The 288,358-nt window shown below is 44.3% G+C and overlaps 1 protein-coding gene across 7 annotated transcripts; it reads left to right on the forward strand.

The window, feature by feature from the left end:
* Positions 1-49,764: 49,764 nt before the first annotated feature.
* On the forward strand, positions 49,765-205,986 carry LZTS2 (leucine zipper tumor suppressor 2). 7 transcript variants are annotated; one of them, XM_073555783.1, is made up of 7 exons: positions 49,765-50,089; positions 101,626-101,703; positions 109,477-109,638; positions 192,498-193,019; positions 195,398-195,985; positions 200,745-201,014; positions 202,296-205,986. In XM_073555783.1, the coding sequence occupies exons 4-7, from the start codon at positions 192,537-192,539 to the stop codon at positions 202,998-203,000; spliced, it is 2,046 nt and encodes a 681-aa protein (XP_073411884.1). In that variant the 5' UTR covers positions 49,765-50,089; positions 101,626-101,703; positions 109,477-109,638; positions 192,498-192,536; the 3' UTR covers positions 203,001-205,986. The 7 variants fall into 7 exon arrangements, with proteins under 7 accessions (XP_073411884.1, XP_073411883.1, XP_073411882.1 ...); XM_073555782.1 differs by having other exon boundaries at positions 109,477-109,616; XM_073555781.1 differs by lacking the exon at positions 109,477-109,638.
* Positions 205,987-288,358: the final 82,372 nt, after the last annotated feature.

Below are 288,358 nucleotides of genomic sequence, written 5' to 3' on the forward strand. Positions count from 1 at the left end.
CTCACAGTCCCCTGATCTGAACATCATTGAAAATCTGTGGCTAGACCTCAAAATAGCAGTTTATGCATGAACTTATGGATTTTCCAAGTAAGGATGGATGAAAATCACTCAAACAAGAATTTAAAACCTCTTGGATGGCTATAAAAAGTCTTTACAAGCTGTGATACTTATATAAATATATATATATATATATATATATATATATTATACAAAAGCTCAAGTGTGTGTATATGTATGTATGTGTGTCTGGGATTGGCATCCGCACCGTCGCAGCTACAGCCACAAAATTTGGCACAGTCACACGTCTGGACCCCGAGAGTGTCCTAGGCTATGTTGTGAGGCGAAATTTTAACCCCCGTGTTCCAATTCACCAAACAATTTTGCCCCTATCTACATAATGGGGAAAAAGTTTGTGTGTATATCAAGCCCCGCCCCTCATTATGATGTCATAATGGTTGCCAGGGCGACACTGATGTCAACATAGGTTGCAAGCCCCGCCCCTCATTATGATGTCATAATGGTTGCCATGGCGACACTAATGTCATAATAGGTTACAATGGCGAAGATGCTGTCACAATGGTTGCCATGGTGACCATGATGTCTTAATAGGTTGCAATGGTGACGGTTATGTCATAACGGTTGCCATGCTGATGATGATGTCATAATGGGTATATGGGCACGGGACTATGGGATGGATGATGTGTGATGGGTATATGGGCATGGGACTATGGGATGGAGGATGTGTGATGGGTATATGGGCACGGGCCTATGGGATGGTGGATATGTATGATGGGTATATGGGCACGCGCCTATGGGATGGTGGATATGCATGATGGGTATATGGGCACGGGCCTATGGGATGGAGGATATGTATGATGAGTATATGGGCACGGGCCTATGGGATGGAGGATATGTATGATGAGTATATGGGCACGGGACTATGGGATGGAGGATATGTATGATGAGTATATGGGCACAGGCCTATGGGATGGTGGATATGTATGATGAGTATATGGGCACGCGCCTATGGGATGGTGGATATGCATGATGGGTATATGGGCACGGGCCTATGGGATGGAAGATATGTATGATGAGTATATGGGCACGGGCCTATGGGATGGAGGATAATTATAATTTGTTATAACTAACCACAGTTAGTTACTATGCCTGGGCAGCGCCGGGCTCTTCAGCTAGTATATATATACATATATACGTATATATATATATATATATATATATATTTTTTTTTTTTTTTTTTTTGCTTAAAATATTGTGAATTCTTTAACTTTAGCCCTTTTAGAGATAGTTTCATCTTCAACTTACTTATCCATTGGCAATAACAGTAATTTTGACCAGGAGTGCCTAAACTTTTACATGAAACTGTATTCTCCTAAAAGGCATCTAAAGCTGGTTTCATACTAGCGGTTTTCTGCACAGCGTTCGTTGCGCACATGAAACGCGTGACAAAATCGCATACTAACGCTTACAAACGCTTCTTATTATTTTCGCATAATTGTGCGCATAACGTTAAAAAAACGCAGCGTGTATATGCGTTGTTAAGCGTTTTCCAATCGTTTGCGTTTATTTTGCGCATGAAGGCACTAATCACCAGATGGAACTCCATGAAAAATTATTGCATCAGACTACACCAATTGGACAGCAGTGGGTGTGTATATGGGAATTCTTTAAATAGACCCTTTTTTCAGCTACAGTGTTCACATAGCTTGCTTTTTTAGCTTGACAACATGGATCTGCGATGGAAGACTTTTCAATTCAACTTGGATTTGGACATCAGGATGGCTCAGGCTTATGCAGTAGCTTGCCACAAACAAAGGGAGAGAGAGAGACAGAGAAGACATCAGCATCGGCGTTTATGGATACATCCAATTGTTGAACTCCGTGAGAGCCGTGGAGCGTACCACACCCTCTACAGTGAGCTCCAGGCAAACCCGGAGAAATTTATGGACTATACACGGATGTCCCAACAAACCTTCATGTATTTGCTTGGACGTGTCCAAGATGCCATCCGGAGACAGGACACACAGCTTCGTAATGCTATTTCTCCTGAGGAACGGCTACTGGTGACTCTACGGTATGTAATGATATTAACAAAACAATGCTTGCCTTCTTATGGTTCTGCCATGAAATCTTCCATAGCATGCATATTTCTTGGTCGGAAATGTAAAAATAATTTTTTTCTTTTATGTATATAAATTGACACCTTTGTTTTTTGTCTGCTTATCAGATTCCTGGCAACTGGAGAGACTCTATCTTCACTACACTTTCAGTTCCGGATCGGAATCTCCACCTTGTCGGGTATTGTTGCTGACACCTGCCGGGCTTTGTGGAACGTTCTTTGTCCTGAATATATGCCCCTGCCCACCGTAGAAAAGTAGATAGAAATTTCGGACAAATTTTGGACAACTTGCAGTTTTCCAAACTGTTTGGGAGCTGTGGATGGCAAACACATCCGGATAATCAAACCCAAAAGAACTGGCTCGGATTACTATAATTACAAAAAGTACTTCTCTACAGTACTCATGGCCATTTCTGATGCTGACTGTAAGTTTGTGGCAGTGGACATTGGTGCTTTTGGCCATGGGAATGACTTACAGGCCTTTAAGAACTCAGACATGGGCCGCAGGTTGTATGGAAACCGATTTAATTTCCCCATGCCACGTCCTCTTCTCCACACCGAAGCTCCACCACAGCCCTTTGTAATGGTTGGCGATGAAGCATTCCAGATGTGCCAGAACCTCCTGAAACCATACTCCAGCCGTGACTTGGACCACGGAAAAAAATATTTAATTATAGGCTGACCAGGGCAAGAAGAACTGTCGAGTGTGCCTTTGGTATTCTGGTGTCCCGATGGCGCATTCTTGCCACAGCAATTAATCTAAAATTGGAAACTGTTGATGAGGTGGTGAAAGCTTGTGTGGTTCTACATAATTTTTTAATGTGTAAAGAGAACCCTAACTTTGAACTTGATGAACCAGCTTCCAACCCCTTGCCTGATTTCAATCAGTACCCTCTCAGGTCATCTGTCGAAGTTGGGCAAATGAGGGACCAATTTGCGGCTTATTTAGTCTCAGATGTTGGTAGGGTGGAATGGCAGGATCAAATGGTGTAATAAAAAAATATTACTCTTTGTGGTTTATAATAAACATGTTTTTATACCTATACCCATTGAAATAATCCATGTGTTCCGCTGTATTCTTGTGAATTCATGATGCTGTGCCTCCACAATTTACCATCACTCCACAGTAGTTGAATAAAACCATTTTTTTTTTTTTATTAAAATCACTTCCAATGTGTGTTCGTTTGTATCCACCACAAATAATGTTTAGATCACATGAACAGCAGGTTAAAAATTGAGATTTGTTTATTAAATCGCTAGCAAAATGTTTGATGTCACAGATTACCATGTAATCCTAAATATTATTTGTGGTATAATAACTGTGGCTTGAGTACAAACTGATACCAATTCTGCAGTACTCATGAATATTGTGATGGTGAAGTGATGATTCCCAAAGCATCAATTTTAAATCATCTTGCAAGCTTAATACACATCATTGTATTTGCTTCATTGCAACAGCGTGCATGAAAGATATTCACACTGAGGCGATGCTGCAAATAATATTTATTCTGGGACTTTTTTATTTTATACATTGATGATACTAGGACTGGGTACTGTAAATATGACGTGTATTTTACCAATCAGTTTATTCAACACACTGAATAGAGGATGTGGTTCATTTCAAGGAATATCTACAAATTCCTGTGCTGGTATGAAAAAAAGGAGGATTGTAATAACATACCATCCTCAAGTCACTTTTTATCAAGTGTCTAGACAGTGTTTACTCCAAAAAGGCATCTTGTGATAAGCGCAGATAAGCGCTGACGTGCGTTGAGCAATGCGATTGTCAGCGCTCCCATAGGTTTTAATATTATGTTTTTGTGCATTCTGCGCGCATGCGCAATTTTTGGGGCGTCGGACGGAACAAAAAATGCAACATGTTGCGTCTGGCGAGACCGGGCGCATACCTTGAAAAAACGCTGTGCACGTGAATCGCTGATGGACTCTGACATGCGCTAAACATTGCGCACACATGTTAAAGATAGGGGAGACATGCGCAAGCGCATAACAGCGCACAAGGCGCAGCGCTTAAAAACGCTAGTGTGAAACCAGCCTAAGCCTTTTTTTAAACTATCAACACTTCCCGCTATGACCAGCTCCTCAGGTCAGCTATTTCAAAGATTAATAGTTCTCATGGTAAAGAAGGCCTGTTTTCTATGCAGATTGAACATTTATTTCTCTAGACGAAAGCAATGCTTTCTTGTCTTTTGAGGGGGCTACATGAAGCAGCTTTTGACTATATTTTTGTATAAACCATTTCAGTACAACGTATGTAATCAAGGTAATCCTCTTCCTACTTTGTTGTCTCTTTTAATTGCTAATGTAATTCTTTTAATCGTTCTTCATAACGAACATCTTCCATGCCCCCTATCGGTTTTGTGGACCTTTGTACTTTTTCTAACGTTCTATGGACTGAGGCCTGGAATGGAACTGCTTAGGGTACTGTCACACTTAGCGATGTACCAGCGATCCCGACCAGCGATATGACGCGGTCAGGATCGCTGGTACATCGCTAAGTGGTCGCTAGTGAGCTGCCACACAGGCAGATCTCACTAGCGACATCGCTGGGGACGGGGGTTGCTACTTACCTGTCACACCAGGCGATCCTCCGTCCTCCCGCCCAGCTCCACGCGTCGCTCGTCGTCACAGCAGGAAGCGCCGCAGGAAGCTGACGACGAGAAACAGTCCTGGACGTTCTCGCGCGATCAGCGATAACCAGCGGGGGAGTGGTCGTAGGTAAGTATCACACACAGCGATATCGTTAGCAATATCGCTATAACGTCACAAGTTATAGCGATATTGCTAGCGATATCTCTTAGGGTACCGTTACACCTAGCGATGCACCAGCGATCCCGACCAGCGATATGACGCGGTCAGGATCGCTGGTGCATCGCTAGGTGGTCGCTAGTGAGCTGCCACACAGGCAGATCTCACTAGCGACATCGCTGGGGACGGGGATCGCTACTTACCTGTCAGACGCGGCGATCCTGCGTCCTCCCGCCCGGCTCCACGCGTCGCTCGTCGTCACAGCAGGAAGCGCCGCAGGAAGTGGCCGACGAGGAATGGTCCAGCAGCTTCTCGCGCGATCAGCGATAACCAGCGGGGGAGCCGGTCGGAGGTAAGTATCACATGCAGCGATATCGCTAGCAATATCGCTGCTACGTCACAAAATCGGTGACTTTACAGCGATATTGCTAGCGATATCGCAGTGTGTAATGGGGGCTTAAGTGTGACATGCCCTTTATTCCAGATTGGGTCACACTAATGCTTTGTAAAGTAGTAGTATCACATCCATGCTCTTTTAATCCATGACAGTATCCTGCTGTTTGTATAAGCCCCTGATTGACATCACATGCTGCTATTTAGTCTGTGATCTACAAGTTCACCCAAAAGATCCTTCTTTACAAGTGACTCTCCTAGTTTTACTCCCACTGGCACATATTGTAACTTACAAACATTTTCCATAGAGTATACTAGATTACATAGTTTGGGGTCATTTTATGTATATGATATTTTCATGTAAACTAATAAATTATGTTATTTAGGGGATCCTACAGGATTTAGTTTTTTTGTTTTAAATTTATTGGAGTGTTTTTCAACCCAGTTTTCCAGTAACTATTAATAGGACAAAGGCAGGCTCTACTTCTGTGCCTAGTGATCCCACTGACACATTTTATTCAATGTCTCCTTAACATTTCTAGCATGTTTCTTAGTGTGGGGAGTACAAAAAAATTGAAGTTAATCAATGATGATGTATTATGTCTCCCTGACAGGCCAGACAATTGTGACCTGTTTCAATTCAAGGCAAACCGCCTGGCACTGTTAATTATAGCAGAACCCTCTAGCTGCCTTGAATACACAAGATATTGTTTGGGGCCATGTGGCAGTACAGAGTGCTGACAGGCACTTACCAGACAAGACTATTTGCTCGGTAATATTTGCTTTATTGCTTAGGAATCCTTTTTTGACATTTTAAAATTTGCTATGAATTGAATTTGCTAAATCATCTAAAATCTGGGACAGGTACAGGCCAGATTTTACTTTGGGGCTTAAGGGCCCGTTACGCACAGCGATCTCGCTGGCGAGATCGCTGATTTTGTGACACATCAGCGATCTCTCCAGCGAGATCGCTGTGTGTGACATCCAGCAGCGATCAGCCCCCTGCGGGGTATCGCTGATCGTGCTGGATCTTCCTGGGCCATTTTTTCATCGCTGGTCTCCCGCTGGCCAGCGCGTATCGCTGCGTGTGGCAGCGGGAGCCAGCGATGAGCGACGCTGCACGCTGGTTACCAATGTAAACAATGGGTTTCTAAGGGCTGCGGGGCCCTTAGAAACCCGATGTTTACCCTAGATACCAGCGTGCACTGCAGGCAGGGCGGGAGGTGGAGGCAGAGCGGCGCACAGACCGGAGTAGCTCTGCTATCTGCTACTCCAGTCTGTCAGACCGGAGTAGCAGATAGCAGAGCTACGCCGGTATGTCTGTGCACTGCTCTGCCTCCACCTCCCGCCCTGCCTGCAGTGCACGCTGGTATCTAGGGTAAACATCGGGTTTCTAAGGGCCCCGCAGCCCTTAGAAACCCGATGTTTACATTGATAACCAGCGTGCTCGCTGGTCCTGATCGCTGGAGGGGCTATGTGACAGCTCACCAGCGATCAGCTAACATTGTCCCAGCGATCCCATCCACGTCGGATCGTTGGTGGGATCGCTGGGACATCGTTATGTGTAACGGTACCCTTAGGAGTTTCAAGCTATGCAAGCACACAAAATAAAATCACTAAGGAGCCAAAACAAAGGTGATTTAGTAAAGCACTTTGTATGAATTTTTTAAGAAGCAGTTTTAAGAAATGTGACTTTTTTATATACAACTTTCTCAATGTAGTTTCCCTACTGAAATCATAGGTGGTAAAATTTGAAAATTGTGAAAATTGTGCATTCAGTCCCCTGATACTCCTAAATAAAATCCTGAGTGACCAACTGCCTCCAGAAATTACATAACTAGTGTGTAATTTATTCTCAGTATAACTACAGCTGTTCTGTGAAGGCTTCAGAAATTTCAGACCACTAGGGATCAAACAGCGTCATGAAAATTTGAAAATTTGAAAATTGTGCATTCAGTCCCCTGATACTCCTAAATAAAATCCTGAGTGACCAACTGCCTCCAGAAATTACATAACTAGTGTGTAATTTATTTTCAGTATAACTACAGCTGTTCTGTGAAGGCTTCAGAAATTTCAGACCACTAGGGATCAAACAGCGTCATGAAAACCAAGGAACACACCAGAAATGTCAGGTATAAAGTTGTGAGAAGAGTAAAGGTTATAAAAAAAAAATAGTCCAAGCTTTGAACATCTCACGGAGCACTGTTCAATCCACCATCCAAAAATGAAATATATATATCACAACTGCAAACCTACTAAGACGTGGCAGTCCAGATAACTTGGCATTCCAAGAAAAAAAAGCACTAATTAAAGAAGCAGCCAAGAGGCCCATGGTCACTCTGGAGGAGCTACAGCAGAACAAATTGAAGATTCTGGAGTGGCCATCTCAGTCTCCTGACCACAATATCATTGAGTCACTCTGGGTAGATCTCAAGCGCGCAGTTCATGCTAGACAGCCCAGGAAGTTACAGGAACTAGAGGCTTTTTTCCAAGAAGAGTGGGCAGCTTTACCATCTGAGAAAATAAAGAATCTCATCCACAACTACCACAAAAGACTTCAAGCTGTCATTGATGTTAGAGGGGGCAATACACGGTATTAAGAAAAGGGGTAAGTGAACTTTTTATCAGGGTCATTTGGATGTTTTGGGTTATCATTATGAATTAAAAAGAGAAAACACGGTAGTTTGACAATAAATAGCTTCACCCAACCACTAACCATGAGTGGAGAAAAAGTTTTGGTGCTATCAATCATATTCTCTGGAAAAAGGCCCAAAAAGCAAAAATTCTGCTGTGGTATGTAAACTTTTGAGCACAACTGTATATATTTTCAAATATATATATATATTTATGCTTGACAACGATTATTTATATATTCTACTTTTTTTTATAATGCACAAAAGGTACTCAACCACACCAAGGTTAGAGCAGTCCTTATCTTTTCCAAATTTCGTTTGAGGCTGGGAACATGGAGGAGAGGGGAGTCTTTAGAGTTAGGGACCATCCATACTGAAGTCACCTTGGTGTAGTTGGATGACCTTTACATTTCTTGATAAAAAAAAGCAAGTTGCATTTTTTACGTGTATACCAATATTGGAGATCATGTATTCATTAATCGCATTCTACTGAAGCATCATGTACGTATGTGTACTGGTACGAAACAAGCTCAAAAAGGTTACAAAACCATCTGTAAAGAGTTTGGACTCCACCAATCCACAGTGAGACCAATTGTGCACAAATGGAGGAAATTCAATACCATTAATACTTTCCCAGGAATGGTCGGCAGCAAAGATCAATTCAAGAGCAAGATGTTTAATAGGCTACTAGGTCACAAAGGAACCCAAAGTAACCCCTAATGTGAGAGATGCCTTTATTTGCTTAAAATTAATGTTCATGAGTCCACCATCAAGGGAAACCTGAACACTAGTGGTGTGCATGGCAGTTTACTAAATATCACCTGGAAAAGCCAGAAGACGATTGGAATAATGTGTTGTGGATGGATAGATGAGACCAAAATAAAGCATTTTGGTTTAAATGAAAAGCATGGTGTTGGGAGAAAGAAAAACACTGAAATATAGCAGAAAAATCTCATACCTTCTTGGAAAAACATGGTTTGGACCTGTTTCGCTAACTCTGGGCCAGGATAACTGTCATCATTGTTCCACCAATCAACTTCATCAGCAAATTCTGAAAAAAAAAGTCTGGACTTCTGTCAATGAGCTGAATCTCAAGAAAATAGTTTTTTTCCCCTTAAGTCCAAACATTGTGTGGTAAAAAGGACCTACAAGCATGATTCTTCAGATCAGCACCATTATGCTGAAGTCACACTAGAGAGGAATACGGACGAGTGAGAGGCTTTAAAAGCATGCATTACACACGCACCAATGATTCTCTATGGGTTTGCTCCCAACAGCCGTATATTTCTCGTCCGTATTCTACGGTCCGTGCCAATCGCAGCATGCTGTGATTGTCAGCGTACTACGCCCGTAGTACACCAATGCAAGTCTATGGGTACGCTAAAAATACGGATCACACACGGACCACACGTGTGACTTGCGAGAAATACGCAGGTCTTTTGGCTGGTGACAGGAAATGGGCCAATCCATCATCAGGAAGCCTAGACATGCAAATGAGCTCAAAAAGCGCTCCAGACATCCTGGAAGTACGCCTCCATGGAATACAGCAGCGACATGGCGCCATATTTCCTCAATGTGGAGATGCTTATTGTATTAGTGCAGGGGCGGCCAGAACTCTGGGACCAACGTGATGCCCATTATGCCAACCGGGCAAGAAAGGAGGCGTCATGGAGGCGCATATGTCGCCAGATGTTCCATGGTTTTGGTGATCGGCCACATGAGGAGCAGCAGAAACTGAGTAAGTACAACCCAAAAACTGTTTAAAAATACCTCACATCAAAAGATGCATATAGAATCGGCCACCCCCCCTTCCTGTGCTTGTACTTTTTTCCTCATGAGGAGGGTAGATTTTGATGTGACCCATGGTTTTACACTGCCATCATTTGGCACAGGCCACAAGCTCCTCATCCTCCTAGCCAACCAAGTTATTAAGTGTAGTTACTTGATACATGAACTATTGTGACCCTGTGTATCTGGGCTGGATGGGCCAATTAGATATGCCTCCCTGGGTAGAAAGCACACCCCAGAAGGCCACATGCCTAGGCTACTGGTAGCAAATTTGACATATCAAATATGTGAAATTAATAATATTTCCTGTCACATTGCAGTGGAAGATGTGATGAGACGGTGGCACAGCATCCGCGACCAATACAGGCGGGAACGTCAGCAGCGGTCCAGGAGTGGTGATGCGGGCTACATAAAGAGGAAATACATCTATTATGACCGCCTCTCCTTCCTCGCCCCTATTCTGGATCTGAGACCGTAAGTAGATACCTCACACCACATTACACAGATACTTTACAGGACCAAAAATATTGATTTATTTTTGGCTCTGTTCTATTTCATAACAGAATTCAGTCCAACCTTACGGATAGAGGAACGGGCTCAGATACAGAGTCCATCATTGATCCTGTAGGGGATGAGGTGACTGGCCCATCTTCACCTACAAGAAGCATTGGTGCAGAATCCTCTCAGGAGAACCCAGTGCCTGCGACACAAACCCCACCACCAGGACCGTCTGCTGCTGCACCATCAGCCATACTGGAGGGGCAGGGCAACATGAGCAGCAGCCCAACTGCCCAGATCCGGGGCTCCCCACAGCCTGCTGGACCATCCCGGCGAGGACGAAGAAGGCGCCAGATCCCTGCCCAAGATACCCGGACAATGTGGACACAGGGGTCCTCAACTATCTGGCTAGAGTGAATACAGATGATGGCGAGGAGGCATACTCACGTAGCCTGGCCCTTTATCTTCATGCCCTTTCCCGTGAGGTGAGGCTCCGTATTCGAGGATGTTTTCAGATCCTGCTTGATGCAAGCACACCCCCCAATACCCCATATGAGTTGTTTGAATCTCTGGAGAGGTGACAGCTTTCACCCAGAAATCTAATGTGCCCTAGACCACCCACACAGATGCTTGCTCAAGCAGGCTCTGAGGATCCTCAAATACGTGGGCCTACACCTCACCCCCTTCCTCCCCCTACCCAACCTTTACAACACCAGCAACATATGTCTGCCTCTAGCCAACCCCACCAATATGGCCACTTTTTCCCACCCAGTGTTGGAGGCTGGTCCCAACCTTGTTGGGGACGACATGGCTATATTGGTGGGTATAAGACACGGGCCTACCCGAACCAACAAGATGCCCCTGTTCCGTATCACTCTGACCAGTACTAAGCCCAATCCCAGGAGGCAGTACAACACCCACATCATGGGCAACAGTATGCTCCCACACAGAGCGATGTTGGGCAAAGTAGCCAGCAGCAACCACAGGCTGGTCTTCCGCCTTCTCCTTCCCCAAATTACCAAAATTTATAATGTAGCCATTTTGGTATTGCATTATGTTGTATTTTAGTTTTTCTATGTGTGAAAAATTGTTTGTGAAAAAATGTTCACATCTGCAAAAAGGCCAATTTGGCCCATTGCCACAGTTCTTATATGGCAATAATATGTTTTGATTTAATAAAACAACAACAAAAAAAGGGTCAAGTAAACATTTGGCTACTACATTTTACGTCTCTGTCTCAATTCTAAAAAACAGTGTCAGCAAACTAACATACGCTTACCAATGCAATTAAACAGTCATAGAATCAGAAGGGGTAGAAATATATATATTTAGACACACATAAACCACAAAATTATAACATAGATACAGCATGCTCTTGCCAAGACGTTTCCCCCTCAGGGGGGAAAATATCACGCACTTTGAGGCCAGAGAGCGGTCTACGTTGAGGGTTGATAGGTGGTCTTGCCCTACGCACATTGGCCAACCCACGCACAACACCACCAGAGGAGGAACAATCATGTATCCTGGTGAAGTTATGAAGAGCCACACAGGCTTTAACTACTTCATTAACATTTTGTTCACTCAGCTGAATGGCAGACTGGAGTACCCGCCATTTGGCACAAAGAATGCCAAAGGAACACTCCACCAGTCGCCGAGCACGTGATAGGCGCAAGTTAAAAATTCTGTGCCTGTGGTTAAGGTTGCGCCGGGGATATGGCCTCATGACATTGCGCGTTAACTGAAAAGCCTCATCTGCCACAAGGACATAAGGGAGAGATTCGAGAGTCTCCCGTCCTTCCATAGGCCCCAATGTCAACAATTATAAACTTGTATTGAGGGTCGGCCAGAGCCAACAATACAACAGAAAAGTATTGTTTGTAATTGAAGAATTGGGAGCCAGAGTTTGGCGGCTTACGCACCCGGATATGTTTGCCATCAAGGGCACCAATACAATTAGGAAACTGGCATTCCTCCTCAAAGTCCCTTGATATCCTCAACCAGTCTTCCATCCTGGGCTCGGGCATGACGAGTTGATGTAGTCTTGACCATATTTGACTACATGTCGACCTGACTATGCCAGAAATGGTAGATCTTCCAATCAGAAAATCATGGTGGAGGGCGGGATAAGACAGGCCAGTGGACAGGAAGCTGAAGAACAACAGAAAAGGAACCTTTTAGAATGCACAAATTAAACAAAAAAAGGTACATACATACAAAACTTGTTATGAATTCACATCTAATAACACACACATATTTTGTTGCACAATGACTAAGTGATATTCAGTACATCTTACACATAACATTTTGGTCTGTAAGTTTCAACATATCTGGAATAAGATGAGGGCATTAAAATTAGTCCATGAAGCAAAAAATACATACTTTGGGCAACACATCATCAACATAGAGAATGTGGTTGTGTAGTACATACCGTAATGTGAGTAGAAGTCGCTCCTCTGCAGATATGGCTTTGCGCATCCTTGTGTCCTGAAAGGTTATCCCAGGGCGCACTGTCTCCAAGAGTCGATCAAATGTTGCAAGGCTCATGCGACAGTATTGTTACAATTTTGCAGGATGCTCCCGCAGAGAAGAATAGAGGCGGTGAAAATGACCTCTTGTGAGTCGTTGCCTCAAAAGTGGATGTACCCACATGCGTCTCCTCCTCCGCGGATCCACTATCACTGGGTATGGTTGCCCAAAGCGCCGTGACAAAAGCCAGTTGAAGAGAACCTGCTCAGTTGTGTTGAAAGTCAGACTGTCTGCCATGTTGCACATACAACAACAACACACCTAGTGAAGGTAAGGTCACAAATGGACAGAATGGAGGCAGCCACCTGTTCTTGAGGCAATAAATAGGGTGCAGGCTAATGATTTAAATAGTTAGCAGGCCTCAAAACCATTAAATGTCCATTTTGCAAGCCTGCGAGAAAATCTCGCAATACGGATTCCATACGGATTCCATACAGATTCCATACGGATGCTGACATGCGCAAAATACGCGACCACACCTTGCTTACGGATGACATACGGAGCACAATTTAGGGGTCATTCATCCGTATTACGCATGTAAACTACGGACCGTATTTTGTATCGGTTAGTGTGACCCCGGCCTTACAGTGATACCAAACTGGTCCAGTTTTTTTTTTATTTTGGTAGTGAAAAAATTCAGAAATTTGCTAAAAAAAATAAATAGTGGGCTTGAACCTGAGATTATTTGATCGCTTATTGTGGGAAATTGTGGTTCTTCTATAGAGATCAGGCTGTAGTTGAGCTTCATTGGAAGACCAAGACGGCATTGACGCGGACCTTCAGCTGGAAAGACTGCCATGGTATCCCATTATTTCTCCACAATTGAGTTGAGGGCAGCTGATGGCAGCCGGTGACTGAGCGCCGTCACTGGCGTCATTTTAATGCCACTGTCAGAGATTGACAGTGACATTTAAGTGGTTAAACTACAGTGATCAGGGCTGTAGTGATAGATTGTTAGGCTAAGTGCACACGTACCGGAACTCTCGCGGAAATTACGGCGAGAATTCCGGAATTCCAGTCCGCGGGAAAATCGCATTTTAAATTCCCGCGATTTTCCCGCGGAAAAACTAGCATTTTGCAAGCGTATTTAGCTTGCAAAATGCTAGCGTTTTCCAAGCGATCTGTAGCATCGCTTGGAGAACTGATTGACAGGTTGGTCACACTTGTCAAACATAGTGTTTGACAAGTGTGACCAACTTTTTACTACTGAGGCCACCTATGCAGCATCAGTAGTAAAAGATAGAATGTAAAAAATAATAAAAAATGGTGTTATTCTTACCCTCCGACGTCCCGCGCAGCCGTTCCCAGTAATCCTTTGCGAAAATGCCCGCGATGACGTCATTTCTCGCGGGATCGCGATGTCTCGCGGTAATTCGCGATGACGTCGCGCGAATGACCGCGAGACTTCGCGATCCCGCGAGAACGGACGCCATCGCGGGCATTTTCGCAAAGGACTACTGGGAACGAGAGCGTGGAGAGAGGCGGGAATGCTGCGCGGGACGTCAGAGGGTGAGAATAACAATATTTTTTATTTTTAAATTCTATTTTTTACAGGGATATGGTACCCAAAGCCCGGAGGACAGTCTCCTCTCCTCCGGACCGTGGGTACCATCCGCAATTGTTCTGCTTACTTTCCGCATGGTGTGCACAGCCACATGCGGGAAGTAAGCGGAACAATGCATTCCTATGGGTGCGGGATCGCCGCGATTCCGCAAATTAATGAGCATGCTGCGGTTTTTACCGCGAAGCGATTCCGCCGTGGTAACAACCGCAGCATTAGCACAGCATTGCGGAATCCCATAGGAATGCATGGGATGCTTATTTTTCGCGTTTTCGCAGCAAAATCGCGCGGTTAAAACCGCCGCGGAAACGCAAAAAAAACGCCACGTGTGAACTCAGCCTTAAAGAAGAATTAATTTTGGAATGGCCAAGTCAAACTTCTGCATTTAATCTGATAGAAATGATGTGGAAGGACCTGAAAGCGAACAGTTTACAGGAGAACACCCAACAACATAAGAGAGTTGAAGCTGTTTTGTAGTGAGGATTGGGCTAAAATTCCTCCAAGCTGATGTGCAGGACTAATCAACAATTGCCAGAAATGTTTACACTGAGATATTGCTGCACAAGAAGGTCAAACCAGATACTGAGAGCAAAGGTTCACATACATGTGACATTGGATCATTTTCCTTAATTAAAATGAATGATTGTCTAATATTTTTCTCGTTTTTATTTGATTTATTTCTCTACATCTACTTTTAGGACTTGTGTGACTATCTGATGTAGTTTTAGGTCACATTTATGCAGAAAATTTTGAAGGGTTCACAAACTTTCAAGTTCATCACTGTAGGTGCAGTATATGAAATAAATAGATGCTGTAGATCACTGCCAGCGAACTACATGACACGCTCGTTAAAGAGTGCCTAATTAGTGATGAGCGAACGTGCTCGGAAATGGTGTTTCTGAGCATGCTCGTGTGCTAACGGAGTGTCTTCGGCGTGCTCGAGTAATGTGTTGGAGTCCTCACAGTTGCATGTCTTGCGGCTGTTGGACATCCGCAACACATGCAGGAACTGCCGAACAGGTAATCCCTGCATGTGTTGTGGGGGCTCGAACATATTTTTCGAGCACGCTGAAGACACTCAGCACAAGAGAATGGTCAGATAACACCTTATCCCAGCACATTCGCTCATCACTATGTCTAATCTATCAGGGACTATATGGTGCTATGGAAGTATATGGTAGAACATGTTGCATGCACATTGGAAGTACAGACTCTCCATATTGTTTTCTATTCTGTAGAGAATGTGCTTTTCGCTGAAAGTACAAAGTCAAGCACAATTTCTTGAATAATTTATACAAGAGCATTAGGACTACCTTTAAGTAATCTAAAATACATGCAGCAGTTTTCTAATTACTTTGTTGTACATCCATAATAAATTAGATGACCACTCAAACATTATCAATATCACAATTACTAGGAACCACTGTCCACATTTCGCTCGAGCACCAGGGCCCCCTACAGCCAAGCCTACTAACATTTGCAGGGTCATTGTTAATTTAGCTATTTCTAAACCACAATATAAAATATGGGAAGTTTAATTTCTAACAAAAGAATATTTACTTTCACTTTAGAGGCAGTAAAAAAAAATTAGCTCCACTAAACTGCTGCAAAACTGTGGCGAACACCAGGGGGAGCCAGGAGGGAGTAGTAGTCTAGAGTCAGAGTGTGTGGCTGCACGCTTAGTGCGAGGCGCACGAAAGCAGGACAAGACACGTGACCACCAGGGGAGTGGTCGGAGGTGGCGCTAACTCCCGTACGAGAGAGAATGACAGCGGAAGCCGGCGGAGCCGGGAGCAAGGTCAGACAAGCCGAGATCAGTAACCGGAGGGTAACGCAGGAGCCTAGGAATGAGACAGAAGGATGGTGCAATAAAAGCTGAAGTCAGAAGCCAGACAGGGACGCGGTAACCAGGGGCATAGACAGGAGAGAAGTCAGATAACCTAGCCAAGGGTCAGAACCGGAGATATAACAGCAGTACAGGATCACCAAGCAGACACAGTATGTGGGACAAGCCGAATAATACACAGAACAAGCACACAGAGGAACAAATGGTATACACCAGAGTCACTAGGTCAGCTGCTCAGCCAAGAACGGAAGTATCACTGACAAAGAGCCCAGCACCAGAGCGAGTACAAATAGCCCTCCCCAAAGCAAAGGGAGGCCATGCAGCGTTAACCACAACAAACTCAGGATGGAGAAGGAAATCCCATCCTGAGCCATGACAAAAACAATCAATAGGAGTGGCAAAGATTTAACAGCTGACAGCTGTAATGCTATATTAACAGAGTAGTACGTTATGCTTATTCCTTCTTCTGCAAAGAGAACTTGAATTCAAGTGTCACTTAGTAGCAATCCTAAAACTCAGTATCGACTAACAAGCGTTGCCACATGACTTAGGGCAAAAGCCAAACCAAAATTTAAATTTGTAGACACATGTTTTTGTTTATTGCCCCTCCTCAGTGCAAAGCATGAGATCTAATTTGGCTTTATGAGAGGTCTCTGGACTGAGGTCTAGGGGGAAACATTTCTCCCTGTGGAGAGAGACATGCCTGACATGCCAGGGTAAAGAGACTTTAAGGCCATGCATTGCTCATCTGGAAAATTAGCCACAATGAACATACCATGACTTTTTATTGAAGTGTCTAGTTAATGTGTGCAAAAGTAATTGTGAAGGGAGGGGAGCAGGTACAGCTGGGGCATTGCTTATTGTGATTGATGGATCCTGCATTATCAGCTGTGTACAGAGTTGTTACCTGGCATTGTAATCCTGCCTCTGTTAAGAGGCCTGCTGAAAACTCTTCTTGAAAAGACAGGAAGTACAAGTTTAAAAAAAGCAACATTGGCCAGGAGAAATTTGCAAAACAACTCATTTTGGTTTTTAACCCCTTCACGGCCTTTGACTTATATATTAACGTCAAAGGTCATGTTCCTGCCTTTGATGTGGGCTCGCAGGGCAAGTACATGTCTTTGCCCACACATGATCACTGATTTAATCAGCCATCATGTACCTTTAACAGTCACAGATGGATCAGTCCTCCACATGCAGCTGTTAGCCAGTTAAATCCCGCTGTTAATTACTGACAGCCGGATTTAACATGCGCTGGCATGAAGCGCATCATTCATCCTGCCCATTGATCATGGGGAGCAGATGGTTTATCATTACAGCCGGGGGTCTGCTGAAAACCCCTGTGCTTGTAATTACAATACTCCTGTGAATACCGGCTTGTGACAGAACATGTTATGAAAAGAAAAAAAAAAATTGGAAAAACTTTTTAAAGAATACATGTAATATCAAAACCTGAATTAAAGTTTTGTTCATTCTGATGATAGCTTTCCTTTAAGCCAAATGAAATCCAAAATTAGACGACAGTGACTTTCTAGTACAATTTTTGGGTGGGTTAGTTTCAAATTCTGTCCAATTTGCCTCTTTTTCTTTTTTTTGTTCTGCTGCAATACACACAAAGAAAATAAACATGTGTATAAGAAAATGTGTAATCGCAATAATTATCTGGGAAAAATACTTCATTTTCTGGATCAATTTCAATGGTGTGAACACTTTGGGCCATGACACTGTATTTTTCACAAATAGCACCCGTACCTATGACAGTTTATCGGGTAATAACATGTTTGATGCTGGACCGAGAGGTCTGCAGAAAAACAAGGAGACTTGTCCGATATTGATTCGAGTGTCAAACCAAACTCGCAAAACAAAAATGAAAAATTAGACAGTACTCGGATGTCATCTGTGTGCTGTTCATTTTTCACAGATTGTTTGCTAGGAGAAGCCTGTGAAATGCCCATCATTTTTTTTTCTCAATCGGAGAAAAACTGAAGCTCCGAAAAATATAAAAAGTGACCAAACTCTGATGATACTCTGGTCACGAAGACAGATGAAATTTTTATTTTGCATATCAGAAAAATCACTGAAGTCTGCATGAGCCTTTATGGGTACAAGTGCTATCCTTAAAAATACAGATAGCACTTCTACCAAAAAAATGGAAGACTGAATCATCTTTAGCCAGCAGAACGTAGTGTTAGCATCTGGGGGAGGAAGGTATAGCCATTTGGGGGTCCTTAGCTACAATATCTAAACTTGTAAGGCTAAGTTCACATGAGCATGAAAGGAAAATAGTCCACATTTCATCCACAAAAAATGGTTGATTTTCATCTCAATTGTCTTTGTTTGCTATCCACATAGCATCCAGTTTTATACATCATAGTTTATTATACCGTACATACTCGTGTATAAGCCGACCCCCCTAATTTTGCCACAAAAAACTGGGAAAACTTATTGACTCGTATATAAGCCGAGGGTGGTGCTGCACAAGGGTTAATGGTGGTCCAAAAAGATGCTCCATAGATAAATACCCCCATAAAATGCTGCAAAAGGGTTAATGGTGGCCCAACAAGATGCTCCAAGGATAAATACCCCCATATATTGCTGCACAAGGTTTAATGTTGTCCCAAGTAGATGCTCCATACATAAATACCCCCATATGCTGCACAAGGGTTAATGGTGGCCCAAGTAGAAGCTCCATACATAAATACCCCCCATATGATGCACAGGGGTTAATAGTGGTCCAAGTAGATGCTCCATATATAAACACCCCCCATATGCTGCACAAGGGTTAATAGTGGCCTAAGTAGATGCTCCATATATAAACACCCCCAATATGCTGCACAAGGGTTAATAGTGGTCCAAGTAGATGCTCCATATATCAACACCACTCATGTGCTGCTGCTACAAAAAAAACCAAAAAAAAAACCACATACTCACCTCTCCGCCGCTGGGGGCCAGGCGCTGGTGTAGCCGCCTGCTCAGGTCCCCGGCACTGTCTATATTTACCGTTCCCGGTTCCATCGCTGTCTCCGGGTCCTGTGCATTGACGTTAGCAGGGGGCGCGCACTGACTACGTCACCGCACCCTCCACTAATGTCACAGCCAGAGGACCCGGGAGACAGCGATGGAACGGGGAGCGGTAAGTATTGCTCAGCTCCCCGTCCTCCCCGTCATACTCACCGCCCTCCTGGCGCCCGGTCTCTTTAGTCCCTGCTTCCAGCATGATGTCGGCGTCCAAGCTGTTCCTGCATTCAGCAGTCACGTGGTACCGCTCATTAAATATGCGCATATTCATGAGTTTAATGAGCGGTACCACGTGTCCGCTGTATGCAGGAACAGCTGGGACACTGAGATCATGGAGGAAGCAGGGGGACTGCAGAGACCGTGCCAGGAAGGGGGAGTATGGTCTCTGACACCCCCCTCTCCCCCTCCCCCGCCGACCCCCGTATATGACACGTGTATAAGCTGAGAGGGGGACTTTCAGCCCCAAAAAATGTGCTGAAAATCTCGGCTTATACACAAGTATATACGGTAGTATTTAAGGTTGAAGGTAGACGTTAAGTCCATATAGTTCAACCCACAGCCTAACATGTTGATCCAGATGAAGGCAAAAAGCTCACGGCACAGACACTAATGGTTCAATATTACAGGAAAAATTATTTCTTAACTCCACATATGGCCATCAGACTAGTTCTCCGGATCAAAGTCCCATCACAAAATCTAGTGCCCATAATTACATGAGCAGTTACTAAAATTGCAATGTATCTGTAAGATTTGAATGCTACGGTTGATTCGTATGGGTTTCGATATTTTGTGCGCACCCACAGACTACAATAGGAGAGTCTGATCCGACCTACTGAAGACACTCGTATGTGCTGCGATTTTTTCATGTGCAGATTCAGTCCATAAAAACAAAATTACATCGGAACAGCCCAATTGCATAACATTGGTCAGAGTGGTCTCAGTTTTTTTCAAAGACATTAATAGGCCTGAAAATATGGTCGCGTGAACTTGGCCTTAAGGAGACAAAGATAAACATAACAAGGCATAGCAAGCATATGGGGAGCAACACACAAAACAGCAGCGTTCAGAGGCTGGGGTAGTGTGTGTGACATGTGCTCGGTGTTTGTCTGTGTGAGTTGAGTGTAATTAATGGAGGGGGGATACAAGGGGATACTAGACTCGGGGGCTTGTGCAGGACCACTTGTTCCCAGGGACATGCCATAGGCTTTTTTTCTAGAGTTTACGTAAATTGATCTACCAAAATATAATAAAAAAAATGCAAACTAGAAAGTACAAGGTAAATCCATTGTATTGTAAAAAACCCAAAGCAAGCAGACAAAAGTAAATCAAGAAATAACAACAAAATTACTCATCTATCTGTAGTTATCAGTCTCAGACTAAACACTACAATGGAACGAGCAATAATATTATTCTAAGAAACCATAATAAATAAAATAAACAGTTCAGTATACGAGAGACTATGAAGGACATGCATACTGTATAAGCGGAAGCCACATATGGTAGGTTTTTATTTCTTTTTTTTAGGAAGAGTATCTTTTTGTTTTTTCTCCAGATTCTTGTAAGTTTTATACATTTACTGTATATGTAAAATAGTATGTGTTCACATGCCAGATGTCATTTCAGACTTCTATTTGGACAAGTTACATAGTCAATTATTGATCAATTATTGGGTCATACAGCATCACAAGAGTACACTAGGGAATATGTAACAGTATTATTCAGTTTTTAGACACTGCGAGGTTAAGGGGTTTTACAGTTTCAGAAAATACCTATCTTCAGGTGCACTTTGTTAAAAAAAAAAAAAAAAAAAAAAAAACCGGACCACAACAGGGTCTTTAACGTTGCTCCCAGTGTCTGTTCTTTTTGACAGTGCTGCAGAGGATAAGTGAGCTCAGTGGCTCTGCCCGATTAGATGGCACAGGGCTTGTGAAATGTCCTCCCAAAAACGAGGATATTCCACAAGCACAGAATGATCATTCTAATGTAATAACAGAATTTCTGCCGGCCTGTCTAATGAGGCCATTGAACTGCCCCTGATCAGACACTATAAGGGCGCAGTCAGATAGCCGTATAAATTGGAGCGAGATCAGAACAGAGTGCACGGACTGGCCGGCAGCTCTCCCAACTTGAGTGTGACATCTTCATGTATTTCTATGCAGCTGTCACACTCAGGCCGATAGAGCCGCTGGCCAGTCCGTGCTCCACATTCTGATCTCACTCCGATTTATACGACCATCTGACTCTGCCCTTAATAGGCCTTTAGACTAGACAGTTATAATCCTCAACATTTATCATGTTGTTTGAGGTTCATGCTGTTTGAGAAAGCTCAGGCATCTTCAGAAAATAATAAATTCATTAAGTAATTTTTAACAGAGTTCTGGAATAAAACTGTTTTCTTAAAATGATGAAAAGTTTTTGCCCAAAATGTTACTTTTTTTATATTTACAGACTGGTCAAGCTCTACCCACTTTTTCAAAAGTGGGTGGAGCTCATAATGATAAGGCGTGGCCTAGTAACCCAACAAATTCATCATAAGTTATGTTGCAAAGTGATGAAAAGAATGACACATGTACATCTGCCCTGAGCTGACGTACATTTCTAACGGAGGCAGATGGCAATTAACATTAGTTTAATGTGCATCGTGCCTTAGCAGAAAGAGAGAATCCTGAAACCGACGTCACTGATGAGGTTCTGCTAAAGCCTACTATTGGCATAATGGGAGTTTCAAAGTGACCATCATTAGAAGTTTAACCCCTTCACGACCTTAGACGTATAGGTATATCCAAGGTAGTGACCCCGGATTTGTTCTATGTAAAATACAAGCAACAGCGGTGCAGGCAGAATGAGGGACATATACCAGGATGGGGGAAACATATAACAGGATGAGGGAAACATATAACAGGAAGGGGGAGACATATGCCAGGATGGGGGAAACATATATCAGGATGGGGGAAACATATATCAGGATGGGGGAAACATATCAAGATAGGGAACATATACCAGGATGGGGAATATATATACCAGGATAGGGGGACACGTATCAGGAGGGGGATATATATACCAAGATGGGGAACATTTAGCAGGATGGGGGAAAAACATAGCAGAATGGGGGACATATATACCTGGATGGGAAAACATATACCAGGATGGGGGGACATTTACCAGAATGGGGGGACATATACCAGGATGGGCGACAAATATTCCAGGATGGGGACCATGATAGGGGGCATACATAACTGGAAGTGGCCCAGGATGATATTACTACATAATGGGGGAGTGTAAGGCAACTCGTATGTCCTTATGTCATTTCACTCACCCGCGCTGCAGTTGGTTCCTCTCCCCCTCATGCTCTGCATGCTCCCAGCAGCACTTCCAGCCAGGCCTCTGGCCATGTTCTAAGGGCGCGTGTGTTCCAGCCCTCTATTTCTTCCCCAGCCAATGGTTTTGAGGCATTATATATATTGCTTCCTCTCCATTGGAGAGGTGCCTGAGCAACCTTCCTGTTTCTGTCTATGTTGTGTAAGGTCGCATACTAGTGCAGGTTCTGCCTGTTGTACTCCAGGTACAAATCCTGCCTGTTGTACTGTAAGTACGAATTCTGCCTGTGGTACTCTAAGTGCAAATCTCACTTGCTGCACTCTGAAGCAAATCCCGCCTGCTGCACTCTGAAGCAAACTCTGTCTGCTGCACTCTGATACAAGCTCTGCCAGCTGCTTCATCCAGTCTGTCATTCTGGGTCCAGCTGCTGCAGTCCGTTGGTCTGCCCTGGAGTGATACCTGGTGTTCATCGGGAGCCAAGTCTAACTTCACCATCAGAGGCTCTAGTGAATAGTCAGCTGATCGCTTAGTCACACCCCTCCAGGCTTTCTGCGGTCCGTGGCACAGTGGTTCCACAAACCGCATCTGTGACACCTTATAGGAAATAGAACACTACAATGGCCCATACATCTGACCAACATGCGGGAGGTGGGGCCCTGGGAACGACACAAGTAAAGACAAGTTAGCATTTCATAAAGCCAACAGATGGCAAAGGCATAATCATGCAAAGTAAATACAATAGCAGTAAATTAATTGCAGCATCAAGAAAATAGTGAGAGCATTAAGTTGTGTAGTGCGGTATACTCAAATCCAGGATTACAGCTTACTCTCCGTTATAATTTGCGCCAATCTCTAGCATACATCATGGTAAACTTGTTTGGTCACGGTTGGCCGTGCCCCCTCCCGCTAAACATCAATTATTTTCTAGCCACTTTAAAAAGGTGCCAAGACGCACTACGAGTTGCAAAATGTGGGACAAATATGTGCAATAAAAGTGGAGCAGAGTCTCTGACAGTCTTCCAGTTTTTATCCCCAGTGACAGCATCGCTATTGCCCGTGGGATGTGATTTGCATAATGCAGAACTTTTTTTCTAGTGCCATACAACGAACTAATCCTTCTTTGCTGCAGTAACTAGCATGTGATCAAGATATGAATTTACATTGTGTGTTCATACAGATATATTCATACAATGAGACCTTAGAGACGGTGACGCAGAAATACTGTATATACAGGTATATAAATGGTATTTAGAACTGCGTTACTATATTTCCAGGACTCTGTTACTTTCCATAATCACATTGTACTCGTCCTGCCATCCCGACACCATTTAATCTTTGGTAATGTAATAGCAGATAATCCGACCGCCTGTACTGCTCTCTCATGCCGGCCGCCTGCCCCTCGCTGGTTACGTAACGCTGCCTGTAAGATGCTTTGGACATCAGTTCTGTGTCCCATTTAATGCATTGCTGCAGCTTTCATTAATTCTCCGACGATGAATCCACAAACATGAAACAGACAAATGTTTTATAAGATGATCATGACCTCATCTACATTACAGGTGGATCTAAATAGGCACAGATTATATTTTAATGGGGAGTGCGCCATCCATAAAATGTAATGCTCGTCACTAGAAAGGTTATTTTATCAATGGTTAGTTCATCCTCGTACTCTTGAAATTGGTAAACTAGAAACTTGTCTGCACACCCACCACCACCTTGTTTAAATCCCACCACAAACTTTGGCCATTATGCTGGAATCCTGATGTCCACCTGTTTGGAGGATCTCAAAATGTTTGCGTAACCCGTTGTGGCTCAAAAATGTTGAAGCTTTCGGTATTTTGACACTAGTCTTGGCCGGTTCAGAGGACTTTTTTTAAAATAGGAGTAGCTAAGCCAGAAGAAAATATGGTCAAATTTATATGACAAATGTGGCACAAATGACGTTAGATGTTTTGTTTTATCAGTTCCTGACTCAAGTCCATTTCTTACATTGGCACATGGCAGGCGGAAGATGCACTAAATTATGAATGTGGTGCTTCATACAATAGCACATTCTTAATCAAGACTTCTCTACTGCCTTGATGAGGATATAAGGAATTTTTTGGAGAACCTTGAGAAAATGGAAGAGGTAACAATGTCTGAGCTGCAAATCAAAAATATTAATACTTGAACAGCTCAAACTTAAATGCAATAACATATGCTGCCAGTAACGAACAGACCCATAAATTTAGAATATCATCACTCTTTCAGTTTGGAGAAAAAAATGGTAACAACCTTTAAAAGATAATATAATGAACTAGCTGAAGAGCCCGGCGTTGCCTGGGCATAGTAACCAACTATGGTTAGTTATAATAAATTATGATTATATTGCACATAAAAACATTTCACATCGTATATTCAGCACTACAGATTTGCAACACAAATTAACTAAACGATTACCCAAGTATTGATAGTATTTTATTTTCAACTCATTCAAGGTTTTTGGTTTTTCCTTTCGGGGCAAAGATGAACAGATTTTTGGCAGTTCCAACTCTTGAACAGACCACATAAAGTTGATCATGAGAAAAGCATGGAGATTGCCAATCGATCCCTACTACTTTCAAGGACTGTCCCTGAGCATTGTTAATGGACATTGCAAATAGCAGTTGAACTGGAAACTGGAGGCGTTTAAAATCAAAAAACCAATCAGATGGAATGAGTGGAATTCCTGGAATGAAAATGTCCTCTCCTTTGGCACATCCTGTTTCTGAGCTGTGTATCTAACCCTATCCTGTGTGATAATGTCTGCTGAGCTGTGTACCTAATCCTCTCCTGTGTGATACTTTCTGCAGAGCTGTGTATCTAATCCTATCATGTGTTACTGACTGCTCAGCCGTGTATCTAACCCTGTCCTGTGTGATAATGTCTGCTGAGCTGTGTACCTAATCCTCTCCTGTGTGATACTTTCTGCTGAGCTGTGTATCTAATCCTACCGTGTGTTACTGACTGCTCAGCCGTGTATCTAACCCTATCCTGTGTGATAATGTCTGCTGAGCTGTGTACCTAATCCTCTCCTGTGTGATACTTTCTGCTGAGCTGTGTATCTAATCCTGTTGTGTGTTACTGACTGCTCAGCCGTGTATCTATTCCTATCCTGTGTGATACTGATGCTGAGCAGTGTATCTAATCCTATCCTGTGATACCATCTGCTGAGCCGTGTATCTAACCCTATCCTGTGTGATACTGACTGCTGAGCCGTGTACCTAATCCTATCATGTGTGTTACTGACTGCTCAGCTGTGTATCTAATCCTATCCTGTGTGATACTGACTGCAGAGCTGTGTATCTAATCCTATTCTGTGATACTGTCTGCTGAGCCTTGTACCTAATACTAATCTGTGTGATACTGTGTGCTGAGCTGTGTATCTAATCCTATCCTGTGTGATACTGACTGCTGAGTTGTGTATCTAATCCTATCCTGCGTGATACTGACTGCTGAGCTGTGTATCTATTCCTATCCTGTGTGATATTGACTGCTGATGTGTGTATCTAATCCTATCCTGTGTGATACTGATTGATGAGCCGTGTATCTAATCCTATCCTGTGTGATACTGACTGCTGAGCAGTGTATCTAATCATATCCTGTGTGATACCGTCTGCTGAGCCATGTATCTAACCCTATCCTGTGTGATACTGACTTTTGAGCCGTGTACCTAATCCTATCATGTGTGTTACTGACTGCTCAGCCGTGTATCTAATCCTATCCTGTGTGATACTGATTGCTGAGCTGTGTATCTAATCCTATCCTGTGTGATACAGACTGCTGAGCCGTGTATCTAATCCTATTCTGTGTGATACTGTCTGCTGAGCCATATATCTAATACTATTCTGTGTGATACTGTGTGCTGAGCTGTGTATCTACTCCTATCCTGTGTGATACTGACTGCTGAGCTGTGTATCTAATCCTATCCTGTGTGATACTGACTGCTGAGCCATGTGTCTAATCCTCTCCTGTGTGATACTGACTGCTGAGCTGTGTATCTAATCCTATCCTGTGTGATACTGACTGCTGAGCCATGTGTCTAATCCTCTCCTGTGTGATACTGACTGCTCAGCCGTGTATCTAATCCTATCCTGTGTGATACTGACTGCTGAGCCGTGTATTTAATCCTATCCTGTGTGATACTGACTGCAGAGCTGGGTATCTAATCCTATTATGTGTGATACTGTCTGCTGAGCCTTGTATCTAATACTAATCTGTGTGATACTGTGTGCTGAGCTGTGTATCTAATCCTATCCTGTGTGATACTGACTGCTGAGTTGTGTATCTAATCCTATCCTGTGTGATACTGACTGCTGAGTTGTGTATCTATTCCTATCCTGTGTGATATTGACTGCTGAGCCATGTATCTAATCCTCTCCTGTGTGATACTGACTGCTGATGTGTGTATCTAATCCTATCCTGTGTGATACTGATTGATGAGCCGTGTATCTAATCCTATCCTGTGTGATACTGACTGCTGAGCAGTGTATCTAATCATATCCTGTGTGATACCGTCTGCTGAGCCATGTACAGTGGGGCAAAAAAGTATTTAGTCAGTCAGCAATAGTGCAAGTTCCACCACTTAAAAAGATGAGAGGCGTCTGTAATTTACATCATAGGTAGACCTCAACTATGGGAGACAAACTGAGAAAAAAAAATCCAGAAAATCACATTGTCTGTTTTTTTTTCATTTTATTTGCATATTATGGTGGAAAATAAGTATTTGGTCAGAAACAAGCAATCAAGATTTCTGGCTCTCACAGACCTGTAACTTCTTCTTTAAGAGTCTCCTCTTTCCTCCACTCATTACCTGTAGTAATGGCACCTGTTTAAACTTGTTATCAGTATAAAAAAAACCTGTGCACACCCTCAAACAGTCTGACTCCAAACTCCACTATGGTGAAGACCAAAGAGCTGTCAAAGGACACCAGAAACAAAATTGTAGCCCTGCACCAGGCTGGGAAGACTGAATCTGCAATAGCCAACCAGCTTGGAGTGAAGAAATCAACTGTGGGAGCAATAATTAGAAAATGGAAGACATACAAGACCACTGATAATCTCCCTCGATCTGGTGCTCCACGCAAAATCCCACCCCGTGGGGTCAGAATGATCACAAGAACGGTGAGTAAAAATCCCAGAACCACACAGAGGGACCTAGTGAATGAACTTCAGAGAGCTGGGACCAATGTAACAAGGCCTACCATAAGTAACACACTACGCCACCATGGACTCAGATCCTGCAGTGCCAGACGTGTCCCACTGCTTAAGCCTGTACATGTCCGGGCCCGTCTGAAGTTTGCTAGAGAGCATTTGGATGATCCAGAGGAGTTTTGGGAGAATGTCCTATGGTCTGATGAAACCAAACTGGAACTGTTTGGTAGAAACACAACTTGTCGTGTTTGGAGGAAAAAGAATACTGAGTTGCATCCATCAAACACCATACCTACTGTAAAGCATGTTGGTGGAAACATCATGCTTTGGGGCTGTTTCTCTGCAAAGGGGCCAGGACGACTGATCCGGGTACATGAAAGAATGAATGGGACCATGTATCGTGAGATTTTGAGTGCAAACCTCCTTCCATCAGCAAGGGCATTGAAGATGAAACGTGGCTGGGTCTTTCAACATGACAATGATCCAAAGCACACCGCCAGGGCAACGAAGGAGTGGCTTCGTAAGAAGCATTTCAAGGTCCTGGAGTGGCCTAGCCAGTCTCCAGATCTCAACCCTATAGAAAACCTTTGGAGGGAGTTGTAAGTCCGTGTTGCCAAGCGAAAAGCCAAAAACATCACTGCTCTAGAGGAGATCTGCATGGAGGAATGGGCCAACATACCAACAACAGTGTGTGGCAACCTTGTGAAGACTTACAGAAAACGTTTGACCTCTGTCATTGCCAACAAAGGATATATCACAAAGTATTGACATGAAATTTTGTTTCTGACCAAATACTTATTTTCCACCATAATATGCAAATAAAATGAAAAAAAAACAGACAATGTGATTTTCTGGATTTTTTTTTCTCAGTTTGTCTCCCATAGTTGAGGTCTACCTTTGATGTAAAGTACAGACGCCTCTCATCTTTCTAAGTGGTGGAACTTGCACTATTGCTGACTGACTAAATACTTTTTTGCCCCACTGTATCTAACCCTATCCTGTGTGATACTGACTTTTGAGCCGTGTACCTAATCCTATCATGTGTGTTACTGACTGCTCAGCCGTGTATCTAATCCTATCCTGTGTGATACTGATCGCTGAGCTGTGTATCTAATCCTATCCTGTGTGATACAGACTGCTGAGCCGTGTATCTAATCCTATTCTGTGTGATACTGTCTGCTGAGCCATATATCTAATACTATTCTGTGTGATACTGTGTGCTAAACTGTGTATCTACTCCTATCCTGTGTGATACTGACTGCTGAGCTGTGTATCTAATCCTATCCTGTGTGATACTGACTGCTGAGCCATGTGTCTAATCCTCTCCTGTGTGATACTGACTGCTGAGCTGTGTATCTAATCCTATCCTGTGTGATACTGACTGCTGAGCCATGTGTCTAATCCTCTCCTGTGTGATACTGACTGCTCAGCCGTGTATCTAATCCTATCCTGTGTGATACTGACTGCTGAGCCGTGTATCTAATCCTATCCTGTGTGATACTGACTGCAGAGCTGGGTATCTAATCCTATTATGTGTGATACTGTCTGCTGAGCCTTGTATCTAATACTAATCTGTGTGATACTGTGTGCTAAGCTGTGTATCTAATCCTATCCTGTGTAATACTGTCTGCTGAGCCGTGTATCTATTCCTATCCTGTGTGATACTGACTGCAGAGCTGGGTATCTAATCCTATTATGTGTGATACTGTCTGCTGAGCCTTGTATCTAATACTAATCTGTGTGATACTGTGTGCTGAGCTGTGTATCTAATCCTATCCTGTGTGATACTGTCTGCTGAGCCGTGTATCTATTCCTATCCTGTGTGATACTGCCTGCTGAGTTGTGTATCTAATGCTCTCCTGTGTGATACTGACTGCTGAGCTGTGTATCTAATCCTATCCTGTGTGATATTGACTGCTGAGCCATGTATCTAATCCTCTCCTGTGTGATACTGACTGCTGAGCTGTGTATCTAATCATATCCTGTGTGATACTGACTGTTGAGCCGTGTACCTAATCCTATCATGTGTGTTACTGACTGCTCAGCTGTGTATCTAATCCTATCCTGTGTGATACTGATTGCTGAGCTGTGTATCTAATCCTATCCTGTGTGATACTGACTGCTGAGCCGTGTATCTAATCCTATTCTGTGTGATACTGTCTGCTGAGCCATATATCTAATACTATTCTGTGTGATACTGTGTGCTGAGCTGTGTATCTAATCCTATCCTGTGTGATACTGACTGCTGAGCTGTGTATCTAATCCTATCCTGTGTGATACTGACTGCTGAGCCATGTGTCTAATCCTCTCCTGTGTGATACTGACTGCTGAGCCATGTATGTAATCCTATCCTGTGTGATACTGGGCTTCCCCTGCAGTCTGTGTCAGAGGGTGGTCTGTGTTGGCACGGTAATAAATTGTGTTATTTCCAGCTGTACAGAAGGACGATAACACCATAGAAATGATAAGAATAATAGGCCAAATTGTTTGGTGAATTGGAACCCGCGGGGTTAAAATTTCGCCTCACAACATAGCCTATGACGCTCTCGGGGTCCAGACGTGTGACTGTGCAAAATTTTGTGGCTGTAGCTGCGACGGTGCAGATGCCAATCCCGGACATACACACACACATACATACATACAAACATACACACACACGCACATTCAGCTTTATATATTAGATTTCTGTTGTCTGCTCTTATGCAGGCCCAAATGACTGGACCAATCTGCCCCAAATTTGGCATATAGGTGAACCTGATGCTTCAGATGGTTTTAGACTGGGTTTCTGCAATCCAATACCAATATTTCATGAATTTTTTGGAAAAAAAACTGAATGGAGAACAAATGATAACTTAAATCTCTTCTGGACACCACTAGAGACATAAAATGTATGCAATATATTGGCTTCATATCAGTAGCAACCGAAGGTTTTAACCATGCATAAACAAAAAAACAGTTAAACCAGTAGACTCGCACGAAGCCCCATAATTCTGTTGAACTATGAAGCTATTTTGATCTAATATATATGGCCACTATTACACTGACAAGGGCTTATTCGCCAAAACATATGAAGAACTGTACCGGAATGATATGTCCATCTGGTATGGTGACCAAATTTCTCCCCGATTATCTCTTTTGCATGGATGCTTAATAGCTGGATTGCAACATGTGGGTCACTGACAGAGCTCATGCACAACTACTAGAAGAATATTAAGATGTGAGAGTCCTCAGTACTTGATACCTTTTATTGGATAACTGAAAAGATGGTAACAAATTGCAAGGTTTCGATACCAGTCAGATCTCTTCATCTGGCACAACTGCTACACATTTTGAGGCAACATTGAGATGAATAGTCGAAAATTGCAGTTCTTGGCAGTGGCTTGGAAACTTTAAATGGAGTTGTGCTTTTCAGCTACGTTCATCTAGTTTCTGCCGCTGCAGGTAACAGCCGCTCAGTAGGTGTCCAAGGTGTCAGACCCTTAGTGATCTGATATATTGTGAGGATAGGTCATCAATATAACTAATGAATATTGTTTTGTATGACCTTGCATGTCCTTCATGAAGGACAGCGTCAAGTCTTCTAAGCATGGAAGAATGATATCTTTCAGAACCTATACAAAAAATGGTGGGGGGAACAAGAGGCGCAATAGTGCCCTATCACTAGTGACACTTGAAGTATGACCGGTATAATACAGTTCCACTCACCTATTCCAGTTGTGTAACCCACAACTGGCTTGAGAGCATATCACAGAATCAGCTGCTGCAGGACCTCCACCAACCACTCGCACGTGGAAAAACCTTCAGAAAGTTGTGGGAAGCAGGGTGTGTTGCAGTCCGCGCTGCCGAGATTAACAAAAATAAAGGAGTACACTGCTACAACATCTTGCATCCCAGGTGATTTGTTAATCTCGGCAGCGCGGACTGCAACACACCCTGCTTCCCACAACTTTCTGAAAATCTTTCAGAACCTGGATGCTGGATGGAGAGTGATACTTAACATGTCTGTTCAGAATTCACCATAGGTATTCCATTGGGTTCAAAGCAGGAGCCATACTTGGCCATGGAATCACTTGAACCCTGTCCTTCAGAAATGCAAAGGATGTGTGTTTTGGATCATTGCAATGTTGGAAAAGTGCACATCTACCAAGGGCATGGAGTAATGGTAGCATCTTCTTTCATCATCTATTTTTCTTTATACTCCTCATCTTTGTGACATCATAGTTTTGAGCCATTAGTTTCAAAAAGATTTACCGGTATCTTGGTCTCATCACTCCAGAGTATACAGTCAGAGTAGTCTTAATATTTTTCAGCATATGGCAAAATTGTAAACTGTCTTTTTTTGTGCATGGGCTTTAGGAGAAGCTTCCTTTGTGGATGACACTCCTCTTCAGTATACGCTATATTGTGCTACTGGAAATATTCACCGATTTGGCTTTCTCCTTTCTAGCTAACTGCAGTGAACTTGCATGTCAATTTTCTTCAACCGTTCTCCTCAGTTGTTTCTGTTCAGGTGTTGACTTCTGTGGTCAGCCTGGATGTCTCTGTGAGATGGTTGCAATTCCACCTCTGTTAAATGTTATATCACTTTGGCTACAGTATTCTGACTGATCAGTAAAGATTTTCTGAATTCTTTGTAGCCTTAAACTTTGCTGTGTAAATATACTATTTTCTTTCTCAGGTCTTGAGACATTTCTCTTCCATGTGGTGCCATTGCTTACATCATGTAATGGTAAGGGGTTTTCTTGATCACTCGCCCTTTTATAGTCATCGGTCTGATGTACACCTGTCTAATCAATAATTATACTTGCCTGTGGCTGAATTCTTGTTAATTACAATTTTGAAGTCTAAACTTTAGCATTGTTCCAAAGACTTTCATTGGGGTGTTCTCGTTTTTGCAACATGGTCTTAACTTAATTTGTTAGGAAAATTACTTTTTTGGGTGCGCAAAATAACAAATCTTGTTGTCTTTGAAGTATCCCATAGATAATGCTTATTCTGAAGAAACTAAATGTTTTCTTACAAATCTGTTGGGGTGTACTCATTTATGCCAAGCAATGTATGTTGGAAAAACAGATCAATGCAACTTCAATTTAAGGGCCCTATACACAATAGATTTCTACCAGCCATACGAATAGCTGAACCATTGTTTGGCCAACAGCTCTCTCTCCAGACGCCTTGATACACAGGAGGGATTGCACTGACGAGCAGTCCTCTGCTCACTCCTATGGTGGCAGCTTATCTTGCCTTCCAAAAGAAAAACAAAAACAGTAGTTCGAAATTGGACATACTGCATCCTTATCAGAACGGACATCATCTGTTGGGGAGTATCGGGAGACCCCCATGCACATTAAACCGGTCATCCGAGCCCTATGGTTCAGTTCAGTGAGATAGAAAATACAAAAACTTACGTCACTGATGACATAATGCTGAAGCACGGGGGGTTTCAATATTCTCCTGAAGCCCACACTTTGCACAATGAGAGTTTCAAACTGAACATCATCGAAAGGTTAAGAAAAAAAAAATCTAATAGTTAAAGTGACCAAAAGAGGTATATAATTCATAAGAAATGTATGGTAAATGACAAAAATGCTTAAGTTCACAGTACAGATTATTTGAGCTGCAATTTTTAGAATTGGACAGTCAGTTAACGTACTGGCCCCATGGCCATGGACCTCTAATTTGCTCTATTACGGCACAATAGAGTCCAAGACTCAAATCAGTTGTATGTCCGTTTGTATGAGATCTGTCGTAGCAAAACACCTTTACTAAAGAGTGCATTTCCAAGGTTAAAATATACTTTAAAAATACAGTCCACTGTAATTTTCCTAGTTGGCTTATAAGGTGGTTTTTGTAGAATAGTGCAGTTCACATAGTACAGAGCACCTTATTTGCATCTGAAAGACGTTACATGATACGCGGAGGTAAACATGAACTAAAATTGAACTTTCCTTTCCAGAACTATTTAAAGTATCAAACCAACCATTCACTAGAGATTTTAGGCCTCTAAAAAGGCTATTTTAGACCATTTTCTGACCACTAGTGGTGCCTTTTTTATGACCCAAACAAACAAAAGGCAAATATACACCTTATGAATAAGGCCAAGCCCAAATTTAGGCATAGATGGATTGTCAAATTGTAAATTTACTTATGGCGTTGCTAAACAAAGCACAAATTTCAAGACATTCGGGAAGTGGCCATCTGAATCATTAGCTGAAGGGTGACCATACGCATAATGGTACTGTGCAATGCAGCTGGGGACGTGAGGCGGCAAACTGCAGTGGTTTTCTGACGTGGTGGGAGGTGAAGGAAATAATTTAATGTGGTTCTTCAGTAGAAACTCCGATGTCAAACCCAAAAAAATTGCAAAACACATGTTGTTTTTCTCTGCAACTCTTGGTCATCTAGCACAAGAAGGGTGCGTGTACAGCGAGTCAGTAATAATTTCTTGCACTTTGAAATAGATTCCCAATCACTGGAAGTCCAAATGCTGAGACCCCAGTAATCCCAAGAATGTGGCTCAAAACCCTGTGTGAATGGAACGGTGTTTGAGCATGTGCATCTGTGTTCTATCCATTCTCATTTGGGCAACCAGAGATAGCCAAGTGATCGGCTGCAATTTGGTGCTTCTATACAGAATGAATGAAGCAGAGATGCGCATGCTCAACCACCGTTCCATTCACAAGGGGCTCTGAAGAGTTCTCAAGATCAGTAGGGGTTCAGCTGTCAGAAAGTTATCTCCTATTCCAGAGGTTTACAGAGACAGAAGAGGGCCACGATGCAAGAACAACATATGGCAGGGGTCTATCTAGCTGGGGGCAGGCGGGGCATTTGTCCCAGGCTCAGCCAGTAGGTGGTCGCTGTTGGGTTGCCTCATGTGGCGGTCCTAGCTGTCTCGCCGGAGGCTGCATTTTGCCATGTCCTTTAGGGTGAGTCAGCAGTTCTTTGAGCCAGCTGTAAAGCTGATAGCCAGCTTAGAGGAGGTGCAGCGCGCCACCTCCCAGTGATCAACTGTACTTTTATCTTTCAGGTGCGAGTACAACTGAACCCCTAACCATTGGCACTTATGGGTCAGGGCGATGTCATCAGTGTGGTGAGGTCATATAATCACACTGCTGATGTCACTCCTCAGTGCCGCATAGGCGACAGAAGTTTGGTATGGTAAGTGCTCCAATGGAGCGGAAAATACCAAAGATTTATTGTAATTAGGGGAAGGGGGAAGAAATTTGAGAACACAGTATGGGGAGAGGGGGTAGGGGAAATGTATGCAGACACAGTGTGAGGAGCGAGGGGGGATTGGTGTAGACATAGTATGAGCAAGAGGAGGAGTGTATGTGGAGCAAACAGATGGGGAAGTAATTTGAGGACACAGTATGGAGTGAAAGGGGGGATGGGTGCGGACAGTATGGGGAGCGAAGGGGAAATGGGTGATGAGAGTATGGGGAGTGAGGGAGGGATTGGTGCAGACAGTATGGGGAACAAGGGGGTAAATTTGAGGACAGGGAGTGTGGAGTGAGAGAGGATGGGTGCGCACAGTATAGGAAGCGAGGGGTATGTGTGCGGAAACAATATGGGGAACAAGGGGATTTTTCAGAAGGCTATTTTGGGAAATGGCGTGAGGAGACAGTATGGGATGAGAAAAATGTGAGGGGGGACAGAATAGAGACTGGGTAGTGGGGAGGGGTATGGGGTGACAGTGGAAGGCCACAGCAAGGAGGACGGTATGGTGAGGAGGGGTGTGTGTGATAATGGAGCACAGTATAGAGACTGGACAGTATGTGGGGCAGTGTGAAGATGGGGCCCAGTATGCAAAAGAGAGGGTAGTATGGAGGGCATGTACCATAAGAGTGACAGTGTGTGGTTCATATTTTGTGCATGGAACACAATGATGAGCAATTATTTATTCAGTGGCAAAGCGTAGGGCAGATATTTTTACTCCAGAGCATTATAATGACACTGGTATTTTTAAGGCATCTTGTGGGGGTGTACTGCACAAGACCGGGGATGATGGAAGCCTGCAAAAACGAGCTGTGGCTGTGAAAGGTCATCATGGTGTCTAAGCAAGAGGAAAAGAAAGTGAACAACTGCAAGCAAAGACAACATTATCTATAATGTACCTGAAAGTAAGAAAATGTTTCTGAGGCCACGTTCCCACCTTCAGTATTAGGTCTGTACCATATTTTACCTCAGTATTTGTAAGATAAAATCAGAAGTGGGTGAAAAATACAGAAGTGGTGACGTGTTCCTATTATACTTTTCATCTGTTTGTCCCACTTCTGGTTTGGCTTACAAATACTGAGGTAAAATACTGACCAAATACTGAACATGAAAACGTGGTCTGATACTAATTCTCATCAGTACTGTTGTTCCTGTATGGTCTGCAGTCTGATGATGACTGATAGCAACAACTCCCAGTATCTCCTTGCCATTGTTAAGGGCGCACTGGAAGTTGTAGGTTCATGTGATACAAATGTATATGTGTCTGAACTGACATTACAATTGATGTATAATGTACTGATGGTGGTTTTGGTGCTGAATTCATGCACTGATGGTTGTCCTAGTGATGTATTCATGTCCTGATAGTGGTCCTGGTGATATATTCATGCACTAATGGTGGTTTGGATGATGCATTCCTGTACTGATTGTGGTCATGCTGATGTATTCCTGTAATTATGGTGATTCCGGTCTTGGATTCTTCTGCAGTTATGGATTCTGATCCTGTACACGTCACAATCCATAACTTGTAAGATTACGTGAGACATGGCTATGTTAGAAAAGTGTTGTGCTGTCTGTCAAGTTATGGGTTCCTTTTTTTTATAATAGGAACATTAAAGGGGTTGTCTAAATTTGTGGTGAGTTGGCAGTCTTTCTATGTGACTGCAGACTTCTGAATTCTCACAGTGTACACTGCATGCTGTCAGGATTCTCTGGTACTGGTGATGAGAGGGGTCACGAAACCACACGTGTGCGATTTACTACATGCAGTCACGTGCTGAAAAGACATGCGTGGCCCAGCTCAATGAAAATGAATTGAGCAAGGCAGGACATGTCTAGTCAAAATGTAGACAAATTTCATACTTATGCTCACATGATCATCCACTCTTGCAAGGGAGAATTGTAAAAGTGTGCAGTACATGCGCTGTGAGAATTCAGAAGCCTTATTATTATAGCGCCATTTATTCCATGGCGCTTTACATATGAGGAGGGGTATACATAATAAAAACAAGTACAATAATCTTAAACAATACAAGTCACAACTGGTACAGGAGGCGAGAGGACCCTGCCAGCGAGGGCTCACAATCTACAAGGGATGGGTGTGGATACAGTAGGCGAGGGCAGAGCTGGTCGTGCAGTGGTATGGTCGATCGGTGGTTACTGCAGGTTGTATGCTTGTTGGAAGAGATGGGTCTTCAGGATCTTTTTGAAGGTTTCCATGGTAGGTGAGAGTCTGATACGTTGTGGTAGAGAGTTCCAGAGTAGGGGGATACGCGGGAGAAATCTTGTATGTGATTGTGGGAAAAGGAGATAAGAGGGGAGTAGAAAAGGAGATCTTGTGAAGATCAGAGGTAGTGGGCAGGTAAGTACCGGGAGACGAGGTCACAGATGTATGGAGGAGACAGGTTGTGGATGGCTTTGTATGCCATGGTTAGAGTTTTGAACTGGAGTCATTGGGTAATGGGGGGCCACTGCAGGGATTGACAAAGGCAAGAGGCTGGGGAATAGCAGGGGGGACACATGGATTAGTCTGGCAGCAGAGTTTAGAATAGATTGGAGGGGTGCGAGAGTGTTAGAGGAGAGGCCACAGAGCAGGTAGTTGCAGTGGTCAAAGCGGGAGATGAGGGCATGGACTAGGGTTTTTGCAGATTCTTGGTTGAGGAATCTACGGATCCAGAAAATATGGTATTCAACCAAAAGTGTGACAACTAGCTTTTATTCTTGCTTCTCTCAGCTTTTCACTGAACAGTGAGATAATTAGGAACAGCAGCTAGTTGGCATATGACTGAGTATGCAAATCACTTATGAATGATTGGTCACATGATGACTATTCAAACCACTTGAGAGGAGTGCGAAACTGAATTCTTGACTAGGGTTCCGGAAAACTAGATACACCCCTGCACGAGCCCTTTACAGTCTAATAGTTCCTAATAATGTACTCCTTTATGTGCTGCTTTGGAGTTAGGAATGGACCCCATTAACTTTTGGGTCTCCGTGTGGCTGCCCAGGTTGCACCATATGTTTGCCCCTGCCCTGTGCAATAGATAATGGGTAATTTCCAAACTTGGCACAACTCCTTTAAGTGTGTATTCACATAGATTTGCTAATTTGCATTTTTTTTGCCATATTTCAGCACAATCTTAGCAAAAGAAAGCAATTTTGCGGTGTTTTATGTAAAATTGCACAAAAAAATGAAATTTTACAAAAAAGAAAAAAAAGGTGTATTTTGGTCACCAGGAGCAATTATCCATCTATTTGTGGATGGCATTTGTCTTGTTGCTGGCGAGAGGATCAATTTCATAGACATTACGGTACAGATTTGACAAGCCTGGTGCTTCAAAACTTCATTGGCGCCCCCCGTCACGTGATGGCAGGGCGCCGATAAAGCATGAAAAATTCTACAGAGCATAAGAAATCTTAAAATCTTCCGAGTAATGCCCGATACTCGCCCACTGAGTGGTGCTAGTAATGACAGGCTCAATGCCTCCACATTCATTGCTTATTTTTAGTGACTGCACAGTGTTTGTGCAGCCATTAACAATAAGATTAATTTAAGCCATTAACAATAAGATTAATTTACAACCAACTTGTAATAATCCATTTGAAAGCTTTGACGACTTTCAAGATGATCATACGCTTGACGTGTGACCCTAGGCTTCATGTATGTGGTGATATGAAGATTCGAGAACATGGATGCAGATAAGCATACCATTACAGACATGGACTGTCTGCCCGTACATTTTGCATTTTTGGTCTGTGTGCACAACAAATGGACAAAGACCACTGTTAGCCTATGTGCTAGTGCAAAGCCCTATGGGAACAAAAAAATAAATACGGTAAGAAAATCGCAGCATTCGCTAGTCTGGTAGAATGAGCAAATTAGTGCATGTAAATAATAGGCCGCTCCTGCACCTGTCTGGACAAGCACATACAGCTGTGCTATACACTAGTCACATCCATAGTTTGTGAATGTTAACTTATAAGCAAAGCTCCCAACCAACCCGGATTTGGCGGGACAGTCCCGTTTTTGATTGCATGTCCCGCTGTCCCGGGCGGGAGCTTACTTTTCCCACACTGGACTGAGCTGCACGCCCCCCCCATGCACCAACCCCATCCTCCCAGACAGACCCACCGGCCACCGCAGCCCCACAGTGATGAATCCCAGCTATGACATCGCCGATCGCTGGGCTGTAACAGTGCGTACAGGACCTGTGATGAGGTCACAGGAGGGGAGGAGTCAGGGGGGTCACATGATCAGGGGTCTCTGTCCGAGGCCTCTGATCATGTGACCCATGACTCCTCCCCTCCTGTGACCTCATTACAGGTCCTGTGCGCACAGCCGGGCCCTCAGTATCTGCAGGACTCTGCTGTGCTAGTTGTCATGGTGCTGGATGAAGGGAAGTTAATGTGTGGGGTCAGAAGGGGTTTTCAGTGTGGATGTATCAGAGCCGCGCGTGTACAAGGTGGATGGAGCAGAGCCGCATGTGTACGAGGTGTACGGAGCAGAGCCCCACGTGTATGAGGTGTACGGAGCGGAGCCATGTGTGTACGAGGTGTACGGAGAAGAGCCGCACGTGTAAGAGGTGTACAGAGCAGAGCCGAGCGTGTACGAGGTGTACAGAGCAGAGCCACACGTGTACAAGGTGTACGGAGCAGAGCCGTGTGTGTACGAGGTGTATGGAGCAGAACAGAGCGTGTACGAGGTGTACTGAGCAGAGCCGCGCGTGTAAGAGGTGTACGGAGCAGAGCCGCACGTGTACGAGGTGTATGGAGCAGAGCCGCGCGTGTACGAGGTGTGCGGAGGAGAGCCGCGTGTGTACGAGGTGTGTGAGCCGAATGTGTACGGAGCAGAGCTGCGTGTATTTGAGGTGTACAGAGCGGAGCCACGTGTGTAGGAGTTTAACGGAATGGAGCCGTGTGTGCGAGGTGTACGCAGCGGAACCCTGTGTGTACGAGGCATACAAAGCGGAACCTTGTGTGTACGAGGCATACAAAGCAGAACCTTGTGTGTATGAGGTGTCCTGGATCCAGCGGGACAGTCCCGATTTTGAGAGTCTGCCCCGCCGGGAGTTTACTTTTCCCACGGACACAGGAGTACATGGCGGAGCCCCAAAGAGCACTTTAAAATTCACACGTGACAGTCCACCGGAAGCGACGTGCTAGAAGTTGGCCGGAAATGAGGTAATTTCGGGAGGAGATTGTGACGGAACCATGGATTCACTTCAGGGAATACTTCAGATCCATCACCGTGTCCTCCTCCGATCCGATAGTGCGAATAGCGGGATCGCCTTGGACCCGGGGCCAGGTGAGCGAATCATGATATGTCCTGCATCAGGAGGCTCAGGTAGGCATTACAATGAGAGCTGGGCTGCTATAGTATCTTTATAGAATCTTTCTCTCTCTGTTTTTCTTTCTCTCTCTAATCTTTCCTTCTTTCTCTCTCTGTTCTTTCTTTCCCCTTTCTTTCGCTCTCTAATCTTTCTTTCTCTCTATTCTTTCCTCTCTTTCTCACTTCCTTTCTCTCTGTTCTTTCATTCCCCTCTTCCTTTCACTTTCTTTCTTTTGCTCTGTTCTTTCTTTCCCCTCTTTCTCTCTCTGTTCGTTCTCTCTGTTTTTCCTTTATCGTTCTTTCCTCTCTTTCTCTCTCTGTTCTTTCTCTCTGTTCTCTTGCTTTTTTTCTTTCCCATCTTTCTTTTTCATCTCTCTTTTATTTCTTTCTCTCTCTCTCTGTTCTTTCCTCTCTTTCTCTCTCTGTTCTTTCTCTCTCTCTGTTCTCTTGCTTTTTTTTCTCTCTCTCTCTGTTCTTTCTTTACCATCTTTCTTTCTTTCCCATCTCTCTCTCTGTTCTTTCTTCTCTTTCTTTCTCTGTTCTTTCCTTCTTTCCCCTTTCTTTCTCTTTCTGTTCTTTAATTCTTTCCCCTCTTTCTTTCTCTCCCTCTCTGTTCTTTCCTTCCCCTCTTTCTTTTTTTCCTCTCTCTCTGTTCTTTTTCTTTCCCCTCTTTCTTTCTCTCTCTGTTTTTTCTCTTTGTTCTTTCTTTCCCCTCTTTCTTTCTCTCTCTGTTCTTTCTTTCCCTTTTCTTTTTTTATCTCTGTTCCTTCTTACCCCTTTCTTTCTCTGTTCTTTTTTCTATCTCTGTTCTTTCTTTCCCCTTTCTTTCTCTCTAATCTTTCTTTCTTTCCCTCTCTGTTCTCTTTCTTTCCTTTTTCTTTCTTTATCTGTTCTTTCTTTCTTTCCCCTCTTTCTTTCTCTGTTCTTTCTTTCCCTTCTTTCTCTCTCCCTCTGTTCTTTTTTCCCCTCTTACTTTTTTCTCTGTTATTTTTTCTGTCCCCTCTTTCTCTGTTCTTTCTTCTTTTTTTTCTCTTTCTTTCTCTCTGTTCTTTTCTTTCTTTCTCTCTGTTCTTACTTTCTTTCCCTTCTTTCTCTCTCTCATTTCTATCTCTCTGTTTTCTTTTTTCTCTCTGTTCTTTCTTTTCCTCAGTACCAGTAAGTGTACCCACAGTACCAGCCACTGTGCCCTCAGTACCAGTCAGTGTGATCAGCAGTGCTAAATGGATGTGTTTGGGGCATGGACATGGGTGTGACTAGTTGTGAAATGGGTGTGGTTAGAGGCATGGCCTAAAATTTACCGCTGAGCGCGCCGCAGCCTTTGTCCCTCTTTCCCGTCTTCAAAAGTTGGGAGGTATATTATACCTGCATGTCTCACGACTGTTAGACAGCTGCAACACATGTGGGGATTGCCTGTTTGTTAGACAATCCCTGCATGTGTTGCGGACACAGGACAGCGCCGAGACATGCAGGTGCAGCGACTCGAACATATTTTTCGAGCATGCTGAAGTCACTCGGTTAGCACCAGAGCATGTTCAAATAGCACCTTATCTGACCACGTTCACTCATCAATAAAATGAAATAAAGTAGGATAAAAGCAAAAAAGTGACTTTAAAAAATGCAAATGAAGCATCTGGCCCATAGTGTGACAATTGAATCTTTCAGGTTCTCGTTCACATCACTGTATTTTCAGTTTGAGTGTTATTCAATGGGGTCGTGCAGATGACTGACTTTTTTCACTGACTGAATCTACAGGTGAAAAAAATTAAATCACAGCATGCACTATTTTTTTTTCTGGAAATCGGATGAGATTCGCCCATTCAAGTCTATGGGAGCACAAAAAAATAAAAATAAACTGTGGCTACACACAGCATTCAATTTTTTTATGGATACATTGCAATTCTGTAACATAGAAAACTGTACATGATCTTGGTCTGTACAACAGACTGCACACAGATGACAAGTGAGAAAAATAATATCTGGATAAAACTCGGAATAATTTTTATCCGCTCGTGTGTTCACCCTGAGTTTTTAGAGCAGAAACGCTTCCAAAACCATGAGATCGCCAAAAAAATCATATCCCTGATTCATCATATGTCTCCGCCTTCAGACAAATTGAACATGAAGAGGAAGTCAGAGATCAGCTGCAGCCTGAACGTCCTCTTCATGTTCAATCTGTATGTAGGCGAGGACAGTGACGCCAGTTCTGATTGGGTGCAGGGGTTAAGTGTCACAACACCGGACAAAAGTCCTGGGGAGAACGATTGCCGACACCGCGGGAACGGCGCCAGCACAGGAGGTGAGTGTAAGTTTTTTCAGGAGGCGTGATGAAGTTCTAACGAAACATGCGTTGGGGCGGCAGAGCCATACATAGCACTATTTACATGTAAAGGTTACATCTCTGATTATTTGTGCCCTTCATATGTTAACAAGTAGAAAAGTTTACCTATGTACTTTCATATTACTCATAGGGTATAATCCAATATACTAATGTATTGCTTCATGTATTTTATTACCACCTAATTTATTTGTATGGGTCCCTGCAACTATGCTTGGCAGTCTCTGACTCTGTGTAAATGTTCAATTTTTCTTTGTATGTTTTAATTGTTCAAATAAAATTTCATATTTAAAGGCATATACACTATTTGGGTTTCCAACCCTTTTTGTGTCATAGTACTTATCAGCAAGGCCGGTCCGATGGGTCTGCCCCGCCTGTATAGGCAGAATCACTGTCCTCCTGCCCTCATTAATGTGGATGACTCGTCCATGAAAAGAAAAAAAAAAAAAAAAAAATCGGGCATGAGCCCTAAATTAGATCATTTCACACTTTGGGTTAAAGGTGCCTGCAGATAAGAGTATGATAAATCACCTGAGTTTCATTCGAAAACTTGGCCGATTTTTTTCCAATTTTCATCAGCTTCTCATCCATGTGCCCGGTAATTATGTACGTGTACAATCTGTTTTCATACAACTACATTAAAACATTTACATGATCACATACAGTTTCTAGGTATATAATAGAAATTCATCTGTAAAAATCAGAGAAACTCTAATTTGTGTGGTATTCGATTTTTTTTCTCACACTCAGACTGTAATGGATGAGTCTCATCACGAGACTTGGATGAAACTAGTGCATGTTGTGATTTGTGTGGGGTCCCCGGTCAGTGCTGTGCCCTCTGTCACGTAATGTCTTGGGACCGTGGGCACTAACCAGGTCCCTTTAACTAGGGGCGCCCTAGTCTATCCATTTTCCCTGGATTACTCCTGAAGGTGGAGACCCTGTACCTTGCTATGATCCTATATCTACCCTTATCTGTCCCTGTCTTCTCCCTCACCCATGGAGGTGGAAGGCCTAAGTGTATAGGATAACAATATCCAGACAAACAATGGTAGATGGACAAATAGGAGGGATAAATAAAAATAACAAACATACAAAATACATTAATCAAACAACAGAGTGGAACACAGGGGAGTAAAAGGAAGGAGAAACAAAATAGGAGAGGATGAAGATGTACACACAAAAAATGCCAAGCAACAATCTCCTGAACAATCTCCAAACACCAACTCCAACCACAAACTACACCTCCAACTCCAAACCAGGCAGCAAGAACTAACACTGGCAATTCCAAAGTGCCAGAGGAAAACAATTATAGGAGACGAGAGTGGCCAAAACTGAACAGCTGAGACAATCCAGATAGGAAAACTCCAGGAGCTCAGCTAAAGAGATTAACCCTTACACTGCTAGCAAGGAAAACAAATGCACAGTTTAATACAATGGTGAAGTACTTCTAACCAGTGCAGGCGTTCGTGAAACCAGATGCCGCAATCTTCTAACTCCTCTCTGTCGCAATATTCCCATGACACCCTCCTTGGTCTGTGCTGTGCCCTCCCCAGTCCTGTGTCTTCCCCGGCCAGTGCAGTGCACAATCAGTGCCCTCTCCGGTCAGTGTAGTTTAGTTCCCTGCTTGCTCTACATGATCAGTGCTCTCTCCGATCCTGTGGCCTGCACAATCAGTGCTCTCCCCTCTCTGGTATTGTGACCTCCTTTGTCTGTGCTGTTTCTTTTCCAGTCAGTACTGTTTCTTCTTTGGTCAGTACTGTGTCCTCCTTGCTCTGTGCCCTCCCCAGTTAGTACTGTGCCCTCCTTGGTCAGGGCTGTGCCCTCCTTGCTCTATGCCCTCCCGGGTTAGTACTGTGCCCTCCTTGGTCACAACAGTTCTCTCCTTGCTCTGTACCCTCTCCGGTCAGTACTGTGCTCTCCTTGCTCTGTGCCCTCCCCGGTCAGTACTATGCCCTCCTTGCTCTTTGCCCTCCCTGGTCAGTAATGTCACCTCCTTGCTCTGTGCCTTCCCCGGTTAGTACTGTGCCCTACTTGCTTTGTGCCCTCCCTGGTCAGTGCTATGCCCTTCTTGTTCTGTGCCCTGCCTGGCCAGTGCTGTGCCCTCCTTGCTCTGTACCCTCCTCAGTCAGTACTGTGCCCTCCCCGGTCAGTGCTGTGTCTTCCTTGGTCAGTGATGTGCCCTCCTTGCTCTGTGCCCTCCTCAGTCAGTGCTGTGTCCTCCCCGATCAGTGCTGTGCCCTCCTTGCTCTGTGCCCTCCCCAGTCAGTACTGTGCCCTCCTTGCTCTGTGCCCTCCTTGGTCAGTGCTGTGCCCTCCTTGCTCTGTGCCTTCCCCGGTCAGTGCTGTGCCCTCCTTACTCTGTGCCCTCTTTGCTTTGTGCCCTCCCGGGTCAGTGCTGTGCCCTCCCCGGTCAGTGCTGTGCTCTCCATGCTCTGTACCCTCCTCAGTCAGTGCTGTGCTCTCCTTGCTCTGTGCTGTGCATTCCCTGGCCAGTGCTGTGCCCTCCTTGCTCTGTGCCCTCCCCGATCAGTGCTGTGCCCTCCTTGCTCTGTGCACTCCCCGGTCGGTGTTGTGCCCTCCTTACTCTGTGCCCTCCCTGGTCAGTGCTGTGCTCTCCATGCTCTGTACCCTCCTCCGTCAGTGCTGTGCTCTCCTTGCTCTGTGCTGTGCATTCCCTGGCCAGTGCTGTGCCCTCCTTGCTCTGTGCCCTCACCGGTCAGTGCTGTGCCCTCCTTGCTCTGTGCCCTCCCCAGTCAGTGCTGTGCCCTCCTTGCTCTGTGCCCTCCCCGGTCAGTGCTGTGCCCTTCTTGCTCTGTGCCCTCCCCGGTCAGTGCTGTGCTCTCCTTGCTCTGTGCCCTCCCCGGTCAGTGCTGTGCTCTCCATGCTCTGTACCCTCCTTACTCTGTGCCCTCCGCGGTCAGTGCTGTGCCCTCCCCGGTCAGTGCTATGCCCTCCATGCTCTGTACCCTCCTCAGTCAGTGCTGTGCTCTCCTTGCTCTGTGCTGTGCATTCCCTGGCCAGTGCTGTGCCCTCCTTGCTCTGTGCCCTCCCCGATCAGTGCTGTGCCCTCCTTACTCTGTGCCCTCCCCAGTCAGTGCTGTGCCCTCCTTGCTCTGTGCACTCCCAGGTCGGTGCTGTGCCCTCCTTGCTCTGTGCCCTCCCCGGTCAGTGCTGTGCTCTCCTTGCTCTGTGCCCTCCCCGGTCAGTGCTGTGCTCTCCTTGCACTGTGCCCTCCCCGGTCAGTGCTGTGCTCTCCATGCTCTGTACCCTCCTTACTCTGTGCCCTCCCCGGTCAGTGCTGTGCCCTCCCTGGTCAGTGCTGTGCTCTCCATGCTCTGTACCCTCCTCAGTCAGTGCTCTGCTCTCCTTGCTCTGTGCTGTGCATTCCCTGGCCAGTGCTGTGCCCTCCTTGCTCTGTGCCCTCCCCGGTCAGTGCTGTGCCCTCCTTGCTCTGTGCCCTCCCCAGTCAGTGCTGTGCCCTCCTTGCTCTGTGCCCTCCCCGGTCAGTGCTGTGCCCTCCTTGCTCTGTGCCCTCCCCGGTCAGTGCTGTGCTCTCCTTGCTCTGTGCCCTCCCCGGTCAGTGCTGTGCTCTCCATGCTCTGTGCCCTCCCCAGTCAGTGCTGTGCTCTCCTTGCTCTGTGCCCTCCCCGGTCAGTGCTGTGCTCTCCATGCTCTGTACCCTCCTCAGTCAGTGCTGTGCTCTCCTTGCTGTGCTGTGCATTCCCTGGCCAGTGCTGTGCCCGCCTTGCTCTGTGCCCTCCCCAGTCAGTGCTGTGCTCTCCTTGCTCTGTACTGTGCATTCCCTGGCCAGTGCTGTGCCCTCCCTGGTCAGTGCTGTGCCCTCCCCGGTCAGTGCTGTGCTCTCCTTGCTCTGTACCCTTCTCAGTCAGTGCTGTGCATTCCCTGACCAGTGCTGTGCCCTCCTTGCTCTGTGCCCTCCCCAGTCAGTGCTGTGCCCTCCTTGCTCTGGACCCTCCCCGGTCAGTGCTGTGCTCTCCTTGCTCTGGGCCCTCCCCGGTCAGTACTGTGCCCTCCTTGCTCTGTGCCCTCACCGGTCAGTGCTGTGCCCTCCTTACTCTGTGCTTTCCCCGGTTCAGTGCTGTGCCCTCCTTGCTCTGTGCCCTCCTCTGTCAGTGCTGTGCCCTCCCCGGTCAGTGCTGTGCCCTTCTTGCTCTGTGCCCTCCCCGGTCAGTGTTGTGCTCTCCTTGCTCTGTACCCTCCTCTGTCAGTGCTGTGCCCTCCTTGCTCTGTGCTGTGCCCTCCTTGCTCTGTTCCCTCCTCTGTCAGTGCTGTGCCCTCCCCGGTCAGTGCTGTGCACTCCATGCTCTGTTCCCTCCCTGGCCAGTGCTGTGCCCTCCTTGCTCTGTTCCCTCCCCAGTCAGTGCTGTGCCTTCCCTGGCCAGTGCTGTGCCCTCCTTGCTCTGTACCCTCCTCTGTCAGTGCTGTGCCCTCCTTGCTCTGTACTCTCCTCAGTCAGTGCTGTGCCCTCCTTGCTCTGTGCCCTCCCCGGTCAGTGCTGTGCACTCTATGCTCTGTACCCTCCTCTGTCAGTGCTGTGCCCTCCTTGCTCTGTTCCCTCCTCTGTCAGTGCTGTGCCCTCCCCGGTCAGTGTTGTGCACTCCATGCTCTGTTCCCTCCCTGGCCAGTGCTGTGCCCTCCTTGCTCTGTTCCCTCCCCAGTCAGTGCTGTGCCCTCCTTGCTCTGTACCCTCCTCTGTCAGTGCTGTGCCCTCCTTGCTCTGTACTCTCCTCAGTCAGTGCTGTGCCCTCCTTGCTCTGTACCCTCCTCTGTCAGTGCTGTGCCCTCCTTACTCTGTACCCTCCTCTGTCAGTGCTGTGCCCTCCTTGCTCTGTGCCCTCCCCGCTCTGTACCCTTCTCAGTCAGTGCTGTGCCCTCTTTGCTCTGTACCCTCCTCAGTCAGTGCTGTGCCCTCCTTGCTCTGTTCCCTCCTCAGTCAGTGCTGTGCCCTCCTTGCTCTGTTCCCTCCTCAGTCAGTGCTGTTCCCCCCTTGCTCTGTTCCCTCCTCTGTCAGTGCTGTGCCCTCCTTGCTCTGTTCCCTCCTCTGTCAGTGCTGTGCCCTCCTTGCTCTGTTCCCTCCTCTGTCAGTGCTGTGCCCTCCTTGCTCTGTTCCCTCCTCTGTCAGTGCTGTGCCCTCCTTGCTCTGTTCCCTCCTCTGTCAGTGCTGTGCCCTCCTTGCTCTGTTCCCTCCTCTGTCAGTGCTGTGCCCTCCTTGCTCTGTTCCCTCCTCTGTCAGTGCTGTGCCCTCCTTGCTCTGTTCCCTCCTCTGTCAGTGCTGTGCCCTCCTTGCTCTGTACCCTCCTCAGTCAGTGCTGTGCCCTCCTTGCTCTGTTCCCTCCTCAGTCAGTGCTGTGCCCCCCTTGCTCTGTTCCCTCCTCTGTCAGTGCTGTGCCCTCCTTGCTCTGTTCCCTCCTCTGTCAGTGCTGTGCCCTCCTTGCTCTGTTCCCTCCTCTGTCAGTGCTGTGCCCTCCTTGCTCTGTTCCCTCCTCTGTCAGTGCTGTGCCCTCCTTGCTCTGTTCCCTCCTCTGTCAGTGCTGTGCCCTCCTTGCTCTGTTCCCTCCTCTGTCAGTGCTGTGCCCTCCTTGCTCTGTACCCTCCTCAGTCAGTGCTGTGCCCTCCTTGCTCTGTACCCTCCTCTGTCAGTGCTGTGCCCTCCTTGCTCTGTTCCCTCCTCTGTCAGTGCTGTGCCCTCTTTGCTCTGTTCCCTCCTCTGTCAGTGCTGTGCCCTCCTTGCTCTGTTCCCTCCTCTTTCAGTGCTGTGCCCTCCTTGCTCTGTACCCTCCTCTGTCAGTGCTGTGCCCTCTTTGCTCTGTTCCCTCCTCTGTCAGTGCTGTGCCCTCTTTGCTCTGTTCCCTCCTCTGTCAGTGCTGTGCCCTCTTTGCTCTGTACCCTCCTCTGTCAGTGCTGTGCCCTCCTTGCTCTGTTCCCTCCTCTGTCAGTGCTGTGCCCTCCTTGCTCTGTTCCCTCCTCTGTCAGTGCTGTGCCCTCTTTGCTCTGTTCCCTCCTCTGTCAGTGCTGTGCCCTCCTTGCTCTGTACCCTCCTCTGTCAGTGCTGTGCCCTCCTTGCTCTGTACCCTCCTCTGTCAGTGCTGTGCCCTCTTTGCTCTGTTCCCTCCTCTGTCAGTGCTGTGCCCTCCTTGCTCTGTTCCCTCCTCTGTCAGTGCTGTGCCCTCTTTGCTCTGTTCCCTCCTCTGTCAGTGCTGTGCCCTCCTTGCTCTGTTCCCTCCTCTGTCAGTGCTGTGCCCTCTTTGCTCTGTTCCCTCCTCTGTCAGTGCTGTGCCCTCTTTGCTCTGTTCCCTCCTCTGTTAGTGCTGTGCCCTCTTTGCTCTGTACCCTCCTCTGTCAGTGCTGTGCCCTCCTTGCTCTGTTCCCTCCTCTGTCAGTGCTGTGCCCTCTTTGCTCTGTTCCCTCCTCTGTCAGTGCTGTGCCCTCCTTGCTCTGTTCCCTCCTCTGTCAGTGCTGTGCCCTCCTTGCTCTGTTCCCTCCTCTGTCAGTGCTGTGCCCTCTTTGCTCTGTTCCCTCCTCTGTCAGTGCTGTGCCCTCTTTGCTCTGTTCCCTCCTCTGTCAGTGCTGTGCCCTCTTTGCTCTGTTCCCTCCTCTGTCAGTGCTGTGCCCTCCTTGCTCTGTTCCCTTCTCTGTCAGTGCTGTGCCCTCTTTGCTCTGTTCCCTCCTCTGTCAGTGCTGTGCCCTCTTTGCTCTGTTCCCTCCTCTGTCAGTGCTGTGCCCTCTTTGCTCTGTTCCCTCCTCTGTCAGTGCTGTGCCCTCTTTGCTCTGTTCCCTCCTCTGTCAGTGCTGTGCCCTCTTTGCTCTGTTCCCTCCTCTGTCAGTGCTGTGCCCTCTTTGCTCTGTTCCCTCCTCTGTCAGTGCTGTGCCCTCTTTGCTCTGTTCCCTCCTCTGTCAGTGCTGTGCCCTCTTTGCTCTGTTCCCTCCTCTGTCAGTGCTGTGCCCTCCTTGCTCTGTTCCCTCCTCTGTCAGTGCTGTGCCCTCTTTGCTCTGTTCCCTCCTCTGTCAGTGCTGTGCCCTCTTTGCTCTGTTCCCTCCTCTGTCAGTGCTGTGCCCTCTTTGCTCTGTTCCCTCCTCTGTCAGTGCTGTGCCCTCTTTGCTCTGTTCCCTCCTCTGTTAGTGCTGTGCCCTCTTTGCTCTGTACCCTCCTCTGTCAGTGCTGTGCCCTCCTTGCTCTGTTCCCTCCTCTGTCAGTGCTGTGCCCTCTTTGCTCTGTGCTTTCCCCGGTTCAGTGCTGTGCCCGGGGCACAGTTATCTGGTCAGGCAGTGGACTTTCAGCCTTTTCGTCCGTTGAGCAGACCCTGCCGGGGCCCCTCCGTGCTCCCAGGCCCAGTATGGAGCGGCTGACGGCAGGGGGCGTGCCCTGTGCTGCAGCCAGTGGGGAGGAGGCAGGGGGTTGTCCGATCTGACTGTCCCAGCAGCAGTGCTACCATAGAGCAGACCGGGGGAGAGTGTGAGGTCCCGGGGACTCTGCTGGAGACTTACTGGATTATCCGTGTCCCAGAGCCCGGGCTGGCGCTGCCCTTCTGCCAGGTAGGCACTTCTCTCCATACTGCGCTGTGTGCAGGGGCAGGACGGCACTGTGTGGCTGGCATTGTGTAATGAATTGCATGTGAGATGCAGCTGGACACGGGCAGAGGAGGGGGACAGATTTAAAGAGCCCTGCTCCCATGGTGGGGCATAGATCTGAGCAAGTTTGAGGCTAACTTTTGATAATCTTTGCGTTCCAAGAGGTTCTGCAGCAGCTTTATGGGATGCAAATTATCAAATATGCATTTAAAAATCTTGAATTAATTTTTGTTTTATAGTTTTCTAACAATTATAACAACGTCTGGTGAATACGTCCCATAAATTATAATTATGCTGCAAAGTGAACAAAGCGCTTGTAATATCCACATATTGTACGACGAGGCGACCGGCGTGTTGTGGCCCGAGCCAAGTCTCCCAGCTTGTAATTTGCAAAGTTGGGAGAAGCCCCTGGGAGCCGTGAGAGATTAGTGGTGAGCGACTAAAGTGATAGTGGGGATGGATCAGCGAGATCCCGCGCCAATCCGACCGCAGGGGCAGTGATCACGGCAGCTCCCCGGGGGATCCGATTGCTGGGGGCCGTAATCTTCACCTGCCCAAATATATAGGACGCGGAAGATGTTGCTGTGATTGAGGCAATTGATGAATGTGGAGTCATTCGCTATGATATTTGCAGAATTTGGACTGTTCCTCTATAACAGGGGTAGAGAATTAACTTTCCTGAGGGGCCACATGTGAGACCGTGACTGTCGTGGGGGGCCAAACCAATAGGCAGAAATGAATTCTACTCTCTTGTTTTATATTAATTGTATGCCTTAATATTGACCAAAAGTAAGTATGCTGACCCGCCCCTATATACTGTATGAGCCCCTTTATTTATGAGGCCAAACATGCAGCCCCTTTTATGCAGCATGAAGCCAAACACGCAGTCCCCCCCATATACAGTATGAGCCCACACACAGTCCCCCTATATACAGTTTGAGCCCCCACACAGTCCCCTTTTACACAGCATGAGGCCATAGATGCAGCCCCCCATGTCATCACATCTACTGTCTCAGTCGCACACCCTGATTGGCGTAAGAAGGCGTCGGCGGCTCCATCCGCCACCATTGTAGTCACCACCATCTTAACTCTCAGCAGGCAGATAATGGTGAAATTGGGAGGAGGGCGGCCACATCATGCGGCCAGGGTTTTCAGCCCATCGGACAGAGGGCCGGATGTGGCCCATAGGTCACCCTTTGCCCTGTTCTGATCTATGGGAAATATGTTCTCCGCTGCTTGAATGGTTGACATTTGCCCCGACAGCTAAACGTGACATCCGTGTCATCAAGCCGGTGGTTCGTGCCCATTAGCCTCTGCTTGGTAGGCGTCTGTGGTCACATGTGGGACGCACGTGTCTATGAGGTCGGCCGTGTTTCTCTTTATGATCCGTCACTTGATATTTAGGTGATTGTTCTGCTTCTGAAAAATCATGCAATGAATACAAGTATACATACTCATACCTTGGGCAGAGGCGGTCTGATCATCATATTCTTCATTTATATGGGGCCAACATGGCTGCACAATTGAGAGAAGTATAAGAAAACGTCAAAAGACCCTCCAGCTGCTCTTAAAGCCCCCATATACATTAGATAGCTGTTAACAGCTCTCTCCCGAGTCCTCCATACACATCATTGTACCGGATTCTTCTCTCCTACAATTGTTGTCAGGAGCCCCCCATACACAGTATCCTTCTCTCCTCCAATTGTTGTCAGGAGCCCCCCATACCCATACATAGTATCCCTCTCTCCTCCAATTGTTGTCAGGAGCCCCCCATACTCAGTATCCTTCTCTCCAATTGTTGTCAGGAGCCCCCCATACACAGTATCCCTCTCTCCTCCAATTGTTGTCAGGAGCCCCCCATACTCAGTATCCTTCTCTCCAATTGTTGTCAGGAGCCCCCCCATATGCAGTAGACTGTTGGTCGGTTGGCCTTTAGTCTAATGTTGATGGGGGATTTCAATTGTCACATCATGGAATAGAGGCTGCAGAGCTGAATAAAATGTTCTTTTTTATTTTTTTTATTTTGTAATTTCTCCTCTCCTTTGTGGAGATATTATCTTTGTAAAGTTTAGGTTATATTTTATAAGTCCAAAGGGACAGTACCGGTGGTTAGGTCATAAGAACAGTGAACATACCTTCTCCTGTGAGCCATGTAACGACCGCCTTGATCTCTGCACCTACTGCTGTACTAGAGTGCAGAGCTGAGTGTCATGACAAACACCTCTTATAGCTTTCACCTCACAGCAGTCAGTGTGGGGGGGGATACAGCAGGACTTACAGGGCTGTGAGAGGAGAGCTGCAGAGGTGGTTGTAATCGCACTAGGCTCTGCTGTATCGCCCCTCACACTGACTGCTGTTAGATGAGGTGTTTTTAAAGACACTCAGCTCTGCTCTGTACTGCACAGTGGCTGCAGAGATCAGGGCTGTTTACCATTACATCCCACCGGAGAAGGCGTGTTCTTCTGAACTCTTAGGGGTTTTCTTCTTTTCCCCCTGCATAACGCATCCTGCTTATGATTGGTCAACGTCAAGCAGGGGAAAAGTACACACCCTCGAAGAAGAATCTCTAATAACGCCCTATTGGACTTTTCATAAATTATACCTTAAACTTTACAACTTAATATCTCCACAACATGCTGGTGAAAAGTCCTCACAGGTCTGTTCACATGCGCACACGTCACCACTTCTGTATTTTTTTTTTTTCTCACTTCGGGTTTTAGCTTACAAATACTGATGTAAAATACGGACCAAATACTGGATGTGTGCCCATGGTTTAAGGGTTTGTTCACATGCTGCGTTTTTTCCACAGGTAAAAATTAACATTGTAGAGTACCAGCGAATAGAATGAGCTTTCTGAAATCTTATACACGCATCAAGGTTTTTTCTTTCAGATCTGCATCATATCAATTCTTTGAGTTTTCACCCATTCATGTGGATGGGAAAAAGAACGCAAGTGAAAACGAGGCCCAAACCTGCATATTTTACACCGTGCTTTTTATGGAAACACTGTTCTGCTGTAGAAAAAAAATCTGCAATTATTAAACGTGTTCGCACAGTGGCTTTATGTCCTCTGCCTGTTTAGTGCAACCCCATAGACTCAAAGAGGGATTATTAAAAGTGTGATTGGTCTGTATCCCTCTGCTTCTGTTCTGTGTATGAAGAAATCAGGGCTCACTCACACGATCGGAGAAGGATCAGTTATGTTACTGACACTCGACTTAGGCCTCTTTCACATATCCGTTTTTTTTAATCTGGCACGATGCGGCGAAAAGTGTGAAAACCGGATCCGAAATTGGATCCGGTTTTGGCACGTAGAATGTAATGATCGCCGCATCGTGCCGGATGGACATACAGCGCCTCCGGTTTTTGCCGGAAACGGCAAACCTGCGCCGTCCGGCATCAGCTAAAAACGTTGGCTGCAACTTTTTTTGCAGCGCCGGACCGGCTTTTTCAACAGCGCATGCGCGGGCACTGTGAGTTTTAACCCCACAAGTGCCCGGCGTAGCGCGCGCTCTCTCTCTCCCCCCCCCCCCCCCTCCGTACATATTGGCTTCCCCGGTGCTGCCTCTCACGCTTGCTCCCGCTGCGGCTCCTTTACCGGCTTCCCTGGTGCTGCCTCTCTCTCCTCTATACATACCGGCTTCCCTGGTGCTGCCTCTCCTCCGTACATACCGGCTTCCCCGGTGCTGCCTCTCTCGCTTGTTCCCGTTGTGGCTCCTTTAAATGTTTTACAAGCCGCATCAGGCGCCGCACCTGCATCCGCTGTCACCGCTGCACGCCTGATCCGGCGGTCCGGCTTTCCGCCACACCCCGCCGGAACAATCAAACCGGATGTGTGAAAGTAGCCTTAGACTCTGATCTGAGTGTCATCACAGGTGCGGAGAAGTTAATTTCTCCATCTTCTCCATTGTAGGTGTCCGCATATATTGGATGGTATCTGAGTGCAGTCCGGTGTTTCTCACACAGATCTGCCTTGCCCCATAGTATAACATTTGGTCCTAGTGCTATCTGATAAAACATCAGATAGCCGTCTGCCATGTTGTTCGCTCATGTGAGCGAGCTCTAACAAAGAAGCAGGGTTTCGGTTTGACGCTCGTAATTCATTGGACAATTTATGAGAGAGGAAGTTCCAGCACTAAGAGTGCTGGAAGAAAGCTGATGAAGAGGCACCACACCTTTTTAAAAGGCGTGGCAATTAACAAGGTCTATGAATCAAGACAGTACCTGAACAGAATACAGGGTGGGCCATTTATATGGATACAACTAAATAAAATGGGAATGGTTGGTGACATCAACTTCCTGTTTGTGGCACATTAGTATATGAGAGGGGGGGAACCTTTCAAGGTGGGTGGTGACAGTGGAGGCCATTTTGAAGTCGGCCATTTTGGATCCAATTTTATTTTTTTCCAATGGGAAGAGGGTCATGTGACACATCAAACTTATTGAGAATTTCACAAGAAGAACAATGGTGTGCTTGGTTTTAACGTAACTTTATTCTTTCATGAATTATTTACAAGTTTATGACCACTTATAAAATGTGTTCAAAGTGCTGCCCATTGTGTTGGATTGTCAATGCCGCCCTCTCCTCCCACTCTTGACACACTGATGGCTGTATGGTGCATAGGGAAGTACATAAGGCTCCACACGTTTGTATGGGTGCTGGATTACGGCATTATCCTATTCCGTGCCTGCATAGAGCCGTCAGCGTTTGGAGTAATCTGATTTAAACATTATGAGTTCTCAGTATATTTTACTGCTTATTATTTTGTCTTTTTGAAAGTTTATATATCGTTTTCCCTAAAACCTGATTCCTTTATTATGCCTTTTAATTCAGAAACGATCATGTTCCATATATAATAACATACACGTATATTATTTTTATTGCAGCCTTTTAACCTGGAGTTGAGAATAGTCCACTTTGTCCCCATATGCCCCTGGGCCTGTTATGTGACCATCCTTTGATTGGAAAGTTTTTCTTAGCTGTAAATGCAACTTCACAGCTATTGGCAACTCCTCATTGTAAATGCTTTTAAAGTAGAGGGAAACTGCCAGGATGTGGAACCATTAAGAGAGGCCGTCGCCTGGGGCCACGATACTAGAAGGTTTGCCATCACTATTCATCAAAGTATTCATTGCTGATTCCTTAGAATTGGGATGCTAAATAGAATTTCATATCCCAATATGCAGAATATCGATGCTGTTATTCTTAATGGCATCAATAAATGCATACTGTATATTGGTATATGAGAAGAAGGATATACAGAAAGTAGAGCAGGCATCGCTTTCTTGGTTCTCACTCATACTATCGCACTTTTTAGTGGTTTGCTCCTCACTACTATCAATCTGTCAATCTATCAGCAATCAGCTGATCGCTATCCAGATTTCCCTTTTTGTTATTCCTATGAATGGTGGATACTAGAACTATTAGAAATCACTTATCTCCAAAAAATTATAGGACTGGAAAGATTTAAATACAGCGCGGTGGCTCAGTGGTTAGCGCTGTTGCTTTGCTGCGTTGGGGTCCTGGGTTCAAATCCCATGTTCTCCTCGTGTGTGGATTTCTCCGATTTCTTCGTACACTTCAAAGACCCACTGATAAAGAATTTAGATGGTGGGGACAGTGATGACGATGATGTCTGTAAAGCGTTGAGTAATATGATGGTGCTATATAAATAAGCATAACAAATGATATTTGATTCATATGTTGCTGTCACAAACATTGGATGGCCAGTGAAGAGGAAATCCTGCTCTAATATCTCACTGAAACACAGAAACAGCAGCACCATGGACATTATAAAGCAGAAATGAGCAGTGTTGCTGTGAATCCAGCATTGTTGAAAGATAAAAGACTTACGGGCTCATGCAGATGTCGGTGCAAATTGGTCCTATGCTGGACGGTCGGACTGCAATGAACAGACATACTGGCCATGAGTCTCTTGACCAGAGCATGACAGCTTTGTATATTCTATGAGTCAGGTGAGCTGCGGTTGTGGAATGAATTACATAACTTTCCTTCGAGACTCTGCTAAACATTGAACAGGTAGTATAGATTTTCCTTTCTTTGCTAAACCTAGAAAGGTCGTAGGTCTGGTCAGTGGTTGACAAATGACTTCTGCACTTTTTAGAACTCTTCTTTGAAATTGTCTGCAGGAGGGGGACAATACTGAAGCCCCAATGAAATAACTACTTTCATAAAACTTGGTCTTATTGGAACAAATATGTAATAAATAATCTGCAAATCAACTTTCAGAATTATATTGTCTTTCCCCTGAAAAAAATCACTGCAAAGTGCGGCATGAGGCATCACCCTTCTATTTAATTTGCAGCGCACAATTAGACACCAAGACGGATTATGCGGAGTGGGTGGATTTTTGTCTCTCTGCTTCTCCTCTTCAGTCCACTAAACTGCTCGCAGACATGGGAGAGGCGCGCTTTCAGTTCAGAAGACGGTCAGTGCATGCTGCGATGTTGGGGTAAGGAAGTTCCAGCGCGTTTAGTAATGGTAGAATGCTGATTTATGAGACACCCACCACTGAAAAGGAGTGAATATCGATCAAGTTTCAGAGCAGGAGTATCCGCACATAACAGACTGGTATTTTCACAGTGTTGGGTTGAAAACAGCAAGACCGTATTTTTCGACATGTTTTGTGAAAGGACAGGTACACATTAAGTGGTGTACCTGGGTAGGAAAGTAGTACAGCTTACACTCTATACACACAGATGTCTATTTTGCTAAAGCTGGAAGGGTTCCCTGTAGGAGGTCACCCAAGCATCTGTGTGCAACTGGTCTGCAAATAGCGGATGCATTGGGGGACCAGTTCCAGGGCACATTGGGCATGGACAGGATCCAGCCAATGACGGATGTATTGGGAGACCAGTTCCAGGGCATATCGGACAGGATCCAGCCAATGACGGATGTATTGGAGGACCAGTTCCAGGGCATATTGGACAGGATCCAGCCAATGACGGATGTATTGGGAGACCAGTTCCAGGGCATATCAGACACGGACAGAATACAGCCAATAACAGATGTATTGAGGGACCAGTTCCAGGGCATATTGGACAGGATCCAGCCAATGACAGATGTATTGGGAGACCAGTTCCAGGGCATATCGGACAGGATCCAGCCAATGACGGATGTATTAGGAGACCAGTTCCAGGGCATATCAGACACGGACAGAATACAGCCAATAACAGATGTATTGAGGGACCAGTTCCAGGGCATATTGGACAGGATCCAGCCAATGACAGATGTATTGGGAGACCAGTTCCAGGGCATATCGGACAGGATCCAGCCAATGACGGATGTATTAGGAGACCAGTTCCAGGGCATATCAGACACGGACAGAATACAGCCAATAACAGATGTATTGAGGGACCAGTTCCAGGGCATATTTGAGATGCACAGGATCCAGCCAATGACAGATGTATTGGAGGACCAGTTCCAGGGCATATTTGAGACGCACAGGATCCAGCCAATGATGGATGTATTGGGAGACCAGTTCCAGGGCATATCAGACACGGATAGAATACAGCCAATGACAGATGTATTGAGGGACCAGTTCCAGGGCATATTGGAGAGGATCCAGCCAATGACGGATGTATTGGGAGACCAGTTCCAGGGCATATCAGACACGGACAGAATACAGCCAATGACAGATGTATTGAGGGACCAGTTCCAGGGCATATTGGACAGGATCCAGCCAATGACAGATGTATTGGGAGACCAGTTCCAGGGCATATTGGACAGGATCCAGCCAATGACGGATGTATTGAGGGACCAGTTCCAGGGCATATTTGAGTAGCACAGGATCCAGCCAATGACGGATGTATTGGAGGACCAGTTCCAGGGCATATTTGAGACGCACAGGATCCAGCCAATGACGGATGTATTGGAGGACCAGTTCCAGGGAATATTTGAGACGCACAGGATCCAGTCAATGATGGATGTATTGGGAGACCAGTTCCAGGGCATATCAGACACGGACAGAATACAGCCAATGACAGATGTATTGAGGGACCAGTTCCAGGGCATATTGGACAGGATCCAGCCAATGACAGATGTATTGAGGGACCAGTTCCAGGGCATATTTGAGTAGCACAGGATCCAGCCAATGACGGATGTATTGGAGGACCAGTTCAAGGGCATATTTGAGATGCACAGGATCCAGCCAATGACGGATGTATTGGAGGACCAGTTCCAGAGCATATTGGACACGGACAGGAGCTGCAGATTTTCCCCTTCCGCAGTGCGAACGCATTTTGCTGATCTGCATTAGAGGACATTTTTACGACTGTTCTATTCCTCTGAATGTGACTTTTCTGCTTAACAACCCCATTCAGATGAATGGAAGTGATTTTCATTTACAAAAATTTCTGCAATAAATCTGTGGCAAAAGAATCCTCCCATAATACAGGACTTGAGCCTGAGGCTTGAATTCAGTCCCACCTTGGAGACTCGACTGCCAAATACTCAAGGAAGCCATTCCAAAAAGGGAATTTTTAATTTCTGTAGCTGAAATTTCATTCTGTATTAAAATAGTTGAAGAAAGGTCGTCCTACGTTGTAACATCTGGAACTGCCACTAGGCCGACCTGTTGGCTGTAATTAATGGATATCCTGGAAGACCTGTAATGGACACGAGTGTGCACGCTGGAGCTGCGTTATTGGGAAGGATCGGCCTTCAGAGGTATTTTTACTGAGGTGCTGCCTGATTTCTGATCCCCGTGTTACAGCTCAGGGTGTGACTATAAAATATTCTTAATGAAGTGATTATGTAACCTACCCCACACAATGCCAAGATCTGCTCCCAAGGCCGTAGTTACAGGTGCGCCGTCTGTGTGAACTATGGGAATCACTTTGTGTTTGTTGGCTCAAATGTCCTTCAGACTGATCATGAGATAGAGATTATCCTCTCGTGCGCTGCTCATCCAGCTGTCGCAAGACTATTAACATTTTTTTACAATGGCAATAAATGGGCGATGCATAGCGGCATGTAAAAGTTTGGGCACCCCTGATCAAAATTGTTGTTATTGTGAACAGTTAAGCAAGTTGAAGATGAAATGATCTCTACAAGGCCTAAAGTTAAAGATGACACATTTCCTTTGTATTTCAGGCAAACAAAATATATATATGTAATTTTGTTCATGTTAAAAAATACAAAAAGGAAACTGAGCCAATGCAAATGTTTGGGTACCCTTTGAAACTTGTGTGCTCAGATTACTTTGACCAAGGTTTCAGACCTTAATTAGCCCGTTGGGGTTATGGCTTGTTCACTATCATCATTAGGAGAGGCCAGGTGATGCAAATTTCCCAGCTTTATAAAAACCCAGGCACCTCTATCCTTGTGCCAAAAAACAGCAGCCATGGGGTCTTCCTAGCACTGAAAATTGTGAAGGCCAACAAAGCAGGAGAAGGCTATAAGAATATAACAAAGTGTTTTCAAGTTGCCCTTTCCTCAGTTGGAAATGTAATTAAAAAATGGTAATTAAAAAATGGCAGTTAACAAGAACAGTAGAGGTCAAGATAAGGTCTAGAAGACTAAGCAAAATTTCAATGAGAGCTGCTAAAGAGGCCAATCAGAGGTCCCTTCCACCTCTTAACATTCTATGATTCTTTCACAAAACCATATTTTCAGTCCGAGTGTTGTCCATGGAAGAAACTGACCTGGGACCAATGCTATTCCGTTGGGCTGCTCCGATGACAGTTGTTTTTTTTTTGTTTTGTTTTTTACAAGTGTCAAATATCCACGTGAATATAATCACAGCATGCGCTAGTGTTCTTATTATGAGTGAGACTCTCCTAGTCATGTCTATGCATGCACAAAAATATATCAGATCCTAAGCAAATCATCCGTATAGCACTTGATTTGTATGGATACATTGCCTTTCTTAACATAGGACACTGTATTTGGTCATGTAAATTTTGTTCACTGATTATGTATAAAAATGGGCGCCATAGGGTCACACAATAATTTTTGTCTCATCCGAGAAAATTGGTCTGTTTATGCTAATCAGAATGTGATCTTATTTTCTTGGAGTTGGAGGGAAAAAAAAATAAGTTTCTCCACCCTCTCTAGACAGTCTGTCAATGAAAACGTACCGCACTCTGATGTCATCCAAATGCAGTCGGATGTTTTGCACGGACCCATAAACTTAACTGAGGCAAATTGTGCATGCTGCAATTTTTTTTTTTTTCAGAGGAAAAATTGGACATATGCACGGCCCCAATAAATAACACGAGGATGAGTGCTATCCATCAAAACCACAGATGACACTCGTCCGAGTTATACGGTCATCTGCACAAGCCCTAGAGATGAAACCTCATCTTTTTTTTTTTTTTTAATGCTCATTGAACCTATGCACATAGTGAACATTTTTTGGGGGTATGTTCACATCCATTAAATATAGCCCTTAGGTTCTTTTTCACCCCTCCAGAGGCCAAAAAGTTCAATTTTGGCCTCTATTGTGGTGGTATTGTTTTTTTCGCTGTACAGTGGTCTTCATGAAAAAAAAAGTGTGTGTACATAGGAGTACTACATAGTATACTATTTATTTTATTTTTTTGCATTGTGGACATTGTTCTTTGCTGCTGAATAGCCATATAGTGGTTTACATTGGAGAGCGCTACCAGCACATTCCTTAAATGCAACGTGAGCAGATTTTGTCATATCAAAAAATCCTGAAGGCCACATCATGGATCCATAATAAACGTACCATGCCTCTGCGGTACTTCATTATAAGAGTTATGTCCCGAAGTTTACTCCACAGCCCTCGTATGTACGGAGCATTGGTTCAGGAGGAGAAAACTTCATATGTCTGGTGTCCTGAAGTTCCCGCTTTTTAATATATAATCTCGACATATTTTCAGGTTCTCAGGCCAAAAAGAGATGGGATTTACACAAACTCCACTTACAAATGAATGGGTTGAGGCGGAGCTTGCGAGGGACTAAAACACAAATAGCGGAATTTATGATAATTGTCTGAATATACATATAATGGAGGGTTTCTGGGAATAACTTTTCCATCCACGTTTCTTTCTGCCGGGTCTCTGTCGGCACAGAATGACTGTTGCATCCAAGTCCATGCGCTCGGTGCTTCATGGCGGGGCCAATCATTTAAGTGCTCCTTCCCTCCTACTTTTTTTCCCTCTATTTCCGCCACTTCTTTGGCTCTATGAAGCCAGAGCTGTCGATCACAAAAGAAGAGGAGTGGAGAGAAAACAAGCACGTGGGAAGGTATATGTAAATGTTTGGCACCGTCATGGTGCACGGAGCGCCTGCGCTTGGTTTGAACAGTCATTCTGTGCTGGAAAAGTCCGTTTAACCTGGCAGAAACCAAAGTGTGCTGACAGAACCGCTTTAAAGTAATACATACCAGTTATGAATGGGTCACCGAGGAGGAACAACAAAAAGCTACGTCCCAGAAAACCAGAGAGGTTGGTAACTATGCAGATTGCAGATCCCTGATCTTAACCACACAACTAAGAGTAGCAGTGGAGCGTTCCTACGATGTTCCTAGACGCCCCGTCACCGCCGGAGGACTACATAAACCTAAACCAAGAAAAGGGAAAACTAACTGCCCCAGAGCAGACCCCAAAGGAATAGATAGCCCCCCACACATGTATTGACGGTGAAGCAACCTCACTACCTCCTGTCACCACCAGAGGGAGAACGGAAGGGGAACTCTCAACTGGTGGAGCAGAAAATGAGCTCATAACACATACCCTCTGACCAGTGATGAATCTGCTTTGCTACCCCGGTCTTTTTTGACAGGCTACTGTGATGATATCACAAGTACAGCGCATGTCACTGGGCTGAGCAGCTCATGCTGTCACCACTGCAGCCTGTCAGCAGAGACCGGGGCGGCAGCGGAGAACCTGAACCTGGTGACTGTGATTAACATCTGAGCGTACTATTTCAATGGAGCAGAAACCAAACGGGAGTGAAAATGTTATTCCAGAAACCCCCTTCAAGATTATGTGCAGATTAAAAAGGTTGTCCACCACTTGGACAAATTCTTCTCATACCCTACGCTTGGCCCCATAAAATAATAAAGCTTATACTCCCCTCCCGTGCTAGCGCCGTTCCCGCAGTGTTGGCACGCCATCTCCCGGGGCTCCCGTGCTGTTGTGACACATGACGCCGGCGCCCAATCAGCGCTGGCCTCACTGTCCCCGCCTCCTGTCGAGTTGAGCAGGAAGAGGAAGTCAGCGATCGGCTGCATGAAGGCGGAGACAGTGACGCCAGTGCTGATTGGGTTCTGGGGTCACATGTCACAACAACCGCACACGAGCTCAGGGACCGTGAGTGCTGACACCGTGGGATTGGCGCCGGCACAGGAGGTGAGTAAAGGCTTTATAATTTTATTGGCGCAAAACATTTTGATCAAGAAGGGGTTGTCCTAGTCGTAGTTGCTGCTCAGTCTTGCCTTCATAAAATCTGCAAAAAGACTACTGGGCCTATACACATGTCGCCGATTTGTCATAAAACCTGAACGGTATCCTGATGCCGGCAAAGTGAATGAGAATCTTCAAGCCTTGTGCACACGTTGCTTATTTTTGACTTGCAGATTTCACCCATACAAATAAATGGGAGAAAAATCTGCTCCAAAAATGTAAGCAGAAAATGACCGTATTTTACGCAACGTTTTTCTTGTGAAGATATTCAAAAAATGGTGCCGAAATTTCCGCACCAAATACTTAATATGTGCACATACAAAGGATGTTTTTAGATGTATTGATTTTTATGATGGTTTGGATTAAATAAATATTGTAACTTTGTAAAGACCATGGAAAAACCGCAACAAAAATGAATACTGCAATTAGAGCGTACAAGAGGAGGTGTGTGCAGACCTGGGTCCAGTCACCTGTACAGTAAGTGAGCACCGCTAATAAGGAGCATGACAAGTCTGTGTCTGGGTGGAGATCCCTTTGCATAAAACATTCTGGTTCCGGCTGTTTGTGTTTCTGTATGGAGCAAGTTTGTATCCTGTCCATGAGTCAGGGGTATGCCTGTCGCCCTGGACAGTCGATAGCGGTGAGTCCGTCACATTGTGACACTGTAAATCTGTATTTTACTGCACTCCGGCATGATCATTATGTGAGAACAGTAATGCAGCAAGAGACTTCTACAACAGTATATCTCATGAAAAATGTCATGTCTGCATAAAGTCATCGATTTGTATGACAAAGACATACAGACGCCAGTAAACCCAAGTGCGGGAAAACTATTAATATGTAATAGGGCTTGTTCACACTCTGCATCTCTGATACATTTTTGCCACATTATTTCCAGCAAAGTGAATGAAATTTCTGAAAATAAAAACAAAGTATGTTGTTTTACACTGCTTCATGTTAATTATGCCAATTTTTTGCAGCGTTTGTCACCCATTCAAATAATTGGGGGTGGGGGAAAAACGCCAGAAAAAAAAATGCTCAGAAACGCAATGGTTTTACCCAATGGATTTTCTGATAACTCTGTGTGTTTTGCTGCAGAAAACAAATCATACCTGCATATACCAGAAGTTTGAAAAAGTGTAAGGTTGTCCCCATGGATTATCAAGAATGATTACTCTTGAACATTGAAACTGCATTACTGCCGTAGAAAATGGGGAAAAAAAATGTTATATAATGTATATATGAAATATTCGGTGGAAAAATTACTATGAAAATAGACAGGGGAAAAAAAAGGGTACTTGGCGCATAGATTGGCCAATATATGTGAGCCCATCTGCCATGTCAAGGCGACCTTCAAAGTTGGATCCCTGTCCCTGATATGTCACCTCTCCTGGGCAAAAAAAGTCTACAATTTTATGGGGCAGGAATGGACCAGGCGACTACTTAAAATCACCTATGGCTGATGGGAGTGCAAGTGCACATGTCCAAAAAAAAAGGTTTGATACAAACAGTGAAGTTTGCACCTGTACATTTGCATGAACTTGGACCCCTAGGGTATGTCCATGCTGGAAATATTTTAAATTAAAAAAAAATTCATGACAAATCTGCTGCAGAATTCACTCCAATTTCACATTCTGTATTGAAAAGGACGAAATCTGTGATGAAAGTTGGTATAAATTTGACATGTGGAAGTAGCAGAATGGCTGTATAAATAGGCACTTGTTCCTCAATCGGAGAGATACCTTTTTTTTTTGTGAGATCCGATAATCCAGTGATAAAAAAAAAAAAATCTTTTACAGAAGCCTTATGTAAATCGGTTACTTCTCTCACTCCCTCCATTGAAACAACAGGGTGGGCTAAACATGAACTTGTCAGAGTGATTTGGCCGATGGCTATATTATTCACTCTATTACCAACACTTTTTTACATGGTTCTAACTTAGGGGGCATTCAGTGGTCCGTACAAGTTGGTCCTAGATCAGACCGCAATGCACGGACTGGTCTCTCGACACCACCGTGACAGCTTCATGTATTTCCAATTTGTACGGAATGCGCTTTAAGGTGGACTACCTCCCACCAAACTTTGAGTTTTTACATTTCTCTCCTTGATTTGGATGCAGTTGTCAGACTAAGCAGCTTAGCTTTACCAAAGGGGAGCATCCAACAATGACTTGTTCCATCCTTGTTACCGCTCTGCAGTGCAGGGCAGGTCATCCTCGTCAGCTTATTTGTGTTTTATAAGTTCCCTCACAACGCTTTTTAGTCTGGTGTCTTCCTTGTTCTGCACCTGTAATGCAGATAGAATAACGAGAGCATTGAGCTGTGATGATCAGTGACTCGAATTCACAATGCTCATGAACAAGTGACAGCTGGCAACAAGGGAACTGCTGACTCTGCATTTAATGCATGACTAATCTGATATCGTATTTCTGTCAGTCACTGATAAAACGTCTCGGAGTAAAGTGACCAGAGGATGATGCAGTCTGCTCCATCACTATGCTCACATAATATTAAATGTACCACAAATTTAAAACCAAACAGGTGCCGGTGGACCATTGGCGTGGCCAAGGAATTCAGTCCACCTTCCCATCTACTTGTTTTCCATCTACCTTTGCCCTTTTCTGAATCTTGTAAAGACAGAGTTGTCAATCATCATGCCAAGGGTGCACTTACGGCCTGTGCTTGGTACAGTCATTTTCTGCTGACAGGCTCCAATTAAAGGGATATTCTCAACTTAGTTAGTTATGGCTTCTCCAGAATGGGAGTTCCCCTAACCCCTATACCACTGTGTAAAGTAGAGTCTGGTCCTTTATTGAGCCTGAATAATAAAGAGGGGACTGCTCTCTCTTCACTTCTATGGGTGTCACAGAAATCACCGAGCATACTTTCCAGACGAGAGAGGTGTCCAGAGTCTAGAGCTGCGCCTCTTACCTCTGTATTAGGTGCTGAGAAAAGCTGTTGAAGTGATGTCCATCGGATACTCTTCTGATTTAAAGGGAATCTGTCACCCCTTTTTTCGACTATGAGCTGCCGGCACCGACATCAGGGGTTTATCTACAGTATTCTGTAATGTAACCTGAAAGATAAGAAAAAAGGAGTTAGATTATACTCACCTGGGGTTTGGTCCGGCGCCTCCCATCTTCTAACGGTGATGTCCTCTTCTTTGCTGCCTGTCGTGGTTCTTTCGCAGGTAATATAGATGGGTAGCACTCGACTAAGAAGTGTGGATGTACGGTGCTAGTGAGAAGGGAACTGGTAGTCCCACTGGCATAAGTCAAATATAGAGTCACTGCACACGTTTTGCAAAAGTGGGTAATCTTTATTTCTATTGGACGGTGAAGAAGCAACAACTTTTGACGTTTCGGCCTCACAACGGCCTTTATCATATAGTCGCCCTTAAAGAAGAAAGAAAGATTGTAGTCACCGGTTAGATAGTTTCACTGTTGGACAATGTTTTTAGAGCCAATGGATTGTCCTTTGTAGCAAGTGGTCCTGGTTCATGGGGATCCACAACTGTGTGAATGTGCCCAAAGCTAATTGCCTTTAAGATAAGTGATTCTAGAGGACCCCTGTTTGGCCTACCAAAGAGAAGGCTACCACACGTGTTCTCCAGTCTTCATTATAATTTATGGTGGTCACTTTTATATCCGGGTGTCAGTTTGGAAGTTCTATCAAAGAGAAGCCATCACTCATGAGTGGCGTCTTCTTTCCTTCTGATCATCCTTTCTGGGGTGCTAAACAGATGGTCCATTTCCTTAATATTTGGGTGTACATGGGATAAAGCTCACAACTCTCGGACATTTATGTAGACCATGGGATAAGGATGCGTATGTCTGAGTCCGGAGGTAGAGGACCGCACAGAATGAAACTCCGGGGCACAAACCCTGTAGCGCATAGAACCAAACTATTGTGCCCAGGGAGGTGAAAAAAATGATTTCCCTCCTAGACCGGCACCTCTCCACCAAATATATAAGATGAACACCAGTCCAGCAGGTGAATATCATTTTTTTTTTCCACCTCTCTGGGCCCATTAATAGGGTGTTGTGCATTTTCCACTTTTATATCCTAATTTATATCCTTTTATATCCTAATTTACTGGACTTTGCAAAGTAGATTCTCTATTTGTTTGAGATATGGTTGGAGGAACACGTTTGCTTCTTTGGAGCCTCCTATTCATGTCTCAGTGAATGGATTGGGAGGATTCACAAGAAACCACCTTGTTGCAGATGACAATGGTAGATTATTAGCTCTGTGCAGGTTGCACAGAACAACAGGCCAGTCTGGCAGGACCAGTCCTACAGGACGTTCATTTACATTGCAAGCATTCGCTTTCCACTGTGCCTTTATCATATCACTAAAGGAACTTCCAGGATTAGCTTTCCATTGGATAGGTCAGAAATATGAGATTGATGGGTGTCCGACACCCGGTACTCCCACTGATCAGTTGAAAACTGCTCTAGGAGGATAATGCAATGGAAGGGGCGAAACGCAACAACCCCATACACTGCTTAGAGGCTGCGCTAAATATTGTGCTTTATCTACTATTCAAGTGAATGGGAGAGAACGCGCAATATTCTGCAGTTGCCACTAAGAAATTTGCGGAGCTGCGGCGTCTCGCTCCCTACATTACTTATATTCTGTTTGAGTCATTTTGGACTTATGGTCCCGGGTGTCAGATGCTCATCGACCTCATAGTGACGACCTATACTGTTGATATGCCATTGGGTCTTGGATAATCTCTTTAAGGCTGTGTACCCACGTAAGCGTTTTTAAAGCGATTTTCCCGGTAAAAACGCTTCAAAATCGCATACAAGAAGCATCCCATTCTTTTTATTGAATTCTGCAATGTTTGTGCACATGATGCGTTTTTTACCATGAAAAAACGCAGCATGTTCATTAGTTTTGCGGAAAAATCCTCATTTCTCACTATATTCTATGAGCAGGAGGGTGCTCCTGTAAAAACGCAAAGAAAGCACAAAAAAGCGTGTTTTTCCTGGGAAAAAGTCCAATTTCTTTGTGCATATGTAGGTACATAGCCTTATAGTATAAAGTACATACATAACTACATAAAGCTTGAATATGTGCATTCTAATTAAAAGAAATCCCTATTTAAAACAAGTTTTAACATCACTACAAAATCCCTTAAAGGGGTTTACAAATTGTTTAGATTAAATGGAAAAAATATGAAAGAATCAATACACACGTTATCTTATCCCCTTGTTGCCCAAGTTCCTCACAAGTTTCTATTTCTAGAGCATTTAAAAAATAAATAAATGTAAAAAGTGTGTGTCTGTATTATAGCACTCTGACCACCCTTAGGCTGTGTTCACACATTGCATTTTTGCAGAGGTTCCCCCCCCCCACTTTTTGTATGCAAATTTTCAGCGGTATTTCACAGTACCAGCAAAGTCAATGAGATTTCAGAAATCTCATGCACGCTGCTTGTTTTTTTTTCTCCTGACTATTTTGTCATAAGAGTTTTGTTTTTGCAAAATGCAGCATGTCACTTCTTTCCACCCATTGAAAGCGATGAATAGTGCAAAAACAGTGCAAAAATGCAGGTATCAGGTTTAGCTGCATTTTTGGTGCCAAAACCTGATGAAGTTGAATCAGATTTTTTTTTTTTTTTTGCACTAAACTTTATCAGCATGCACAAGAGACAAGTATAACGTGACAAAAAATGTAGTAAAAAAACGCAGCAAAAGCTAAGCAAAACATGCTTTTTTGATAAGCAGCTTAAACGCAGCTTGAACTTGGAATAGAGCAAAAGCTGCAAAAACTCAATGTGTGAACATAGCCTTATGATAAAATGCCTTTTTCAAAATGAAAACTACTTTCAATTTTTATTAAAAAATATCTGGTTTTAGGATTGTCCACCTTTCGGGATAATTTTTTTTTTTTTTGCTCATATGCATGTAATTGGGGCTACGACTCATTTTTCAGATAGGTTTCATTAACAAGCTTTCATCCTGTAGCCTTTTGGCCCCTAATAGATGCATTTAGGTGAATAAAGCTGATTTTAGCCAATATGTGTGGCCTGAGCAAGTGCAAGTCATATAGAGCTCCGCTAGTTGAGGGAAATTGTAGAGCAGGCTCGGGAACGGGTTTCAGCCATCTGTGGCCAGGGGCAGAATACAATCCCACTATACCATATTTAAGCGTCTCCATTTGTATAATTGAAGCAATTTTATTTTTTAAAAGACACTTTAATAATGTCTGTGATAATGGAAATACCTATGCCTAATCTCCACACCGCCCACGCGGAGCTTAGCCCACTGGTGCTATCAATAGAGAGCTGCCGGAGAGTGCAAGTTAGGGCAAAGGATAGGGCACCAAGATGTACGGTCCTTACTTTCTCTGACATTGTATTGGGGGAGAATTGTGATACCACCATACTTCCTAACATATTACATGGTCTGGGTCTGTCTTCCTACATTCATCTAATATATATGGCAGCCTTAAAAAATATACAATTCAGCATTTTGTCAGACTTCAGGAATACTTCACAATGTACGATAGTTAAATGCGGATCCCCCCCCCTTATTCATTCTCAATACTTCTTTTACCATTCTGCATCAGCCGAAGTCATTGTCTATGACACTGGAGCAACTTTACATAATAAGCAATACCGGAGTCTGCATAAAGATAATAAAACTCCACTGCTGCTCCCATATCTGCATTATAGCAGTTCAGAGAATAGGCTGATGACAATCGGCAGAATTGTGAATGCAGCTCTGGTCTACAAAAAAAGTTTAGAACGCAGGACAGGGCTGCCACTAGGAATTTCGGGGCCCATACTGGCAAAATTTTCAGAGCCCCATCAAACTGTCCACAGTCAAAAGATTTTTTAAAGCCGCCACCACGACAAGGTAGACACTTTTCGCCGGGCCCTACGCTACTCTAAAGCCCCCGTTACACACTGCGATATCGCTAGCAATATCGCTGTAAAGTCACCGATTTTGTGACGTAGCAGCGATATTACAAGCGATATCGCTGCATGTGATACTTACCTCCGACCGGCTCCCCCGCTGCTTATCGCTGATCACGCGAGAAGCTCCTGGACCATTCCTCGTCGGCCACTTCCTGCGGCGCTTCCTGTGGCTCCGACGAGCGACGCGTGGAGCCGGGCGGGAGGACGCAGGATCGCCTCGTCTGACAGGTAAGTAGCGATCCCCATCCCCAGCAATGTCGCTGGTGAGATCTGCCTGTGTGGCAGCTCACTAGCAACCACCTAGCGATGCACCAGCGATCCTGACCGCGTCATATCGCTAGTCGGGATCGCTGGTGCATCGCTAGGTGTAACGGTACCCTAACTTATTAAACATTTGTTAAAATATTTAATACAATTTAGGTATATTTTTATTTTTCAATTTGCACCATGACCAGACACCATATTACAACCACATAATGACCAAATAATAGCACATACAAGGAACAAATACCACCACACCATGTCCAGACCACATATTACCACCACAGTGACCGAATAATATCACATACAAGGGACCAATACCACAGCACTATGTCCAGACCACATATTACCACCATATGATGATATTACCACCACATAGTGGCCAATTAATAGCACATACAAGGAATAAATACGGCTACACAATGGCTGGACAACATATTACCACCACATAGTGACTGAATACTAAAACATGGGCAGCACGGTGGCTCAGTGGATAGCACTGCAGCCTTGCAGCGCTGGAGTCCTGGGTTTGAATCTCACCAAGTACAACATTTGCAAGGAGTTTGTATGTTCTCCCCGTGTTTGCGTGGGTTTCCTCCGGGTACTCCAGTTTCCTCCCACATTCCAAAGACATACTGATAGGGAATATAGATTGTGAGTCCCATCGGGGACAGTGATGATAATGTGTGCAAACTGTAAAGCGCTGCAGAATATGTTAGCGCTATATAAAAATAAAGATTATTATTATACTGATCAGAAATAAAAAAAAATGCAATACTAATATCACCATAAGTGCCATTATACACAGGAGATCTGTACTTAGTATGCAGTGTCTGTGTACAGATAATACAGTGATCACCGGTGACAATATACACAGGAGCTCTGTATATAGTGTATAATGTAAAGGTAATACAATGATCACTGGTGACATTGTACACAGGACCGCTGTATATAGTATGCAGTGTATAGTGTCAGTGTACAGGTAACACACTGACTCACCAGTGACATCTCTAGGTGAAGTCCTTCATCTTTCGCTTTTAATCTTCATCCAGCACAGACCGCTGTCACTTCTTCCAGCCAGGGCTCGTCTCTGCAGGAAATAACACAGTTATCTAACGCACTGCTTGCAGAACACATTACTTATTTTTTTCCCAAATTCTAAAATACACCAGTTGAAGAAAAAAAGGTGACAGTGTTGCTTTGCACAGTAACAGGACCGCCCCCCATTTAAAACAGTATACTCAAAAAATAAAATAATCACTGCAGTAATAATATCCCTTAAATAGCCCCTATGGTAATAATGTCCCCCATCCTGGCCCCTGTGTATCTCATTCCTGGCTCCAGACATATAGTACAGACCAAAAGTTTGGACACACCTTCTCATTCAAAGAGTTTTCGTTATTTTCATGACTATGAAAATTGTAGATTCACTCTGAAGGCATCAAAACTATGAATTAACACATGTGGAATTATATAATTAACAAAATAGTGTGAAACAACTGAAAATATGTCTTATATTCTAGGTTCTTCAAAGTAGCCACCTTTTGCTTTGAATACTGCTTTGCACACTCTTGGCATTCTCTTGATGAGCTTCAAGAGGCCCGCACGGCAATAGAGTAACTGAACCTGCGTCTCGGACGCAGGTTCAGTTACTGTATCGACAGAATCCTGCCGCTGGGGCCCGATCAGCAGAAGAGACAGGGCCCGTTGCAGGTTCCCTCTGCTCACCAGGCCCCATTCGCCAGTCAGGGCACTCAGATGCACTCATTGACTTGCATGGTCGAGTGCGATCTGAATATCAGTTACAACTCTGGTATGCAGCAATTTTTTTTTTTTCCCTCGGACCGGTGTTTTTCCGAGGAAAAAAATCTTGACGTGCACAACACCATACACTCATTGGTTTTGGTGCGATCCAATGTTTTGTCGAATTGCACTTGGACCGAAATCACGGCCATGTGCACAAGCCCTGACACTAATTTTATTTTTTTATTGGCGGACGAGTGTCAATACAACGCTTGACTTCTGAAAAAACACTAAAAAGTTCCCTTATGGTGACGTCGGGACCACTTACTGCTGTAATGTTGTATAAATCTGCAGGATTGACATTAAAATAGATATAAAATATGTTTTCCTATAATGTGATCTGTATCCTGTACCCCAGCTTGACTTTTCCTGCTTTCTGTCCGTTTCTTATATGCTTCGGCCCCTTGTGAGTTCCCAGCACCTGCTTATTTTTTGCTGCTTTGCACCTCTGAACTCTGCTCAGAGCCATAAACCTGGAACACCATGAAAATCCAGCTTTCTATTTCTGTACAGTTTTATACAATGGAGACTTTGTATCAGAGCCTCACTCACAGTAATGGGTTACAGGTTTTAAGAAAGCAAAAAAAAAAAATCAGCGATGTCAGGGGCCATTTCCGAGCAGCCTGTAATGTGAGCACGGTGGATTTGGAGGAAGAATTGCCCTAGAGCTTGCTTTCAGATGAAAATCCAGGTTGTGTATTGGGCAACACATGCTGATGACTCTGATTATTCAGGCAATGCCTATAGACAGCAGACATCTTGTGGCCTTCATAGATTGCAGCCACAGACTCCCCCAATCTGTATACAGGAACACCGGCTGAGCTCAATCTAGAGACGAGAGGAAGGGCTCCAGACACAGAATCCGAGGGCCGAGTGCTCAATCAGCGGTCCGCTATCCCTCCAGACTCCCCCATACACGTGAACTTTCGGCTCTGCCAAACTCTCGTAGATTTTCAAAGAGTTGAATGGAGAAACTGCCCAACATTTATCTCGCCTCATATCATTTTTCAGTGGAGAATCAGTAGGCCCCATAAACATTAAATAGTTGGCTGTACCTGACAATATCTACACATTGGGATGACTTCATTCTGTGTTTGGGAGGCTGTAAGTCACTCTCCGACAACTAGGTGGTGTTCTATGATCTTTCAAGATTAAAAAGTTTAGACAAAATGATCCATTCTATATGAGATAGTTGATTGGTTCAGCTGATGTGTATGGCCCTTTAGGTGCATCACCGCATTTTTGGCTTGCATCATGTCTATAGAATATGTTCATTCAGGTCGGTCCATGCACTAAAAAGCCATGTGACCATAGATCTTACATTTTACAGCTGAACCTCTGATTTTGGTGGGACCAACTGACGAGCTAATATATGAGATGATTGGATGACACTCATTTGGCCTATGTTGGGAAGGAATAGGGGGAAAGATTGAGCATGTTGAAATTAATTACAGTATGCCCAATCTTTAGTCTTAATTCTGGAGATTAGTTTTCTCCCTTATCAGAAAGCAGTTTACATAGCCTTCTCCATTGAACACACAGGCCCGCTCTACCACATGTGCATGGGGAGGCCATATGAATCGTTGTCGGGTGACTGGTACAACAGCTCTTGTAAAGGGGCATTTACACTGCAAGATATTTGTTAACAAGCTTGGTTAAAAACTAATTTCACAATTATACTTTCACATAAATGGGCTGCTCACCACCCATGAATGAGGTGAAATGATTAGCCCAGGGACTCGAACATATTATTTGAGCATGCCGAAGATGCTCTGTTAGCGCCCGATCATGCTCAGATAACACTTTGACCGAGCACGTTCGCTCATTGCTAATAGTGAACAAAACATCAGTATAGTGGAGCTAATGAAATAAAGTTTCCTGAAGGTCAAGACATACACATTATGTCTTGCTCGATAGTTGAACGAAAATATCAGACATGCCCGATCGAGCTTTTTGGACAACTACTATCGTTCGTAGCCCAAAAGTCAATCGCTTGCCACCTAAAAACCATACAACGAACTATCGATTTGGTTGAAATCGTCTATTTAGTACAACTTTAGTCTATGTGTATGGTCCGCTTTAAGATCGGTGTTAGGATGGTTATCTGGCCCATTGTACACATAACACTGATGGCTGATATGTTTGGCTGACTTTTAATAACTTGACCAGCTTTAGACAGTAGGAAGAATAAAGGACCTGGGGAGAAGAGAACACTTCAAATCCTAAGAATAACTGTACTTACTAAATACAGTCATGGCTGTTATGATTGAGTCACCGTAGGAGGCAGACACAAAAATAGAAGCTACGTCCAGAAAACCAGAGAAGTTGGCAACTATCAGATTGCAGACCCCTGAACCTATCAACACAACTAGCAGTAGCCGTGGGGGGTTCCTACGATGCCCTAGACCCCTCGATCACAGCCGGAGAGATAAATAGCCTAAAGACAGAAAAGGAAATCTAAACTGCCCCAGAGCAGACCCCAAAGTAAAAGGCACCCCCCAACATATAATGACGGTGAAGCAAGATGAAAAAACACTCACACAGATAGAAAGATAGGCTGAGCAAACGATGGGGCCCAAGCTAGCTAAACAGAACAGGAAAGGAAGGTTGCTGTCTGCAATCTGCCAAAACCCTATCAAAGACATAAGCCAACAAGCTGATATGAAAAAGACCCTGAAGCAGCTAGGCTTCAAAAACTAAATCAGCACTCAGGTATTTTCAGAAGACAGAGCTAAAGGAATTCAGCACACCCCAGCAGGGAATGGCAGAAATCCAGAAAAACAAAGCAAAACAAAGTCTAAGCACAAATGCAAAAAGCTGAGCAGAAAACTTAGCTTTAGAGGAGCAGGAATTCAGACTGGTCTCCAAGGATCCCACAGAGAAATCACCCGCAGGGCAGAAGGGCGTTGGCAGCCTTATATCCAGTCAGTAACTCCACTCAGCCAGTCATCATCATCAGACTCAGGTGTTTGATAATCAGGCTCACTACCTTTCTTTACCAGAAGAGGGAGTTCCTCGGGCCTCAGTAGTGAAGGGGAAAATGAACTCACAACACATGGCCAAAAGTGTTGGTACCCTTGAAATTGTTCCAGAAAATGAAATATGTCTTTGGCACCTTTCCAATATTGTTGGTAAACAATTTTGTTTCAAGCATGTGATGCTCATTCACAATCACCTGTGGCAAGTAACAGGTGTGGGCAATATGGAAATCAGACCTGAAATCAGATAAAAAGGGGAGAAGTTGACTCAATCTTTGCATTGTGTGTCTTTGTGTGCCACACTAAGCATGGAGAACAGAAAGAGGACAAGAGAACTGTCTTGAGTACTTGAGAACCAAAATTGTTGAAAAATATCAGCAATCTCAATGTTACAAGTCCATCGCCAGAGATATTGATGTTCCTGTGTCCATGGTGCGCAACATAATGAAGAAGTTTACAACACTTGGCACTGTGGCTGGAAATGGACGGTAGAGAAAAATTGATGAAGGGTTACAACAGGATGGTGGATTAGCATCCCAACAAGATCCAAAGAAATTCAAGCTGTTCTACAGGCACAGGGTGCATCAGTGTCAGTGGGAACTATCCGTCAACATTTGAATTAAATGAAATGCTATGGCAGGAGACCCAGGAGGACCCTACTGCTGACACACACATAAAACAGTTAAGCCCCCATCACACACAGCGATCTCGATAGCGACATCACTGCTGAGTCACAAGTCACAAGTTCCACTCTGCGCGGAAAATCCGCAGGGCCAAAAAGTATGTCTGCACTCAGCCTAAAGATGTTTTGGGGTTGTTTTGCTGTCTCTAGCACTGGGTTCCTTGACTGTGCACAAGGCATCATGAAATCTCAAGATTGCCAACCATATTTTGGATCGCAATGTCGTGCCCAGTGTCAGAAAGCTGGGTTTGAGTCCTAGGTCATGGGTCTTCCAGCAGGACAATGACCCCAAACGTACAGTACTTCAAGAAGCACCCAGAAATAGATGGAAACATAGCTCTGGAGAGTTTTGACATGGTCAGCAATGATTCTATGATTCTATCCCGCTGAACACCTGTGGAGAGATCTTAAAATTGCTGTTGGGAGAAGGCGCCTTCAGATATGAGAGGCCAAGAGTTTGCAAAAGAAGAGTGGTCCAAATTACAGTTGAAGGGTGTAAGAAGCTTGTTGATGGTTATAGGATGCAATTTATTGCAGTTACTTATTGTAAAGTGTGTTTGAGCAAATATCAATTTGAGGGTGCCAACAATTTTGTCCAACCCATTTTTTTTTGCGGGAGGGGGCGTGGGGGTTGTGTGATATTATGTCTAACTTGCCTTTTTTCCCTCTATTTTTTTTTTGTGTTCAAATACACACAAAGTAAATTCACATGTGTATAACAAAGCGTGTAATTGTAATAATTTTTTGGGAGAAATACTTCATTTTCTGATACCATTTCAAGGGTGCCAGTACTTTTGGCCATGACTGCAGCCGCGAGAATTCACGTACACTCATGTACCATATCTTATAAGTTTGGGTCTGGACAGACTTCTTTCATTGTGGGAGTATGATCTGCAATACATGACACAGAGTGGCGTTATTTCTTTGTTTTGTTTTTTTCCCCTCTTCATAATGATAAGATTATTAGACTACATCTCTGTAGTCAGATTGTCTCCAGATGGACACCATTGTGCAGTCTTCACTGAAGTTTACACTACTTATCAGCTAGACTATTGCTTTGTGTTTTGTAGCACAAGGTCAGTTTGGGATTTCTGAGATGAAGGGATGCACTCAGGTGGAGGGTAAGGTGTGTCCAAATGCTACAGAATAGACCTTTGTCTTGAGCGAGACCCCCACCCGCTTTCATTCTCTGCACTATGCAAAGTGCTCTGCTCACAGTAAAGAAAATAAACAGAGGCGATCCCTGCTGATTGTTTCCCCCTTGGCTGAAAAATAAGCTAACATTCCATGTTACATTAGATCTGCTTGTATGCAAAACTTTTCCACCTCTTTTGCTCTTTGAAGTTTGTTCTTCTGTAATGATTGTGTATAGCGGCCGCTGTAGTAAAACTTCCGATTGTTACGAATTGTTGCTTCAATTGTTCTGCACTCATAAAATATCAGGTTATCGGCAGCACATCTTCGGCTATGTGCTGCCGATAACAGCAATACTGATCTTGGCAAAAAATTTGATCAATAGGTCATTGCCTGTTAGGCCAATTATAAAGTCGACATCTGGACGATGTTCATCATTCAGCGTTTTTGCTGCGGTTTTTCAACCTTAGAAAGCAATGGGAGAGTGCAAAAAACTCAGGTATCTGTTTTTTTTTCTGTGTTTTTGGTGCTTAAGACTCCGCAACAACAGGCACTAAACATTATGAGCATGAAAAAAGGCAGCAAAAAAAAAAAAAAGCAAAACCTGCTTTTCTTTAAAAAAAACCACATCTTTACTGACAAGAGAGCAGGTTTTGCCAGCAGAAACAAATTAAGCAAAACTGCAACGTGTGAATGTAGAATTGTGTAGTTGATTGCCACTCATTTATTGGCAGAAAAATAGCCCAACTGGTTGTTTGTAACTTTTTACATTGTTTGCCTATTCTTATAATAGTTTGTCAGTACACAATCACTAGGAGTGTGACACCTGGCGCCCCCCACCCCTCCACGTTGGATGGATCTGATCAGTCGTGGCTGTGTCAGGATTTTCTGGTGTTGACATGGAGATTGGGCAGTCATGTGATTGCAAATGTGCGATTCGCGTACTTCTGGCCACACTCCGACTAGACGTGCCTGATTTCACTCAATGCACTTGTATTGAGCAAGGCCGAGCATGTCTAGTTGGAATATACCCAGAAGTATGCAAATTCTGTATTACTGTATATCTACTCCCAACCCGACCTGCAAAACAAGAAAAATAACTTTTATTATACTCACCTGCAGAGCAGTCAGGTCCGAGGGGTTTCACTTGTCTTGGTCCGGCACCTCCCATCTTCTTGCGATGCCGTCCTCCTTCTTGCTTCACGTGGATGACGTGTCCCTAAAGTACTGCAGTGCGCAGGTGCCAGGAAAGGTCAGAGAGGTCCTGCGCACTGCAGTACTTTACTCTGCCCTCAACATGGCAGATAAAGTACGCCTGCGCAGGAGCCGCGGCAGAAGTAAGAAGGAGGACATCATCGCTAGAAGATGGGAGGTGCCGGACCGGATCGCAACACCCATCGGACCGGACCGGATCCCCGCGTGAGTATAATATAACGTGTTTTTCTTCTCTTTCAGGTTACATTGGGGGCTTATCTACAGCATTACAGAATGCTGTAGCTAAGCCCCTGATGGCGGTGGCCGCATCTTATAGGCCAAAAATGGGGTGACAGATTCCCTTTAAGTGAATAGGGCTGAGCTGCAATACCACACACCCCCTGTGGACAGGTGTGGTGCTGTTTGGAGAAGGAAGTGGACAACTCCTTTTAATTTTTGTACGCTATATCATTTTGGAGCCTGGGTCTTGTGGAAAATAACCTTTGATAACGCTGGCAGTAATTTTCAGCCTTGCATAAAACTAGGGGAAAGACTGATCTAAAGCGATGCAACAACGTAAAGAGATTAGTGAGAACATTGATGTAGTAATCCTTAGCATTAAATCTGCAATGTTCCCATTTATGGAAGTAATTTACAGACATGACTCCTGATTCCTCCTCTGTGATTGATTTTGTGGTAAAATGACCTTTCTTGTTTTGGGCGATCGGCTGCAAAACAGACAGCGCTGATGGCTGCTCCGTATAATGCCGCCTGATGTGCAGGAGCGACATATGTTGCTCGCTCTGCCCTGATGAGCATTATTAGATACTTGCACATTACGATTTGCTCTGTGCATCTAGAATTGGAGTCTCAGGGGTCATTGGTTTTCGTTGCCAGCTGATGCCCCCCAAGCTTTCCCTTCTGTAGTCATAAGAACCAGCTGCATTTTGTGTATTTATCATGTAACCTTTGCACATAGACTTCACCATGGAAGAGGGCAGGAACTCTAGTGCCACCTATTGGACGGAGCAATCCTGTAAATTAATATTGACCATTTAAAGACCCTTGCCCACATGGCTTAGTATATAGAGTCAAACTAGAACCTCCATTTGCATATAGTTGTTTGAGATTCTTGCTTCCAAAACATCATCTTTAAGAACTGACAGTTCACTTTTTACCCTAATGTGTTCTTCTTCTTGGCAGGTGCTATTGATACAGCTTTTGAATAATATTCAATAAGTTAAAGGGAATCTGTCAGCAGTTTCTTGATATGTAATCTGAGGACAGCATGAGGTAGGGGTTATAACACAGAATTCAACGACGTGTCACATGTCAAGCTGTGTGCTGTTGTTTACTTACATTTGAAGGGTTTATTATCTGGTGATTATCAGTGCTGTGACTAGCTGGCACTTGTCCAACTCCGCCCCCTCCTGTTATAAGCAGCTCATGGTCTATGTACAGAGCCTGGTGTGGGCTTGGCTGGCTTTCTCAGCTCTGCTGCATTGTGAAATCTAAAAGCTCTGATTGTGTGAGAATGGCTGCACCCAGTAAACGAAGTGATACATCATTGGATTCAGTGTCTCTTTGCCTACAACAGGCTGCTCTCAGGAGAGGTAGCAAAAACCTGCTGACATATTCCCTTTAACAGAGCTGAAGCACTGGCCATATTAGTTGTCCGTGGCCTGTTTTTTTTTTTTTTTGTTTTTTGTACTATTTCTTCATTTATCTGTTTTTTTTGTTTTTAAGAAAATGCCTTACAAAAGTTAAAATATGGAGATACAGTAGATGAATAATATCTTGTTTTTTAGCTGTCCGTGTTATTTTATTCTATGCCTCTCAATGCTGGTGTGGGTTATGGGAAAAAAGAATGTATGCTGTCCATCCCTGGAAAATAACATGTTGGCTATGCCGGAGCATGGAGTGCTAAAAGGCCCTATTCATGACCAAGTAAGGGATGTCTGCTTCTGGCTGCACGGGAACCATAGTGCGGACAGTATATACCATACACTAAGCCACCTCCGTTTACACACTGCATTCTCTGTACATTCTTACCGGGTGTTTTTATATTCCATTTATTTAACATTGCCTCAGCGCTATGGAATCCTCGTGAAGTAAGTACCATGGCCCATAAATCTGGCCGGCTGAGGAAAGGTAGAATGATGGACCTGTTTACTAGGATATGGCTTTTCTCACCGGGCTGCGAGGACTTTATAGCTTATGTTCTAGGTCAAACAAACTTTAGCTCGTGCAAACAATGGTGTGTGGCTTCCAGTGTGTGCGTTCTCAAGCCGTGACACCTCATGGTTATAGGTGATCTATTGAGAAAGCTTTCCATTCATGTACAGAATGTTCTCGCTGTGGAAATGTGTTAGCCACTGAAAAGACACTTATTCTGAGTCCAATGGGTTTGCAAGCCATAAATCCATTTGTAAGTAAACCGGTATTGATATGGATGGGGTCTAAAGAGCCCTATAAGCAAAAACTGCTGGCCAAACCATCGGCTCAATCATTCGGCTGGCAGCTTTCTCTCCCAGCTCCTCCATACTCGGCAGGACTTGTTCTGCAGATTGGTTTTTTGCTCTTTTCCAGCGGGCCACCAAGGCTCTTCTGGTGACAGCTTATCTCCCTGAGAACAAAGGGATTGGTAGTCCAAAAAACAACATTCCAGATCTTTATCTCTCCCATCCTCATCTGAAGAGACAGGAGGCCCCCATACACTTTAGACTGTTGGCTGAACCTGGGTTTGGCCAACATTTGACTGTGTATGGGGGTCTTAAAAGAGTTGTCCACTACTAGAACAACCCCTTCTTGATCTAAGTGTTTGGTCCCGATAAACTAAAAAACCTATATTCGCCTCCCATGCTGGTGCTGTTCCCACGGTGTCGGCACTCGCGGTCCCGGGGCGATCACGCGGATGTTGGGACACTTGAGTCCGGCTTCCAATCAGTGCTGGCGTCACTGACTCCACCTTCTGTTGAATTAAACATGAATCATAGAATCATAGAATCGTAGAGTTGGAAGGGACCTCCTGGGCCATCTGGTCCAACCCCCTGCTCAAAGCAGGATTCGCTAAATCATCCCAGTCAGATGTCTGTCCAGCCTCTGTTTGAAGACTTCCATTGAAGGAGAACTCACCACTTCTCGTGGCAGCCTGTTCCACTCATTGATCACTCTAACTGTCAAAAAGTTTTTTCTAATATCTAATCTGTGTCTCCTCCCATTCAGTTTCATCCCATTGCTTCTAGTCTTTCCTCGTGCAAATGAGAATAAAGTTGATCCTTCTAAAATGTGACAGCCCTTTAGATATATGTAGACAGCTGTTAAGTCTCCTCTCAGTCTTCTCTTTTGCAAACTAAACATTCCCAAATCCTGCAACCTTTCCTCATAAGACAGGGTTTGCAGACCGGTCACCATTCTGGTCGCTCTTTTCAGAAACTTGCTCCAAGTTTGTTGATGTCTTTTTTAAAATGTGGTGCCCAAAACTGGACACAATATTCCAGATGAGGTCTGACCAAAGAGGAGTAGAGGGAAATAATGACTTCACGTGATCTAGACTGTATGCTTCTGTTAATACATCCTAGAATTGCATTTGCCTTTTTTGCTGCTGCATCACACTGTTGACTCATATTCAGTCTGTGATCTATTAGTATACCCAAGTCTTTTTCACATGTACTGTCACTTAGCCCTATTCCTCCCATTCTATATCTGCTTTTTTCATTTTTATTGCCCAGATGTAGTACTTTGCATTTCTCCCTGTTAAAAACCATTCTGTTAGTTGCTGCCCACTTCTCCAGTTTATTTAAATCTTTTTGAATCCTCTCTCTCTCTTCTCTAGTATTAGCTATCCCTCCTAGCTTTGTGTCATCAGCAAATTTAATCAGTTTACCCTCAATTCCTTCATCTAAATCGTTGATAAAGATGTTGAACAATACAGGGCCCAGGACAGAGCCCTGTGGTACCCCACTTGAAACATTCTTCCAACTGGATGTGCAGCCATTTACGACCACTCTTTGGGTCCGATCACTAAGCCAGTTATGAATCCACCTAACAGTTGCCTTGTCCATTCCATACTTAGTCATTTTTTCAATAAGGATTGTATGAGAGACTTTGTCAAATGCTTTGCTGAAGTCAAGATATACTATATCTACAGCATTTCCTTGATCCACCCAATCAGTGATACCATCATAGAAGGAAATTAAGTTAGTCTGACATGACTTATTAGTTACAAACCCATGCTGACTCTGTTTAATCACTTCATTCTTATCCAGGTATTGACATACATGTTGTTTAATAATTTGTTCAAAGATCTTTCCTGGGATAGAAGTCAGACTCACCGGCCTATAGTTGCCTGGGTCCACCTTCTTCCCCTTTTTGAAGATAGGAACAACATTTGCTCTTCTCCAGTCTTCTGGCACTTCTCCTGTTCTCCAAGAATTTTCAAAGATTATGGAGAGGGGTTCAAAAATTTCTTCTGCTATCTCCTTCAGTACTCTTGAAGAGGAAGTCCGAGCTGCAGCTGACTTCATTTTCACGTTCAATTTGACTGAAGGTGGGGATAGTGGCGCCAGGGCCGATTGGGCGCTGGGGTCACGTGTCACAGCAACAGCAGGGAGAGCAAGTGCCAATATCGTGGGAACAGTGCCAGCACGGAAGGCGAGTATAGGCTTTTTTATTTTATAGGGGCCAAGCATGGAGTGGGAGAAGGGGTTGTCCAAGCAGTGGACAACTTCTTTAAAGGTGTTAACATACATGAGAACAAAGTTGACAAAACTCTTCAATTTGGTAGGACTGGCAGATATTTATGGAGGCCTCTCGACTCTTCTAAGGTTGACCTGAAGAGAAAGAAGGGCGTGAATTTCATCATGGCTGATGTTTTTCTACACCAAGGCCTCCATACATATTAGATTACCTTTGGACCAAATGTTTTACTAAGGGTGTTGTACAGGACAAGAAAAATATGGCTGCCTTGTTTGAAAAAATAAAAGCAAAACACCCATAAATTCAGTTCATGTGGTTTTGTAGATGGGCTCCATTGAAGTAAATGATGGAAGATTACACACAGCCTGTAGACATGAGTGGCACTGTTTTTGGAAGTGGTCCATCATGTTCTTCTGAACCTGGACAACCCATTTAAGGTACATATTATGGCTCTTATGCCAGAAAAGTTCAGCAGGGGAGGGCACCATAAGCAAATGTGTAGGGGAAGTAGGAGTAGTCATCGAATATGCTGGTGATCGGGAAATCTATCTGCCACAAAGACAATATACAGACATCATGGTGCTAACGGTAAGAGCTGTCTGGAGAAGAAGCAGTTGGGCGTTGGAAAAAGACACATCTCACAGAGACATTGGGCTGGTGTTGACTCTGATTTTTGGCTGGAGTTATACTTTAAACTGATATATTAAAACATTCCCACATTATTTTACACGTCTCGTAATCACATAATCTGTTTTTTAATACTTTACTAATTCGCTACGGTACTGGCACTGATAGCAAGATTTTCATCCACATGCAGCAGAGACAAGCCACAGCAAGAACCGGTGGGGGATTAATATTCTGCAGTTTATCTATTTGTACTACGGATGTCTCCGCGGGTTTCACCTTTTGTTGTAAAATGTGCGGGAATCCGTACTGTTCTGTACCCGATCTGTCCCACTGCAGTTTCTGCCCCATGGATTATTTGGCAGGTTCTCCATATACCAAGATGCTGCGGAGAGTGGAGTCATGGAGGGGCAGTGAGTTTTACCTTCTCTGTAATAGGATCTGCTCATATCCTACATGGCCCAGAGATGCCATTGTGTGAATAATTACAGGTCCATCTACTATATAATTGCATTCCTGATCTGTACGCCGCAGAAGCCATGCCTCTCGTATCCTGCCACAAGCAGGAACAAATATGGTAATTAGCTGGATGCAGTTTATATAATGTTTTTTTGTGAAATATATGATGCATTGTGGATACTGAAATAGCCACGTTGGGGGGGATAAATGATTAATTTGCAAACTAAATCTTTCTACTAACATTTTTTTTTAAGACCATAAATGTTCCATCTTGTTGCTGGAATATTCACAATTCCACCACTATTTTTAGGCCTTAGTGCCAATAATTTCAGACACCTATGTATATAATGGATCAAATTATTGGTTTCTCCTTCAGGCGCTCTATCATTATTAGATCGGTGTATATTAAATTCCCACCTACCGAAATATCAGCTGATTGAAAGGGATGCAGATATCAAGCTCTCGTCCAGTTCAGAGCGCTCTGCTTCTAGCAGTGGCTGTGCCTAGTATTGCAGGTGTATTGAGCTGCAGTACCAGGTACCACCACTGTAAAATATGGCGCTGTTCTGGTAAACTACGAAGGGGATGTTCAGCAGATTGGGCAGGGGCCAACTTCTAGCCCCCCTGCCAATCTAGTATAGGTGATGAGTTCTAAGGGCAGAAATGTTTATAAAATGGAAAGAGGGAGGCATATCTAAAGAAGAATATAATGCTGTCTGCAGAACCTGCAGGGCACAAATCAGATTATCTAAAGCTGACAATGAATTGAGGCTTGCAAGAGACGTCAAAAGCAATAATAAAGGATTTTGGTGATATGTCAAAAGTAAAAGAAAAGTCAAAGATACTATAGGATTTTTACAGGATGAAAATTATGAAATGGTAAGACAGGATGTTGAGAAGGCCGAACTTTTAAATTCCTATTTTGCATCTGTTTTCTCTCAGAAAGGAAATGTAACATCAACTGTTCTTCACTGTCCTATTAAGGGAATAGAAGAAACCAGGATATCTATAAACAGAAAGATAGTGAGGAAACACTTAGCTAACCTAAATGAATTCAAGTCTCCAGGTCCAGATGAATTACACCCCAGAGTACTGAAGGAGATAGGAGAAGAAATTTTTGAACCCCTCTCCATAATCTTTGAAAATTCTTGGAGAACAGGAGAGGTCCCAGAAGACTGGAGAAGAGCAAATGTTGTTCCTATCTTCAAAAAGGGGAAGAAGGTGGACCCAGGCAACTATAGGCCAGTGAGTCTGACTTCTATACCAGGAAAGATCTTTGAACAAATTATTAAACAACATGTATGTCAGTTCCTGGATAAGAATGAAGTGATTAAACAGAGTCAGCATGGGTTTGTAACTAATAAGTCATGTCAGACTAACTTAATTTCCTTCTATGACGGAATCACTGATTGGGTGGATCAAGGAAATGCTGTAGATATACTATATCTTGACTTCAGCAAAGCATTTGACAAAGTCTCTCATACAATCCTTATTGAAAAAATGGCTAAGTATGGAATGGACAAGGCAACTGTTAGGTGGATTCATAACTGGCTTAGTGATCGGACCCAAAGAGTGGTCGTAAATGGCTGCACATCCAGTTGGAAGAATGTCTCAAGTGATGTTCCACAGGGCTCTGTCCTGGGCCCTGTATTGTTCAACATCTTTATCAATGATTTAGATGAAGGAATTGAGTGTAAACTGATTAAATTTGCTGATGACACAAAGCTAGGAGGGATAGCTAATACTAGAGAAGAGAGAGAGAGGGTTCAAAAAGATATAAATAAACTGGAGCAGTGGGCAGCAACTAACAGAATGTTTTTTTACAGGGAAAAATACAAAGTACTACATCTGGGCAATAAGAATGAAAAAAGCATATACTGAATGGGAGGAATAGGGCTAAGTGACAGCACATGTGAAAAAGACTTGGGTATACTAATAGATCACAGCCCTGAATTGAGTCATCAGTGTGATGCAGCAGCAAAAAAGGCAAATGCAATTCTGGGATGTATTAACAGAAGCATACAGTCTAGATCACGTGAAGTCATTATTTCCCTCTACTCCTCTTTGGTCAGACCTCATCTGGAATATTGTGTTCAGTTTTGGGCACCACATTTTAAAAAAGACATCAACAAACTGAAGCAAGTTCAGAAAAGAGCGACCAGAATGGTGACCGGTCTGCAAACCCTGTCTTATGAGGAAAGGTTGCAGGATTTGGGAATGTTTAGCTTGCAGAAGAGAAGACTGAGAGGAGACTTAATAGCTGTCTACAAATATCTAAAGGGCTGTCACACTGTAGAAGGATCATCTTTATTCTCATTTTCACAAGGAAAGACTAGAAGCAATGGGATGAAACTGAATGGGAGGAGACACAGATTACATATTAGAAAAACTTTTTGACAGAGTGATCAATGAGTGGAACAGGCTGCCACGAGAAGTGGTGAGTTCTCCTTCAATGGAAGTCTTCAAACAGAGGCTGGGCAGACATCTGTCTGGGATGATTTAGCGAATCCTGCTTTGAGCAGGGGGTTGGACCAGATGGCCCAGGAGGTCCCTTCCAACTCTAACATTCTATGATTCTATGACAGCCATTAATTATAAAGTGATGGAAAATTCTTATGAAAGGTGTCATACAAGAATATTAATCTTTCTTCCTGGTCCACTGTTCCCATCTTCAGGGTGACCTATATCAGTATAGCACATTCATTATGATAATTACGTGACTGTTATAGCATCTTTTCCGCAAGCATGATCGGACCTTACCAATAGGATATTATTGCCATGTCCAATCAACACACTAGTGGGAGAATACATTAGGGTAATATTTAGTGATGAACAAATTTGTTCAGATAAGGTGTTATCTCAGCATGCTCGGGTGCTAATAATATGTTTGAGTCCCCGCGCCTGCATGTCCTCCGGCTGTTTGACAGGCGCAACACATGCAGGGATTATCTAACAAACGGGCAACTGATTCATAGGATTTCATCGGATTTCAGAGTCTATCTCCGTTTTCCATTGATATGCCGGAGCAGGAAAAAAATTGATTGGCAAGATATATGGAAACCCGCCGTAAATGAGTGCACGTTCACATACTACATATAAAGGCAGACAAGTGGGTGAGATTTAGCCCATGTGATGTTTGTATGTGTTATCGCTGTCTGTTTTATTTTCTTTTTTAAAGCATGGAGAATATCAGACGCAGCCTTGTACCAAGTGACATTTCTCACGGGGCCAAGTAAACTGACTGCAAAAGTGATAGTGGCAGCAGGGAAAAAAATCATAGCTGAATCCCCAGCGGAAATCTGTCTTGTTAATTTCTCAGTTTATTTATATCAGAAGAATGTGAACATATTGGTCTCCTTGGACCATGGATCCATAAATAAACCATAACTGAAGAAGCTCATATATATGTACTGTATGTGTGTGTAATATATATAGCCCCTTGACTTCAGGATATGATTTTGGTTTAGGAGCACCAATTCAATTCCAGCTTTATTTTTTCATAGAACTCGACAGATGGAGCCATTTCTTAATTTCTGTGCCTATCTACTGTGTTTGGCGACCTCCTTACTCTTCTACTCGACAGGTGACGCTGGGCCAAAGAAAGTTTGCTGTGTGGAGAGAAAGGAGCACGACCTATTGGGAGCTAGGAGGAAAAATAAAAGCTTTCATCAGCTTTGCTATGCAGCCAGGAGTTTGAATTTTCCCTGTAACTGAGGATGATATACCAGTCCCAGTTTCAGGGGAAATTGCCAATAAAAAGAATTTATTAAGATTAATGTATTAATAAATGTATAAATATGTTACAATTCTTTCCAAAGGTCTTTTATAACGTCAGGGGGCACAGTGTATAAAATAAATTAAGAAAAAAATAATAATTAGACAAAATTTAAAAAAAAGAGGCCATTCGAATTGCTGTATGTAGTCCCACCCCCATTTACTGAAATGAGAACACAATTTAAAATGATTTTTTTTTTTTCTTAACAGATCTTTGGGCCTAAAAAAAAGGTGATAAATAGACAATTTTCTCTCCCCCCCCCAATATTGGCGAAAAATAGAATATAAAAATGGAGTAATATATGTTGTGAATAAAATGGTCAAAGATATTTCATTATTAGAATGAGAAAAAAATATACGGAATTCATCAAACACAATAGGTAAGGTCACATCTGACCTTGCTTCCCCTTAAGGCCCCTTTACATTTAGCGATGCACCAGCGATCCCGACAACGATACGACCGGTCAGGATCGCTGGTGCATCGCTAAATGGTCGCGAGTGAGCTGCCACACAGGCAGATCTCACAGCGATGTGGCGACGCAGTAGCGGTCCTTACTTACCTTTCAGACGCGGCGATCCTGATGTCCTCCCGCCCGCATCAACGCGTCGCTCGTCAGCGCCAGCAGGAAGCGCCCGACGAGAAATGGAGCTGCACGATCTCACGCGATCAGCGAAAGACAGCGGGGGAGCCGGTCGGATGTAAGTATCACACATAGCGATATCGCTGCTGCGTCACAAAATCGGTGACGCTTTAACGATATCGCTATATGTAAAGGCCCCTTTACTCAATAATCACATTTGTTTGTACATGATCATTAGAGGCTTCAATTCAAAAGATAGGGTCAGGGTCTGTTTATTGCTGCAAATGTACATGTGAATTTACAGAAACAGGAAATTAGAGTGTAAAAGAGCCCCAGAGGCCGGTGTAAAAATCCAGCATTTCAATCGTTTTATGTTAATAAAAATTGTGATATGGGAGAAAAAAAATAGCCATTCTTTTACATTTTAATACAAATACTTAATTTAAATAGGTCATTTTCTAATGACTCATTCTACTTATAATATTCCACTCGCTGTTAGTAGAAGCTTGATATTATTTTTTTTCTTGTAGCTAGGAAATGAACATTTTCTTATATTTTGAACTCATATTGAAGATCTTTTGCTACAGCGTATTACAATCCTCATTTAAACACATTCGGCTCACAGAAGATTACAACATTTGAAATTGTTTGACCACAATGTTATGGCTTTAGGCATCAGCAATATTATATAAGAAGTGAGCAGGGAGGGTGAATGTTATGCTGAATGTTAAGAGCCAGCGTTGTAAATGTGCATTGAAAAGGCCGAGCTGTAATTAAAGATGGATTTCACATAAAATTACTGTCAGGAACACCGCACTACACTCGCTCACTGAGCCAGTGCGCATGTCCTGAGTACAAAAAACCGTGCTCAAAGATACCTGTGGAGCAGGGCATCAGCGGTGACAATGCGTGCTTCAAACTATCAGGACCTGAAGCATGTGACTGCTGGGGGCGTGGCCTAAGCTCCACAGAGCTAGGAGCTGCAGGGAAACTCCTAGAAAGGTAACTACGGGACAAGTTACCAAGGGGCATAGACAGGGGCGGAAACCAGATCAAGCCGGGGTCAATGCACGAGATAGCAGGACAGTACCAAAGGGTTAGACAGAGCGGATAGTCAGGACATAGCAATAGATCAGAAAACCAGAACGGGCAATGGACGGTACAATAGGGGCAAACGGTAGCGGAGTAACAATAGCCAAGCCAGGAGGTCAGAACCAGAGATGACAATAGTACCTAAAACGTGAGACTGAGTTCAGAGCGAGGGGACAGGCCGGGTCATACACGGGAATCAAACAAGCAATGCAATATCCACGCACACCAGGGGGGGTCAGACACACAGCCAGAATAACAGTATAGCTGACAGGGAATGCTAGTCTGGAGTGAGTATAAATACCCCTCCCAGATCCAAAGAGAGGCCGGCAAAAGTTAACCCTGTGAGAACAGGACATTAACCATGTCCTAACCATGACAACTACACTCACAAATGGCACATGAGGGAAAAGGAAGAACATATGGAGCCAATTATCTGCTCTAATTGACATATGGTCGTGACCTTCAGGTATGAGCAGCGTGTGTTTAAACTCTGTTTGTCCAGTTTTGGGGGAAGAAAAATATATTTTTACTATATTAGTGAATTCTGAAGGGGGTCCCTTTTTTGAGGTCTTCATCTTTCAGGCTTCATTCAGACTTTTTATGTATAGGAGAGAAACAATACTTCTTGGATCCCGGTCAGACGCCTCTCACAGCCAAATCAGATCTCACTCTTTGCACCGATGAGGGGCAGTATCCCGAAACAGTGTCCGCAAATTGAGATTCTGGTTTGGCTTTTATCCTAAGTCACGTGAGAAGGCTCCTTAAAGGGTCGACATTGACTGTTAGGATTGCTACTTCCAATAGGTGGCGCTAGAGTTCTAGTCCTCTTCCTCTCTGAAGAGATGATTTGCATATGTATAGGAGAAAAACAGCTGTTTCTCGTCAGTGTGCAGGATCCAGTTCACCCATTTTTGTCCCATGTCCCTGTTTTTTAGCATGGCATCATATGGGAGAAAGAAAATCTAGTTTCTCCTACCTATTAGGACGGGTGCCCACAATTCGAAACTAGCAGCGCATGTTCGCAGCGTCCAAAGCACTGCCTTGTATTGAATGCAGGCTAAATTCGCAAGTGTTCACCGAACCGTAGGTTCACTGAAATGTAGGTCATAGAAAGCTGAATAAAATGACACCTTGATATCTGCAATCCAATGTCTTATTACAGAGAAAGCCACGTTTTCTGTATATGTAAATGAGCTGCTAAGATCTATTGGCTGAACATAGATCTGGTACCTGAAATGACAGGAAATGCCCGCTCAACCAATGACTGGCTGCAGCGGTGACCCGACTCGCATAGCGATTGGCTGAGAATTTCCTGCCATTTCCTGCGTCTCTAAAGATGGGACCAAGCCGAGAGTAGTGTTGGAACAAGAGTTGACTTGGAGATGTATTATTTTTTTAGCCCTTTGATAAATGGTTCTCATTTACTGGTCAACCACTTTAGGACTGTTTTATATCCCGGATATCGACATACATGTTATCTACCCATAGGTGGCAGTAGAGAAACCGTTTTCTTCCTTCTGGATGAGAGCTAATTTGCATACAGTGATTTATAAAACTGATAGACCAAAAAGTTGTTTTCTACTTTTCAGCTTTAGGTGGGATTCATCTCAGCCGGGCCAAAATTGACCACAGTCTTGTTTATTTTTTTCTGTATGGAAACCTGAGCCCTCTGGTGCACCCAGCCTGACCCTGGACATGTCTCACACACATACTGTAGCAGTGTTACACCTACTGAATAATGTACCCAGACAGTGTCCTAAAGTGTCTCGTTTTGTAGCCCAGACTATGGAGAAGACCTTCCATTGACCTGCTGCCAGATGCCTGGTTTTGGCTTCTCCCGATCCTTCCTGTCTTGTCGGAATGTTTTTAACACTTTGTAGTTGCCATATTTTGATGGAAGGGAGGCTTTCTATCCTCGGCCACATTTAATTAAGCGTCCTAGTCTAGGAGAATAATTCAGTGGAAAGAATTCTGTGAAGATTGTAGCAGAAACATCTGGATAGTTGCAGGAAGGGTGGGCACTTGAGGCTTCAATTACCTCCCCCTCCTCCTCAGCCTCTCCCTAAAATCTGGATCCGATTTGAAAACACAGGCACTATTACAACTTTTTTTCGAGTAGTTTGAAATGATATTATTCCTAGTTGCTCAGATTGAGGGTCCTCAGTTAGACCTTGGGAAGAGTCAACGTTTGTATTTCGGGTACTTGATCGTATGAATTGAGGTTTTAGGTAAAAACTCTTGTTTCCTGAGGAGTGAGATGAAACGCCTCCTTATAATGCTAAATGAAAGCGTTCCTCTCTTTCTGAAATGTAATGTTAAAGTGACAACCAATATGGCTGCACTTCCTGTTGTCACTTTTTGATGTGACCAAGCCTGAACGTGTCTTAAAGGAAAGTCAACAAAAAAATAACTATTGGTTAATTCCGATTTTTGTGTTTAAATGCATTTCTTTTTAATTATTTGCATTTTTTAATAATTGTAATGGGAAGTAAAAATCTTGTAATTTTCACACCGGCCACTAGGGGCTTTCTTTTTAGACTTCCCTTTGTTTCAGGATACAATACATGTACATTAGCCACAATGACCAGACCCTGACCTTTGTTTTTTTTGCATTTATTGAGCTTGTGAAAAGGTCATTGTGAGGGGAGAGGAAACAGCGAGAGCTATGACATAGACTATTGTGATTGGCGAATCCTCTGTTGACACCTCTATATACAGCTGATACCTGTAATTGAAATCCTGCCTCTGCTGAAGTATGAGACTTAGAAGCCCCAAGTGGCCGCGGTGGAAATTCCAAGATAACGTATTTTGTTTTGTATGTGTTTTTTTTTTTTTTTTTTAAATTGCCACTTGTGTAGCACAAAAACCTGAGCTAAACAATCTGTTATTTTCTGATGATAATGTCCATTTAATGACTTGACAAATTTTATTTATTTACTTTTTGTGGTGCAATTTTTTTTGGTTTATAATCTTAGTTTACATTTCACACCAAATAAAATGTTTAATGAATTCTCAAGATTGTTTGTGTGGATTGCTTAATGTGTAGAGTATTTGTTCTCTGTATTTATTAAAATTTATTTTACCAAAAAAAAAAAAAAAATCATTTCTTGTCTTTTTTTTTTTTTTTTTTTGGGAGTAGGTAATTTTTCAATGTTACAGATGTTTTATAAATACTTATAATTTATTCATAATTTGTCCGCCAATTGAGCATCATTATTTTTTTCTCTTTATCACTTATTTTTAAAACAAACTGCTTCTGTCTTCCATCCAGAGTCCCCGGGGGACCGGACCTGCTCTTGTTAAATTTCAGGAACTTCAGCCATGCACTGTAAGGACCAAGAGTAAAAACCAAGGACCATGCGTAAATTAAGGACCCTTGGTTGTTATTGGGTTAAATGGGTTGTTCCCCTCAATCTCTCTTTTGTTAACAAAGTCCCCCAGGCAGCTCACGTGGTCTCTTATAGCTGGGACCTCCAATGGTCAACTGTAATCTATAGGCCAACCAGGCAGCAAATTCTGCAGCGCCACAACAGGGCATTACACAGTTGATATTATAATGGGGTTGTTCTTGAAATGCAGTTTGGGGTGGCCTAGCTGATAAGTGTTAGGCACTCTAAGGGTGTGTGCACACGCTGCGGATTTTTCCTCGCGGATTTGTCAAAAACCGCAGGTAAATCCGCAGGTCAAATGACCTGCGGTTTATCTGCAGTTTAGCCTGCGGTTTTCCCCGGTGGTTTGACACCTTCCATGGAGCAGGTGCCAGACCGCAGCCGAATCCGCACAAAGAATTGACATGCTGCGGTTTTGAAACCGCGGAAAAACCCGCACTCTCTGCACAGTGGTTTTTATTTTTCATTGATTTTAATGGTACTGTACACCGCGGCGGAAACTGCTGCGGATCCGCAGGACCAAAACCGCTGCGGATCCGCAGCAGAATCTGCAGCGTGTGCACACACCCTAATAGAGTATAGACTTGAATGAGAGGTTTCTCCATAAGCTCATGCTTGACTGATAATGGATCCATCACCTAAATATGCTGTCCTATAAAATGGCAGCTTCTAACAGGGGATGATCTGTTCAGTTATTAGCTAAAAAGGGACAGGAAAAAATGTGCTATTTATTGGATTTTTTAAGCTATTACATCTTCTCTCTCCTGATTCCTTCATACACATGCATGCTCGAATCACCCGAGCGCGCATGTGTTTTCAGTGGGGAAAGTGAAGAAAATCTCTGATTGCTGCTTATCTCAGATGTTGCAGTTTAATATGTCCCATTCTTCCCTTCCCTATCCATGGCTGATGGATTAACCTGTGAGTTTATGGTCCTCATTGAAATGAATGGATGAAATCTGCAAAAATCAAGTGGGTTTCCAAAAATTGACATGCTGCAAGAGGAAGAGATTAAGTTAAAACTCATCCTGTCTGCAGGTACTTGGGAAGCACGACGAAGGGTCCGTTCACACGAGCCGAACAGTGGCATGACAAAATTGCTGATAGGTAAACCTTGTTTAATTGCCTGTTTACACAGGCAGAAAATGTAAGCGATGTAATAGATTGCTGAGTGCACAGAGGTCGATATGGTTCCTGACGGTACGAGTGTGAATGCAGCTTAAGTGTTATGTTGAAAGCCACGTGATTGCCAGAGTTTTTCAATGGTGCACATTTACAACCTGTATGGGAACCCCTGTAGGTGTATTCTGCCTAACACAGGGCTCCTAACCATTTATTACATAGTATTCTCAAACTCTTTGCAACATGGTGATAAATAGCTCATCAATATTTTACACCTAGATGTTAACGGACATGTAAGTGATCCCGTCCGGAGAAGTCTCTGGGACCAGTTTTCCAGTCTAGTTGTTCGCAGGGACCGGAGTAAACTGGAGCCTCTTTTTTTCTGTTGGTTATTTTCCTATTTAATTATTTTAGTTTCCTGCTGATGCTGGTAATAAATGAAGGTCCCGGCTCTGCAGACTATTAGACCGTGTTATTAATAACAGATGTTACTTCTAAGTCTTAATGTTCATCTCCATCCCTACGCGAGTCTAGTGAATGTCTCGCAGCCTTTTGAAGAGGAGGGTCCTTTCCCCCCCAGAGTTACTCAGAGTGGCTGGAAACTGAATGAGCAGCATTTGATTCTTTTTCATTATGGCGACCCGATGACTTCAGATCTGAGTGTAAAATTAAGTTATACAATCAGTAATCCTGCGCCTGGTAACGGGAACCATCTGGACTGCATCGGGGTAATGGATGATACTCTGTCTGCTATTTAAAAAGACGTTCATCTTGGTCTTAATACGGCTGCAAACTCAGCTCAAACTCTTCTCTATCGCGCTACCAGATATGGTTGATGATCACGAAGGATGGTTCCATGACCATAGGGTTGTAAAGTCTTGGATGCATCTGAAATCAAAACATTGATTGCCAAAAAAATGTAGTCTAATCAGGGTATAAAATGATTGGAGCAATCATTGGTATCAAAATAGCCAAAAACTTTGTCCAAGACTCCCCTCTATCAGCCACAGGAGTGAGAGGCTGCAAACTGTGATCCTGAGTCACTTTTCACAGACAAGCCTTTAGTTGGGATAGTCAAGGAGTCCGAGGTCCAAAGCCAGGAGGGTACATCTTAAACAGGAGGAAGAGACAACGGCGTAGTCATGTAACTGTCCAAGGTGAAAATGCCAGGAAGGATCAGAGGTCCAAGGTCAGATAACGAAAGACACATAGAATACAGGGCACAGAGAGGCTAACCACACAAAAGCTGAATGTAAAGCCCTGTCACACACAGCGAGATATCTAGCGAGCGCTGCTGAGTCACAAGTTTTGTGACGCAACAGCGATCTCACCAGCGATATCGCTGTGTGTGACACGTATCAGCGACCGGCCCCCCTGTCGGGTATTGCTGATCGTGCTCAAAAGCCCTGGACTTTTTTTTGATCGTTGGTCTCCCGCTGGCCAGCACGCATCGCTGCGTGTGGCAGGCGGGAAAGGAACGATCAGCGAGCTCTCAGCTCGTATCCAAGGTAAACCGGGTTTCTAAGCACCACGCGGCGCTTAGAAACCCGCAGTGTACCTTAGATATCAGCGCGCTGGTGCAGGAGCTGGTAACCAAGGTAAACAGCGGGTTTCTAAGTGCCGCACGGCGCTTAGGAACCCGATGTTTACCTTGGTTACCAGCTCCCTGCATCAGCGTGCTGGTATCTAAGGTACGCAGCGACGCGCGCGCTCGTCATCGCTGGTGAAGCTGCCTGTTTGGCAGCTCACCAGCGATCACATAGCGATTCACCAGCGATCCTGACAAGTTCATATCGTTGTCAGGATCGCTGGTGAGTTGCTATGTGTGACGGGGCCCTAAGTCTGGTAGAGGTCTGGGAGTAACATAGTAACATTCTAGTTAAGTAGCCTGGCAATCACCTGGGACAATGAACACCTGGAGACAGTCAGCACCTCCCAGTCTCGGATTGGATGGTCAACACACCAACAGCTCAGTACTCCTCTTTACAAGACTGGATGACTGCGCTGTCAAAGTACTGACAGCTTCAGCGCCATATTGGACGGCAGAGCATCCCAGACACACCGAGGGGTGTAATCATGACACAAGCAGTGTCTCTGGCCTGGAAGGACTTGACACAGATTTGCGTTAAGCTATACACTTTGGGTTCTTGCTGCTATGAGTCCCAGCAGCGAGACACAAGCCCATAAGCACATTGTATGAAGCACACACAGTGCTCAATGATTAGCACTTACCACGAGACCACAAGTTGTGGCTGGCCTAACGTAACCAAAACTTTGCCCACCACAGCAGCCAATGGCTGAAATTTTTTCTGTACAAAATTGTTCCATCATTGCCCATCTTGCGTGGGAGGAGAGTTTTCCACACAGCCAACCACATCTTGTGGCCTCACCTTAAGGGCTGAAAGTCAGAAATGTTAATCATTGTGCTCACAATCTGCTCATTCCTAAAAGGGTCCCCTTAGGGCCTGAGCAAACTCTTCATGGGATTTATACTTCGTCAATCTTTTGGAACCCTGTTTCATCAGTGTTTGGTTAATGTCTTAGTTTTTACCGTCAGTGTTTCATCAGTATTTTTCACGTGTGAACAAAAAAAAACCAAAATAGTAAATCTTCTCCTATCCATTGCAATGTGCATCACGGACAGCGCACAGGCTACACACTGATACAGTCTGTGTGCTGTCCGAGATTTTCCCGGACACATAGACTTTTATGGGTAATTTTGATTCAGGAATTTGATCAAAAACAGAAATGTGGACACATGGTCCAAAAAAACAATGAACATGTGAATAGCTCCATAGACTATAATGGAGATATAAATTTCTTGTGAAACACATCACACAAACCCACCTTCAAATGGTGGTATGAAAATATAATACTATAGTGGTGGACAAGAAGCACAAAAATTGAGCCTGGTTTGAGTTGATACACATGCAGCATATAAATGCATGTTGACATTGGCCATAAAACCTGCAAAAGACAAAGTGAGCAAAAACCCTGCTGTAACTAAATAAGTAAAAGCAAAAGTGCATCTAAATAATACAGAGTTTTTAGTAATACTGTTTTTGATCAAAAGTAGCATGAAAGCCGTCCCACCACGACACGGTAACTTTTTTTTTGCAGGTATAGTGGTGGACAATAATATGGGAAATCGCATGAACCATAACACAGCAAAAGAAAAAAAAACACGAAAAAACCCCAGAAATAACTAGAAAATATGCAAATATAATATTTATTTAAATAGACAAGTACACGAAGAGGAGGAGTTACACTTACTGGCACATGGGCAAGAGGACGCCTAATCAGATCAATACATTATTTATATGGTAGCCAAGGGAATATTTATAAATGAAGGGACAATAGCAAAGATAGTACATTGCTAAAAAGTGGCACGTTGTCAAAAAAGAATAATAGAACCACATGAAGCAGATATATAATCAGAAAATATTGCACATTCCCACAAATGGCCTGTTATCACAGTATTAGGGCCACTGCACCCAAAATTGTAGTGTAGGTCAACATATTACCTAGTGTGGTGGCAGGAGCTGATCTGAGAGCGTCCACCCCGACGCGCGTTTCGGCGGTAAAAGCCTTTTTCAAGGGGCCCTTGGGTTTTTTTGCGTTTTTTTTCTTTTGCTGTACTATAATGGAGATGTGGTCTATGTGTGAACTTCTTGGATGTGTCAATGAGGCTTTAGTGTGTTTGATCGGTATAATTAGATTTAGATCTACATTTTGGTATTTCTTCACACTCGGTTTTCTCTTTTGGGGTGGGGGGTGGGGAAGGAGGTTGCGGTGCGGATTTGCTTGAAAGCGTTCTATGAGAAATCTACTTTGCTGTTCTAAAAGTGCTGCAAAAAGTGTACCAAAAAGTGCCACCGCAAAAGTACACAACGCACAGCAATGCAAAAACAAGATTGTTGTGCACACAATTAGTCTTTGGTTACTTCTTTTAACCGCTTCATAGAATATATTAGAAATGTAATAGTGTATTCACGGGAGCGCCTATGGCTCGGAGTACTATATGCACTGCCATATTGGCCCCTGCTCATCGCTCTGCCATACATTTTAAGCTGAGCGGCTTATAGTGAAAATTGCTTCCATATTCAGCTAATTTTAGAGCGATGAAGAGGCTTCAAGGTGAAGTATTTATTCCCAAGGCAAGTTGAGTCACGTATGGATGTTGTTGTAGTCCTTTAATATACGGCAATGTGCTGAGGTCAGGGACGAGATTTAAAAAGAAGAATTTAGAAATGCTTGAGAACGCTACCTTGGGGCGCGGGGAGATTTCAGGATCCGTGTTTATGTGGAGCAGGTGTGACGGTTCAGATTTGGTTCATGGCTTCGTTGTAGGCTCATTTTACATAATAAAATATAACCAGCTATGCTTGGATTGTGAATGAGCAATTTATGGAGAACCGTATATCAAATGGCTTATGACGCTATGTTTTATGTGTATATTTATGACTATGTATTGTATTTTACTGGAGGGCAGGGACATAGTGCAAAATATAAAAAAAATAATAATACACAATGAAAAAATGGCCTTAAATGCAGATTTCTCAGCACTGCAGTGACTTTACACTGCCTGTATATAGAAAATAGTCACCAGCGCTCACAGTTACTGATATTATTCCAGAATATTTTCACGCTGTCACAGTGGGATTAATATGTCACTTTAAATCCGTGTTAATAGCATTGATCTTCATTATGAAAACATGCACCTCCATAGCAAGACGCTCTAAGATATTTGTGTATATGGCATTGCATTATCATATAATCTTATAGTATGCTGTATCTACACAAAGATTTACTGTGCCTTTTTTTTTTCCCAGAGTTTTATGTCCATTTTTCATTAGCTTGTTAGAATTTGCAGAACCACTAGATGGCGCTTGCTTCCTGGTTAATAATATTACAGGGTCCATGTGATATTTTATTTTTGTTTCAGGTTTAGTTTACCAAAGTCACAATCTATGTTCTATGTGTTTAATATTTTATTTAAATTATTTTCATTCAATTTACAAAACTATATTTTTTAAGTTATTTTTATTTTTTCAGTATTATTATTATTATTCAGTATTGTAACATTAAAAGGGCTATCTAATAGATATTTTACACGAAACAGATAATAAATGTGTTCTCACTAGGTGTAGTCTTCTGAGACCCCACCTATCCTGAGAATGAGTGACCCAAAGTCCTCTGTGTGATTGGCGCTGTTATGAGCATGTGCAGCCACCACTCTTATAGACAGTGGATGGAGCAGCGGTTGCACATGCTCACTACCTCTTTATTGACATGGGTGACTTTTGGACCTCCGTCCTCATAATTATTGGGGATCTCGGCTGTTGGATCCCTGATGCAGATATGTATAATACCTAGAAATTGATAACTCAGTTTGGCATCATACACAACACCATGTGGTGACACATGTAGTGCACACGACAGGTAAAAAATTACCTTTCCCCATTTCCCCGCTGCTCTGCTTTAAATCAGTGAGTACATTGTGGTGGCCATAATATTGTATGTAGGACTATGGGGTGTGAATTATACTAATGTACTAAATGCAGGACTATGAGGGTGCATTATACTGTATGGAGGACTATGGGGGTGCATTATATTCTATGAAGGACTATGAGGGTGTATTATACTGTATGGAGGACTATGAGGGTGCATTATACTGTATGGAGGACTATGAGGGTGCATTATACTGTATGGAGGACTATGGGGGTGCATTATACTGTATGGAGGACTATGAGGGTGCATTATACTGTATGGAGGACTATGGGGGTGCATTATACTCTATGGAGGACTATGAGGGTGTATTATACTGTATGGAGGACTATGGGGGTGCATTATACTGTATGGAGATCTATGAGGGTGCATTATACTGTATGGAGGACTATGGGGGTGCATTATACTGTATGGAGGACTATGAGGGTGCATTATACTGTATGGCGGACTATGAGGTGTGCATTATACTGTATGGAGGACTATGGGGTGTGCATTATACTGTATGGAGGACTATGTGGAGTGCATTATACTATGAGAACTGTGTGTTTTGCATTATACTATATGGAGGACTATGTGCTGTGCATTATACTATATGGAGAACTATGGGCTGTGCATTATACTATATGGAAGTCAATGTGGGAACCATTATAATATTTAGAGGGCTATGCGGGGAACATATTAATATTTTGAGTGTTATCAGAAGGCCCTTATAATATTTGGAGGACCATTATAATTTTTGGATGGCTACGTGGGGGCCATTATAGTATATGGAGGGTTACGTAGGACCCTTTAAACTTTATGAAGGACTATGTCGGGGCCATTATACTTTATGCAAGGAATTACACAGTGCGAAAGTTTATGAGGAGTCCATCATACTTGTGTGGAGGGCAGTGCAGGGTCCATTATACTATGTCTCTGTATGTATGTGTTCCGTTTATGCATGTGTCGCTATGTATGTGCTCCATGTATGTATGTGTCTATGTACGTGTGTGTGCGTGTGTGTGTATATATATATATATATATATATATATATAATATATATATATCTAAAACACGTGTAACATGCAGTTTGTGTATGTGTGTGTGTCACATACTGTTTGTTCAGCATTCACATTTATAAACACCGGTAGCACAGATGAGAGTCCATAGATGTAAGCGATCGCCCAGCGAGCGATCAATAAGCTATTCCTCATCAGATGATTGGATTGTTTATGCCGGAACAGAAATCCTTGTTCTCCACATCTCATCGGCCGATACAAACTGCAGATGTGCTGCTGATAACATGATACTGTATGGGGACAGATTGATCTATTAGTGATCGTTATGTCCCCATCATTCTTGCTCACACTGGGTAAAGAGGCCGGGAAACAATTACCGAAGGGCTAGAATATTGTCGATCGCTCGTTTAATGGCCTGAACTCAGCGCATGTAACCACAACGTAAATGTTTGCGCGATGGTGCTGTATGTGAGCATTTGGGGCCCCACTTTAACCTTTTGCCCAGGGCCCCACTTTATCTAACACTGGCTCTGGTTGGAATTAGACTGTGACATTCTGATAAATTCTTAATGATTTCTGCACCCGTCACCCGTGTACAGGCCAAAGCTTAGTAAGAGTTTGGCTGCACATTAGGCATTTTGATATGCCCATAGAAAGAGCGGAGATCCTTGCCAAGATTTTGCATAAATCCTGCAGATATTTGTAGGCAGAATGAACCCGGCGGTCAGTGAGTCACTTGGAGACAAGTCTGTAGAACGAAGCCGCCTATATAGTAAGAAGTTACATCTCCTATAGGGCTCCAGTCCAGAGCCTCAAGTTACCAAGCGCTGGCCTATGGGTTGGTTGTAACCTGATTCTTGCCTAGCAAAGTCTTAAGATATTTCCGCAAGGACTGCTATGAAAAATCCAAGATGGATCCTGAGGAAAAATCTGCACCAAACTTTGCTTCAGAAATACTTCTGTATTACAGCATTCACACTTGGTGATGCACAACGTTAGAGACTGACAACTGGTAAGATGTTTGGTGGGCAACTTTTTAATCTTTTGTGCAAACCATCATTTTACCCAACGGGTAATCAGCGACTTGTTTAGATAGCACGATTATGGTGACATAAGAAGAACGCTCGTTCACAATAACTGCGCAGTCTAAATGCACCGTTGTTACATGCTGTTGGGACTTGTACAGGTTTGCATACAATGGATAGGGGCGGTCACCTATGCCATATGGGTCTTAAAAAGTTATTCAGGATTCAGATATTTAGATGTTTTAGAATTTGTCCGTGGATGTTCATGGAATTCCTGGGTTCTTAGCATAGGTCTAAATTGGGACCCCCATGGGTGCCTGGATGCCACACCAACAACCTATTTGGTTCCCATAATTGTCTTGTGTGTACTCAGTGGGGGTGACAGAGGGAGCCTCTCCTTCCTCTACCCCCTTACATGCCCTTGTTGCTGGTCCAAGCATCCCTGGGATTAAACTGCTGCGTAATCAGAGCCAGTGCCAATTTCAGAAGTTGCTGTGTAAAATGGCCGTCCCACTCCGTACAAGTCCATACATTTATGGTGGATTTTGGTTGATTGGCAGGGTGCGGAGACTTTCACCTTTGGCTCCCCCAACTCGCAGACCCCATACCACCCCTCGGCCTGCCCCACTAGTGGCACATCACTACCAATAGTCCCATAGTGGCTATAAATTACTTATTGTCCCTAATAACTTACAGATTTGTGGCAGCTCCAATAACCTGACAGGCTTTAAGGTTTATGGTGGCTAAAATGGAAAATCATCACCTAAACACTAGAGTGGTTCCTCGTGTTAAATTCTACTTTTATATCCGATTCCGTTTTCACACTTATACATCGTCTCCCTTCTATTATAGGTCTGATTTGGTTCCAATGCATTGAAGGAGACACCGTTATCTGGAGTCGTCGCACTGCCAAAGAAATTGTCTGGATCTGTAAGTTAGTTTTTAACTCCTCTCTGTATTTTGTGCTAATTTGTGAGCTGATTGTTGCTATATAGAGCATATTTGAGGTTACAGGTATATATTGTCTAAAATGGCATAAAAAGTAAACAGGAGAGGAGCGGCAACTATGGTTCTCATTTCTTAAAACTGTGTAAAAGGAAACCCGTCAGAGGTCAGCTTTAATTTTTTATATTGCTCCAGTAGTCAGTCATATGTTATTAATTCCAAACACCATAATAATAATAATAATAATTTTATTTCTATAGCACCAACATATTCTGCAGCACTTTACATTATGTCTGCATAACTAAGTTTTTACATTTTTCCTTTAAAATAGTTGCCATCCACATATACACTTTAATCTTTTTTTTTTTTTTTTTTTTTTTTTATAATTTACTTTTGGGTCTGTAGTCACACCACCAGGTCATCGTGGCAGATCATCTGTAACCCCTTCCCGGATTAGGATGTGCATAAACGTCTTGGGCAGAGGTCCGCAAATGTGAGCTCAAGGGCTGATCTCCCTCTATACAAAGACACAGATGTCGACTATTTTACATAGCCGGCATCTGTGTCTTAACAGCTAAGCGTCGGTCGCAGCTGTCAACCATTTACATGATGCTGTTAATCTTTAAAATGGAGTGGTTGCCGGCGGGGTACACTCCGGCTCCCATCCAACCTCCCATGTTGCAATATTGGGGTACAGTGGCATTTCATGGTTCCCGGCTATTATTGCAAACTTTGTGTCTAACCTGACTAGTCTGTGACGGGTCCCTGGTCACTTGTCCCTGCCCCATTCCCTTTGACTGACAGGTCTTTCCCTCTGTATATGCAATACAGTCATGTACACACATAGTCAGGGACCTGCCTAGGACTAGTCAGACACGATATGTCAACTTTTCAAAGTGTGTTTACTCTGTAACACCACAGTGAAACATACCTCGCTGCAATCGTGAATTGGGCATCACATATGAATTGGGCATCACATATCTGATGATGGATTCCTATGTAAAAAAACCTGTTATTTCCCCCCAGAAGTATCAGCAATATCCTAGAGGAAACTCACACCCTCCAAGCTCCCATGGTCACATTGGCCACTTAAGGCTATTTTCACATTAGCGTTTTTTAGCGCTGCGTTTCGTGCGCAATAGAAACGCATGCAAAAAAGCGCATCATGCATTTTGCATGCGTTTGCGTTTTTTAGGCGCATGCATTTTAACCATTTTCTAGCCATGTTAACTCTTAAAACGCATGCGATTTTAAACACAGGCGTGCGCAATATCCATGCGCACACCTGCGTTCCCAGAGACTGTAATGTGTTATTTTGTCGCATTCCGTGCGCATGCGTTTTTTTTAACGCCGTTGGACGGATCCAAAAATACAACAGGTTGCGTCTGGCACGCCTAGGCGCACACAACAAAAAACGCATGCGCACAAAAACGCATACGAACGCGTGCAAACGCTAGACCATGCACCCGCCATGTTAAACATAGGGGCGCATGATGCGCTGCACTAAAAAACGCTAATGTGAAACCAGCCTTAGTTTAGTGTCTACAGGCCGAAGAGAGGAATGGAGTAATCTTGAGAGCCGTGGCTTTACTGATGGTGGGAACAAATCCAGGGGACTGGATGATCTTTTGGTAACCCCCCCTCACACCTTCCAATAAACCCAACATTTGAATTCTCTACCTAGTGTAATGCAGTACTTGTATAACTTCCCTTAAGCCTCGAAACATTAGTATCACAATGATAAACCTCATCTAAGGGCTCTGTTCTATGTAAATGCCATCATGTTAATGCGCAGCATCCTTTGGACTTGACAAAATCAGCGGGAATGGCTGTATTGTTAGCATAAATCTGTCTTGACCAGCAGCGCCCCAGGTTATGTTCTCAACAGATTTTTTTTCTCTCCTGCTTGCAACATAAACATTCGGCTCAGCGCTGAAAGCTCTTCCAGTCTTAACAGTGCTGGACATGGTTTTTTTTTTTTTTTTTTGTGAGTATAAAATTAGATCAAGTAACCCCTGTCAGCAAAACCATATCAGAACTCATAAATCACTTTATGCCCATATTGCCATGTGAGAAACAATAGTCCTTGCAGAACCGCAATGGGGTCACTTCTCGGCACTCGGAGAGTAGAGCCGCGTGCTATCCAGGCCAGCAGAACGATGCAGATGTCGCGAGGCTGAGAACGTCTCTAAAACTTCTATTAATAAATCCGTCGCTTGGAATCAATTCTTGTGCTCTGTCTACACGTCCTAATGAGCTGGATAGGCCCCACGTCTGGCGGTAAACTCTTTTACTACATGATAAATTTGGTTTTATTGTGGTTGGAACGTAACCAGCGGAGGAAGCAGGAGATGTTTTCATGAATAAATGATATTATTTCAGGTCATATCATTGCAACTTTCCACTTCATGCTCAGAAGTGATCTGGTTTGTTTTGATGGATCATTTGCAGAGGTAAAAAAAAACGATGTGTTTGGGAAATCAAATAGGCTTATGTTTTCTTACCAGTCCTCAACTACGGGCAGAGCATCAAAGATCTGATCTGTGACGTGCCGGCGTTTAGATGCTAGTTAGTGGTTTAAAACTGTAACGGAATTTGTCACCAGCATTTTTTCACCTAACTTGAGAGCAGCATGATGTAGAGACTGAGACCCTGATTCCAGCAATGTATCTTATTAGACTGTGTTCTGTAGTTTTGATAAAATTTCGGTTTTGTCAACAGGGGATTATCACTAGAGGACTGGTAAACCTGCTACCTCGTAGTCCTCCATATTCATGATCTCTGTATAACTCCATCCCTAACACTGATTGGCAGCTTTCTGCCTATGCACAGTGTACAAAGATTGCTGCCAATCAGTGCTGTGGGCGGGGTTATAGAGAGCTCAGCATTTAGAGAACTGGTAGATCTGCAGCCGAGAACACATCTCACAACTACATCACGCAGCCCAGTAAGTGATACATCGCTGGAATCTGGGTCTCTGCCCCCCTACATCTCTACCTCTCTCAGATGGGGTAGCAAAAAAATTGGTGACATATTCCCATTAAAGATGCCTTGAAGACGACCCGGAAAAAGACTGGTGTGGCCAATGAACTCAAAAATGAAGTCTGCCGGAGCGTGATCTATAGGATAAGTTCACACTTACTAGAATTAATGTTGCCCTGCTTTGTTAACAGAAAATCTTCAGTGGAATGAGATTTAAATGAAAGACATGTTCACACAGAAACTGACCTGTGATACGGATAGTAAAATCTGCAGTATGCCAGATTATTTTATAGATTAGTTGTGTGGAATGTAGTGGTAAAGTCAACCTCTTAGGCTGCTTTCACACATCCGGCTTTTTGAATCCGGATCCGGCATTGGATCCGGTTTTGGCACATAGAATTTAATGATCACCGCATCGTGTCGTAAGGACATGCAGCGCCTCCGTTTTAAGCCGGAAACGGCAAACCCACGCCGTCCAGCGTCAGCAAAAAAAGTTGCCTGCAACGTTTTTTTGCAGCGCCGGAACAACTTTTTCTACAGCGCATGCGCGGACACTGTGAGGTTTAACCAACAAGTGCCCGGCGCGCGCGCGCGTATCTCTCTCTCCCCCCCCCCCCCGCATACCGCCGCCTCTTTCGTCCCCGGTGTGGCTCCTTTAAATGCTTTCCAAGCCGGATCAGGCGCCGCATCTGCATCCGGTGTCACCGCTACAGGCCTGATCCGGCGGTCCGGCTTTCCACCGCACGCCGCCGGAACAAAACCACCGGATGTGTGAAAGAAGCCTAAGCCACACGCTACCTGCAGCTCTACAGCAAAATTCATAAGTCTGCATAAGTTAATGTAAAGTAAAAATAAAAAATAATGAAAGCTAGTGTGTGTTTGTGTGTGCCTGTTATATATACTCCCATATATGGCTATTACATCGAGCATGGTTTATGTGAAGAACTTTTGTTGGTGCCCTTGGTAGGACATGATCAAGAGTCTTCCGTGCTGTACTGTCTAGTAGAGTCAAGTAATTAGAGCTCACAAGTACTGGCCCTTCCTGTTACCGATTCCAGGTCAGTAAAGTGTGCAGATCGTCTATATTCAAGTTTTTCAGCACCTGTTTACACTGGCCGACAAGGAATCCTCGGGACAGAACGATCACTAGTATGATTGTACTGTCCCCATATACAGAATATATTCTCGGCAGCACATCACCTGTTTACATAGGGCGATATGCTGCCGGTGACAATAATTGTTACGGAAACAAATATTTTTATACAATGAGCACTGTGCTTATTCAGCGGGTGATTGCCGTTGTGTTTCCACGGGCCGATTTTAAATTGTGAGCTTCCGTTCCAACGATCACTTGTTTACCGATCATGGGTCTAACAGGGCCTTGACAATAAAAAAATCTTATTACAATAGCTGCAATTCTATACAAATACAGGCACTTGATTAGCATGGTAATTGGCCACATTACCATGATAATTAGTGATAATTTAGTAATCTCTCATTCTAATCACTTTAATTTTTCAATTGAAGAGTCCTATTGAGAAAGTCTCTTCATCCGCTCAAGCACTGGGCATTTCCTTCGCTTTGTGCTTTAAGTGTGTTGGGAAGAGAATTGGATATTGGCCGAGTGCATCTCGGTTGAGGGCTATATCTGAAAAGGAAGAGTGACGGAGGGGTCGTAGGGCCAGGCGTCCCATGTTGTAACATTATAGGGTGAATAGTGGGGACGGGGCACTGGGAGCCCCACTCTTGCTTACTTGACTTAACCTAACAAAGGACATGGTTCTGGGAGAAAGCTTTTCTGATCTGAGACTTTTGTGAACAGTGTTTCCTCTAAAAGAAAAAAAAAAGAAAGTTGATGTGTTGCCCCAGTGACTGTACGGAATCGGATGGACTTCACTAAATCTGAAGAACAATATGGACTTTCTGCCCAAAGTCAAGATCTATCTCTGCTTGTGTGCAGCTGCTTCCAAGGAACTGTCCGGCAGCGCCAGTAAATGTAGAATTATAAAATTATCCTAATAAAGACCTTTTTGCAGCTTTGGTAGTTTTTTGGGGGGATCTTACTTTGTAACTAAGGCCTTTGGAGACCTCGTCGGGCTTTTATTCATGGCACCGTCTGTGAGCGCCTTTTATTATTGTCCCTGGCAGCTTGCTGGTTTTCCACTGGCTCCTTTGCATTTGGACGGCTTTCCCTTGTTCGCTGTGTCTTCTTCTAAACACTACTCTTAAATCTAATGCTAATTGGAAGGCAGCCATGCAAGAAGAAAAAGCAAATACGGTTGACAGGTTTTCCATTAATAAACCCGCATTTACCTATCCCCTCCTGTTTCCTTTAACTTTGTACTCGGGGATTTATAGTCTTGACTTACCTCCAGTCTCGCCTTCCGCATGACCCGGCGAGCTCTATTTGATTTTCTTTTTTGTTTTATTTAAGAAAGGAGAAATCTAGTTCACATAGATTGTATTTCATTGCGGGGGCGAGGTTTGTTCTTTAAAAAAAAATAAAATCCCACACAAATCTTGATGCTCTACTTTTCGGCAATGTTCGTCCAGTGTGCGTCACATATTGCGACTTAGAATTATTACAATAACTAAGAAAAAAATCCACTGTTAGGAAAGTATCGTATGTGCAAAACCGCAGCATTTACAGCACTGCTGGGACTTGCTACTGCTAGGGGCAGAAAGAGCTGCTTCACACTGGACCCAAACACAGATCGGCCCGGTTGTACTTGGGGTTTGTGGTTTTCTATTCATTATTTCCATATTCAGTTTAAAGGGGCTACAAAAAACATGTCTGCCTTCTATAAAAAAATATTGTCACATCCTTTAATATACTGTGTGTAACATAGCAGCTCATCTCCAGGTCGGACCCTACTTTTTAACTCCTTAGATGTCGCCGTCAGTGGCATTTCAGTGGTTAAACAGAAGTATGGGGCTCTCTGTTAGCCCATCACCCTTCCCCTCCCCCTTGATCCAGTCAGGGTTGGCCGGAGCAGTTCTTGCTATGCATTGTCATGGCAGTGGAAGGCCTACCAATGGCAACCGTGGCTCAATACATTGCCTGTCAGTGTTGGGACTTGTTTAATTTGTATGTAATTTAGAACAGGTACCAAGCCAGCAAATGATAAGAAAAGCAAACAAACACAAAAAATCTAATACCTCATAACTCTCTTTGCCGGATGGTCGCCGTCTGGTCCTCTCCTTTCCGCTGTCGCATGCTGACTCTCCATCCTCTTCACTATAGTCCTGGACTTCTAGCCTGGTCCAAGCTTTGGTGGTCGCATCGTAAGGTCGCGGCGTTTGTCTTGACGTCACTCACGACGTCATAATCTTAGGCCAGGATGTGGATGAAAGTCCTGGTCTATAGTGACGAGGCAGGAGACATGGCCCACAGCCGTGGAAATAGGAGGGTGAGAAGTGGGGTGGTTAGGGAGGTGTTAGTGGTTTTTTTTTTTTTATTTTTTTTTTTACATCTTATGTTCATAACTACGATTCGTACATGAATTGGATGTTCATAACTCAAGTTCTGTCGGAATATAGATGTGTAATTGCCATAATCGTACTGATCTATAGAAGACAATGGACGTCTCTCTTACAGGTGAGCACTGTACAAAACACACAAACCCCAAATTGCTGAATAGCAAATGGATGGCAAAATAGCAGCTTTTTATGGGGTCAATATATATCTTGGTATAATAATAAATGTACAGTATATATGTGTGTGTGTTTATATATTCTACTCCTTTATGTGTGTGTGTGTGTGTGTATATATATATTTTTTACTCTTTTATATAGCGCCATTGATTCCACAGCGCTTTACCGACATTACCGATGGGGCTCAAAATCTGAATTCCCTATCAGTATGTCTTTAGAATGTGGGAGGAAACCCACGAAAAACACCAGGAGAATATACAAACTCCTTGCAGATGTTGTCCTTGGTGGGATTTGAACCCAGGACCCCAGTGCTGCACAGCCACAGTGCTAACCACTGAGCCACCTTGCCACCCATATACAGTGTATATGTGGGCGTGTGTATGTATATATACCGTATATAATATGTGTATGTGTGAGAAGATATATGTAATATATAGCGCATTAATTTTAAAGGATCCCTGCAGATTTTGACTTCTATAGGAGCTAGACCTGCTGACTGCCATTGTACAATGGTGCGGTGTTCTTTATCAGAGCTGCAAACAGCTGATTGGTGATGGTCCGACAACCAGCACTCTAGCCAGTCGGATATTAATCACCTATCTAAGAATGGATCAATGGATTTCAATATCTAAGTAGTGGAAAACCCTTTTTAATATCTGGGGGAGGTTGTGACAATTTTAGCAGTGGGAATTAGAGGAAAAATGATGTAGTGTGTGCTGTCCTCGAAGGATGAAGTAAATGTTTTTGGTTTTTTTTCGGAAGGTCATACTAATAAAGCTCTTCTTTTATTCATTGGTCAAGAATGATATATAAACCCAGCAAACTGGTTTCAGTCCCGGTCTGGATCCTTCGTCAGGCAGTATTTCAACTTTAATTGTACAACCTTCTGAAGAAATCATATATTTCCTCTGTAATTCACCCCACAACTTCTGAGAAGTGACCTTTTTAGGAGGCGCAGCAGTAGTCGCCACAAAGGGTTATTCTCATCTTGATAGATGGATTTTGTATGATAGTGCTTGTAAAAACGAGCACTTTTTCCATTTGCTTCTTTAAAATTTGCAGCCTTTCTTCCTTTCTTGAAATATCAAAGTGCCACTTTAGCGTTTTTTTTTTTTGTTTCAGCTCTGGAGTGGGGTTACGAATCTAAGTTCCCCGAACCTAGTATTATACTCACCAGTTGCCATCTTCAGCTATTCCCGGCAGCGTTCCGGTCCTGCACCGCCATCTTTTGACTGCAACTTCTGGCTGACCAGAAGTCAGAGGTAACGGTCACAAGCTCTCAGTGTAAGTCTGAGACCCCCTTCTGGCCTTGTTCTTGCTCTCATAGACTTGCACTGAGTTGTGGCTTCGGGCTCAGCCAGCAAACTCTGGAGCAGTGATTGTCTATCTCTGAGACAACAAGCTATTAACAAAAAGAAAAGTGTTAATATCTCCAGAACGGATTAAAATTGTATTAATGAGTAAATTGCAACATTGATTGTATTTATAGCCACTATCTGGCAAAACCCATTTATGAATATGGGAATAACCACAATGGAGCGCCTATCATTTTTCACTACCACCATTATCTCTCAATTTCTCAATTCAATCCGATCACTGAAAGAGTTTTTTTTTTTTTTTTGCTTCAATGCAAATAATGTTAATTGTGTAACATAATAAATTTGATGCACCTTGCTAGAAATTTTAGACAATTTTCTTTACTCCAATGTCATCGCATCACATTAAAAATTGCTGCCATGTACATTTTTTTTTGTCATGTCCGATGTTAACACCACAAAAAAGGGCAACCATAGCTACCTGCCCAAGTCACAGAACTGATGCACTATCAGGGTGCAGCAAAACACCTTAAAGAATTCCCATCAAAGTTTTTATTCTCTTAATATATTGTAGCCATCATATTACCGTATATAGCACTGTGAACTTACCATTGCTCATTTTTTACTTTCTACCCAGTTAGTTCTTCTCCTTTCTTTGCTCCATGTAGAAACAGGAAGTCTCTTGTCCATGCATTTATCATTCCCCTCTTCATCTCCTGACCCAGCTGCTCTTCCTCCCCCTGCCAGGCATGCACTTTTGCAGAGACTTATGACTAATGCAGGAAAAACGGACCTTCTGTTTCTACATAGAACTTAGAAGGATTCAGCTAGTCTGTTTTCAATCATGTGTTGTCATAGATCTAATGTAAAAGAGAAGAATTAGCTGGGTAAAAAGGAAAAATGAGCTATTGTAAGCACAGTGCTACATAATATGATGATTGCAATATATTAAGAAGATAAAAATGTTGATGGGAGGAGGAGTGCTTCATTGGTCGATATTTTGGCCAAAATATGCAAGCTCGCAATCCACATCAAGAGCCCTTTTACTTCCGAGTCCCTAAATTTAAAATTAAAAACAAAGCCACAGTAAGAGGAATTAAAATTCCCCCCAAAAAATTTAATTTGTCCAATACAAGCCTTTTTGTGTGCAATTTTAATATTAAAGGGAATCTGTCACCCCATTTTTGGCCTATAAGATGCAGCCACCGCCATCAGGGGCTTATCTACAGCATTCTGTAATGCTGTAGATAAGCCCCCGATGTAACCTGAAAGATAAGAAAATCGAGTTAGATTACACTCACCCAGGGGCGGTCCCGGGCCCAGGGCGGTCCCGGGTCCAGTCCGGTCCGATGGGTGTCGCTGTCCGGTCCGGCGCCTCCCATCTTCTAGAGATGATGTCCTCTTCTCTGGCGCAGGCGCACTGCTCTGCCCTGTTGAGGGCAGAGCAGAGTACTGCAGTGTTCAGGCGCCGGACCTCTCTGACCTTTCCCGGCGCCTGTGCTCTGCAGTACTTTACTCTGCCCTCAGCAGGGCAGAAAAAGTACACCTGCACAGGACCCGCAGCAGAAGTAAGAAGGAGGACGTCATCTCTACACCTTACCTGAGTACGTTCGCTCATCACTAATGAATACCCTTTTTAATACAATGTGAATACATATATTATATCTAAAATGTTAGATAAGCCTATGAAGTTCCCTCCAGAATTTCTTTTACTTGTGGGCTACCATCTGTCTGCCACGTTACAGTATCTGTCAGCATTTCATATAGTCACATCAGTGTTTTCAGAAGCCGTCTCCTTCGCCCCATAAATCCCTATCCCCCTGGTTAAGATATTATCGATAAGTGTTCTGCTGCTTTGAATGCTCATTTCATGCACTTGTAAAATAAAAGACTCAGATCAATATATGTCATTTTCGAGGCTGCACAGACATGATGGGCTGATTTGTTAAAAGCAGTGATTACCATAAGCCCATAATGGGGTCTGCACGCTCATTTCTGCTGATACACAGTTTATGCGCGATTATACCTTGGCACATATGGAATACGAGGGTGATATTACCATATCGTCGTGCCGGGTGCTGGTAAGTGACAGCAGGGATTATCTGGTGATGTCTCTATTTTAGAGGCAAAAAAAGAAGGTGCACGTTAATGGATACACATAAGCGACTTCTTTTTATCTTGCTCCATTTAATCACTTTTATTAGCATCAAACATCAATCGTGACGGCCTTTTATGTCTGCTAGCCGGCAGAGTGGGCTGAATAGTGCTCGGTAATGAGCCTGCTCTGCGCTCGTATGCCTTGTAATCCACAGAAAGACATCCTCAGACACACTTTCTCCTATGAAAAAGGAAAATACCACATGCAAGCATAAGGGAAAGTTTCTTCTACGCCAGCTGTGTCTACTACGGAAAGTTCTGCAACTTTTCCTACATTTGTCTAAAACATTAATTAAAATCGTCTTCATATAATACAGCTACTGAGTGGTAACAAAGTAAAAAATTTTCTTCCGTGATTGAAATATAATATACCCATTTGTAAAATGACATGATTATGGGGCAAAATAAAAAAAAAAAAAAAAAGATTCATGCAAAGGGGTTTTTCCATTTTCAAAATTTTTTTTTTTTGCCCCTAGGCTTAAAATGAAATTGACTAAAAAATAGTAAAATCATCTTTAGGCCGGGATCACACTACCGCACGAGTCTCTCGCATCAACACCTGGCACTGCCGCCAGCACTCAGGACCGGAGCTGCAGCTACCTGTATTTCTATGCAGCCACAGCTCCTGAGTGCCAAGTTTCTTGCATCACACACGGTAGTGTGATCCCAGCCTTACTCACACTCTCAGATCCTGTTCTGCCTCTCTGGCACTGCTCTGGGCTTTGTTGTTTGATTGGCTGCCGTGCTTATGACAACTGCAGCCATTCAGTGGCTCATGCCGTCTACATTGCCATCACCTCCAAGCTGTGGATCACTGCAGCTTTGTCTTTAGAGACGACCAACGGCGGTGGCACAGCATCAATGGACCCGAGCGATGCCGATTTCATTACTTTTAGTTAGAACAAGCCTTCGGACAGAACAAAGCTGAAAGCAGAAAACCATCGAGCATTATAGTTTTTTAAGAACCAATAAAGGTTGAACTTGGTGGACATGTTCCCTTTTTTTTACTTTAGTAGTAACTAAAAGTGGATGAACATATTGGTCTAAAGTTTAGCAAAATGTTTGTTCTCTGGATGAAATTGAACAATGATTGTTTAGCTGACTGATGAGTGATCTTCATAGTCTGGAAAGAGATCGGCTTTGTTTAAAATTTTCATCTAATACTCACTAGTCCATGAAAGATTTTTTTCGGCAAGGAACATTCCCAAAATACTGCAAGAACATTTCCAGAAAGATCTTTCCTCCTTTGTTTGGTGTCATTGAACATGTATAGTCACTCTTTTTTTTTTTTTTTTTTTCCCCTTATTCACATCACATGTTTGTGACTCCTCTGAAGGTTCGGACTGATGTTTTGGAAAACGAGATTTGGCCCTTGACTGTACAAGTACAAGTTGGCTCCTTCTGGCCTTTGTTCCGGTGGAGTCCATCTTTGTAATCTACCGTGTCTAAAAAAAAAAAAGGACACTGGCAGAACAAGGACGGAAAGCAAAGTGACTTCTTGTCTCATTATGCTGAAGAGCTATATTGAAGATGCTTCCGATTCTTTTTTTGGATGGGGAGGTTCAGAGGGAATACCTGATGGAGTCATGAACATGGCCCGAAAATGATAAGAACAGGCCTTTAATGGTCTGTAACGGCCAATACGGATTAAAATGTGTATGGCTGTGTTGATGTAGCAAACCTTCATGAGTTACTGATTGTTTTAATCATCTATCAACTTCTGGTCACTTGCACCTTCATCAGTGACCATTTTGTCCGTGAAGAATCCTGTACTAACAAGCAGGAGGCTCCTCACAGAGGAGATCTGTGCCGGAAACGATGACCACCTCAGTTCGTACATGCGTCATGGAACATATGGAAACATTGGTGTTTTGATCTTGCGATATCTGTTTCATTGATGGTGAAAGGGGCTTAAATCCATTTATCATCTTCTAAACCTTCTTATTACATGTTGACTTTGAGAACCTGAGTTGACCTTATGAGGCATAATACCCGTAATTCCCAAAATGAAGCTCCTTCTACCGTAATCTGAGACATTCCCCGACTTCTGGGCTTGATGTCAATTTATGGTCTGTTGATTTAAGCCTCATTGAAGCTATTTCTGTATACCATATAGTATATACCTAGTATGTAGGGCAGGTATTTGTCAGCAAACTTACACATTGCTTACTTTGTTCTAACAGACAAAGCCTGGGTTGTTGTTGTTTGCTGCGGTCAATGTGGGAACATCTGTGTCTAACCATATTACACCATGTATACCACCCCGTAATACACAAGATGCTATTTACCTTTTCATTGTTGCTTTGTTTCTTGGCGGTGTTGAAACATTTATTTGGGAGCAGTTCCTGGCCTCTCGTGATTTTATTGGGCACTTACACGGTAGTACATGGCTATGTTCACAAAAATTAAATTTTTCTGTTGATGCCGGAGATGGATCCATCAAACGACACACACAAACTGCACCTGATGGACCCCATTGTCTGGAGTTCATGAACTATAAGTAATAACATTCTGTACATTTGTCCCCTGACCACTGCAGCCATTCATTGGCCCCAGCAGTCACATGCTTCACATGCAACATCACCACCGAGGCTCCATACCTGCTAACTGTGCCAAATTTGCCAGGACTGTCCTGATTTCTAAGATGTCATTCCACCAAATTTGGGATATCTCATTCCAAAAGGTTGGGTATGTGTTAACCCTTCCCCAAAGTTGGTGGTCCAGGTTGGCGTAGGGAAGCGTAGGGTTTATTCTCAGATGGGGTTGGGACTTAAACGTCCCTATTCCACTCCCAACAGAAATCTTGGGAAGGGGTAGTATGGAGGCTCCATGCCCTTTAACACTGGGCGATGATTGAATAGTGTTACGAGGGATTAAACTGCAGATGGCTGTGAAAGTGAGGGAGACGCAAACAATCAAATGAACCCCCCCCCCCTGTCAATTTTATTTTAATTGCTAAGATCCAACTGATTTGCTGTGGTATTGCTTACCATTTTTGGTGGGCAATTTGGAGGCCAATGTAAAACAGCTATACTTTTCTCTCCCTAGCTAGAACACCCTAACTGTGCTGGAGGAATACCTGCTTGCTATCTAAATGGAATGGCTCCCCCTTTTTCTATTAACTACTTGAGTTGTCTCTATGTACACCCTTATATTCAGACATGCAGTGAATTGACCCCAGTAATTCCAGCGCTATGCCCCCCCATATGGACCCAGCTATACACATCTGTTGATAGTGATGTTTGCATCCCATTCATAAGCCGTACCCTATGGCAGTGCACAGGTAGGCAAGCACAGACACAAATCTATATGACAGAATTCTTAATGTTTTGACTGATAATAAAATAAACCTGTAATATCAAAACCTATCACATAAATTTATATTTCCAATGACTTTTAGCTTGGAAAATAATTATCTTCAGTATTAGCCCCTTTATACGCAGATGGCAAGAAAATGGCAGAAAGCTGATTGAATCTGGGACAGATCTCCCCGGTATAAGATGTTATGAAATATAATCCTCTGTGATATAAAGAACGCTGGTTACTCGGTCTCCTTATCAATCCGTTGCTATATTCTGGTTCCCGTAAAATCTGATGTCTTTTTTTTTATTTTTTGTTGGATGTTTTGTTTTTTTACCCTGTAGATTTTTGATAACTTCTTGATATGTACAGAGTAAAGACCGCCACTAGAGCGTGCAGAACGATCAGAGGAGATCCCAATATTCTGTGTTCCCTTACCTAATAACTGAGGCCTATCAGGTATAGCAAATTAGTGTCTGGATGATGGTGACATGTTCATCTGTGTAGGGTCGTATTCAGACGACCATTGTAATTTTCGGGCCGCACGGAAGAGAGGAAAATCGCTTCTGTGCACATGGACAGTGCAGCGCTAAAGTAGGGAACGTTTTGACGTATAAGAGTCATTGATCTGAAAGCCACAGGATTACACATAAAGACAGTGTATAGATTTATTTTCTCTTTTCTCGCTCTTTTTTTTTTTTTTTTTTAATGGCCTTTCGATCGATCTCGAGCCATGACGACTTGATGGATGTACAGAGAATTATTTTATTAAATGATCATCCTTGGTTTTGTCATTCAGCGCACACTTTGGCTAATAATAATAAAGTAGTTTGCAAATTTTATGTGCAAAAAAAGGACAGAAACTAAATATATATGGGTGTCACATAAGCTTTGGATAAATACAAAAGTTTATATCCAGTGTTTAGACATGGGCCCCGATGCAAAGCCTATAACAGGGCCCCAACCCTACATAGTGCTTTATGATGCACTATCCTCTTATGTGACTGAGGAACATTCCCCATTTAGCACTGCAGAATCTGCACCTAAAATGTAGATGTCTTTGAAAATGCACAAAGTGACAGCACAGCACGGGAATAATGCTTACCATTAGGCAATATGATGGATGTAAGTAATGTACGGAGCTCCATACACTGATAATGGCCGCTGCCGGGTACTTCAGATCGGCAGATTGGCTCCCGGATTAGGCCTGTTTCACACTTCCGTTTTTTCAAATCCGTCAAAATCCGTTGTTTTCCGTAAAAAAACGGATCCGCCATTTTTTGCAGGATCCGTTTTTTTGTCCTATAGACTTCCATTACGGTTACCGCGGATCCGTCAAAAAAACGGATCCGTTTTAAAAAAACGGATCCGTTTGCATCAGTTTCCGTCAAAAAAACGGAAACGGATCTGTTTGGCGGACACAAAAACGGAAGTGTGAAACAGGCCTTAATTATAGGTTTATGATAGCGTATTGGTTACTAACCTCCAAATATATTCACCTCTGTTTTCTTTGTACCCATCAGGTCTAATTTGGTTCTTTTGTTGGATGACTCTTTTTTTTTTTTACCTTTTGAATATTTGATACCGTATATTCTTTTCTTCGCCTTGTGGATATTTGATCAGTGGGAGTGCCTGGTGTTGCACCCCCACCAGTCTTCTATTGATGACCTATCTTAAGCTGGCTATACACATTAGATGGCTGTTGGCTGAAAGATAGTTTGGCCAACAGCCATCTCAGCCGACTCCCCCGAACACTGGAGCACTCATTCGGCCGACAGCCACCTCAGCCGACTCCCGCGAACACAGGAGCACTCATTCGGCCGACAGCCACCGCAGCCGACTCCCCCGAATACAGGAGCACTCATTCGGCCGACAGCCACCGCAGCCGACTCCCCCGAACACAGGAGCACTCATTCGGCCGACAGCCACCGCAGCCGACTCCCCCGAACACAGGAGCTCTCGTTTGTCCGACAGCCATCTCAGCCGATTCCCCCCGAACACAGGAACACTCGTTCAGCCGACAGCCATCTCCGCCATTGCTCCCATACAGACAAGCGCTCATTTGATTGAGTGCTCCTGCATTCTCTGTGAGAAAGTTGAGTGACGTATCAGCCGGCGGCTCATCTTGTGGAGAACAATGCGTTCAGCAGTCGGAATCGAACATGCCCAATCAGTCAGGGCTGTGGAGTCGGAGTCGGTATAAAATGGACCGACTCTGACTCCTAAAATATATAATAAATTGGGTACAGTAGTTCAATGCAGAATGTGCAGAATATTTTTTCATAGGAATTTGGGAAAGTTATGAAATGTCCTATAAATGGCTGTTCTATTCCTGATCTAAGGCTATAGTCACACAAGAACAGGTTCTTGCTATTGTAACGGACAATGCTTCTAACATGATAAGTACAATTAAACTGATGAATGAGAGTATTGAACAACAGCTAGAAGAAAATTTAGGATTCAGTATGTTTGAGATGGAGGGCCACAGTGCTGTTCATGTAACCTGAGGAACAAACAGACATTACTACAGAAGAACAGCAAAATTATACTGTAGAAATAGATGATCTTGTTGAAGCTGCTTCAAAACACTTTCCTATTCATCACATGCGCTGTGTTGTGCACACGCTGCAGCTGGCAATAAGAGATAATGCCCCTTTACACGTATCAATGTCCCAGCGATCCCACCAACGATCCAATGTGGATGGGATTGCTGAGACATCGTTAGCTGATCGCTAGTGAGCTGTCGAGTAAGCTGGTTTCCAATGTAAACATCGGATATCTAAGAGCCGAGCGGCTCTTAGTTACCCGCTGTTTAACTTGGAAACCAGCGTCGCTGGTCTCTCGCTGCCATACGCAGCGATGCGCGCTGGCCAGCGGAAGACCAATTATCAAAAAATGGCCCAGGATGATGGAGCGCGATCAGTGATACCTGGCAGGGGGGCCGGTCGCTGATCCATGTCACACACAGCGATTTCGCTGGCGAGATCGCTGTAGCGTCACAAAATCGGCGATCTCACTGGCGATATCGCGGTGTGTGACGGGGCCTATAGTCTGCAAGAGGGACATGCTGTAAATCTGATTGGAAAAGTGAGGAAATTGGTTATTGCCACCAGAACCCCTAAAATTTATTCCATCTTGAAGGGATGTGCTGGGAAAGGGGCAATTGTCGATCAAGCCACTCGGTGGGGCAGCACTTATTTAATGATTGAGAGATTGCTTGAACTAAAACCGTTTCTTATAGATATGGCGAACCCTCAGATAACCCTAAATGAAGGTCAATAGACACAGGTGGCTAAATTGAAGGAATTGCTTAATCACCCATTTACAGTGACTAAAAAATTACAAGCTGAGGATTTGACTCCTGGCATTTTCATAAGGGAGTGGAAGAACTTGCTATTTTGCCTGTCCCAAAGAGGAGGTTTAATCGCAGATGGCATTTCTGCTTCAATGAAACGGAGAGAGAGACAGCTATTGGAAAATAAAATTTTTCTGGTAGCTGTTTATGTGGACCCAAGTCATCATATACTGCTTGATGATCAGCAGCTTACTAAAGGAAAAGAAGCTCTGACTGAGGTAGCAGTTAGGATGAGTGGCCTACAGGAGGGCTGCCAGGCGCAAGAGGACTTGGGTCCTGACAGTGCTACTGCTGCCATATCTTCATCCTCATCAGATGAGGAGTTTGACTTTGACAAGTATTTGGATGACATGGAGCAGGCAAAGCGTTGCCGCAAGGAAAAAGATTTCACTCAGTCTCCTATAGCAAGCAGATTGACCATATTTCAGCAAAATGTTTCACTTGCTCTCAAAGAAATAGAAAAATTCAACCGTTCATCAAAACTGACTGCATGAGGCAATTAATTTCTACCCGGAAATTGTTAGAGATGCCCCATGTGACTACGGCTTTGCCTCCAACCCAAGTTAATGTATTAAGGTTGTTCTCTGGTCAGATTTGAGGTCATATATGAAGGATGATCTGATGGAGGCAATTCTATTTCTTAGAACAAATTCATAGACTGCACAAATGTTATTTAGTATGTTTTTGTTGAAAACTGTTTTTTGCCACTTACATAGTTTATTACATAGTGTTATATATACACAATGTATATATGTAATCAATATTACATAGTGTATTACATATTTACAGTTTATTACAGTTTTTTGTGTTCTAAATTTGTATTCCAATAAATAGATATTTTGTTCTATCTAAATATCTTGATTATTGTATCATAAAAATGATTAAATGTCTGATGTTCACATTGTACTGCAATAAATTTTTCACTTAAATATAAGCAATATATGTGGGAGTCGTGGAGTCTGAGTCGGTGTAAGGGAAATTGAGGAGTCGGAGTCGCAGGTTTAGCTTACCGACTCCACAGCCCTGCAATCAACATCTCTCCCGACCACCAGTCAGCCGACCCCCCTATGAACATTAGATCATTGACATTGGCGTGTTTGGCCAGTATAAGTCTGTGAATGTCCAGATTTAGTGAACCCTACTGATAGAATACTTTTCCCGTCCATCTTTACTGGTGGGTTATGTCCAGCCTACATGGACTTATTGGTCCTAATTCATCACTGTCTGTGCGTCCTTTTTCTGAACTAAAAATGGTGACTTTTGTTGGCAGTTTTATTCTTTGTTAAATTTCTGACTTTATCTTCACTTGTTTTCTTTTATATATATACATATAAGTTTTGTCTACCATTATGGCCGGGGTTTTGGTTATCCATGTGTTTTAAAGAAAATTCATCCTTTGCTCCTTTCTGAAATGTCGCAGTTTTTTTTTCTGCAATTGTACTCTAGAGCAACGAGTAGAAAACCTGTCTTGTTTTTTTTTTTCTTTTGTGCCGTTGAAGACCAATTTTAAATGACTGTGTAGAAAGACGCAAACGACAAAGGCAACTTCCTTGCACCATTTTGATGAATATGGTGCAAGAAACAACAGCAAAAAAACAAGTCAAAAAAGAAAAGTCACACAAATGATGAATCCAGGCCTTAAGCTATATTTTATGGCTTGTTCTGGAAAGTATTTTATGTTCCTGATGACCAGAATAGACAGAAATAGATGCCGGATTTTTTATGAAATTGTTGAGGTGAAAAGTACCTGGGAGAGTGAACCCCTGGCTTGTGATCTGAGCATGGCGCATTATGGCAGATAGCGTATAATAGACCCGGCACTGGAATGACTCCGTGCCACTTATGTTTGATGAATGACGGCCTGAGAGTGGAAAGTGCCTTCATAAAGCAGACTTGGCAGGAAAACAGCACTGACTTCGGCGGTTCTAAAACAGTCCTAAGACTCATGGAAATGGATCATATATTGCACAATCATGTACTATCCACCAGCCAAAATACTTTCATGTGGTGTCCTTGGAGCTGGTTCCCTTCTGTGACTGCACCGTATATAGAGTGCCAGTTTTTAAATAAGCCCTATCCATTGATGGATAAGGTGTCCATCATGGCGTAATTCTGTGTATGATGATTAGGGACTAGTCCTGAGCGAGCGTGCTCAGATAAGGTGTTATCTGAGCATGCTCGGTGCTGACCGAGTATTTTCCGCATGCTTGAATACTATATTTGAGTCCCTGCGGTTGCATGACTTGCAACTCTTCGACAGCCACAACACATGCAAGGATTGCCTGTTTGTTAGTATTCTGTCAGTAAAACCAACACTAAACAACCCATGGGTATGTTCACGTGGATTTTTTTTCTCCTTCGCCTCATTGAGGGACACAGATACTGTGGCTGTATGCTTCTGCCGCTAGGAGGCTGACACTAAGTGAAAAAAAGAGGTTAGCTCCTCCTCCGCCGTATACACCCTCGCCCCTATTGCGTGCGGAAATCAGTTTTTTGCTTAGTGTCCATGGAGGCACACGTCTGTTTTTTTTCTCCAGACTATTTTCGTCTTTTTCCATGAAGATGTGACAGGGGCAACGGATCCTATTGAAAGGGTCTGATTTCCCCAAACCAACAACGGGCGAGCACATGCGAGTGTCCCTCCAGGTATCCTCTCCCGCGTCGTGGGACACAATGCCAGACTTAGCTCTGACCACCCCTAGGTATTGAAACCATGGGCTGTACAGAGGCACAAGACTAGTCCGTGAGGCCCCCACTGCTCCACCAATGCTTAGACTGCGGTGCTGCAAGGTGGCGGACGGTCCCTCTCCTCACCTCCTGAAGGGGTTAGATGGAGCTAGGGTGCCTGCACCGTCCTATTTTATCAAGGCCCCCTCACATACCCGCGCTCAGGCTGATGAGGATCATCGGTGAGGAGAGGGTCTGGGAGGGCTCCTGCGAAGATCTCAGGGCTGGAGCCCCCAGCCGGAGGAAGCCACCGGCCATGCAAGGCTGAGGGTGGCTGGATCCGTCAGGCGACGCCACGCAGTTAGTGGCGCCATGGTTTTTTGTGTACCGCGCCCCCACCCCGCTCGGGTAGGGGAAAAATTGAGGCCGCGGCTGCAGCCGGAACTAGGCCGCGCCCGGAAGTCCCGCCCCTGGAGCTGCACGTCACTTCTGGCGGCCCGCACTGGGCGGCGGCGAAGAAATTTAGGCCCCGGCTTCGGAGCGCGGCTAGGCCGCAGAACGGAAGCACCGCCCCTACAGCGGTTTTTTTTACATGCTGGCTCACTCCCACAGCTGATGGCGCGCAATTTGAAGGAAGCAGCCAGGACGGGGGGGCGCAAGACTGGTGTAAGTGCTGCCCGAGAGGCCACGCTACAGGGAAAATGAGGTGCTACCTCCTCCCCACATCCCCAGTAGCGGACAGGTACAGTATGTCCGAAAAGGCAAAGACGCAGACGTTCTTTTACGCTGCATGCATCTCTTGTCGGGCTGCGTTTCCGCGAGCGCAGAGCAAGCGATTATGCGAAGCCTGCGAATCCGAACGCGCCCAGGAGCCCTCCCCTGCGACCGCGACCAATGTATAAAATCCCACGTAGTGGGCCCGATCACTGTCACAGTCCATGGCGTCGCTTACGAGAGCAATAGAGTCCCTTCAAGCCCCAGATAGGGGCAGGGACGATGGCTCGCCGGCCTTAGAGGGAACCTCCACCTCACAAAAGCCTCCGGCCAGCAGGGGCCACTCTCATTACAGGCAGACCCGGAGGAAACGAATCCACACGGTGTCGCCCAATCCATCCGGTACCTTGGCATCCGTAAGCTCTGCTTCTCGCTCCCCGTCACCAGTGGTTGATAGCGAGCAGACCTCATATTGCAACCCAGACGAGCCCCTTGACCTGGACACTCCAGGGTCACGTGAAACAGTGGACAGCCTCATAGAAGCCATCAATCAGACCCTGGGGATTGAGGATGATCCCGCAGCGGCTACGGGGCATAAAGTTGCATTTAAGCGAGTGAAGCGCCCGCACAGAATTTTTTCCTCTCACCCAGAGTTTGAGTACATAGTGCAGCGGCACAGAGAACGTCCAGACAGGCGTTTCTCGGGTCAAAATGCACTCAAAACAAGGTATCCGTTTGTCCGGACCTCCGTAAAAGATGGATGGAATCCCCGATGGTGGATCCTCCGGTTTCGCACCTATCCTCTAAGACCCTGCTATCCGTCCCTAGTGTTTCCTCAATTAAGGATCCCACGGATCGCCTTATACAGAGCTTAGCTCGCTCAGTATATGAGGCGTCAGGGTCAGCACTCGCTCCCTCGTTCTCAGCAACTTGGGTAGCCAAGGCTATGATATCATGGTCAGAAACATTAAACAAGGTTGGCAGGAGCAGGATCTACCTGCAGAGATTTTGGAGGTCGCAGGTCAGATGGCGATGGCCGGAGACTATGTAATCATTGCGTCTTTGGATGTGGCCAATTGCTCGGCACTTGCTGCCGCTAATGCAATTTCGATCAGAAGAGCCGATTCTTCTTCTAAGAAGTCCTTGACTTCCCTGCCTTATCAGTGCGGCCGCCTATTTGGGGAGAAGTTCGATCAACTTATCTCCGACTCCACAGGAGGAAGGAGCGGGTTTCTCCCTCAGCAAAGGGTCAAACCGCTTTTTCGTCACCCGTTTCAGGCACGTTTTCGGGCCTTTCGCAACACCGGGTGGACTACAGCGGCCAATTCCGCCGCGTCAGGCCACCCCAACCAGGATAAGGGAGCAGCAGGTCTCATATAGAGCCAACCCATTGGGGAGATTGCGTACTTAGCAGCCCAGATCGAGGGGAACCAGATCCCAAAGATCGTCGGCCAAATGACTCGAGGCCTTTACCAGACGACACCGGCAAGGTGGGCGTCCGCCTACTCCAGTTTTTCCACGTCTGGGCCAATGTCGCTCACGACGCATGGGTAAAAGAATTGGTGGCCTCAGGTTACAAAATAGAATTTGTCAGATACCCACCAAGACGGTTTTTTCTTTCCTGGCTTTCCAGAGTGGATGCCCAGGCAAGGGCTCTATTGGGAGCCATCAAATCGCTCCAGCACAACGGAGTTATTGCTCCAGTGCCGGAACACGAAAAAAATCAGGGGTTCTATTCCAGCCTTTTTGCGGTTCCCAAAAAGGATGAGTCTGTCAGGCCTGTTTTTGACCTGAAGCTTCTGAACAAATTCATCAGGATCAGACATTTCCGGGTGAAGTCTCTCCGGTCAGTCATATCGGCCATGGAGCAGGGAGAATACTTGGCCTCAATAGATATCCAGGACGCATATCTGCATATTCCCATTTTTCCTCCTCATCAGAGGTTTCTACGCTTCGCCATCAGCGATCTAGTTTTCAGTTCGTAGCACTACCCTTCGGGCTAGCCACGGCCCGAGAGTGTTCACAAAGGTTATGGCAGTTGTCATGGCCATATTGCATAGTCGTCTTGCCTTATCTGGACGACCTCTTGGTCAAAGGCCCTTCAATACGGGCATGCGAGGAAAATGTCAACATTACGCTAAATACTCTTGCCCGCTTAGGGTGGTTGGTCAATGCGAAGAAGTCATCCCTTGTGCCAGCTCAAAGGATCTCCTTCCTAGGAATGATTCTCGACACTCGCCGAGGGTTGGTAATTCTCCCTCAGGAAAAGGTGCGAGCGCTCCGGCAGGGAGTCCGGACACTTCGGCAACCAGTCCCTCATACCATCTGATCCGGGATGAGGAGTCTAGGGAAAGTGGTGGCAGCAATGAAAGCGGTACAGTTCGCCCAGTTCCATGTTCGCCCCCCCGGATGTGGACCTGATGGCGTTCAGAGTGCCAAGGTGCCCACATATGTCGCTCGGGCCAGGGACCCGCAGGCAATCGCTGTGGACGCGTTGGTTCTGCCATGGAACCAGTTTCGCCTCCCATATCTATTTCCCCCGCTGCCACTACTTCCGAGGATCATCAGGAAGATCAAGACGGAAGGGGTCCCGGCGATTCTGCTGGCCCCAGACTGGCCCCGTCGAGCGTGGTACGCAGATCTAATGCAGCTGCTCGCCGACGTTCCTTGGCGCCTGCCAGAGCGCCCAGATCTACTTTCTCAAGAGCTAATTTGCCACCCGAACTCAGGGGCCCTGTGTTTGACAGCATGGCCGTTGAATCTTGGATTCTAACCCAGGCAGGGTTCGGGAGCCAGGTGGTCGCTACAATGATTAGCGTCCGGAGGCCTGCTTCAGCATGAATTTACCACCACACCTGGAAGGTGTTATTTGCTTGGTGTCGAGGCCGCAGTGTTTCTCCGCTGAGATTCTCGATTCCCAACATCTTGACTTTTCTCCAGTCGGGCCTAGACTCGGGCTTAGCCCCAAGTTCCCTCAGGAGACAAATATCGGCCTTATCCGTCCTGTTCCAGCGCAGAATTGCTACCAATCTGCAGGTGAAGACTTTCATCCAGGGAGTTTCCCACTTGGTACCTACCTATAAGGCGCCTATGGACGCTTGGGACCTTAACCTGGTCCTAAGTGTTCTGCAGGAAGCTCCATTTGAACCGCTTCAGGATATCTCCTTGAGGTACCTTTCCTGGAAAGTGGTGTTCCTAGTGGCCATCACTTCTATCAGGCGGGTTTCAGAACTGGCAGCCCTATCCTGCCAAGCCCCGTTCCTCACGTTACATAAGGATAAGGTGGTTCTCAGACCAGCCCCTCCTTTTCTGCCGAAAGTCGTGTCCTCTTTTCACATGAATAAGATGTTGTCTTGCCTTCATTTTGTCCAGCACTGGTGCACCGTGTGGAAAAGGCTCTTCACACGTTAGACCTGGTAAGAGCCCTCCAGAGGTACGTGTCGAGGACGGCACCCTTTTGTCAGACGGACACGCTGTTCGTGCTCCCCGAAGGGCGCAGGAAGGGACTCGCTGCCTCAAAATCGGCCATAGCCAGATGGATTCGTTTGACTATTCAGGTGTCCTACCGCAATAGAGGCACGCCAATTCCAGCAGGGATCAGAGCGCACTCTACTCGGGCAGTGGGTACCTCTTGGGCGCTTCGGCACCAGGCTTCGACGTAACAGGTTTGCAAGGCAGCAACCTGGTCCATCCTGCACACATTTGCCAAACATTATAATATTCATGCTCAGGCCTCGGCGGATGCGAGCCTGGGTAGAAGGATTCTCCAAGCAGCGGTGGCACACCTTTAAACAGGAGGTGCATGTAGCTTGGATCGGTGAGTCAATCTTCCACCCAGGGACTGCTTTAGGACGTCCCACAGTATGTGTCCCCCAAGGAGGCGAAGGAGAAACATGGATTTTTGTGATAACTCACTGTAAAATCCTTTTCTCCGAGACGCTCATTGGGGGACATAGCACCCACCCAATTAGCAAGTTGGCTCTTGTTTTGTTTAAATTTATATGCATTTACTAATTTAATATAAGGGTGGTGTCTTGGACATGTTGTACCTGTATTAAGGCTGATTTTGTTGTCCTCCTACTGCTTTGGCACCAAACTGATTTCCGCCCGCAATAGGGGCGAGGGTGTATACGGCGGAGGAGGAGCTAACCTCTTTTTTTCACTTAGTGTCAGCCTCATAGCGGCAGAAGCATTCACCCACAGTATCTGTGTCCCCCAATGAGCATCTTGGAGAAAAGGATTTTACTGTGAGTTATCACAAAAATCCATGTTTTATATGCATTTTGCTCCAAACTGCACATCAAAAGCCATTTCATGGACTTTTTGATTAGACATCCGATTAATTTCAACGGGAAAATGCACCTATAATGCTGTTTTTATTCCCACTTAGAAAAAGAAGCAACAAGCAACACTTCAATACTTGTGCTGTTTCAGCTTGAAAAAGCTCTTTGGAATAATCTGAATTGGAAAAAAATGCTTCATACATAAAATAGTTTTTAAGTAATTATTTTTTTTACACCCAAGGATTTTTATTCAGGAAAATACATGTCAAACACCTTGTGTAGTAATGTAAAATAGTTGTTAAATAAAAAAACAAAAAAAAAACAAAACAACCCATTTCGACCCTGAACTGAGTTGTACTTCTGAACTTGAAAAGATGCCAGTTCAGCATCAAAACGCGTTGTTACATTTTTTTTTTATTTTTTTTTTTAAACTTTTTTCTACACCAGCAAAAAAATTTTTATCCAGCCTCGCAGCCTATATCTAAAGTTTTTTTTTTTTTTTTTTCCCCCTGTTTTCTCTGGGAATTTTCTCCTAGCCACGAGGCAGCAGTGGCTGTAATTTTTAGGGAGGTACCCCATATCCTCTTAGGTGAGCGATACCAATTTTTTAAATATATTTTTTCTCCTCTAATGGGGTCACCTTATTGTGCGCAGTTTCTTTCCCTCTGCAGTACATACTGAAAAACTCAATATGAACCTACTGTAAAAAGTATTTACCATCTTGAGCTCTCATGTGTGGGGGAATCGCTATGTAAGGGCTTGGTACAGAGCACCATTGAAAGTAATGACCCTCAAGATGCTAAGACGCCAATGTTTTATGCCAATTTGGTTAATTAAAATGTCTTTTATTTCAACAGAAACTGTGTTTAATTTATAACCCCCCGATCCCCAGTATAGACATAGAATAAAAGAAGGCCGTTTTCCAGCCACCACCAAGAGTAACTTCATGTTACCCCTACCTGGAACCAAATAATAAAACCATACGTACTAAGCTGCACCTAGTGGCTGTTTAGGTCCTCGTATAGACATGTAAATGGTGACTGTACTTTAAGACAGCTTAATTTAATTTGATTATATAAAAATATGTAAATCACTTTCTTAAAAAAATATATATTTTTTTACCCCTTGAAAAAAGAAGTGACGGAAAGGAAGTTCCAGCACCTATAGTGCTGCCGAATGCTGATGAAGAGGATTTGGCCACTCAAAAAAAAAAAAAAAAAGTGGATGACTCCTTACAGAGGCACGATAATCCAGACAGTTTATGGTCTCTTGAGTATATATCTGATTTGTGAATAATTTATCTGTCAATGATGTCTGTGATTACGATATAATTAAGATTTTGGGAGGGGGGGAAGAATATTTACTTGCTTTCCTCTCCATTTTTTATAGATTAGTTTGTAACTTTTATAAGGTGTGTATGAACGTTATGTAGAAAAAGGAAAGTACTTGTACATAGCGTTCTGAGCGTACGCTAGGATGGATCCGGCTTCAGTGAAGCCCGGATTATGTGCTACAATATCTGGTTAATTTGATGGCAGGAACAGATTAGCTGTAACTTCTTCCAATGAATTGGTCTGTTATACAGCGCAGGGAGTGTCGAGGGGAAAAGAGCGAAGAAATCTTTCATGTGAACCTAAAATTGTGAGCATGAATGGCCGGGGTGGTCCCATAAACCTCGGTTTTAGGCTGCCAGGCCACCTGCCTTCGTCTGCTTTCTATTTCTCAGCAGTGTCTAAATTGAAAATGGGAAGAGAAGAAAGGCCGTGATTATTTGGTGCTGGTCGGAAAAGAAATCTTCCCTTTCAGCTCAGCAGAGCCTGGGAAATCTTCATTGTCTCCAAGGAGCTGACAATAAACACAACACGGTCCGTGCGGCCACGCTTTGAAGTTTCCTCTCCGATGAATGGAACGCGTTCCCGCTGCTGCATCTGCAAGGAAAACCAATGACTCGCAGCCCTGAGAAAGCGTTTCCAGGCACACTCGGGTCTGCTACATCACTGCGCTGGGATTTTTTAAAAATTTTTTATTTTTCTATTATCCATAATTTTAATGGGAAGCACAGGGATGAAACAGAATAAAAGAAAAAAACTAATAGTGTTCCTCGGTCCATATAGGATAAAAAAAAAAAAGTTAGTAAATTGTGAAATGAGCACAAGTTCTTTTCAACTGCTTCTAATTCTTATATCTTTTTTAGGAAAGTTGGATGCCAACTAATGGAGCTATCCTTCCTGCAACCACAAGGGGCATCACACAGAGTTAGTAAAGTCCACAAAGCTGTATAGAGGTGTGCAGGGACATAAATGAGGATGGGGTGTGGTTGTTTTTTAATTGTGTAAGTAAAGTTATTCACTCTCCCGCAAGTGTTGTAAAGTTATAGGACAGTGATGATGATGGTTATATTAGGCAGGGGCTGATTTTCAGAAAACGATATCATGAAGAAATGGCTATGAAGAATTGCTAGCCATTCAATATAACAGAGACTTAAAGGGGATGATCTTGTGTGGGACAATTGTCAGCCCTTTAACTGTCAGCTCTCATCAAAAAAGGAGAGCGGACTGAAAATGCACAATAAAAGATAATGAACCGGTGATCTCACAGTACAGAGATGATGAGCACAGTGATGTCACAGTACAGAGATGATGAGCACAGTGATGTCACAGTACAGAGAAGATGAGCACAGTGATGTCACAGTACATGGATAATGAAAAGTGATTTCACAGTACAGTCATAAACAGATTGCTGTCACAGTACAGGGATAATATACATAGTAAATAATTAAAATTTGTGCTTAATAATTAACCCCTTTAGCTTGTAGTGAACTAAAAAATACACACAAATGAACTGGATTGCTCCAAATTAGGTAGTTATTACCTTAACCCCTTAACCCCCAAGGGTGGTTTGCACATTCATTGCATCGGGCCAATTTTTACAATTCTGACCACTGTCCCTTTATGAGGTAATAACTCTGAAACGCTTCCATGGATCCTGGTGATTCTGACATTGTTTTCTCGTGATATATTGTACTTCATGGTAGTGGTAAAATTTCATTCAAATAACTTGAGTTTATTTGTGAGAAAAAGTGGAAATTTGGAGAAAATTTTGAAAATTTCCCAATTTTCCAACTTTGAATTTTTATGCCCTTAAATCACAGAGATACAGCAAACAAAAAACTTAATAAATAACATTTCCTACATGTTTACTTTACATCAGCACAATTTTGGAAACAAATTTTTTCTTTGTTAGGAAGTTATAAGGGTTAAAACTTGACCAGCGATTTCTCATTTTTGCAACACCATTTTTTTTTTTTAGGGACCACATCACATTTGAAGCCACTTTGAGGGGTCTATATGATAGAAAATACCCAAAAGTGACACCGTTCTAAAAACTGCACCCCTCAAGGTGCTCAAAACCACATTCAAGAAGTTTATTAACCCTTCATGTGCTTCACAGGAATTTTTTGAATGTTTAAAAAAAAAAATGAACATTTAACTTTTTTCACAAAATTACTTCAGGTCCAATTTTTTTATTTTACCAAGGGTAACAGGAGAAATTGGACTGCAAAAGTTATTGTGAAATTTCTCCTGAGTACGCTGATACCTGATATGTGGGGGTGAACCACTGTTTCGGCGCATGGCAGTGCTCAGTAGGGAAGGAGTGCAGTTTGACTTTTTCAATGCAAAATTGGCTGGAATTCAGATTGGACGCCATATCACGTTTGGAGAGCCCCTGATGTACCTAAACAGTGGAAGCCCCCCACAAGTGACCCCATTTTGGAAACTAAACCCCCCAAGGAACTGATCTAGATATGTGGTGAGAACTTTGAACCCCCAAGGGCTTCACAGAAGTTTATAACGTACAGCCGTATAATTAAAAAATCCTATTTTTTCCACAAAAATGATCTTTTCACCCTCAATTTTTATTTTTCCAAGGCTAACAGGACCCCAAAAGTTATTGTGCAATTTGTCCTGAGTACGCTGATACACCATATGTGGGGGTAAACCACTATTTGGGCGCATGGCAGAGCTCGGAAGGGAAGCAGCGCCATTTGACTTTTTTGGCAGGAATTGGGATTGGACGCCATGCCGCGTTTAGAAAGCCCCTGATGTGCCTAAACAGTGGAAACCCCCCCACAAGTGACACCATTTTGGAAACTAGACCCCCCCCAAGGAACTTATCTAGATGTGTGGTGAGCACTTTGAACCCCCAAGGGCTTCACAGAAGTTTATAATGCCGGGGCGTGAAAATAAAAATATCATATTTTTTCCTTAAACATGATCTTTTAGTCCCCAATTTTTTTATTTTCCCAAGGGTAACAGGAGAAATTGGACCCCAAAAGTTGTTGCCCAATTTGTCCTGAGTACGCTGATACCCCATATGTGGGAGAAAACTACTGTATGGGCACACGTCGGGGCTCGGAAGGGAAGTAGTGACGTTTTGGAATGCAGACTTTGATGGAATGGTCTTCGGGTGTCATGTTGCCTTTGGAGAGCCCCTGATGTACCTAAACAATGGAAACCCCCCACAAGTGACCCCATTCTGGAAACTAAACCCCCCACGGAACTTATCCAGATGTGTGGTGAGTACTTTGAATCCCCAAGTGCTTCACAGAAGTCTATAACGCCCAGGCGTGAAAATAAAAAAATCATTTTTTTTCCACAAAAATAATATTTTTGCCTCCAATTTTTTATTTTCCTAAGGGTAACAGGAGATATTGGACCCCAAAAGTTGTTTTGCAATTTTTCCTGAGTAGGCTGATACCCCATATGTGGGGGTAAAACACTGTTTGGGCGCATGGCAGAGCTTGGAAGGGAAGGAGCACCATTTGACTTTTTCAACGCAGAATTGGCTGGAATTGAGATCAGACGCCATGTTGCATTTGGAGAGCACCTGATGTGCCCAAACAGTGGAAACCCCCAATTCTAACTCCAACCCTAAAGGCCCCGTCACACTAAGCGACTTACCAGCGATCCCGACACCGATATCAAGGTGTCAGGATCGCTAGTAAGTCGCTATGTGATCGCTGGTGAGCTGTCACACAGACAGCTTCACCAGCGATCAGCACAGCGATGCCGAGCGCCCGGCATCGCTGGCCATCGCTGTAAAAAATAGAATCAAAATAAAAAATATAGTTATTCTCACCTTCCGACGTCCCGTTCAGCCATCCTGCCTCTCTCCACGCTCCGGTCCCAGTGATCCTTTGCACGAATGACCACGAGATGTCACGGTCTCGAGGGATAACAAAGTCTCGCGGTCATTCGTGCAAAGGATCACTGGGACCGGAGCGTGGAGAGAGGCAGGATGGCTGAACGGGACATCGGAAGGTGAGAATAACTATATTTTTTATTTTTTACAGCTGATCGCTGGTCTCCCGCCTGTCACACACAGCGATGTGTGCTGGCCAGCGGGAGACCAGCAACCAAAGAAATGTCCAGAGGTTTCTTCCAGCGATCAGCGATACCGGCAGGGGGGCCGCTCACTGATCGCTGTCGCACACAGTGATCTCGCTGGTGAGATCGCTGTTGCGTCACAAAAGTTGTGACTCAGCAGCGATCTCGCTACCGAGATCGCTTAGTGAGACGGGGCCTTAACCCCAACACACCCCTAACCCTAATCTCCGCCCTAACCCTAGCCCTAACCCTAATGGGAAAATGGAAATAAATACATTTTTTTAATTTTATTATTTTTCCATAACTAAGGGGGTGATAACGGGGGGTTTGATTTACTATTTATGGCGGTTTTTATATTTGGCAGCTGTCACACGCTAAAAGACGCTTTTTATTGTAAAAATAGTTTTTACATCACCACATTTTGAGAGCTATAATTTTTCCGTATTTTGATCCACCGAGTCATGTGAGGTCTTATTTTTTGCGGGACGAGTTGACGTTTTTATTGGTACCATTTTCGGGCACGTGACATTTTTTGATCGCTTTTTATTCCGATATTTTTGGGCGCAGAATGAACAAAAACCAGCATTTCAAGAATTTCTTTTGGGGGGGTGCGTTTACACCATTCCGCGTGCGGTAAAATTGATAAGGCAGTTTTATTCTTCGGGTCAGTACGGTTACAGCGATACCTCATTTAGGTCGTTTTTTTATGTTTTGGCGCTTTTATGCAATGAAAACAATCTTCTATAAAAAATAATTATTTTTGCATCGCTTTATACTGCGAGCTATAACTTTTTTATTTTTTCACTGATGACGCTGTATGGCGGCTCGTTTTTTGCGGGACAAGATGACGTTTTCAGCGGTACCATGGTTATTTATATCTGTCTTTTTGATCGCGCGTTATTGCACTTTTTGTTCGGCGGTATGATGATAAAGACTTATTTTCTGCTTTGTTTTTTATTTTTTAAGGGATTAAATAAAGGGGTTAACTAATGGGACAGTTTTATAGGGCAGGTCGTTACGGACGCGGCTATACTAAATATGTGTACTTTTATTTATTTTATTTCCAAAAAATGAATTTATTAGGGAATATTTTTTTTTTCAAATTATTTAGCGATTTTTTTAAAAATTTATTTTTACAATTTTTTTTTTTTTTAACTTTATTACAATGTCCCAGGGGGGACATAACTGTCATGTGACAGATCGCTGATATGTCACATCACAGATCACTGTGACAGATCAGCAATCTGTCACAGGCACTGCAGAAGGCTTCCTCGTGCCTGCGCTCTGCAAGCACTGAGGAAGCCGGCTCCCTGCAGGCCCCCGAAGGTCCCCGTTGCCATTTTGAATCCGGGGACCTGCAGAGAAGGAGGCCCCCGCAGCAGCGCTGCACATTGCGCTGCTGCGGGGGTCGCAGGGAAGCACGGAGGGAGCCCTCTCCCGAAGCCTCCCTAAACCCCGGTACACTGCGATCGTGTTTGATCGCAGTGTGCCAGGGGTTAATGTGTCGGGGGCGGTCCGTGACCGCCCCTGACACACAGTGCCGGGTGTCAGCTGTGATAATCAGCTGACACCCGGCCGCGATCAGCGGCGCTCACGTAACTGATCACTATGACGTACTATTCCATCCATGGACGGGATAGTACATCAGATGGCAGAGAGGGGTTAAGGTGTAATCTGAGCGAATGTCTGGACTCCAGAGGACCAGTAAAGAGTGCTGTGTATCTTGATGTGAAGTCAGATTGATTGATGTTTGCCAGATAAACGTGGTTTACATCAAGACACACAGCGCTCTTTACTGGTCCTCTGGAGTCCGGACATTCGCTCAGATTACACCTTAAGGTAATAACTACCTAACTTGGAGCAATCCAATTCATTTGTGTGTATTTTTTCGTCACTACAAGCTAAAGGGTTTCATTATTAAGCACAAATTTTAATTATTTATTTATATCTTATTGCTCACGTTGGTGTGTGTTCCTAATTTGCAGCAAGTGTTCCTCTCTCTTTTCTACAGTTACTAGCGCCACCTACAATCTATACTAGATTCATAATATACATAGTGATGTCACAGTACAGTCATAAGAAGCACAGTGATGTGACAGTACAGAGCTAATAAGCAGAGTGATGTCACAGTACCGAGATAAGCAGAGTGATGTCACAGTACAGAGATAATAAGCAGTGATGTCACAGTACAGAGATAATAATCAGTGATGTCACAGTACAGAGATAATAAGCAGTGATGTCACAGTACAGAGATAATAAGCAATAATGTCACAGTGATGTCACAGTACAGAGATAAGCAGAGTGATGTCACAGTACAGTCAGTCCTAATAAGCACAGTGATGTCACTGTACAGAGATAATAAGCAGTGATGTCACAGTACAGAGATAATAAGCAGAGTGATGTGAGAGTACAGAGATAATAAGCAGTGATGTCATAGTACAGAGATAATAAGCGGAGTGATGTCACAGTACAGTCCTTATAAACACAGTGATGTGACAGTACAGAGATAATAAGCAGAGTGATGTCACAGTACAGTGATAATAAACACTGATGTGACAGTACAGACATAATAAGCAGAGTGATGTGAGAGTACAGAGATAAGCAGTGATGTCACAGTACAGAGATAAGCAGAGTGATGTCACAGTACAGTCCTAATAAACACAGTGATGTGACAGTACAGAGATAATAAGCAGAGTGATGTCACAGTACAGAGATAATAAGCAGAGTGATGTCACAGTACAGAGATAATAAGCAGTGATGTCACAGTACAGAGATAATAAGCAGTGATGTCACAGTACAGTCCTTATAAACAGTGATGTGACAGTACAGAGATAATAAGCAGAGTGATGTCACAGTACAGAGATAAAAAGCAGTGATATCACAGTACAGAGATAATAAGCAGAGTGATGTCACAGTACAGTTATAATAAGCAGTGATGTCACAGTACAGAGATAATAAGCAGAGTGATGTCACAGTACAGTCCTAATAAACACAGTGATGTGACCGTACAGAGATAATAAGCAGAGTGATGTCACAGTACAGAGATAATAAACACTGATGTGACAGTACAGAGATAATAAGCAGAGTGATGTCACAGTACAGAGGTAATAAGCAGTGATGTCACAGTACAGAGATAATAAGCAGAGTGATGTCACAGTACAGTCCTAATAGACACAGTTATGTGACAGTACAGAGATAATAATCAGTGATGTCACAGTATAGAGATAATAAGCAGAGTGATGTCACAGTACAGAGATAATAAGCAGTAATGTCACAGTACAGAGATAATAAGCAGTGATGTCACAGTACAGAGATAATAAGCAGAGTGATGTCACAGTGCAGTACTAATAAACACAGTGATGTGACAGTACAGAGATAATAAGCAGAGTGATGTCACAGTACAGAGATAATAAACAGTGATGTCACAGTACAGTCCTAATAAACACAGTGATGTGACAGTACAGAGATAATAAGCAGTGATGTCACAGTACAGAGATAATAAGCAGTGATGTCACAGTACAGAGATAATAAACACAGTGATGTCACAGTACAGTCCTAATAAACTCAGTGATGTGACAGTACAGAGATAATAAGCAGTGATGTCACAGTACAGAGATAATAAACACAGTGATGTCACAGTACAGTCCTAATAAACTCAGTGATGTGACAGTACAGAGATAATAAGCAGTGATGTGACAGTACAGAGATGATAAGCAGAGTAATGTTACAATACAGATATAAATTCACAAACAGATGCTGCGCGGCACTCCTCTGTAGGTTGGTGCACAAATAGTATTCCACTCCACAATAGGGTAAAAATTAGATTTGACAGCTCAAGGCAGATGCAAAGAAAATAAGAAGCCTTTATTGATACAGGTCAATCCACTGTATAGAAATGTTTTTTGATGTTTCAGCCGATTATGTGGCCTTCATGAGAACAGTGGGACCTTTTTAGGAATGGTGTCTCATGGCGCTGGGGCTATGCACTACCCTGCAGGGGAATGTTGTGATGTCAAAGGGAAAAAAAAATAAAAACCTAGTGATGTCACAACATGAGGAAAATAAACACAGTATTCCCTTATGTAGAAAATCGACTATTAGACATCTTCTGATCCTAGACCCTACAGTCATACCTCTGTATATGTGTCAAGCTGAAGAGGTGTGCTATATTAGAGAATCTCTGTGATAATGCAAATCTTTTCCATCTCCTAGATCTGTACCAAAGCCTCATTCTTGCATATATTCATGCTACATAGGGTTACTCCCCTAAAAAAAAAAAGCTTCTCTGAAAGGGGATAACTCACTGAGCATTGGAGGTCCGACATCTGAGACCCCTATGATCCTGAGAATGGGGTTCTGTGGCTCTGTCCTGACCGGGCGGGTGCTCATTGCATAGCCACTGTTCCATTTATTGTTTATGGGACAAGCCAAGAGCTGCACTCGTCAATTCCATAGACAATAGATGGTGCCGAGGTTCCGCTCCACTCTGGATGGACCGGCAGAATCCCATTCTGGGGAACATGGCGAACAGACACCAATGATCAGCAAGTTATTATCTATTCCATGATTGGGGATAGCTTTTTCTTTTTTGGGGCGGGTGGATGGGGGGTAGAAATAACCTTTTAATATGACAAAAGAATTCTGAATTCCTAAACAGAGACAGGTCCGTTTTTGATCCAAGTGGTGAATCAAAATTACGCATACAACTCTATGGGTCCATGAAAATCACTCGTAGCTCCCATTGCAATCTGTATGTAGTTTGCTTTTAATATTGTAGTAGATAGGAGAATCTTTGCAATTTACTTTATTTTTTCATACGAGAAAATCGCTGATTAAGTATTTGGTAAAATCTAAAACACTGACCAGACACTGATGAAACGCAGACTGTTTTTTTGTGTATGTGGTTTTCTGGTTATGGAAAAACCATGTGCATCGGCTGTCTTTTGTCTAAAAACAGACTAAGATGCATTACTCACCATCCCCAGGTCCAGCACTGAACCTCCACTGCTGCTCTGTTTTTGTCTACAGCACTTTAGCATATGTGTGAGCTCAGTGACGTGTGTCGTTAACTCGGGCAGAGCCGCTGGGCTCATTTATTGTCTGCAGTGCTGTCGATGTGACGTTGGCGTTACAGACAATAGCACACATTGGGAGAAGGGGTGGAGACTCGGCGCTGAACCCAAGGAGGGTGAGTAAGGCACAGTTTATTTTTTAAGAGGAATTGTGTGTGTCCGGGGACCAACGTCGGACTGGCCCACCGGGGAACCGGAGGATTCTCCGGTGGGCCCTGGCACCTGCAGGTATACAGGGCCAGCAGTTGCCTAGGGCCCCCGCTGCTCCAGGGGCCCCCAGCCGGTGGTGTGTCGCACACCATGCAGCTGCTATGGGGGCTCCTGCCAGCGGAGCAGCAGCGGGTGTCAGGAGGCAGGAGCCCCTGTCCCCGCTGCTAAAGAGAAATGAATATTCACTGCGAAGCAGTGAATATCATTTCAGGTCTCCACCCCCAGAGGCCCCGCCCCCAGAGGCCCCGCCCCCAGCCCAGTAAGCCGCTCTGCATCTGTAAATCAGGGCCGGCGCCGCCCTCAGGCCCCTCTGCTCCTGACTCACAGCCAGTGCGCGATGACGTCACTACATCGCGCACCCGCTGTGTGTCTGGCAGAGGGGGCAGCTCCTGACACTGAAGCCGGGATCAGCGTGGGAGCGAGGAGGAGAGGTGAGTATTGTTTTTTTTTTTTTTTTTATATCTCTCGCTCTCTCTATCTGTCTCTCTCTATCTATCTATCTATCTCTATTTCTCAATATATCTCTCTCTCTATCTCTTATATCTATCTATCTTTCTATCTCTATCTATTATCTATATCTATCTCTATCTATTATCTATATCTATCTCTATCGCTCTATCTTTATATCTATCTTTCTATCTCTACATCTATCTCTATATCTATCTATCTATCTCTATATCTTTCTATATATATATATATCTCTATATCTATCTATTATGTCTATCTATCTCTATATCTATCTTACTCTATCTATCTCTATATCTATTATCTCTATATTTATTATCTATCTAGCTACCATCTATATCTATCTTTATCTATATATATCTCTATCTAATATCTATATCTATCTATCTCTATACCTATCTATCTATCCGTTATCTATCTCTATATCTTTTCTCTGTATCTATCTATCTCTATATCTATATCTCTCGCTATCTATCGCTCTATCTCTATATCTATATCTATCTCTATCTATCTCTATTTCTCTCTATATCTATCTCTATATCTCTATAGCTATCTATCTATATATCTCTATCTATCTCTATATCTATCTCTCTATCTCTATATCTATCTATCTCTATATCTATCTATCTTTATCTATTTATCTCTATATCTTTTCTCTGTATCTATCTCACTATATCTATCTATCTCTATATATATCTATTATCTCTATATCTATATCTATTTCTCTCTATATCTATCTATCTCTATATCGATCTCTCTGTATATCTAGCTATCTTTCTATCTCTATCTATCTATTTATCTCTATCTATTATCTATATCTATCTCTATCTATCGCTCTATCTCTATATCTATCTTTCTATCTCTACATCTATCTCTATATCTATCTTTCTATCTATTATGTCTATCTAGCATCTCTATTATCTATATCTACCTATCTCTATATCTTTCTATCTTACTCTATCTCTATATCTATCTGTTATCTCTATATTTATTATCTATCTTTATCTATTTATCTCTATCTCTCTATTTATCGATCTCTGTATCTATCTCTCTACCGCTCTCTCTATCTCTATCTATCTTTATATCTATATCTATCTATCTCTATATCTATTATCTCTATATTTATCTACCTATCTATCTCTATATCTATCTCTATATATATCTGTTTCTCTCTATATCTATCTCTATATCTCTCTCTCTATATCTATCTATCTCTATATCCATATCTATCTCTATATCCATATCTATCTCTATATCCATATCTATCTCTATATCTATCTATCTAACACTATATCTCTATATCTATCTCTATATCTCATTATCTATCAATCTCTATCTCTCTCTCTTTATCTATCTATCTATTGATCTATCCATCTATCTCTATATCTATATCTATCTATTATCTCTATTATCTATATCTATCTATCATCTATCTAGCTATCTCTATATCTCTCTATATCTATCTTTCTAACTCTATATCTATCTATCTCTATATCTAGCTATTCTCTATATCTATCTCTATATCTATCTTTCTATATCTATCTGTCTCTATATCTATCTATCTCTATATCTATTTTTATTTATAGCCATCTATCTATATACACTCACTGGCCACTTTATTAGGTACACCTGTCCAACTGTGTGTTAAGACTTAATTTCTAATCAGCCAATCACATGGCGGCAACTCAGTGCATTTAGGCATGTAGACATGGTCAAGACAATCTCCTGCAGTTCAAACCGAGCATCAGTATGGGGAAGAAAGGTGATTTGAGTGCCTTTGAACGTGGCATGATTGTTGGTGCCAGAAGGGCTGGTCTGAGTATTTCAGAAACTGCTAATCTACTGGGATTTTCACGCACAACCATCTCTAGGGTTTACAGAGAATGGTCCGAAAAAGAAAAAAAATCCAGTGAGCGGCAGTTCTGTGGCCGGAAATGCCATGTTGATGCCAGAGGTCAGAGGAGAATGGGCAGACTGGTTCGAGCTGATAGAAAGGCAACAGTGACTCAAATTGCCACCCGTTACAACCAAGGTAGGCAGAAGAGCATCTCTGAACGCACAGTGCGTCGAACTTTGAGGCAGATGGGCTACAGCAGCAGAAGACCACACTGGGTACCACTCCTCTCAGCTAAGAACAGGAAACTGAGGCTACAATTTGCACAAGCTCATCGAAATTGGACAGTAGAAGATTGGAAAAACGTTGCCTGGTCTGATGAGTCTCGATTTCTGCTGCGACATTCGGATGGTAGGGTCAGAATTTGGCGTAAACAACATGAAAGCATGGATCCATCCTGCCTTGTATCAACGGTTCAGGCTGGTGGTGGTGGTGTCATGGTGTGGGGAATTTTTTCTTGGCACTCTTTGGGCCCCTTGGTACCAATTGAGCATCGTTGCAACGCCACAGCCTACCTGAGTATTGTTGCTGACCATGTCCATCCCTTTATGACCACAATGTACCCAACATCTGATGGCTACTTTCAGCAGGATAATGCGCCATGTCATAAAGCTCGAATCATCTCAGATTGGTTTCTTGAACATGACAATGAGTTCACTGTACTCAAATGGCCTCCTCAGTCACCAGATCTCAATCCAATAGAGCATCTTTGGGATGTGGTGGAACGGGAGATTCGCATCAGGGATGTGCAGCCGACAAATCTGCGCCAACTGTGTGATGCCATCATGTCAATATGGTCCAAAATCTCTGAGGAATGCTTCCAGCACCTTGTTGAATCTCTGGCACGAAGAATTGAGGCAGTTCTGAAGGCAAAAGGGGGTCCAACCCGTTACTAGCATGGTGTACCTAATAAAGTGGCCAGTGAGTGTATATTTATCTCTATATCTATCTATATATGTCTATATTATTATTATTATTATATCTGTATATTTCTCTCTATTATCTATCTCTATCTATTATCTTTCTCTATCTATATATCTATCTATCTCTATATCTTTCTATCTATAGCTATCTATCTCTATATCTATCTATCTATCCATTATCTATTTTCTATCTATCTCTATATCTATCTACCTATCGATCTATCTATCTATATTTCTTTCTATATCTATCTTTATATCTATCTCTATCTATCTCTATGAATCTTTCTATCTATATCTATCCATTATCTACTTTCTATCCATTATCTACTATCTATCTCTATATCTATTTCTACATCTATCTTTCTATCTATTTCTATCTAACTCTATATCTATATATCTATATAGCATTATACCCTATGAGGGGGTGCATTATTCCCTATGAGGGGGCAGCATTATACCCTATGAGGAGGCAGCATTATACCCTATGAGGAGGCAGCATTATACCCTATGAGGAGGGCAGCATTATTCCCTATGAGGGGATGCATTATTCCCTATGAGGGGGGCAGTATTATACCCTATGAGGGGGGGCAGTATTATACCCTATGAGGGGGGCAGCATTATACCCTATGAGGGGGCAGCATTATTCCCTATAAGGGGGGCAGTATTATACCCTATGAGGGGGGCAGTATTATACCCTATGAGGGGGGCAGCATTATACCCTATGAGGGGGCAGCATTATTCCCTATAAGGGGGGCAGTATTATACCCTATGAGGAGGCAGCATTATACCCTATGAGGTGGTGCATTATTCCCTATGAGGGGGGCAGTATTATACCCTATGAGGGGGGGCAGTATTATACCCTATGAGGGGGGCAGCATTATACCCTATGAGGGGGCAGCATTATTCCCTATAAGGGGGGCAGTATTATACCCTATGAGGGGGGCAGTATTATACCCTATGAGGGGGGCAGCATTATACCCTATGAGGGGGCAGCATTATTCCCTATAAGGGGGGCAGTATTATACCCTATGAGGAGGCAGCATTATACCCTATGAGGTGGTGCATTATTCCCTATGAGGGGGGCAGTATTATACCCTATGAGGGGGGCAGTATTATACCCTATGAGGGGGTGCATTATACCCTATGAGGGGATGCATTATTCCCTATGAGGGGGGCAGTATTATACCCTATGAGGAGGCAGCATTATACCCTATGAGGGGGGCAGTATTATACCCTATGAGGGGGCAGCGTTATACCCTATGAGGGGGGCAGTATTATACCCTATGAGGAGGCAGCATTATACCCTATGAGGGGGTGCATTATTCCCTATGAGGGGGGCAGTATTATACCCTATGAGGGGGCAGCATTATACCCTATGAGGAGGGCAGCATTATTCCCTATGAGGGGGTGCATTATACCCTATGAGGGGGTGCATTATACCCTATGAGGGGGGCAGTATTATACCCTATGAGGGGGCAGCATTATTCCCTATGAGGGGATGCATTATTCCCTATGAGGGGGGCAGTATTATACCCTATGAGGAGGCAGCATTATACCCTATGAGGAGGCAGCATTATACCCTATGAGGGGGTGCATTATTCCCTATGAGGGGGGCAGTATTATACCCTATGAGGGGGGCAGTATTATACCCTATGAGGGGGCAGCATTATACCCTATGAGGGGGTGCATTATTCCCTATGAGGGGGTGCATTATTCCCTATGAGGGGGGCAGTATTATACCCTATGAGGGGGGCAGTATTATACCCTATGAGGGGGTGCATTATACCCTATGAGGGGGGCAGTATTATACCCTATGAGGGGGGCAGTATTATATTCTATGAGATGGCTGCATTATATTCTATGAGATGGCTGCATTATACTATGTGAGGGGGCTGCTTTATATTCTATGAGGGGGCTACCCCAACTCCTGCTACATAATTAAGACATGTACAACCTTATATTATACCCGGATATTAGCGTGTTTTACCGCATAATTGGTGGTCTGGTATTTAACTCTATGCAGCTACATAGTGGGCCCCAAGAATGATTTTCTCTGGTGGGCCCAAGGTGTTCCAGTCCGACGCTGCCGGGGACAGAAGTTTTTTGAAAATGGAAAACCCCTTTTAAGCGTATTTAGGACAGACGCTCACTTTGTTAGAGGGGGTCTTCAGGGCTGTGTGGATGGAACATTTACTGAAGACCTTCAACACAGTTTCTGTTTTTAATGCAGAAGTTCTTTTCTGTAATTATTATTTTCGTGATCTCCTCCTTCTCGTCCATGAACTTCTGTCCCTAGTAATTAACTTTTACTTCTTGTTGGAATCTGATGTTTTGTTCTCCTCCCCGCATTGCAATGTTACAGCCTGGCTGCCCACACATAGCTGTGAATGCCAAGTGCGCTTTTTATCATATTTACAGATAGCGGACCACTTCAGTATTGGATGGTTCGGAGGGTCCGGATATTGAAGCAGTGTTTGTGCAAGGGTGCACTGGATCCGTTTAAAGCTTCTTTTAATTATATCAAGATGATGGCCAAGCCCCTTTGTATTTTGATCTCGTTTCTTTAGATTTTGAAGTTTTCCTCTGGTTTTATAACGTTTCTGACATGTCATGTGGATATGATACTCCGAAGTACAGCTGAGCTAAAAGACCACAAGATCCTGGTTCGGCGGCCATGATGGTAGTCCGTGGCTACCTGGCAAGAGCTCCACAAACCTCCTCCTACCTGTGGATACCTCCAACTTCTCTTTGGATAACTATGTCACCATTGCGGCCTGTCGCATGCCTGGCATTACACTGGGCGTAGTAATCAGAAGTGGCACTAGGGATGTCGACAAGTAGGAGGAGTTTCACAGACATTAATTCGGCAGTCATGGACTACTGATGTCGACACAGGACCAGTGTTTTGCTCATCTTTTGGCTCAATTCTATTCAAAAAGGCTTCCTCCGTTCAGATCTGAAAGCTGGGCCTCCCACCAATGAAAAGAAAGTTGGGGCACTAGTATTCTCTCAAGTTTTTGGTTCTTCAGCTTGCAGGTCTCTAAGATTACTCCCATAGACTTGAATTTTGAAGCGTCTACTTTACTTCTCTCTCCATCTCACCCCTTCAATGCTAGGGCAGGTGAAGCAATAACTTATAGAAAATGGGAGGGTGCTTAGGCCATCTTCTGGGAAGGTGTAGAAATCTCACCAGATAGACACTTGTGTCATCATTAGATTGGGCATGTTGTAAGTCAAAATGCCCAATCCATCTTTTCCATGATATCTTTCATCTGGTAGAGTGGCTCTGTTTCCTACAGCCCAACTCGCAGACATGCTGACAATGGACTGGATCTCATACTCAAATCTTTTATGGTAGGGCCAGATGCTGCTGTAAGTTGCATCCGGCCAAAACTCACCCGTCCCCGAGGAACAATTGTCACACAGTTTTGTTTCATAATCTTCCAGCCATTGGTCCGATGTTGATGGGCGGAATTTTGAATGTTCACCTCTGCACCGCCGTACCCTTTGGCCATACACTTAACGCTAATTCAGACCAGCTGATAAATGCGAACAAGCACTTGTTCTAACGCTCGTTCGCCAGTTGTTGCCTAGTGTAAACAACCCAATGAGCGCGCAAACTTCTCAGTGATTGGGTAATTGAATTGTTCATACCGACAATAAAATTATTGCTCTTGGTAGCACAATGCACTGCTTAAAAAGGTGATGTGCTGCCTATAATATTAACCATTGTTCTTGGCGTAAAGAATTTGATTTGTGTATAGCCGATCGTTGGTCTTTTTACTCCCATGGTTGGTCAGTCTTAGTGGGCCCTTACTGAAGGTGATAAACCTAAGCCCATGAATATGGAAAGCTATAATCCCTCTCCCTAGACTTGTTCGGAGGAAATTCATATTTCCTTAAAGCACCACTCTGGAGTTCTTTTTCATCCCCGGACTGGTATCACTAATGTCTGTTCCTAGCCGGTAGTGACATAATTACAATCCCCCGTCTTCTGCTCTTCCTGAAGTTCCTGGCCCCACTCCATTCCCACGCCACCATCTTGTGGATGTCACAGTGGTCACAAGCTTTCAGTAGAAGTCTATGAGACCCTCGCTCTACCTCTCATAGACTTTCATTGAATTGTGAGTTCTGGCAAACACTGGAGTGGTCCAGCTAGTCACACTTATCAGTGGAGGTCTGAAGTGGCGCTGAGAACAGCAGAAGATGCCAAACAGTAAGACATTTACTACAGGCTGGGAACATACATTTGTGTTACCACTCCGGGGGTGAAATAATAAAAAAAAATCTATGGGGAACTGTAACTGTTGTTTCAGGAGAATTTGGAGTAGGATGTCTGTGCCGGCCTCTAGCTCTTCCCTCCTCCATAGAACTTTAAAGACACCAACTGTCATCTCCTATCTCAGTAATGAGGAAATCTGTCTTTATTGAATACAGATTTTTACCCATCCAGTACGTGAAAGAAGCAGATTTCTCTGCTAAGTTCTATTACAAAGTTGCTAATATTCATGCATACACTCAATTATTGAAATACAAATTAGAGCCACATTGCTGTTCTAAAATTTGTGATAAATGGTGTCTAGAATTCAAGAACCTTGGTCTGTGTCTTGCTGACATGGAGGCGCCATATTACATATATATTGGTCTGGGGGAACCCAATGATGCATCACATGGCTTAGACACGTTTATGGTCGTCACTATATCTAAGGCTAGTTATAGAACGATGGCCACCACGGAGGCTTTCTATTGTCGTCACTGTATCTAAGGCTAGTTATAGAACGATGGCCACCACGGAGGCTTTCTATGGTCGTCACTATATCTAAGGCTAGTTATAAAACGATGGCCACCACGGAGGCTTTCTATGGTCGTCACTGAATCTAAGGCTAGTTATAGAACGATGGCCACCACGGAGGCTTTCTATGGTCGTCACTGAATCTAAGGCTAGTTATAGAACGATGGCCACCAAGGAGGCTTTCTATGGTCGTCACTATATCTAAGGCTAGTTATAGAATGATGGCCACCACGGAGGCTTTCTATGGTCGTCACTGTATCTAAGGCTAGTTATAGAACGATGGCCACCACGGAGGCTTTCTATGGTCGTCACTGAATCTAAGGCTAGTTATAGAACGATGGCCACCACGGAGGCTTTCTATGGTCGTCACTATATCTAAGGCTAGTTATAGAACGATGGCCACCACGGAGGCTTTCTATGGTCGTCACTGTATCTAAGGCTAGTTATAGAACGATGGCCACCACGGAGGCTTTCTATGGTCGTCACTATATCTAAGGCTAGTTATGGCCACCACGGAGGCTTTCTATTGTATTTTGTTCATTCTGACTATAAATTGAAGAAAAGGATTGTACGAACGCTTGAAAGTAATAACATGAGACTAGCTGCAGGAGGTATTTGTTCGCCTGCATGGAGATCATTCAGGGATATATTATACGTTCCTGTATTTTAGGCCACATGAATAATGGATGTTTTGCAATGTGGTTAAGTGACAGCTCCACCGCACTGCGAAGATTAGATAATAACAGATCTTGGCATGATGTGTAATTACAGCCATATGTAATGATGGCCATTTAGTCTGCATTTATCTTTTTAAGGATCATTTTGTAAAGTGGGCTAGGATCTCCGAAGACAATACACACTTAGAACGTTTTTTTTTCTTTTACTTTTCAGCACTGTCCTCATGTTGTATAAAAAGTAAATGAAAGAGTCTTTCAAAATATTCAGTAACGTAAGGCGTTCATAGAATATGGTCTGTCTGGAATAACGCATACGTCAAGGGCTTCCTTTTTGTAGTTCTGAAGACTCCCTGTCATGTTCACTCAAGGCAGCTATTTTGGTAAGAATATTCATGAATGCTATATATGAGTTCAATAGGAGACAATTTAACCCATTTTATACAGTGGGGAAAATAAGGATTTAATACACTGCCGATTTTGCAAATTTTCCCACCTATAAAGAATGGAGAGGTCTTTCATTTTTATCGTAGGTCCACTTCAGCTGTGAGAGACAGAGTCTTAAAAAACGTACACACAATCACATTGTATGATTTTTACATAATTAATTTGCATTTCATTGCAGGAAATAAGTATTTGATACAATAGAAAAACAGAACTTAACATTTGGGGCAGAAACCTTTGTTTGCAATTACAGAGGTCAGATGTTTCCTGTAGTTCTTGACCAAGTTTGCACACACTGCAGCAGGAATTTTGGCCCACTCCTCCATACAGATCTTCTCCAGATCTTTCTGATTTCGGTGCTGTCACTGGACAACATTGAGTTTCAGCTCCCTCCAAAGATTTTCTATTGGGTTCAGGTCTGGAGACTGGCTAGGCCACTCTCGGACCTTAAAATCTTCTTACGGAGTCACTCCTTAGTTGCCCTGGCTGTGTGTTTCGGGTCATTGTCATGCTGGAAATCCCAGCTATGACCCATCTTCAATATTCTTACTGAGGGAAGGAAGTTGTTGGCCAAAATCTCGAGATTCATAACCCCCATCTATCCTACCGTCCTGTCCCCTTGCAGATAAGCACCACCAAAGTATGATGTTTCCCCCACCATGCTTCATGGTTGGGTTGGTGTTCTTGGGGTTATATTCATCCTCCTTCTTGCAAACACGGCACGTGGAGTTGATACCGAAAAGTTCTATTTTGGTCTCATCTGACCATATCACCTTCTCCCATGCCTCCTCTGAATCATCCAGATGGTTATTGGCTAACTTCAAGTGGGCCTGGTTATGTGCTGGTGTGAGCAGGGGACCTTGCGTGCACTGCAGGATTTTAATCCACGACGGCGTAGTGTGTTACTAATGATAATGTTTGAGACTGTAGTTCAAACTCTTTTCAGGTCATTGACCAGGTCCTCTTGTGTAGTTCTGAGCTGATTCCTGACCTTTCAGAATCCTCTTTCTCCTACGAGGCGAGACCTTTCATGCAGCCCAAGACCGAGGAAGATTGATACTCATCTTGTGTTTCGTCCATTCTCTAATAATTGTGCCAACAGTTGTTGCCTTCTCACCAAGCTGCTTGCTTATTGTTCTGTAGCACATCCCAGCTTTGTGCAGGTCTACAATTTTGTCCCTAGTATCCTTAGACAGCTCTTTGGTCTTCGCCATGGTGGAGAGGTTGGAGTGTGATCGATTGTGTGGACAGGTGTCTTTTATACTAGTAATAAGTTCAAACAGGCACAGTTAATACAGGTAATGAGTGCAGAGTAGAAGGGCTTTTTAAAGAAAACTAATAGGTCTGTTCGATCCAGAATTCTTGCTGGTTGGTAGGTGATCAAATACTTATTTCATGCAATAAAATGCAGTTTAATTATTTAAAAACCATACATTGTTATTTTATGTTTTTAATTTTTAGATTCTGTCTCTCACAGTTGAAGTGTAATTGATAAAAATAACAGACCTCTCCATTCTTTGTAGGCGTGAAAACTTGCAAAATTGGCAGTGTATCAAATACTTATTTTCTCCATTTTAACAGGTTGTAAAAGTACAGTAATCTTGGAGAACTCGGTAGTGATGCTTACATGTACAGCAGAGTAATTGGTTGCAGCAGGTACATGCATGTATGATGCAATACCCCTGAGGCCAGTAATGGTTGGAGCGGACATCTGCAAGTATGATGCAAGACCTCTGAGGAGTGGACATGTGCATGTATGATGCAAGACCCCTGAGGAGCGGATATGTGCATGTATGATACAAGACCCCTTAGGAGCGGACATGTGCATGTATGATACAAGACCCCTGAGGAGCGGACATGTGCATGTATGATACAAGACCCCTGAGGAGCGGACATGTGCATGTATGATACAAGACCCCTAAGGAGCGGACATGTGCATGTATGATACAAGACCCCTGAGGAGCGGACATGTGCATGTATGATACAAGACCCCTGAGGAGCGGACATGTGCATGTATGATACAAGACCCCTGAGGAGCGGACATGTGCATGTATGATACAAGACCCCTGAGGAGCGGACATGTGCATGTATGATACAAGACCCCTGAGGAGCGGACATGTGCATGTATGATACAAGACCCCTGAGGAGCGGACATGTGCATGTATGATACAAGACCCCTGAGGAGCGGACATGTGCATGTATGATACAAGACCCCTGAGGAGCGGACATGTGCATGTATGATACAAGACCCCTGAGGAGCGGACATGTGCATGTATGATACAAGACCCCTGAGGAGCGGACATGTGCATGTATGATGCAAGACCCCTGAGGAGCGGACATGTGCATGTATGAGGCAAGACCTCTGAGGAGCGGACATGTGCATGTATGATGCAAGACCCCTGAGGAGCGGACATGTGCATGTATGATACAAGACCCCTGAGGAGCGGACATGTGCATGTATGATGCAAGACCTCTGAGGAGCGGACATGTGCATGTATGATACAAGACCCCTGAGGAGCGGACATGTGCATGTATGATACAAGACCCCTGAGGAGCGGACATGTGCATGTATGATACAAGACCCCTGAGGAGCGGACATGTGCATGTATGATACAAGACCCCTGAGGAGCGGACATGTGCATGTATGATACCAGACCATTGAGGCCTGTAATGGTTGCAGCGGACATGCATACTTGTAATGAACAACCCCTTTAAGTAATGGTAGTGGACAAATCCCTTCACTTCAGAAAGTCTGCTAGAATAGAAGGACACTCCTCATCAGCTGGGGGGACGCTCCTCTCCACGGGTGTAAGGAGCATCCTTACTTCTGGAATGGAGTTAATCCCCGTGGGGGGCATTGTCCCACTCCTCCCACGATAATGACATCCAGGATCCTCACAGTCTGATGAATAATTGGTCTGATTGGGTTGGAAAGTTGTTACATGAAAAGGATGGGCCTTTTGGTTTGGGGCTGAATTTCACCCTTTCATGGTTTTCAGGATGCTGCCCCCCAGCCAGAGAGACAGCAGGACTAACCGTCTCTATCGCAGTTGATTTCTTTTTGTAAATGTGACTCTAACCAAGAAGAGCTCATGACTGATAAAATCACTGTGTGATGCCGAGCACGGCAATATCACCGCGCTGCGCTGTGAGTAGAACTAACCGCACATCCTCCCAGTTATTCATTATTCTCATCATCAATATTTATCTAGCGCCGCCGTCCTTCATATTACGCGGGGTAGTTACTATTACATAAGTGGAACATTAAGCCGCCTAGATGCCATGCGAAACTATGAGCACTCGTAAATATGTAAATTCCATTTGCAGTTTAATTATTCCCAATGCGCCAGTATTGGCACAACCATAATATAATAATAAATTTTATTTCTATAGCGCCGACATATTCCGCAGCACGTTACATTTCAAATGTACATGATCGCATGTTCCAACTAATTCCCAGATAACATAACCCTTATAATAGTGATATTCACTTAAAGAGAATCTGTCACCCCATTTTTGGCCTATAAGCTGCCAGCACCGCCATCATGGGCTTATCTACAACATTCTGTAATGCTGTAGATAAGCCCCCGATGTAACCTGAAAGAGAAGAAAAATGAGTTATATTATACTCACCCAGGGGCGGTCCGGTTTTGGTCTGATGGGTGTCGCGGTCCGGTCCGGCGCCTCCCATCTTCTAATGGTGACGTCCTCTTCTTCGCTTCTCGTCGTGGCTACGGCGCACTGCTCTGCCCTCCACCGGGCAGAGCAGTGTACCTGTGCAGGAGCCACGACAGGCAGCAAAGAAGAGGACGTCACCGACGATGGGAGGCGCCGGACCGCAACACCCATCAGACCAAGACCGGACCGCCCCTGGGTGAGTATAATATAACTCATTTTTCTTCTCTTTCAGGTTACATTGGGGGCTTATCTACAGCATTACAGAATGTTGTAGATAAGCCCCTGATGGTGGTGTCAGCAGCTGATACTCGAAAAATGGGGTGACAGATTCCCTTTAATAGGAAGTGATGGTATAACAGAATATGCCATTTATTCACAAACATGGTCTTATAACATGTTGGACTTAGGCTGTGTGTGCATGAGATTTCTGAAATCTCATAGCTTTTGCTGGTACTGTAAAATGCAGCTTAAAATTTGCATGCAAAAGAAGCAACGTGTGAACATAGCCTTACACCGATTTCCCTGCACTTTGCTGAAGATTTGTAGGGGTTCTCCTCTTGACACAACCTCTTTGTGGGCATTTATCATGGGCTTTTTGACAGTTCTGGCCTTTATAAAATGACCAAATGTAGTATTTGAACACAAAATGTAACTTTTTTTTATCCTTTTCGGGCCACCACACCATTTTTCTAAAAGTGGACGTGATCAGTTTTTAGATGACACAAATTTTCGTTTGTGGTGCATAAGCAAATAGAAAAATGTGCTCGGAGAGACGTTCACCTCCTTCATTAGTTTGGTGGATCCAATGATTTTAGTTGCTTTTCCCTTTCAGTGGAGTTTTCCCAGTCCCCCTTCTCATTAAAGGGGATCCCAAACATTTCATAGCTTGTAATATAACAAAGTCCTGTAGTGCCGGATATAGCGCCGACTCTTGCAGTTGTTCTAGTCTCAGGGTTTTGGCTGCAGCTCTGACCTCACGTTGACACCATCATGTCGACTGCTGCAGGCAGTCACAGAGCTCGGCTGATGACAAGCGGAAGCGTTTAGGAACCACAACAACCACACCAAGTGGAGACCGCGTAATGTTAGAGAGCAGGATTGCCGAGTGCGGAGGCAAAGAGTGCATAACAGTTACCAACGCCGCTGAATCAATAACTAGAGCGTTAAGACCCCTTTGGCACAAAAGCTGTGAGGTGGGGGGCTTCGTGGCCTTTCAAAACAAAGCACAATGCCAAGCATCTGATGGGGTGGTGTAAAGCCGTTACCACTGGTTTCTGGAGCAAAGGAAGTGTGTTCTGTGCAGTGATGGATCACGCTTCTTTATCTGGCATCTGATGGACGACTCTAGGTTTGGTGAATGCCGGGAGAACGACACCTGCCTGACTGCATTATGCCAGCTGTAGAGTTTGGAGATGAGGAATGACTCTGGGGTTGTTTTTCAGGGGTCATCCTTGGCCTTTGACGTCTTCCAGTGCAAGGATATATTAGTACTTCAGCATACCAAGACATTTTGGAAGATTGTAGCATCCACCTTTGTGTTAAGTTTGTTCCCCATGAATGTTCCCCTGAACACAAAGCCAAATCTATAAGGGTGTAGTAGGGGGAGGATTGTCTAGAAGAACATGACCAGAAGAGAGATTCACGACTTCTCATCCAATATCAGTGTCGGACTGGGGTGCCAAAGGCCCACCAGTAACCAACTCCAGGGTCCCAATTTTCAGCTACATTCAAATGGGACATTACCCTAAATCCCATAATATATACCAATGAACTGAGTAGATAGTTAAATAAGTAAGATGCCGCTGCTGTCTGTACATAACGATTGAAGTATATATTGCCAAGTACTGCTCATATAAGAGGGTGGTGGCACAGGGGCATACCAGAGGATTCTCCTGTTCTCCAGTGGGCCTGTCCAAGCCTGGACCTATGAATGTTCTTTTGCCTGAAGGGGCAGAATTCCCACTCCATAATCTTGTAGAAAGTCTTCCAAGAAGAGTGGAAGTCGTTATTGCTGCCAAATGGGGAGCAGCTCCATATTATTATCTATGGATTTAGGATGGTATGTGATAAAAGCTCCCGTAGGTGTAATATGGGCACAATACTTCTTCCAGTACCATACATGTTGGTGCTATATAACAAATGGAAATAGTACTATAAATACATATTATTAGAATATATACAATACTGTGCAAAAGGCTTAGGCGGGTGTGCAAAAAATTCTGCAAAGTAAGAATGCTGTAAAAAAAACAAAACAAATTGAAGTGTTAATAGTATATTTTATGAATTAACACAATACAAATTTGAATGAACAAAAGGGAAATCTAAGGCTATGTGCACACGCTGCGGTTTTTGCTGCGGTTCCGCTGCGGTTTTGACCGCAGCAGAACTGCAGCAGTTCTGCAGACAGTGTACAGTAACATGTTATCCTATGGGATTTACATTCTGCTGTGCACATGCTGCGGATTTTTAACGGCGGAAAAGCTGCGGTTTTGAATCCGCAGAAAGAATTGACATGTCAATTGTTTCTGCGGATTCTGCTGTGGTTTGCCACCTATTCCATTGTCCAGGTGGCAAACCGCAGGGCAAAACCGCAGGCCAATCCTCAGTGTGTGCACATAGCCTAAATCAGTATTTGGTGTGATCGCCCTTGGCCGTCTGAAGAGCATCATCCGGTCTGTGTGCGATTACATGAAGAGACAAAAGGATTTACTCAAGCGACATCCATAGAAGATCTGCGGTTAGTTCTCCAAGATGTTTGGAGCAATCTTCCAGCCGTGTTGCGTCAAAAACTGTGTGTATGGCCGGTTTCACATTTGCGTTTCAGGGCGCAGCGACGGCCTGCGCACGTCCGCTGCTAAGCCCCGCCCCTGCCGCGCCTCCGCCTGTAGCTCCGCCTATCGGCACATGACGCTGCATCCGTCCTGCGTCCCCTATCTTTATCACTGGGGATGCAGGCTGTGCGCAGTATGCGTTTGGCGGCGCATTCGTCCTTTTGACGGTGCGCCGACCAGCGCCAAACGCAACCTGTTGCAATTTTGTTGCGCTCGGCGCACTGTCAAAAGGACGCATGCGCCGCCAAACGCATACTGCGCACGGCCTGCGTCCCCAGTGATAAAGATAGGGGACGCAGGACGCATGCAGCGTCATGTGTCGATCGGTGGAGCTACCAGCGGAGGCGCGGCATGGGGCGAGGCTTAGCGGCGGCCGTGCGCAGGCCGTCGCTGCGCCCTGAAACGCAAATGTGAAACCGGCCTAAGTGTATCTAGAAGTATTGAGGCCGTTTTGTAGGCAAAGAGGGGTCGCACCAAGCGTTGATTCGATTTAGCTTTTTCTTTTGTTTGATCATTTTGCATTTGGTTAGTTGATAAAAATAAACTAGGAACACTTCTGTTTTTTAAATATCTTCGCACCGTGTTAGCCGGTAGATAGAAAAATGTTAAGATTTGAAGAGTCCTCAGTGGTTTTTATTTATTTTACTCATTTATATAGCACCATTGATTTCCACAGCGCTTTACAGAGATTTTCATCACTGTTTTTTTTAAAGAATTCTTAGGCTGTGTTCACATGTCCAGCAATGATCCTTTAGAACAGATCCAGCAGCAATCTGTTGACAAAAAAAAGTTAAGTCTACAACTTTTTTGTCCGGCTATAAGAAAAGCTGATTTTGACTAAATCATTTTTATTTTTTAAACATTCGTTAACTAGCCATCCGTTTTCTTGCATTTTAAACTGATCCAGTTGGCAGAAATCGGATCCTTTTAAATTAAAGAAAAACGGATGGATAATTAACATCTTAAATAGACTTCAATGTTTTAAAAAAAAAAAAAAAAAACGGATTCAGTTGAAATATTTTTATAACTAGCTTATAATGTACGTTAATTGATGGCCGGCCACCCGTTTCTCACCGGGCAGTATTGTGCATGTGGGGCTGGTGCAGACCTGAAGATATTTAGGTCAGTACAGTGTGGGTTTAATGATACAAAAGCTGTGTTTGTGTGCTGCAGTCGCCTGCCTGTTGGTGGTCACTGACTAGTCCTGGTAGCCTGTCTGTCTTTTCTCTCCTCTGAGGCCACTGAAGGGACAGATCCAGGCAGTGGGCTGGATATACAGTCAATCCTGGGAGGAGGGGGATAGTCCTGACAGGAGGATGGGGGTGGGAGTGAGCCAGCAGGGAGGGAGGAGAGCAGCATTTTCAAACTTGATCAGTTTTAGCAAGAACCTGAGCCAAAGACTTTGCTATCTGGAAAGTGTGTCCGCGAATAGGGGAGGGAGCCCGCAGACTGGACACCACTGGACACCATCATTGGGGATCAGTCTAGAAATTGCCAAATCTTTGAGACCATGGAGGTAGAAAAGCAAGGTAGGAGTACATTGCATGCCCAGGGTAGCCAGATTGGCACTGAATGGGGGTAGTGTCCTGCGCTCTGCGCTAATGTCTGCATTTTCCCTGTCCCATCTCCAGGCACAGATTTTCCGGATGTTTATGGCGGAATCTTTGACACTGAGACTTTCTTATTTTTAAACCAAACTTGACAGCTTTTAAGGAAAAAAAAGAACTGTGAGACAAAGAAAGTCTCATTCAGACAGCTGGTCTTGGAAAATGTGACTCGTTTACACATGTACCTGGGAGATCACTTATTAGAAAGTACTTTCATGGCTCAAGTTTCCAGTCTGGACCAGGGTTTAAGGTTCCAGCGCTCTCTTTTATAAGAGGAGACTATTTTGCTCATCCCAAAACTAATATTGGGAGCATGAAGGGGTCTATGGACTATCTCAACTGTCTTTAGATGGGCATTTGTGGATAATAGAACAGATGTAGCAGAGCTCAATGGGTCATTTCCCTTTATCATTGTTACGTCCTGATATATTTGTATACTGTAAAGGTTACACTTCATGATATCCCATTGACAGACGAGATCAATGCTCCGTTTTCTTACCCTTAAGGACGAAGTTTTCAGCCCTAAATCTAAATCTAGGCCAAGGAAAAGCGACTTGTTGGATCCCCCTTTATCCCCCTCCAGCCATGTGTCTGGTCTGTGAATCCGCTGTTGCAGAATGTAAAGATCAGGCTGTTTTGTATCACCGATGTAATGTTATTAGCGCCGTCTGGCAGATTAGACGGATTAGATCGCACGATATGGGATTCTTTTGTCTCGAAAACCGGCACCTGCCAATTAGATTGTAAGCTCTTTGTCCAAGACCTGTTTGTACGTGTGAATACATATATACGCAAATCTCTTCAAAAGACCTTCCCTTCGAGAAGACCACCTTCTTCCTAACCTGTGACAGATTTTAATTTCCACTATGTATTTTCTATACTGGTAATATTCTTTGAGCAGACCACCCAAACCTAGAAGCTCACTTTCCAATGCAATGTTGGATGGTCGTCTCGGGGGGGCTGGCTGCACATACACACAAAAAAACTGAGCAGGTATACGTGCGACGTATAAGAGCATGTTCACACTGTCGCCATTTCATAGACAAAGCGACAAGAAAAAGAACAAAAACGAGCATTTACCTTTACCGAACAGCAGGTAAATCAGTAACTGGTACAAGGTGATGTAAATAATACAAGATACTTAGTTAACGCTATTTTGATCCAAAGACCATAAAAGCCACCCCACCGCGACAAGGTGTACCCATCGGGACGGTAACGTGCAGTGGCACACTCATGCAGCACTGTATGAAGGTTTTGGCTGCTGATTGTTAGAACCTCTTATTATCAAATACATAGAATTGTTATTTGTAAATAATCTCTTCTCTTTTGTTCCTGTCACTGGAAAGCAAATGAGAGAATGGAAGCAATTGGTAAAATAAGATTATCCTGGGATGATGGTGGTTCAGCTTAGTCCATTTGATGCCATGTGGGATCAATAATCCTCGGCTCCTGTTTCATATTTTTATTTTTGATGGCAGTCACTGGCCGATTTTAGTTCAAAGCGCGTCCCGGAGCTGCTGTGCAGCAATGGATTATATGTTATCCAGGCCCTTTCTGCTCTGACCCAATGGCCAGATTTGTGGGAAAGCGATTTCCTGCCTTTCCCTTTTATACCACACTTTCACATCAACCCATTCTGCCCTGTAACGGGAAAAAAAAAATAAAAAATCTCATATTTCAGGTCATGTATGATTTTAATTAGGCTACTGTAGTCTGAGATGGCCGCAGGGGATCAAACATTTGCAGCGTTCATTATTTTGCAGTATTGAGGTCACTGATGAAAGTCAAAGTGGAATAAGAGCGGCTTTTCATGCGTGTTATTAACGCTGGGAAATATCCAGGCTGGAGACCAGCACATGAGCACAGGCAGATGTAGCAGAGAGGAATTTGTCAGTTCAGGGGTTTATAATTATTGCAGTACCGTAGTAATAAGACTTGGGCTACCCAACGCGTTTGCTGCAACACAGGTGGCGCAGACAAAGATTGGGGTATGCCGCTTAATGCAAGTGCGTCATTGTTGCATTGCGACCTGCAAGAAGCAAGTTGTATAAAGTTGGGAAAAATTGGATTTAGTATTTTTTAGACTCCCTGCCCCTGATGCTGTATGCCACTGTAACGTAGTAGCAACATATTCTGCGCTCTTGGCTGCAACACAGACATGTTGCCTAATGCGGAAACGTGTTGGAGAGGAAAATGGAGCCAATGTCCACAGAAATCCAATGACCGTACATTTGCTACTTTTTACAGAAGGGTCCAATGCAAAGTGAGAGATGTAATCTGACTAATTGCACTGCCATGGGCGTGGAGAGCAGTGAATATTCATTTCACTTTAATCGTGGGCAGTGTTAGCCACAGCAGCCGGTTCCTGCAGCACCTGCCCACTATAATGGCCAGCATTAAGGGCGGGCAGACTAGGGCCCTCACATCCTCAGAGGCTCCCAGCCAGTGGCGTGCCGCTAATAGTGGCACACCACGCGGCCGCTATGGGGTCCGTGAGTCAGGGAGGCCCGCCCCCAGCGTGTGCCACATTCAAATTCAACTGTATTGGCTTCATAGGGGCTACATTATATTCTATGGGGGGGCTGCATTATACTATATGAGGGGGGATGCATTGTACTATATGAGGGGGCTGCATTATACCCTGTGAGGGGGGATGCATTGTACTATATGAGGGGGGATGCATTGTACTATATGAGGGGGCTACATTATACCCTGTGAGGGGGGATGCATTGTACTATATGAGGGGGGATGCATTGTACTATATGAGGGGGCTACATTATATTCTATGGGGGGGCTGCATTGTACTATATGAGGGGGGATGCATTGTACTATATGAGGGGGCTGCATTATACCCTATGAGGGGGGATGCATTGTACTATATGAGGGGGCTGCATTATACCCTGTGAGGGGGATGCATTGTACTATATGAGGGGGGATGCATTGTACTATATGAGGGGGATGCATTGTACTATATGAGGGGGCTACATTATATTCTGTGAGGGGGGCTGCATTATACCCTATGAGGGGGGCTACATTATACTCTATGGGGGGGCTGCATTATAATCTATGAGGGTGTTACCCCAACCCCTGCTATATCATTTCGACTTGTAGTAACTTATATTATACCCTGATATTATCGTGTTTTTAGCCCACAATTGGTGGTCTTGTATTTATTTCTATGTAGCTACATAATGGGACCAAGAATGATTTTCTCTAGAGGACCCAAGGTGCTCCAGTCTGGCGCTGACCGCGTTATATTGTATTTATTTGAAATTTTAAACAATGTCTGTTGAAGTCTCTTGCCGCGTCTTGATGAACATTTCCTGTTATGTACCAGACTCTCTCCCCACGGCGTCCCAGCCCTGCTTGCTCTCAAATGATATTTCTGCAGATTTGTTTTGCAGCTGAACCTCAGGGATTGCTGGAATTCCCTGTTTCTAAAACAATTCTTTTTTTTCTTTTTTTTTCTTGACCTTGCTTTATTGTAATGAGGAAGCCATCTCCTGACACCTTTTTTGAGACCTGACACGACTCCTCTGCTGTTATGTCCAATGTTGCACTGTTATTTGGGGATATTTGAGGAGCCATGTGACAGGATTGTAATCATCCACTTTGTTCTATCCCAGACCTAACATGAGGGCGCTGAAAAAAAAAAAAACAACAAAAAACCCCCATGCTTGAATAATGGATGAAAGGATGAGAACTAGGGGGGGTGAGGATGACTCACTGCAGGCACTGCTGGAAAGAGAACGTCATCCCCTCTGTCTACAGCCACATGTATTTTACTTCTTTAGAGACTAAATGAAAGTGTTTAATGTCTCAAATTAAGCCTCCAAAAATCTTTATTTCATGTTCTAAAAATGTACAGTTTTTATCCTATTAAGCCTGTCATATGACAGACAGAGAGCTATTAGATGATAAATATTGCATAGACATGATAGATAAATGATTGATATGAGAGAAATATAAGTGAGGGAGAAGTCATATATATTAGAATGCTTTGGTTAGATGGATAGATAAATACATTGCTGTTGGCAGTTTAAAGAAGCCCTCTTCCTCCCTCCTATTTTTTTTGCATGAGTCATCATTAGAACTACAATTCTACATCACTGCAAATTCTTGGCAGCCCAGCTTCACCTTCTTGCCAATGCCTGACCCAGCTGCTCAGCTCCACCCCTCTGCCAGGTATTTTGCTGTGATGTAGAATTGTAGTTCTAATGATAACTTATAGATTGAAAAGAGAATTCCTGTTTCTACATAGAACTTAGAAAGTTTCAGTTAGTCTGTGTTTAATCACGTAATGTCAGAGACCTAATGGAAAAGAGAAGAGTTAACTGGGTAGAAAGGAAAATAGGCAATTGAAAGTACACAGTGCTGGATAATATGATGACTGCGATATATTAAGAGGATAACAACTTTGATGAGAGGAGGAGGGATTCTTTCTTCTTGTCAATTTTCTCCCAGGACATCAAAAATTTGCCAGGAATGTTTCCAAAAAAAAATTGAACAGACCCAGCAAATTCAGGACAGTTGGCTTTGCATGTAAATATATAGATGATACATGAGAATACTCCTTCACTTGTCACCAGATCAAAAATGGCCACTTTTTGCTCTTATTTTATTCCTGTTGCTTCCCTGAGTATTCTAGTTTATTAATAATGTGCTCTGTTGTTCCAGACCTTTGGGCCTTTTATATTTAGTGCTAGTTTGTATGGTCTTTGCAAGTGGGCGTGACTCACGGGATAATAATGCAGAGCAGCCTAAAGATGCGCCCCAGAGGACGCCGCGTGACGCGCCCCAGAGGACCCCGCGTGACGCGCCCCAGAGGACCCGGCGTGACGCGCCCCAGAGGACCCGGCGTGACGCGCCCCAGAGGACCCGGCGTGACGAGCCCCAGAGGACCCGGCGTGACGCTCCCCAGAGGACCCGGCGTGACGCTCCCCAGAGGACCCGGCGTGACGCGCCCCAGAGGACCCGGCGTGACGCGCCCCAGAGGACGCCGCGTGACGCGCCGCAGAGGACGCCGCGTGACGCGCCCCAGAGGACCCCGCGTGACGCGCCCCAGAGGACCCCGCGTGACGCGCCCCAGAGGACCCCGCGTGACGCGCCCCAGAGGACCCCGCGTGACGCGCCCCAGAGGACCCCGCGTGACGCGCCCCAGAGGACCCTGCGCGCCACACCCCCTTGTTAAAGACTATAAAAATAAGTGCTAAATAAAGAGGCCCATATCTCTGGAAGCGCATAGTCAGGGAGAGTGGGAGGAATGGATGATACTCATAAGCAGCAAAAATAAAGTAAGAGCAAAAACTGGGCACTTTTGACATGATGACAGGTCCTTTTTTAAAGGAATTTCCTGGATTTTCAACTGATACCCTGGTATTAAATTAAAATCCGATAGGGCATTGATAATCCACGTGTAAAAATGCATGATGTTAACTGGCTGCTGTCAGCACCTGAACCGTGTGATACATGAGGCCCAAATTTGTGGACCAAGATCATATTTTGTAGAGAGCAGCCATGTTGCTTATGGAAATTCAAGAGATTTTACTTTGCACGGCTTTGTGGCACAGGAAAAACTTGTCTAGCAGTGAGTATACATGGATATCACCCGTGGTGTTGGGTTTAGGTCACCCGGTCATGAATCATTTGCATTACACAAGCATGAGTGTAATTAATCCTGGGTATGTGCTGCTATTGTGGCAGTAGCCATGGAGCTGGGGGGGGGGGGTATTTTCAGCATGGGATTTTGTTTTGTTTTCTTTGCAGCTCTTTGCATATGGGCTGGCTGCTTTTACTTTATTGCTATTTTTAGGTCAGTACAATGGTACACAGCCGTGGTGGATGGACGGTCTCCCATGGGCGGTGTCATTTTAGCGGGCATATTGCACCTTGCTGCTATTATTGAGTTTGTGTCTAAAGTGATAATGGAGAAATAATATTATATTATCAGAATATTACTATTTAATATGTAATATGAGAAAAATAAACAATATTCCTGATGCAGAGGCAAATCACTAAAGATGTTGACTGGAGAAAACACGTTATCACCTATCCACAGAATAGGTGATAACTTTTTGATTGAGGGGGTCCAAAAACTAAGGCCCAATCCGATCTGCTTATGTAGCGTTATCGTATTCTGCAGCGCTTTACAGGCATCATCACAGTCCCCAATGGAGCTCACAATCTACATTCCCTATCAGTCTTTGGAGTATGGGGGAATACCGGAGAACGCGGCAGATACCCACGCAAACTCTAGGAGAACATACAAACTCCCTGCAGATGTTGTCCTTGGTGGAATTTGAACCCCAGGACCTCAATCGGTACGGGTCCCAGCAGTCGGACCCCCACTGATCAGCGAGTTGTCACCTATCCAATGGATTGTTGGTGATAACTTGTTTTTCCTGGACAACCCCTTGACTCCTTTAGTTCCTCTTAAGACCCCCAAATTAAAACCCAACCCCGCTAATATCAGGGACAGAAGGCTCGACCACGTTAAATTCAAAAGTGTCCCCCTCCCCTTTTTCTCAGATAAGCCGCTGCCAGAGGAGTCTAAGGCATTGTGGATGTTCCGCGCTTCTGATAGGCGAAAAATAGGTGGCACGCATAAAATGTGTTTCGAAGTTTACATACTTCTTCAGGATAACAAAAAAACATTTGATGGCATTTTGCCCAGAAGACGTATGTAAACTTCGAAAAATGTCTACAAAAAAAAAAAAAAGCAAACCTATTTTGTGGGTTCCTGGACTTGCCTTTCCACCTACCGGCAGCGCGGACCATCCATGATTCCATCGCTTACGTACAGTATTGTATAGGTCTGAAGACCCGAGGACCTGCAGCGGCTGGGATTCTATACTTGAACCTTGTTGTGTGAACACCTCTTAACCAGGTCATCATAACCTTTTTATTCTCTAAAATGTAAACACTTGGAAACTTCAGGGATACATTATTAATTTCCATTCACTGACCACAAACGGAGATCTTTTGAATAGTAAAAGAATTGAATACAGACTACATTAGAAACGTGAATGCATTGTACAGTAATAGTTATTTAAACCCCTTTTTAAGTGCTCGTGCTTCTCCATTTCTGGGAATAAAAACCCTGATCTGTGTAGCAATGCTACTTTGGGAGCAGAGGACAGCTATATAAGGGCCTCATCCATAGCTGTATATGGAAGAGCGGCTTCATATAAACAGCTTGTTTCCCCCCATGATTAATGGAGTGTGTGCATAAAGGTAACAGAGGTTTACAGATTAATTATGATGAGGAAGGATGTTCCACTTGGTCACTTTCTCTCACTTTTGTGTTTATGTTCTTTTCTTTTTTTTTGTCTCAAGGCAATGAAATGTGATCTGTGATCAATGAGGTGGGATTTGTTGTGTGACTCAATCTAGCGCTTCAGTCATGTGGAAATAGGCAGCCAGGGGTACGACTATGTGTGTTCTGGATTATTAATTTTATCCAAAAATAAATGTTGGAAAGTAAGAAAAAAAACATTGATGTAAATATAATTGACTTATACTTTGTAATTTAGTTCCTATGGTAAAGGGTTTTTTGCGACAGGGTTTTTGTAGATTGTAGAGCCGCATCAGCAGGAACTTTAAGATGACATAAAGGGTTCCCTAGGGGGAGAGGTTGAAGGAAACACCAGGTCAGGTGGTATGCGTGGCACAGATAGTAATAATTATAAAAGGTTCGGGAGGGCGGTGAAGAGAAGCAGTTGACGCCTGGACTTTTTTTTTTTTATATTCACTGATATTGTGCCACACCCATCCCGTTGTAGATAGAGCCCTCGCGGGCAGGGTCCTCTCTCATCCTGTACCAGTCATGACTTGTATTGTTTAAGATTACTGTACTTGTATGTATTATGTATACCCCTCCTCACATGTAAAGCGCCATGGAATAAATGGCGCTATAATAATAAATAATAAATAGTCACCTCTTTTGTTGTTGTATTAATTAAATAAGTGTTGGTTAGGTTGCCTCTGTTTCTTCATTCTCTACACTGTCGCATCTGCAATCCCGTTTACACTACACTACTGCGACCCCCGCCAATCACTAATTAGGGGTCCCCATTTCTTATTTACCACTTGATTTCAAGGAGGAGAAATTTGAATGGCGTGACACGCAAACTGGAGAGATGGCCACATGTACGTGAAGCTGTTTAAAAAAATAAATATATATTTATATAGCTCTATATATAAAAGTGAATGTATGTGTGTGTGTGTATCACCAACCAATCACGAAGCATCTTTCATTTTACCAGAGCTGGTTAAAAGTAGCTGAGCTGTGATTGGTTGCTATGAGCAAGTTTTCCCATTTGACAACACCTCAGCAGACACTTGCATGGTGGGAGAAATCTAGCATCCCGGGAACATAAGCTCCCAGCCATTGTCTGCCCCCCTGAGAGGAGCAGAGAGCACATGACAGAAATGAATGCCCCCCCCACCACCCATATCCCATCACACATCCTCCATACCGTAGGCACATCTTCCCTCTTAAAGGGATCATTGGTATGGAAGTCAGAGAAAATCCATCCAGGGCTTTGGTTTTGACTCCAGGCCTCTCTTAAAGGGATCCCTGGTATGGAAGTTAGGACCGTTCCACTCCGCTCTGTGGTTCTGACCCCAGGGTCTCTTAAAGGGATCATTGGTATGGAAGTTAGGGCAGATCCACTTTGCGCTTTGGTACTGACCCCAGGCCTTTCTTTAAAGGGATCTCCGGTATGGAAGTCAGGGCAAATCCGTCCAGCGCTTTGGTTCTGACCCCAGGCCCTTCTTAAAGGGATCTCCTGTATGGAAGTTAGGGCAAATCCCTCAATGCTCTGATTCTCACCACAGGGTTCTATTAAAGGGATCATTGGTATGCAAGTCACGGCAAATCCACTCAATGCTCTGGTTCTGATCCCAGTCTCTCTTAAAGGGATCCCCTGTATGGAAGTGAGGTCAAATCCACTCTGCGCTTTGGTACTGACCCCAGGCCTCTCTTAAAGGGATCTCCGGTATGGAAGTTAGGGTAAATCCCTCCGCTCCCTGATTCTCACCCCAGGCTTCTATTAAAGGGATCATTGGTATGGAAGTCAGGACAAATCCACTCAGCGCTCTGGTTCTGACCCCAGGCCTCTCTTAAAGGGATCCCCGGTATGAAAGTTAGGACCGTTCCACTCAGTGCTCTGGTTCTGACCCCAGGCTGACGGAATGATGTGAGATATTAATGGTAGTAGTCCGGTAGCTCTGGCTGACGGGATGATGTGAGATATTAGGGGTAGTATTCTAGTGACTCTGACTGACGAAATTATGTGGGATATTATAGTGAATGTGGCTATGCGGAGTGGGCGGGGCTCTACACTCAGCTTTATATATATATATGGATATAATCATTATAATTTGTTATAACTAACCGTAGTTAGTTACTATGCCCGGGCAGCGCGGGCTCTTCAACTAGTATGTGTGTGTGTGTATATATATATATTTACAGACACATTTTTGGAACCCCCATACAAGCGAGAAGAGAGAAATGTGCTTGCTGTGTCATTTCTCTGCCACTTCTCTATTGTTGACAGTGCAGAATGAGCCCCCACGACATACTTGTGGGACCTGCCATAAAAGTCCAAGAAGGAACAACCCCTTTAACATCTGTCCCCAGCAATGACCTACTTATTTTTGATGAGGTCCTTTTTGCCGTGGTTTGACCATGAGGGTGTGCTTGCCACCATGACTTCCAAGGACCATTTACTGCAGGACCTTACTACCCGATCTTGGAGCACCTGACAACCCCTATCCTTACTGACTTTCTTACCATTTTTGCATTTTCAGTAGCCGCTGTACTCGAAGCATACATGTAGGAGTTGACTTATTTAAATCATTTACTATTGACGTTCACAGATGTTTATGAAAATTTCCTCCGCAGTTGAATCCATGAACTTGTCAGAGCCATGAGCTGCAGCATACAGCGCCATGTATTCATTCTATGTCACGTGCCGCCACATAGTGCAGAGGTACATGATTGTTCCGTGTTTGTGCTGTATTAGCCCACCCTACAGAAGACTGACAATAGTTTGCGTTTCACTGCCATCATTAAAACAGCAGTAAATGTCTACAATTGCGTCACAGTGGGGGGAAATAAACTTTTGCAAGTGTTGGCTATGCCGAATCTGTGTTGCTATTTGGAGTGAATGCTTGTTAAATCCAGACACTGTCAGGTTGTGCAGCTGGTATTTCCCTTCCTTTATGCCTGGCAGCAGGATGAAAAAGCGGGAGACAAAAGCAGAGCTATAATTTCCCGTCCTCTCTGAACCTCACAAGCTCTACAGAAATGCTGAGGCCTGGGCTTTTTCTGCCAAGCGTTGATAACTGCTGGCCATACACGAGATAGCTGCTGGCCAAATGCTTGTTCAGCAGACCGTCCTCTATCCCGACTCCCCCGTACAATGGGCGATCAGCTCATGTTGATTCAATGGGGAGAGAGGATAAAGGAGAGCAACTTCCAGTGACATCAAAATGATCAGATGTTGAAATTCCAATTGCTCGATCTTTCTCTTGCGCGACATCATCTGTCAGGGGAGAGTCAGGAGGCCCCCATAACCGGCGGATGGTCCGCCAAGATCGGCAGGTGCAGTTAACTTTCACCTAATGTGTATGTAGCCTGCCATATACAGTAGACTAATATTGGCTGAACCCAACGATATCGATAATGTGTATGGCGGCACCCGACAGATGATGTTGGAGGTGATAATAATCTAGCATGTACACTTTCTGCTGATCTTTTTGCTCTCCCTGGGATAAGCCACCGTCGGGGATGTCTGGCAGTAGCTTTTTCATAGAGCGCACAGTAGCAAACGCTCCAGTGAATGAGAGAAGTAGCTTCCGGCAGAAAGATCGTCCATCTAAGGTGCATGCAGGGCTTTAGGGTCAGTGGCTGAGAGACAGAATTCAAAGTGTTTGTCCATCTCTTATCCGCTTTCCTTGTCTGTGCCTCTAGTCTGTCTACCTTATTACACAAACATTTAGCACCTACCCACAGCCTTGGTGATAAATGTATTATTGCTGGGAATCTAACCTATCACATCTCCACTGATTACGACAACGGCAGTCTAAATCAGGGTCGCAAACCATCTAGAAATTCTAGGACAGTCCGTAAAAATAGGTCACTTTTTTGCCCTGTTTCTAAGAAAAATTTAAGATGTCCGTGATTTTTTTTTTTTTGAAGCTGCAGGAACTTGTACAGATTATTTTTACTTTAATTCTCATCAGTTTTCAGTGAATTGAACCAATGTCGTCTTCATATCAGACTAATAGGATGTAGACGTGTATCACTCATAATTATAATGGTTTATGATGTTTTCCCAATGTAATAATAAATAAAAGACTGACTGGCACTTCCAAGCTGGTGGGAACAGGTTTTCCCAATATGTTCGTAAAAACTATTGTCTGCCCGTGATTTCCGTATAAATTGTCCAGAAAAAAATAAACTTGGCAACCCTGGTCTCAATATAATAGTAGTGCACATGTGTGACCACCTCTCCATTCACTTCTATGGGTCCCACCTCGCTCCCATTAACAGTGGATGGGTGGTCATGAATGCACACTATTGCCGCCCGGAAGTAGAGCGGATACCAGGTAAGAAGACACCGGTGGTGGATGTGGGCCCGTTACTGATGTTACTTTGAGGCCCCAGAGCTTCATATTACACCTCTGCTCTGAAGCCGCATACAGGTGGTTGTCCTAGCGCTTATAGTGCTGTCATAGGGGTGGACTCCAGGTGCTTCACAGTTGCTGCTGGACATCCACCTCCGACAACGCTAAAAATACACATGATTCAGTTACATCAGATATATTAATGGCCCTACAAATGTGTCCTCAGCAGATTCTGGAATGGCTATCTACAGTATGCCAATATGTGGTAAGGCCAGGGGGGGCTAAGGTTTAAGGTTATACTTTTTACACCTTGTTTTTTTTTTTGGTGTGTTTTTCTCATGTATTTCGGCAGTCTGAGATCCCTGCTGCTATTTCTAGATCACACGTTGGCACGTAACCTTATCATCCTTTAGTCAATTAGACTTGCATCATATTTTGAATGTTTTCCATGAGAAAGAACCGGAGCAGGTTTGTTTTTAGAAGTCTTTATTTTATTTATTTTATTTTTTTTTTACAGCAGATCATTGGCCCCATTTACATGCCCATTTTAGGTGCGGATTTTCGTTGTGCTATACAGCAGATAAATACCGTATATTAAAGAGCCGTCCTGATTCATGTAGGTCACAAATAAAGTGAATCTGAGCCAGAAGTTGAAGGCAAATGCCCTTATAGGTTTATTATAGAGGAATAAAAATCATGCTCTGATATTATGCTGGAATACTACTCCTATTTTCCCTTTGCATAATGATGGATGTGACTGATGAGCACTGGAAAATAATTTCTGGTTGGTTTGCGATGAGAACCCTTCAGTTTCCTGTCCTCGATCATTGGCTCTAGTATAGTATATTAGCCCTATTAGCCATTATATCTCACTTTAGTTGCCCGGGATTGTACCAGACAAATGATATATTGCTAGTGCGGCCTTGTGGACAATTCTGGTGACAGTGCGGAGTCTTTTCTGTTTGCTTATGGCCAGGTTCAGACTGCCATATGGGCCAGTTGCGTATGCCTTTTGTGCACGTGGTTGGCTCAGTGTGCACCTCCTTGCACTTTTTCACATTGCTTGCAGATGCTGCCTTCACATTACATGCATTATGGGATGGCAGGCACCAACGCCCTCCCCCCACCCCTTAACACCTTCCCAACTAACTAAATGAAACACGACACATGGTGTGCAGACAAAAGACCGCAGTATTTACTAATGGTTACTCAAATATTAAAACCAATAACCAACCATAAAAATTCATTACTCCATAGCAACTTAAAACCATCCAATCTCCACCCAGCATAGCTGGGCGAGCACCCCTCTAAGGCTAGTTTCACAGTAGCGTATGGCCGAGGTGCGGAGGGCTGCAGACTTCCTCTGTGAAGCTCCACCCACGGCCGCACCTCCTCCCGCCAGTTCCACCTACCGCGGCATGCATACCCTATCTTTACCATTGGGTACGCAGGCCGTGCCGATGTATTCAGATGCCTCCGCATGCGTCGTTTTGATGGTGCGGCTACCTGCACTGAACGCAACGCGTTGCATTTCGGTGCGGTCGCCGCACCGTCAAAACAACGCATGCGGATGCATCCGCATACATCGGCACGGCCTGCGTACCCAATGGTAAAGATAGGGTATGCATGCCGAGGTAGGCGGAACTGACGGGAGGAGGTGCAGTCGTGCTTGGAGCTTCATGAAGGAAGCCGCAGCCCTCCGCCCCTCGGCCTTACACTAGTGTGAAACTAGCCTAATAAATACCACAACGACATTATGCGTAAGGGAAGGCGGGCGGGCAGCTGTTTCTTCAAATTCTTAGGTACTGTGAGACTTGTGACAGGAATGCTGGGCTTAAAAAGGCTCTTCTGTTTGGCGCCGAAATTTGTCCACAAATCAGGCTCCTGTTGCTCATTTCTGCCTGGTATCTGGAGACTAAGAGACCAATCTAGAGAAGGTAAGTACCATTAGACATTACAAAAGGAAAAGGGGAGCCCACCACTAAGAGAAATAACGGAACATACCAAGAATCAACCCTAACTAAACTAGACTTTAGTCACCAGGGGGAGTTGGTGCCGCAAACCCATCAAGCCCCCACGCTATTTGCTCTAAAGGGGGGCTTGGACTTTCTCGTCCATTTGTGTGATGCAAATTTAATTTTTTTTTTTCATATAGACCCTGTGAAAAATAATGAGCCATGTCCTCTGGCACTCTACCGATTGGGGGTCTGTGTGCAGTCCATGGTGACCGTTTCCTCCAGCTCCATGGCCGGTTTACACAGGCGGGGTTATTCCCGTGACCGAATAAGGCCTCATTCACACTTTGGTATTTTCTCCACATGCAAGAAATTCTGATTAAAAAAATTGGTCTGATTTTCTCATGCGTGGAAAATACTGACGTGTGACTGAGGCCTTTGACGTACATCGGTTCTCATGTAAAGCTCCTTTCCATAGACTGGTGAAGACTGTATGTGGATGAACAATTGTGAAAGTAATCTGTTCCGTACAGTTTGCACGGTGTGGGCAGCACCTACCCTGATTACATCGGGAGATCCGCTGCCGACAATAATATCTTTCAGGTCACATAATGGTGGATTTAGATGTGAAGATTTATTCACGTGACTGCACCTCACCAATAGTGATGAGCGAACGTGCTCGGATAAGGTGTTATCCAAGCATGCTCGGTGCTAACCGAGTGTCTTCGGCGTGGTCAAAAAATATGTTCGAGTCCCCGCGGCTGCATGTCTCACGGCTGTTCAAAAGGCACAACACATGCAGGGATTGCCTAACAAATCGGCCCAAGACATGCAGCCACGGCGACTCCAACATAGAACATAAGAACTCCGAAGGTGCTCTATTAGCACATGACCGTGCTCGGATAACTCGCTTGTCACTCCTACACTCAGCTTGTGTATTGGGGCAGCAGGTCAAGCATGGACCATTGGGGTAGGCACACAAGTCGGAGCACCTGGCACACCTTTTTCGCACATTGTGCCTATTGACACCACTCCTCACCAACAATCAGACAGTTTGTGCGAGGAGTAGTAAATGTTAGCTCTAGACAGTCTAGACAGTCATGTAGGGAGGTGTGAGAGCAATTAAGACACACGGGTTTACTGTGTGTGTCGCTCAAATGGCATGAATTATGGATATGGGACGGACCCCCACTCCATCTTAAAACCACCATAACTACAGTAAACCTAGGCACTAGAATAAATACACAACACATTATTTTGGTTGTCAAAATGGCCACAGCTTTATTTAAATCACAGGATTAAAACAATCACAGTAGGAGTCAGGTGAAGTGCTAGTACATTGGGATTCACAAGTACTGTGATATCCCCAGCTGTCTGACATACAGAACCAGGCCAGACAGCCATAAAGGGGCGGCACGCACTGGCTTGCCATTCAAGCAGAGCCAGTAAACTTTCAGGGCACCAATGACCCTATTATCCTCACTCCTGTGCTTAACCACTGTGCCCGCCCCTGATTGACGTTACCATTACAACGTCCTTGAGGCTGGCCACCAAAGCCGAGCCTGTTCACCACCATGAGGTTTTACATCCTCTATTAGTTAAAATGAGTCCACTTTAACTTGCCTGCAACTTCTACCTGACTCCTAAACCGCCACCAGAGAGGCCATTTGACACCTTAAATGGACTCGACCCCCACCAACCATTTCTACATGCTATGGAAAGTCTGTGCACACAAGTAATAAACTTAAAATTCCAGAGCTCCGACAGATTAATTTTATCAATGCCATGCTACCAAGTTATGATCGATAATACTGTAACTACAGCAAAATAGCAGTTGCTAAACATCATGCAATGAGGATCCCATAATGGGGAATGTGGAAAGTAAACCATAATTAAGGCCGTAGCCACAATCTGAATACCTGTATAATTACATCTGTCATGCCTCAAAAAACTATTATACCGCACGTATTGTAGCCAGCTCTAATAATTCACCAAATCACAGATTTTTGTTCTAGAAACCACCATTATTTACAGTAGCTGTGCAGTAAAATTTCTTAAACCCACTTACTATCACTACCCGAAAAGTGATGAACATATCAATAGAAAGTATTATAAATCGGGAGTAATTAAAAACTATACACAATATAACAACATTATAACCGACCATAAAATAACGTTCAGAATATCTGGAAGTAGTAATTTAAATAAACCTAAAGCAGAAAAAGTCTACAAAGGCATTATTAATAAAACTGACACGCCATTGTTCATTGTTTTTCATGCGCTTGATAACATTTACTGTTGACCTCTATTCACTTGATTACTTTACCCTTAGCCGCTCCCACTGGCTCAAGGGCACCGGGAGTAGGCATACTGCCCCATTGCTCTTCAGTTTCATGCTCTAGATAACTGCATTGTCCAGACGACAACCTTGTTCTCTTCTCCCCTCCAGCCGCTGTTCCTGGCTCAGAGGAGGCAATTTCTTCTGTAGGCATGCAAAATATGATTGCCATGACCCCAGGGCCTTTACCCTAACAGGGTCCTATAAAATAAAAATGCTTCTGGAGACCAGGGGGCCATACCGTGATGGTCCCCCCTCCATACCAGGGGGCCATACCCGAGATGGTTACCCCCTCCACACCAGGGGGCCATACCTAAGATGGTTACCCCTCAAAACCAGGGTGCCATACCTGAAATGGTTACCCTTCCAAACCCAGGGGGGGTCAGCGGCCAGTTTATTTACAAATAGCATAAACATTTACAATAAGTATGAAATACACAATCTTATACGACATGAGGGGAGGGTTCTTGGAGCCCCAAAAATTCTGGCTAAATATTTGGCAAAAACACAAGAACTTAAAAAATCCACGTTACCCTCAGCCGTAAACCACCAGCCTGAGGGCACCAAACATCCCGTTCCGGGAAGTCCAACCACCAAAAGCTCCCGGGTAACACCCCGTCCAGAGCCATAACCAAAAGCCAGATCCAAAAGCTCCCGGGTAACACCCTGTCCAGAGTTACCCGTCCAGAGCCATAACCAAAAGCCAGATCCAAAAGCTCCCGGGTAACACCCCGTCCAGAGTTACCCGTCTAGAGCCGTAACCAAAAAAGCCAGATCCAAAAGCTCCCGGGTAACACCCCGTCCAGAGTTACCCGTCCAGAGCCGTAACCAAAAAGCCAGATTCAGAATTTTAACTTCCAATTCCTTTTCGCTGATTCAGCATCAACTCCAAGAACCCCACCCCAGAGGTCCATACTTAATATGGTTACCCCTACTGACCAATTTATAAATAACTTCCAAGTACCCACTAAAAGGGAAACAAATAACTTTTTTTTTTTTTTTTTTAAATTTTAAATTCATGTTCTTATTAAAATAAACATAAAATAAACATCAAAGCATAAATAACATTAACATGCTGGGGGTAGTCCTTGAAGCTCCCAAATCTGGTGATTACCAAACATAAAATGTACCAACAATTACTCCCAGCCGTTACCCCACTAGATCGGGAGCACCATAGCCACAAGGGTTCCCATGTTCACTTGAATTTCCTGGGGATCCGACAAACTTTTGCCGAAACTCCCCTCCACCTTTCACCAGGTCCAGAACCATATTAACTTCCAAAAAGAGGAATCATATCCCAATGGATCCCCCAGACCAATTTCTAACCAACTTCAAGGACCCCCCCCAACCACCAGGCAATCCACTCAGGCCTGTGCTATCTGCCATCTTAAGTAATATAAAAGAAGCACTTGGTTGGTATACACCGATCCCTTTTTTTATTTTTTATTTTTTTTTTTTATATATATTATTCACACCTTCATTAAAACAAACATACCATAAAACATCAAAGCATAAATAATATTAACACGCTGGTAGGAGTCCTTGAAGCTCCCAAAAAATCTGGTGATTACCAAATATAAAGTGAACATGAAATGTACCAACAATTACTCCCAGCCATTACCCCACCAGCTCGGGAGCACCATAACCACAAGGGTTCCAATGTTCACTTGAATTTCCTGGGGATCCGACAAACCCTTGCCGAAACTCCCCTCCACCTTTCACCAGATCCAGAACCATATTGAATTTCAAAAGGAGGAAACCATATCCCAATGGATCCCCAGACCATATTTAACCAACTTCAAGGACCCCTCCAACCGCACAAAAACATGTGGGATAAGTGAGGGTGAAAACCATGCAGGTTTACAACCAAGGTATACAACAGGTTAATAATGGAAAATATCCCATCCTAAGGTCCAGGAATAGACAGAGATGGGCAATGCTGTGTTATATGCTGTAACAATAAATGAGAAGCCGCCTGCTCCTCTACAGCAGTTACAGACCCTAATCACCAGCTGCGCATAAATGGTAAGAAATATGTAGGTCTAATATAAGCTGCCTGCAGCCATAGGTGTGTGAGCAGAAGACTGCAAGTTCTGTATCCCAGTCAGTCACTCTACCACATACAACAGACAAGAGACAGGGCTGAAAACTGGGCCCATGATGAGTCCTCCAGAGCAATGTGCAGCCTCACACTAGGAGAGCGCACTCACTGCCCGACATGTGCTGAGTTATTAGTGCCCACTCACTGCCCGCCATGTGCTGAGTTATTAGTGCCCACTCACTGCCCGCCATGTGCTGAGTTATTAGTGCCCACTCAAGTGTGCCGAGTTACTCCCCGATTATTTATTTTACACATGATAAAACATAAACCATTCAGGCCTGTGCTATCCACCATCTTAGGTAATATAAAATAAGCTCTTGGTGGGTATACCCTGATCATGCAACATACGAGGGAGACAATATACAGAAACAGGATGGCTATATCCGGCAGGACAGCATGTAACATAAGAGGACTAAAGGCAGCAATAGCTACAGAAATCAAGCACTAAGCTGGAAGTCATGTCCAGATTATATGTACAGCCAGGAAAATGACCTGGAGACACAGGATGTCTATACCCAGCATGATCCGTATATAGCAGAGTGAGGAGTGATATCATGTATACAGACCTGTGGTACAGGTGAAGTATATAGCACAGGAATAGAGCCTTTACACATATACCACATATAGTGAGTGACCTGGTTACACAGGACCTGCACACCCAGTATCAAAGTATGTAACAGAGATGAGGTCACATACAGATCATCAGACTCCATAACTGGGAAGGGGAGATAATCAGCACACAGCAGGGTCAGTATACAGTGCACTGACATGAAGTGCAGCCTCTTATCATCATACATATACCATCCCCCCACTGCTCCTCTCACCAGTGTCTCTAATACATGTGACTGCCCAGCTCCACCATAGTAATGGCAGACACTGTATGTGTCCCTGCTCTGTCCTATCATACATATACCCAGAACTCATGAAGACTCTGTATAATACAGCAGTAATGTGGTATATCAGACATGTCTGCAGGGTGGTCACACAAAAGCTGCCTCTGCAATAAGTGAGGGAACATGGCAGCTACATGAATGTCTGAGGTAATCTTGATCCCAGATATGATGTAGGAGCTGATACTACCCTAGTACACACTACACAATGTCTGAGGTGAATGCAGAGTAGTATATGAAACATGTCTGCAGGGAGGTCACACGGAAGCTCACAGTCTGTGAGGAAAATGCAGCAGGCACATGAGGGACATGGCAGCTACATGAATTGCTGAGGTAATAATGATCCCATACATAATGTAGGAGCTGATACTACACTGGTGCATAATGTCTGAGGTGAATGTGCTCCTATCATCTGTAGTGTGAGGTGATAACCCCAGTATTATACTCCCTGAAACTGCAGACATGCTTCCTCTTGTTCATCCTGTGCATGAAAGAGAGAGAGAGAGACACAGATTTCCTGCTCTATATAATCCCACCCTCCTCACAGTAACCCACCAGGCACAGACATACTGGGCTTCTTACACTTAAAGCAACATCCCTCGTGCTTAAAAATCTACACCACTAGACCAAAAAAGCTGCAGGAGTAAAGGTCCACCCATCCCCAAGTCATGTCCTCCTCCGCCTATGGCTCCAGTGGTTTCTTTATTAGCACAAACGCTGCTCGTTTCCTACAAATGTATGTGGCAGGCTTTCGTGAAAGGGCGTAAACAGCGGGGTGCTTAGGAGAGTGTTGACCGGGCTCCACAGGGTGCAGGACTTTCTACATATAAGCTTTATATACATGAATTCCAAGAGTTATAAATATGTTATCTACAGATCTTCGAAGTTTGATCCAAGAGGAAAATTCTCATAAATAATGTACTAATCCCTTATAGCAGGGATGGGGAACCTTTTTTTTCTGCCATGGGCCATTTTGAGATGTATACCATCCTTCGTGGGCCGTACAAATAGCTCATTAACTCCACTCACAAAGTGCGTCCTGACGTTGGCACTGGTGTCGGGACGTCATCTTTCATTGCACACGCCTCAGTGTTCAGTAGTGAACATTGCTTGCGCGCGCTTAAAGAGCGAGAAGAAATTAATGGACTGGCAAAATACAGCTGCTGGCCCAAACACTGTGGTCACCAGGAATGGCCCGGCCGTAAATGGCCCGCGGGCCTGAAGTTCCTTGCCCCTGCCTTATAGCATCTTATATGGACATGATACACTTGGAGAACTGTTGGCAGCATTTTTCTCTGTCTGGGTAACCAGCTGTGTTACAACCTGGATAAGGGCCGTGAAGACTGTTTTGAGATCTTTGACCTGTTCAAAAGCTGTGTTCTCACGTTTTATATGCACTTTTAATTTTTCCAAATGGTGTTTTAATGGATTAGAAACCCACATATGACACAGAGATATAGAGAAAAAATGCTGTGTTATGTTTGGAAGTACTGAGAAGATGTACAGCCAATGTAATGCTGCCAATGCCAGGCAGCTGCTGCTAAGACATGTAAGCATGAAATGTTTCACTTTAAAGAATATTTTCTCTACATACAAGAAAAGTAAGAGAAATTCAAGAGGTTTCCCATTACTGCAGTGTGAGACAGGACTATCAGGAGAGCAGACTGTCTGTCATTACAAGGTCATTAAATTGGATGGAGCTGGGGAGGGATGGAGGCGTGATGCCACATCTTGTCTAATTCATCACAAGTTGTGGCGTTCTGTACTTCAGTAATCTCACCCCAGTACCTGACTGGAATGAGATGTCTGGCGTAGCACACAGAGGTCCATACTTCTGCATGGATCTGGAGTATGACTCCAACACACCCCACCATCAAGATCATAGTGAACAATGCCAGTCTTGAGGGATCAAAGCAATTTTGTTGGCAAAACTGGTCTTATGTTATGGCTGTTCGGTGTAAGGAAGGTCAATATAGAGATCTCTCCAGTAATAATTTCATACCTAAGGGTATTTCCATCATAGACTTTTATGGAAGATCTAGAGGATATACCATAAGTGTCTGCTAGATACAGGTCCTACATCTAGACCACACTTTTCTCTTTCCAGCTCGCTTGGAGATAGCTGTGGGTCTTCTCTCTGGGACTGACCCATTAATAGACATTTTGTGAACTTCCCAAAAAGGTCTACGATGGTAGTAGTATTTTTTTGTCAAGTGGACATCTATGTATGCTCTTCACCATCATCAGACATATAGGGTTTCTTGGTTGAGTGGTTTCAGAAGAGGTAAAGAAAAAGAAAATCTTCCAAAATTAGGACTTTTATAACTAGTTTTTCCTTTTTATCCTTCTTTGTGTGTCAATTGCAGGACGGAGTGTTAAGACAGGAAATTTTTCATCCAGCTGGGTGTTGGGGAAGGGCTGGGGATGTTCTCTTGTTGCCTAAATCTTGTTTAGGAAGGAAACTGAGGGAGAATGGTGGCGCTGTAGGAAATGATAAAGCAGGAAGCACAAGGTGAGCATGACTGTAGCACGCAGTTATTTTTCTTCTATGACGCTTGGAAGGGTTGACTATTTTTGCGGGAAACATCACATGGCATGTTATTAATTTATAAATGATTTCCCCCGTCGGGTCCAAGGCTTTGTAGCCGCTAATCAGCTAATGGGAGTGCAGATGTCATCCTGAATGCTCGCTCAGCGCACCTGTAACAACACGTGTGAATGATATTCATTGTTCTGTACAACAGATGGAACAAAAAGGAGATGGAAATTAGGCATGATCTGACCTGTGACCAATTACTTGTACATCATAGAATATTTGGGGGGATTATATATTTATATTTTTTTTTCATCAGCTGTTAGCCGAAATAAAAAGTCTATAAAACGTTCACATAATGAATACCCTAGAACACTAGGCCTGATGATGTAGTATATGTACGTGTGCCTGTATGTTACTCCACAAATGTACAGTATTTGGTCAGTAGGATAATTTTGCAATTATTAGAGCAGAAGCGAAGCGTGGTAAAATCAGCGCCGTATTGGAAAATGCCTCCGTCTCCCAGAGGTAACCTATCCCAGAAGGTTCTGTGGGAACATAGCCAGCAGGGTACCACCATATGGGCAATGCGGGAATCCTCAAAATGTCACTTCGCATTATCCTCCAAAAGGTTCAGAGCTGGAAATGACAGGTGAAAAGCTGATGTAGTCCCATGCATTTACATTTATTAAAATAGTGTAGTAGATCTTAGCAAGCCTCTTTACTCATCTGTTTTAAAAATCTTAATATATATCAAGTAATAGGTGTAGGCTTTTGCTTACTACAAGTGTAACAGAGATTAAAAATCAATATTAATCTGGTGTCTACATTAGCCTTTCCCAGAAATGCTGAAGTTCGTTTTTGGAAGTAGCTACCTCCGTAACATGGTGAAAATGAAGACTGGAGATTGCTTCTGTTTTGTCGTCTTTCCTGTCTTCTTTGATGACTTTTATCAGGCCCCGTTCACACGGTCAGTATTTGGTCAGTTTTTTACATCAGTATTTGTAAGACAAAACCATGAGTGGAACAATCAGATGAAGAGTATAATAGAAACACGTCACCACTTCTGTATTTATCACCCGCTCCTGGTTTTGGCTTACAAATATTGATGTAAAATACTGACCAAATACTCAACGTGTGAACATGGCCTTATGGCAACTTTGTCGCCTCCTTTCTTTTTTTTTTTTTTCTCTTGAAGGAATGGGTAGGTCCCTTGTTTTCAGCCACTTCACGGCTTTTAAAACCTCAAGAGATTTAGGAGAATTAACGCAATTAAAAGAAGTAGAAAAGAGATGGAACATACTCACATAAAGTCGTTTTGACATTGTAGTGGCTATGTTCCTTGTTTTTGTGTGTTTCAAAGCCCTTTTTAAGGCAGGTTACATGTTGTGTACACTTACACTTTTAACCTAAGGCCGGGATCACACACAGCGAGATATGGCCGAGTCTCGCAGGTTAAAACCAAGCTCTGGCGCCGGCACTCCGGAGCGGAGCGTGCAGCCGCACAGCAATACATGGAGCTGCACGTAATTCGCGGTCATTCGCGCAACGTCATCGCGAATTACCGCGAGACGTCGCGATCCCGCGAGAACGTACGTCATCGCGGGCATTTTCGCAAAGGATTACTGGGAACGGCTGCGCGGGACGTCGGAAGGTAAGAATAACACCATTTTTTATTTATTTTTTTTTACATTTTATCTTTTACTACTGATGCTGCATAGGCGGCCTCAGTAGTAAAAAGTTGGTCACACTTGTCAAACACTATGGTTGACGAGTGTGACCAACCTGTCAATCAGTTCTCCAAGCGATGCTACAGATCACTTGGAAAACGCTAGCATTTTGCAAGCTAATTACGCTTGCAAAATGCTAGTTTTTCCGCGGGAATTTAAAATGCGATTTCCCGCGGAATTGAATTCCGGAATTCTCGCGGTAATTTCCGCAAGAGTTCCGGTACGTGTGAACTTAGCCTATGTGATCAATCATCAATGTGTAAAAAACAGTAGATTACCAACCAATATACCTGGAAATATAGGTCCGATAGACTTTGCAGAAGAGAGAACACAAAGGGTATCATCAGAAAATGACCTATTGTTTAAATCGGGTTTTTGTGTTAAATGTATTTTTTCACATAAGACTTTTCAGAAGTGTCATTACCATCACAGGCAGGATTACAAAAACAGGTAACACTCCTATACACAGGTGATATTACAGGATCCACCACTCTGAATAGGTGATGTCACAGCTATAATAATAATTTTTATATCTATAGCGCCAACATATTCAGCAGCACTTTCAGATAATTGTGCAAACAAAATAAGACATTATTGTGACACATAGTCCAACACCTACGGAGAGGTGTGAGGGCCCCTGCTCGCAAGCTTACAATCTATCAGGAAATTGGGGAGGAGAAAGACGAGACTAAACAAATGGGTTTTTTTTAGGGCACGCTTGTAACTGTGCATACTAAAACGAGCATTGACTAGATATAGTGTGAAGTAATGTCCATTATGGGTAAATATATATCCCCTCTAAAAGGATCTGTTAACCAAAATTTACCCCACTAAATCTACACATCATTTACTCTTTGGGGAGCGTTTAGGTGCCGATAAAGTCTTCCATAATCTAACTTGAAGGGGTTGTCCACTACCTTCAATATCTTAGAAATAATCCTATTGTGGTCCTAGAATTGAAAAAAATAAAAATAAAATGCATTCATCCCCCTTTAAACCCCTGCAATTCCTCAGTGCTGCGGCCCTTGTTCACTGCCAGTCTCCTTGCTTCCTCTTCCAGCAGATGATGTCAGTTGACCAGTGTAGCCGATCATTAGCTGCAGCGGTCATGGCCTATCCAAGCTTGAAGAGTGAGATATGAGAATGTTTGTTTCTTCCAGCTCAGACGACACATGACCACAGCTCAGATGTCATGACCCTTGCTGGCCTAGAAAGCTGTAGTGGTCACCAGGTGCCACCAGCCAGAAGAAAAAGTTAGGGGGCATGGGTTAGTAGTAAGAATGTTCTTTTTTTTTTAATAAATAAAAACCACCATGGATTCATTTTTCAAATAACAAAAAATGTAGGGAACACATCATAAATAATCATCTAAATGTATGTAGACTTTAAAATGAGACTCCTCGTAGAGCAGAATAAGAGTATTGTTGTAGCAACCTGAGAAAGACAGTCAACATTGTAGTTAAGTACTATGCCCTCCCTTGTTTGTTTTGCCCCAGGATCAGTGCCTCGCTTGTGTTATGCGACCTTGCCCCAGAGGTGAGAACAGAAGAGTAGAATGGCGGAGTTGCCCTTGGAGCAATCGGCAGGTGTTTGCTATCAAAAGTGTTGATGTAGGCTGTGTTATTTCTCAGCTCACTGTCATTGGCAGCAAAGGTTTTCATTAGCAGAAGGCAAGGCTTGGTGTCTCACAAATGTGAGCTAGTCACGCAAGGCTTCTTGAACTCCTGGCAACATTCAAAAAGAGAGTAACAAACGAAAGAAAAGGGGGGAAAAGAAATCCCTATTCAAAGCGGCCGTGAGGTCAAAGGAACCATGGAATCTGAAGACATGAAAGGAGAGAAGTTGGAGGGGGATTAGTGAGGGAATCCGATGGAAAAGTTAGACAGCGGCACAATGTTTAACAGAGAAGGCTAATGGCCAAGAAGAAGAGATGGATTTCGATAGAACTTTACAACCTGATATGTTCCAGCTTTCCAGGAAGTAGACACAGACGCTATCAAGATCGACCATATTCCCACTTATCTTGTTGAATTTGTGGTTTGTTTGTGGTTAACTATTGTCCTGGCCAGTTCTCTATAGAGAGGTCATGTCGGCCTATCGGTCATGAATTGTATCCGGCTAACAGTAGATACCTTAGGTCCCATCCAGATGTTTTGGGTTTTTTTTCACGTATGTGAAAAACGGACTGATTTTCAGAGTTTGATCATGTTTTTTTTCTCTGATGACAAAAACAAGTTTCTCCACCTTCACAATATCTATCACAGATGTCATCTGAGTGCTGTCCAATTAATTTTCTTTTCCCAGACCCATAAACTTTCATTGTCGAATTGATCCGACAGTTGGATCCATATCCAACAGGTCTCCACGATTTTGCACGGGCCACTCAGTCTGCAAAAAATCTCAGACGTGTGAACGGCCCCATAGACTGTCATATGTACGAGTGCTTTCCTTGAGCAAAGAAAACCTGATAGCACTTGTACATGAAAAACTGACGTGTGAATGAGCCCTTAGGCTTTGCAAGATGCATATGCACAGTACTAGTAGTGCTCTGAAGAGTGACAACTTCTACACATTAGACTTTGGTGACCTGAGATGGAGAACATGCGTCTACTTGCTCCTTTATGCTTTGAGGTACATAGCCAAGATGTCAGGTGACGGGAGTCAAAATGTAGTGGGAAGAATCAATTTACAAATGATATAGAACTATTTCTTACCTGCAGATATACAGGATATTAAAATGCAAATGCTTTGATAAACTTGCAGGATGCAGGATTGTGCTCAGTAACCTACAGACACTGTCAGGTTGGTGCCGTTATACCGATTAAAATTATATCGGTTGACGAAATCCGTCATGTGTTTGTTGTTTAATCGTTATTTTCAGTTTTGAGTTAATATGCCCCTGCGGCCTTTGGGCGGGTCTTCATGTGGTGCTTTAATTGCATATTCATCACTATGGCTTCTGACAGTTCTCTGATGCCTCTGTGACCTTCCCCCTAGTTTGCATAATGATTGGCTGGCACCTGCCTGCAGAAGCATTTTTTTTTTTTTTTTTCAGTATGTACAGATATTCATTGTGTAAACTAGGGGGCAGGTGACTGAGGGATCAGAGACCTGTCAGCAGTCTGCATTATGGATACCTAATCAGAGCACCACATGAAGACCCCCCCACAGGCTGCTCCGGAGCACGAGCAGATCATTAACTCAAAACTTAAAATAAAGACTAAACAACAACCACAAGACGGATTTCATCACCCAAGGTATCATTGTAATCAGTATAACGGCGCCGACCTCACACTGTCTGTAGGTTACTGAGCACAATCCTGCTGATAGGTTCCCTTTAAGAAGAATTATAGATAGGTCATCAATATGAGATCAGTGAGGGTCTTTTAACGCCCCTTTACATTTAGCGATGCACCAGCGATCCCGACCACCATATGAGCCGGTCAGGATCGCTGGTGCATCGCTAAATGGTCGCTAGTGATCTGCCAAACAGGCAGATCTCACTAGCAATGCAGCAGCGGTCGGCGGTTGCACTTACCTTTCAGACGCGACGAGGGTGTCCGTCTTCCGCCTGCGTCCATGGCTCGCTCGTCGGCGCCAGCAGGAAGCCGACGACGAGAAACGGACCAGGCCGATCTCGCGCGATCAGCGATAACCAACGGGGGAGCCGGTCGGAGGTAAGTATCACATGTAGCTAAAGCGTCACTGTTAAATATTAATAATCCGTTAATTTCTTATTAGACCCAGTTCTGTAGAATGCTTTAGCTTACATGACATAGGCTATTTTTAAGCTTGGCTCATGGTAGAAAGACAGCTCCATATATGTAGAGATCACGTGTTTCAAGAGACGTATATAATTCATGGCTAACTGTAGAGGGTGCTCTCTTCTTCCCTCACCATCATGAGAGACAGACGCAAGATGACATGACATAACAGCTGGCGATGTGAGAAGCCGAACTGAGACACAGCAGCCATTTGCTATTCAGGATCTCGGAGAGAAGAAGAATACATGTTGCTTTTGCCATGTGGGATCTCAGAACATGATCTAATGGACAATTTCTCTTTCACCTATTTTTATTCACCTGTTTTTCTGTAATAACCTTTCTTTGATGGAAGTAAGCAAATAAACCACTATATTTTTATCTGGTAACTAGTCCTGAGTATTTTACAGGATATGCATTATTTTACATTGGAGAGCCAGCCAGATCTGAATTTTTGTACTTTTTTGCGGATTTCCCTCAACTTGCACACACGGGGGATTGGACTTTGCTAACGTCAAATCATATGTGTAAGTTATCGGGAATTCCACTACTTACAAGAATCACATAGAACCTAGAAGTAAGAAGTACCAGATAGATTGAGAAGTACTACAAGTGCCAAAAGTACCAGACGTAAGCCAGACGTGTGAAGACAGGAACCCAGCGTTGTCCATCAAAGGAGCTGAGACATTTCAAGGTAAGATAAAATGGATGTCATTAATTGTCTTGCTAAGCAGAGTAAATTGAAATTTAAGTCTGTAGACAATTCTAATTCAGAAGTTTTATGGTTAAGTTTATATGCCGAGTGTGAACTCGAGAATCAGAGGTTAGATTCTAAGTTTTTCAATAGAGAAAGAGAGAGATTAAAAAATATTCTACAGATGGTAGATATATTTCATAGATCTGTGTCAGAGAAATCTAAAAATGATTGTGTAGAGAATAGTGATATTCCCGAGATTCACTGTAATGTGGAGAAACAGTTACAAGTAGCAGTCATTGAAGGTGACCTTGCAGACGTGGAACAAGATGGAGACGTAGGAGGAGACTTCAGAACTGACGTAGAGGACGTACAAGGGAAAGACGTACCACTAAAAATAGAAGACTCACAGGCCCAAATCCGAAGTAACGTGAGGAAGGATTTGATAAAAATATGCCAAATAATTCCTACTTATGACAACAAAATAGATGTTTGTAGAAACTCTGAGATCTTTGAAAGTTGTACTGATAACTTTGATTTATCTAACGAGGAGAAGAATCAGTTGTTCAAAATGTGGATCCCTGTAAATTTTGCTAGGAGATTGTCTTTAAAGTTATCTGGTGAGACACATGAGAATTTAACTGATAAGGACAGATTAAAAATTCTCATTTTTTGTTCATCAAATGAAAATCATCCAGATATTGATATTCTTCAAAAATTAAGGATTGGTCGGAAGGAATGTATTTTTACGTTCATGTCCATATATGAACGTTTGTACAAAATGCTGAGTGAGAATGTCAAAACACCGTCCCTCATAAGGAGTTTTGTAAGCAAATTTTGGTTTCTAAATCCTGCATCACGTGTTATTGCGTCACAAAAAGATTCTTTGTTTGAATGTGCGCAATTCCTTGATTTCGCCAGAAAACACGAGAATCGTGAGAGGAAAGTAAATTGTGCTAATTTTGGGAAGACAGGCAGAGTAAAATCTTATCAGAAGCCTGTATTAGCAAAGCCTTCTAAAATGAGATTTCCCCAAAATCAAATCTACGAAGAAAGAAAAAGAAAATCACATGTTTGTTATAAACCATATGGAATGATGCAAAAGAACACCGAAAAGACACAAATTGAATTAAGAAAAATGATGAGTTCTGATTTTCTTTCTGTAACAAAGATGGCCGAATTTAACAGACAGAAACAGGTGGTGAGTGACATCATGGCCTGTAAACTGAATACTCTGCTCCAAGAATCTATTAGCTTTAAAATGGCAAGAACCTTTCAGGATATTTTTTGCAGAGAAATAAGTATGGGTGTAGGAATTGGTTAGAAAAAGTAATATATATATTGTGTAACAGTGTTATACAATTAGTGAGTTATATGTAATTATTTTATAGAGTATAATCCTGTAGTTTTATGGTTTGTGGATATATACATAGTCATACAGTATATATAGAGTGTTTGTAGAAGTAGAAATAGTAGAACTGTATTTTTTAATGAAAATTAAAATCTACATCAGTAATAATATTTAGAATTATATGATATTAACCTTATTTTTTATGTTTCCTTAGAATTTTCATTTCAAAGCAGGACTTAATCGAGAAAAATTCTCTTCCAAGGATTTATGTCTTTATTTACACAGGAAGTTGCAATAATTGCATGATTTTATATATATATCTAACCCTTAAAAGGAAATAACCAATTGCTTTTTAAAATGTTCTGGGTGTGTGTTTTTTTTTACTGCATGGTTTGAATGACAACCACAGCAGGGGAATTTGAACCTTGTTCTAATAATACAAGTATACCAGTATACTATGTCCCTGTTCCTTAGGAAAAGAATTTTAAAGGGGGAATATTCAAAGAAATATTAAGAGACTAAATTGAAATAGTTTACAATGCATTGATAATTAGGATAATTTGGGTTAAAATACGTGTATTAAAGTTAATATGTGACACAGTCTGAGTGACAGTGACTGAGTGTATGAGCAGCTGCTGAGCGAGTAATGTGATACGTTTGTGAGACCTCAGGATCCTGAATGCATGAGAGAAAAAAAAAAAAAACCCCAAAGCTTTTATCTTTAGGAAATTAGAATATTAAGATACATAATGAAATATTATCTACACAACATATATTTCTGTATTTCTATAGTAATTATTTCTTGATTTAGTTAATTGTGGATAAGTGCAATCGCACAACAAAATAGAAAATAGTTTAGGAAGAAAATCTATTCTTTCCTTATCAGCTTTAGCTCTTTTAAACAGGCACCAGCACAGAGCCTGGTATTCACCAGCTGCATCTGGGAATAGTGGACCTTCCTTCTCTGTCCAAGTGTGTTACATTTAAATTAATTTTTCCAAAGGATAATTTTATGATATGGTTTAATTTTGATGGTTACACATCTTCAGACAAATAATGGTATAAGCAAGTATAAATTCACATAATTTATACATTAATTATTTTTAATTTTGGTTTTGATAAATGAATTATTTCATGAAACAATATTTTTTGGTATTAAGGGGGAAATATGTTTTTTATCTTGACTACATCATCACATTTGATTAATACTTCTTCTTCACACATTTTAATAGGAAAAAATATTAATAAGGTACAATGGCATAAGTATTGGGTATAATAACAAGTATTATAAAGAGTCATTTCTTTACACTAAGAGGAATTATATGCAAAGTTGCATGATTTGAATATTTTGGTAACACAAGTTTATGACAATTATGAAATAATCCAGATCATGGAAATATTAAGGGTATATGTTACTGAAGACATAACTACTCTGTATCAACATAAAGGCCTTATTCTTATTTTTATTTTTATTCTTATTTTTCATTATTTTTAATTCTTTCACCAATATTTAGTAAAGTAATATCTACTGAGAATATTGCTTCATTAAATATAGCAATTATATGGTTCTATTACTAAGGAAAATGTTTCACTTCTGAGTTATATGCAACAATTCTTTTATTCATTCATTCGCTCACTCATATATTCTTATTTTGGTTCATGGCTATACATTCCTACATATTATTAGTATAATAAATATATTCCTTATTAATAAAGATGAAAACACTGGTTACATAAAACACAGTGACACCTATGGGTTGAAAAAGGTAATTACACCTATGACATAAAAATGTTCTATCACATGAAAAAAATGGATAATAATGTATTATCACTTATTATTGGTTTATTATTTCAAATATTGAAATCCATATACAGTACAAATTCTGATAATAATTATATGGATATTACTGATTGCTATGGTACGCTGTGATATTATGGGATAGGGAAATTACCAGATTTGGTATAGAATAGGGAATGAAGACTTCAAGCAAGATACTGAAATTATGTTAATAAAGACTTTTCACATTTCTAAACTTCATTGATTTTTATCAGTTGCAAGAAGAAGAATGCCGCGATCCAGAAGTCCCAGAAGGTAACAAAGCTATGATTACTGAGTAATAGACTGTGTTAATTACAAATGCAGTATCCACCACTGACAGTCACAAGTGCAGTATCCACCACTGACAGTCACAAGTGCAGTATCCACCACCGACAGTCACAATTAAAGTGTCTAACCTGACAACCAGAGGACGATGATCCTATGATGCTGAGATGAACGGTGTTATCACGTTCTTATCAAGTTCCAGAGGTTTTCAATCACCTGAAAAGCTTCGATGAAAGCTGGTGAACAATGAAGGTAATTATCAGGAAGCTACAACCCTGACATATGTCCTGTGCATTAGGACAAGGACTGGTTATGGTGCTATGTTTAGCAAGGAAGAGTCATTTTAACCCTTGCTTTGCTGACCAAAGACGTCACACCTGTTCAAAGACCAGTACCGATGGAGGATTCCAGAATATCCAAGGCGAGCCAATGTAAGCCCAGGTTTTTAAAGATAACACTGCACAGATATTAAAGCTGCATAGACTTTGTTTTCGTATTAACATTTGAAATTATGGACTTTGATTTGATACACAACACATCTATATGCTATAAGAAAACTGTATTTTTAAAAGAACCAAGAAGAAGACAGAAGACATCAAAATGAAGACCAGATGACATCAGATGATGATGACTGGACCTGAGATGCTTCAATTTAGACTTAGGGAAGTATAATTATACATATTTTATATGAATATTGTTCACGGCTTACCATAACATGAATTCACATCAATTATGTCATTGAGTACTTATAACGGTAATCTAATATTATTATTATTATTATTATTATTATTATTATTATTGATATTAAATTATTTTGTCAAAGAAGAAGAAAAGAAGAAAGAAGATCTTGTTATATTTGAGGGTTCCAATTAATGTCTGTCTCCCTCAAAAGGGGGAATTGTTAAATATTAATAATCCGTTAATTTCTTATTAGACCCAGTTCTGTAGAATGCTTTAGCTTACATGACATAGGCTATTTTTAAGCTTGGCTCATGGTAGAAAGACAGCTCCATATATGTAGAGATCACGTGTTTCAAGAGACGTATATAATTCATGGCTAACTGTAGAGGGTGCTCTCTTCTTCCCTCACCATCATGAGAGACAGACGCAAGATGACATGACATAACAGCTGGCGATGTGAGAAGCCGAACTGAGACACAGCAGCCATTTGCTATTCAGGATCTCGGAGAGAAGAAGAATACATGTTGCTTTTGCCATGTGGGATCTCAGAACATGATCTAATGGACAATTTCTCTTTCACCTATTTTTATTCACCTGTTTTTCTGTAATAACCTTTCTTTGATGGAAGTAAGCAAATAAACCACTATATTTTTATCTGGTAACTAGTCCTGAGTATTTTACAGGATATGCATTATTTTACAGTCACCGATTTTGTTACGCAGCCACAATATTGCTAGCGATATCGCTATGTGTAAAGCCCCCTTTACTCCTGGCAGGTCCCTGATCAGCCAATATGGGCTCTAGCAGGGCTGAATGTAAGCAACGTATAGAACGGAACTATGCAGCTGATCGTTCGCTGCTGAGCACTGCATTTTCTCTCCCATTAAATTTCCCATCCTTCAATTCCCTCCGGTGATGAGCTGCCAACCAGACCGGTCTGGCAATGACTTTCTCCCCTCACGTGAATGGTGAAGTTGGGAGAGCGTACGTTCAGTGAAATTAGCGAAAGTCTGAAGAAGGGCATACCAGAGCCCGAAACGTTGCTTACATTGTGCCAGTGTTATCAGTAAAATTAATTGAAATTTTGGGATGTGCGCATGTGAATGGAAAAAGGGCCATCATTCACCCCTTGCTCTAAAATGCCCCACCAGACTTGTGTTTATACCGTGGCCGCTTTCTTTTAGCAACATCCATAGGATGTCCGGATAATGGACATTAATTTGGTTGTTTCTACTCCTGTTCAAAGCTGTTCACCATCAATGCTGGCAACCTAGGCTATGGAAGATCTTCCTATGCAGATATTAAACTCTGGAAATTTACCGGTTATGTAACCTATTATTATTTCTTTTTATATGGACCGTTTTAGAACTTGAATAAATCTTTCTTCTTTAGATAATTTTTCTGCTCAGTTATTTCCATTTACTTTGGCTCTTGCAGCAACTGCATAGTCTGGTAACTAGGATATTTCTGGAAATCCAATTTTCCTGTTTGGGTAAGAGATTTATAGAGGTGTCTGACTCTGACTGTTGATCTGCAGTTCACATTCCTTTATATGTATTGCAAGAGTGATAACATTTTTTGAGGTCCGATTTCTCGCTGCTAATGCTAAATATGGCTGGATGTCTATTTGTTACATGCAAGAGAGAATAAAAGTCAAAAAGCACCTACTGGTGTCATGAATCAGTGGAATGTCTACTATTTCAGATTTGACCAAGATACAGCTTGCAGGAAACGACTAAATACTAAATTTATAGCGTTGGACTGGCGGACTAATAGATTTTTTGAGTAGTAGACTATATTCTCACTATTACCGAGTTCAGTCTGTTGGCCAGGACCTTAGTAAAAATTGTATAATCTACATTTACCAGTGATATGGGCCGGTATGATTCACATTCAAGGGGGTCTTTCCCCTCTTTCTTAAGTATAATTATATTAGCCTCATAAAAGGAGTCAGGCATATATCCCCCCCCCCCCCCATATCCCCTGAAACACCTTTAAAAGAAGTGGCGCTAATATATCCCTATGTTTTCTGTACAGCTCAATAGGGAACCCATCCGGTCCAGGAGCCTTCCCGGAGGCCATATCCATCATAGCACCCTCTATTTCTTCTATAGTAATATCAGCGTCCTAAAGGGCCCGCTGAGCAGGGTCTAGTGTGGGGAATTCTATATCTGAAAAATAGCTCAGGCACTATAGAACATCATAACCGCTCCTTGAGGTATATAATGTTTTATAATAGTCATAGAAGCAGTGGAGTATATCCCCAGTTGAGGTCGCTATTGAGTTATCTGGTTTCTGAATTTGAAGTATTGTATTACATGTGTTGTGCTGATGCACCAAAAAGGCCAAAAATGTACTTGACTGTTTCCCCAGCTCAAAATAGGACTGACGGGTAAAAAAAAAGGTTACGTTTAGATTTGGTGTCCATATATTGGGAATGTAACCTATGGGATGTCAACCATGCAACTCTATTCTCGTTAGTCTGGTTAGATATATAAGCTGCTTCTGAATCCTTCTAACACTGTTCCGTTTCATTATCTTCCTTTGAGGGCACTCGTTTAATATAGGGGATTGTAGACGATAGGCAACCCCTCAGGTACGCCTTAAGGGTATCCCAGAACAGGTTAATATTTCGGAGTTCAGGATGGGATGAGATGAAGCAGCTCAGTTGGTCTACAGTTCTCTCATTAGACTCTATCAGCTTCAGCCAGAATGGGTTTAGTTTCCAGAATATAGTGTGGTTTGACCGGCCAAAACCAAGTTTGAGTATAATCGGACTGTGATCTGAAATTCCCCTATTACCGTGTTCCACGCCATTTACCCACATTGCTAGACTGCTGGAACCAAATATGTAGTCTATATGGGATAAAGTATGTTTAGTAGAGGAATGACAAGTATATTCCCTTACCATGGGGTAACGTATCCTCCACAGATCTAGCCAACCACTGCCTTCCATGAATAACGCTAGTTGAGACGGAGACAGAGAGGGGGCTCCCCCAGAAATTCCACTATCTAATCTAATTCTGTCAAGGCGAGTATCCATAACTAGATTAAAATCTCCCATACATATAACATGCGCATCCGGATAATTTAAAGCAAAACTCAGTGCCATTTGAAGATGAGATATTAGCTGGAGGAGGTTTATAGATAGACAGTATGACATATTTTGTAGAGTTTATCAATGCGTATACAAAATAAAACGACCTTTCGGGTCCCTTCGAGCTTCTCTGACCTCCCACCTAACATCTGTATGTATCAACAACGAAACCCTCCTTGAATAACTAGTATGAAACTTATGAAGGAACCATTGTACCCAAGGTTTCTGTATATGCCGAGTAGAATCTCTGGTTAAGTGCGTCTCAACCAGAGCCGCAATATGATGATAGCGCCTAATTTGGGAGAATACCTTAATTCTCTTGCGAGGGGACCTGAGACCCCTCACATTCCAGGTCATACATATAATATCAGACCCCATGTCTCCTCATCTAAATATGGTATACATTATCACATCGGTTGAATTTATAGGCATCACATAGAAATTTTTGACTGTTGCATCTACATAACAAACAACAAACAGGAAAAATACAAAAAAACAGAACAAAAGAAAGTTTAAAGGTAAAGGAGCAGAGTCCTTCGCTCCTGGCATGAGTTAGACGAGGGGATACCTTCACTGAATACAGTGTCCGGTATTGTTACATTGGATGCTAGTGGAGAGAGCTCCAATCATTAAGTTGGTCATGGTCCCAATTAACTGCAAGCGTATCAAGACTTCTTTTCACGAGGTCCCATATGGGACCGTAGCCACTCAGACGCCTCCGCGGATCCGTAAAGAATATGGAAGAGCCCTCATCAACAACCCGGAGCCGGGCCGGATAGATCATGGAATACAGGACATTCTTTTCTCTGAGCTGCTTCTTGACCTCTATGAATTATGCCCTTTGCTTCTGGAGTTCCATAGAAAAATCAGGAAATATTGAAATTGTGGCATTGTTGAACTTGATGGGACTTTTTTGTCGTGCCAAGCGTAATATAGCATCTATATCTGTGCAGTTGAGGAGTTGCGCCACAAGGGGTCTGGGTGGGCTGCCTGGGGGAAACGATTTTGTAGGGACCCTATGAGCCCTTTCCACAGAAAATGTAGGGGAAAATTCATCTCCCAGGGTGTCGTTGAGCCATTCTTCTAGAAATTGCTCAGGTCGCTGGCCCTCAGAGCATTCCGGCAAACCAGTGATTCGGATGTTATTTCTTCGAAGTCTATTTTCAAGATAGTCTGCCTTTTGTCTCCAAGCATTTACAGAGCCAACCACTTTTGTTAGCTTGGCCTCCATAGGTGCAAGATTGTCTTCTAAATGAGACACCCTTGATTCGACTTCAGTGATGTGCCCCCTCATGGCCTGCATGTCCTGCCGGAGACGTCCCACCTCTGAGTGTACCTCCTTTATTTTCCCGGTCAGGGATGTTCCAGTTAGGGATATGGCCTGCATTAATTGCTCGGATGCCTGTCTAAGAGTTAGGTCTTCCTGGTCGCCGCCTTCCTCAATGTCAGAAGTGCAACCTTTACGCTGATCTCCAGCCTTAGCCTGCAATGAACTGTTCCTGAGGACTATCAGACAGATCGATCCTGGCAAATTCTTTTAATTTGTCTGCCACCCCTGACTCTCTTGAGCGATTCATAGTTACCAGTAACGTAGTACGGCAAGTTTAGTGAATATATACAATTATAAAGTCCCCCTTCCTCCGATTCCAGAAGCAAAGCGCTGCCACAAAAGAATATAGGTACTTGTTTTAACTCAATAGTATGGGTGAAATGCTGATTATTGCGGCAGACTTAAGGTTATTGCCCAGGTCCTGTGCAGCAAGATGAGGTAATGTCTCACAGCGCCTGCAGAGGCAGCGGTAGGAGAACAGAGATCCCCTAAAATGGCAGTAGTGCACGGGCCAGCTATATTGTCAATGAGGGAGCGCGGGGCTCATTTTTCAGAGCTCTCACCGCGCCTCCCTCTTCTATACCTCCGAGATAAAGTCGCACTGCTCCAGCGGCTCCCCAGGGATTGAGATCCACAGCTCCATGCCTCCTTACTGTTGGAGCGCACAGTGTAAGATGGTCGCCGTCCCCTACAGGCCCGCCATCTCGCCGGTGTCTCCTCCAAGCCATACTCACTGGAGCCACGCACCGCACTCCCTCAGGTACCGGAGGTCTCCTGGGGTCTAGGGAATTACGCTGCCTGCAGTTAAAGATCGCTTAGGATTATTTCGCTCAGGATTTTTTCAGGATCCAGGGAGCGCTATCTGAGCGCATCCTCCTAGCTCCACAGCATCGCCACACCCCCCAGGTTTAGCTTTTTTTATTTACCTTGTTTAGTTTTTTATTAAACCTGTGGTAGTAACAAATAAAGAACACTGGCTTTTGTTCCAAAGGTACAATAATTCCTCCTCTTCCCATTTTTGTTGTTGGACAAGAGTTACCTGTCCAGAAGATGTGCCATAAATGTCTCTCGTGAGACGACCAGTTCTGCACTGAATGAATGGACTGTACACACTGTCACGATTGTCCGATCAGTCTGGCAGGCTGTCAGTCTAGGTGCAGGGGGAGTGATGACAGTGTGCTCATTGTATAGTGAGCGATGACTATAAAGGTACACTGCACCGCCCGAATTCCAAGAAGCACTTCCAGTAAGGCAGCCTTACACGACGTAAACAATTTTCCCCTGAGATTGTCACTATATCTGCTGGAAAATAACATTTTTGGAGGTGACCGGTTCCAATTGAAGGGGTTTTCTGCTATTGCAAATCTTTTGCCTGCCAGTTCAGTTTTTGTCTGCCAATGTAGATGGCACAAGCCACTGATCTCAGTGAATGGCTGCAGTGCTGTCGACATGGTGCAGCTGCTGCAGCCTATTCACAATCACCAGAGCAGTGCCAGAGACTCCGCGTTGGTCCCACGAAGGGTAAGTAAAGCATGAATTGATTTTTGCAATTAATTGAGCCAGCAGGTAAAAGTATTTGAAAAGGGGACAACCCCTAATAAGTATCATCTAACCCTTCATGTTCATGTTCCCTTCAGTGTTTGATGTCCATGTTCGACATTTATTTTGGAATTTTCACTTTCCTCTGCTAACGTAAGCCCAGAAAATACGTATGTCTTTTAGATAATGGTCTCTCATTTTCTGTTTGCTTTTTGATGAAAACCAGTTGTATTCTCACCAAAACAGAATAATAGAATTCGATGAGACACGTCCTAAAACACAGCTCTTCTACCGTAGTTTCTGACTGGTGCGCCAACCATATCCGCATGAATCCAAGCCTGGGTGTGTAATGGCAGCCAGTTATGTTTTACCCTGAAATGTCGTGGCTACATTTGATTGACGGGTCTCTCCCCTGTGTGTAATAAGAGCAACATCATTTCTGTGCTTTGATCTGTGTCGTGGAAAGTGGAAAAATAACACCAGGCCGAAAGAATGTAAGGAGAGCTGGTGTCCAGCCGTGTGAAACGAAGCTTAGTGGTTATCTATTCGATACTTCTTTCAGACTGTGAATACTTTGAAATGAGAAGTAGGAAAAAAAAATTAACTTTTTTTTCTGTTGTCTCCTTTTTTTTTCAGGTTGCTTATGTAGACCTACGTCTTCCAAATACGCCCGCAATGGCTGTAGTGCAGACTCTTCCCCTGTCCATTGACCAGAACCCTGAAGTTGATATTTCCCAAGACCAGCCAAGCTCAAGGTCACCAGACTCTGAGAGCACTATGGGAAGTGTAAGCAGTCTTATTTCTGGAAGACCTTACCATGACAAGCAATGCAAGGCGTCTGAATTTAGTAACAAGTGCCGTAAACCTGCCAGCATGCCAAACTTTTTTAAACAGCAGGAAGGACTCCTAAAAAGTAACCATAACTCCCAAGAACCACTTTTTAATGGACTTCCTACAAAGAAAACTTGTGCTGCTACCTCTGGGAGTAATGGGAATTATAACTATGTCAACGAGGACTTTAAGGAGGAGTGGCATGAAGTCAGAGCTCCCAATAGTCCTTGCAGTGATGTGGATGATGTGCGGGAAGACAAGGCCCTCAATGGGAATATAAGAGGACCTCCGCCAAAACTTATTCCCGTATCTGGCAAACTAGAAAAGGTAATGTTTGATTCAGCTGCCTAAAGTAGTATAATTTGTAAGGAATCTTTTTGCCTTTGGTACCTTTTTATGATAGACCTATGAGTTACTATAAATCTAGATAATTCATGGCTAATTGTTAGGGCCTTGTCACACATAGCAACTCACCAGCGATCCCGACAACAATATCAACGTGTCAGGATCGCTGATGTGTCGCTACATGATCGCTGGTGAGCTGTCAAACAGGCAGCTTCACCACCGATCAGCACCAGCGATGCCGAGCGCGCGGCGTCGCTGTGTACTTTAGTTACCAGCGCGCTGATGCAGGGAGCTGGTAACTAAGGTACACATCGGGTTTCTGGGCGCTGCGCTCCCCTTAGAGACCCTGCGTTTACCCTAGTTACCAGCTCCTGCTCGCTGGTCGCTGGTCTCCCGCCTGTCACACGCAGTGATGCGTGCTGGCCAGCGGGAGATCAGCGACCCCAAAAATGTCCAGAGGTTTCCACAGCGATACCCGGCAGGGGGGCCGGTCGCTGATAGGTGTCACACACAGCGATCTCGCTGGTGAGATCACTGTTGCATCACAAAACTTGTGACTCAGCAGCGATCTCGCTATGTGTGACGGGGGCTTTAGGTTTCGCATGTGGATTTTTCTATCAAGGCTTCAAAATAGAACCAGAAGTGGAAAATTTGTAAATGCGAATCATCACTTTTCCACCAAATTATTTATCTTAACCTGTCTGTGCACTTTTGGCTATAAGTTTTTGATTCTGAGGCTGTGTGCACACGCTGCAGATTGTCCTGCGGATTTATCCGCGCAGATTTGTCAAAAACCGCAGGTAAATCCGCAGGTCAAAAGACCTGCGGTTTATCTGCAGTTTTTCTGCAGTTTAGCCTGCGGGTTTCCCCTGCGGTTTGACACCGCGGCGCTTAGTTACCCTCTGTTTACCTTGGATACCAGCTCCCAGCGTCTGCTTGCAGCGCTTGGAGCTCGCTGATTGTTGGTCTCCTGCTGTCACACGCAGCGATGCATGCTGGGCCAGCGGGAGACCAACGATCAAACAATGGCCCAGGACATTCCTGCACGATCAGCGATACCCGGGGGGGCGGTCGTATACCGGGGGTAGCCGAGACCCTGGAGAACAGGATTCGGGTTGGTTTTTACCGACCCCAGTGTTGCGATTACTATTATTCACGGAATAACGGCAACCGCAAAAAAGAAAAAAAGGTCAGATTTCTCTCTCATAGGAGAGAATTGGGGTCTTCGATGTCTCTGGACCCTCCTGCATCCCCCGGTCTTGTCATCCGGCCATCGGCGTATTCTTCCAGGAAGAAAATGGCAGGCGTATGCGCACTGCATCCGCCGAAATCTACCGGCTGGCAACAATAGATTTCTCTTATTGGTTCATTTTGTTCACTGTGATAGACCCTATCACAGTGATCAAAATAAAAAAAAAAGTTGTAAATCAAACCCCCCCTTTATCACCCTTTAGTTAGGTAAAAATAATAAAATTAAAAAAATTTATTTTATTTCCATTAGGGTTAGGGCTATGGTTATGGTTGGGGTTATGGTTAGGGTTATAGTTGGGATTATAGCTAAGGTTAGGGTTGGGCTAGGGATAGGGTTATGGTTATAGTTTGGGTTATAGCTAGGGTTGTGTTGGGGTTAGGCTTGTGGTGTTGGAGTTATGGTTAGGGTTAGGGTTGGGATTAGGCATAGGGGTGTGTTGGGCTCAGGGCTGTGTTAGGGTTGGGGTTAGAATTGAGGGGTTTCCACTGTTTAGGTACATCAAGGGGTCTGCAAACTCGACATGGCTCCCGCCATTGATTCCAGCCAATTTTGCGTTCAAAAAGTCAAACGGTGCTCCCTCATTTCTGAGCTCTGCCATGTGCCTAAACAGTGGCTTTCCTCCACTTACGAAGTATCTGCGTACTCAGGAGAAATTGCAGAACAAACTATGGTCCATTTTCTCCTGATATCCTTGTGAAAATAAAAAAGTTTGGTTCCGATGTAATTTTTTTTGTGAAAAAAGTAAAATGTTCATTTTTTCCTTCCATATTGCTTTATCTTGTGAAGCACCTGAAGGGTTAAAAAACTTTTTCAATGAGGTTTTGTGCACCTTGAGGGGGTGCAGTTATTAGAATGGTGTCACTTTTGGGTATTTTCTGTCATATTGACCTCCCAAATTCACTTCAAATGTGAGGTGGTCCCTTAAAAAATGGTTTTGTAAATTTTGTTGGAAAAAATAAGAAATCGCTGGACAACTTTTAACCCTTATAGGTTGAACTCGATGCACTGATGTCTACCTTCAACCTTACAAATGATGAAACTATTGTATGCTGTTGTAATGTTTAATTCATGATCCATCAAATATATTGTATCCTGCTTTTTCTTGCAGAACATTGAGAAGACCTTGATAAAACCAACAGCTTTCAAACCAGTGGTGCCGAAAAAACGGAACTCTTCCTTACAATATCTTGTCCAAAGGAATGGAGGCCCTAACTTATCTGACAGCCAAGGAAGTTTACACCTTCTTTTCAATGGCAACTCAATGGGGCCGAACGACAAGCACAACAGCTACAGGAACAGTTCCATCTCTGGGACCATGTCAGATTCTGGCCGGAACTCTCTGTCTAGTCTTCCTACCTATAGCACGGGCTGTAGTCAGCAGCTAGAGCCAGTCAGCATGTCCATGGGCCACATTAACTTAGAGAATCACAGTAACATAAATGGTTTTTCTGAGCGAGTGTCACGAGCACGGACACGTCCTTCAAACTCTGACAGTGGACGCTCATCTTCCAGTAAAAGCACTGGCTCGTTAAGTGGAAGAGGGAACCAGTCGTCAGATAGCGGCTCATGTGATAGGTCACCCATCATCAATGAAGAGATTCTTATCAGAGATTTGGAAGAGAAATTAAAAGACCGGGAGATGGAACTACAGCATCTGAAAGAAAATCTGGATGAAAACGAGGCGGCTATTTGCCAGGTTGGGAATTAAAACATTGAAGCCACTGATATTTTTTATTCTTCTATACTAAGGACAAATCTAAATATTTAGTGGCAAAAATGGGATCTAATCCGTTTCTTGGCACTAAATATTCCAAAACTCAAAGTCTAGTATAAGTGGATTTCCATATAAAAGTGATCCTCTTGTATGTATGGTGTTAGTGGGGTTTGGTCAATCTCCTAAACTTGGTGCAGTCTTACTAAACGTTCATAACTGCTCAGATTTCCACTGATGACTCTGCTTAGAAAGACTCCACCGATGTAAATGTATGTAGTATATATCTATGCCGTATGATATGTTTGTCTGGATTTGTACACAAGCTCATCCTCAAGTTGTCCTCTTCTGAGAGCCATTTCTGGGAAGCAGACAGCTAGTATGGCTACCACTTCTGATACAGTTCTAGATGTCAGTGCAAAGAGATTACTATACTGCCCAACCCTGCTGCTGACTCTTTTGTAGAAAATAACGCCACCTCACGTGTTTTATCTGCACTGCCCTATTCTAAGCGTACAACAAGCACAATGGGGTGTGTAGAAAGTTCTTTCATAGAAACCATGTGGAAATGGTGTGTCCAAAACGAAAAATAAACACCCCTACAGTGGGTGAAATAAGTATTGAACACATCACCGATTTTCTAAGTAAATATGTTTTTAAAGGTGCTGTCGACATTAAATTCTCACCAGATATCGATAACAATCCATCCGATCCACACAGGCGAAATCAAACCATAGATGTCCATAAATTAAGTTATGTTTAATAATGAGAAATGACAGGGGAAAAAGTATTGAACATGTTTACCTAAATGTATTTAATAATTAGTACAAAAGCCTTTGTTTATGATGACAGCTTCAAGACACCTCCTGTATGGAGAAACTAGTCGCAGGCATTGCTCAGGCAAAAACGCTTACAAGAAGCATCCCATCCATTTTAACCCCTTCACGACCTTTGACGCCACATAGGCATCATGAAAAGTCGTGTCAAAACGACCCATGACGCCTATGTGGTGTCATGACTTTAAAAGCCCCCCTGCGGGTCGGGTGACCGGGGTCACTGAAAGGTTCACCCGACCCGCATACAGACGACACCTTAGAGTTAACTCTAGGGGGCATGGCTTAGCCCCCACGTGCCTAAGATCGCTCTGATTGGCTGTTAAAAGTGAAACTGCCAATCAGAGCAATTGTAATATTTCATCAATGAAATTTGATAAAATATTACAAATCCAACCATGGCTGGAAACACTGAACCGACCCCCCCCCCCCCCAACTGACTAACAGCGCCGATCGGCCGCTGCCACCATCTGACGGTGCCGATCGGCAGCCGCTGTGAAAATCTGCCCCCTCCGCCTTCCCTCCAGTCCCCCTGCCCTCTGATCACCCCCTCTCACCCTCCACGAGGCCTCCGAACTTCCTCTGGCCGTCCCGGTGTCCCGCCGTCCCGGATCATCGGCGCCACCATCTTGGAAAAGGGCGGGCGCATGCGCCGTGCGCCCGCCAGGGATCTGCGACACTGCAGATTCATTCATTTATTTTGATCACTGTCACAGTGATCAAAATAAATAAAAAAGTAAATCACCGCCCCCCTTATCACCCCCATAGGTAGGGACGTATAATAAAATAAAGAAAATATTTTTATTTTTCCATCAGGGTTAGGGCTAGGGTTAGAATTAGGGTTAGGGCTTGGGTTAGAATTAGGGTTAGGGTTGGAATTAGGGTTAGGGCTAAGGTTAGGGTTGGAATTAGGGTTAGGGTTGGAATTACGATTAGGGCCGGAATTAGGGTTAGGGCTGGAATTAGGGTTGGGGTTAGGGTTGTAATTAGGATCGGGATTAGAGGTGGGTTGGGGTTGGGATTACGGTTAGGCTTGTGGTTAGGGTTAGAGTTGGGATTAGGGTTAGGGGTGTGTTGGTTAGGGTTGTGGTTAGGGTTATGATTAGGGTTGGGATTAGGGTTAGGGGTGTGTTGGGGTTAGGGTTGGAGATAGAATTGAGGGGTTTCCACTGTTTAGGCACATTAGGGGCTCTCCAAACGCGACATGGCGCCACCATTGATCCCAGCCAATTTTGCGTTCAAAAAGTTAAACAGTGCTCCCTCCAATTTGAGCCCCGATGTGCGCCCAAACAGTGGTTTACCCCCATATATGGGGTATCAGCGTACTCAGGAAAAATTGCACAACAACTTTGGGGGTCTAATTTCTCCTTGTACCCTTGGGAAAATAAAAAATTGGGGGCTAAATAATTATTTTTGTGGAAAAAAAATTATTTTTTATTTTAACGGCTCTGCGTTATAAACATCTGTGAAGCACTTGGGGGTTCAAAGTGCTCACCACACATCTAGATTAGTTCCTTGGGTGGTCTAGTTTCCAAAATGGGGTCATTTGTGGGGGGTTTCCACTGTTTAGGTACATCGGGCTCTGCAAACGCAACATGACACCCGCAGACCATTCCATCAAGTCGGCATTTCAAAACATCACTACTTCCCTTCCGAGCCCCAACATGTGCCCAAACAGTGGTCCCTCCCCAGATATGGGGTATCAGCGTACTCAGGACAAACGCGACAACAACTTTTGGGGTCCAAATTTATCCTGTTACCCTTGTGAAAATAAAAAATAGTGGGCTAAAAATCATTTTTTGAGGAAAAAAAAATATTTTTATTTTCACGGCTCTGCGTTATAAACTTCTGTGAAGCACCTGGGGGTTCAAAGTGCTCACTATGCATCTAGATAAGTTCCTTAGGGGGTCTAGTTTTCAAAATGGGGTCATTTGTGGGGGAGCTCCAAAGTTTAGGCACACAGGGCCTCTCCAAACACGACATGGTGTCCGGTAACGATTGGAGCTAATTTTCCATTCAAAAAGTCAAATGACGCTCCTTCCCTTCTGCGCCCTGCCGTGCGCCCAAACAGTGGTTCCCCCCCACATATGGGGTACCAGCATACTCAGGACAAACAGGACAACAACTTTTGGGGTCCAATTTATCCTGTTACCATTGTGAAAATAATAAATAGCGGGCTAAAAAAATATTTTTGAGCAAAAAAAAAATGATTTTTTATTTTCACTGCTCTACGTTTTAAACTTCTGTGAGGCACTTGGGGGTTCAATGTGCTCACCACACATCTAGATAAGCTCATTGGGGGTCTAGTTTCCAAAATGGGGTCACTTGTGGGGGAGTTCCAATGTTTAGACACACAGGGGCTCTCCAAACGCGACATGGCAACCGCTAAATATTCAAGCATATTTTCCATTCAAAAAGTCAAATGGCGCTCCTTCCCTTCTGAGCCCTGCCGTGCGTCCAAACAGTGGTTTATGACCACATATGAGGTATCGGTGTACTCAGGAGAAATTGCCCAACAAAATTTAGGATCTATTTTATCCTGTTACCCATGTGAAAATGATAAAATTGATGCTAAAACAAAATTTATGGGGGAAAATTAAAATGTCCATTTTTTTCCTCCACGTTGCTTTAGCTCCTGTGAAGCACCAGAAGGGTTAATAATCTTCTTGAATTTAGTTTTGTGTAGCTTGAGAGGTGCAGTTTTTAGAATGGTGTCACTTTTGGGTATTTTCTGCCATATAGACTCCTCAAAGTGACTTCAAATGTGAGGTGGTCCCAAAAAAAAATGGTTTTGTAGATTTTGTTGTAAAAATGAGAAATCGCTGGTCAACTTTTAACCCTTATAACTTCCTAACAAAAAAAAAAATTTGTTTCCAAAATTATGCTGATGTAAAGTAGATATGTGGGAAATGTTATTTATTAACTATTTTGTGTCAGATAACTCTCTGGTTTAACAGAATAAAAATTCAAATTTTGAAAATTCCGAAATGTTCAAAATTTTTGCCAAATTTCCGTTTTTTTCACAAATAAACGCAAAAATTTTAGACCTAAAGTTACCACAAACATAAAGCCCAATATGTCACGAAAAAACATTCTCGGAATCGCTAGGATGCGTTGAAGCGTTCCTGAGTTATTACCTCATAAAAGGACACTGGTCAGAAATGCAAAAAATGGCCCGGTCATTAAGGTCAAAATAGGCTGGGTCATGAAGGGGTTAATGAATTCCGCACGTTTTGTGCATATTGATGCGGGTTTTTTTCCGCGAAAAAAACTCATCACGGTAAAAAAAAACGCAGCATGTTCATTAATTTTGCGGTAAAAAAACGGATTTTCTACTATAATTTATGAGACTGGGGATGCTCCGGAAAAAAGGCATAAAAAACACGCAAAAATTGCGTGAAAAAAAAGTGCATATCCTGGGAAGGAGTCCGGTTTAGTCAGGAATTTTCTGCATACGTGGGTACATAGCTTAAAACAAAAAAAATTAGATTGAGTGTCACTCAGGACACTTGTAATTTGATCATTGGCAGGGGCTAGCATTTGTTTTGCCACAAAAAAGAGATAAGTGAGGAGTCAACATTGAGACCAAGTCAATGTGGATCCACCATACGTGTAACATGTCACCTTTTGGAGGCGCAAAAAGGAAGGCATTAGGGTAAGCAAGCGCCGTGTGTGCTATCCGCGCACGGACCATACATGTGGAGTATTTTATGGCCTTTACGGACCAACAGCTGCTTTTACATTTTAGGCTTTATTGGTGACTCCATGGCTCCAAAAGTGACACCTGTTGCTAAACATACTGGTTCTGTGTTTCTGAACATGGCTTCACCTCTTGGTCTCCTGGTATAAGGAACAAGGATAATTGTGAGTTAATGGCTCACACACGTTTTTATATGTTCTGTCTAAAACAGGTTTATGAAGAGAAGCAAAAACGATGTGAGCTGGAAATGGAGGATCTCCGACAAAGCTTTGCCCTGAAAATGAAGCAGGCTTCTCAGAAGGCTCAGCGGGTGCAGCAGGTTCTGCAGCTCCAAATATTCCAGCTACAGCAAGAGAAGAAAAAGCTGCAGGAGGACTTCTCCCAACTTCTCCAGGAGAGGGAATTGCTGGAGAAACGCTGCGCCTCATTCGAGAGAGAGCAAACCGAGCTCGGGCCACGGCTGGAGGAGACCAAGTGGGAGGTATGATGGTGGTTACTCTTAAATTATATGTTAAATAATTGCTTTCCTCTCTCAATTCACTGAAGACAGACTTTTCCAATTACTAAGATAGGAGATGACAGTTGGTGCTTTAAAACTCTATGGAGAGGGGAGGAGCTAGAGACAGTGTCATTCCATTGCAAGTTCTCGTGAAACGACAGATACTATTTTCCATAGAACTTAATGAGCACCAACTGTCATATATTTCAGTAATGGGAAAATCTGTATTCAATAAAGATAGATTTAACCTGTGAGCTGAGGATTTTCAGCATGAAAGATCAGTCGAGAAGGAGAAAGGAGTGGATTTCTCTGATAAAGTATGTTACTTATTTTAATTAATAAAAAATATATATATATGTAATTTCTATTAATGAAAATAAAAATAAAACATTATTTACTTTGATGCATTACTATTTTAGGGTAACTATATAACAGTGATTGGTGGATAAAGCTAATCTTAAAGTGTGGCCTATTTTGTGTTTTTTTTATATTACTATTTTTTATAGTCTGTACGTCTAATATCATAAAAAATAATTGGGTGAACTTTTCTTTTTTTTTTTTTTTTTTCACCCTTGCATTATATTTTTCATTTGTAGTACCGAAAATACACTGTAAAATAGTATTAAGGACCAGGACTACACAGGTTAAATATAAGGTGGGCAGTCGACAGGACATTTATGGCATACACTATTGTTGAATAACAGCGTACCACTTGGGGTCAGAACGATGGGACCTTCACCATCAGCGGAATGGGGGTCAGTGTCTCACATCACTGGCCTGACGTTGGGTGAAAGGAGAGGCGAGCAGGAGCGCTTCTCAGGAAAGTCTATGGAAAGTGCAGAAGCAGTTGATCATAGTCACAGTCTTTAGACTCCTATAGATTTGCTGTAGAAGGAACTTTTTGCTCCTCATATAAAATGGGAAACCGGAGACACCGGGCCAATGAGTGGGATATTTATGATATGTGTAACTACTCTAGCAACTAAATTTATAAGTATTTTAGGGTATACTAGAAAAATGATAATTAGGGGTATTCCCAGAATTTATAGTTCTTAACAATCCATGGATGGATTAGAAAGCTATCCTCTGTCCTATCCATAGGGTATAACCTTTAATTCTGGGAATTTAAGATTGTTTAAGAAGAGCTAAAAGATTTGCAGAAAAAATATTTATTCTCCTAAAATGTGTATTGTTAAAAACTAAATCCCTGAATGGAAGAGACGCAGATGGTCCATGGCTGACCTGTCATGTTTTCTGTTCTAGGTTTGTCAGAAATCGGGTGAAATTTCTCTACTTAAACAACAGCTGAAAGATTCTCAAGCTGAGCTGTCTCAGAAATCCAATGAGATGATACTGCTCCGTTCCCAGCTGAGAGACACTCGATCTGACCTTCAGATTAGCGAGGAACAAGTTCAGGAACTTCAGGACACCGCTCACACGAAGACGCTGGAGTTAGAGGTGTGCGAGAATGAGCTGCAACGCAAGAAAAACGAGGCCGAACTGCTGCGGGAGAAGGCCAGTAAGCTGGACCAGGAGGTGGCTAGTCTCCGAGAAGCCGCCGTAGCCGGTCTCCGGCATGGACTTTGCCACTGCTACGAGAAGGAAGATCCATTTTTGCTTTACGAAAGCGATGAAGCCAAAGCACAACGTCAAAATTCTGACAACCTCCAGAGCCTAAAGCAGTACATGGAGAGATTAAGGGAGTCCTTGATGATCGAAAGGAGAAGAAACCAGGAACAATTCGAAAGTTTTGAAGAAGAGCGACGCGTATGGCAAGAAGAAAAAGAGAAGGTGATCCGATATCAAAAGCAGTTACAACACAACTACATCCAGATGTACCAACAGAACCGCGAGCTGGAGAGAGACATTAAGCAACTTTCTCTGGAACTGGAGGCGAGGGAACTTGATGAATTTGACTTGCATGCTGCTGAGATTCAGTTTGAAGAGATCACAGCCACAGAAATTTAAAGCCAAGAAAGTACCACTTATGCCTTTTTTTTAATTTTTTTTTTGGGAGGGGGGTACATTCCAGCAGTTGGTGTTGCCAAAAAGCAACTTGCCTACATATGCTGTTGCATTTATTGTATAAAACATATCTTGCTTTTCTATTGACCGAGGAACTCGAACATCTAATGGACGGGACATTATGCGCGAATAGATGTCTAAAAATTTCCAAGATGAGTTAATAATTTCTATCTGACGTGAATGAGAAGGGAGCCGTCTCCACGCTCGCTAGCAATGCTAACCTTGCCTAATGGACCAAAGCAATGTTGTTGGGCAGGAACGTTGACATTATACATTTTGGGTCTTTGTTTTATTTTTTGTTTTTTACGTTCCGTTCTCAGGACAGCCATATTTGTTGTGGTCACAAAGATAAGGATTTCGGGAAGTGACGAGCAGAGATGCTTCCATTGGATGCCTATGAGTGTATTTTAGGGCGCTGCAACCCTGTTTTCTTGCATTCTTTCTCATTTGTCGCTGTTATTATTACTGTGGCCATATTTGTGAATGTTTTTGCGCTCACATATAACAGCCGTCATTCGCTTTAGGTTTGTACTCTTCATTGACACTGTGGCAAAATTTAGGTCACCTCCTTGTAAATAATGTAAGATAAGAGGTTTTGTTTCCCCTCCCCCCAAAAAACCAAAATGACTGGTTTTGTAAACTTACGACTAGCACCTTCGTCTCTACTTCTTCTTATCTGACAAAAGTAGTCGCTTTCAATCTCAGGTAGGAGTATCGCTAGAGCACAATCATAACACAGGCATCAAATAATACCATTTGCAATAGAAAGACTGTTCCTTCTCCAAGTTCTCAGAGGGTCTGTAGCTCACTAAAATGCGACCAAGCCATATGTGACCGCTGAGAGTTAGAGGATCTCATGCTACTTTTTGTGACTCTTCCCGGATTTTATCGATTATGATTACAATGGCATTTATCCAGAAATTTATTTCTACTACACTTCAGTGACTGACTGAATTCATAAACTTTTCACCATGAGCACTGTCAGATCAATGTATACACTAAACACAGAACTAAAAATAACTAAAATCTCCTATTCAGATACTAAATGAGATGGGTAACAGTTTATCGACCCACTCATGTTCAGTATTTGCTCAGTATTTTACATTCACAGTATTTGTAAGCCACAGCCAGGAGGAAAAGTATCGCCAACTCATGGTTTTGGCTTCCACATACTGATGTAAAATACTGACCATATACTGAACGTGACCTAGATGTATCAAAAGGCAAATCTCCTACCTGGTTGGTAGCGAGGGAGGTGATGACATGAAGAAAAGTTCCTGTAAATACCTCCTTTACCCATTGACTAACTGGAGACTTTACGGAAGAACAGATGACAGTGGCTGTTTGTGGTAACATGAAAAAGGGTTCTGCATCTGTAAGGAGAAATCAATGACTGTAACAGGGTGGGGGGGTTTTAACGTAATTTTTCTTCGTGCACAGAACCAGGATCATAAAGTTTTCTGGCTCCTTCCTGATTTAGAACCTGGGCTGCACCCCAAGCATTGCTCGTAATAATGGGCCTGGTTTCAGTTGACAGCTTAGCTGATATCCTTAAATGAATGGGTTGTCCACTACTATAAAATTATAAACCTAATGGGCCCAGGGTAGAGTAATAAAAAAAAATTCTGTACTCGCTTTCCAAACCGGAGCTGCTCCTTTGCAATTGATACTGTAAGCCCCACTTGTCACCACCATCTAGCGAGGAGGTGGGACTGGCATCACTCTGCTGCCAATCAGTAACCGCGATTGGCTGCAGCCTTCACATTCCATCTGTACCGCAAGATAAGTTGTTTTTTCTGTTGGGACGAAATGTGAGGGGAACCTCTCCACCCACACTGTGCTGGAGCTGGATGCTGGCGACTGGCTTGGAGCACGGTGCCGAGTGCAAAGGAGTAACTTTGGTCTATAGGAGGTGGGTACACTTTTTATTTTCAGTACTCTGTGCCCCTTAGGTTCAACTTTAATAGTAGTGTTCAGCCACTTTCACCTCTTTGCGTCATATCATATACATGTATGTGATTGCGGGGGGTGATAAAGTGTGGAAGGGGCTCAGGAAACGTTATATAGCCGGCATTTAAGCTGCGGCAGCGGCTGTTAGAGATTGACAGCAGCATTTAAATGGAACACTCGCCATTACGCGCCCATACCAGATCCCTTCGGTTTCTTTTTTTCATTTTAAGAATTTTTTTAAAAAATTTAAAAGTTCAAATCGCTATCGCTTTCCCCAATTAAAAAAAAAAGAGAAAAAAAAAATAGACATTTGGTATCATCACATTCATAAAAGTCCAATCTCTCGATCCTTATTTGATCTCTCAAAATATAAAATTAAGTAACCTGATCTGTAAACGCTGTAGCGAGAAAATGGATCAAAACAGAAGAATTTCAACTTTTCTGTCATCACCCCTCTCTAAAAAAAAAAAAAAAATTACTAATGTACTAATGTTGTTGATTGAGCTAAGTGTCTTGAAAAATTGTGACATAAACCACTCAAATTTTTTTATCACAAATTTCTGATTTTTTTTTTTTCTACGCGTAAATGAAAAAAAAAATAATCTAAGTTTAGTATTGCTGTAATCATATTGACCTGGAGAATCATGATTCAGAGTAATTTTTACCACTAAATGTATGGTAAAAAATAAAACTCAAAAAACCCCTGGTGGTATTGCATTTTTTTCCCCAATTTATTTTATTGTATGAGTAACGCCAGCTTCATTATCTTCCAAGATTAATAAATGCTGAAAATATGAACCCTTTGAGTAAAATGCCTAAATACCATTGTAATGACCTAAGATAAGGGACAGGGAATGAGCGAGGTCTCACAAAGGTATGTGTATCAAAGCCAATGCAAAATACAAAGACTTATTCCCATACTTCATGGGTTACTTGTTTGTGAGCCTAATAATAAAACCTGGCGAAATCCAGAAATGAATTCTTATGCCTTTTGTTGTCTATTAATCTACTTGCAGGTGAAATGATTCACGTGTCGCCCCCTTTGTGAAAAGTAGTCAGTCAGTATAAAGCTCTGGCAAAAATTAAGAGACCACTGCAAAATTTTCAGTTTGTCTGATTTTTCTCTTTCTAGGTATATTTTTGTGTAAAATGTACGGTAAATTGCTCTTTTACTCTATAAACTACAGATAACATGTCTCCGAATTTCCAAGCACTAAATTTTGTATTTATTTTCAGAAAATGAGAAATGGTCAAAATAACGAAAAAAATGCAGTGCTTGTAGACCTCAAATAATGCTAAGAAAACAAGTTCATAATCATTTATAAACAACAATACTAATGTTTTAACTCAGGAAGAGTTCAGAAATCAATATTTTATGGAATAACCATGATTGTTAATCACAGCTTTCATGCGTCTTGGCATGCTTTCCACCAGTCTTTCACGCTGCTTTTGGGTGACATTATGCCACTCATGGTACAAAAATTTAAGCAGTTCTTTGATAGCTTGTGACTATCCATCTTCCTCTTGATTATATTCCAGAGGCTTTAAATGGGGTTCAGATCTGGAGATTGTGCTGCCCATGACAGGGATTTGATGTGGTGGTCCTTCATCCACATATTGATTGACCTAGCTGTGTGGCATGGCACATTGTCCTGCTGCAAAAACCAGTCTTCAGAGTTGGGGAACATTTCCTGAGCAGAAAGAATAAACTGTTTTTCCAGGATAACCTTGTATGCCGCTTGATTCAAACGTCCTTCCCAAAGATTAACTTGCCCAATTCCAGCCTTGCTGAAGTACCCCCAGATCATCACCAAAGCTGAAAATTAGACTCATCAGAGAAGATTACCTTACTCCAGTGCTCTATGGTCCAATCCTTATGGTTTTTGGCAAACTTCAGCCTGTCTCTCCTTTGCTTCTCATTGATGAAAGGCTTTTTTCTAGCGTTACATGACTTGAGCCCTGCCTCTATTACCCTGCCCTGTTACAAACTGTTCTTGCCGTGCACTTCACCCCAGCTGCCATTTGCCATTCCTTTTGTAGGTCACTAGATGTCATTCTGGGGTTGCTGAGTGACATTTGAATAAGATGACGGTCATCTCGGTCAGTGGAGAGTCGTTTTCGCCCTCTGACGGTCTGTAGCTTTGTGGTCCCCAATGTCTCCTGCTTGACCTTGTTATAATGGACTGCCATCTCAGAAAGGATGGAAGCAACATGATGCTCACTGTATCTCTCTGCTAGTAAAGTCAGGATTGATCCCTTCTTTTCCTCACTCAAGACTTTTCTTTTCAACTCCTTTGGCAAGGTTAAAAGTTATTTTTTCATTCCTATTACTTTTGGGATGTTACTAGAACTGGTTTTGCCATCCAGCTTGTCCTATTGCAAGAGGATTGTGAACATCACAGCAGGGTTTTTATACTTTCCATTGTTAAATAAGATTTGGTTCATGTGATCACCTAATCAGAAGCACATTACGTAGAATGAGGTGTACTCTGGTTGGAATTCAACTGACACTGGAATGGAATGGCTGTCAGTCATGTAGAGAAGCTGATTTTTATAAATCTGTACAGTGGTCTCTTAATTTTTGCCAGAGCTGTATAATGCTTAGTTTTAAAGGGATTAATTTAAACGCCCTTTAAGAGGCTTTTGAAAAAATGGTGGAAAATGAGGAGCTTAGTCTGTTAGCCAGAGTGAAGATCGACTTTAAATGCTTATTCCCCCATTAGAAGACAGTGGTATGTACTTAATTACTCATGCAGACCATTGAATTCATTGGGCATAGGGTAATGCTTAAATTACCCTGTGTGGCTCTGCAGGAAAATTGTACACTGATTACAGCTGATTGCTCAGAGTTTTAAGGGCCTGTCACAGAACAGGCTGGACCGTTTCTTCCTGCGGCGCTTCCTGTGGAGAGAAGAGCGACGAGCGTGGAGCCGGGCGGGAGGACGCAGGATCGCCTAGTGTAACAGGTAAGTAACGACCCCCGTCCCCAGCGATGTCGCTGGTGAGATCTGCCTGTGTGGCAGCTCATTAGCGACCACTTAGCGATGCACCAGCGATCCTGACCGCGTCATATCGCTGGTCGGGATTGCTGGTGCATTGCTAAGTGTGACAGTACCTTTAGTTTTGGGAAAACTTTAGATTGGCCTATGGCCAGTTTCACACAAGTTGAGTCTGATTGGGATTCCCTGCCCAAAGACTGGGTCTCCTGACCTGAGCCACTTGCTCCATGACTGTTCCTTGCAGATGTTGTCCTTGGTGGAATTTGATCTCGCAACCTCAGTGCCTGCAAGGCTTCCGTGTTAACCCACTAAGCCACCATGCTGCCCAAATCCATGTTTGCCGATTTTTGACTTTTGTAAAGATGCTGACAGTCACCCAGAATCAGGTGATTGGGATTGTTTTATGCCGGCAGTAAAAGTTTATTTGTTCTGTGCAGATAGAATTCTGGTTGTTCTGTATAAAGGGACCATTAAAATAAAAGACCGCTGATCACCTTGCATATAGCTGATCATCAGTCGCTTAGCAGCCATGATCCGCTCATCTAAATGAACTCTTATTACTGGGATACTTTTCTAAGAAAGTGATTATTCAAAGCAGACAACCCCTTTTAAGTTATCCCTAGCGTGAAGGTGGCCATTTATGCCTAAGTTAACTGTCAGTCAAGTGCAACAGTTATTTCTCCTGTACCTGTCCATGAATGTTGTCTCATGGTGGGGACAGGAGTTAGCCGTGGGCAGGCACCTCTATCGGTGACTTATCTCCTGTGAGAATAAAGGTTTGGCCAGGTTTACCTCCCAATATGCCCGATCTTTCTTTCCCCTTGATATCTGCTGTAGAAGAGGAATACCAATAGACCCATTAAATGAACGTTGGATGAAACCACTGGTTATCTGACCAAATTCTTGAGTCCTTTTACACAGCATAAAATACAGAACCTTTGGTATCAAATGGCAAAATCTTTAAAACTTTGCATAATCCACTGGTATGCGAGAAAATACAGACAGAACTATAAGGGAGAATAACTCAAGATATACAAAGTAAAATAATGATGCGCCAAATTTGAGAAATACAGCAAAATCAAAGAAATGGGCTGGAGCGCAAGGTATACGTGCAGTGTGTAGGAGCATGTTCACACTGTGGCCATTTTCCAGAAAAAAAAACAAGAATTAAAAAAACAAAATGAGCAAATACCCTGCATAAGTAAATAGTAATAGTACATGTAAATAACATAGGGTACCTAACACTTAATAAAAGACAAGGTGTACTCAATCAGGACAGTTCTAGCCTGTCTCTAGTACTAAAGCCTCACCCTGTGTCAGCCGACTTAAATGTAGATAAGTGCAGAGCAGAACAGGGTCCTGACAGTTCAGACGGCTGCCCATAGGAAGCTAGAAAAATATTCAGAACTAGCTGAAGAGCCCGGCACTGCCCAGGCATAGTAACTAACTGTGGTTATAGCAAATTATAATTATCGTCCATCCCATAGTCCCGTGCCCATATACCCATCATACATATCCTCCATCCCATAGTCGAATGCCCATATACCCATCACACCTCCTCCATCCCATAGTCCCGTGCCCATATACCCATCATACACGTATTCTCCGTCCCATGCCCATATACCCATCATGCATATTTGCCATCCCATAGTCGAGTGCCCATATACCCATCACTAGAGTTGAGCGATACCGTCCGATACTTCAAAGTATCGTATCGGATGGTATCGGCCGATCTTTAAAAAAAGTATCGGTATCGCCGATTCCGATACCGGAAGTCCCATTCAAGTCTATGGGACTTCCGGTATCGGAATAAGAAAAACCCTTTCCTGCCCTTGTACAGCCTCTCTGGGGTCTGTACGGGCCTTTCGGGGGGCTGTGCCGGCCTGCCAGGGGGTCTGTGCAGGCTCCGGTGGTCTGTGCCGGCCTGCCGGGGGGCTGTGCAGGCTCCGGTGGGCTGTGCCGGCCTGCCGGGGGGCTGTGCCGGCCTGCCGGGGGGCTGTGCAGGCTCCGGGGGGCTGTGCCGGCCTGCCGGGGGGCTGTGCCGGCCTGCCGGGGGGCTGTGCCGGCCTGCCGGGGGGCTGTGCCGGCCTGCCGGGGAGCTGTGCAGGCTTCGGGGGTCTGTGCAGGCATCGTCCGATGGGACTACAAGTCCCATCGGGCGATGCCTGCTACCATGACAGTGATTGACACATTAGCCAATGATGGGACAGTAGTAGTCCCATCATCCGGCTAATGTGTTAAATGTAAAAAAAAAAAAAAAAAAAAAATTACATGCTACATACATACAACATGCATACTACATACATGCTACATTCATACTACATACATGCTACATTCATACTACATAAATACTACATGCAACATACATACTACATATATACTACATACATACTACATATATACTACATGCATGCTACATACATACTACATGCTACATACTACATACATACTACATGCATGCTACATACATACTACATGCTACATACATACTACATATATACTACATGCATGCTACATACATACTGCATGCTACATACATACTACATATATACTACATGCATGCTACATACATACTACATGCTACATACATACCACATATATACTACATGCATGCTACATACATACTACATGCTACATACATACCACATACATACTACATGCATGCTACATGCTACATACATACTACATATATGCTACATGCATGCTACATACATACTACATATATACTACATGCATGCTACATACATACTGCATGCTACATGCATGCTACATACATACTACATACATACATACCACATATATACTACATACATACAATACATTCATACAATACATACATAGACATACAGTACATATAACATAGAGTAACATACTTACCAATACTTGTCACATTGTTCCCCGAAGCCATTGTCGTCTACGGAATAAATATTAACATAACAAACCACAAAAATACTCACCCACGATCCGAAGCAGTCCACGAGTGTGTCCCACGACGATCTTGGGTAGAGAACTGCAGCATCAGATGATGCTGCCGTTCTCTACGGGCTGCAGGAATCCAATGACGGAAGGTAGGTATCCTTCCGCACTGTATTCCTCCGCCACTTAAAAAAAAAAAAGTCCCTAGTCTCACTTTATGCCATTGCTGTGTGGGAATTTCCCACGCAGCAATGGCATAAAGTGAGACTAGGGACTTTTTTTTTTTTAAGTGGCGGAGGAATACAGTGCGGAAGGATACCTACCTTCCGTCATTGGATTCCTGCAGCCCGTAGAGAACGGCAGCATCATCTGATGCTGCAGTTCTCTACCCAAGATCGTCGTGGGACACACTCGTGGACTGCTTCGGATCGTGGGTGAGTATTTTTGTGGTTTGTTATGTTAATATTTATTCTGTAGACGACAATGGCTTCGGGGAACAATGTGACAAGTATTGGTAAGTATGTTACTCTATGTTATATGTACTGTATGTCTATGTATGTATTGTATGAATGTATTGTATGTATGTAGTATATATGTGGTATGTATGTAGTATGTATGTAGTATGTATGTAGCATGCAGTATGTATGTAGCATGCAGTATGTATGTAGCATGCATGTAGTATATATGTAGTATGTATGTAGCATGCATGTAGTATATATGTAGTATGTATGTAGCATGTATGTATGTGGTATGTATGTAGCATGTAGTATGTATGTGGTATGTATGTAGCATGTAGTATGTATGTAGCATGCATGTAGTATATATGTAGTATGTATGTATGTAGCATGCATGTAGTATGTAGCATGCATGTAGTATATATGTAGTATGTATGTAGCATGCATGTAGTATATATGTAGTATGTATGTAGCATGTATGTATGTGGTATGTATGTAGCATGTAGTATGTATGTAGCATGCATGTAGTATATATGTAGTATGTATGTATGTAGCATGCATGTAGTATGTATGTAGCATGCATGTAGTATGTATGTAGCATGCATGTAGTATATATGTAGTATGTATGTAGTATGTATGTGGTATGTATGTAGCATGTAGTATGTATGTAGCATGCATGTAGTATGTATGTAGCATGCATGTAGTATGTATGTAGCATGCATGTAGTATGTATGTAGTATGTATGTAGCATGCATGTAGCATGTATGTAGTATGTATGTAGTATGTATGTAGTATGTAGCATGTATGTAGTATGTAGTATGTATGTAGCATGTAGTATGTATGTAGCATGCATGTAGTATATATGTAGTATGTAGTATGTATGTGGTATGTATGTAGCATGCAGTATGTATGTAGCATGTATGTAGTATGTATGTAGTATATATGTAGTATGTATGTAGTATGTATGTAGCATGCATGTAGTATGTATGTAGTATGTATGTAGCATGCAGTATGTATGTAGCATGTAGTATGTATGTAGCATGCATGTAGTATGTATGTAGTATTTTTTTTTTTTTTTTTTTAACATTTAACACATTAGCCGGATGATGGGACTACTACTGTCCCATCATTGGCTAATGTGTCAATCACTGTCATGGTAGCAGGCATCGCCCGATGGGACTTGTAGTCCCATCGGACGATGCCTGCACAGACCCCCGAAGCCTGCACAGACCACCGGCAGGCCGGCACAGCCCCCCGGCAGGCCGGCACAGCCCCCCGGAGCCTGCACAGACCACCGGCAGGCCGGCACAGCCCCCCGGCAGGCCGGCACAGCCCCCCGGAGCCTGCACAGCCCCCCGGCAGGCCGGCACAGCCCCCCGGCAGGCCGGTACAGACCCCGGGCAGTCCACACAGCCCCCCCGGCAGGCCGGCACAGCCCCCCGGCAGAGACCCCCGGAAGGCCCGAAATGACGGCGCATCATGATGCGCACACACCGCGCATCATGATGACGTCAGTCTGTCAATCAACTTTGAACTTCCGATTCCGATGCCGAATTCCGATATTGAAAAAATATCGGAAGTCGGTATCGGAATTCCGATACAGCAAGTATCGGCCGATACCCGATACTTGCGGTATCGGAATGCTCAACACTACCCATCACACATCCTCCATCCCATAGTCCCGTGCCCATATACCCGTCATACATATCCTCCATCCCATAGTCCCGTGCCCATATACCCATCACACATCCTCCATCCCATAGTCAACCATTATGACATCATAATGAGTGGCGGGGCTTGCAACCTATGATGACATCAGCATCGCCATGGCAACCATTATGACATAATGAGGGGTGGGGCTTGATACACACACATTTTTTCCCCATTATGTAGATAGTGCCAAAATTGTTTGGTGAATTGGAATGCGCGGGATTAAAATTTCACCACACAACATAGCCTAGGACACTCTCGGGATCCAGACGTGTGACTGTGCCAAATTTTGTGGCTGTAGCTGCGACGGTGCGGATGCCAATCCCAGTCATACATACATACATACATACATACATACATACATACATGCATACATACACTTGAGCTTTATATATTAGATTGAGAGTCCTCAGTGGTTGATACCTTTTAATGGCTAACTGAAAAGATGGTAACACATTGCAAGCTTTCAAGACTGCGCAGGTCTCTTCATCAGGCATAGACTAATACAAAATCTGAAGAATCACATATTTATACAGATGCTATAAAGATGAAATGACTAGCTTAGAAAGGGTGGACTGACTTTGTACAAAGTACAAAAAAACTACAGCAAAACCAAAAAGTTTGGTATACATGCAGTATGTAAGAGCACGTTCACGCTGTGCTCATTTTGCTTATTTTCTTGGGTTTTGTCTGAAATGGCCAAATACCCTGTAGTAAGTAAATATTAATAGTACATGTAAATAGCATAGGGTACTTAGTTAACAGTACTTTGATATAAAAAGTGTAAAATCCGTCCCACCGTGACAAGGTGTACCCAATCTGGATGGTGCTATCCTGTCTCTAGGATTAAAAATTACCTAGTGTCACCTGACCTCAATGTAGATAAGGTCGGGGGGCGTGGCCTGGAGCTCAATGGAGGAGGACATGTGAGCTCAGAGCTCCTGTGAAGCCTGGTGTTTCAAGCGACTTATTTAACTAAGAAGATTGCTTTTTGCTGGAAGACCCTCTGATGTGGATTGTTAATCTCATTGGGATCATTTTGAGATCTATTTGAAGAAAATCCGCTGGATATTTAAGAAGTTATAGCTCCTGGAAGAAAGCAGGGATAAGCTGTCAGCGGTGACTCTGCAAAAAATTACCTCAGCAAGAAGCGCTGGAACTGCTATTATGCAGGCCTCTTAGGCATAAGGACTTGTTGGAGTCTGATCTGGTGAGCCTTTGAGCACCCTGCCTGGTGCTAGAGAGGCAGGTGAGAGGAACAGAAATAAGGAATATTGCTGTCTGCTATCGGCAGTGGGGAAGAGGAGCCAGAACGTCAGGAGGAGAAGATCCGGATCAGTAGAGCTGCTGTGAGGTGTTTGACAGCTGACTCGGACGGTGAGAGAGAGAAGTTGAAGTCTGCTTCAGAAGGTTACCGATTGGGCTCTGCTGTGCTGCGGTGAGGAGAGTGGAGATCTGCTGGGCTGCCGGAGCGGTGAGTGACAACGCTGATCGGTGGTGAGGGAAGAAGAGCCGGATCGTTAAGAGGAGGAGATCGGGATCAGTGGTGTTACTGTGACTACTGACCCGGTCGGTGGCAGAGAGATTTGTAGCCTGCCTCAGGAGGATACTGGTTGGGCTCTGCTGTGCCACGGTGAGGAGAGTGGAGATTTGCAAACTTGCAGGAGCGGTGAGTGACAGCGAAGATTGGTGGTGGGGAAGAGGAGCCGGCTCGTCAAGAGGTGGAGATCCGGATCAGTTGTGCTTCTTCTGAGTGGAGGTGCAGCTGCTGGTTGACTGCCGGTGTCTCTGGTGTATCCAGAGAGAGTGGAGAATTGAAGGAGCCGCATGAGTGGTGAGGGGCGGTGCTGAACCAGCGAGAAGGAGGTGCCAGTGTATTAAAAAGAGAAGATCCGGAACTGATGCTCTACTGCGAAGTTTATAGGAGAAATTGACGGGGACTGCCTTATCTAGTCCTGTCCGGAGCTGATACCAGAGAGGGGACTTGAACTGTCGTGACCTCTAGATGCGGAGTGGTGAGCGGCTTTGTTGAAGAAGATTTTTCTGGACTCTTTTGTGGGACTTTGCTGATTGCTGGATATATTCGGGTGCTGGCTGTGATCTTAGGTATCTGCTGTGATTCTGGATGTCAGCAGTGATTTATACTCGCCTGAGAAGCATGTATAACTAGCCCTAAGATACTGAAGGCACTTGGAGTTGTTATAACTTTATAGATAATAGTGTCACTATTATTTACATAATAAGCAACTGTATATCACTGGGAGGGTGTGAGATGGCCTTAATTGGGGGGGATTATACTCACTATATATACTATCTTTCTTTGAGTACATACCCCTATTATGGCAGCTAATCTTAAATCCACTGCTAGTAAAATTCAAAAGCCTAAGAATACTACTAGCCAGAGATCTTATACTGACTCTGACAACCTGTTAAGCCCACTTAAATCTAGATCCCCCCTAAAAAGCGAGGAAGCTACTTCATCTGAAAATATGCCTAATAGTTCTTCTGGTAAGATCACTCAGAGGAAATCGGACCAGAAAAGTTTGTCTTCTAGTTCTCGTACTCTCAGAATTCTAAGACCATAAACAAAGAACAGCCCTCTAATCAGGACAAGGACAGCAAGATGGATATGTCCCAATCTAATAAGAGGAAAAACCCAGAAAATCGGAATGTGGAAGAGGGGGCAGTGGATCTTGATTCTGACAGTCCTTCCGAGGAGTATTCTCCAAATAGCACTCCTGTCAAGCAACCACCAAAAAGGGGCTGCTCGGAGTTATCTTCTACTGCTTCCCTGCCAGTTCTTGATATTGACTACAATACCCTATTGAAGTCTGGCAGAATGGTTACCGAGGGTATGCTGGTTAATCTCCTTAAATCTGTCTCCAAATCTGTCCCTGACTCTGTCACTAACTCTATCAATGAATCTATTAGATCGGCTTTCGATTCCCATAAAATAGATATCCAAGAAATCAGTGATAAATTCTCTCAAAGGTTTGAGTTAAACGAAAAAAGACTAACTAAGGTGGAGAACAAGACAGACTACCTAGTAAAACAAAATTCAGATTTGAAAGCTGAGCTCTTGGTCGTAAAGTCCAAATTAGCGGACTTAGAGGACCGGAGCAGACATAATAATGTCAAGATCAGAGGGATACCCGAAAGCGTGATGCAAAGGGATCTTTCAAACCACACCAAAGCATTGTTAAAGAGGGCTCTGCCATCTTTGACCTACAACTGACGATTGACAGAATCCATCGATTGCCCCTACCCAAGAATGTATCTAAGGATAAACCAAGAGATACGATTCTCCACTTTCATTTCTTCGAAACAAAAGAAAAAATTCTGAAATATGTTAGAGAGAAAGGTTCCCTCCCCTCTCCACATGACCAACTAAAATTCTTTTCTGATTTTTCGAAATCCACTATGGATGCCCGAAAAGCGTTTAAAGAAATCACTACTAAACTTACAGAACTAGGAATTTTTTATAGGTGGGGTTTCCCAACAAAATTACTCATTCCCCATAGGGGTAAAATTGTCCCGCTCTTTACTCCAGAAGAAGGTCTAGATTTCATACGATTCCTATAGAAAGATCCATCTACCAAAGATAATGGTTGATCATGGAAACATATGTCATATACTTTATTGGTCTAGCCTACTTTATTGGTTCACCTGTTTGTTTTATATGTATGGTTAATTATTACTGAGGGTCTTAAATAAATAATAATTAACAATAGTTAAGTAATGTTTAATAGGCTACTATTCCACACCTTTATGGCTTTCTGGGATCTTGCCACATTTTGGCTTTTTTAAGTCCCCATAAAAGGAGAGATACCACAGTTAGTGGAAAACCTCCAGGAGGACTCTTTAGATACATACTTCCTTTCTTTTATTTTCCTTGTATTGTTCATAGTTTTTTGCTTGAATACTTGTTTTTTTTTGTTTTTTCTTTTCCTTTTTTTTGTTTACCTTTCTGCTAAATTATTAGATTGGTCGGGTGAAGGTTCTTGATATCTAAGCAATAAACCAACATGAAACTAAAAATCCTTTCTCATAATGTAAAAGGTTTAAACAGTCCACACAAACACTACATTACCTGGAAAGAAATAAAACGGCTCCATGCAGATGTCTCTTGTCTTCAGGAGGTTAAACTAGTTAAAGATAATCATCCCAATTTCCAACATAAAAATTTCCCCCACATTTTTAAAGCCCTCAAAAATAAAAAAAAGTGCGGGAGTGATAACAATTATCAATAAAGATATCCCTTTCCAACTAATTGAAGAACACCCTGACTCTCAGGGAAGATTTCATATTCTTATATGCAACCTAAATTTTAATCTTTGTAGGATTGTAAATATTTATGCCCCTAACAATGGTCACCTTTCATTTTTCAATAAACTAATGAAGAAAGTTAACAATGTTAAAAGAGGGGATTTACTGCTAATAGGGGATTTCAACTCAAGGTACTGTCACACTTAGCGATGTACCAGCGATCCCGACCAGTAATATGACGCGGTCAGGATCGCTGGTACATCGCTAAGTGGTCGCTAGTGAGCTGCCACACAGGCAGATCTCACTAATGACATCGCTGGGGACGGGGGTCGCTACTTACCTGTCACACTAGGCGATCCTGCGTCCTCCCGCTCGGCTCCACGCGTCGCTCGTCGTCACAGCAGGAAGCGCCGCAGGAAGCTGACGACGAGAAACGGTCCAGGACGTTCTCGCGCGATCAGCAATAACCAGCGGGGGAGCCGGTCGTAGGTAAGTATCACACAGCGATATCGCTAGCAATATCGCTATAACGTCACAAGTTATAGCGATATTGCTAGCGATATCGCTTAGTGTGACAGGCCCTTTAGTTCCTGATAGGAATATTGACTCTTCTTCTGCCACTTCTAAATCAAACTGAACTCTGGGTAATTGGATTAAACAGAATGAGATGTTTGATGTCTTCAGATGTCTGAATGCTTTGTCTAGGGAATTCACTTTTTACTCCGACACATATAAAACATCTTCAAGAATTGATCTTTTTTTAACCAACGTTTTTTCCCTAACAAAATTTAGGAAAATAGAAATCTTGGAGAAATCCTTTTCGGATCATGCCCCTGTCCTTGCGGTGTTTGATTCGGGTCCTCACACGACAAATACCTTCCTATGGAGAGTTAATTCCACTTTACTAAATACCCAGAAGTACAAGGAGTTAATCAGTGATACAATTAACAATTATTTTAATGAAAACTCCTCAGAGGAGATTGATCCCTTTAATGTATGGAATGCACACAAAGCTGTCTTGAGGGGGTGTCTCATTCAACTTTCCACAAGATATAAAAGAGAAAAAAGAGAAAAAATCGTTGATCTCCAATCCCAAATTGCCTTAAAAGAAATACAACAAAATAATCTGTCCACTCCTTCTCAAGATATTCATTTAGATATTTTGAAACTAAGACGGGACTTAAGATCTGAAATTGTTTCTGAATATGATTCCATTATAAGTGCATCAAAGTACAACACCTATGCTTCAATTAATAAACCTACTAAGTACATGATGAATAAATTGAAGCACTCCCGGGTAAATAGGAGGATTATTAAAATTAAATCTCTTTCAGGAGAAATCAAGTACCACCCTTCTGATATCACTCAAGTTTTTGCGGACTACTTTGAAAACCTTTACAATCTAAAAAATGACCCATCAACAATTAACCCTAGTCAAGAGGAGATTGACTCCTTTTTTTCCAAATTGGCCCTCCCTCAAATAGATAACTTGGACCTAAATGTATTAAATCAACCATTTATAGCGGAAGAAATTGCTACATCCATTGATAAACTTAAATTAAACAAATCCCCTGGTCCAGATGGATTCACCAATGAGTATTTTAAATCCTTTTCGAACATCCTATCTCCTCACTTAATGTCTCTTTTCAATCATGCTTCCAGCCTTGGCTCATTTCCCACAGAAATGACGGAAGCCTCTATCATTATGATTCCAAAGGATAATGGGAATTTAGAGGAAGTTAAAAATTATCGTCCAATATCCTTAATACTGATATTAAAATATATTCAAAAATCTTAGCAGATCGTTTAAAAAATCTTTTACCCCACCTCATTGGGAACGATCAAGTGGGTTTTATTAGTGGGAGACAAGTCACAGATGGCACAAGGAGGACTCTGAATCTGCTCAACATGGCTAGGACTAATAATTACCCTTCTTTGTTTATTTCACTAGATGCCCAAAAGGCTTTTGATAGGGTGAATTGGAACTACCTAAAAACTGCCTTACTAAAATTTGGCTTCAATAATAAATTTATAGCATCTGTATTTGCACTATATTCTAACACTAATGCCAAAATTTATACTAATAACCATTTCTCTAAACGCTTTAATATCACCAATGGAACAAGACAAGGGTGTCCCCTCTCTCCCCTCTTATTTGCCCTAGCGATTGAGCCCTTGGCAGAGATGATCAGGCAAAATTCTGCTATTTCCGGTTTTAAAACAAAGAAACACCATCACAAACTAACCTTATTTGCAGATGATCTTCTGTTATTAGTTACTGATCCCGCTAATTCTCTTACTGCCCTCATGACGGATTTGGAGTGCTTTTCTAGTGTTTCCTATTTTAAAATAAATGCTCAGAAATCTAAACTGCTACAATTTAACTTAAATTACTCAGAAATCGAGAATCTTAAAAAGCAGACTAATTTCTATTGGGAGGAAAACGAGTTGGAATTTCTGGGGATTATTTTCCCTAAAGATTTAAAATCCATTTTGGCTAGGAATATGGATCATCTTATTGGAAAGCTTTCAAAAGATTTTTCTGGTTATAACAATTATGATTTGACCCTGATGGGAAGAATTTTGGTAATAAAATCCTATATACTACCCAAAATACTCCTTATACTTAGAAATGTTCCACTAATTATCCATGCTTCATATATAAAAAGACTGCAAAAATCAATCAATTTATTTATTTGGAAAGGGAAAAAAACTAGAGTAGCCAACAAAATTTTATATAAGAAAAAAAATAGTGGAGGCCTTGCACTACCTAACATTCAGGCCTACTATCAAGCTTCTCTTGTTCTCCAAAGCCAACAATGGTTTTGTGAGACGGCATCTTTCGCCTGGTTAGACTTGGAATCAGAACAATGTGGGGACAATTCCATCTCAGATCTATTGTTTAGACATTTACTGTCACCCTCTATTAAGGACCATCACCACCCTATTCTTAACTCTATATTTGCAGCATGGAGGTCTTTTACAAAACTAAAGAAGAAAGTCAACAGGCAGCAAATTATGAAAAAATTCCCTATAAAATTATTGTCTAGGATATATAAATGCCCCATTCCAGAAGTATGGTATGAATTAAAAATTAGTAAAGTAGGGGATATATGGGATGGACAGCACCCTCTATCCTTTAGTGAGATTAAGAACAAATTCTTTGCACAATTCTCATTCTACCTTATTTTGAAAGATATTCTGCAGAAATTTTTAAGTAGTAGAGCTCTAAACTTTGATATTATTGCCTCTATGTTTACTTAATAATAATAATCTTTATTTTTATATAGCGCTAACATATTCCGCAGCGCTTCACAGTTTGCACACATTTTTTCATCACTGCTCACAATCTAAATTCCCTATCAGTATGTTTTTGGAGTGTGGGAGGAAACCGGAGTGCCCGGAGGAAACCCACGCAAACACGGGGAGAACATACAAACTCCTTGCAGATGTTGTCCTTGGTAGGATTCGAACCCAGGACCCCAGTGCTGCAAGGCTGCAGCGCTAACCACTGAGCCACCGTGCTGCCCGTACTAAGCCTAATAGTAAATCGACTTGGTGCCTAAAGACTATCTATTCCCATTTTAATGAAGATATGGAGTTTATAAAAAACGCATATATCCAGAAATGGGAAAAAGATTTTAATACTACATTTGAAATAGAAGAATGGGAAAAGGCTATAAAATTTTCAAACTCCTCAACAATCTCTATGACTCTGCGTGAGTCCTTCTTTAAAACATTGACTAGGTGGCACTACACCCAGATTAGACTTTCCCATATAGATTCCAAATACTCTCCTTTATGCTGGAGAAATTGTGGCCTGCCGGGCAACTTATACCACATATTCTGGAGCTGTCCCAAACTAAAAAAATTGTGGAAAGAGGTCTTGGACCATGTAGGAACCTTTTCTGACCAAAAGGTTAAGGTCACTCCGCAAATGGCCCTGCTTTCTCTGGGTACTGAGAATATCAACCCTTCCATTAGATTTGTTATGCTACATATTTTCCTGGTAACCAAAAACACAATAGCGTTTTGGTGGCTAAAAACCGCTTCGCCTTCTTTTTCGGATATTTTAGATAAGGTTCGGATCCATAGTTCTATGGAGAAAAGGTTTGCTTTTATTAACAATGCCTTAGGCTGGTTTCACATTTGCGTTTTTTAGCGCTGGAAAAAAACGCATATGTGCGCATGCGTTTTTTCCCCTATATTTAACATGGGTGCGCATACCTGCGCGCTTGTAAGCGCATGTATGCGATTTTCATGCGCTGCGTTTTTTTGGGGTGTGCGTTTGTATTTTCCAGACGCAGCATGTTGCATTTTTTGGCCCTGCAAAAAAGCGCATGCGCACATATGCGCACGTTTTGCGCTAAAAATGGCCATTATAGCCTATGGATGCGCATATGTGCGCACTGGCATGCTCATGTATGCGTTTTTTTGCATATGCGTTTTTTTTTTTTAACCATGGAATTTAGGGGTTTGGGTTAGAGTTAGGGTTAGTTAAGGGGGTTTAGGGTTAGGGTTAGGGTCAGGGTCAGGGTTAGGGTTGGGGTTTGGGTCAGGGTTAGGGTTAAGTATGGTTTGGTTAAGGGTTAGGGTCAGGATTAGGGTTAAGTATGGTTTGGTTAAGGGTTAGGGTCAGGGTCAGGGTTAGGGTTAGGGTCAGGGTTAGGGTTAAGTATGGTTTTGTTAAGGGTCAGGGTTAGGGTCAGGATTAGGGTTAAGTATGGTTTGGTTAAGGGTTAGGGTCAGGGTTAGGGTCAGGGTTAGGGTTATGGTCAGGGATAGGGTTAGGGTCAGGGTTAGGGTTAAGTATGGTTTTGTTAAGGGTTAGGGTCAGGGTTAGGGTCAGGGTTAGGGTCAGGGTCAGGGTTAGGGTTAGGGTTAGTTAGGGTTTAGGGTTTGGGTTAGGGTTAAGTATGATTTGGTTAAGGGTCAGGGTTAGGGTTAGGGTTAGTTAGGGTTTAGGGTTTGGGTTAGGGTTAAGTATGATTTGGTTAAGGGTTAGGGTCAGGGTTAGGGTCAGGGTTAGGGTTAGTAAAGTCATGGTTTGGGTTAGTGTGAGGGGCCACCTAATGTTGGAAAAAACGCAAACGCGGTAAAAACGCACTAAAAACGCATACAAACGCATAAAAACGCTGCGTTTTTTTCATGCATGCTCATAAAAATGCTTGAAAAAAACGCAGCAGTTATATGCTTTTGTATGCGTTTTTTCAATGCGTTTTTTTGCGGGAAAAACGCGCTGCAAAAAAAAGCAAGTGTGAAACTAGCCTTACCCGATTATCACTCTAAGTGGGACCTATGGAACCAAAAATTTTCCTAGTTTAAAGTTACTTACTATTTGAGCTATGGTATTTACTGCTTCTCTGATTGTCTGTTTGCCTTAAAAGTATTGCAGAAAGGTAGCAAAGTCTTCATCATTTGTCCTAACTCACTATTTGTCTTATCTAATTTTAATTTATTTTATGTGTGATGTAACACTGTAGAGTAGAGTTCTCTACTTTTTATTCTTTTCCTATGGTTACCCTTCCTTCCCTGTAATATTATTATGAAAATTTAATAAAAATTATATAAACAAAAAAAAAAAATGTAGATAAGGTCAGAGCAGAACAGGAACCTGGCTGTTCAGACTCCTGCCCACGACTTTTAAGCTTTTTTGAACAAAATAGTGTTAAGTACCCTGTTATTTACATGTACTATTACTTACTATAGGGTGCATGCTCATTTTTTTTTACTTGGGATTTTGAATGTTTCAGATCTCTCAGGAATTTTATTTTTCTTTTATCTTTTCCAAAAACTTTTTTTTTTCCCCTAAGTGGGTACTTTACACTTTTTGTCATCATCTTGATAATGGTTGGTGTATAATTGCTTCAGTCAAGGTTTACCTGTCCTAAGCAGCTGATGATGAGGGCAATGTCAATTTCTAAGAAAGGGGACTAAACTGAATAACTGTGAGCTCTAGACTGGAGTTTTTTGGGCCCACCAGAAATTATTCTACATGTGAGTGCCCACCATTTATCTATAAAGAACATGGGCACATAGACCCTCGTCATACAAGTCACCGCCAAATGTTTTTTTCTTCTGCTGTGGATCCATCTGTGTGTCGGAACCTGTCCCTTGTAAGGATCACTGACTATATTACATATAGATCCAAGAGAGAGATACTGGAGAGGAGATAAAGCACAAGTAGGGTCTTATCTGGGTAACTATATAGAAGGATATGTACGATTGCGCTCTACTGGATGGGCTGTGTGCACCCAACCACTTATAAGGCTTAAAGGGATTGTCCGGGCTTTTCACATAATCTCAGTACATATCTGGGCTGCAGAATTATGACAATAGGTAATTTACTTTCTGTCACTAGTTTGCACGGTTTTCTAGGTATTCTGAACAGAACGTCCAAGTAGGGGGTGTTATGGCATTGAAATGAGAACTAGTCGTAACCTCCTACTCTACTCCAAACATGCCCTCTATAGCAACAACCCCACCCTCCATAGCTACAGGCCCTCCCCATCCACATAAAGAAGCCCTCATCACACAGTAACGAATTCTTCCCCTCCAGCAGCCTGAGTGCAGAGAGCAGCTGCTCCTCCCCCAGACACACACTGAACAGTGATTTATGGAAAGTGAAACTAGTGAGGAGGGAAAATCGTCCTGTATTCTGGGACACTCCATGATTACAATACATAACTCATTATCAGTGATTCCGTCCCTCACTGTCCCAGGCTGCTGGCAGCAGTGAGAACAGACTGTGTGATGGCCAGTGATGGGGGTCTGCAGCTTCTAATCTGCACAGGGGATGGCAGTCACTGATGTAATCTGTTGTGTGACAAAGCCTCTGCTGTGTGAATGAGACAGCTCTGTGTCACTGATGTCTTCACACAGTAGCAGATTTGGTGCAGTGTTTGTGCGAAGCTCCACCAAACTCCCAGCAAGCTCCAGTGACCAGCACCACCCACTGCCCACTCATTGGCTGGCAGTAAACTGCACCAGCACTCATCTTTATCATTATTCCAGCATTGGAAAGAACACAGCAGTTATCCTGTATTTGTGAAAGCAGCACAATACATATGTACATACACCCCCCCAACACTTCACACTGTTACAGCTGCTGATTGGACAGGCTGCTCCCATCAGTATTTGTGTCATTAGAGACACAGTGCTCACACATACACTGCACCAAATCTGCTGCTGTGTGAAGACATCAGTGACACAGAGCTGTCTCATTCACACAGCAGAGGCTTTGTCACACAACAGATTACATCAGTGACTGCTATCCCCTGTGCAGATTAGAAGCTGCAGACCCCCATCACTGGCCATCACACAGTCTGTCCTCACTGCTGCCAGCAGCCTGGGACAGTGAGGGAAGGAATTACTGATAATGAGTTATGTATTGTAATCATGGAGTGGCCCAGAATACAGGATGAGTTTCCCTCCTCCTCACTACTTTCACTTTCCACAGATCACTGTTCAGTGTGTGTCGGGGAGGAGCAGCTGCTCTCTGCAGTGAGGCTGCTGGAGGGGGAGGATTTGTTACTGTGGGATGAGGGCTTCTTCATGTGGACGGGGAGGGCCTGTAGCTATGGAGGGTGGGGTTGTTGCTATAGAGGGCATGTTTGGAGTAGAGTAGGAGGTTACGACTAGTTCTCATTTCAATGCCATAACACCCCCCCCCTTGGACCTTCTGTTCAGAATATCTAGAAAACTGCAAACTAGTGACAGAAAATAAATCACTTATTGTCATAATTCTGCAGCCCAGATATGTACTGAGATTATGTGAAAAGCCCGGACAACCCCTTTAAGGCTGCTGCAGACCCACGAGGAAATAAATGCATAGAACTGGAGAAACAAATAGGTTTTTCTGCGCTGCCATTTGTCCTGATGAGGAAGTTATATACGTCAAAAAGCGTTGACGAATAAAACCACCTGAAATTGGATTGGCATCCTTCATTTTTTTCTCCACTGCAGCGCAGAATAACTAATTTATGAATGATAATGAATAATTTTTCCAGTTATATGCATCTATTAAATATAGAATATAGAGTGGGAATCAAGGAGGCCCCTATGTAGCAGGCACATGAAACTGAGAGTCTATTCTGACTTCATATGAGTACAGGTGCTTCTCACAAAATTAGAATATCATCAAAAAGTTAATTTCTTTCAGTTCTTCAATCCAAAAAGTGAAACTCATATATTATATAGTCATTACACAGAGTGATCTATTTCAAGTGTTTATTTCTGTTATTGTTGATGATTATGGCTTACAGCCAATGAAAACCCAAAAGTCATTATCTCAGTAAATTAGAATAATTAACAAAAAACACCGGCAAATGCTTGCTATGTGTTTAGAAAGATCTCTTACTCTGTTTCAGTAGCTCCACAATCATGGGGAAAATTGCTGACTTGACAGATGTCCAGAAGGCAGTCATTGACACACTCCACAAGGAGGGTAAGTCACAAAAGGTTATTGCTAAAGAAGCTGGCTGTTCACAGAGCGCTGTATCCAAGAATATTAATGGAAAGTTGAATGGAAGGAAAAAGTGTGGTAGAAAAAGGTGCACAAGCAACCGGGATAATCACAGCCTTGAAAGGATTGTTAAGAAAAGTCCATTCAATATGGGGGAGATTCACAAGGAGTGGACTGCTGCTGGAGTCATTGCTTCAAGAGCCACCACACACAGACATATCCAGGACATGGGCTACAAGTGTCACATTCCTGGTGTCAAGCCACTCATGACCAATAGACAATGCCAGAAGCCTCTTACCTGGGCCAAGGAGAAAAAGAACTGGACTATTGCTCAGTGGTCCAAGGTGTTGTTTTCAGATGAAAGTAAGTTTTGAATTTAATTTGGAAATCAAGGTCTCAGAGTCTGGAGGAAGAGTAGAGAGGCCACAATCCAAGTTGCTGGAGGTCTAGTGTGAAGTTTCCACAATCAGTGATGGTTTGGAGAGCCATGTCATCTGCTGGTGAAGGTCCACTGTGTTTTATCAAGACCAAAGTCAGTGCAGCCGTCTACCAGGAGATTTTAGAGCACTTCATGCTTCCCTCTGCCGACAAGCTTTGTGGAGATGGACATGTCATTCTCCAGCAGGACTTGGCACCTGTCCACACTGCCAAAAGTACCAACACCTGGTTTACAAACAACAATATCACTGTGCTTGATTGGCCAGCTAACTCGCCTGACCTTAACCCCATAGAGAATCTATGGGGTATTGTCAAGAGGAAGATGAGAGACACCAGACCCAACAATGCAGACGAGCTGAAGGCTGCTATCAAAGCAACCTGGGCTTCCATAACACCTCAGCAGTGCCACAGGCTGATCGCCTCCAAGCCATGCCGCATTGATGCAGTAATTGATGCCAAAGGAGCCCCGAACAAGTATTGAGTGCATTTACTTAACATGCATTTCAGTAGGACAACATTTTGCAGGTTTTTTCTATTTAATATGAGCAGGATAATGGAAGGGCAGAGAGCCTGATTCCAGCGATGTGTTATTTTCTCAACAGCTTGCTATAGTCTCTATACAGTCAGGGTTTTAGCGGCAGGAGAGCATCACTGCGGGACTAGATGTCTCATGCCAGCCAGGCCAGCTCATCTGTGTAACCCCGCCCCACTCCTGTGTACACTGTACATTGTGAGAAAGCTGCCAATCAGTGGTGTGGGTGGGGTTATACACAGCCCAGCATTCACAGCATTGTAACATCTACAGCAGAGAAAACAGCGATTTTATCAACACTGTGTAAGGGAGGGAGAGGACTGTAGTCGTGATCTGTACTCCAGTGGCAGCTGTGTCCAGCCCTTCCCCTACATGAAACAATGCTATTCGTCTCGGCATACCTGCATCTCCAGATTCAGCTTCATCAGGGCACTTCCCAGGCCATAATGATCCCTCTTCTAGGCGACCCCCCATTAATGGAGACACAGTCCGAGATTACTTTAACACTTTCTTTACTTAGGATTTTGCATGTTACATCCACTGTTGGTATATTATAACGCTTGCTTCCTGAACTTTTCCTAGCTTGTTGTCACTTCTGTGCAGTACATGCCTGGACTGGACCGTCTTAGACTGCTTCCCAGTTCCTTCTAGGCCTGACCTCACTATAATGACATTTCCTTCAGCCTGTTTCGCTCCAGACATGAATTCATCAATCACTACGTTTGGTGACCCCTGGTGAAGCATCCGGCATGTCTGTACCGATCTCGTCGAAGCTCCAACTCCTTTCATCTCTTTAGTCCAGCCAACTTCTGCCCTAAAAGCATTGGCCCAGGCAGTAAGATGCCACATCTTCCTTTTCCTGTTCTGATCCACTGCTAAGGCACACAGTGGCCGTGGGTAACGTGGGCAATAGTGACAACGTTACATGACAGCCGAGCTGTCTGGGCCTATAGCCCATGTGGACACTTGGGCGCCCAGGCCCCGTCTGACTAAACCACTCTTCATCACTAACCTTAACTCTCAGCAGCCCCTCCTACAATTAACTCTCTAAGAACCTCCTATCAGGCCCCACTAGTATACCCCCATCTAGTAGCCCGCAACATAATTACAACTACCCGATCTATAGGGGAAACTATATACTAAGAGTGCCCTCTTGTTAGGAGTCAGGTTCCTGCGTCTGCTCTGCAGGAATCCAGACCCTTACATTCTGCTGTCTCTTTATCTACCGCAGAGGAGATTGCCTTGCAGAAAATCTCTCCAGGGGCTAAGTCCCTCTGTCCTCCTACTGAGGATGCTCATGAGATGGTTTCCCATTGGAGATCGGGAGTCGTGCTCAGGTCCTGCTCCAGATCTCATTGGTCCATCTCGGAGATCTGGAAGCTTCCGGAAGGTCCCGGCTGCTATAAAAAGCACGCATGGCCGTTCCGCCATGCGCTAGTATACAGTAGGCTATACTGATATGTGTGAATGGTGACGGATGTATGATTCTGGTGACTGACTTATTATGAAACCCCTTCCCTCTGATATTACGCATGTGGTTAGGGAATTAGTTCAGTAGTCTGCGCCAGTCTGTGGCAAGCCTTAGGCCACTGTGCACACCGCACCTCTGCGCTAGCGTCTGACATAGCGCCTGCTTTGTAGCTGTGTTGTCCAGCGGCAGTGTACTGCACCGCGCTGCAGTCCTTCTTGGCGTTCGCAGTAGCGACGCCGCACACACGGTAGGTCTAGACAGATGCAGCCCCTCTGTCTTACTTCCTGTTCCTGTGACCTTATACCATGTGTGCATTTACCTGAGGCCTGTGACTCTTACAGGCTCAGCCTTTTGTATGTTTTTGTTGCGGCGCCTCTGTGTGTGAACAGAGCCCGCTCTGCGCACTTCGGGTGAAGTTGAACCCGTGCACATTATATCGCCATATTGCTCGTCTCCCATTACTCAGCAGTGGTTGTAACATCTACTGCACGGTGGACCCCGAGCGGCGAGCGCACTTTATTATTATTTTTATTTAGTGCGTTCCACCGTTCCTAACACCTCTAATGACCCAAGGAGGATACACTACCTTTTCCTGACTGTACATATACAGAGAACACATAATATGTAAGCAATATTATAAAACATGAATGCAAGGCAATATATACAGTTTCCTATACAATAGTAACATTCAAGTGGCAATACCATAAGCAGTGAGCGGTAATACATAGTTATACATGTAGTTGTACCGCAGGCAATTATTATAAAACACATCTGTAAACATTTAGAACTGGAAGACAATCAGAGGGCAGGGGAGCATGAAAGACATCATATCTTACCCCCTTACAACTGCAACAAGCACCCCTGTAACAAATCACAGGAATCAGGCTCTCTGCCCCTACATTATGCTGTTCCCAGATTTCATAGTGGTAAAAAAAAAAACTTGACAGATTCCCTTTAAGAAGAAAAATACATTATTGCTTTCACTGTTCACCGCCAGAAAACAGCCATTATATTATTTTCCTTCAGCCCTTGTTCATTTCGTTGTCATTTTCTTGTGGTGACATGTGAGGCTGATGACTGTTCTGCTGTGGATGTAATTTATCCTGCAATAGCATAACACGTCTGTGATTCATTACTAGTGTCTGCCTTCCATCAGTAGCGTGATTATCCCCCAGGGACTCTATGGTTACTGGAGTAAGCTCTTTGGGGTTATGGAATCATTGATCTGAAGTTGTATGCACATGCCAGTATAAAATGAACACGATGAGGTAATGGGTGGGAGGTCACGTGTAAATGATCTCTGCTCAATGTTTTAGAGGGATGTCAGCGTTTCACTATTGGATAGATGCTTTGGCTGTGTATAGACATCTTAAAATAGATGCTTCTAGACTTGACCCGCAAAATGAAAAAAAAACAACAGATTACTTACCGGTAATACTCTTTTGTAGAGTCCACGACAGCACCCACTGAGAGAGGGGATCCACCCCTAGGAACAGGAAACCTACAGAGAGATAAATGGGGCTGTCCCCCTCACTCCCTCAGTTTGGATTACAGAGAACAACTGAGGAACCGCCATACATGTTTTAGTCAATTTGTTTAGACAGTTTATCCATCCTTATATATACTCCTACGTTTGCTATAATTATCTACATAATAATCCCTAATTCTAATCTCCACCACCAGAGAGAACCACTTGTGAAATTTTTAGGGGAGGGAAGTGAGCGGGTGCTGTCGTGGACTCTACAAAAGAGTACTACCGGTAAGTAATCCGGTTTTTCCTCTTCGCCACGACAGCACCCACTGAGAGATTTTCAGAGATAATCACCTGGGAGGGCACACCATGTTAAGGACAGATCTACCAAAGGCCAAGACCTCGGAAGAGGACAAATCTAGTCTATAGTGACTATAGAAGGTAGATGGAGAAGACCAGGTTCCAGCCTTACATATTTGTTCAATTGGGACGTTCGCCCTCTCGGCCCAGGAGGATGATATGGCTCGAGTAGAGTGCGCCTTAATGCCTTGTGGCGGCTCTTCTCCCTTTGCTAAATACGCCATCGTGATCGCATCTCTGATCCACCTGGACAGCGTGCCTCTTGTAAATTTAGCCCCCTTCTTGCTGCCCTAGAAGGAGACAAAAAGAGACCTACTCTGCCTCCAGGGACTGTTTCTGTCTAGGTAGGCTAGCACAGCTCTCTTTACGTCCAAGGTGTGATATCTAACCTCTTCCAGTGTTACCGGGTTCTCATAGAAGGAGGGTGGAAGATCTCCTGAGATCTATGAAACTTTGTAGCCCGTTTGGGGAGATAAGACGGGTCCATCCTCAACACTAGTGTGTCTTGGGTTACCGACAGGAATGGGGGATCTACCGATAGGGCCTGGAGATCAATTACTCTTCTTGCTGAGACTAAGGCTACTAGCAAAGCAGTTTTTAATGAAAGGTATTTTATTGATGCCGAATGAATGGGCTCAAACGGAGCTTGAGTAAAGGCATCCAATACGAGGCTAAGGTTCCATGTTGGCAACTGAGGTATGTGAACTGGATCTGATCGCTGACAATCTGCAATGAACCGGGCCACCCACTTATTTGCCACATTGTAGTTAAATAAGGCTCCTAGGGCCGACACATGGACCTTTAGAGTATTAACTGAGAGACTCAATTCTCGGCCCCTCTGAAGGAATTCCAGAATAGCAGTAATGGGTACTTCCCCGGAAAGTTTTGCTGGGTGGAAGGCCAAGAATTTTCTCCAGAACTTAGCATAAATCCTCGTTGTGGATTCCTTCCTACTTTGTAGAAGGGTGTCAATCAATTTTTTTGAGAAGCCTCCCCGTTTCAATAGCTCCCTCTCAAATTCCAAGCCGATAGGCGCAGGGCTTTGACCCGTGGATGGTAACAGGGTCCCTGCGAGAGAAGGTCCTGATGTAGCGGCAGAATCCATGGGTTGGTTATTGACATGGCTCTCAGCCATGAGAACCATGGCCTTTTGGGGCAAAACGGGGCTATCAAGATGACCCTCGCGCCCTCCTGTCTTATCTTTCTCACCACTGTTGGTAACAGCACCTTTGGAGGGAAGGCGTAGGCCTGCCGGAATGTCCAGGGCACTTGGAGGGCATCTAAAACGTCCGGATTGTCCGCTCTGTATAGAGAAGCAAACCTTTCTACGCGTCTGTTGGCTCTGGTCGCGAACAGGTCTATTTCCGGTCTGCCACATCTTGCCGCTATCATGTCAAAGATGTGCCGGCTGAGGAACCACTCGCCTTGATATAAGGTTTGACGGCTGAGGAAGTCCGCCCGGGAATTGGCCACTCCTCTGATGTGGAGTGCAGATAAGGAGTGGAGATGCACTTCGGCCATCTCTAAGATCTTTTCCGCGATAGACATCAACGGTCCTGATCGCGTGCCTCCTTGCCGGTTTCTGTACGCCACTGCAGTGGTATTGTCTGATTGGATTTTTACGTGGGTTCCTCTTAACTACGGGAGAAATTCAGATATAGCATAATAAATTGCTGTTATTTCCTTTATATTAGAGGAGCTTTCCGCTTCCTGCCCCAACCATTGACCTTGCACCATCTCCTCCTCTAGGTGGGCCCCCCACCCTGAGGGGCTGGCGTCCATGGTGACTATTCTAGAGGGAACCACCCACCATTGAACTCCCTTTGACAGATTGCTAGGGTCCAACCACCAATCCAAGGAGTTAATAACTTCAGGTGATAGGGATATTCTCCCCTCCAACCGTCCCCGCAGCCTATCAGTTTCTTGTAAAACGGCCCACTGCAACTTTCTGGAGTGGAATTGGGCCCATTGAACTGCCGGAATGCATGATATTAGGGACCCCAACAAGGACATACCCTGTCTTAATGATATCGTGGGTTTCTCAGTGACCCTCCGTATTTTGTTAACTATGGCCTGTACCTTTGTTTCTGGTAGAAAGAATTTCTGACTTACGGAGTCTACTTGAAGGCCCAGGAACGTCTGACAGGTTACCGATTGCAGCTTGGACTTTCCCCAGTTGATCAGCCAGCCTAGTGTCTGTAGGGATGAGACAATATCAACTATTCTTTTCTCACATTGGGAAACAGAATTCCGTACTATGAGCAAGTCGTCCAAGTAGGGGACCACTAGGATGTCATTCAGCCTCATGTATGACATCACCTCCAGCATTAACTTGGTAAACACGTGAGGAGCCATAGATAGTCCGAATGGCATTGCCGTGAATTGGAAATGTTGAATCCGGCCTTTGAACCAGGCTGCTACTCGTAGGAATCTCTGGTGCCCTCGGTGTATGGGGAGATGGTAATAGACATCTTTTAGGTCCAAGACTGCCATATAGCACCTGGGGAACAAGAGTTTTATTGCTGAACGTATTGATTCCATCTTAAAAGACCTCAGCCTCAAAAATGTATTAAGCTTTTTCAAATTTATTATTGTCCTAAAAGAACCATCTGGCTTAGGGACTAAAAATAGGGGAGAATAGAACCCCATCCCCCTTTCGTCACTTGGAACCTCTATCAGAACGCGCTTAGATAATAGCGCTGTAATCTCCATCTCCAATGCTTCCTGCTGTGTTTGGGACTTCATAGAAGTCAACAGGAAGGAGTTCAGTGGGTACCAAACAAATTCTAGTTTTAGGCCTGATGAAACAATATTAATGGCCCAGGGGTTGGATGTAATCTTCTCCCACAGGCGGCTGAATTTTAGTAGCCTGCCACCTACCGGTGAGCTGGTGCTATCGGAATCTGTGCCCCGGTCTGAAGGGACGTTTCCCAAATAGGCTGCCCCTCTGCTTGGGATCTTTATTGCCTCAGCGGTTTGAAATCTTTCTTTTTCCCAAACGAAGGCTCTCCTGTTGAAGGGAACATACGGGTTAGGGAAACTTTTCTTCCTCTCACCCGCCTTGGTTAGGGTCTCGTCCAGCTCCGTGCCAAACAGGTACTTACCCTGGCAGGGTATAGCGCAAAGTTTGGTCTTTGTCTGCGTATCTCCTCTCCACCCTTTTAACCATAAAGGTACTGTCACACTTAGCGATGTACCAGCGATCCCGATCAGTGATATGACGCGGTCAGGATCGCTGGTACATCACTAAGTGGTCGCTAGTGAGCTGCCACACAGGCAGATCTCACCAGCGACATCGCAGGGGTCGGGGGTCGCTACTTACCTGTTAGACGAGGCGATCCTGACGTCCCCGCCCGCGTCCACGCGACGCTCGTCGTCACAGCAGGAAACCCAGCAGGAAGCTGACGACGAGAAGCGGCCCAGGACGTTCTCGCGCGATCAGCGATAACCAGCGGGGAAGCGGTCGGAGGTAAGTATCAGACATAGCGATATCGCTAGCAATATCGCTATAACGTCACAAAAACCAGTGACGTTATAGCGATATTGCTAGCGATATCGCTTAGTGTGACAGGCCCTTAAGACTCGCCGGCCCGCATTGGTTAGCCCTGCTGCTCTGGCAGATAATCAGAGAGAGTCAGCTGAGGAGTCAGATAGGAAGGCCGCTGCCCCTTTAATCAGGGGAATAGAGGAAAGGAGCTTGTCTCTAGATGCTCCGCTTTTAATCTTTCCTTCTAAGTCATCCAACCATATTAACATTGACCTCGCTGTGCATGTGGCTGCTATCGCTGGCTTGAAAGCTGCCGTGCATGCCTCCCAAGATGTTTGAGGAAGGTATCTGTCTTCCGATCTAGTGAATCAGCTAGCGTCCCTGAATCTTCCACCGGCAGGGAAGATCTGCGAGAAGTGGAGGCCACTGCCGCGTCTACCTTGGGGGTTCTCGACCGAGACGTCAATTCCTCGTCAGCAAAATAAAGTAACAGCCGACAGCACATACAGGATCATTCAGGAGATGCACGCTTCCAGTCCAGAGACCCAAATGGACACAAAAATTCCAGGAAAATAATGTGAAGAAGCAGCATCAAATCCCGGGTGAAAAATAAGTTTATTCTGCCATTGAAAAACATACAATGTTCCGACCACAATGTGGTCTTTTTCAAGTCAATTCCTCGTCATCAAACGGATATTGCCGTTTTGAAGTTAAGGGGAGGAAGGTTCTCTGACCCTGCTTCTCCCACTCCCTCCTCACCAGCTCCTTTATTGCTGGGACTACTGGGAAGGGATCTTTTTCCGGGAGATACCCACGAACATCATCTCTTGCAGAGTTTTGGGGTCCTTAGTCTCAGGTAACCCAATGGTATTTCGGACAGACTTCACCAAGTTATTAACACTGTCTGTGGGGAAACATGCCTGCTCCTCCTCATCTGAGGATAACAACTCCTGGGATCGATCTGAGTCCAGCTCCCCAGCCTCTGACAGCGATCTAGACGCTGGTGAAGCTATTCCTCTGACAGAGGAGTGACCCCCCCAGACTATTGGAGCTACCTAAGGCCCGTAGCTCCTCTCTAATTATTGCTCGGATATCCTCTTTCTTTCCCGAGGATTCCTCTTGTAGGGTCTGCTCGATGCAAGACTGACACAGTCTCTTATGATGGCCGTCTGGGAGGGGCTGGGAACATAAGGCACGCTCTCTATTTTTCGCTTTCTCCGTTCTTTTGGCCTAAGGGGCATGAACAAGAGGAACACCATCAGCTGTAAGCCTGACTAAAAACACTCAACCGTGAATTTCGTCAGCAAAATACCGGCTGCGGGGTTCGCGACTCAGGCTGAGGCGAGGCGTGGAGCTTTTTTTCTCCTTCCGCTTCTTTTCCGCGGGCTCACTCTGTCTAAAGTGCCCGCTGGAATCTCTCCTGGAGCTGCCACTTCTCCTGGTGCTGCCGCTCCTTCTCGTGCTACCACTCTTTCTGCTTTCCTTGTGGGGATTCCCCTGGCGGTTCAACTGGAGCGAAACCGGGTCGTTTCTGGACGACATAGCTGCGCACTGACTGCTGCGGTTCTGCCGGTGTTTTTTATACAGCTTCTGGTTTCGCCCACTTCTCCCTTTTTTTTTTTCGTCTCCCCCTTAGTGCTCATGCGCGGCCGCCTGTTCCCGCGATACCGCGTTCCTCTGCTTCACCTGACCCGGAAGCTGTCCTATACTTCCAGGTCACAACGCCTCAGCATTGCAGCATCGGCTTCCTCCTCTGCTCTGCGTCTCCCGATCGCTGCCCCCTGCCTCACCGGGACATACTCTGCAGCAGGTATGTAATTCTCCCCTGGCACTATTATATCTGCGCGAGCTCGGGGCTTCTGCTTCTCCCCGGCCTCGCTCCGTCGGGGGGTACCATCCCGAGTGCCTCGCTCGTGTAATGCGTATGCCCCATATTTCCAGGGGCGACCCGGCCCAAAAAAGTGAGCCTCGGCACTCCTCACCGAGGCTGCACCTGCATTACCAGCCGAGGTAATCCGCCCAACGCTGCTTCCAGCCCTGGGGCCCCTGCTGCTCATATCATGCATGCGGGCGGCTACCAGGCCAGGCATCCTCTTCTGCGGGTTCCTTCTAGGAACAGGAAACCAAACTGAGGGAGCGAGGGGGTCCGCGCATTTATCTCTCTGTATGTTTCCTGTTCCTAGGGGCGGATCCGCTCTCTCAGTGGGAGCTGTCGTGGCGAAGAGGAAAAAAAAATAAGATTAGATATAATTGCAGAACCTGGGACTATAGAGGTACAGTATGTATCTCTGCTTTCTGGTTCTATTTTGGCTACAAATTTGAGACCCCATAAAGTTACAGAGCAGAGGGGCAAGTGCTGAAGAGGAGAGGGCAGAAATGTCACCAATGCTCTGCTGACTCCAAAACTGCAGGGTTCCTCTGGTATTAACATCAGCACAAAATCTGTCCCTCTGAGTTTCTTCCAAGGGGTAATGTTTCCCCTCGTAGAGTGTGGTATGCCTGACATGCCAGTGTAAGGAGACTTTTAGGCCATGCAATACTCCTGCCGAAAATTACAAATGCAACTTGCCTTTTCAGAGTGGAAGAGGATTTGAACTCTAGTTCCACCTAATGGAAGTAGCAATCTTAGAAGTCAATATCGACCCTTTAACAAGACTTGCCACATGACTTAGGATAAAAGCCAAACCAGAATCTCAATTTGTGGACATGTGTTTTGAGGCATTGTCCCTCCTTAGTGTAAAGCATGATATCTGATTTGGCTGAATGAGAGGCTTATGACTGGAATCTAAGGGGGTAACATTTCTCTTTCTGGCATGCCAGTATAAGGATGCATTGATTCTCTGGGAAATTAAAAAAGCAAATTGCCTTTTCAGAGAGGAAGAGGACTAGAATTGTAGTGCCGCCTATTTGAAGTAGCCATACTAGAAGTCAATATTGGCCCATTAATAAGCCTTGCCACATTACTTAAGTCTGACTTTCATGGCATTGGTTTCTATGACCATCCAGCTTCATGCAGCCTTACCTCACCAAGCACAATGCCAAAGGGTCAGAATGGTGTAATGTACACCACCAAAATTCTGTAGGAATCCTTCCCGGAAGAGTGGAAACTATTATAGCTGTAACGTTTGGACCAACTCAAAATTAATGACTATGCATCAAGAATGAGATGTCATAAATGATCATGAAGGTATTTTGTGCACAGACGTCCCAATACTTTTTTCCAATAAGTGTAGATGGAGGTCCCACCACCGTGATTAGCGTGTCATCGTATATTACTGTGAAAAGTATATCTGATCTGCTCTTATTGAGGGTTTCCTCCACGATTGTAGTGTAGATAATTTCATAAGGGGGATGGAGGTGTTCACTTCACTTCTTGTGTCGAGAACCGAACCGATGAGCATCTTGAAGGTGAAGTACTGGGACATTTGTGAGACCAACGCCTCAGTATGAACATGACACAGCTATACGATGCCATGGACAGACAAAGGCCCACACTTCTTTTTTTTATTAGACCTTTGTGATGATCTGAAGAGTCTACCGCCCCCCCACCACCACCCCAGTGCAGCTGGATCTGAGCCGGCACTGACCAGAAAACTCATTTCCCATCTGCGAGCTGAGGTTTTGGGATGCGCACCACCTGGTCTCCTGCCAAATGTCATGTTTATACTTAATCATATAAAGCATGTTCTCTCACACATTAAAAGACTTGATTGTATCTGGCCGATTCCCTTTCATCTCACATTGTGAAGACTTTTATCTGGTTTTGGTCAATAAAGGTCTGGTCACGAGACACACAAGATACCGATGTTCCTTGCAGTGTTATGGAGCTGGCAGAGGCTTAGGAAAAGATTGCCAAAATCTATTCCCACTACAAAAATGTGGTGAAACAGACGCACAAGATAGAAGTGCCATGTTCTTTTTTTTTTTTTCTTTGAAGGATCATTCTGAAAAATACTTAAGGGCCATTTCATTAGGATTGCCGATGCACACACCAGGCGTAATGAAGCCCTCACTGAAGTACAATGCGCTGAATTCATTAACAGGGGCATGCCACTTAATGAATTCAGCATATCTTCTCTATGGCATGTGTTGTGAGTTCATTTTTCCCTTCACCAGTGAGGTCTGATGAACTCTCTCTTCTGGCGAAGGAAGGTAGTGAGGCTGATTACCAAACAGCTGAGCAGGTAGATGATGACTGGGTCACAGGAACTGATGACTGGATATAAGGCAGCTGATGCCCTGCTGCCTTGCCGGTGATTTTCCTGCTGGATTCTTGGAGACCAGTCTGATTTCTGCTTCTCAAAGCTTAGTTTTGCTCTGCCTTTTGTACACTTTAGTTCTGGTTTTGTTTGCCTTGTTTTTTGGAGTTCAGCCATCCCCGGCCGGGGGTGAGCTGAATTCCATTTTTGTCTCTGATCTGTTGATCTCTGGCTCTGTCTTCAGAATATACCTGAGTGCTGATATAGTCTTTTTGAAGCCTAGCGACTTCAGGGCCTGTTTTTCCTATCAGTCTGTTGGTTCATTTTTGGATAGGGTTTTTGCGGATTGCAGACAGCAGCTTTTCTATCCTGTCCTATTTAGTTAGCTTGGGCCCCATCATTTGCTCAACCTATCTTTCTATCTGTGTTAGTGTTTTTTTCATCTTGCTTCACAGTCATTATATGTTGGGGGCTGCCTATTGCTTTGGGGTCTGCTCTGGGGCAGTTTAGATTTCCCCTTTCTGTCTTTAGGCTAGTTTAGTTCTCCAGCTGTGATCGAGGGGTCTAGGGCACCGTAGGAACCCCCTACAGCTACTGCTAGTTGTTGTGGATAGGTTCAGGGGTCTGCAATCCGATAGCTTCCAACTTCTCTGGTTTTCTGGACTTAGCTATTATTTTTGTTTTTTCCTCCTTCGGTGACTCATCCATAACAGGCATGCTTCCATGCATCAGGGATTGGAGTAGCATTTCTGGCCTTTTAATGAATTTAACAAGAGGGTGTGGCAACGCTCTGTCCTGCCCCGAATCCGCCCCCTGCTTTGCCTTCAAGCGGACGTGAAAATGGCAAAATTTGCGGAATTATTGCTCAAAAATATTATGACTCTCCAAAGTGTTTTATGCCAATGTTTTTTAGGAATCACCCCCTTATGGTCTGTATAGTGTGGGGTGCTTGATCATTTATTTACCTGTTCTCATAGAAAGTGTGGGAAACTCCTGTAAAAAGGGTATATCTGCAAATCTAAAGGCGCCAACCATACTCACCTCCTGCTATTTAAAGGGAACCAGACAGTCGGCACATACTGCCCGATCCACGGGCAGCGTTTATTGGACACTGGCTGCATGATCGCAGCCAGGTTGTTTGACCGTAAAATCCCATGGAGACCATACTGCATGGGAGACTAGTCTGACAGCAGGTTGCACAGCAGCGTTTCAGACTCTAGCATACCTGGCTGACATCACACTGCCGGCATTCTGATATATGCTGTACATGGATTGGGCAGCAAGTATCATATGTCAGCCTGATGGGGACATTATACCAGGATGTGGGGTCATTTTACCAGTATGGAGACATTATACCAGTGTAGAGTCATGGGCTGGGCTGGGGGGTGTTCCCTCTGTATACTGCGCAGTGACGTACAGACACAAGACAGAGGCAAGTTTCAGGTGCAACAGGTCCAAGTTTATTTTCCACCGTCCAACTGTCGGCCCTCACAGCACACCGCAATATCTTTCTCACGGCCCTCCGTGTCCAGGGCCGCTTCACACGCCGTACTTTACACCAGGGACGTATTTATACGTACCGCCCCCTTTTTTACTCTGTGACGTTCCTGTCAGCTCAGTCACTGTGGCCGCCTTAGGCCCGTACACCATCAGCACTTTACTGGTCAGTTTCGTCATTCCAAATACGGTGTCCTACACCCAGAACCTCGTCTATACTGCGGTTCTTCCTGTCAGGACCACCCCCCTGACTTCCTTTCACCTCAGTCCCCCTGGTTTGGTTTTCCTCACAGTGCACAATCTGTCATAGTCCTCCTGTCACTGGAGCTCCCCCTGGGGACTGGAACTTTCTGGAAGCCTCCTGTCAAATTTATATCATTCCCGGTTCCCTGTAACTCCACCCCCCATGACCAACGGTTTCCTAAGCCCTAAGCTGATGTCAAGTCCTTTGCTCACACTCCTCCCTGCCCTCTAATGGTCAACCCCAGGTACTGCACGTCCACTACACTTTCTCAGCTGTTTCCCCACTGTAGTAACTGACACCTGTGCAAACCTACCTTTCTCTATTCTGACAAGTCTGTCCGTTCATCAGGTCACCTTCCCCACACCAGTATGGAGACATTATACCAGGATGGGGTCATTATATCAGGATGGAGACATTATACCAGGATGGGGTCATTATATCAGGATGGAGACATTATACCAGGATGGAGACATTATACCAGGATGTGGGGTCATTATACCAGGATGGAGACATTATACCAGGATGGGGATATTAAACCAGAGTGAAGACATTATACCAGCATGGAGAATATTATATCAGAATTGAGTACATTATACCAGGATGGAGACATCATACCAGGATGTGGGCACATTATACCAGCATGGAGAATATTATACCAGAATTGGGTACATTATACCAGGATGGAGACATTATACCAGGATGTGGGGACATTATACAAGGATGGAGATATTCAACCAGAATGAAGACATTACACCAGAATGGGGAATATTATACTAGAATTGGGGACGTTATAACAGGATGGGGACATTATACCAGAATCTGAGATATTATATCAGGATGTGGGGTCATTATACCAAGATGGAGACATTATACCAGGATGGGGACATTATAACAGAATTGGAGATATTATACCAGGATAATAATAATACATTTTATTTTTATAGCGCCGACATATTCCGCAGCACTTCACTTTACATTTCAGAGGGGATTTGTACAGACAATAGACATTAGAGCATAACAATAATCACATACAGTAGATTATAATAAATACCAAGAGGAAAGATGGCCCTGCTCGCAAGCTTACAGTCTATGAGGAAAGAGGTAGACACGAAAGGTGGGTGGTAACAGTTGCCCTGATTGTATGGACCAGCCATAATGTTAAGTGTGTAACAGTACAAACACAGAGGGCTAATGGATGCATAAAGCATGTGGGAACATGATGCGGGAAATCTGGTTATGGTAAAACTTTTGGCTGTGCCACACACGGATAGATTAGGTTAATGTGTTGAGGCGATAGGCCAGTCTGAAAAAATGCGTTTTCAGGGCACGCTTAAAATTGTGGGGATTGGGGACTAATCGTATTGACCTTGGAAGTGCATTCCAAAGAATTGGTGCGGCACGTGTAAAGTCTTGGAGATGGGAGTGGGAGGTTCTGACTATTGAGGATGCTAACCTCAGGTCCTCAGCAGAACGGAGGGCGCGGGTAGGGTGGTATACTGAAACAAGGGAGGAGATGTAAGGTGGTGCTGAGCTATGGAGGGCTTTGTGGGTGAGGATAATAAGTTTATACTGAATTCTGGAGTGGATGGGTAGCCAGTGTAATGACTGGCACAAGGTAGAGGCATCGGTGTAACGATTGGTGAGGAATATGATCCTGGCTGCAGCATTCAAGACAGATTGGAGAGGGGAGAGTTTGGTAAGAGGGAGACCGATTAGAAGAGAGTTACAATAGTCGAGACGAGAATGAATAAGAGAAACAGTAAGAGTTTTTGCAGAGTCAAAAGTAAGAAAAGGTCGGATTCTAGAAATGTTTTTGAGGTGCAGATGACAAGAGCGAGCCAGTGATCGAATGTGCGGGGCAAAGGAAAGCTCGGAATCAAGTATGACCCCAAGACAGCGGGCCTGTTGCTGTGGAGTAATAGTGGAACCACACACAGAAATGGCAATGTCGGGTATAGGTACATTAGTAGAGGGAGGAAACACCAGGAGTTCAGTCTTTGACAGGTTCAGTTTCAGATATAGTGAGGACATGATGTTAGACACAGCGTTTAGACAATCGCCGGTGTTTTCTAGAAAGGCTGGCGTGATGTCAGGAGAAGAAGCGTATAATTGGGTGTCATCAGCATAGAGATGGTACTGGAAACCAAATCTACTGATTGTTTGACCAATAGGGGCAGTGTACAAGGAGAAGAGGAGGGGGCCTAGAACCGATCTTTGAGGGACCCCAACAGTAAGGGGAAGGGGAGAGGAGGAGGAACCGGCAAAAGATACAGTAAAGGAGCGGTCGGAGAGATAGGAGGAGAACCATGAGAGAACGGTGTCCTTGAGGCCAATGGAATGGAGCATAGTGAGGAGGAGATGATGATCCACAGTGTCGAATGCTGCAGAGAGATCCAAGAGAATTAGCATGGAGTAATGACCATTTGATTTAGCTGTTAGCAGATCATTAGAGACTTTAGTGAGGGCAGTTTCAGTGGAGTGTAAAGAGCGGAAACTGGATTGGAGAGGGTTGAGAACAGAGTTTTCTGAGAGATAGCGGATAAGACGAAAGTGGACCAGGCATTCCAGGAGTTTAGAGATGAAGGGAAGATTAGAGACAGGTCTATAGTTAGCGGCACAGTTTTGGTTGAGGGATAGTTTTTTAAGTAGTGGATGTATGATGGCATGCTTAAATGAGGAGGGAAAAATACCAGAAGAGAGAGAGAGGTTAAATATTTTAGTTAAGTGAGGGGTCACAGCAGGGGAAAGGGACTGGAGGAGATGTGACGGAAATGGGTCACTGGTGCAAGTGGTTGGGCGAGAAGATGCAAGGAGCCTGCTTACTTCTTCTTGTGTGACTGGTCCAAAATCAGAGAGTGAGCTAGATGCATTGGGGGAGGGAGGACAGTGCATGGTATGAGGTGATTGGGAGATAATTTCCTGTCGAATCTGGTCAATTTATTCTTTGAAGTAATTGGCCAGATCGTCAGCTCGGAGCTCCGTGGTTGAGGCCCGTACTCTTGGGTTGAGTAGAGAATGAAAAGTGTCAAAGAGACGTTTCGGGTTATTGGACAGTGAGGTGATGAGGGTGTTGAACTAGGCTTGTTTGGAGAGGTGAAGGGCAGTGTTGTATGCTCTAAGCATAAACTTAAAATGGATGAAATCTTCATGTAGATTGGATTTTCTCCACAGACGTTTGGCGCACCTGGAGCACCGCTGTAGGAAACGTGTTTGCACCGTGTGCCAGGGTTGTCACCGTCTGCGTTGTGGTGTTCTATTTATAGGGGGTGCAAATTCATCCAGGGCACTTTGAAGTGTTTCACTGTAATGCTTCAATGCAGAATCAGGACAGGAGAGGGAGGAGATAGGGGCCAATGAAGACTGCAAGTTCTTCATAAGTTTCTGGGTGTTAATGGCCTGTATGTTTCTATAAGTCTGGACAGTGGGGGTGACCGGAGCAGCCTGGCAGTTCTTGATAGAGAATGAAAGAAGATTGTGGTCAGAGAGCGGGAGAGGGGAGTTTGCAAAATCATCCACTGCACAAAGCCGAGAGAAGACCAAGTCGAGGGAGTTTCCGTCTTCATGCGTTGGAGAATTAGTAAGCTGCGAAAGGCCAAACAAGGAGGTTAGAGATAAAAGGTGAGTAGCAGATGGTGAGAGGGGAAGATCAATGGGGATGTTGAAATCTCCCATGATGAGGGTAGGGATGTCACAGGAGAGAAAATGTGGAAGCCAAGTGGCAAAATGATCCAGGAACTGATGGGAGGGGCCGGGAGGACGATACACCACCGCCACTCGCATGGAGAAGGGGGTGTAGAGTCTGACGGCATGGACCTCAAAAGAAGGGAAGACTAGTGAGGGTAGTTGAGGGATAACCTGAAAGGTACATTTTGGTGATAGGAGCAGACCAACGCCTCCACCTGCTCTGTTGTCTGATCTTGGGGTATGAGAGAAATGTAGCCCCCCGTATGAAAGAGCAGCAGCAGCGGTAGTGTCTGACTGCTGGATCCAGGTTTCAGTAAGAGCCAGGAGGTTAAGAGAATTAGAAAGGAAGAAGTCATGGATGAAGGAGAGTTTGTTACACACTGAGCGAGAATTCCAAAGTGCACAATTAAGAGAGACAGATGGCATGCAGGGAATATTAATAAGATTAGAGGGGTTTCTGAGTGTAGCAGGTGGGGGGTTTGACTTTCTATAACATGGGGGACCAGGGTTGGGAGCAATGTCTCCTGCGACTAGGAGGAGGATAGAAAGAGTGAGCAGATGGTTAAGTGATTTGTGAGAGCGTCTCTTATGTTGAATGGTAGAGCTGACTGGATCTGTGCAATTTAACAATGTGAAAAGATGGGGACATTATACCAGGATGGAGACATTATACCAGGATGTGGGATCATTATACCAGGATGGAGACATTATACCAGGATGGGGCTATTAAACCAGAATGAAGACATTATACCAGAATGGGGATTATTATACTTGAATGGGGGACGTTATACCAGGATGGGGACATTATACCAGAATGGGGTATACTATACCACAATGGGCCCAGGATGGGGGAAAATGTTAAAGCATGAGGCCCAGAATGGAGGAAATTATTAGAAGAATGAGCCAGGACGGGGGTCATTTTTACATGGGGGTCGAACACGCTTGTCTTTATAAGATATAGAATGCTACAAGGGCCCATACATCTGATGAACATGCAGATAGGGGCCCAGGTCCAAATTTTGATCCAGAGTCCATCGGACTCTAGTTACTAGGCCATTCATTCCCTGATTTTTATCAACCGTGTGCTACCTGTATTTTTAACAGATAGCACCAGGACACAAGATAATCTTTGATTGTTTTTACATATCTGGATTCTTTGTTCATGAACAATGCTCACATATTTCAGTGAGTTCATGTGTGACATGAATGAATAGCACATAGATGCCATCCATGTTGTGCCTGTGTGCCGTCCATTATAAAAACTCAGAGGTGTGAATGATACAAAGGTTTAAACTCAGAGAATGGGGATTTGCCTGTGGCATATATTTTATAGGATCCTTGGCAATTTCTCTTGCACCTGTGCCATGATTGCACATGAAGATTAGCTCTATTGTTATTCAATGGGTCAAATTGCATTCTCAATATTCTCAGAAATGTTTTTATCCCCACATGGACCCTATCTACTTGTACTGGATGGACATTGTTAAAAGGGAATCTGTCAGCAGGTTTTTGCTACCTCATCAGAGAGCTGAATGATATAGGATGAGAGACCATGATTCCAATGATGTATCCCTTATATTACTGGGTGCAGCGGTTGTGACACGTTCAGAGTTCTTAGATATAGCATATAGCAGAGCTCAGAAAGTTAACTCCGCCCACACCAGGCTCTGTATGTACATTGTCTATTGACAGTGAGCTGCTTGTCAAAGGAGGGTTGTGGTCTGATGTCTTGGCATAAGGCAGCTAGTCCCAGCAATGATAATGTCCTAGTGATAAAACCTTCATTGTAAGTAAAAGACAACATACAACCTGATAAGTGACACATCGCTGAATTCAATGTTTTACCCTCTATTTCCTGTTTACATCAGATTACATAGCAATGACCTGCTGACAAATTTCCTTTAAAGGGGATTTGAATTGGGAATTGGTGGGCCACTAGAATTGAATTCCACTGGTGGGCATTAGGCATCCAGGTCCGACACTGTAAGTGCTATATAGGGTGCAGTGCTCTTATGGGATGTTTCCCCTGAAGGTGTGTGACCCTCAAATTACTTATCACCAGGCAAACTAAAAAGCAAAAATAGACTTATAGAGGCTACCTATAGACCTACATCTAGCATCAGAAAGGGCTAGCAGTTTTTCTCTGCCGTTTGTTGGGGGGTTCTTGTTTAGGCAATATTGGAGTAATTTTCTCATTTTTTTGTTAGGGTCTTCTGCTTGTGGATCACTGTGGCAGCAGATATTAATGCAGGTGTTGCTGCATTACTGCTGTTCCAAGTTGCAAGCACATGGTCCTTTTAAAGAAAATGTACACTGGTTTAAATATGCTTGGATTGGGGTTTTGAAGGCTACAGGCCTGGAACAGTACAATGGTTGCGTAGGGTATTGGAGTCATGCACGTTTGGATATATGAATCTGTGTGTCAGAAGGAAAGAATCACAGTAGTGACCTCCTGGTCGCAAGGATCGATGGAAATACTGGCCAAAAGGAACAAGTGGGCGTTGGATGGTTCCAAATGTGCCACATTTATTAAGAGGCCTTCCGTTTTTAATAAATTTGGGACAAATTCACTTGAGATTGACATGAGATGCATAAGGTAAGGGTTGGCATTTAGGAAATCTGGGCCATTAAATCTGAATATAGTGGTCGTTGCTGATTGAGGTGTCTCTCCAGGTCGTGTCATGGGGCCCAATGGCTAATTTAGTCTGTTTTATACAAGACTCTTGTGTCCTCTGTACTGTACAGCCCTGTGTCCCAGTTTTAAGCCTTCTTTCAGGTAGTATGATGTGTAGGACATACTGTATGCAATGTTAGTGCCACTATCACAAAGACTGAGCCCCATAACATCTGCTCCCAGTATATAGACCCCCATAATTTTTGATCTAGTGAAATACTGGGGGCAATAGTCATCACTCACATCACTGTCATTGTGGAAGTGTAAGTCTAGACAAAAAAACACGCACACCATAATATTTTTTTACTTTATTTTATTGGAATAGCAATAAGCAACATTGTAATGAAAATATTACTGGCTCTTTAAGAAATAAAAAAAATGGTCAAAGTGACTCTTAGGTCAGACCCCGATGGGAACACAAAATTAGCTGTGATCATTGGGGAAAGGCTGAGAGCCACTGGACCCATAGATCCAGAGGAAGGCAAAGAAACCCCCCCGGAGAGTTTTGTCTCGGTGGGGGGAAAAAAATTCCTTCCTGACCCCAGTTCTGGCGATCAGATATTTCCCTGGATTCCGTCTGTCCTGCTGCATATTGCTCCATATCTGTACATAATTATAAGCTGTGGAGAGCAAGCAAAGAAAAAGACATGCAACCTGCTCTGAGGCGCTCAAAATCTAATACAATGACTACTCTGCTCCTAGGACAGCACAATCTAATACAATGACTACTCTGCTCCTAGGACCGCACAATCTAATACAATGACTACCCTGCTCCTAGGACCGCACAATCTAATATATGCAGGATATTCTGCTGCTAATGCTCTACATAAACCTACTAAGCCTCCGATCGGTGTATAGACCAGGAAAAGTTCCAGTTGTATACGCCAGACATATACTTAGGGCTGTCTTCACCCACAATGGTGACCCATTTTGGCCAATTTACATTTGCTAACGTTTTTATTACAGGAATAAACTGTAGCCATTTACTCCATTCCTTAGACAGGTATCCAGGAAATAAAAACAACATAAAGCACAGAATGCATTTTTTCCTCAAAGGAAGACTATTAGTAACATAAACCATTATATGACTGCGGTGGGACATTATGCCATCTCCCTTGAGAGGTAACATTTTGGAGATCTTCCAGATTTGCACCTCAAACATAGACTTACGTCATGTCAACGATGCCCGAAAAGCTGCTCGCTGAGCACTCCTCCACCTGACAGGCATTCCTCCTGACTCGCACAAACACGCTTGGCCGGAAGTCGGTCAAGGCGTCCATCGTTTTGAGACGCAAAATAGCGTTACGTGTAGCACTATTTTTCTGTTACAAAAAGCTCCTAATGGAGCGACCAACGAAGATGTGAAATCAGCCAAATGTGTATAAGCTCCAGTGAGTGGCTGATAAGTAATAAATCACTACCTGTCTTCCAATATCTAGCTCTGGAAGACTCCAAAATATCATGTATTACATAGCAATCTATTATGTTGAAAGAGCACCATGTAATACCCCATGCGTTCTGGAGAGGCCACTACTTCACTCAGGAAAAACAACTGATTGCTGAGGGGTTTAGCTGCCAGAACCGTCAATATCAAAGGATCGCTAACAAGTCCTCATTTGGGGAAATGGGTTGTTCAGATTGGGCAACCCTAGTATGGCCGGGTTAACACATGTCATATTGTGCGATGCTTGAGGGGACAACAATACCCACATGTGTGTCTTTTTCTGTAGAATCAGGTTAGAAGTGCGTTACAGGAATTATTATTTTTTCACTTCCTAGGCTCACCCTGGGTAAAAAAAAGCTTTATTTTCTCCCTTCCACTCCATTTCTTATTGACAAGCTGTAGCGGTGACGGTACTGCTACAGCACACATCATTGCTAATGCCAATCACTGAGCTCAGCATTTCTGCCGATGTACAGGAAACAGGAAGCAGTGCCCAGTGATTGGTTGTAGTGCCGTAGTCATAACGTCACCTCTGCGTCTTGTCACAAAGATCAGCGGCAGCATTGAACAGCCAGCACTGGAGCAGCAGGAGGTAGTAAAGCTCCAATTGTTATATCACCTATTACTAGAAAACCCCTTTAAGCTACATTTATTAATTAAATAATGCCTGCCATTTACCATAATTCGTAGACTATCTTAGACTTAGGTGAGGTGGATCATCAAAGCCCAAGGTCCGGGTGGGCACATGGGCATCAGCGCAGTAGGCAGTGGAGACACGTGGGAATCAGATGGCAAAGGTAAGAAAGCAAACATTCGACACAGACAGCAGGGGTTCAAAAACAAGCAGCAGGGGTAATGGGAGAGCAAAAACAGGCAGCATGGGTCCTGGAAAAGCAAAACCAAGCAGCATGGGTCCTGGAAGAGCAAAAACAGGCAGCAGGGATCTTGAAAGACCAAAAACAGGCAGCAAGGATCCTGGAAGAGGAAAAACAAGCAGCTGGGGTCCTGTAAAAGAAAAACAGTCAGCAGGGGTCCTGGAAGAGGAAAAACAGGTAGCAGGGGTCCGGGAAAAACAAAAAGAGGCAGCAGGGGTCCTGGAAGAACAGAAACAGGCAGCATGGGTCCTGGAAGAGCAAACACAGGCAGCAAGGGTCCTGGAAGAGTAAAAACAGGAAACAGAAGTTCTGGAAGAGCAAAAACAAGCAGCCAGGGTCCTGGAAAAGCACAAACAGGAAACAGGGGTCCTGATAAATCAGAAACAGGAAGCAGGGGTCCTAGAAAAGTAAAACAAGGCAGCAGGGGTCCTGGAAGAGCAAAAACCAGCAGCAGGGGTCCTGGAAAAGCAAAAACAAGCAGCATGGTTCCTGGAAAAGAAAAAAAACAGGCAGCAGGGGTCCTTGAAAAGTAAAAAATGAGCAGCAGGGGTCCTGGAAGAGCAAAAACAGGAAACAGGGGTCCTGGTAAAGCAAAAACAGGCAGCAAGGGTCCTGGATGAATAAAAACAGGCAGCAGGCATCCTGGAAGTGCAAAAACAGGCAGCAAGGTTCCTGGAAGAGTTAAAACAGAAAGTAAGAGACCTGGAAGAGTAAAAACAGACAGCAGGGGTCCTAAAGGAGTAAAAACAGGCAGCAGAGGTCCTGGAAGTGCAAAAACAGGCAGCAGTGGTCTTGGAAGAGGAAAAACAGGCAGCAGTGGTTCTGAAAGAGCAAAAACAAGCAGCAGGGGTCCTGGGAGAGCAAAAACAGGCATCAGGGATCCTGGAAAAGCAAAAACAGGCAGCAGGGGTCCTGGAGTAGTAAAAAAAGAAAGCAAGGGTCCTGGAAGGGCAAAAACAGGCAGCAAGGTTCCTGGAAGAGCAAAAACAGGCAGCAGTGGTTCTGAAAGAGCAAAAACAAGCAGCAGGGGTCATGGGAGAGCATAAACAGGCATCAGGGATCCTGGAAAAGCAAAAAAAAGGCAGCAGGGGTCCTGGAGTAGTAAAAACAGAAAGCAAGGGTCCTGAAAGAGCAAAAACAGACAGCAGGGGTCCTGGAAGAGCAAAACAGGCAGTAAGGGTCCTGGATGAATAAAAACAGGCAGCAGGCATCCTGGAAGTGCAAAAACAGGCAGCAAGGTTCCTGGAAGAGTTAAAACAGAAAGTAAGAGACCTGGAAGAGTAAAAACAGACAGCAGGGGTCCTAAAGGAGTAAAAACAGGCAGCAGAGGTCCTGGAAGTGCAAAAACAGGCAGCAGTGGTCTTGGAAGAGGAAAAACAGGCAGCAGTGGTTCTGAAAGAGCAAAAACAAGCAGCAGGGGTCCTGGGAGAGCAAAAACAGGCATCAGGGATCCTGGAAAAGCAAAAACAGGCAGCAGGGGTCCTGGAGTAGTAAAAAAAGAAAGCAAGGGTCCTGGAAGGGCAAAAACAGGCAGCAAGGTTCCTGGAAGAGCAAAAACAGGCAGCAGTGGTTCTGAAAGAGCAAAAACAAGCAGCAGGGGTCATGGGAGAGCATAAACAGGCATCAGGGATCCTGGAAAAGCAAAAAAAAGGCAGCAGGGGTCCTGGAGTAGTAAAAACAGAAAGCAAGGGTCCTGAAAGAGCAAAAACAGACAGCAGGGGTCCTGGAAGAGCAAAACAGGCAGTAAGGGTCCTGAAAGAGGAAAAACAAGCAGGTGAGGTCCTGGAAAAGAAAAAACAGGCAGCAGGGGTCCTAGAATAGGAAAAACAGGCAGCAGAGGTCCAGAAATAGGAAAAACAAGCAGCAGGGGTCCTGGAAAGTAAAAACAGGCAAAAGGGACTCTGGAAAAGCAAAAACAGGAAACAAGGTTCCTGAAAAAGCTAAAACAAGGCAGCAGGGGTCCTGGAAGAGTAAAACAAGGCAGCAGGGGTACTGGAAGAGCAAAAACAGAAACCAGTGGGTCCTGAAAGAGAAAAAAACAGGAAGCAGGGGTCCAGGAAGAGGAAAAACGAGCAGCCGGGGTCCTGGAAAAGAAAAAAAACAGGCAGCAGGGGTTCTGGAAGAGGAAAAACAAGCAGCAGGGGCCCTGGAGAAGCAAAAACAAGCAGCAGGGGTCCCGGAAAACAAAAAACAGGCAGCAGAGGTCCTGGAAGAGTAAAACACAAGCAGCAGGGGTCCTGGAAGAACAAAAGCAGGAAACAAGGGTCCTGGCAAAGCAAAAACAGACAGCAAGGGTCCTGGATCAATAAAAACAGGCAGCAGGGGTCCTGGAAAAGCAAACACAAGCAGCAAGGGTCCTAGAAGAGCAATAACAGGCAGCAAGGGTCTTGGAAGAGTAAAAACAGAAAGCACTGGTCCTGATAGAGAAAAAAAACAGGAAGCAGGGGTCCTGGAAGAGCAAAAACAAGCAGCAAGGGTCCTGGAAGAGCAAAAACAGGCAGCAAGGGTCCTGGAAGAGTAAAAACAGGAAGCAGGGGTCCTGGAAAAGTAAAACAAGGCAGCAGGGGTCCTGGAAGGAAAAAACAAGAAGCAGGGGTCCTGGAACAGCAAAAACAAGCAGCAGGGGTCCTGGAAAAGCAAAAACAAGCAGTAGGGGTCCTGTAAAAAAAACAGGCAGCAGGTGTCCTCGAAGAGGAAAAAATGAGCAGCAGGGTTCCAGGAAGAGCAAAAACAGGAAACAGGGGTCCAGGAAAAGCAAAAACAGTCAGCAAGGGTCCTGGATGAATAAAAACAGGCAGCAGGCAGCCTGGAAGTAAAAAAACAGGCAGCAAGGCTCCTGGAAGAGTTAAAACAGAAAGTAGGAGTCCTGGAAGAGTAAAAACAGAAAGCAGGGGTCCTGGAAGAGGATAAACAGGCATCTGGGGTCCTGGAAAAGAAAAAATAGGCAGCAGGGGTCCTGGAAGAGCAAAAACAGGCAGCAGGGGTCCTGGAAGAACAAAAACTGGCAGCAGGGCTCCTGGGAAAGCAAAAACAAGCAGCAGGCTTTCTGGAAAAGGAAAAACAGGCCAGGCAGCAGTGGTCTTGGAAGAGCAAAAACAGGCAGCAGTGGTCCTGGAAGAGGAAAAACAGGCAGCAAGGGTCCTGGAAGAGCAAACATTGGCAGCAGGGGTCTTGGGAGAGCAAAAACAAGCAGCAGGGGCCCTGGGAGAGCAAAAATAAGCAGCAGAGGTCCTAGAAAAGCAAAAACAAACAGCAGGGGTCCTGGAAGAGCAAAAAAAGGCAGTAAGGGTCCTGAAAGAGTAAAAACAGGAAGCAGGGGTCCTAGAAAAGGAAAAGCAAGCAACAGGGGTGGTGGAAAAGCAAAAACAAGCAGCAGGGGTCCTGGAAAAGGACAAAACAGGCAGCAGGGGTAATGGAAGAGCAAAAACAGGAAACAGGGCTCCTGGAAAAGCAAAAGGAAGCAGCAACGGTCCTGGAAGATTAAAAACAGGAAGCTGGGTCCTGGAAGAGTAAAAACAAAAAGCAAGGGTCCTGGACAACAATAACAGGCAGCAGGGGTCCTGGAAGAGCAAAAACAAGCAGCAGGAGTCATGGAAGAGCTAAAACAGGCAGCAGGGGTCCTGGAAGAGTAAAAACAGAAAGCAGGGGTCCTGGAAGAGGAAAAACAAGCAGCAAGGGGTTCTGGAATAGAAACAACAGGAAAAAGTGGTTCTGGAAGAGCAAAAACAGGAAACAAGGGTCCTGAAAAAGTGAAAACAGTCAGCAGGACCATGAAAGAGCAGCAGCAAGGGTCTTCAAAAGGCAAAAACAGTCAGCAGGAGCCATGGAAGAACAAGAACAGCCGGCAAAAGTCCTGGAAAAACAGGAACAGGCAAAAAGGGTCCTGGAAGAGCAAAAACAGGCAGCAGGGGTACTGGAAGAGTAAAAACAGGAAGCAGGGGTCCTGAAAAAGGAAAAAAAGCAGCCGAAAAGCAAGCAGCAGGCAAAAGGGATTCTGGAAAAGCAAAACAGGAAACAAGGTTCCTGAAAAAGCTAAAACAATGTTTCCTGAAAAAGCTAAAACAAGGCAGCCGGGTTCCTGGAAGAGTAAAACAAGGCAGCAGGGGTCCTGGAAGAGTAAAACAAGGCAGCAGGGGTCCTGGAAGAGCAAAAACAGAAACCAGTGGGTCCAGAAAGAGAAAAAAACAGGAGGCAGGGGTCCTGGAAGAGGAAAAACGAGCAGCCGGGGTCCTGGAAAGGAAAAAAAACAGGCAGCAGGGGTTCTGGAAGAGGAAAAACAAGCAACAGGGGCCCTGGAGAAGCAAAAACAAGCAGCAGGGGTCCCGGAAAACATAAAACAGGCAGCAGAGGTCCTGGAAGAGTAAAACACAAGCAGCAGGGGTCCTGGAAGAACAAAAACAGGAAACATGGGTCCTGGCAAAGCAAAAACAGACAGCAAGGGTCCTGGATCAATAAAAACAGGCAGCAGGGGTCCTGGAAAAGCAAAAACAAGCAGCAAGGGTCCTGGAAGAGCAAAAACAGGCAGCAAGGGTCCTGGAAGAGTAAAAACAGAAAGCAGTGGTCCTGATAGAGAAAAAAACAGGAAGCAGGGGTCTTGGAAGAGAAAAAACAAGAAACAGGGGTCTTGGAACATCAAAAACAAGCAGCAGGGGTCCTGGAAAAGCAGCAACAAGCAGTAGGGGGTCCTGTAAAAAAAACAGGCAGCAGGTGTCCTCGAAGAGGAAAAAATTAGCAGCAGGGTTCCTGGAAGAGCAAAAACAGGAAACAGGGGTCCAGGAAAAGCAAAAACAGTCAGCAAGGGTCCTGGATGAATAAAAACAGGCAGCAGGCAGCCTGGAAGTAAAAAAAAACAGGCAGCAAGGCTCCTAGAAGAGTTAAAATAGAAAGTAGGAGTCCTGGAAGAGTAAAAACAGAAAGCAGGGATCTTGGAAGAGGATAAACAGTCAGCTGGGGTCCTGGAAAAGAAAAAATAGGCAGCAGGGGTGCTGGAAGAGCAAAAACAGGCAGCAGGGGTCCTGGAAGAACAAAAACAGGCAGCAGGGCTCCTGGGAAAGCAAAAACAAGCAGCAGGCTTTCTGGAAAAGGAAAAACAGGCAGCAGTGGTCTTGGAAGAGTAAAAACAGGCAGCAGTGGTCCTGGAAGAGGAAAAACAGGCAGCAAGGGTCCTGGAAGAGCAAACATTGGCAGCAGGGGTCTTGGGAGAGCAAAAATAAGCAGCAGAGGTCCTGGAAAAGCAAAAACAAGCAGCAGGGGTCCTGAAAGAGCAAAAAAAGGCTGTAAGGGTCCTGAAAGAATAAAAACAGGAAGCAGGGGTCATAGAAAAGGAAAAGCAAGCAACAGGGGTGGTGGAAAAGCAAAAACAAGCAGCAGGGGTCCTGGAAAAGGACAAAACAGGCAGCAGGGGTACTGGAAGAGCAAAAACAGGAAACAGGGCTCCTGGAAAAGCAAAAAGAAGCAGCAATGGTCCTGGAAGAGTAAAAACAGGAAGCTGGGTCCTGGAAGAGTAAAAACAAAAAGCAAGGGTCCTGGACGAGCAAAAACAGGCAGCAGGGGTTCTGGAAGAGCAAAAACAAGCAGCAGGAGTCATGAAAGAGCAAAAACAGGCAGCAGGGGTCCTGGAAGAGTAAAAACAGAAAGCAGGGGTCCTGGAAGAGGAAAAACAAGCAGCAGGGGGTTCTGGAAAAGAAACAACAGGAAAAAGCGGTTCTGGAAGAGCAAAAACAGGAAACAAGGGTCCTGAAAAAGTGAAAACAATCAGCAGGGCCATGAAAAAGCAGCAGCAAGGGTCTTCAAAAGGCAAAAACAGTCAGCAGGAGCCCGGGAAGAACAAGAACAGGCAGCAAATGTCCTGGAAAAACAGGAACAGGCAAAAAGGGTCCTGAAAGAGCAAAAACAGGCAGCAGGGGTACTGGAAGAGTAAAAACAGGAAGCAGTGGTCCTGAAAAAGGAAAAAAAAGCAGCCGGGGTCCTGGAAAAAAAAAATAGGCAGCAAGGGTCTTGGAAGTTGGAAGAGGAAAAACAAGCTGCAGGGGTCCTGGAAGCGCAAAAAACAAACAGCAGGGGTCCTATAAAAGCAAAAACAGGCAGCAGGGGTCCTGAAAAACCAAAAACAAGCAGCGGGGGTCCAGGAAAAGAAAATCAGGCAGCAGTGGTCCTGGAAGAGGAAAACCATGCAGCAGGAAGAGGAAAAACAGGCAGCAAGGGTCCTGGAAGAGCAAAAACAGGCAGGAGGGGTCCTGGAAGAGTAAAAACAAGCAGCAGAGGTCATGGAAGAGCAATAACAGGCAGCAGGGGTCCTGAAAGAACAATAACAGGCAGCAGGGGGCCTGGAATAGTAAAAACAGGCAGCAGGAGTCCTGGAAGAGCAAAAACAGGAAACAAGGCTCCTGAAAAAGCAAAAAGAAGCAGCAATGGTCCTGGAAGAGTAAAAACAGGAAGCTGGGTCCTGGAAGAGTAAAAACAAAAAGCAAGGGTCCTGGACGAGCAAAAACAGGCAGCAGGGGTCCTGGAAGAGCAAAAGCATGCAGCAGGGGTCATGGAAGAGCTAAAACAGGCAGCAGGGGTCCTAGAAGAGTAAAAACAGAAAGCAGGTGTCCTGGAAGAGGAAAAACAAGCAGCAGGGGGTTCTGGAAAAGAAACAGGAAAAAGCAGTTCTGGAAGAGCATAAACAGGAAACAGGGGTCCTGAAAAAGTGAAAACAGTCAGCAGGGCCATGGAAGAGCAGCAGCAAGGGTCTTCAAAAGGCAAAAACAGGCAGCAGGAGCCCTGGAAGAACAAGAACAGGCAGCAAAAGTCCTGGAAAAACAGGAACAGGCAAAAAGGGTCCTGGAAGAGCAAAAACAGGCAGCAGGGGTCCTGGAAGAGTAAAAACAGGAAGCAGGGGTCCTGAAAAAGGAAAAAAAAGCAACAAGGGTTCTTTAATATTAAAAACAAGCAAAAGGGGTACTAAAAAAGCAAAAACAGGAAGCAGGGGTCCTGGAAGAGCAAAAACAGGCAGCAGGGGTCCTGGAAGAGTAAAACAAGCAGCAGGGGTCATGGAAGAGCAATAACAGGCAGCAGGGGTCCTGGAAGAGCTAAAACAGGCAGCAGGGGTCCTGGAAGAGTAAAAACAGAAAGCAGGGGTCCTGGAAGAGGAAAAACAAGCAGCATGGGGTTCTGGAAAAGAAACAACAGGAAAAAGCGGTTCTGGAAGAGCAAAAACAGTCAGCAGGATCCCTGGAAGAACAAGAACAGGCAGCAAAAGTCCTGGAAAAACAGGAACAGGCAAAAAGGGTCCTGGAAGAGCAAAAACAGGCAGCAGGGGTCCTGGAAGAGTAAAAACAGGAAGCAGGGGTCCTGAAAAAGGAAAAACAAGCAGCCGGGGTCCTGGAAAAAAAAACAACAGGCAGCAAGGGTCTTGGAAGCTGGTAGAGGAAAAACAAGCTGCAGGGGTCCTGGAAGAACAAAACAGTTAGCAGGGGTCATGGAAGCACAAAAACAAACAGCAGGGGTCCTAAAAAAGCAAAAACAGGCAGCAGGGGTCCTGGAAAACCAAAAACAAGCAGCAGTGGTCCTGGAAGAGGAAAAACATGCAGTAGGAAGAGCAAAAACAGGCAGCAGTGGTCCTGGAAGAGGAAAAACATGCAGTAGGAAGAGGAAAAACAGGCAGCAGGGGTCCCGGAAGAGCAAAAACAGGCAGGAGGGGTCCTGGAAGAGTAAAAACAGAAAGCAAGGGTCCTGGACGAGCAAAAACAGGCAGCAGGGTTACTGGAAGAGCAATAACAGGCAGCAGGGTTACTGGAAGAGCAATAACAGGCAGCAGGCGTCCTGGAAGAGCAATAACAGGCAGCAGGGGGCCTGGAATAGTAAAAACAGAAAGAAGGGTCCTGGAAGAGCAAAAACAGGAAACAGGGCTCCTGGAAAAGCAAAAAGAAGCAGCAATGGTCCTGGAAGAGTAAAAACAGGAAGCTGGGTCCTGGAAGAGTAAAAACAAAAAGCAAGGGTCCCGGAAGAGCAAAAACAAGCAGCAGGAGTCATGGAAGCGCTAAAACAGGCAGCAGGGGTCCTGGAAGAGTAAAAACAGAAAGCAGGTGTCCTGGAAGAGGAAAAACAAGCAGCAGGGGGTTCTGGAAAAGAAACAAAAGGAAAAAGCAGTTCTGGAAGAGCAAAAACAGGACACAGGGGTCCTGAAAAAGTGAAAACAGTCAGCAGGGCCATGGAAGAGCAGCAGCAAGTGTCTTCAAGAGGCAAAAACAGGCAGCAGGAGCCCTGGAAGAACAAGAACAGGCAGCAAAAGTCCTGGAAAAACAGGAACAGGCAAAAAGGGTCCTGGAAGAGCAAAAACAGGCACCAGGGGTCCTGGAAGAGTAAAAACAGGAAGCAGGGGTCCTGAAAAAGGAAAAAAAAGCAGCCGGTGTACTGGAAAAGAAAAAACAGGCAGCAGGGGTCCTGGAAGAGGAAAAACAAGCAGCAGGGGTCCTGGAGAAGCAAAAACAAGCAGTCGGGGTCCTGGAAAAGAAAAAACAGGCAGCAGAGGTCCTAGAAGAGTAAAAAATAAGCAGCAGGGGTCCTGGAAGAGCAAAAACAGGAAACAGGGGTCCTGGAAAAGCAAAAACAGGCAGCAAGCATCCTGGATCAATAAAACAGGCAGCAGGGGTCCTGGAAGAGCAAAAACAAGCAGCAAGGGTCCTGGAAGAGCAAAAACAGGCAGCAAGGGTCCTGGAAGAGAAAAAACAGGAAACAGGGCTCCTAGAAAAGCAAAAAGAAGCAGCAATGGTACTGGAAGAGTAAAAACAGGAAGCTGGGTCCTGGAAGAGTAAAAACAAAAAGCAAGGGTCCCGGAAGAGCAAAAACAAGCAGCAGGAGTCATGGAAGCGCTAAAACAGTCAGCAGGGGTCCTGGAAGAGTAAAAACAGAAAGCAGGTGTCCTGGAAGAGGAAAAACAAGCAGCAGGGGGTTCTGGAAAAGAAACAACAGGAAAAAGCAGTTCTGGAAGAGCAAAAACAGGACACAGGGGTCCTGAAAAAGTGAAAACAGTCAGCAGGGCCATGGAAGAGCAGCAGCAAGTGTCTTCAAAAGGCAAAAACAGGCAGCAGGAGCCCTGGAAGAACAAGAACAGGCAGCAAAAGTCCTGGAAAAACAGGAACAGGCAAAAAGGGTCCTGGAAGAGCAAAAACAGGCAGCAGGGGTACTGGAAGAGTAAAAACAGGAAGCAGGGGTCCTGAAAAAGGAAAAACAAGCAGCCGGGGTCCTGGAAAAAAAAACAGACAGCAAGGGTCTTGGAAGTTGGAAGAGGAAAAACAAGCTGCAGGGGTCCTGGAAGGACAAAACAGTTAGCAGGGGTCATGGAAGCACAAAAACAAACAGCAGGGGTCCTAAAAAAGCAAAAACAGGCAGCAGGGGTCCTGGAAAACCAAAAACAAGCAGCAGGGGTCCAGGAAAAGAAAATCAGGCAGCAGTGGTCCTGGAAGAGGAAAAACATGCAGTAGGAAGAGCAAAAACAGGCAGCAGTGGTCCTGGAAGAGGAAAAACATGCAGTAGGAAGAGGAAAAACAGGCAGCAGGGGTCCCGAAAGAGCAAAAACAGGCAGGAGGGGTCCTGGAAGAGTAAAAACAGAAAGCAAGGGTCCTGGAATAGTAAAAACAAAAAGCAAGGGTCCTGGACGAGCAAAAACAGGCAGCAGGGGTACTGGAAGAGCAAAAACAAGCAGCAGGGGTCATGGAAGAGCAATAACAGGCAGCAGGCGTCCTGGAAGAGCAATAACAGGCAGCAGGGGGCCTGGAATAGTAAAAACAGAAAGAAGGGTCCTGGAAGAGCAAAAACAGGAAACAGGGCTCCTGGAAAAGCAAAAAGAAGCAGCAATGGTCCTGGAAGAGTAAAAACAGGAAGCTGGGTCCTGGAAGAGTAAAAACAAAAAGCAAGGGTCCCGGAAGAGCAAAAACAGGCAGCAGGGGTCCTGGAAGAGTAAAAACAGAAAGCAGGTGTCCTGGAAGAGGAAAAACAAGCAGCAGGGGGTTCTGGAAAAGAAACAACAGGAAAAAGCAGTTCTGGAAGAGCAAAAACAGGACACAGGGGTCCTGAAAAAGTGAAAACAGTCAGCAGGGCCATGGAAGAGCAGCAGCAAGTGTCTTCAAAAGGCAAAAACAGGCAGCAGGAGCCCTGGAAGAACAAGAACAGGCAGCAAAAGTCCTGGAAAAACAGGAACAGGCAAAAAGGGTCCTGGAAGAGCAAAAACAGGCAGCAGGGGTCCTGGAAGAGTAAAAACAGGAAGCAGGGGTCCTGAAAAAGGGAAAAAAAGCAGCCGGTGTACTGGAAAAGAAAAAACAGGCAGCAGGGGTCCTGGAAGAGGAAAAACAAGCAGCAGGGGTCCTGGAGAAGTAAAAACAAGCAGTCGGGGTCCTGGAAAAGAAAAAACAGGCAGCAGAGGTCCTGGAAGAGTAAAAAATAAGCAGCAGGGGTCCTGGAAGAGCAAAAACAGGAAACAGGGGTCCTGGAAAAGCAAAAACAGGCAGCAAGCATCCTGGTTCAATAAAACAGGCAGCAGGGGTCCTGGAAGAGCAAAAACAAGCAGCAAGGGTCCTGGAAGAGCAAAAACAGGCAGCAAGGGTCCTGGAAGAGCAAATACATGCAGCAGGGGTCCTGGAAGAGTAAAAACAGGCAACAGGGGTCCCAGAAGCGCAAAATAAAAGGAAACAGGGGTCCTGTAAAAGCCAAAACACGCAGCAGGGGACCTGGAAGAGTAAAACAAGCAGCAAGGGTCCTGGAAGAGTAAAATCAGGAAGCAGGGTTCATGGAAGAGTAAAAACAGAAAGCATTGGTCCTGAAACAGAAAAAAAAACAGGAAGCAGGGTTCCTGGAAGAGCAAAAGAGCAAAAGCAAGCAGCAGGGATCCTGGAAAAGTAAAAACAAGCAACAGGGGCCCTGGAGAAGCAAAAACAAGCAGCAAGGGTCCCAGAAAACAAAAAACAGGCAGCAGAGGTCCTGGAAGAGTAAAACACAAGCAGCAGGGGTCCTGGAACAACAAAAACAAGAAACATGGGTCCTGGCAAAGCAAAAACAGACAGCAAGGGTCCTGGATCAATAAAAACAGGCAGCAGGGGTCCTGGAAAAGCAAACACAAGCAGCAAGGGTCCTAGAAGAGCAATAACAGGCAGCAAGGGTCCTGGAAGAGTAAAAACAGAAAGCACTGGTCCTGATAGAGAAAAAAACAGGAAGCAGGGGTCCTGGAAAGTAAAACAAGGCAGCAGGGGTCCTGGAAGAGAAAAAACAAGAAGCAGGGGTCCTGGAACACCAAAAACAAGCAGCAGGGGTCCTGGAAAAGCAAAAACAAGCAGTAGGGGTCCTGTAAAAAAACAGGCAGCAGGGGTCCTAGAATAGGCAAAACAGGAAGCAGGGGTCCTGGAATAGGAAAAACAAGCAGCAGGGGTCCTGGAAAGTAAAAACAGGCAAAAGGGATTCTGGAAAGGTAAAAACAGGAAACAAGGTTCCTGAAAAAGCTAAAGCAATGTTTCCTGAAAAAGCTAAAACAAGGCAGCAGGGGTCCTGGAAGAGCAAAAACAGAAACCAGTGGGTCCAGAAAGAGAAAAAAACAGGAGGCAGGGGTCCTGGAAGAGGAAAAACGAGCAGCCGGGGTCCTGGAAAAGAAAAAACCAGGCAGCAGGGGTTCTGGAAGAGGAAAAACAAGCAACAGGGGGCCTGGAGAAGCAAAAACAAGCAGCAAGGGTCCCGGAAAACAAAAAAACAGGCAGCAGAGGTCCTGGAAGAGTAAAACACAAGCAGCAGGGGTCCTGGAAGAACAAAAACAGGAAACATGGGTCCTGGCAAAGCAAAAACAGACAGCAAGGGTCCTGGATCAGTAAAAACAGGCAGCAGGGGTCCTGGAAAAGCAAAAACAAGCAGCAAGGGTCCTGGAAGAGCAAAAACAGGCAGCAAGGGTCCTGGAAGAGTAAAAACAGAAAGCAGTGGTCCTGATAGAGAAAAAAACAGGAAGCAGGGGTCTTGGAAGAGAAAAAACAAGAAACATGGGTCCTGGAACAGCAAAAACAAGCAGCAGGGGTCCTGGAAAAGCAGCAACAAGCAGTAGGGGGTCCTGTAAAAAAAACAGGCAGCAGGTGTCCTCGAAGAGGAAAAAATTAGCAGCAGGGTTCCTGGAAGAGCAAAAACAGGAAATAGGGGTCCAGGAAAAGCAAAAACAGTCAGCAAGGGTCCTGGATGAATAAAAACAGGCAGCAGCAGCCTGGAAGTTAAAAAAACAGGCAGCAAGGCTCCTAGAAGAGTTAAAATAGAAAGTAGGAGTCCTGGAAGAGTAAAAACAGAAAGCAAGGATCCTGGAAGAGGATAAACAGTCAGCCGGGGTCCTGGAAAAAAAAAAGTAGGCAGCAGAGGTGCTGGAAGAGCAAAAACAGGCAGCAGGTGTCCTGGAAGAACAAAAACAGGCAGCAGGGCTCCTGGGAAAGCAAAAACAAGCAGCAGGCTTTCTGGAAAAGGAAAAACAGGCAGCAGTGGTCTTGGAAGAGTAAAAACAGGCAGCAGTGGTCCTGGAAGAGGAAAAACAGGCAGCAAGGGTCCTGGAAGAGCAAACATTGGCAGCAGGGGTCTTGGGAGAGCAAAAACCAGCAGCAGGGGCCCTTGGAGAGCAAAAATAAGCAGCAGAGGTCCTGGAAAAGCAAAAACAAGCAGCAGGGGTCCTGGAAGAGCAAAAAAATGCAGTAAGGGTCCTGAAAGAGTAAAAACAGGAAGCAGGGGTCCTAGAAAAGGAAAAGCAAGCAAGGGGTGGTGGAAAAGCAAAAACAAGCAGCAGGGGTCCTGGAAAAGGACAAAACAGGCAGCAGGGGTACTGGAAGAGCAAAAACAGGAAACAGGGCTCCTGGAAAAGCAAAAAGAAGCAGCAATGGTCCTGGAAGAGTAAAAACAGGAAGCTGGGTCCTGGAAGAGTAAAAACAAAAAGCAAGGGTCCTGGACGAGCAAAAACAGGCAGCAGGGGTTCAGGAAGAGCAAAAACAAGCAGCAGGAGTCATGAAAGAGCGAAAACAGGCAGCAGGGGTCCTGGAAGAGTAAAAACAGAAAGCAGGGGTCCTGGAAGAGGAAAAACAAGCAGCAGGGGGTTCTGGAAAAGAAACAACAGGAAAAAGCGGTTCTGGAAGAGCAAAAACAGGAAACAAGGGTCCTGAAAAAGTGAAAACAGTCAGCAGGGCCATGAAAAAGCAGCAGCAAGAGTCTTCAAAAGGCAAAAACAGTCAGCAGGAGCCCGGGAAAAACAAGAACAGGCAGCAAATGTCCTGGAAAAACAGGAACAGGCAAAAAGGGTCCTGGAAGAGCAAAAAACAGGCAGCAGGGGTACTGGAAGAGTAAAAACAGGAAGCAGGGGTCCTGAAAAAGGAAAAAAAAGCAGCCGGGGTCCTGGAAAAAAAAAATAGGCAGCAAGGGTCTTGGAAGTTGGAAGAGGAAAAACAAGCTGCAGGGGTCCTGGAAGGACAAAACAGTTAGCAGGGGTCATGAAAGCACAAAAACAAACAGCAGGGGTCCTAAAAAAGCAAAAACAGGCAGCAGGGGTCCTGGAAAACCAAAAACAAGCAGCAGGGGTCCAGGAAAAGAAAATCAGGCAGCAGTGGTCCTGGAAGAGGAAAAACATGCAGTAGGAAGAGGAAAAACAGGCAGCAGGGGTCCCAGAAGAGCAAAAACAGTCAGGAGGGGTCCTTGAAGAGTAAAAACAAGCAGCAGAGGTCATGGAAGAGCAAAAGCATGCAGCAGGGGTCATGGAAGAGCTAAAACAGGCAGCAGGGGTCCTGGAAGAGTAAAAACAGAAAGCAGGTGTCCTGGAAGAGGAAAAACAAGCAGCAGGGGGTTCTGGAAAAGAAACAACAGGAAAAAGCAGTTCTGGAAGAGCAAAAACAGGAAACAGGGGTCCTGAAAAAGTGAAAACAGTCAGCAGGGCCATGGAAGAGCAGCAGCAAGGGTCTTCAAAAGGCAAAAACAGGCAGCAGGAGCCCTGGGAGAACAAGAACAGGCAGCAAAAGTCCTGGAAAAACAGGAACAGGCAAAAAGAGTGCTGGAAGAGCAAAAACAGGCAGCAGGGGTCCTGGAAGAGTAAAAACAGGAAGAAGGGGTCCTGAAAAAGGAAAAAAAAGCAGCCGGGATCCTGGAAAAGAAAAAACAGGCAGCAGGGGTCCTGGAAGAGGAAAAACAAGCAGCAGGGGTCCTGGAGAAGCAAAAACAAGCAGTCGGTGTCCTGGAAAAGAAAAATCAGGCAGCAGAGGTTCTGGAAGAGTAAAAAATAAGCAGCAGGGGTCCTGGAAGAGCAAAAACAGGAAACAGTGGTCCTGGAAAAGCAAAAACAGGCAGCAAGCATCCTGGATCAATAAAACAGGCAGCAGGGGTCCTGGAAGAGCAAAAACAAGCAGCAAGGATCCTGGAAGAGCAAAAACAGGCAGCAAGGGTCCTGGAAGAGCAAATACATGCAGCAGGGGTCCTGGAAGAGTAAAAACAGGCAACAGGGGTCCCAGAAGAGCAAAATAAAAGGAAACAGGGGTCCTGTAAAAGCCAAAACAGGTAGCAGAGGTCCTGGAAGAGTAAACCAAGCAGCAATGGTCCTGGAAGAGTAAAATCAGGAAGTAGAGTTCATGGAAGAGTAAAAACAGAAAGCAGTGGTCCTGAAACAGAAAAAAACAGGAAGCAGGGGTCCTGGAAGAGGAAAAACAAGCAGCTATTGTCCTGGAAAAGCAATAACAAATAGCAAGGGTCCTGTAAGAGCAAGAACAAGCAACAAGGGTCCTGGAAGATTAAAAACAAGCAAAAGGGGTACTGAAAAAGCAAAAACAGGAAGCAGGGGTCCTGGAAGAGCAAAAACAGGCAGCAGTGTTCCTGGAAAAGCAAAAGAGCAAAAACAAGCAGCAGGGATCCTGGAAAAGTAAAAACAAGCAGCAGTGGTCCTGGTAGAGGGAAAACAGGCAACAGGGGTCCTGGAAGAGTAAAAACAGAAAGCAGGTGTCCTGGAAGAGGAAAAACAAGCAGCAGGGGGTTCTGGAAAAGAAACAACAGGAAAAAGCAGTTCTGGAAGAGCAAAAACAGGAAACAGGGGTCCTGAAAAAGTGAAAACAGTCAGCAGGGCCATGGAAGAGCAGCAGCAAGGGTCTTCAAAAGGCAAAAACAGGCAGCAGGAGCCCTGGGAGAACAAGAACAGGCAGCAAAAGTCCTGGAAAAACAGGAACAGGCAAAAAGAGTGCTGGAAGAGCAAAAACAGGCAGCAGGGGTCCTGGAAGAGTAAAAACAGGAAGAAGGGGTCCTGAAAAAGGAAAAAAAAGCAGCCGGGATCCTGGAAAAGAAAAAACAGGCAGCAGGGGTCCTGGAAGAGGAAAAACAAGCAGCAGGGGTCCTGGAGAAGCAAAAACAAGCAGTCGGTGTCCTGGAAAAGAAAAAACAGGCAGCAGAGGTTCTGGAAGAGTAAAAAATAAGCAGCAGGGGTCCTGGAAGAGCAAAAACAGGAAACAGTGGTCCTGGAAAAGCAAAAACAGGCAGCAAGCATCCTGGATCAATAAAACAGGCAGCAGGGGTCCTGGAAGAGCAAAAACAAGCAGCAAGGGTCCTGGAAGAGCAAAAACAGGCAGCAAGGGTCCTGGAAGAGCAAATACATGCAGCAGGGGTCCTGGAAGAGTAAAAACAGGCAACAGGGGTCCCAGAAGAGCAAAATAAAAGGAAACGGGTCCTGTAAAAGCCAAAACAGGTAGCAGGGGTCCTGGAAGAGTAAACCAAGCAGCAATGGTCCTGGAAGAGTAAAATCAGGAAGTAGAGTTCATGGAAGAGTAAAAACAGAAAGCAGTGGTCCTGAAACAGAAAAAAACAGGAAGCAGGGGTCCTGGAAGAGGAAAAACAAGCAGCTATTGTCCTGGAAAAGCAATAACAAATAGCAAGGGTCCTGTAAGAGCAAGAACAAGCAACAAGGGTCCTGGAAGATTAAAAACAAGCAAAAGGGGTACTGAAAAAGCAAAAACAGGAAGCAGGGGTCCTGGAAGAGCAAAAACAGGCAGCAGGGTTCCTGGAAAAGCAAAAGAGCAAAAACAAGCAGCAGGGATCCTGGAAAAGTAAAAACAAGCAGCAGTGGTCCTGGTAGAGGGAAAACAGGCAGCAGGGGTCCTGGAAATTAAAAAAAAAAAACAGGCTGCAAGGGTCCTGGAAGAGTAAAAACATGCAGCAGGGATCCCGGAAGAGCAAAATAAAAGGAAACAGGGGTCCTGTAAAAGCCAAAACAGGCAGCAGGGGTCCTGGAAGAGTAAACCAAGCAGCAATGGTCCTGGAAGAGTAAAATCAGGAAGTAGAGTTCATGGAAGAGTAAAAACAGAAAGCAGTGGTCCTGAAACAGAAAAAAACAGGAAGCAGGGGTCCTGGAAGAGGAAAAACAAGCAGCTAGTGTCCTGGAAAAGCAATAACAAACAGCAAGGGTCCTGTAAGAGCAAGAACAAGCAACAAGGGTCCTGGAAGATTAAAAACAAGCAAAAGGGGTACTGAAAAAGCAAAAACAGGAAGCAGGGGTCCTGGAAGAGCAAAAACAGGCAGCTGGGTTCCTGGAAAAGCAAAAGAGCAAAAACAAGCAGCAGGGATCCTGGAAAAGTAAAAACAAGCAGCAGTGGTCCTGGTAGAGGGAAAACAGGCAGCAGGGGTCCTGGAAATTAAAAAAAAAACAGGCTGCAAGGGTCCTGGAAGAGCAAAAATAGGCAGCAGGGGTCCTGAAAGAGCAAAAACAAGCAGCAGGGGTCCTGGAAAATAAAAAAAACAGGCAGCAAGGGTCCTGGAAGAGTAAAAACATGCAGCAGGGGTCCCGGAAGAGCAAAATAAAAGGAAACGGGTCCTGTAAAAGCCAAAACACGCAGCAGGGGACCTGGAAGAGTAAAACAAGCAGCAAGGGTCCTGGAAGAGCAAATACATGCAGCAGGGGTCCTGGAAGATTAAAAACAGGCAACAGGGGTCCCAGAAGAGCAAAATAAAAGGAAACAGGGGTCCTGTAAAAGCCAAAACACGCAGCAGGGAACCTGGAAGAGTAAAACAAGCAGCAAGGGTCCTGGAAGAGTAAAATTAGGAAGCAGGGTTCATGGAAGAGTAAAAACAGAAAGCAGTGATCCTGAAACAGAAAAAAACAGGAAGCAGGGGTCCTGGAAGAGGAAAAACAAGCAGCTAGTGTCCTGGAAAAGCAATAACAAACAGCAAGGGTCCTGTAAGAGCAAGAACAAGCAACAAGGGTTCTGTAAGATTAAAAACAAGCAAAAGGGGTACTGAAAAAGCAAAAACAGGAAGCAGGGGTCCTGGAAGAGTAAAACAAGCAGCAGGGGTCATGGAAGAGCAATAACAGGCAGCAGGGGTCCTGGAAGAGCTAAAACAGGCAGCAGGGGTCCTGGAAGAGTAAAAACAGAACGCAGGGGTCCTGGAAGAGGAAAAACAAGCAGCAGGGGGTTCTGGAAAAGAAACAACAGGAAAAAGCGGTTCTGGAAGAGCAAAAACAGTCAGCAGGATCCCTGGAAGAACAAGAACAGGCAGCAAAAGTCCTGGAAAAACAGGAACAGGCAAAAAGGGTCCTGGAAGAGCAAAAACAGGCAGCAGGGGTCCTGGAAGAGTAAAAACAGGAAGCAGGGGTCCTGAAAAAGGAAAAACAAGCAGCCGGGGTCCTGGAAAAAAAAACAGGCAGCAAGGGTCTTGGAAGTTGGAAGAGGAAAAACAAGCTGCAGGGGTCCTGGAAGGACAAAACAGTTAGCAGGGGTCATGAAAGCACAAAAACAAACAGCAGGGGACCTAAAAAAGCAAAAACAGGCAGCAGGGGTCCTGGAAAACCAAAAACAAGCAGCAGGGGTCCAGGAAAAGAAAATCAGGCAGCAGTGGTCGTGGAAGAGGAAAAACATGCAGTAGGAAGAGGAAAAACAGGCAGCAGGGGTCCCGGAAGAGCAAAAACAGGCAGGAGGGGTCCTGGAAGAGTAAAAACAGAAAGCAAGGGTCCTGGAAGAGCAAAAACAGGAAAGAGGGCTCCTGGAAAAGCAAAAAGAAGCAGCAATGGTCCTGGAAGAGTAAAAACAGGAAGCTGGGTCCTGGTATAGTAAAAACAAAAAGCAAGGGTCCTGGACGAGCAAAAACAGGCAGCAGGGGTACTGGAAGAGCAATAACAGGCAGCAGGGGGCCTGGAATAGTAAAAACAGAAAGAAGGGTCCTGGAAGAGCAAAAACAGGAAACAGGGCTCCTGGAAAAGCAAAAAGAAGCAGCAATGGTCCTGGAAGAGTAAAAACAGGAAGCTGGGTCCTGGAAGAGTAAAAACAAAAAGCAAGGGTCCCGGAAGAGCAAAAACAAGCAGCAGGAGTCATGGAAGCGCTAAAACAGGCAACAGGGGTCCTGGAAGAGTAAAAACAAAAAGCAGGTGTCCTGGAAGAGGAAAAACAAGCAGCAGGGGGTTCTGGAAAAGAAACAACAGGAAAAAGCAGTTCTGGAAGAGCAAAAACAGGAAACATGGGTCCTGAAAAAGTGAAAACAGTCAGCAGGGCCATGGAAGAGCAGCAGCAAGTGTCTTCAAAAGGCAAAAACAGGCAGCAGGAGCCCTGGAAGAACAAGAATAGGCAGCAAAAGTCCTGGAAAAACAGGAACAGGCAAAAAGGGTCCTGGAAGAGCAAAAACAGGCAGCAGGGGTTCTGGAAGAGTAAAAACAGGAAGCAGGGGTCCTGAGAAAGGAAAAAAAAAGCAGCCGGGGTCCTGGAAAAGAAAAAACAGGCAGCAGGGGTCCTGGAAGAGGAAAAACAAGCAGCAGGGGTCCTGAGAAGCAAAAACAAGCAGTCGGGGTCCTGGAAAAGAAAAAACAGGCAGCAGAGGTCCTGGAAGAGTAAAAAACAAGCAGCAGGGGTCCTGGAAGAGCAAAAACAGGAAACAGGGGTCCTGGAAATGCAAAAACAGGCAGCAAGCATCCTGGATCAATAAAACAGGCAGCAGGGGTCCTGGAAAAGCAAAAACAAGCAGCAAGGGTCCTGGAACAGCAAAAACAGGCAGCAAGGTTCCTGGAATAGCAAATACATGCAGCAGGGGTCCTGGAAGAGTAAAAATAGGCAACAGGGGTCCCAGAAGAGCAAAATAAAAGGAAACAGGGGTCCTGTAAAAGCCAAAACACGCAGCAGGGGACCTGGAAGAGTAAAACAAGCAGCAAGGGTCCTGGAAGAGTAAAATCAGGAAGCAGGGTTCATGGAAGAGTAAAATCAGGAAGCAGGGTTCATGGAAGAGTAAAAACAGAAAGCAGTGGTCCTGAAACAGAAAAAAAAAACAGGAAGCAGGGGTCTTGGAAGAGGAAAAACAAGCAGCTAGTGTCCTGGAAAAGCAATAACAAACAGCAAGGGTCCTGTAAGAGCAAGAACAAGCAACAAGGGTCCTGGAAGATTAAAAACAAGCAAAAGGGGTACTGAAAAAGCAAAAACAGGAAGCAGGGGTCCTGGAAGAGCAAAAACAGGCAGCTGGGTTCCTGGAAAAGCAAAAGAGCAAAAACAAGCAGCAGGGATCCTGGAAAAGTAAAAACAAGCAGCAGTGGTCCTGGTAGAGGGAAAACAGGCAGCAGGGGTCCTGGAAATTAAAAAAAAAACAGGCTGCAAGGGTCCTGGAAGAGCAAAAATAGGCAGCAGGGGTCCTGAAAGAGCAAAAACAAGCAGCAGGGGTCCTGGAAAATAAAGAAAACAGGCAGCAAGGGTCCTGGAAGAGTAAAAACATGCAGCAGGGGTCCCGGAAGAGCAAAATAAAAGGAAACAGGGGTCCTGTAAAAGCCAAAACAGGCAGCAGGGGTCCTGGAAGAGTAAAACAAGCAGCAAGGGTCCTGGAAAAATAAATCAGGAAGCAGGGTTCATGGAAGATTAAAAACAGAAAGCAGTGGTCCTGAAACAGAAAAAAACAGGAAGCAGGGGTCCTGGAAGAGGAAAAACAAGCAGCTAGTGTCCTGGAAAAGCAATAACAAACAGCAAGGGTCCTGTAAGAGCAAGAACAAGCAAAAGGGGTCCTGGAAGAGCAAAAACAGGCAGCAGGGGTCCTGGAAGAGTAAAACAAGCAGCAGGGGTCATGGAAGAGCAATAACAGGCAGCAGGGGTCCTGGAAGAGCTAAAACAGGCAGCAGGGGTCCTGGAAGAGTAAAAACAGAACGCAGGGGTCCTGGAAGAGGAAAAACAAGCAGCAGGGGATTCTGGAAAAGAAACAACAGGAAAAAGCGGTTCTGGAAGAGCAAAAACAGTCAGCAGGATCCCTGGAAGAACAAGAACAGGCAGCAAAAGTCCTGGAAAAACAGGAACAGGCAAAAAGGGTCCTGGAAGAGCAAAAACAGGCAGCAGGGGTCCTGGAAGAGTAAAAACAGGAAGCAGGGGACCTGAAAAAGGAAAAACAAGCAGCCGGGGTCCTGGAAAAAAAAACAGGCAGCAAGGGTCTTGGAAGTTGGAAGAGGAAAAACAAGCTGCAGGGGTCCTGGAAGGACAAAACAGTTAGCAGGGGTCATGAAAGCACAAAAACAAACAGCAGGGGTCCTAAAAAAGCAAAAACAGGCAGCAGGGGTCCTGGAAAACCAAAAACAAGCAGCAGGGGTCCAGGAAAAGAAAATCAGGCAGCAGTGGTCCTGGAAGAGGAAAAACATGCAGTAGGAAGAGGAAAAACAGGCAGCAGGGGTCCCGGAAGAGCAAAAACAGGCAGGAGGGGTCCTGGAAGAGTAAAAACAGAAAGCAAGGGTCCTGGAAGAGCAAAAACAGGAAACAGGGCTCCTGGAAAAGCAAAAAGAAGCAGCAATGGTCCTGGAAGAGTAAAAACAGGAAGCTGGGTCCTGGAATAGTAAAAACAAAAAGCAAGGGTCCTGGATGAGCAAAAACAGGCAGCAGGGGTACTGGAAGAGCAAAAACAAGCAGCAGGGGTCATGGAAGAGCAATAACAGGCAGCAGGGGTCCTGGAAGAGCAATAACAGGCAGCAGGGGTCCTGGAAGAGCAATAACAGGCAGCAGGGGGCCTGGAATAGTAAAAACAGAAAGCAGGGGTCCTGGAAGAGGAAAAACAAGCAGCAGGGGGTTCTGGAAAAGAAACAACAGGAAAAAGCGGTTCTGGAAGAGCAAAAACAGTCAGCAGGATCCCTGGAAGAACAAGAACAGGCAGCAAAAGTCCTGGAAAAACAGGAACAGGCAAAGAGGGTCCTGGAAGAGCAAAAACAGGCAGCAGGGGTCCTGGAAGAGCAATAACAGGCAGCAGGGGGCCTGGACTAGTAAAAACAGGAAACAGGGCTCCTGGAAAAGCAAAAAGAAGCAGCAATGGTCCTGGAAGAGTAAAAACAAAAAGCAAGGGTCCTGGAAGAGCAAAAACAAGCAGGAGGAGTCATGGAAGAGCTAAAACAGGCAGCATGGGTCCTGGAAGAATAAAAACAGAAAGCAGGTGTCCTGGAAGAGGAAAAACAAGCAGCAGGGGGTTCTGGAAAAGAAACAACAGGAAAAAGCAGTTCTGGAAGAGCAAAAACAGGAAACAGGGGTCCTGAAAAAGTGAAAACATTCAGCAGGGCCATGGAAGAGCAGCAGCAAGGGTCTTCAAAAGGCAGAAACAGGCAGCAGGAGCCCTGGAAGAACAAGATCAGGCAGCAAAAGTCCTGGAAAAACAGGAACAGGCAAAAAGGGTCCTGGAAGAGCAAAAACAGGAAGCAGGGGTCCTGAGAAAGGAAAAAAAAAGCAGCCGGGGTCCTGGAAAAGAAAAAACAGGCAGCAGGGGTCCTGGAAGAGGAAAAACAAGCAGCAGGGGTCCTGGAGAAGCAAAAACAAGCAGTCGGGGTCCTGGAAAAGAAAAAACAGGCAGCAGAGGTCCTGGAAGAGTAAAAAATAAGCAGCAGGGGTCCTGGAAGAGCAAAAACAGGAAACAGGGGTCCTGGAAGAGCAAAACCAGGCAGCAAGGGTAATGGAAGAGTAAAATCAGGAAGCAGGGTTCATGGAAGAGTAAAAACAGAAAGCAGTGGTCCTGAAACAGAAAAAAAAAACAGGAAGCAGGGGTCCTGGAAGAGGAAAAACAAGCAGCTAGTGTCCTGGAAAAGCAATAACAAACAGCAAGGGGCCTGTAAGAGCAAGAACAAGCAACAAGGGTCCTGGAAGATTAAAAACAAGCAAAAGGGGTACTGAAAAAGCAAAAACAGGAAGCAGGGGTCCTGGAAGAGCAAAAACAGCAGCAGGGTTCCTGGAAAAGCAAAAGAGCAAAAACAAGCAGCAGGGATCCTGGAAAAGTAAAAACAAGCAGCAGTGGTCCTGGAAGAGGGAAAACAGGCAGCAGGGGTCCTAGAAGAGGAAAAACAAGCAGCAGGGGTCCTAGAAGAGGAAAAACAAGCAGCAGGGGTCCTGGAAATTAAAAAAAACAGGCAGCAAGGGTCCTGGAAGAGCAAAAACAAGCAGCAGGGTTCCTGGAATAGTAAAAACAGAAAGCAAGGGTCCTTGAAGAGCAAAAACAGGCAGCAGGGGTCCTGGAAGAGCAAAAACGGGCAGCAAGGGCCCTGAAAGAGTAAAAACAGGAAGCAGGGGTCCTGGAAGAGGAAAAACAAGCAGTCAGGGTCCTGGAAAAGAAAAAACAGGTAGCAGGGGTCCTAGAAAAGGAAAAGCAAGCAGCAGGGGGTTCTGGAAAAGAAACAACAGGAAAAAGCGGTTCTGGAAGATCAAAAACAGAACAGGAAACAGGGGTCATGAAAAAGCGAAATCAGCAGGGCCTTGGAAGAGCAGCAGGGGTCTTCAAAAGGCAAAAACAGGCAGCAGGAGTCCTGGAAGAACAAGAACAGGCAGCAAGGGTCTTGGAAGAACAGGAACAGGCAGCAAGGGTCTTGGAAGAACAGGAACAGGCAGCAAGGCTCCTGGAAGAGCAAAAACAGGCAGCAGGGGTCCTGGAAGAGTAAAAACAGGAAGTAGGGGTCCTGAAAAAGGATAAAAAATCAACCAGGGTCCTGGAAAAGAAAACAGGCAGCAGGGGTCCTGGAAGAGGAAAAAACAAGCTGCAGGGGTCCTGGAAGAACAAAAACAGGTAGCAAGGGTCCTGGAAGAGCAAAAACAAGCAGCAGGGGTCATAGAAGAACAAAAACAGGCAGCAGTGGTCCTAGAAAAACAAAAACAAGTAGCAGGGGTCCTGGAAAAGAAAAAAAATAGGCACGAGTTGTCCTGGAAGAGGAAAAACATGCAGCATGAGGAGGAAAAACAGGCAGCAGGGGTCCTGGGAGAGCAAAAACAGGCAGCAGGGGTCCTGGAAGAGCAATAACAGGCAGCATGGGTCCTGGAATAGTAAAAACAGAAAGCAAGGGTCCTGGAAGAGTAAAAACAGTAAGAAGGGGTCCTGGAAGAGGAAAAGCAAGCAGCAGGGGGTTCTGGAAAAGAAACAACAGGAAAAAGCGGTTCTGGAAGATCAAAAACAGAACAGGAAACAGGGGTCATGAAAAAGCGAAATCAGCAGGGCCTTGGAAGAGCAGCAGGGGTCTTCAAAAGGCAAAAACAGGCAGCAGGAGTCCTGGAAGAACAATAACAGGCAGCAAGGGTCTTGGAAGAACAGGAACAGGCAGCAAGGGTCTTGGAAGAACAGGAACAGGCAGCAAGGCTCCTGGAAGAGCAAAAACAGGCAGCAGGGGTCCTGGAAGAGTAAAAACAGGAAGTAGGGGTCCTGAAAAAGGATAAAAAATCAACCAGGGTCCTGGAAAAGAAAACAGGCAGCAGGGGTCCTGGAAGAGGAAAACCATGCAGCAGGAAATAGAAAAACAGGCAGCAAGGGTCCTGGAAGAGCAAAAACAGGAAGGAGGGGTCCTGGAAGAGTAAAAACAAGCAGCAGAGGTACTGGGAGAGCAAAAACAGGCAGCAGGGGTCATGGAAGAGCAATAACAGGCAGCAGGGGTCATGGAAGAGCAAAAGCATGCAGCAGGGGTCATGGAAGAGCTAAAACAGGCAGCAGGGGTCCTGGAAGAGTAAAAACAGAAAGCAGGTGTCCTGGAAGAGGAAAAACAAGCAGCAGGGGGTTCTGGAAAAGAAACAACAGGAAAAAGCAGTTCTGGAAGAGCAAAAACAGGAAACAGGGGTCCTGAAAAAGTGAAAACAGTCAGCAGGGCCATGGAAGAGCAGCAGCAAGGGTCTTCAAAAGGCAAAAACAGGCAGCAGGAGCCCTGGAAGAACAAGAACAGGCAGCAAAAGTCCTGGAAAAACAGGAACAGGCAAAAAGGGTCCTGGAAGAGCAAAAACAGGCAGCAGGGGTCCTGGAAGAGTAAAAACAGGAAGAAGGGGTCCTGAAAAAGGAAAAAAAAGCAGCCGGGATCCTGGAAAAGAAAAAACAGGCAGCAGGGGTCCTGGAAGAGGAAAAACAAGCAGCAGGGGTACTGGAGAAGCAAAAACAAGCAGTCGGGGTCCTGGAAAAGAAAAAACAGGCAGCAGAGGTCCTGGAAGAGTAAAAAATAAGCAGCAGGGGTCCTGGAAGAGCAAAAACAGGAAACAGTGGTCCTGGAAAAGCAAAAACAGGCAGCAAGCATTCTGGATCAATAAAACAGGCAGCAGGGGTCCTGGAAGAGCAAAAACAAGCAGCAAGGGTCCTGGAAGAGCAAAAACAGGCAGCAAGGGTCCTGGAAGAGCAAATACATGCAGCAGGGGTCCTGGAAGAGTAAAAACAGGCAACAGGGGTCCCAGAAGAGCAAAATAAAAGGAAACAGGGGTCCTGTAAAAGCCAAAACAGGTAGCAGGGGTCCTGGAAGAGTAAACCAAGCAGCAATGGTCCTGGAAGAGTAAAATCAGGAAGTAGAGTTCATGGAAGAGTAAAAACAGAAAGCAGTGGTCCTGAAACAGAAAAAAACAGGAAGCAGGGGTCTTGGAAGATGAAAAACAAGCAGCTAGTGTCCTGGAAAAGCAATAACAAACAGCAAGGGTCCTGTAAGAGCAAGAACAAGCAACAAGGGTCCTGGAAGATTAAAAACAAGCAAAAGGGGTACTGAAAAAGCAAAAACAGGAAGCAGGGGTCCTGGAAGAGCAAAAACAGGCAGCAGGGTTCCTGGAAAAGCAAAAGAGCAAAAACAAGCAGCAGGGATCCTGGAAAAGTAAAAACAAGCAGCAGTGGTCCTGGTAGAGGGAAAACAGGCAGCAGGGGTCCTGGAAATTAAAAAAAAAAACAGGCTGCAAGGGTCCTGGAAGAGTAAAAACATGCAGCAGGGGTCCCGGAAGAGCAAAATAAAAGGAAACAGGGGTCCTGTAAAAGCCAAAACACGCAGCAGGGGACTTGGAAGAGTAAAACAAGCAGCAAGGGTCCTTGAAGAGCAAATACATGCAGCAGGGGTCCTGGAAGAGTAAAAACAGGCAACAGGGGTCCCAGAAGAGCAAAATAAAAGGAAACAGGGGTCCTGTAAAAGCCAAAACACGCAGCAGGGGACCTGGAAGAGTAAAACAAGCAGCAAGGGTCCTGGAAGAGTAAAATCAGGAAGCAGGGTTCATGGAAGAGTAAAAACAGAAAGCAGTGGTCCTGAAACAGAAAAAAACAGGAAGCAGGGGTCCTGGAAGAGGAAAAACAAGCAGCTAGTGTCCTGGAAAAGCAATAACAAACAGCAAGGGTCCTGTAAGAGCAAGAACAAGCAACAAGGGTTCTGTAAGATTAAAAACAAGCAAAAGGGGTACTGAAAAAGCAAAAACAGGAAGCAGGGGTCCTGGAAGAGTAAAACAAGCAGCAGGGGTCATGGAAGAGCAATAACAGGCAGCAGGGGTCCTGGAAGAGCTAAAACAGGCAGCAGGGGTCCTGGAAGAGTAAAAACAGAACGCAGGGGTCCTGGAAGAGGAAAAACAAGCAGCAGGGGATTCTGGAAAAGAAACAACAGGAAAAAGCGGTTCTGGAAGAGCAAAAACAGTCAGCAGGATCCCTGGAAGAACAAGAACAGGCAGCAAAAGTCCTGGAAAAACAGGAACAGGCAAAAAGGGTCCTGGAAGAGCAAAAACAGGCAGCAGGGGTCCTGGAAGAGTAAAAACAGGAAGCAGGGGTCCTGAAAAAGGAAAAACAAGCAGCCGGGGTCCTGGAAAAAAAAACAGGCAGCAAGGGTCTTGGAAGTTGGAAGAGGAAAAACAAGCTGCAGGGGTCCTGGAAGGACAAAACAGTTAGCAGGGGTCATGAAAGCACAAAAACAAACAGCAGGGGTCCTAAAAAAGCAAAAACAGGCAGCAGGGGTCCTGGAAAACCAAAAACAAGCAGCAGGGGTCCAGGAAAAGAGAATCAGGCAGCAGTGGTCCTGGAAGAGGAAAAACATGCAGTAGGAAGAGGAAAAACATGCAGCAGGGGTCCCGGAAGAGCAAAAACAGGCAGGAGGGGTCCTGGAAGAGTAAAAACAGAAAGCAAGGGTCCTGGAAGAGCAAAAACAGGAAACAGGGCTCCTGGAAAAGCAAAAAGAAGCAGCAATGGTCCTGGAAGAGTAAAAACAGGAAGCTGGGTCCTGGTATAGTAAAAACAAAAAGCAAGGATCCTGGACGAGCAAAAACAGGCAGCAGGGGTACTGGAAGAGCAATAACAGGCAGCAGGGGTCCTGGAAGAGCAATAACAGGCAGCAGGGGGCCTGGAATAGTAAAAACAGAAAGAAGGGTCCTGGAAGAGCAAAAACAGGAAACAGGGCTCCTGGAAAAGCAAAAAGAAGCAGCAATGGTCCTGGAAGAGTAAAAACAGGAAGCTGGGTCCTGGAAGAGTAAAAACAAAAAGCAAGGGTCCCGGAAGAGCAAAAACAAGCAGCAGGAGTCATGGAAGCGCTAAAACAGGCAACAGGGGTCCTGGAAGAGTAAAAACAGAAAGCAGGTGTCCTGGAAGAGGAAAAACAAGCAGCAGGGGGTTCTGGAAAAGAAACAACAGGAAAAAGCAGTTCTGGAAGAGCAAAAACAGGAAACAGGGGTCCTGAAAAAGTGAAAACAGTCAGCAGGGCCATGGAAGAGCAGCAGCAAGTGTCTTCAAAAGGCAAAAACAGGCAGCAGGAGCCCTGGAAGAACAAGAACAGGCAGCAAAAGTCCTGGAAAAACAGGAACAGGCAAAAAGGGTCCTGGAAGAGCAAAAACAGGCAGCAGGGGTCCTGGAAGAGTAAAAACAGGAAGCAGGGGTCCTGAGAAAGGAAAAAAAAAGCAGCCGGGGTCCTGGAAAAGAAAAAACAGGCAGCAGGGGTCCTGGAAGAGGAAAAACAAGCAGCAGGGGTCCTGGAGAAGCAAAAACAAGCAGTCGGGGTCCTGGAAAAGAAAAAACAGGCAGCAGAGGTCCTGGAAGAGTAAAAAATAAGCAGCAGGGGTCCTGGAAGAGCAAAAACAGGAAACAGGGGTCCTGGAAAAGCAAAAACAGGCAGCAAGCATCCTGGATCAATAAAACAGGCAGCAGGGGTCCTGGAAGAGCAAAAACAAGCAGCAAGGGTCCTGGAAGAGCAAAAACAGGCAGCAAGGGTCCTGGAAGAGCAAATACATGCAGCAGGGGTCCTGGAAGAGTAAAAACAGGCAACAGGGGTCCCAGAAGAGCAAAATAAAAGGAAACAGGGGTCCTGTAAAAGCCAAAACACGCAGCAGGGGACCTGGAAGAGTAAAACAAGCAGCAAGGGTCCTGGAAGAGTAAAATCAGGAAGCAGGGTTCATGGAAGAGTAAAAACAGAAAGCAGTGGTCCTGAAACAGAAAAAAAAAACAGGAAGCAGGGGTCCTGGAAGAGGAAAAACAAGCAGCTAGTGTCCTGGAAAAGCAATAACAAACAGCAATGGTCCTGTAAGAGCAAGAACAAGCAACAAGGGTCCTGGAAGATTAAAAACAAGCAAAAGGGGTACTGAAAAAGCAAAAACAGGAAGCAGGGGTCCTGGAAGAGCAAAAACAGGCAGCAGGGTTCCTGGAAAAGCAAAAGAGCAAAAACAAGCAGCAGGGATCCTGGAAAAGTAAAAACAAGCAGCAGTGGTCCTGGAAGAGGGAAAACAGGCAGCAGGGGTCCTGGAAATTAAAAAAAAAAAACAGGCTGCAAGGGTCCTGGAAGAGCAAAAATAGGCAGCAGGGGTCCTGAAAGAGCAAAAACAAGCAGCAGGGGTCCTGGAAAATAAAAAAAAACAGGCAGCAAGGGTCCTGGAAGAGTAAAAACATGCAGCAGGGGTCCCGGAAGAGCAAAATAAAAGGAAACAGGGGTCCTGTAAAAGCCAAAACAGGCAGTAGGGGTCCTGGAAGAGTAAAACAAGCAGCAAGGGTCCTGGAAAAGTAAATCAGGAAGCAGGGTTCATGGAAGATTAAAAACAGAAAGCAGTGGTCCTGAAAAAGAAAAAAACAGGAAGCAGGGGTCCTGGAAGAGGAAAAACAAGCAGCTAGTGTCCTGGAAAAGCAATAACAAACAGCAAGGGTCCTGTAAGAGCAAGAACAAGCAAAAGGGGTCCTGGAAGAGTAAAACAAGCAGCAGGGGTCATGGAAGAGCAATAACAGGCAGCAGGGGTCCTGGAAGAGCTAAAACAGGCAGCAGGGGTCCTGGAAGAGTAAAAACAGAAAGCAGGGGTCCTGGAAGAGGAAAAACAAGCAGCAGGGGGTTCTGGAAAAGAAACAACATGAAAAAGCGGTTCTGGAAGAGCAAAAACAGTCAGCAGGATCCCTGGAAGAACAAGAACAGGCAGCAAAAGTCCTGGAAAAACAGGAACAGGCAAAAAGGGTCCTGGAAGAGCAAAAACAGGCAGCAGGGGTCCTGGAAGAGTAAAAACAGGAAGCAGGGGTCCTGAAAAAGGAAAAACAAGCAGCCGGGGTCCTGGAAAAAAAAACAGGCAGCAAGGGTCTTGGAAGTTGGAAGAGGAAAAACAAGTTGCAGGGGTCCTGGAAGGACAAAACAGTTAGCAGGGGTCATGAAAGCACAAAAACAAAAAGCAGGGGTCCTAAAAAAGCAAAAACAGGCAGCAGGGGTCCTGGAAAACCAAAAACAAGCAGCAGGGGTCCAGGAAAAGAAAATCAGGCAGCAGTGGTCCTGGAAGAGGAAAAACATGCAGTAGGAAGAGGAAAAACAGGCAGCAGGGGTCCCGGAAGAGCAAAAACAGGCAGGAGGGGTCCTGGAAGAGTAAAAACAGAAAGCAAGGGTCCTGGAAGAGCAAAAACAGGAAACAGGGCTCCTGGAAAAGCAAAAAGAAGCAGCAATGGTCCTGGAAGAGTAAAAACAGGAAGCTGGGTCCTGGAATAGTAAAAACAAAAAGCAAGGGTCCTGGACGAGCAAAAACAGGCAGCAGGGGTACTGGAAGAGCAATAACAGGCAGCAGGGGTCCTGGAAGAGCAATAACAGGCAGCAGGGGGCCTGGAATAGTAAAAACAGAAAGAAGGGTCCTGGAAGAGCAAAAACAGGAAACAGGGCTCCTGGAAAAGCAAAAAGAAGCAGCAATGGTCCTGGAAGAGTAAAAACAGGAAGCTGGGTCCTGGAAGAGTAAAAACAAAAAGCAAGGGTCCCGGAAGAGCAAAAACAAGCAGCAGGAGTCATGGAAGCGCTAAAACAGGCAACAGGGGTCCTGGAAGAGTAAAAACAGAAAGCAGGTGTCCTGGAAGAGGAAAAACAAGCAGCAGGGGGTTCTGGAAAAGAAACAACAGGAAAAAGCAGTTCTGGAAGAGCAAAAACAGGAAACAGGGGTCCTGAAAAAGTGAAAACAGTCAGCAGGGCCATGGAAGAGCAGCAGCAAGTGTCTTCAAAAGGCAAAAACAGGCAGCAGGAGCCCTGGAAGAACAAGAACAGGCAGCAAAAGTCCTGGAAAAACAGGAACAGGCAAAAAGGGTCCTGGAAGAGCAAAAACAGGCAGCAGGGGTCCTGGAAGAGTAAAAACAGGAAGCAGGGGTCCTGAGAAAGGAAAAAAAAAGCAGCCGGGGTCCTGGAAAAGAAAAAACAGGCAGCAGGGGTCCTGGAAGAGGAAAAACAAGCAGCAGGGGTCCTGGAGAAGCAAAAACAAGCAGTCGGGGTCCTGGAAAAGAAAAAACAGGCAGCAGAGGTCCTGGAAGAGTAAAAAATAAGCAGCAGGGGTCCTGGAAGAGCAAAAACAGGAAACAGGGGTCCTGGAAAAGCAAAAACAGGCAGCAAGCATCCTGGATCAATAAAACAGGCAGCAGGGGTCCTGGAAGAGCAAAAACAAGCAGCAAGGGTCCTGGAAGAGCAAAAACAGGCAGCAAGGGTCCTGGAAGAGCAAATACATGCAGCAGGGGTCCTGGAAGAGTAAAAACAGGCAACAGGGGTCCCAGAAGAGCAAAATAAAAGGAAACAGGGGTCCTGTAAAAGCCAAAACACGCAGCAGGGGACCTGGAAGAGTAAAACAAGCAGCAAGGGTCCTGGAAGAGTAAAATCAGGAAGCAGGGTTCATGGAAGAGTAAAAACAGAAAGCAGTGGTCCTGAAACAGAAAAAAAAAACAGGAAGCAGGGGTCCTGGAAGAGGAAAAACAAGCAGCTAGTGTCCTGGAAAAGCAATAACAAACAGCAATGGTCCTGTAAGAGCAAGAACAAGCAACAAGGGTCCTGGAAGATTAAAAACAAGCAAAAGGGGTACTGAAAAAGCAAAAACAGGAAGCAGGGGTCCTGGAAGAGCAAAAACAGGCAGCAGGGTTCCTGGAAAAGCAAAAGAGCAAAAACAAGCAGCAGGGATCCTGGAAAAGTAAAAACAAGCAGCAGTGGTCCTGGAAGAGGGAAAACAGGCAGCAGGGGTCCTGGAAATTAAAAAAAAAAAACAGGCTGCAAGGGTCCTGGAAGAGCAAAAATAGGCAGCAGGGGTCCTGAAAGAGCAAAAACAAGCAGCAGGGGTCCTGGAAAATAAAAAAAAACAGGCAGCAAGGGTCCTGGAAGAGTAAAAACATGCAGCAGGGGTCCCGGAAGAGCAAAATAAAAGGAAACAGGGGTCCTGTAAAAGCCAAAACAGGCAGTAGGGGTCCTGGAAGAGTAAAACAAGCAGCAAGGGTCCTGGAAAAGTAAATCAGGAAGCAGGGTTCATGGAAGATTAAAAACAGAAAGCAGTGGTCCTGAAAAAGAAAAAAACAGGAAGCAGGGGTCCTGGAAGAGGAAAAACAAGCAGCTAGTGTCCTGGAAAAGCAATAACAAACAGCAAGGGTCCTGTAAGAGCAAGAACAAGCAAAAGGGGTCCTGGAAGAGTAAAACAAGCAGCAGGGGTCATGGAAGAGCAATAACAGGCAGCAGGGGTCCTGGAAGAGCTAAAACAGGCAGCAGGGGTCCTGGAAGAGTAAAAACAGAAAGCAGGGGTCCTGGAAGAGGAAAAACAAGCAGCAGGGGGTTCTGGAAAAGAAACAACATGAAAAAGCGGTTCTGGAAGAGCAAAAACAGTCAGCAGGATCCCTGGAAGAACAAGAACAGGCAGCAAAAGTCCTGGAAAAACAGGAACAGGCAAAAAGGGTCCTGGAAGAGCAAAAACAGGCAGCAGGGGTCCTGGAAGAGTAAAAACAGGAAGCAGGGGTCCTGAAAAAGGAAAAACAAGCAGCCGGGGTCCTGGAAAAAAAAACAGGCAGCAAGGGTCTTGGAAGTTGGAAGAGGAAAAACAAGTTGCAGGGGTCCTGGAAGGACAAAACAGTTAGCAGGGGTCATGAAAGCACAAAAACAAAAAGCAGGGGTCCTAAAAAAGCAAAAACAGGCAGCAGGGGTCCTGGAAAACCAAAAACAAGCAGCAGGGGTCCAGGAAAAGAAAATCAGGCAGCAGTGGTCCTGGAAGAGGAAAAACATGCAGTAGGAAGAGGAAAAACAGGCAGCAGGGGTCCCGGAAGAGCAAAAACAGGCAGGAGGGGTCCTGGAAGAGTAAAAACAGAAAGCAAGGGTCCTGGAAGAGCAAAAACAGGAAACAGGGCTCCTGGAAAAGCAAAAAGAAGCAGCAATGGTCCTGGAAGAGTAAAAACAGGAAGCTGGGTCCTGGAATAGTAAAAACAAAAAGCAAGGGTCCTGGACGAGCAAAAACAGGCAGCAGGGGTACTGGAAGAGCAAAAACAAGCAGCAGGGGTCATGGAAGAGCAATAACAGGCAGCAGGGGTCCTGGAAGAGCAATAACAGGCAGCAGGGGTCCTGGAAGAGCAATAACAGGCAGCAGGGGGCCTGGAATAGTAAAAACAGAAAGCAGGGGTCCTGGAAGAGGAAAAACAAGCAGCAGGGGGTTCTGGAAAAGAAACAACAGGAAAAAGCGGTTCTGGAAGAGCAAAAACAGTCAGCAGGATCCCTGGAAGAACAAGAACAGGCAGCAAAAGTCCTGGAAAAACAGGAACAGGCAAAGAGGGTCCTGGAAGAGCAAAAACAGGCAGCAGGGGTCCTGGAAGAGCAATAACAGGCAGCAGGGGGCCTGGAATAGTAAAAACAGGAAACAGGGCTCCTGGAAAAGCAAAAAGAAGCAGCAATGGTCCTGGAAGAGTAAAAACAAAAAGCAAGGGTCCTGGAAGAGCAAAAACAAGCAGCAGGAGTCATGGAAGAGCTAAAACAGGCAGCTGGGGTCCTGGAAGAATAAAAACAGAAAGCAGGTGTCCTGGAAGAGGAAAAACAAGCAGCAGGGGGTTCTGGAAAAGAAACAACAGGAAAAAGCAGTTCTGGAAGAGCAAAAACAGGAAACAGGGGTCCTGAAAAAGTGAAAACATTCAGCAGGGCCATGGAAGAGCAGCAGCAAGGGTCTTCAAAAGGCAGAAACAGGCAGCAGGAGCCCTGGAAGAACAAGATCAGGCAGCAAAAGTCCTGGAAAAACAGGAACAGGCAAAAAGGGTCCTGGAAGAGCAAAAACAGGAAGCAGGGGTCCTGAGAAAGGAAAAAAAAAGCAGCCGGGGTCCTGGAAAAGAAAAAACAGGCAGCAGGGGTCCTGGAAGAGGAAAAACAAGCAGCAGGGGTCCTGGAGAAGCAAAAACAAGCAGTCGGGGTCCTGGAAAAGAAAAAACAGGCAGCAGAGGTCCTGGAAGAGTAAAAAATAAGCAGCGGGGGTCCTGGAAGAGCAAAAACAGGAAACAGGGGTCCTGGAAAAGCAAAAACAGGCAGCAAGCATCCTGGATCAATAAAACAGGCAGCAGGGGTCCTGGAAGAACAAGATCAGGCAGCAAAAGTCCTGGAAAAACAGGAACAGGCAAAAAGGGTCCTGGAAGAGCAAAAACAGGAAGCAGGGGTCCTGAGAAAGGAAAAAAAAAGCAGCCGGGGTCCTGGAAAAGAAAAAACAGGCAGCAGGGGTCCTGGAAGAGGAAAAACAAGCAGCAGGGGTCCTGGAGAAGCAAAAACAAGCAGTCGGGGTCCTGGAAAAGAAAAAACAGGCAGCAGAGGTCCTGGAAGAGTAAAAAATAAGCAGCGGGGGTCCTGGAAGAGCAAAAACAGGAAACAGGGGTCCTGGAAAAGCAAAAACAGGCAGCAAGCATCCTGGATCAATAAAACAGGCAGCAGGGGTCCTGGAAGAGCAAAAACAAGCAGCAAGGGTCCTGGAAGAGCAAAACCAGGCAGCAAGGGTAATGGAAGAGTAAAATCGGGAAGCAGGGTTCATGGAAGAGGAATAACAGAAAGCAGTGGTCCTGAAACAGAAAAAAAAAACAGGAAGCAGGGGTCCTGGAAGAGGAAAAACAAGCAGCTAGTGTCCTCGAAAAGCAATAACAAACAACAAGGGGCCTGTAAGAGCAAGAACAAGCAACAAGGGTCCTGGAAGATTAAAAACAAGCAAAAGGGGTACTGAAAAAGCAAAAACAGGAAGCAGGGGTCCTGGAAGAGCAAAAACAGCAGCAGGGTTCCTTGAAAAGCAAAAGAGCAAAAACAAGCAGCAGGGATCCTGGAAAAGTAAAAACAAGCAGCAGTGGTCCTGGAAGAGGGAAAACAGGCAGCAGGGGTCCTAGAAGAGGAAAAACAAGCAGCAGGGGTCCTAGAAGAGGAAAAACAAGCAGCAGGGGTCCTGGAAATTAAAAAAAACAGGCAGCAAGGGTCCTGGAAGAGCAAAAATAGGCAGCAAGGGTCCTGAAAGAGCAAAAACAAGCAGCAGGGTTCCTGGAATAGTAAAAACAGAAAGCAAGGGTCCTTGAAGAGCAAAAACAGGTAGCAGGGGTCCTGGAAGAGCAAAAACGGGCAGCAAGGGCCCTGAAAGAGTAAAAACAGGAAGCAGGGGTCCTGGAAGAGGAAAAACAAGCAGTCAGTGTCCTGGAAAAGAAAAAACAGGTAGCAGGGGTCCTAGAAAAGGAAAAACAAGCAGCAGGGGGTTCTGGAAAAGAAACAACAGGAAAAAGCGGTTCTGGAAGATCAAAAACAGAACAGGAAACAGGGGTCATGAAAAAGCGAAATCAGCAGGGCCTTGGAAGAGCAGCAGGGGTCTTCAAAAGGCAAAAACAGGCAGCAGGAGTCCTGGAAGAACAAGAACAGGCAGCAAGGGTCTTGGAAGAACAGTAACAGGCAGCAAGGGTCTTGGAAGAACAGGAACAGGCAGCAAGGCTCCTGGAAGAGCAAAAACAGGCAGCAGGGGTCCTGGAAGAGTAAAAACAGGAAGTAGGGGTCCTGAAAAAGGATAAAAAATCAACCAGGGTCCTGGAAAAGAAAACAGGCAGCAGGGGTCCTGGAAGAGGAAAAACAAGCTGCAGGGGTCCTGGAAGAACAAAAACAGGTAGCAAGGGTCCTGGAAGAGCAAAAACAAGCAGCAGGGGTCATAGAAGAACAAAAACAGGCAGCAGTGGTCCTAGAAAAACAAAAACAAGTAGCAGGGGTCCTGGAAAAGAAAAAAAATAGGCACGAGTTGTCCTGGAAGAGGAAAAACATGCAGCATGAGGAGGAAAAACAGGCAGCAGGGGTCCTGGGAGAGCAAAAACAGGCAGCAGGGGTCCTGGAAGAGCAATAACAGGCAGCATGGGTCCTGGAATAGTAAAAACAGAAAGCAAGGGTCCTGGAAGAGTAAAAACAGTAAGAAGGGGTCCTGGAAGAGGAAAAGCAAGCAGCAGGTGTCATGGAAAAGCAAAAACAAGCAGCAGGTGTCCTGGAAAAGAGCAAATCAGGCAGTAGGGGTCCTGGAAGAGCTAAGACAGGAAACAGGGGTCCTGGAATGCAAAAACAAGCAGCATTGGTCCTGGAAGAGCAAAGACAGGCAGCAACGGTCCTGGAAGAGCAAAAACAGGCTGCAAGGGTCCTAGAAGAGCAAAAACGAGCACTGATGGTCATGGAAGTGAAAACAGGAAGCAGGGGTCCAGGAAGAGTAAAAACAGAAAGCAAGGGTCTTGGAAGAGCAAAAACAGGCACAGGCGTCCTGGAAGAGCAAAGACAGGTAGCAGGGGTCATGAAAGAGCAAAAAGAGGCAGCAAGGGTCCTGAAAGAGTAAAAACAGAAAGCAGGTGTCCTGGAAGAGGAAACACAAGCAGCAGGGGGTCCTGGAAAAGAAACAACAGGCAAAAGGGCTCCTGGAATAGCAAAAACAGGAAACAGGGGTTCTGAAAAAGCAAAAATAGTCAGCAGGGACATGGAAGAGCAGCCGCAGGGGTCTTCAAAAAGCAAAAACAGGCAGCAGAGGTGCTGGAAGAGCAAAAACAGGCAGCATAGGTCCTGAGAAAGCAAACACAGGAATCATGGGTCCTGGAAGAGCAAAAATAGGTAGCAGGGGTCTTGATAGAGCAAAAACAGGCAGTAGGGGTCCTGGAAGAGTAAAATCAGGCAGCAGGGTTCCTGGAAGAGCAGAAAGAGGCAGCAGGGGTCCTATAAGAGCAAAACAGGCAGAGGGGTCCTGTAAGAGAAGAAACAGGCAGGTAGAAGGAGTCCTGGAAAAGCAGAAACAGACAGCAGGATTCCTAAAAGAGCAGAAACAGGCAGCAGGGGTCCTAGAAGAGCAAAAACAGGCAGCAGGTTTTCTGGAACAGCAGAAAAAGTCAGCTGGTGTCCTGGAAGAGCATAAACAGGCAGCAGGGGTCCTGGAAGAGCAAAAACAGGCAGCAGGGTCCTAAAGGAGTAAAAACAGGCAGCAGGGGTCCTGGGAGAGCAAAAAGTCTTAGTTACTCACCGGTTAACGGTATTTTTCGGAGTCCATGACAGCACCACCTGAGAGAGGGGATCCGCCCTTTAGGAACAGGAAACCTACAGATACAAAAAGGGTGGCACCTCTCCCACGCATCAGTTGGATTACAGAGCACAAGAGGAATTCCAAGGTTAATGCATGATTTATGTACAGTATTCTTTACAATTATAAACTTTTATCACCAGTGAGCATACAAGAAATAGACGTGCACACCCCAATTAAATTTAAGGGAGGGAATATATGGGTGCTGTCATGGACTCCGAAAAATACCGTTAACCGGTGAGTAACTAAGACTTTATTCGGTCGTCCATGACAGCACCACCTGAGAGAATTACAGAGAGTAATCACTACTTTAGGGGGGGACTACAGCCTGCAAAACCCTGATACCGAAGGAGAGGTCTGCAGAGGCACCCAAGTCTAGCCTATAATGACTATAAAAAGTGCTCGGAGAGGACCAAGTGGCCGCCTTACAAATCTGGTCGATGGAGACTTCCGATCTCTCGGCCCACGAGGTCGCCATGGCTCTGGTGGAATGCGCCTTCAATTTCTCCGGAGCTACTCTACCTTTTGAGGTATAAGCTAACGAGATTGCTTCTCTAACCCATCTGGCTAGAGTACTTTTGGACACCCTAAGACCTTTCCTAGGGCCTTGGTAGGAGACAAAGAGGGCATTGTCCTTCTTCCAGGGATCGGTAGCCGCTAGATACTCTAAGAGGCATCTCCTAACATCTAAAGTGTGTAGCTTCTCCTCCTTCTCACTAGATAGTTTAGGGAGGAAGGATGGGAGGACTATTTCCTGCGACCTATGAAAGCTGGAGGCTACTTTTGGTAAATACGCTGGGTCAGGTCTAAGTATTACCCTATCCTCTTTTACCTGAAGAAAAGGTGGGCGCCTAGACAATGCCTGAATGTCGCTTACCCTACGGGCTGACGTTATGGCTATCAGGAAAGCTACCTTGAGGGACAAGCTCCTAATAGAGGCTGACGAGATGGGCTCAAATGGCGCTTCTGTCATAGCTGTGAGGACTAGGTTCAAATCCCATGGCGTGAGTCTATTCTTTACTATTGGTCTGGACCTACTTGCTGCTTTGATAAACCTATTGACCCAGTAATTAGCCGCGATGTTGCAGCTAAAGAGGGCCCCTAAGGCAGATACCTGTACTTTAAGGGTACTGGTGGAGAGACCCAGGTCCAGCCCTTTTTGTAAAAACTCCAAGATCTGGCCTATAGGGACGGAATCGTCATTATTTATATTTGAGCTTTGGAGGAATCTTTTCCAAATTCTGACGTAAATCTTAGTTGTCACCACTTTCCTACTTTTTAGCAGAGTGTCAATTAGGTCTGGGGAGAAACCTTTACCCCTTAGGAGTGACCGCTCAAATTCCACGCCGTGAGATGTAGGCCAGCCACCTGAGGGTGGAAGACTGGCCCCTGGGACAGAAGGTCCGGGATATCCGGGAGAACCCAAGGATCGTCTATCGACATGATCCTGAGGTTCGAGAACCATGCTCTTCTGGGCCAGAACGGGGCAATGACTATGACTCTTGCCTTGTCCTTCCTGATCTTCCTCAACACCAGAGGAAGTAGAGATAGGGGAGGAAAGGCATAGGCTAGCCTGAAGTCCCATTTTATCAGTAGCGCATCTACTGCCAGAGGAATCTCCCTGGGGTTTAGGGAGCAAAACTGTCTCGTTTTTGAGTTCTCTTTGGTGGCGAATAGATCCACCTCTGGTTGACCCCATCTCTGTACGATCTGAACAAAAATGGAGGTGTTTAAGGTCCACTCTCCCTGTTTTAACAGATTGCGGCTTAGGAAATCTGCCGCGAAGTTTTCTTTCCCTCTTATGTGAAGAGCCGTGAGAGATAAAAAATGCCGCTCCGCTAGCTGGAACAACTGTCCTGCCACATTCATCAGAGTTTTGGATCGAGTTCCGCCTTGGTGATTGATATAGGCCACGGCCACTCGATTGTCCGAGAGAACTCGTACGTGATGGCCCTGTAGATACATAAGGAGCTCTTTAGCTGCGTGTGCTACCGCTGTCAATTCTTTAAAATTAGAAGACATTTGTATTTGATCCCGTTCCCATAGGCCCTGGACCAGAATTCCCTCCATATGTGCCCCCCAACCGGAAGGACTTGCATCCATGGTGACCACGCGAGTAATGTTATACTCCCAAGGGACCCCTCTAGACAAGTTATTTCTTTCTAGCCACCATTCCAGGGACTCTATTGTGTTTCTGGATAAGGTCAGTCGACCTTCTAAGTTATCCCCAAGAATCCTCTGATACCACAAAACTTCGCCCTGTAGAGTTCTCGTATGAACTTGGGCCCACTGAACCGCGGGAATGCAGGACGAGAGGGAACCCAACAGGGACATGGCTTTCCTGAGGGACATGGAGGGGTTGTTGAAAGCGTTCAGGACCCGGCCATGTAGGTGCAGCAGCTTCTCTGGGGGCAGACGGCATTCCTGTTTTTTAGAATCTAGGGTTAGGCCTAAAAATTGTTGAATTTTTAATGGCTGCAAACGGGATTTTTTGATATTAAGTAACCATCCCAACCGCTGTAAAGCTGCCGTTGTTTTCTGTAACTGATCTAAACATTGCTCGGCTGAACTGCCTATTATAAGGAGGTCATCTAGATAGGGAACGACTAGAATATTTAATTCGCGCAGATGGGCCATCACCTCTGCCATCACTTTGGTGAATACTCGGGGTGCAACTGCCACCCCGAAGGGTAAGGCCGCGTACTGGAAGTGCTGGATTGACCCCTCCAACTGAACCGCCAGTCTAAGGAAATGTTGGTGAGCTAGACATATGGGTATATGGTAGTACGCGTCTTTCAGATCTAGGACCACCATGAAGCAGTTTTGAAACAGCATCTTTATTGCGGTGTTAATTGTTTCCATTTTAAATGGTCGAACGACCAGAAATTTATTGAGGGCTTTGAAATTAAATATAGCCCTGAATGAGTCGTCCGGTTTACGGACCAAGAACAGGGGGGAATAGAAGCCTTCCCCCTCTCTTCCTCTGGAACTCTCGTCAGGACTTTTTTGTCCAGTAGCTCGAGGACCTCGGTTTCCAGGGCAGCCTGTTCTAGCGGGGAAGATTTGAGCGGAGTTACCTTGAACCGGTCTTGGGGAACGCAGGAGAACTCTAGGTGCAGTCCTGTAGCTATTACCCCCAGTATCCAGCTGCTATTTGAGATTCTGGCCCAGGCCGGGTAGAAGGCAGATAATCTTCCTCCTACCGGAGCTACTAGTCATTGGGGCGGTTTCTTATTATCCCGTGATGGACCTTCTTGGTGCCCCCCTCCTCCGAACATGAAGCCCGTACCTCTGGTTTTCTTGTTGTCCCATCTGTTCTGATCTCTGGCCTGCCTCCTGCGGGAATACCCTTTCCTAGAAAAGGGACGTCTCCAGGATATATTCGGCAGACTCGGAAATTTCTTTTTCTCGTCCCCGGCTTTCTCTAACAGTTCGTCTAGGACGGGGCCGAACAAGTATTCACCCTCACAGGGGATAGAACAGAGACGGGACCTGGCTTGGATATCTCCCGGCCAGCATTTCAACCAGAGGGCTCTTCGGGCCGAATTAGACAAGCTTGCAGACCTGGCCGCCATTCTTACAGAGTCTGCCGAGGCATCTGCCAGAAAGGCAGCAGCATTCTGGATAATTGGAAGAGACTTACGGATGGAAGCTCGCGAGGTCCCATCCTTTAGCTGGGAGTCCAATTGATCCAGCCAGACCATCATGGATCTGGCTGCGCACGTGGCTGCTATTGCTGGCCTTAGGGCGCCTGCTGACATCTCCCAAGTGCCCCTTAAAAAGGAATCTGCCTTCTTATCTAGGGGGTCTTTAAGGGAGGCCATATCGTCGAAGGGTATAGATGACTTTTTGGAGGCCTTAGCTACCGCGGCATCCAGCTTGGGGGCCTTATCCCATCGACTTACTATTGGTTCCTCAAAGGGGTACCTCCGCTTGAAAGCAGGCGGCATAGAACCCCTTTTTTCCGTTTTTTTCCACTCCCTGTCTATCAGTTTCTGGACTTTTTCGTTTAACGGAAAGGTCCTTTGCTTTCTGGGGTCTAGACCCCCGAACATAATGTCCTGAGCAGACAGTTCTGTCTTTTTTTCTTCTACCCCCATGGTTGACCTTATGGCTTTAATTAATTTATCCATATGGTCCAAGGGAAAACAGAACCGGCTGGAATCTTCTTCGGAGGAAGAAGAGGAGGCCGAGGACTCTGAGGAGACATCTTCCCTCCTAGGGCCGAC

This window comes from Dendrobates tinctorius, unplaced genomic scaffold (genome assembly GCF_039654945.1).
Source record: "Dendrobates tinctorius isolate UK_male_01 unplaced genomic scaffold, ASM3965494v1 ptg000230l, whole genome shotgun sequence".
Taxonomy (NCBI): domain Eukaryota; kingdom Metazoa; phylum Chordata; class Amphibia; order Anura; family Dendrobatidae; genus Dendrobates; species Dendrobates tinctorius.

What these genes read in the sequence shown, in the direction of transcription:
- LZTS2 (XM_073555783.1), top strand. Translation starts at nt 192,537, where the DNA reads ATGGCTGTAGTGCAGACTCTTCCCCTGTCCATTGACCAGAACCCTGAA. An exon ending in TATCTGGCAAACTAGAAAAG is followed by an intron (nt 193,020 to 195,397) that starts GTAATGTTTGAT and finishes TTTTTCTTGCAG; the next exon opens with AACATTGAGAAGACCTTGAT. An exon ending in TGGAGGAGACCAAGTGGGAG is followed by an intron (nt 201,015 to 202,295) that starts GTATGATGGTGG and finishes TTTCTGTTCTAG; the next exon opens with GTTTGTCAGAAATCGGGTGA.